The sequence below is a fragment of the Panthera leo genome, chromosome A3, assembly GCF_018350215.1.
Source record: "Panthera leo isolate Ple1 chromosome A3, P.leo_Ple1_pat1.1, whole genome shotgun sequence".
NCBI lineage: Eukaryota > Metazoa > Chordata > Mammalia > Carnivora > Felidae > Panthera > Panthera leo.
The window spans coordinates 101,468,653-101,757,010 of NC_056681.1; the positions used below are offsets into that span (position 1 = coordinate 101,468,653).

The window sequence follows — 288,358 nt, forward strand, 5'->3', positions numbered from 1 at the left end:
TCTGCCTCGGCCCAGTCCAAAGGTGAAATGGGGTTTCCAGAAACCTATAGGCAGCATGACCACTTGGGGAACCTGCTACGGTTCATTCGCTCTCTTACAGCTCTCACCTTTGCTCCCCAGATTCTCAGCGCTGCCCTGCGGCTGGGGGGTGCCCCGTAGGCTCCGCTGCTCTCTGGAACCTGACCCCTCCAATGGCACATTGGGGCTGAGTATCTGCCATGATGGGGAAGGCTGGTCCTGTGTGCCCACCCCCGTTCATTTCAAGGGCTATGGCGGTTGCATCCTGAGATTCTACAAGAAACTTCCAATGGTTTTCTGCTCAGCTCCTGCATCACATGGGGCAGAAGGGGAAAACTGGTGGGATCGGGCAGCAATTGTGCATGTCAGGACTGAGAACGCTACAAGTGTTCATTGCTTTCGTGTTTCTCTCATTTTTCCACCACAGATCCTCACTGTCTCATCTCTCTCATCAGGGTGAAGTAGTGTGGACATGTTCCACATGCTTGGCATCTATCTCTGGGGCACCATCCTGGGGCCGCACCGCAGACTCTTGGTGAGGTCGCAGGCTGGGCGACTCAGCTGCTTCTTAGCTACAAAGTAGGGAGTGGGAAACCAGGGTGAGATTCTGGTGGAGGGGATGTCCTTGGTGGCGGTCCTCTTTCCTTGGACCATGCTCTGTGCCTCACATGGCAGTGTGTGTGTGTGTGTGTGGGGGGGGTTCTTCCCTGTCCAACACGGTGAGTTTAATCCAAACTGAATGGTTTCTCCACTTCTGCTCCAGCTCCCTCACCATCCAGTCTTCCCACAGCAGCCAGGGAGATCTTTTTACAATGCAAACTGGGTCATGTCCTCCCCCCGCGTTAAGACTCTCCCATGGTTTCACTTTATCAACGACAAAATCCAAACTCCTTCCCAAGACCCATGAGTCCATGCCTGCACTGGCCCCTGCCTGCCCTGACACACTCACCTCTTTTTCCACTTCCCTTTTCACTCTGCTCCAGCCACACTGAGAGGAGTTTGCTTTCACCAACACGTGTGTCGGGGTCTCGGCACATTGTCTGTAACGCTTTCCCCCAGAACTTTCGATAGCTGCCTCCTTGGCTTCATTTGGGGCTCAGCTCAAATGCCACGTCCTCAGAGTGACCTTCTTCTGGCCCGACTGCATTCTCCTGGGCTTTGCTGTCTCAGATTTTCTTGTGGACGCTGCCCCAGGATTCAAAGTGTAGCTTAGGTCTACCGACGCGCTAGATGTGGTGCCGTGGTTGGCAGGCCACCTTGTAGGACTTTATACAGGGGGATTTAATAGAAAAACACCTTGCAGTAAGCATGCACACACAACCTAAAAGCAAATGTGCTGTATAGCGTGATCATTTAACATGGTTCTGGTCCCCAGCCCTTCACTGGTATCTGTCATATGAGCCTGGATAAACATTTGCTATATTGTTAAATCAAGTTTAATTGAATACATTATTGGACAACATTCAAAACCCCAGGGCCAGAAAATCTGGGGAAGTTGGGCTGCTCCAGAAATTCTTCACAGCAGGAAACAGAGAAAGACTTCATAATCTAAATATAGCTGGTTACCATCGCCTCCAGTGGCTAAATTGACCCTTCAAGAGAGAGGATGGTCTGCCACCTGGTGGTCCCTTTTAGCATCGCTCCCCTGTAAACCACCACGAACTCCTGCGTTAGCTCAATGTATCATAGAAGGTTAAGAGCAGAGAGAGTCCCTATGTTACGACTATACTTCTAACCACTAAAATAGAAAAACCTGACAAAGAATTTAAAAAGTTTTAATTTCGGTATAGTTGACACACAATGTTACATGAGTTTCAGGTGCACAACATACTGACTCAATTTCTCTATACATTATGCTATGCTCACCCTGAGTGTAGCTATTGTACAACGTTATGACAATATCATTGACTATATTCCCTATGCTGTGCCTTTTAGCCTTGTGACTGATTCATTCCATAATTAGAAGCCTGTGTCACCCACTCCCCTTCACCCATTTGCCCATCTCTTTACCCCCCCAAAATATCTTTAAATGATTTGTGAATTCTTTTATATGAGGTATCTCATAACAGGGTAAGGAAAGAAAGGAAACAAAAGTCTATGGAATATATATGTTAACTAGAAATTCCACATAGATTACTTCTCTTCACCACAACCTCGTGGTATAGTCTTATATCTGTTTTACAGATCATGAAATGGATACTCAGGGACTTGAAGACATTTCTCTGAGATTAAACAAGAAAATAAAGGGCACAGCACAATTCTTTATGGCTCCAAAGATGAATTCAGGCTTTAACATTGCATCTTCCCACACATTTAACAGATCACCTGCTAAAAAATTAACTTCATTGCTGTGTAGTTTACATATAATCTAATTGTATGTTTTAACATTTTATGTTGAAACATTTACACATATAATATAGGAACAGGACGTTGCAAACATTTTACATCTACAACTACAGGAAAATTCCAAAACTGGAAAATTGATATTGGTACGGTCTTTGTGTGTGCTATTTTAGCATATGTGTAAATTCATGTAACCACTACTGCACTCAAGAGACCGACTGTTCCAGCACCACAAAGACCCCCTTTATAGTCACACTGTTTTGTGCTAGTCTCAGCCTGTCGACAGCGATGCTATTGGCCAGAAATGCCCGTATCGCCCGTACTGTGAGCCCCCACAGACATTTCCCCTTTTGGAGCCGATGATGTGGCTGGACTGGCCCTTGTGGTTTTTATTATGATCATTGGACACACCTCATCAACAATCACTAGGGAAATTTGAAAAAACAAGGTTTGTTACTCCCAAGTCCTGGAGGGTACCCTGCTTGTCCGGGGCCACACAGTGAGGTTGTGGGTAGAGAGAAACAGCATGGACTTGGGGCTCTGCCTCTATTGAGGTCAAGGGTGGGGTGCCTGGGGTCTCAGGTTCACCCTTTGGGAGAATGAAGACGCAGAAGGGGAAAGCAGGGTCACTCAGATGGTCAGTTATCTGGGTCAACCAGGGCTTTCTAAAAGGGGAACTTCATGGGTGGGGCAGTTTGGCTTTTTATCTAGTGGTGTAGTTGGCAATGTGTTTATTGGAGATGGACGTCTCTGAAGTGGAAAAGCTTAATGGCAGGCACTTACATTACAGTAAAAAAAAGGTGTTAGGCATCGACACCACACATCCTCACACCTCTCTTGCCCACCATTCCTAAAGCCTGTCACCATTAACCTGTTCTATAATGTCATTTGACAATGTTATTTAACTGGAACCAGGCAGTATGTGACCTTTTGAGATTGGCTTTTCTTCACTCAGTATAAAGCTCTGAGGTCCATCCATGTTGTTATGTGTGTCAATAGTTTGTTCTTTTGTATTGATGAGTCTAGTGCCATGGAATGGATGTACCACACTTTGTTTCACCACCCACCCACTGAAGGACATTTTAGTTGCTTCCAGTTTTTCTTATTAGACGTAAAACTTTTGTTGGGTGCCTGGGTGGCTCAGTAGGTTAAGCGTCTGACTTTGGCTCAGGTCATGATCTCATGGTTCATGAGTTCAAGCCCTGCATTGGGATCTCTGTTGTCAGCATAGAGCCTGCTTTGGATCCTCTGTCTCCCTTTCTCTCTGCTCGTATCCTGCTCATTCTCTCTCCCCTCCCGCCCCCTACCCCCTACACATACAAATAAACATTAAAAAAAAAGAGAATGCTTTTGTGAACGTTCATGCATAGGTTTTTGTGTGTGGACACGTTTCCATTTTTCTGGACTAAAAGTCTAGGAGTGCAATTGCCAGGTTATATTATAGTTGCATGTTTAGGGTTTTTTTAAATTTTTTTTTTTAATGTTTATTTATTTATTTTGAGAGAGAGAGAGAGAGAGAGAGAGTGTGTGTGTGTGTGTGTGCACACACGAGTGGGGAAGGGACAGAGAGAGGGAGCTAGAGAATCCCAAGCAGGCTCTGCGCTGTCAGTGCGGAAACTAATGCAGGGCTCAATCTCAAGAACCATGAGATCATGACCCAAGCCAAAATCAAGAGTTGGACACTTAGCTGACTGAGCCACCCACGCTCCCCACATGGTTAGTTTTTTAACTAAAGTAGTTTGCCAAACTCCTTTCCGGAGTGATGTACTATTTTATCTTTCTATTAGCAGCGTAACAGAGATCCACTTTCTCCACATCCTTGTCAACGTTGGGTATTGTCACCCATTTTTATTTTGGCTGTTTTAATAGATGTAAAGTGATAACTCTAGGGAGGGTCTTAATTTGCGTCTCCCTAATGGCTAGTGATGTTGAAAATCTTTTTGTGTGTTCATTTGTCTTCAGTATATCCTCTTCAGTTAAATGACTTTTCATGTTTTCTGCTCATTTTCTAATTGGATTGTTTGTTTTTTTCTTCTCTCTCTCTCTTTTTATAATTTTTAAAAATATTTATTATTTTTGAGAGAGAGAGAGAGAGAGAGAGAGTGCAAGCAGGGGAGGGGCAGAGAGAGAGAGAGAGAATGGGACACACAATCCAAAGCAGGCTCCAGGCTCTGAGCTGTCAGCACAGAGCCCAACGCGGGGCTTGAACTCATGAACCGTGAGATCATGACCTGAACCGAAGTCGGACACTTAACCAAAATGAGCCACCCAGGTGCCCCCCCTTTTTTATCGTTAAGTTTTGAGCATTCTTTTTTATCCTAGATATGTGTCCTTTTTCAGACTGGTGGCTTGCAAATATTTTCTCCTAGTCTGTAGCTTGTCTTTTCATCCTTTTCATCATTGACAGCATCCTTCACAGAGCAAAAGTTTTTAATTTTGATGGAAATCAATGTTTCGATTTTTCTTTTATGGGTCATACTTTGGTATCATGTTTAAGAACTCTTCACCAAGTCCTAGGTCCTGAAAGTGTTCTCCTATGCAACTGTGGTATTGTGATACAATAGGAAATATATTTTGGTCTTTATCCATTGGCACGCAACTCCTAAAACCCTTGTGATTTCCCAAGTGATACGAGCTGTAAGAGCAGCCTTTGTCATAGTATTTAACTTTTGTTCCCAGCTACTGAAATAGCTTGAGATCATAAAGGTGAAAGCAATGTCTTGTGTTATTCATTACAATCCCCTTTCATCAACACCTGAGGTCAGGTTAATGAGGTGACTTTTAGAAAGCCCTTAAAGATGGGGTTGGGGGGAGCAGGGCTGGGGAGAAGCTGGTTGCTGGGGGGAACCAATCTAGTGATTAGAGAGTTGTAACTTTCAGCCTCACTCCCACCTTAGGGGAGGGGAGAGGAGCTGGAGACTGTTTAATCACCGATGGCCAGTGATTTAATGTATCATGCCTATGTAATGAAGCCTCCATAAAAATCCCATAAAATAAGGGGTTTGGAGAGCATCCAGGTTGGTGAACAAATGCAGATCCTGGGAGGGTGGTGCCCTGGAGATGGCATGAAAGTTCGGAGCACTTTCCTGCATACCTTGCCCTATGCATCTCTTCTATCCGTCTGTTCCTAAATTGTATCCCTTTATAAGAAACTGATAGGGGCGCCTGGGTGGCTCAGTCGGTTAAGTGTCTGACTTTGGCTCAGGTCATGATCTCGCGGTCAGTGAGTTCGAGCCCCGCGTCGGGCTCTGTGCTGACAGCTCAGAGCCTGGAGCCTGTTTCAGATTCTGTCTCTGTCCCTCTCTGACCCTCTCCCGTTCATGCTCTGTTTCTCTCTGTCTCAAAAATAAATAAATGTTAAAAAAAAATTATAAAAAAATAAAAAAAACTGATAACCTAGTTTGTAAATTGTTTTTGTGAGTTCTGTGAGCTATTCTAGCATATTATTGAACCCAAAGAGGGGATTGTGGGAACCTCCAATTTATAGCCAATTAGTAAGAAGCTTAGGTGATAACCTGGGACTTGTGATTGGCACTGAAGTGGGGGCTGTCTTTTTTTTTAAGTAATTTTTTTTTAGTTAATTTTGTTAGTTTATTATTTATTTATTGAGGGGGGGAGGGCATGAGGGGGGAGGGGGCAGAAAGAGAGGGAGAGAAAGACTCTCAAGCAGGCTCTGAGGTACTGTCAGCACAAGAGCCTAACGTGGGGCTCGATCCCGCAAACTGTGAGATCATGACCTAAGCCGAAATCAAGAGTCAAATGCTTAACCAGCTGAGCCACCCAGTGCCCCTGAAGTGGGGGCTGTCTCTTGGGACCGAGCCCTTCACCTGGAGGGTCTGCGCTTACTCCAGATAGATTGTGTCAGAACTGAATTGAATTATGGGATGCCCAGTTGGTATCTGCATAGAGTCAAAGTACTGGTTGGGGTAGGAAAACACCCACATATCTGGTGTCAAAAGTAAAGTATTGAGAGTGGCAGTAGAGCAGAGAGGAGAAAGGAGTTTTCCTTTTTATCTTTATTTTTGAGAGAGAGAGAGAGAGAGAGAGAGAGAGAGAGAGAGAACGCAAGTTGGAGAGGGACAGAGAGAGAGGGAGACACAGAATCCAAAGCAGGCTCCAGGCTCTGAGCTGTCAGCACAGAGCCCGATGTGAAGTTTGAACTCACGAACCACGAGAACATGACCTGAGCCGAAGTCGGACGCTTAACCAACTGAGCCCCCCAGGTGCCCCACTCACCTCCCACTCTTAACCACCTGGCATCACTCTCTTGGCCACATACTGGCCCCTCAGACCTGATGGCAGGTGTGAATGCTCTGGTTTTGACCTGGGACACGAGACTGCATGGGGTGGGTGGCAGGGGAGGGGGCGAAAGGAGTTTTCCTTTTAGTGATCTTTTAAACAATTGTAGTTGTATAATTTACACTTAAATCTATGAACCATTGTGAATTAATTTTTTGTATGATGTGTGAGGGTTAGATTGAGGGTCTTTTTTTTTTTTTTTTTTTTTTTTTGTCTTTTTGTTGTTGTTGTTGTTTGTTTGTTTTGCTTAGGTTATTTGTGGTAGGCTGAATAGCGGCCCCTCCAAGATGTCCAAATCCTAGTATCTGGAACTTGTGAATGTTACCTTATATGGCAACAGGGATTTTGTAGATGTGATTAAGTTAAGGTTCTTGAGAGGGGGTGATTATCATGGATTATCCACGTGGGCCAGGTGTATCCACAAGGCTTCTACAAAAGGGAAGCAGGAGATTAGAGTGAGCAGTAGGAGATGTGACTGTGGACCAAGATGTTGGAGGGACACCTGGGTGGCTCAGTTGGTTAAGTGTCTGATTTCAGCTTGGGTCATGATCTCATGGTTCATGAGTTTGAGTCCTGCATTGGGCTGTCTGCTGTCAGCACAGATCCTAGACCCCATCTTGGATCTCTGTCCCCCTCTCTCGCTGCCCCTACCCTGCTTACACTCTCTGTCTCTCAAAAATAAATAAACATTAAAAGAAAAAAGATGACGGAAAGATGTAGGAAGCAGCCATAAGCCAAGAAATGCAGGCAGTCTTTACCAGTGAGTACAAAGACAGGACTAAAAATTAGTTCTTCTAACTCAATTCCTTTTTCTTTCCATTACATCATATAGTTCTATATGATGTTATATGTTAATCATGTTATATATGTTAAATCATATTTTAATAAACTGTAAGCAATTATATAATTTCTGGGTTGTACAAAATTTTAACATGTTAATTTTGTTAACATCCATCCATTCATCCATTCACTCATCCAATAACCATACACTGAGTGTCTACCTTGTGCCAGCATAAAGCCCTGAGGATATGGACATAAGAAGGGCAGTCTCCAGGCTCTGAATCAAGAAGCTTGCCCTCTTAGTGGGCAAAAATAGGCCTAGGCATATACTGTGTTTCAGTGTGAAAAGTAGTGATGTGGTAAGTTTATCCAGGAGGCAAGGCCTGAGCTGGGTCTTACGGGATGAGTAGGAGTTAGTCAGATGACAGTGCAGGCTGGGGGATGACAGGGCTGTGGAGAGGACACTCTAGGTGGAAACACCAGTCTTGTAGAGGCATCGTGGCATGACAGAACGTGGTGCCCTGGGGAAACTTTGTTGGCTGGCTATGATGGATGTTTGGTCACTGAGGATGCTAGTGAGGAAGGACAGTGCTGAAGGAAAAGGCAAAGGTCAGCTCATGGAAAGCCCCTGCACACCTTGTCAGGAAGTTTGGAACTTAACGTGAGCACAGTGAGGGGCCATTGTAAGATTTAAGCAGGGATAATGCGATCAGATTTGTTTTTTTGAAATTGCTCTGATGGTCACGGAAGGGAGTTGAAACTGGGGAAAAGGACAGAAGTTATGAAGCTTCTGTGGTGATCTAGAATTGACAAGAGCCTGACCTGGGTAGGGGGAGGGGGGGTGGCTGTTGAACATAAAGACAAGGTCTGGGCCGACAGTTACAAGGGAGGCAGGACACATAGGTAGAAAGTGGTTAATTGGATATAGTGCAAGAGGGGACTGTTCCTAAAACCCTGGCTTGGAATTTGTTCATTCATTCATTACAATGGTTCTTGTTTGTTAGTTGCCTAAATATATCATCTGCAGGGAAATAGAGACATTTCCAATGATCTGGTGTTGGTTATGATAGTACTTAACTAGAATAGCATTGTAAGTCAACTTTCCCTTGCTTTGTGTCAAATATCTAGAATGAAAATTGCCCACAAAAATATTTTAATTCCAGCTATTTTTTTTCCTTTACCACATTGCTCACTCACAGACCGTGTCCCTGACAGTAGCAGAGGGTAGTTGTGTAAACAGTAGCTGCCGACTCATTTTAATATTGTATTGATTGTTTAATGTATTTATAACTCCACCTGTTTCCAGGAGGAGCTCAGAACAGTCTACTTTGAACCACAAATACAGTAAGGGTGAACGCGATAGGAGAAGATGGACAGTCTTGGCCCTCCAATGCACAAGTGTCCCTGTGCTGTTTTCAGCTTCCTAGCATCCATTTCTTCCTCCCACCCAGTAACAGTACCTAATTTTTATTCTACCCCTCCTTTCCATAGTCCTTGGGCCAAGGCGACTCTAGCTTCTAAGGAATTTGAGGTTCGAACTAAATAAAATCCACCCCACCTCCCACCTCTACCCCCATTGGTTCTGAGTGGGCATATTCCCTAAATTGGTCTAATTAAAGTCAAGCTGAGGGCTTTTGCTCAAAGGGTAGGAATGTCTGGAGACACCATTGGTCACAACTGCAGAGTGTGGGAGTGCTACTGACCTCTAGTGAACAAAGACCAGGGATGCTGCTGTTCCTTAAAACAAATAATTGTGTGGTTCAAAATGTCCACAGTGCTGAGTCTGAGAAATCCTGTGCCAGTTCCCCGTACCTTTAGAGAAATAGCATCCACGGGAGCCTTAACATTAGCATTGTAGGGAAAATTTTGTGCTTCGGTGGAAAATTCTGCATTGTCTAGATGGCAGAGGACACTCCTCTGGGTTATCTGATTCTATGAAAGCTATTTCAAAGGTCTGTAAGCTATAGATAACCAACAGCAATACAAAATTGTTCTTGATGGTAGTCTGCTCGTCTATATTCATTCTTCTCTAGGGTCATGGAAAGTCTGTCTAGCAGAGGTTCAATTGACATCCCAGTCCCACTGTGGAATAAGTTTGTTTTTCCCCCACTGGCATGTTCATTTCAATATCCCAACTCCATATAAATATATGATTTTTTTTTACTTTAAACTGGTTGTAACACCTTCCTAGTTTCCCTCATTCACAAGCGACCTGAAACAGTAAACAATGTATTCATTTTTAACCTGTGTAAGAGTCATGCTTTGCCTATTTTTGTAGACTTCTCTTTTTTTTTTTCTTTTTTTTTTTGTAGACTTCTCTTTTAATAGCATCATCTGCCTTTGAGGTGCCAAGGGAATGGGGTCACTTCCATGGGAAGGTGCTCTTGTCTCCGGAGTGGAAGAGGGAACCTGGACATCCATGTGAGCTTCAGGACAATAGGTGTTTGTCTGTGTGGCCCATTGCTGTAGTCCTGGTGCCTAGCATGGAGTAAATGCTCCATGAATATTTGCTGAATGAATATATGAGACAACTGAGTGGACACTTTCTGCTTGGGCTGAGTAGGTTGAGAAGAAAAAGGGTAAGGGAAGACATGTTCTCTATGGAAACAAAGAAGGGGAGATTTCTTGAAGGAGAGGGAAAAATTGATAATTTGTGTTAAATTTTGTAGGGTGTTAGCAAATTGGGGGCCCCTTCCGTCGCTGGTGGCTGTCTTATTTGGTACATATTGCATGATCCAGTCTAGGTAGTTGAGCATAATTTGAAAGAATAGGTGGCGACTTCTCTCCTTAGTGGATAGTGTGGCTTTGGGATAAATGTATTTCTTTCAAAGACTTCTGGTGTAAGTGATAAGGTGCAGCACTGATAAGGTGATGTAAGATAAGGTGCAGCACTGCCTATATTTTGGTCCTGCTGAATATATAAGGGGACAATACAAGGTAAACTTAAACATGCTTGACTAATAGGAAATGTGCAAAAAGTAGGAAAAACTTCTTTAAATCCACCAGCTGTGTTCCATTACTGAAAAGTAGAAAGTTTGAGCTTCTGAAAAGTCTGATCATAGCTTTTGTTGTCTAATAGCAGGAACTTTTGCTGTTAACCAGGAGGAGTACACAGAGATTTCTTGGGACCTGAGCTCTAAGGGAATTTGTTATAGTTAGTTCTGGAACATGCAAAAATTAATCTAGACACAGACCTTATAATCGTCACAAAAGTTAACTCAAAATGGACCACAGACCTAAATATAAAATACAAAACTATGAAACTAGGAGATAACATAGGAGAAAATCCAGAGGACCGTGGGTTTGGCAATGATTCTTTAAACGCAACACCAAGAGCATGAGCCATGGAAGAAAGAATTGATAAACTGGATTTCATTAAAATTAAAATGTTCTGCTCTGTGAAAGGCACTTTCAAGAGAATTAGGAGACAAGCCACAGTCTGGGAAAAAATATTTGCAAAAGACATATCAGAGAAAGGAATGCTGTATAAACATACACAGAACTTTTAAAACCCAACAATAAGAACACAAACAATCTGATTTAAAAATGGGCCAAATGCCTTAACACACACCTCACCAAAGAAGATACACAGATGACAAATAAGCATATGAAAAGATATTCCACATCACATGTCAACCAGGAAATGCGAATTAAAATAACCATGAGATACCATTACGCACCAATTAGACTGGTCTAAATCCAGAATATTGACAACGCCAAATGCTGGTGAGGGTGAGGGGTGGCAGAAATAATCATTCATTGTTGATGGGAATGCAAAATGGTATAGCCCACTTTGTTTGTTTATTTAGTTATTTTGAATTTAAATTTTACTTGGTTAACGTGCTATGTTAACCTAGTTAAATATGCAAAATGGTACAGCCACTTTGGAAGGCAGTTGGGCAGTTTGTTACAAAACTAAACCTCCTCTTACCATATGATCAAGCAATTGTGCTCCTTGCTATACCCGAAGGAGCTGAAAACTTATGTCCACACCTAGATCTGCACACTGCTTATGGCAGCTTTACTCATAATTGTCGAAAGCTGGAAGCGACTAAGATGTCCTTCAGTAGGTGAATGGATACATGAACTGTGGTACGTTCAGACAATGGAATATTATTCGGTTTTAAAAAGAAGTGAGCTATCAAACCACGAAAAGATGTGGAGGAAACTTAAATGCGTACTTTTAAGTGAAAGAAGTCAATCTGAAAAGGCTACATAGTATATGATTCCAAGTATGTGACATTCTGAAAAAGGCAAAACTATGGAGACAGTAAAAGATCAGTGGTTTCCAGGGATTAAAGGGGAGGGAGAGATGAACAGACAGAGCACAGAGGATTTTTAGGGCAGTGAAACTACTCTGTATGATACTTCAGTGGTGAATACATGTTATTATACATTTGTCCAAATCCAGAGAATGTCCAACGCCAACGGTGACCCATAATGCACGCTGTGGACTCCGGGTGATAGGTCAATGTAGGTTCATCAACTGTAATAAATATATTGCTCTGGTGGGGGATGTCGATAGCGGTGGAAAGCTATGCATAGGTGGGGGCAGACAGTATATATGGAATCTCTGTACCTTCTGCTCAATTTTGCTATGAATGTAAAACTGCTTTCAAAAGTAGAGTCTAGGGGTGCCTGGGTGGCTCAGTCAGTTAAGCATCTGATTGCTGGTTTTGGCTCAGGTCATGATCTCATGGTTGGAGAGTTCAAGCCCTGAATTGGCTCCTGCGCTGACAGTGAAGAGGCTGCTCAGGATTCTCTCTCTCTCTCTCTGCCTCTCCTGCGCGTTTTCTCTCTCAAAATAAATAAATAAAAAGTAAAGTCTATTAAAATATTATAATCAAAACATCTGAGCCATAAACTCAATAAATATTTAGATTATAATTTAGAAAAAAATTGAAGCCTCGGAGAGCCTGGAGTTAACCAACTTAAGAAAAACATGCTGATGGGTGTGCTTGGGTGGCTCAGTTGGTTAAGCATCTGACACTTGGTTTTGGCTCAAGTCATGATTTCATGGTTTGTGCGTTCGAGCCCCGGATTCTTTCTCTACACGTGCTATCTCAAAATAAATAAACTTAAAAAAAAAAAAAGTGCTCATTTCCTACAGCTTCTTTTCCCACTAATAGAACTTTATGTCAGGCCACTTAAATGGTACTCAGGATGTATCCTGCTTTTCCAATGGGGTGGGGGTGGGGGTGGGGCACAAGCAGCTGACCTCAGGTCTGTTCCTCTCCTGCTTGCCCCTACCCAGGTGTGGTACCACCAGGCCCAGGGGCCTCTACCTGAAGTCCCTTTCCTTTAAGCTGTGGCTGGGCCTTGAGTCAGGGAAATCGGCAAGGAAACAGTTGCTGTAAAAGAATCAGGAATGCCTGCAGTGTGCTTCTTACATAGCCAACAGCTCCTGAGAGACAGGAAAAACATTTGAGATGCAGTTATTTGGGTCTGTTGTTTTATCATTGTTTCTTAGTAAAACTAGTTCTTAAACTCTTAAAACTGCTTGTAAGCTAATCAAAGCGGGAAATTATTCTGTGCCATGCCTGAGGTGGAGTGGGGGTGAGGGTGGAGAGTTGGTGGATGAGGGGAAGGAGGAGCCAAGGGCTGGTGCCCTATATTCATTCATTCCGTAAATTCAGGCATCCAGTAGTGAACAAGAAACACAAGTTTTCTGTTTCTATTCTTGAAGTGGGAAATACAGGCAATAAACAAAGAAACAGGTTATTTAACAAGATGATGTTAGAACAGAATAAGATATGATGGGCATGAGGTGGGGACTGGGAGGCTGAGGATTGGGACAGGGGTACTTTATTAAGCGTGTGGGGAAGACCATTGAGCAGGCAGAGAACAGAATGAGGTGAGGGTGCCAACTGTGTGAGGGTCCCTAGCTAAAGGTACGGTCAGTCTTAGAAAGGGCCCTTCTGCCTTCTCTGGATAACTCATTTATATACCAAGGTGGCAGAACAGGTTATTTTCTTTCTTTCTTGCCTCCTTCTTGAAATGAGACACAAACCCATTCCTTCTTTGGGGCTGGGTACCTGGTAAATCTGACTGATGCTGCTCAAGGCTTCACAGAGAAATTCTTGGCATATATCAAGACAAATGAGATCATATGTATATATGCCAGCCTAAGCTAAGGAATGGGATAAGTGCTGTGGAGTTCAAAGGGGAGAAGGGCAATTCACAGGGCAATAAGAAAGATGTTTGGTAATTAGATGTTTGCCCTGCTATACAGATGTTAGATAAAATTTATCATTGGTAATAACTCTCATTCTAGAAAAGACACCCAATTTAGATACTTCTAGGCAGTTAAGGGAGGGGCAAAGTTTCTCTTGAGTTCCTCAGGGTCTGGATTGCTTTCAGTTCAAAACAGTCCACATGACAAAGTGGCACATTTTGGGGACACCTGTTCTGAATCCCTTCATAAGTCATCAGCAAGGATTGCCAGGTCTCTGCCCGGCATCCATCCTGGAGGAAGTAAGCCATCCCAAACTGTCTGGTGCAGAACAACGTCTCAGGTTGGGAGTTCTAAACTTGTAGTCCAGGGCCTTCAGCTCTAATGATAAGATTTCAGTGTGTAACAGCACTCCAACCGTCTTAAGGGTTAACTTGCTTCAAGCTTATGCACACTTTGCTTGCTGACCTAAGTCCCTTGGTCTACAGCAGAACCAGCCTAATTTCCTTGAGATTTGCCGGCCTTGAGGAATGAAGGCCCACGCTCTCCCAGAAGATAAGGCCTTACTACAGTCACAAACAGCCGCCGCTGACTCCAGCAAGTCCGTTTAAGGTCACATCCACACACGATTAGCTGCCTGGCACCTGCTTCTCTGCACTTAGCTCTCCTCCCTTTTCCAATGCCTTCCCCTTAAAAACCCTCAGGCTTCGCCTGATCGGGGAAGACGGTCTTTGAGAAGTTAGTCTACCATCTTCCCAGGTTGCCGGTTTCCTGAATAAAAAAATAACCTTCTTTTCCCACCGTTACTTGTCTCTCGAATATTGATTTTCCAGCAGGGAGCAGCTGAACCTGGGTTCAGAACCTGTTCTCTGTCCAATAACAAGCCCGCGCAAACCGCTTGTGCATTTCCCCGGGGAGTGTCTAGAGCAGTCACTCTCAAAAGGGGGCGACGTCTCCAGAACAGCGATTGGCCTAAGGAGTCCACGGCCACGCTCCTACTACTGGGAAAACCGACAAGGTCAGCTTCACCACCCCTTTCCCGGTTGTGAGGGCAGAAAGAAAAACCCCCGGGACCCTCCCAAGCGCGGCGTAAACGCATCTCTGCTAGGTGTTACGCCTAGGTTCGGACTTTGGCTACTCGGGCCACACACGGGCCGTCGCACCGAAGGTCGTCGCGGGCTATTTGCTCGCCAGTCGCGCAGCATTGTGGGGCTGGTAGTTCCTGTTGGTGCGTGGGTGCGGGCTGCCGAAGCCACAGAACTACACCTCCCAGCAAGGACTCCGGCAGCAGCAGGCGCACGTTCTGTGCGTGAGCGACCACACTTCCGGACGAGCCGGGGGGCGGGACCGTGGCGGAGGCTGGAGCTTGGCGTCGGGATGCAGCGCCCCGGGCCCTTCAGCACCCTCTACGGGCGGGTCTTGGCCCCGCTGCCCGGGCGGGCCGGGGGCGCGGCCTCTGGCGGAGGCGGGAACAGCTGGGGTGTCCTGGGTTCCCACGTGCAGCCTCCCGGGCGCACGCAGTCCGGGACCCGCGCCGGCGTCGGCGGTACAGGTACCTACGGCGGGGACGCCAACGGCGCCTGCCCGGCCCCCTCCACGATGTCCAAGGCCGAGGAGGCCAAGAAGCTGGCGGGCCGCGCGGCGGTGGAGAACCACGTGAGGGTGAGCAGCTCCGGGCGTGGGGCTCCTGTGCTCTGCCTGATGGGCTCCTGTTGCGCGCTCTGGGCGGGGGGTGCGTGAGAGGAGAGAGGGTGCACACTTTATCCGGGTTTAGATCCCCCCCCCCACCCCCGCGCTTTTCCTTGCTCCTTAAAGATCTTTTAGATGTGGAATCAGTTGGGGGCGAGTTTCCTAAAAGTTGAGCTTTCTAAAAAGACTCCTTGTCCGGCGGGGTAACACTTTGCAAAGTGGAGTCTGGTGGTGTCTGATGTGTTTGGAGTGGGGCTGGCGGGGACTTGCCGTGCAGCTTCCTTATCAACAAATGGCAAATGGTGAGTCCTGAGGCTGCCAAGAGCTCTTCATCGCTTTTCATTGTGCTGGGGAAGTGGAGAGCTGTTTTGAAAATTGCGTTGAAATTTCACTCCAAGGAGGTTCTTAGCGTGGCGCGCGTCCGGTCCTGAGTGTACTCGCTAGCGAAAGAGAGACAGGAAGACTCAGGCTTTAAACCTCCTGCTTTTCACAGGGGTGGGTGGGCGCTTGCATTTTGGAGGAAGCTGTTCTATAAGGTTGGGGCGCAGAGATGTCTAGGTGTTACCGGTAAGGTCGTGGCCCCACTTGTTAAGTGGCGGGTGTGGTGCTGTTTAGTGAGGTCTCTTAATCTGAGTGGATTTGCTTTTATCAGTCAGGTTAATTATCTTAATTGTGGTACTTCCTCGGAGCCAAGTGGAGTATCTCTGCCCTTTGGTGGAGTTTCCTGGGCTCTGTTGGGCTTTTTGTCTCTCTTTTTATTTCTTAGAAAGTGGTATCAGATTCCCTCTCTCCTTTAATGATAGTTCTTTACGTTTACATTTGTTAATGCTTCAGCATATAGAGTTACTTTCCATTGATATATGATGTTTGATCCTCAAACAGCTCGACTAAGTGGGAGGGACCAGTGTGGTAACTTGTTTCTATCGAAACATGTTTTGTAGAGGAATGCCCAAGGATCCTCCGGGACCCAAACTGAGTGACTCCTATTCCAGTGCCCTTCCACCAGCTCCCCAGCTGCCCTGTTCTGGTGTATTTTGTTCTAAGTCTGGTTAGCAGTGGAGTTTTCCATGGGAATTCTCAGAGACAATGCAAAATGTGCAGTCTGGCTCTGCTTTTGGGATTCAGTGCCTCAGCTGAAAAATTGGGACAGTAAGCTGAAATTTCAAAATGCCTGTATAAAGTGAGTAATTAATAGATGAGTAAATGAAATCTGTACATACCTTTTCCTATTATTTACATTAATACTTGCTGACATTAAGTATTCTTGACTTTCGTTTTATAATGTATTTGCTTACATAAAAATCTGTAAGCCCCCACCTGAGGCTAGAGCTACAAAACACTGGATTCCAGCCACATTATTCTGTGAAATTACCGGGTGATCATGGGGAGAGCTTCATTGGCACTTTGGGGCACCTCACACCAATCTCAGTTGCATCTGCTTTGCCTACAGAGCTTCTTCCTGAGATGCTAACATTACCTGAATTTTGTATTTTCTGCTTTTAAACGTTGATTTGTTCATTTCATTCGTTTGCCAGGTATTTGAGTGTCTAATATGTGTCAGGCAGTTAGTGTGGTGGCCAGAAATGTTGCTTCAGGGAGAAGGAAAATCATTTCCTGTATACTCCTGCAAACAGGAGAGTTCAAATCTACACATTTACTGAACATAGTCATGTGCCTGATTGTCAAGGCTTAGCTACTAGCTGCCCTCTGGGGAGTTAGGGGAGAGGGGTGTCCTTTGTCCCAATCTAAGCCATGTTTTTCTTCTAGTGCCTTGTGTCTTGAAATTGTTCACTTGTGTCAGTTTATCAAGGTGGTCATGTGCCAAGTCCTGTTGGTCCCACCTTTGGAATGTTGTTAGAGCTGACCCTTCCCTTTGACCTATCACCTTTACCAGTTTAAGCTCTCCCCATGGCCAGAGGATAGCAGTTGCCCTTATCTTGTCCCCTCTGCCAATCTACCAAGTGATCCATTATCATCTTCTGAAGCGCTCATCTGCTCTTGTCACAGTGGCCCTCAGGTGGCCTCATTTTAATGTCCCTGTTAACATCTAAAGTATCTATTGCGAGCCCGGTACTGGGCCAGCTGGAGAGAATGCACGGAAGAGAGGCTGTGGTTCTTTTCCTGAAGCCCACAGTCTTGTTTCCTTCTATAATCCTTTGTCCTCCATGTACCAGAACATTGGAAAAGTCAGACTACTGGCATAGAGTGTGTTTTAACATCACTACACTTTACCTAGAATACTCGCTCTTGTCCTCTGACCTTGCCTGTTAAAGTCGTATATGTCCTTCAGGGTTTGGTTCATAGACCATTTCCTCCTTTCGGTTTTTCCTTAGCCTCCTAAGTAGCAGGGAGATCTTTTCGGTTTTGTAGTGCTTTATACCTCTTAGATGCTTTATGGTGTCTTATGTTCTAGTCATCTGTATGTTTATCTCTCCTATCCTCCTAAAGAGTAAGTAAGCTCTTAGTGGATAGTTAACCTTATCTTTGCTCAATGGTGGTTGCAGCAGGGCCTGCCTGGTAAATGTTGGTTGAGTTGGTGGAGTGTGGACACAAATATGGAGGTTGTGGTGGCCCTTTGCTTAGTTAGAATCTCTGGAGTGTAGGGTTTCCAGTTGCCCAGCCCATTGGTGTTCCACTGTGGTGACCACTTCCACATCTGGATGGATGGAGAACCTGGAGAGTTCTCAGCTGAACCCTTTGGGTAGCCACCCTGACCTCAGATGTGCCTGTTCCTGGCAGTATAGCCACGCAGGATGGGTTACCATGCAGGGCCATGTTCTCCTGAAGGTCTGTAGCTCCCTTTGTTCCCTTTGGAGCCTGGCTTTGTTTCTTTGACCGGCTTAGCTTGAAGTTGGTGAGCAGTAGCTCCAGTTGGTCAGCAGAAGTGTTTCATATGACATGTGGTCTGGTATTGCCCATCAGAAGGGGCCCGTTCCTCCTGAAGAGCTTGCTTGGCAGCTGCCTGCTGTTGGGCCACCTCACAGGCAGCCTTTGGCTGTCTCTGTTTCGCTTTGGCTAGGACACTGATTCCTGGGCCAGTCATTTGATTCCATGGTAGGAGAACCACGTGGTTGAAGAGCTTGCGCCTGGCAGGCCTCTGTCTGTAATTCCTGGCCTCCTCCACAAAGGGAAGAGTCTTGCGTAGAGCTTGTCTGACTCACCAGAGTTCATCTGTGTGCCACCTGCCTGCTGGGAGCCTGTGAGCGACATCAGTGTATGGTAATGAGGATGACTGTATAGCTAGAGCTGTCAGCTCCGGGTCAGGTGTGAGAGTCAGGTCAAGCCTACGTAGGCCTCAGTAAATTAAGTAATTTTCTCATTCTTGAAGATACCCAGCTATTTTTTTTTTTTAAGTTTATTTATTTATTTTCAGAGGGAGAGATGTAGAGAGAATCCCAAGCAGGCTCTGTGCTGTCAGATCATGACTCGGGTGGACATCAAGAGTCGGACGCTTGCCTGGCGCCCCCAGATATCCAGCTATTTTGACTGTTTTTGTGTTGTGACCTACCATTCACTTGTCTTGAAGACCTTACTGTTGACGTTTGCGCAGGTAGCTAAATGACTACTGGATGATGCATTGCCTTCATGAGGGCATCACTGAAGGTGGAATACTGACCCAGAACAAGCTCTCTTCTGAGGGCCCCATGGTGGACTTGGTGATTTGGGAACTATGAGTTAGTCAAAGTGATTTCCATCAGGTAGCAAGCACAGAGGCTAATGGGTAAAGCCATCAGTAGGTAGAGGCCCAGCTGGAAGTGCTTTAGTGGCTGGGATATTAACATTTCATTTCTTTTTTGCAGCTCTCTCCGCTTGTTGGTCATGCTTTCTAATCCTTTACAGTTTGAGCTGTGGTCTTGCTTTGAGAAGGACTGTATCAGATACGGGCCCAGGGGCTAGCATTGGGTGTTCGTCCTGTGGGGAGTGAGGGGTGTTGGCTCTAGCTCTCAATTTGTCCTGAGTTGCCCCCAGGATTTTTTGTCTCCTATGAAGTATTAAAAAACAAAATTCAACAGTAAAATTTAAAGATCTGTTGGCTTTATTCAGTGGTTCATGAATCGGGCAGCATCCAACCTAGCACATAGACAGGAACTCCAAAGAGCTTTGCAAAATGAAAGACTTTTCTAGTCAGAAGGGACAGGACCTAGGACTAGGCATAAAAGCAGGTTGGTTATTACAAGGTCACTTTGCTATAGGGGATGGCAGAGTTCTCTCAGGAAGATTACCTAGCTAGTGCTGATCAGACAGTTCCTGACTGACTGGCTTAAGATTCCCTTTCTGGAAGAGCCAAAACTGTAATTAAGTCAAGTCTTGGTTTGGTGACCTGGGGCTTAGCATAAGTGACTCCATTTGGGGCCTTTTTTTTTTTTTTTTTTTTTTTTTAACACTCGCTGCTTCCTGTCAGGCAAAAGATTTAGCTTACTTAAAATGAATGTGCAATTTAAGCTGGCTTTACAAAAATGTTCTGCAGGTGAGTACTGAAAGATTCCTGGCCAATCCCCAGGGGCAGTCAGAAAGGAAAAGCTGTACAAAAAACACAGAGCCTAGGTATACCCTAAGAGTGAAAAGCAGAGTTTTCTAGCTTCAGTGACTTCTCAGGGACTAATCACAGGCATCTTCAGGTTGGTGGCATCACAGGGAAACTTCAGGGGGGGCACCAAGCCCGCCATCTAGAGCCTGCCTGAAGTGAGCAGAAGGGGTAGAGTCCAAAGTAACCTTTAGGGTGATGCAGCCTGGCCAGGTCTGAGGAACCAGAGAGGGTCCCTCAGGACCAGTCAAGAGGGTCCTTGGCTTCACACAGGATCAAAATCAAACTCAAGCTGGTAGGAAGTGAGAGCAGAGTTTATTGAATAGTGCGAGGGATAGATTATAGCAGACCTGAGTGTCTGGGAGACCCAGGAAGGAAAGGAGAGAGACTCCCATTTTTGCTTGGGGGCCGGGGTTTTTATTGAGGACAGTGGCCCTGGGGTATGTGCCTCTCAGGCATCCTGGAACTGGTCAAAACAAGGATGAGTGCAGGGTGCCTCTGTGGCTCAATTGGTTGAGCATCAGACTCTTGATTTAGGCTCCCAGGGTTGTGGGATCGAGCCCCGGGTTGGGCTCTGCTGAGCGAAGAGCCTGCTTGGCTCCTTGGGATCCTCTCTCTGCCCCTGCCCTACTCTCTAGCTCTTTCAAAAACCTAAAAATAAATAAAAATTAAAAAAGAAAAGGATGAGTGCCCAGGTATTCCCCATAAGTCACTTATACCTATGCCCTGGAGCTAGGAGTCTCCGAAAACCCTTCATGATGACCCCACCCCATCAGTACTTAGATGTTATCTATTGTGCTAGAAGACTAAAGATACCCTGAACTCCCTGACCTTTACAAGGAGGACATACTTTTATCGATACCCTAAGGCATGTTTAGGGTGGGGGGGTGTACACAGTCCTAGGGATGAGGTTGAAGTGGTGGTGGTGAGGGTCCAGAGCCGATGGCCAAGAAATCTTGCGATGTCTTTGGTGCCAAGGTGCCTTTGTTAAAGCATGGGGACAGGACCGGTGGGCCAAAGAGCTGCTCTGGGGTTCGAACTGATTATATACCTGGGAGTTTGGGGGGAGGGGGTGTGTGTAAAGGCAGTGGGAAGTTCTCAGACTTTCATATGCTGGTGAAGACTCAGAAGATACTGGAGGTCTTGCTTTTTTTGAGCTAAAGTTATTTTTCCCTCTAGCAAAGTATTAACGTTAAGACCATGGGGAGTTCCCGGAGGAATGTTTTACTCTGCCTATCTCAAGTATTTGTCAATGGGCTGCAGGTTATAAAGAAATTTAATTTTATCTACATTTTCTTGCCATTGTTCCCCACATCACTATGGAGGGGGAGGGTGATGTTAGGGTGTCGGGAAGCTGAGTCTGTAGGTTTCGGGAGATTGCCTTTTTTCTTGTAAATCATTAAAACAGTTGCAAACTGGGGCGCCTGGGTGGCTCAGTCGGTTAAGCAGCCGACTTCGGCTCAGGTCACGATCTCGTGGTCCATGAGTTCGAGCCCCGCGTCGGGCTCTGTGCTGACAGCTCAGAGCCTGGAGCCTGTTGCAGATTCTGTGTCTCCCTCTCTCTGACCCTCCCCTGTTCATGCTCTGTCTCTGTCTCAAAAATAAGTAAAAACGTTAAAAAAAAAAAATTAAAAAAAACCCAAACAGTTGCAAACTGATGGAGACCCACGTCCTGCACGACTGTGATCTCTGTCAGTTTGTTTTTCCCTTTGCTTTGGTCTTGGGCGGCCAGAAGTGCCTGAGGAATGTCACATATCCCACCTGGAGAGAGGGGTCTGGGGTGTTAGCTTGTGCTTTGCCCTCAGTTTGCCTTTGGCTCCCTCATCACTAGCAAGAATAGAAGCAGGAAAAAGCGAAAAAGCAGGGTGTTTTTCCCTCCCATGGGGTCGCTTCAGTTTCCCTGTCTGAAGGGGATGGCAGACGTTTTGAAATAGGAAACCACATCAGCATCCGTCCACTTGATGCCAGAAGGTCCCTATTTTGCACAACGCTGCCTCAATACGGGAAGAGGGTGAAGCTTAGTTAGGATTATGAGAGAGTCTTCACCTGCAGTAGGGACAATGGGTAAGAGTGCTGTGAGTACAGAGGACAAGAAACAGGCCTCAGGAGCCTGCTATCCTAAGAAAGGGGGAGAATCCCTGTGAGCAGACGAGCGGCAGAGTAGGGGCCCAGCCGGGGTCAGTTAGACCACAAACAGCAAAACAGGGTCAGGGTACTACAATTAGGAACTAATGTGGAGCTCACTCAGTTCCTAAGCAACTTCCTGCCAGACTAAGGCAAAACAGCTAGAAACCAGAGCAAAAGCTACCATTCATTAAGCACTTACCGAGAATATTTATTAAATGTTAATATAAGTCAAATCTCACAACAATCCCTTGTGACCTCAACCCTAATTATCTCCGCTTTAGAGAAGAATTCAACACCATAAGGCAAAATTTAAGGAAATGAGCAAAAGACATTACTAAATATCCTTTCTTTGGAATGGCCTTCCACTAGGCCATTTACAACTCTGTGGAGAGACCTTTAACTTGTAGAACACTCTTAATGCACGTAATTTTTGTTCATAGAAATGCAAATTTTATGAGAGTCAACTGATTATTATCCTAAGACTCTTGTAAATTCATTTCAACATTTCTTGACTGCATATGAATTTCGGTTCTAGGGTTTTTCCTGTGGACAGGTTGTAACATCTTTTCCCATTCACTCATTAATTTAATGAGCTAAATGAAATCTATGACCTATTCATTTTATATTGACATAAGTCTCGTAATTTTCTTTTTTTTTTTTTTAAATAATCTTTTCACAATATCAGTTACCTCCTACATAACCTTACTTTGAATAAGCAACTTCAGGAAGTTCAGTATGCTGAAATATTTTGTGTCAAATTTCTTAGAGTTCCAGCAACTGATTAACAACTCATTGTGCAAGGGGAAGCCCATAGTGAAAATTTTTTTGCTGTAAATGATGAAGTTTTGGGGTGATGGTGGGATGGTCCGTAGCCGATGGCCAAGAAAGAATTCTTGAGGAAGTCTTTGGAGCAAAAAGGTGATTTTATTAAGGCACGGAGACAGGACCCTGTGGACAGGAAGAGCTGCACTGGGGTCATGACAGGTTACTCACTATGTATGTGTGTGTGTATATATATATATATATATATATATATATATATATATATATATGTGTGTGTGTGTGTGTGTGTGTACATACATATATGTGTGTGTGCGTATGTGTATGTATATATATATATAGGGATATAGAAGTCTCTAAGGGATTTTGGAAGCAAGGTTTCCAGGACCTTGAGGGGCTAGCTGTTAGCTAGGGAAATGCCATTTTTTACTGTTTAGTAAAACCTCAGTCATGAGACCTTTCAGATGTATATCGGTAGGCAATAAGTTGAGAGTATGATTGCCAGCGTATTTCTTGGGGTGCTTGAGATTAAGGAAGTAGACTTACAGGTTCCTGAAGGTTGGGACAATGTTCAGCCAAGGTTCTCTTTTGCCCCTAGCAAAGTGCCATCATGGAGACAGTTGAGCTCCTAGAGGGGGGTTACTCTGCCAGTTTCAAGGACTTGTCAATGGACTGTAGGCAGTAAGGGAGTTTAATTTTTCATTTGCCTTAGTTTCCCACATCACCATGGCAAGCACTTAAACCCCTTTCCTTTGTTCTTGGGTAGCCAGGAGTGTCCAGGAAATATCACACATATTTCCACCCTGGGGGGCGGGGGGTGGTGGTGGTGCCAGCCTGTATTTTGCCCTCAGCTTACCCCATGTTCCCTCATCAATGAGCAAGACAACAGGCCCCGAATTAAGTCACTTGTGTTAAGCCTGTATCACCAAAAGAAGATTTAATTACATTTTCAGCCCTCCCAGAAATGGAATGTTCTGTTAGTCCATCAGGAATTGTCTGCTCGGCACTAGTTAGTTAATCTGCCTCAGTGGCCCCTACTGTCTCCAAAGGAAAAGTAACCTGGCAATAACCAGTCTGCTGTTTTGCCTGCTGTGACTTCCTTGTTCACACTTCCTTCTGGCTGTAAAAGTCTTTCATTTCGTGTAGCTCCTCGGGGCTCCTTTCTGTCTGCCAGATTGAATGCGGCCTGACTTGCTCAAATAAATTCTTAAAATTTTTAATGTGCCTCAGTTTACCTTTTTAACAGGAGGAAATGGTGATGTTAGTGTCAGATGAGAGTAGAAGGAGCTGTTGATAAACTGCCATGGGCACTAGGCTAAAGTACTCTCAGTTGGTTCTGTTCAGTGCTTATGTTGCTATCAAATGGGCACAGCACCTTGATCTAGGAAGTGGGCTAAAGAGGGCATCACATATGGTATTAATGAGTTTTTGTTTTTCCTCTCCTTTTTTTGGCAGAATAACCAAGTGCTGGGAATTGGAAGTGGCTCTACAATCGTTCATGCTGTACAGCGAATAGGTATGCTCTTGGGCTGTCTGGATGTTTTGTGGGGGCCACGGGGATGAAGATGTGGAAGAGGGGGATGGAGGGGGGCACAGCATTGGCACCTGCCCAGCTCTGCTCTTCTGAGAGGTATTCTTGGGCCTCTTCAGCCAACTTTGGGGGATGCCCTGGCTTTGTTTACTTTGCTGATGTGGAGGGTAGGAGCTGATTTAGGAGGAGATCTCAACAGAATTTTAATCCTCATCAGTGGTCCTGTGTGTGGCCCCTGGGGCCCTGAAGCAAGGCTTCTAAAGCCTTTGGGTCCCTCAGTTAATTTCAGGTGGACAAACTGAGCTCAGAGCAGGCTCGCCTGTCCGTGACCCTGGAGTGGATATGAGGCACCCAGAGTTGGTGGCTCCTTCCTGCAGGTACTGGCTTACTGATTAGGGTGTCTGTCTCTGAGCTTAGGAAAGGCTCTGGAATTATCAGCCCCTGTGGCTGCTCAACAGGTTTTACTGCCCTGCTTTTGTTTGTTAAAACAAAGCCCAGGAGAGACTTGCCTGAATGCTGATTGCTTCTTCTAGGTGCCAAGGCGGGGGCAGTGCTCAGGAGACAAAGTCCAGGAACACTTTGTCTTTAAAAGAGTGGCTGTGGTGCTGGCGTGATGGCTGCTGGAATCCTTATTGCCTTAACACGGGCTTTTGTGTTACATACCTTTCTACCTTACCATTGAGTGTGTGGAGGATTGCAGGGCAAAGGAATTACTGTGCATTTCATAATAGTGGCTTCTGAACCTCCCATGTTGCAGACCCAATGAGTCAAAAGATTGGAACTTTTAATAAGGTAGTTTTTTCTTAAGATCCCCCCCCCCCTCACCGAAATGCACAAATCCAAAAAGAATAAGTAAACCCTGTTTAACCGCCCTCTGGTGGCCTATAAATGATTATATGTTTTATGCATGTAAAGTTCTCCTTTTTCTGTGAGAGGCAATATAAGGAAGTAGTTAAGACTGGAGCTAGCTGGACTGCATGGGATATCAGCTCTGCCACCTGTTAGTGATAAAACTACCCAGTGACTTTACCTATCTGTGCCTCCGTTTCTTCATCTGTAAAGTGGGAATAATAATTGCAGCTTACCTTTGGGTTGTTAGGATGAGAAGAGTTCACATGTACAAAAGTCTTTGAATATTGCCAGGTACGTAGTAGTAGCAAACACCTGACATAGCTCTATTCGTAGTTAGTATTTACTCCTGTCCCTGTCTTGTGTGTGCGATGTGTGTTCACAAACTTTCTCACCAAGGCTGGGGACACAGAATGAAAGGCGGCTGTCAGTGGGGGAATAGACCTTTCCTTTTTTTTTTTTTTTTTTTTTTTTACCTTTTTTTAAAAATTTTTTTCTTTTTTTAACATTTATTTATTTTTGAGACAGAGAGAGACAGAGCATGAACGGGGGAGGGGCAGAGAGAGAGGGAGACACAGAATCGGAAGCAGGCTCCAGGCTCTGGGCCATCAGCCCAGAGCCTGACGCGGGGCTCAAACTCACGGACCGCAAGATCGTGACCTGAGCTGAAGTCGGACGCTCAATCGACTGAGCCACCCAGGTGCCCCAGACCTTTCCTTTTCTGTTGGATCTTGAGCAGATGTGCACCTGACAAGAAAAATAAAGTGAGGAGAGTGAAAAACCACCAACATGGCTTTTGTCTCCACAGCTGAAAGAGTGAAACAAGAGAATCTGAACCTTGTCTGCATTCCCACCTCCTTTCAGGTATGTCCTGCTTTCCATTCTGCATCTTGGCACTTGGCTGCTGAATCTTCTGGGTCCCGAGGACATGGAGGTGTGGCTTTGGGTTGTGTACCAGGGTTGCTGTAGGTGGGGGAGCCAGGAGCAGGAGAGGAGTTTATTTTCTGAGGATTGCTCCTTGGAAGTGTGGCCTTAGACGCATTCACGTACTCACTCTGAATATTTGAGTGTATCCTGTGGCAGCACGGCATAGTATATGCAGTTTTAAAACTCTTAGCTGGTTGGGTATTTGCTCTAGTATCTGGAAACGACATGCTTTTGTTGCTATTTAAAATTTTTTTTCAACTTTGCGTAATAATTCTCCACGGAATGGATGAATGGAAGTGGGTGTTTGCTGGTTTTTTTATCTCCTTGCTCCCCAGTTCACAGGCAGCTTTCTCTCCTAATCCTCCAGTACAGTTACATTTTGGTGCAGCATTACTCAGTGTTTACAGAGTTGTGATTGTCCAAACTACAGCTGAACTGTGTCCTGTGCTGTGATTATTCTTCCTTAACCTCCTTGCTACTTTGTTTTCCTGCAAGTGAAGTAAATGTTGCCTTTGTTTTTTTCATTTGCTTGGTTATCTACGTGCACTTTACTAATTCAGGCCCAAGCTCTTACCCAGATGGGAAAATCTCACTTCTTTCTGGGTATTCCGCTCCATCCATCTCGTCTTGGCCGAGTCTCTGGGTCTTCGGGGTTGGTAACGTGTTACATAGCTTTGCAGTCAGGAACCTTCCTTCTCTTCTCCCCTTTTGGATCGCCCTGTTTCTTGGTCCTGTTTCTCCTCATTTCTCCCTCTGCTCCACCTCTTTTGTTTCCTTCAGTTTTGGTGAAGTACATCCTTTGGGAAGCTAAGTTTGTGGGATGCCAAGTCGTTGACAACTTTGGATGTCTGAAAATGTCTTTAAAAATTTTTGTTGTTTTAATTTTTATTTTACTTTTTTAGAGAGAGAGACAGAGGATATTAAGCAGGCTCCACACACAGCACGGAGCCAGATGCGGGGCTTAATCCTATGACCCTGGGGCGGTGATCTGAGCTGAAATCGAGAGAGGGATGGGATGCTCAACCCGGGGGCCCCTGAAAATGTCTTTATTCTAGCCTTTCTTGAAGTTGGTTATTTGGCTTAGAGAATTATATACTAGATCTTTTCTGAGGAAGTTTGAAGGCATTTCTCTATTGTGTCATTTTGCATTTGTTGTTAAAGGAGTTTGATGCCATTCTGATTCTTGATCCTTTGTATGAAACCGGTTTTTTACACTCTGAACCCTTATACCCTGATATTATCTTTTCCTTGTGTCCAGTGTTCTGACATTTCACCATACTGTGTCTCAGTGTGGGGTTCGTTTTCTTCTATTCTTCTGGGCACTTGCTGGGACATTTCATTCTGCAAACTCATACTCTTTAATTTGGGGGAGGTTTTTTTTCTATCATTCCTTTAATTTTCTTGCCTCTGTTTTCTGTGTTTCTTTCTTTCTAGGATGTTTGTCTTATTCTTGGTGCTCGTGGCCTGTTTTGTCCTATTATCTTTTTAGTTTTGTCTTTTCTAACCCTTCTTTAAAAAAAAAAAAAAGTTTATTTATTTTTGAGAGGGGTGGGGAAGAGGGGGAGAGAGAGAGGGAGACACAGAATTTGAAGCAGGCTCCAGGTTCTGAGCTGTCAGCATGGATCCCGATGCCGGGCTCGAACCCACGAGCTACGAGATCATGACCTGAGCCAAAGTCGGATGTTTGACTGACTGTGCCACCCAGGCTCAGCCTAATGATTTTGTCTTAACCTGATTACATCTGTGAAGACCCTATGTCCGAATAAGGTCACAATCTGAAGTACTGGGAATTAGGACTCCAACCTGGTTTTTTTTTGTTTTTTTGTTTTTTTTTTTCAGGGGAACGCAGTTCGTCCCATAACTCATGTTATGAGTGTGGGAAGCTCGTGTTGTTTGTGACTCTGATTTCCCTGTGTATGCAGGGCCACACTCACAGGGGACCCGTGTGGAGTTCAGTCAAAGATGGGGAGAAGGGAGAGTTGTAGGACTTGCAGATGGGAGCAGGTCCTACCCCTATGGTTCCTGAGGTCAGTGTACAGAGTTCTCCATGTTGTGGACAGGGGTACGGACTGTTTAAAGCTAGGGCAGATCCTGGCCAACAGGCACATGAAAAGATGCTCAACGTCGCTCCTCATCAGGGAAATACAAATCAAAACCACACTCAGATATCACCTCACGCCAGTCAGAGTGGCCAAAATGAACAGATCAGGAGACTATAGATGCTGGAGAGGATGTGGAGAAACGGGAACCCTCTTGCACTGTTGGTGGGAATGCAAATTGCTGCAGCCACTCTGGAAAACAGTGTGGAGGTTCCTCAAAAAATTAAAAATAGACCTACCCTATGACCCAGCAATAGCACTGCTAGGAATTTACCCAAGGGATACAGGAGTACTGATGCATAGGGGCACTTGTACCCCAATGTTTATAGCAGCACTCTCAACAATAGCCAAATTATGGAAAGAGCCTAAATGTCCATCAACTGATGAATGGATAAAGAAATTGTGGTTTATATACACAATGGAGTACTACATGGCAATGAGAAAGAACGAAATATGGCTCTTTGTAGCAACGTGGATGGAACTGGAGAGTGTGATGCTAAGTGAAATAAGCCATACAGAGAAAGACAGATACCATATGTGTTCACTCTTATGTGGATCCTGAGAAACTTAACAGAAACCCACGGGGGAAGGGAAGGAAAAAAAAAAAAGAGGTTAGAGTGGGAGAGAGCCAAAGCATAAGAGACTGTTAAAAACTGAGAACAAACTGAGGGTTGATGGGGGTGGGAGGGAGGGGAGGGTGGGTGATGGGTATTGAGGAGGACACCTGTTGGGATGAGCACTGGGTGTTGTATGGGAACCAATTTGACAATAAATTTCATATATTGAAAATAAATAAATAAATAAATAAATAAATAAATAAATAAATAAATAATGCTTATTGTCTGGGAAGATGAGGGTCCCAGGGCTTGCAGAAGCCATACAACACTTACTCATGGGGCTCCTTTCATATGCTGGACTATTTGTTTATTTATTATTTATTTATTTTTTATGAATATAATTTATTGCCAAATTGGCTTACCTACAACACCCAGTGCATATCCCAACAAATGCCCTCCTCAGTGCCCATCACCCATTTTCCCCTCTCCCCTACCCCACCATCCACCCTCAGTTTGTTCTCTGTATTTAAGAGTCTCTTGTGGTTTGCCTCCCTCTCTCTCTGTTTGTAACTATTTTTTCCCTGTCCCCTCCCTCATGCCCTTCTGTTAAGTTTCTCAAGATCCACATATGAGGGAAAACAGTGATACCTGTCCTTCTCTGACTGACTTATTTCACTCAGCATAATACGCTCCAGTTCCATCCACGTTGCTGCAAATGACATGATTTCATTCTTTCTCATTGCCAAGTAGTATTCCATTGTATATATAAACCACATCTTCTTTATCCATTCATCAGTTGATGGACATTTAGGCTCTTTCCATAATTTAGCTATTGAGAGCGCTGCTATAAACACTGGGGTACCCGTGCCCCTAGGCATTATCACATGCTGGACTTTGGATGGGAACTGGGATGGGTGGCTGCTGGTGGTGGTGAGGAGGCAGAATTCAGTTGGACATGGTGATCACTGAGGATATGCGTAGTATCATAGGGATGTGAGGCTCCTATGCATGGGAGGTGTTAATCATCATCTCCAGTGCCCAGTGTGGTGCCTGGCTTTTAGGCACTCTGTACGTGTTTGTTGGATGAATTAATGCTACATTTACGTGGGTCATTATTTATAATTAAATGGTAGAGAAGTAGAGATAATGTGCCTTTTAGAGGAAGGAGAGCCTACTCCTTGCCCGGGGAATTGGGGAGGGCTTCCCGGGAAGGATGACATTTGAGTTGGTCACATGGGGCGGGAGTTTGGGAGAAGGTAGAGGAGGAATGCCAAGACCTCAAAGGACTCCTTTTAAAATTGTTATCGTTAATAGCATGTTATTATATAAGATGACTTCAATTCCGTTTATAAATGGGCCTGTCCTCTCTGCTTCTTGTTCTTTTACCATTCTCTCTGTTTTCCTTTCCTTCTGATTCCCTTCTTAGTCCCTAGGTAAGAGAGGAAGGCAGGAGACTATTTCTGGTCTTCACTCTGTCCCTAACTTACCACTGTGACCTCTCTGGGCATCCATTTCTTCCTTAAAACAGGGGTTTGCACTAGGTAATTCCTAGAATGAACTCAGAATGATTGCTTATTTACCCAACTATTGGCTCAAATGATGCTAACTGCTCTAGGGTGGCAAGAGTATGTAAAATGTGCTCTCTCATACTCTGATTATAATCTAGATGGACAAAAAAGACATCCTTATGGAACAGTTACACTGTCCAGTGTAGACCAGTTTCCTGATACCCAGTTTTTTTGTTATATATCTGAATGCAGTTTAGTATTTCTAAAGTACATAAGATGAATAGGAAATCATAGTACATCGCACAGTTTTATTTGCATGGTAGACTATCACATTGAACTCTGTGCAGTTTGTATCATTTTTCTAACACCATCTGTATTCAATATCTGTTGCTATGGAACCAATTACTCCCAAATTTAGCAACTTAACAGCAAACATTTATTATCTCATAGTTGCCAAGGGTCAGGAATCCGCAGTGGTTTAGCTAGGCGGTTCTGGCTTCGGTCTCTCATGAGGTTACAGTTAAGCTGTTGGCCAGGGCTGCGGTCATCTCAAGACTCAGCTGTGGTTCCAGGCTCAGTCATGTGGGTGTTGCAGGCCTTCATTCTTCACAGGCTGTTTGGGAGAGGCTCTGTTAGTGTCTCCAGGACATGGCAACCTTTTCCCCTGCCTTGTGTGATAAAAGAGGGGGCGGAGGGAGGAGGGAGAGATCTTGCTAGAGCATGCCACCCTTACCTACTCCCCGGCATTCTTTATAAACCAATCCCAGAAGTATCTGCATCGCTTCTGCTGTGTGCCATTGGTCCCGCAGACCAACCCTGGGACTCTGTGGGCAGGGATTATCCAAAGGCATGAAGACCAAGAGGTGGGATGGTCATCTTAGAGGCTACCTTCCAGATTTTCCCGTTGTTCTTATGGCATCAGGGTCTGGAATTGGGATGGTTTCTCAGCGCTACTTTTGGAGAAATCTAGGAACTGAGAAATAATTCTGCAATACCATGTTTGTTGTTTTCTCCCTTCATTATGTATTTATTTTGAGAGACAGAACAAGAGAGATCAGGGGAGGGGCAGAGAAGGGGAGAGAGAGAGAGAGAGAGAGAATCCCAAGAATCGATGCTGGGCTCAAACTCACAAACCGCGAGATTGACCAGGGCTGAAATTAAGAGTCAGACATTTAACCGACTGAGCCACCCAGGCTCCCCAGAATCATGGAGTTATTTTTGTTTTGAATTTGCTACTTTCAGTCAGTGTTTTATTTTAGCTTTTTATATGGAAATTTTCATACCTCAAAAAGGATAAAGAACCACATAATGAACTTTCATGTGCCCATCACCCAGTTTTAGTAATCACCAATTCATGGCCAATTTTTTTAATCTGTACCCCATTCTCTTCTACCTTGGCTATTTTTTTTAAGTTTATTTTTGAGAGAGAGAGAGTTGTATGTGTGCGTGCAGGCAGAACAGGGGCAGAGAGAAAGGGAAAGAAACAATCCTAAGCAGGCTCCATGCTGTCAGCATAAAGCCCAGTGTAGGGCTCGATCCCATGAACCACGGGTTCAGGGTTTAAATTTCCCCTTATTTGTCTTATTGTTTAAAAATATTTTTTTATAGTTTGTTTGATTAGGATCCCAACAAGGCCCATATATTGCAAATTCCAGGATCTTTTTGGTTTGACTCTTAGGATTTTGGGTTTGAAGATTGACATTGGTCATTTCATCCATCCCAAGAAAACTTGTCAAGGGTCATGTGGCTGGTTCATTTAAGATTAGAGTTGAGACCTTCTGATTCTTAATCTCAGGTGCTTTTCATTTTAAACAAAATATTTTTAAGACATGCCTTTGGGAGAAAGTTTTTTTTATCCTTTGGTCCCTCTGCTTATGGTAAGCAATGACATGAATACAGATCCTTATCACTTGGATTTGGGTGGTCATACTTGAAGATTCAAGGTGTATTTATTCCAGCTATAAATCCCACTCAGGGCCATGTGGTAGCAGTAATCACTGCTCTCTTGTTTTTGGTCAGCCTCTTTGAAAGGTTATTATGAGGCACGTCTATAAAGTAAATCCCAGGTCTTTCCCAGTGTGGTGTTCTCCATTTGCTGAGCTCTTCACTTAGTCATTCTGGTCATCCTGCCTTTAATATACTCTGCGGAGTGGATATATTCTTTGGCTTATTTTTTAGTTTTAAACATTTTTTTAAGTTTATTTATTTTGAGAGAGAGCAGACACACATGTGCATGCAAGTGGGTGCGGAGCAGAGAGAATCCCAAGCGGGCTCTGAGCTTTGAGCGCAGAGACCGACATGGGGCTTGATCGCAGTAACTGTGTGAGATCATGACCTGATCTGAAATCAAGAGTCAAATGCTTAACTGACTGAGATGCCCAGACACCCCTTTTGCTTATTTTTATTCAACATTATAGCCTGGAAATCACTCTATCCATTCAGTTCCTTTTTTAGGAAGTTTTTTTTTTTTTTTTTTTTTTTTTTTTTAAATACTGTATTACCATAAGCTTTAGGAGTCCATGGCATTGTCTTTTTTTAAACTTCTTTATGTTTTAGAGTGTGAGTGGGGTAGGGGGTAGAGGGGTGGAGAGAGAGAGAGAGAGGGTGGGAGGGAAGGAGGGAGAGGGAGAATCTTAGCAGTGTCCACACTCAGCGTGGAGCCACATGTGGGGCTTGATCCTATGACACTGGGATCATGACCTGAGCCGAAATCAAGAGTTGGATGCTCGACCAACCCAGCCACCGGGTGCCCCCATGGCATTGTCTTAAATAGCAGATCACGGAGGAGGAACTCTTAGTCTGGCACTGGCGATCTTCACTGTATGCTGTTTGCCTTCTTCTGGCTCCCGGGATGAATTAACTTAGTTTTGCCATTCATAAAGCTGTGTCTCCTACTCTTAGTGGGCACAGTTGGGTTTGGGAGAGAGCCTTGGTTGGGACTCCGTGTCTGACACTTAAATCCAAAAGAATGCTGAGAATCTTTGCCACGTGCTCAGAGTAAATGATTGTGGGTGCTTTTTCTTGTCCTCCATAGGCCCGTCAGCTCATCTTGCAGTATGGCTTAACTCTCAGTGACCTGGACCGACACCCAGAGGTAAGAGAGTTGGGCTGCTTTGTCTTTCGGTCTCCTTTTTTTAGGCTGTCCCTTGTTCATGGACTCGATATCTTGTTGAGTCTTGGAGAAAGGTCAGTGAGTCATGCTAGATTTTCTCCTGGGAATTTGAATGTTAAATCTGGCTGAGGTCACTAGAGGAGAGGTTGTTAGTTTCCAGTACATTCCCTGTGGTTAACCCTGAGGGCTCAGTATGAGTGTGGTGAGGGGGGACTGGACGAACCCTGGGTGGATCCAGGGCTTCCTGTGGTCCTGGTACAGAAGTGTAAGAGCCCGTGGAGCTTACCACTAAGTGGAGGTAAGAAATAATCTTCTGAGGCAGCCACGGACATTTGAAAACAGATTACAGTTAGGTGTTATGTTACAGCAAAGGTGGTTAAACACAGAGGAGACTGAGTTGATGAGAGTGAGCAGCATACTCACAGTTAGCATTTACTGAGCCCTGCCTGTGCACCAGGTATGGGTGCTAAGCGCTATGCCGATATTAAACTACTTAACCTCCAGTAGTCTTGAGGGTGCATACCATCATTATCCCATTTTACAGATGTGAAAAAGACACAGAGGACAAGCCATTTGCCAGAGCCACGCCTTTTGTAACTGGTAGAGAGCTTGAATGTGAATTCGGATGCTTCTGGCTCTGGAGCAGTGCTCCTTAGAAGGGTTTTGTGGGGAGAGGTAAAGTTTGAGCAGAGCTTGAAGGCGAGGTGGCCAGGGCAGGAGACGGCGTTCCGGAGAGGAGTAGATGGGAGCCACGGGAGCAACTCCAGGCCGGCCCGTGGCATACGTGGACGGTGCCCAGGCTGGCTGGGCTGGCAGGGACTGAGTGAGTAGAATATGTTGGCGCACAGTAGAAGTGGTTGGATCGGGAGAGTGGGGAGGGGTTATGGCAGCTCGCAAACCAAACTGCAGAGTGGGACTCGATGGTCTACTAACCTGTGTCGTCCTGGTACCTGTGGGCCTCCGAGGGCTTAGTAGGAACCATGGGAAGGGCTTGTTGGGGGATTTCTGTGGGCAGAGCAGGGCACCGTGTGAATTCGCGTTCCACACTGTGAGGAGAGCGGTGTGGGCCGAAGGCGGGCCTGCGGCTCCTGCAAAGAAGGCTGCAGACTTCCAGGCCCCAGAGAGTCGCCCTGGTGTGGCCTGGCCCTCGGATCTGCGCGGGGCAGGGAGAAGCGGTGCAGGCTGTCTCTTCAGACCAAGGGCAGGATCTGTGAAAGGGTGGGAGCACGGTGCCGCTGAAGCTCTGTACGCTCTCCACCTGTGCCAGACCAAGCAACTTGAACTGATTTGTACCCTGAGGGTTTTTTGTACTGGTCTTTTAAATAACCATGCTTAACACTCCCACCTTGTTCATGCAGAGGTCAGTAGTGAAGAGAAGTACATAGCTTCCTTGATTTTACATTTCAAAAGATAAATGAACCCATTTTGCCCGTGACTGCTCTTGGGGTTGGTGGTGGAATTTCCTAATGGTGGCAGTGGACAAGCCCTGACAGGTGCTTTGGAGGGGTCACAGTGGGGGTGCCTCAGGTAGTGTCCAGTTGTGGATCATGTCCAATGTGTGTCAGCTTTATAACTATACATTGGGTTTTCTGTGTCTGCTTGAAACTGTCTTTCTTTTTGCCACACTAGTATGGAGACTTCTGAGTCAGTGTTTCTCAGCCTTTTTTCTGTTGCCCCCCCCAGTGAAGTTTTAAGTTTCTTTAAAGATGTTTTATTTATTTTTGAGAGAGAGACAGAGTGCGAGCCAGGGGAGAGGCAGAGAGAGGGAGACACAATCCGAAGCAGGCTCCAGGCTATGAGCTGTCAGCACAGAGCCCAACATGGGGGCTCAAACCCATGAACCCCAGGATCATGACCTGAGTCAAAGTTGGATGCTTAACCGACTGAGCCCCCCAGCCCCCCCCCCCATGAAATTTTAATGCCACAGATATACTGTGTATCTTTTTTTTCTACTTGGGGGTGATGTCACCCATGTTGGGGTTGTGTGCTCTCAAATAATTCTAGCTCATCCACAGAGAAGCCCATCAATAAGAAAAGGGAGTGAAATGTCATGGGTAAAAGCGGGACCCAGTGTGGTTTCCAGGCCTCCTGTTTGTTTCCTGGTGACCCTAGTGGACTAGCTTAACCTCTCAGAGCCTCAGTTTCTTGACTGGTTAATGGGAACAACTAAAACTAGCTAATAGGGCTGCTAAAGATCGGATGAGCTATTCCTTGTCCAAGCTTTGCACAGAGCCTCACCTCCCAAGGCTTTTAGTAGTTTCTTTGTCCCCCAATGCAGATCGACCTCGCAATTGATGGTGCTGATGAGGTAGATGCTGATCTCAATCTCATCAAGGGCGGCGGGTAAGTGTTGTGGGGACTTTCTTGCTGAAGAGTATCTGCCAGTTCATCCTGAGCAAAGCAAAGCAAATTGGAGGACAGAATAAACAAATTGCCACCGTAATGTATGCCAGCTTGTCTTCGTACTAGGAAGTTGATGGCCTTTGGCTGTAGAGCCGGCTTGGCATTTCTAGTCATGAGTAGCAGTCTGGTGACTAGGAACCTGGGCCTCTTCGGTGAGGTTATTCATCTTAATGGATTCTCTGTATCTACATTCTTCTGCTGATTCAGATTTTAAAAACTGTACAAATTAAGCCAAATATATTGTTGGGGCTAGATTATTAGGTCTGTGGGCAGGGGAGTGTGTGATCTTTGTTTTAAAGCTTCTCTTAAGCTCTGTGAGTGCTTGGTTATATATTTATTCATTCATTTGGAAAGCATTTCTTGGGTGTTTTTTTGTTTTGTATTGTTTGTTTTTTAAGATTATTTTGAGAGAGTGCGTGAGCGAGCACTAGTGGGGGAGGGGCAGAGAGGGGGACAGAGGATCTGAAGTGGGCTCTGTGGTGACAGAGAGCCCAACATGGGTCTTGAACCCACCAACCTTGAGATCGTGACCTTAGCCAAAGTCAGACGCTCAACTGACTGAGCCACCCAGGCACCCCTGGGTGTTTCTTCAGTGCTGATTTGGAGGGAAGGAAATGGTGAGTTGAAGAAGGTGAAGGCCTGTTCTGCCAGTTCTCATAATCAAGCAGACTGTGGGGTGACACAGAATATGTTTAATATTTCACTGTGCTCTCTCTGCTTCATCACTCCCAAATGGCAGATAGTGGACAAGACAGGTTGTTCAAAGCTCGTCCTTCTCAAGTTATAGACCCTTCCATTCATGCCATGCTCAGATTCAGATGACTTTTCCCTGAGCACAGATGCATCTTAGATGGGATTGTGCCTGGCCTGAGTGGGAACCATTTCTCCCAGACACAGGCAGGCTTGTGTTTTCATAGTGCATTTCTTAGCTCGGGCTGCCTTAACAAAATGCCATAGACTGGGTGGCTTCAACAACAGACTTCTTTCGACAGTTCTGGAGACTCTGGCATGTTGTTGGCTGCCTTGTCATAGTGCCCTCACAGGGTGGAGAGAGAACCAGTGAGCTCTCTGGTGTCTCTTACAAGGACACTAATCCTGTCAGACCCAGGGCCCCACCTTTATGACCACATTTAACCATAATTACTTCCTTAGGGGCCCCATCTTCCAAGTACACATCGGGATTTAGGGCTTCAATATATGAAATTTGAGGGGGACACAGTTCAGTTCGTCGCACAGCATGATGGAGTTGGGATCTTCCTTTAAGAATCGAAAATTAAGTGTCTCATTAAGTGGATTTGGGTTTGTTGTATCTGACATTAGTTTTCAAATTGAGTTTGTGTCCTACCTTGTGTTCATTTGCCTCTTCCCATCCCCAGAGGCTGCCTGACCCAGGAGAAAATTGTGGCTGGCTATGCCAGTCGCTTCATCGTGATTGCCGACTTCAGGTACCTTGTTCAGTGTTCTGAGCTGTCCACTGAGGAGGTAGATCAGACCCCAGGCCTCATCCCCATTTTATGGAGTAGCAAATAGAGAACTGGAAGGACTGTGTGACTTTCTGAGACTTGATGGCTAGGACTTAGGGCCGTGTCTTGGATTTTGTTTTGTTTTCATGCTGAAGGTAGATACTGCTGTGTTACGTGTGGTTGGAAGGAGGAGGAAACAGCTTAACCGCTTGTCACTCTTGTGACAGGAGCACGTCCTCATGTACTACTCATTTGATCCTTGCAGGGAGCCTCAGAGGAAGGACAGGCCCTGCCCACGGGCAGTGACTCAGCACGCCCTGCTTCCTCTGGGCTCACACGTGACTTGTGTTGTGCCTCGCCTTTGACCAGGCTCTCAGATTCTCCTTCAAGGAATCTGATAGAAGGCGCTTATGCTGAGCATGTTCATTAACAAGAAAATTGTATGTACTTACAAGATATTATAGCTGTAGAAAGAATATAAGTAATAAATACCTGTGTAATAATCACAAGCCAGTCATAACCACTTTTAACATTTTTGTCATATTTACTTCAAATACCTCATTTTTTAAATAGTAAAATATAGCTAATATATTTGAAGCCCTGTGTTCTTGTCTCTGTTGACCTCTCTTGTCCTCTCATTGTGTCTGAATTCGGTTTTTATCTGTGTCATTGAGCTTATTTATATTTATTGTACTTTTTGACTTTCTTTTCAGAAAAGATTCAAAGAACCTTGGGGATCAGTGGCACAAGGGAATCCCCATTGAGGTCATCCCAATGGCCTATGTCCCAGTGAGCCGAGCTGTGACCCAGAAGTTTGGGGGCGTGATTGAACTTCGGATGGCCGTCAACAAGGCAGTAAGTGGCCAGGGAGGTTTCTCAAGGGCATTTCAGGCTCTCAGTGTGGGGTCCTTTTTGCTTCTGTTAGGACCTCTGTGCCTAGCGTGGGTAGTCAGCTTTTATTTATCTATTTTTAATCAGGTTATTGGTTTATTTTTAGAGTACTGGCTTTACCAGTTTCTATATTCAAACTCGTGTAGAGAAGACTACATTTAATGCGGTGCATATCCCCTGTACAAGTTGGGGAGTGATTCTTTCTGTCTGTCCTTTGGGGTCTGACGATCCTCAGGTGATCTGACCTTTGTACCTGCGGCCTGGACCATCGTGATTAACAGTGGCTAAAGATGGGCTTTGGGAAGCCCTCCACACCGGGCAGCAAGTATTTTAGGTTTCATAGTGTCATTTTCTTTTTATCCTCTTACTTCATTCTGTTATTAAATGTGACAAGAAGTTGAGTTTCTTGGGGGATATGAACTCCTCTCTAGGAATATGCTTCAGAAACTTAGTCCAAAATGTTTCTCTTCAGCTTTTAGAGTGGGCTACATAGAACTTTTTTTTTTCTCTTACACTTAAATAACCGAACAAGCAAAAGTGATAGCCCAAAAAATGAACTGTAATTATTGACATAACTGTATAACAAGTTTGAAAGATACAGAAAACAAATTCTCTGTGACTCTTCTGTGATGAATTTTTATATTGGTATGTTTTTTTTTCCTGGTGTTTTTGTGATGTTTTAAAAATCAGTCCCCCCACCCCCCCAAAAAAATCAGTCCCTATTCCTAGTGGTTGTACAGAGCTCTGAGCGTGGTTCCCTTTGTAGCTGAAGAGCCTGGAGGAGACTGTTGGACGTCCTCTGTCGTGGCTGCCGTCACTCCAGACAAGAGCCCCAGCCTCCTGCCTTCGTGGGGGCTCTTCACGGAACTCCCACCCCTCTTCCTCCCATCGACAGGGAGGCCTAGTTTCCTTGCCTGTGACTGTAGGGTTCTGTCAACATTTGTGGTCCCAGATGCCTTCTAGTGCCCAAAGCTGTGGAGGAATTTTAGATTAAGTAACTAAAACGACCCCCTGTTCTGAATAATAGTAATTCACGGTAGCCGCGCTTTCTGTTTTCATGGAGGTAAGTTTTATTTAATTATAAGGGAAAAGGAATTTATGGAATTAAGTAATTATAGTAAACATAAAGAGGAAGAGAAGGACAAAGAAGGGTTAATACATCAAATCAGGTACTCACAACATGCAGCCTTCTGGCCGGGGAAGCGCAGTGAACAGCCCGGTTGGAGTCCCGGTTGAGGTCCTGGGCAGAGCGTCCTCCCCTTGGGTGAGGCTTCCAACTAACTATTGCCACCAGGGCAGTAGAAATACCATCCATGTGTGATCTACACATTAAGTTTGTCTAAGTGCAGTCCTGAGCAAGCTGGGTTTTTTTTTCTCTTGTCATATCTCACGATCTTAGGAGCCTGGGCATTTGTTTGCTCTTCTTCCCTCCCAGATCCACCAGGGGACCAGCCAGGTCTGGCTTCAGGAGGCATGGGAGGCTTATAAATCCCTCTTGGCATCAGGAACAGAAGGGCCAATTCTGATCCAGAGGCCAGATACAGAACACAAGCCAGCTAAGCCCCCCACGATTACGTATGTGCGGCTCTGGACAGAAATGCATGACGAGTCACACAAACAAGTTCTATGCAGAACATCCCCTGGGTTTTTTTGACCCCAGAACCCATTTCTGCTTCCTGTTTTGGTGGGAGCGCCTGCTTGGGGAAGCCATGGGTACGATAACACTGCCTTATTTTGCATTACCCGGCGCTTAATGTGAAGCGGTGAGAATGTTGCATCCTGTTGATAGTCTGTTGCTGTAGTTTTTCATTCTAACAATAGTTGAGAATTATCGAACCCTTACTGTGAGCCCTCATTGCGGTAAATGCTTACCCATATGGTTTATACATAAGCTGCCTTATAAAGTATGTATCATTATCCCCTTTTTGTAGTTGAGGAATCTGAGGCTCACAGAAGTTGATGGCTCTTCTGAGCCTCCTCTATGCCTCTGCAGCTCTGATTCCAGAGCTCCTGCTCATTACTTCTTCATGGCACTGCCTTCTAGAAAGCATGAGGTGGGGGTACTGGTTGGAGCGGGTTCATTAAGATACTTGTATTTGGGCATCACCTTCACTTACCTGCCCACCTATATCTATATCCTTGGTAAATATGGAAAATTACCTTCTAGGGTCCCGTCGTGACGGATAATGGAAATTTTATCCTGGATTGGAAGTTTGATCGGGTGCATAAATGGAGTGAAGTGAACACAGCTATCAAAATGATCCCAGGTAACATGAGTGGTGTTTATCGAGCATAGACACCCAAGCACTTCGTGACTGTCCCCCACCTCTGGCTATAGGAGGCACGAATGGTGTGGGGTTTTGTAAGACTTGGTTGAAAAGAATTTCCTTTGTACCATGCTTGGAGTTTCTGACTTCACACCTTTGCTGCCCCCAGGAATAGTTCTTGCTTACCTAGCAGCTTTGTTGGTTGTGCATTTCACAACCCATTCCAACTGGGATAGGCCTGGAGCTGATGGAGTGTCAGAGGGGGGTTGAAATAACCACACCCCCTCTAGATGGAGCCTTCCCTTCCAGAAGCTTAACTGTAGCCTCTGATTTTTTGTGGGCTCTCTTCTTAAGCAGTGGGGAAAAATGACACCATTCACCCATACTCATTAATTACATACCACAGGCCAGGTGCTGTGCTGCATGTTACAGGGAGTGCTCCCATTTCTAGAATATGACTCTTTCTCAAGGAAAGTTCACGTATACCTGGTTTGGAAAGCGGTGTGTGGCTGTGTAGAAGCCATGCCTACGGATAAGATAGAATGTGCTACATTTGCTGGAGAAATACCAGGAGTCTAGAGTGCACATGGGTTGATTCCTTTGGAGAATGTGGGAAAGTTCCATGGGAGAGAGGTGGCTTTTGACCTCTGCCTTAGCGTAATCTAGACACTGCACGAAGTGTTTACAAACCCTCCAGTTGGCTGAGATAGTTAGAGAGGAGGCCAGGGATCAGGGAAGGTTCAACGACTTGCCTAAGGGCTGCAGTGCCAAGAGGGGAGCCCTGGGTTGTTTTCCTCTAGACCCTGAAGCTTTAGTCCTTACTTCCTCAAGTGCCAGGTTGAGGAGGGGCATCTGTGACATGAACACTGGGGTGGGAGAGCCTCTACTGCTTGTAGCAGGGATCTGGGGCCCTGGGTAAGTAAGGCTGGGTGGGCAGTGTAGAAGGTAGTCATGTCCCCAGGCCAGAGGAGTATTGAAGGCCGTGGCGAGGGGATCAGATGGAGGAAGCAGATGTGAGAAATACCAATCATACGGTATTGAGAGACTAAGATTCTGACTGGGAGTATTCCATGGCATAGCATATTTTTGGGCCAGAACTGGCTAATGGGGCAGGTAAGGTCAGTTTAGCAGATTGTAGGGGCTAGGATTAGATCCAGGAGCAGGCTGCCTGGATAAGGTTCCTAACCCAGCCTCACTCTGGCAGTGTGACCTTTGTGCAGTTAGTTAACGTCTCTGTGACTCATTTCTTCCTCTGTAAAAGAAGCTAATATTAGTGCCTACTTCATAGGATTGTTGGATTAAATGAGTTAAAATGGTGCCTAGCACATAAGGGAGGGAGTGTTTGTTGAATGAATAAATCCCCAGGAAGAAAGGATAGTGTTGTCACCATTAATTAAACATCCTAGATTTATTTATTTTTATTTTTTTTTTATTTTTTAATATATGAAATTTACTGTCAAATTGGTTTCCATACAACACCCAGTGCTCATCCCAAAAGGTTCCCTCCTCAATACCCATCACCCACCCTGCCCTCCCTCCCACCCCCCATCAACCCTCAGTTTGTTCTCAGTTTTTAACAGTCTCTTATGCTTTGGCTCTCTCCCACTCTAACCTCTTTTTTTTTTTTCCTTCCCTTCCCCCGTGGGTTTCTGTTAAGTTTCTCAGGATCCACATAAGAGTGAAACCATATGGTATCTGTCTTTCTCTGTATGGCTTATTTCACTTAGCATCACACTCTCCAGTTCCATCCATGTTGCTACAAAAGGCCATATTTCATTTTTTCTCATTGCCACGTAGTATTCCATTGTGTATATAAACCACAATTTCTTTATCCATTCATCAGTTGATGGACATTTCGGCTCTTTCCATAATTTGGCTATTGTTGAGAGTGCCGCTATAAACATTGGGGTACAGGTGCCCCTATGCATCAGTACTCCTGTATCCCTTGGATAAATTCCTAGCAGTGCTATTGCTGGGTCATAGGGTAGGTCTATTTTTAATTTTCTGAGGAACCTCCACACTGCTTTCCAGAGCGGCTGCACCAATTTGCATTCCCACCAACAGTGCAAGAGGGTTCCCGTTTCTCCACATCCTCTCCAGCATCTATAGTCTCCTGATTTCTTCATTTTGGCCACTCTGACTGGCGTGAGGTGGTATCTGAGTGTGGTTTTGATTTGTATTTCCCTGATGAGGAGCGACGTTGAACATCTTTTCATGTGCCTGTTGGCCATCCGGAAACATCCTAGATTTTAAGTTATCCATGCTATTTGGGAATGAAAATGGTGTGAATAAAAGCCATGTAATAAGGAGCTAAGTATTCTTACTGGAGTCTGTGGTTTTAGACTGACTATCTTTAAGCAGGTTTATTAAGCAAAAAAGATGAATTGAATTGTGCTTATTCTCACTTAGTGTTCTCATTTAATGGAAGAAGTAATGACCCGAGAGAGCAAGAGGAAAAGATGATGTAGAGGTCACTAGTCACTGTTAGTAAAATGGGAGCGTTTGCCCCTGATGATAATGCAGATAGACCCAGGGGGCGGTGTAGGAAGCCGCTCACTAGTGTGGGCATTGTGCCCCTGCAGGTGGATTTCTTGCAGTGCCCACTAGGTAGCTCTGTTGCTCCTGCTCAGACCTTTCTTGGCTTACTGAGACCTGGAGCTGTCGTTCGTGAGGAAGTTTCTCCGATATTTGCCCTCTGCCTCATTAAGTAGAAGCTACAGCCTGGAGAAGTTCAGAATCTTAGTAGAAACTTAAACCAAAGAAAATGAGGAAAGAGAGGCTAGAGGTTAAATTATTCAGTACGATGCCACCAGAAGCATCGATGTGGCTTGTTGCCTCCTCCCATTCTCTCCCCTTTTCCTCATCTGGTCTGTTACTGCTGGACTAAAAGCCAGGGAAGGGAAGAGGGCAGGTTTCCCTGTCTGCCCCTACCGCCCTGCCCTTGCCTGTGTGTGTGTGTGTGTGTGTGTGTGTGTGTGTGTGTGTGTGTGTGTGTGTGAGTGAGGACACTCAGAGGACAGCTGGACTGGTGCTTGGCTGCTCACTTGCTCTGTTGGCTGTTCCGTTGGGTTCCACCCAGAGCACAGAGCTCTATAGAAGGGTCACAGCTCACGGGTTCTTGCCCCTGTGCTCACAGTGAGCCACCTCTGCTCTTTCTGCCACTGGGGCATGGTCAGTAACCCGAGCAAAGGTGCTCTGAGATCAGACCAACTCCTGTCCTTCCTCTCTACTCTTTCTTCGAAGCCTTTTCTGAACCTGGTTTGACTTTCCCTTGGCTCAGGGGGAAGCTGTTACCTCGTATTGCAGAATTGTTGGGTCTTATGTGGCCACTTTGCTTCCTTTGGGAGGCTTCAGTCGGGTTGGTGCAGGGCCGTGCCAGCGACCTCTAGGTTTCGGCAGCTTTTTCTTCTGCTTGATGGCTTTTCATCACCGATAGATGATTTTGTTTCTTTATGTATTGGGGGACTTCTTGCGAAGTTTTAATTTTAAAATTCGTTTTATTTTACATTGTTCAACGTTACAAGAGTAAACAGTGAAAAGTCCCTTCCTTCTTTCCCTCCATCTTTTCCTGTCAGATGGTGCCAAATTGCCCTCCATGGATTGCACCAATTTACCCTTCTAACAATTTTCCCTACACACTCATTCATCAAACTTTATTTTCCTGATAGTTGAACAGTTTTATTCATTGTGGCATGTATGTATATATGTAAATATTTTTGGTAAATGTTGCATACATTTAATTCGCATCACGGAATAGTATTCCATCGTATTTCTGTGTGTGAAAAAAAGTGTTTGTCTGGAGATTCTATTCTTGATGAGCATTCGTGTGTTTCTGGTTTTAGGCTATTAGAAAAAGTGCTGCTGTGAACATTCTTATACGTGTCTTTTGATGACCATGTGTGTGCCTAACAATTGCATATATACCTAGGAGTAGAATTGCTAGATTGTTAGGTATGAATACGTTCAGCTTTAGAAGATATACTAACAGGTGTTTTCCAAAATGATTTTGCCAATTTCCTCCCACTGTCAGTGAGTGGAAGTGTCTTTGCATTCCAGTCAAATTTCATTATGTTCATTCTGGTGAATATTTGCATTCTCTTTTCACTAATTAGTTTGAGCATCATTTTTTATGTCCACTGGCCATTTTATATAGCTTCTTTTGTAACGTACCTCGTTAAGTCTTTTGCCCGTTTTTCTACTAGGTTGTCTGTCTTATTGATTGGGAGAACTGTCTACATATTGATGCGGGTCTTTTGTTGGCTATATGCATTGCAAATGTCTTCTTGAACTCTGGGGGAGACTTCTAAGGCCGATAGTGTGATCGAAAATAACTGGGAGTGTAAATAGCCAAAGCAGTGTTGAGAAAGAACAAGGCTGAAGATATTCCAGATTTTAAGCTATATACTACAAAGCTGTAGTAATCAAAATGGTATGATACTGCCACAAAAATAGACACATCAATCAATGGAACAGAATAGAAAGTCTAGAAATAAACCCACGCGTCTATGGTCAATTAACCTACGACAAAGGAGGCAAGAATATACAATGGGAGAAACCGTGTCTTCAGTAAATGGTGTTGGGAAAACTGTGCGGCTACATGCAAAAGAATGAAACTGGATCACTTTCTTACACCATACACAAAAATAAACTCAAAGTGGGTTAAGGACGCCTGAAGCCATGAAACTCCTAAAAGAAAACATAGGCAGTGATCTCTTGGACATTGGCTTTAGCAACATTTTTTTCTGGATCTTTCTCCCCAGGCAAGGGAAAGAATAGCAAAACTAAACTATTGGGACTACATCAAAATGAAAAGCTTTTGCACAGTGAAAGAAACCATCAGCAAAATGAAAAGGCAGCTTACTTGATGGGAGAACATATTTGCAAATGATGTATCCAGTAAGGAGTTAATTTCCAAAATATATAAAGAACTCTTACAACTCAACACAAAAAACTAGCACTCTGATTAAAACGGGGCAGAAGATCTGACTAGACATTTTCCCAAAGAAGACACACAGATGGCTAACAATCACCATGAAAAGATGCTCAGCATCACTCATCATCACGGAAATGCAGATCAAAACCACAAAGAGCTATCGCTTTACTCCTGTCAGAATGGCTAGAATCAAAAGGATAAGAAATAACATGTTAAAAAAACACAAATGTTGGCGAGGATGTGGAGAAAAGGGAACCCTCATGCAAGATATATGCACCCATGTTTACTGCAGCATTATTTACAGTAGCCAAGATAGGGAGCAACCTAAGTGTCCATTGAGAGATGAATGCATAAAGATTTGGTGTATATGTGCAATAGAATGTTACTCAGCCATAAAAAAGAAAGCGATCTTGCCATTTACAACAATGTGGATGAGCCTAGAGGTATTCTACGAAGTGAAATAGTCATAGAAAGACAAATACCATATTTCACTTACATGGAGGATCTATAAAACAAATGAACAAACAGAAAACAAACAAACAGAAACAGACCAATGGTTGCCAGAGACGAGGCATAGGGGAATAGGCAAAATAGCTGAAGGGGATTAAGAAGTCTAAACAGTTATAACATAAAGAAGGCACAGGGATGAAAAATACAGGGTAGAAAATATAGTCAATGATATTGTAATAACTTTATGTGGTGACAGATGGAAACTACACTTAACCGTGGTGAGCATTGTGTAATGTACAGAATTGTTGAGTCACTATATTGTGTACCTGAAACTAACCTAGCATTATATGTCAACTATACTGCAATTAAAAAAAATAACAAGTGGGAGTGGAGGTTACTTAGTCAATGGAAGGCCTCTCTGAAGAGAAGACTTGTCATCTGATGCCTGAAGGACAAGAGAAGCACCATTCCCTTGAAGTGCTCAAAGACGACTAGTTCAACAAACAATAGCATGAGCAGAGGCCCTGAGGTAGGTAAAAAGTTGGCACATTTGGGTAGACAAAGATGGCAGGGGAGAAAGGGATTGTAAGAGGAAATGAAAATGATCAGAATCTCTTCATTGTTCTGGGAAGGAAAGACTTCAGACCTGTCATTTGTCCAGTGCTGCTAATGGTAGTTGCCCTTACCGACCCTACTATCCTTGACTCTTCATGCCTTGGGGAGCTGAAACTTAATGCTTATTTTCATCCTTCATCCTGCAGGCGTGGTGGACACAGGCCTTTTCATTAACATGGCTGAGAGAGTCTACTTCGGGATGCAGGACGGCTCTGTGAACATGAGGGAGAAGCCTTTCTGTTGACCGTGCAGGAGCGAACTGTGTTCACCTTGAGCCCCCGGCCCACAGCTGAAGTGAACATGCCTCTCCAGGAGCCTTTGCCTTAATGTCTCGGTGCCAGATAGACAGCTGGCAGGGTGGGGGTTGGGGGGTTAAATCCAGTCTTCTGAAGTATTGTTATTTAATGTCTTTTTAAAAAGAGAAATATAAACCTATATATTTTTACTATTAAAAATACTGTTTTTTTTAATAAAGTAGAACTTGATTTCATGTTTTATATGAAACATTTACCAAAAAAAAAAAAAAAAGGGAACTGTCTTTTAAACTTTTAACTTGAGCCTGCTGGTTAAGCATCTGAATATTGGGTTTGCTGAGAAACGTAAATCAAAACTTTTCTTTAAACTGGTGAAATGAAGGGCCCAGCCAGCAGTGATTCCCTGATGCCTTACTGGAAACATTAGAGTTTACTTTTCTACCACGCTGTCTTGTCTTTAGTTTTTGTTGTGATCACGTACAATACTTAGGTACATATTTTAAGGTGAGGTTTACAGAAGTCTGGCGAGTGGAGCAGTGTGGTGTAGAGTGACTCAGAGTGTAAACCGTCAGGGAGAAAATGTGGTTCTTTTGCTAAGACCTGGGGGTTTCTTCAGACCCCTGTTGTGGGAAGCAGTTGGCCAGAAATACTTGCCAGTCCTGCCAAAGCACTGCTGTGAAATGTGAAATACTTTTAAGTACTTGTCTTTTTGTTATTGTTTCTCTTCCTTTATTATTACTTGCATGGGGCGTCAGAAGCTGTCATCTCCTCGGACTGTTTGAGGGTTGAAATAAAACAGTGTGGTGCCACTTTGACTCTTTGTCTTTACTGTTTGCAGTCATTTTGAAGTAAAATCGGGATCAGTTTGGCTCCCCAGCGTACATTGGGTTTTTGATAAGGGGTGGAATTAACTCGAGAAATCTTGAGCCAAAAAGACCAGATTGATAGTTCCTGTATTTCTGAGAGAGCTCGATGTCAACTTTATTCCATAGACCTTTGTCAAACGCTGTTTTCTTTGTTAATGGAAGATAACTCAGCTGAACAGAAGTCGCAGATTATCCCCAAGCGTTCTGGTAGTCAGACCATTAGTCATAGAAGCTGACAAGCATTAAGCAGGTTACCCATATTCCCTCTTTATTTTCCTCGCCAATATTCAGACTGTGTGTGCCCAGTGAGCAGTGAACTGCCAGAAAGCCTCACAGACAGGGAGAGGGAAGGCCACGATCCCCTCGGTGGTAATTCTGATGGGACTGAGGAATGCAGCTTGCTAGGTGTTTATGCCCACGGCCTGTGGCTCCCCTGGGCCGACCTCGCTCCAGACTCGGAATAGTCCTCTCCCTCAGCCTGCCCTCCATTCTGAAGCTTGGATTGTAACTACCAAGCTTGCTGGCTGGCCTCTCAGTTCCTGCTAAACCAGGTAGCACAATGAAAGTTAACAGAACCAGCATTAAAGAGGCTCTTTTCCTTGCCGACTTCCTTCTCTTTTTCTTTGCTCTTAAGGTGCTGTTTATTTATTTTTTAGATTTATTTTATTTTTTTTTAAGAGAGCGCAAGTTGGGGAGGCGGGCAGAGGGAGAGAGAGAGTCCCAAGCAGCCTCCACGCTCAGCATGGAGCCCCGAGCGGGGCCTAATCCTACGACCCTGGGGCCATGGCCTGAGCTGAAATCAAGAGTCAGGGGCTCAACCTACTGAGCCACCCAGGTGCCCCAGGATGCTCTTTACAAATGGTTGCCTCATACTTGCTAAGGAAACCTATCGTTAGGAGTGCTTTAGTTTTCTTCAAGCCTGCTCTGGACTAGATGATGAATTTTGTACAAAATGGGCATCAGATCTTAGCTGAGAAAACTTGATAGAACCAGTTTTTGAAATCCTTTAAAGCTCTTGTGGCATGGGTTAAATTCAGGGATAAAGATAAAGTTAAACTGGGTGTCTGAAAGCCACCTGCATGCTCCACATCCCGTGGACATTTTCAGTGGGTTTCAGGGCCGTTCTCACCTGTGGCCAGACTGCAGCTCCAGCGAGTTACTGTGAGGTTCTCCTTCTCTTGAAATAAACAAAACATCCGCCGTGCTTTAGGCACACATATAGCACTTTGTTCTAGAGGTGAATTTTGATTGAAGGTTCTTCAATAAAATTGTAATGAAATGTGATCTTGCAGGTGATACATGGGGTGGAAAAAATTTTCAGGCACATGATGAATCCAAGGGGCACAGGGCAAGCTGCAGGTTTGGCATTTGGGAAAGGTTATAACCGAGTTAAGCTGCCACACTTTTGGGAGGCATATGGGGGGGAGGGGGGGAATCACTTGCATTTGAATAAAGCCTATTCAATTTTGGTTTCAGCTAGAGCTCATAAAATTTTGATTCACTTACCAACCTTTTTCTGAAATTCCCATCATGTGCCAATTTCTAGTAAGACCCCTCTCACACCCTAGATGCTTCCGCCGTGGTGGATGAGCCTGGCAGGTTGACCGAGGAATGCCGTGATGGCACTGTGATATGAGGGAATTATCAGCATAGTGGGGAAGAGGTGGACGAGTAGGTGGGAAAAGCGGTTATCAGGTGACTGGCGACAGCCCCCTACCTGTCATCACTCCCCTTGTGCCAGGTGCTATTCTGGGCCTTTGCCCTGTTACCTTAGGTCAACTTCATAGTATTTATTCTCTTAATTTGCAGAGTGAGAAACTGAAGTTTCGTTTAACTTGTTCAGGTCATACACTGGAAGGCAGGCCAGACTTAACTGGCTCCAGGCCTTACTCCTAATTCAAGGTGGTTGTAGGACTCTGAATAGTTTGTATTCCTTAATTCTTGTGACCATCATTTGCAACTTGAGCCACAAGTAATTTGTTAAAGGACCAAAGTTAATGAAGTGGTTTATTTATTTGTGTGTGTGTGTGTGTGTGTGTGTGTATGTGTGTGTGAGTGTAGGTTCATGAGTCATCCTATTATATTAATTTCTGTCTCTGGATGAGCTTTAATGGCAGAAAGGAATAGAACACTGCACCAACCTAGGGTGGGCCATGGAAAAGTGCACTTTGGAGAAGTCCTCCTCATCTGCCACCATTGACTTTTCTCCTCCCCCATGCTTGTTCCCTTTTTTCCTTTCCAGGCCTGGGGAATAGGTAGGTAGGCACAGCGGCAACCAGCAGCATGGCTCGCCTGGGAAAGGGTGTTTATGGCCAAGGTTGTTAGTTCCCTTTAGCCAGACTCTTCAGAAACGCATGGTTGGACAGAGTTGGTTTTATTGACCCATTGAATTAGGGAAGTCAACATGCCATGCAGGGCTGTGGGGTGTCTCAGTCAGAGGGTGTTAGGGCCTAGGGGATTTGGGCCTGGGTCTGGTGATTTGTAGGAGGGCTCAGGGAAGCAGGGCTCTGCTCCGGATTGGATTGGATTGGATTGGATTGGATTGGATTGGATTGAAATGGATTGGAAGCAGGAAAATTCTGTGTTCGGTATTTTCATTTTTACCAAGAAGGTGAGAAGGATGAGGCTAAAAATCTGGGACTGATAAGGAAGCAGCAGTCGTTCAGCCAGAATATGGGGACGTCTGGTCCTTTTTGTGATTTGGACAACGTTCAGTTTTGGTCTATGGTGAGATGTAGTTATGGAGTCGTCTGGTTTTTGTCTTTGTCCGTCACAGTCACAGAGCAGTCGTGTCTGATGGAGTGAAATTGTTGATGTTCCCCAGGAGAACACCACAGCCTTGCTGTGGGTGCCAGGCCAGCCTGTAGCAGCACCAAGGCCTGACGAGAGAGCTGGTGGTACAGGGCTACGTTTCTCTTTCTCAGGATATGCGGACCCCAGGATCCAGGAGGCCTGAGCATTCTCTGGTCACCTCTTCTTCTCTCTTTGATTAACAAGTATTGAGCACTTGCTGTGTACTGGACCCTGGGATGAAGGAGTCAGGCCACAGATACCCGTGACGTGGCTCCAGCTTCCAAACGTCATTGATGCCATGACAACCGTGCCTCCTAACTCTCTCAAAGGCCTAAGTCTGCTCACTTCCTGTCACACCTGGCAGCTGAGGCAGCCAGATTTAGGATTGCATCAGTCTCCACTCCCCACTAACCCGGTAATCAGATGATGTTTTTGTCATAGGTTCAGTGCCTCTGCTTTTTTGGTAACCGGGTTGTCTGGTAAGGCAGCAGCACACTCCAACAGAGCCTAGCATTCAAATGTGCCCGTGTTGACTCTGCAAATAAACATCTGTAGTGGTGCTTTGAGAAGGGTGAAGGGTGTGTTCATGTGGGCAGTGGGATGGGGCTGGAATCCAGAGAGGGAGGGAAAGGCCTTCCCGGGGAAGGCAATTCCAGTGTTCCGTGGTCAATACATTATGCAGAATGATGCACGAGATAAATTCAGCATTGAAATTGATTCCTTTATGTCAGATCACTGAGAAGTATCTCTGCTCAGCAGCAAGGTGGGAGAGGAAACAGCTCCGTCTCCAGGAACTAGAGCCCTGGCTGCCTCTCTGTAGGCCTTGGCCTCGTGTCGGTAAGACTCCAGAATGGCTCCTTGGTGACAGAACTACATTTGAGGGTGTTCCCAGGTTCGGGGGTGCCCTGGTCTGAGTTTCAAATAGAGCTGTGCTCCTCTACATTTTATTTCAGAAGCCGTTGTCAGCGGCGGGTTGGACCAGTCTCCAGTCCCGCATGAGTTCGGAAGGTTCCAGAGCTCTGATCTGATTTTAGCCACGCTAAAAAGGTGCAAAGAAACAGGCGAGATGCACTTTGATAACATCTTTTATTTAATCCAACATATCTAAAATACTACCATTTCAGGGGCACCTGGGTGGCACAGTCGGTTGAGCGTCTGACTTTTGATTTTGACTCCGGTCGTGATCTCACGATTCGTGAGTTCGAATTCTGTGTTGGGCTCTGCGCTGAGTGTGGGGCCTGCTTAAGATTCTGTCTCCCTCCCTCCCTCCCTCTGCCCTCTTGTGCGAGCTCTTTCTCTGTCTCTCAAAATAAATAATAAACTTAAAAAGAAATTACTATTTTGACATGTAATCAATATTTGACATTTTGTGCTCAGTCTTCAAAATATAGTATGTATTTTACTTCATATCTCAGTTTGGACTCGTCACTTTTCAAGTGTTCAGTAGCCACACTGGTGAATGGCTAAAGTATTGGTAAGCACAGTTTTAGAATTTAAGACAACTCCAGTGTTGTCCTTGTTCCGGCTTTTTATTTTGTTGTTGTTGGTGGTGGTGTTGCTCTGGCTTTTTATTTTGTTGTTTGTTGGTTTGTTTAGGGGGAGACAAACCAAGTGTGTGCTAGAAAGCAGGGGAGGGGCAGAGAGGGAGAGAGAGAATTCCAAGCAGGCTCCATGCTGTCAGCCCAGAGCCTGATGTGGGGCTCGATCCCACAAACCATGAGATCATGACCTGAGCTGAAATCAAGAGTCGGACACTTAAGTGACTGAGCCACACAGGCACCCCTGTTCTGTCTTTGTAAAGGCTCCTTTGATATCTTAGAGCAAGCCTGAGGATCTCCTGGGGCCTTGAACATTTCTTAGAGCCCACAGAGTTGAGACAAATGGAGGGCTCCCCAGGGGGTCCACTCAGTAGCCCCAGTTTAGACTGAGACCATCTGTACTTCATCTGTGCTTCTTGACCTTGTAAGTAGCCTTAACTCCAGGGAACAGAATACCATTCTTTCAGCTTCTGAATTAAGTGATTAGTTGCGTTATAGTGCTTTTTCTGAGAGAGGTATGTGTGATTAAGATAGTCACCTGGTTTGGAATATCAATCTTCCACATAGTAGCTTTTGGAGAGGTTGTTTCACCTCTAAGCCTTGATTTCTTCACAGTATAATAATGTTACCTTTTAGGATTGTTTCGAGGATTAAGAGTGCTAATTCATGCCAAGTGTTTAGACCAGTTAGAGGCACATAAAGCACTTAATAAATGTCACATTGCTATTAGGCTGCTTTGGACTCTCAGTTTCCAGGTTTCTTGCTGAAAATAATTTGGTGGGGGTGCACAGTGGATGCAGAAACCATGAGCTAAGTCATAGATAACATGGAGGTTCACTGGTCTCTACTTTTATATGTATGCTATTTTCCATAACATTTTTCTTAAAATGGCTTGTCAATTTCTGTCCTGGAATTTGCAGAAAGAAAAAATTGTTAGGATAATTTGACATGCCCCAGTGAAATGCCATATAGGTTTACTTGAGATAAGTGTATGTGTGTGTTCTGCTTGGGGAAGTCAGGGAAAGACTGGTACAGGAGGTGGTCATTTAGCTGAATCTTAAAATAAAAAAATGTTTAAAAATTTTTCCAGCTTTCATGAGATAGAAGTCCTGTTTATAAGCACCCATTTAAAGTGTACAAATAAGTGGGTTTTAGTATATTCACCGAGCTGTGCAACCCCCAGTCAATTCTACAACATTTTCATCAACTCAAAGAGGTACCCTGTGTCCGTTAACAGGCATTCCCTGTGTCCCCCCAGTACCTCCCGCCCCAGCCCTAGGCAACCGTGAATTCACTCCTGTCTCGATAGATTCCCACTCTTATGGACATTTCATATAAATGGAATCTTATAATATATGGTCTTGTATCTTGTTGCTTTTATTTAGCATAAGGTTTTCAGGGTTTGTCCATGTTGTAGCATAGATCGGTCCTTTTTTCTTTTGTATTGCTGAATGGTATTCCGTTGTATGGCTGGACCACATTTTATTTATCCATTTGTCAATTGATGGACATTTGGGTCGTTTCCATTTTCTATGGCTAATGCTGCTGTGAACCATCATGTACAAGTTTCTGTATGGGTGTATGTTTGCATTGTCTCCTTTTCGTTGTTGTTTTGGTCCTCTTTGCTATCTTGATTTAAATAAATATTTTTTAGCAAACCTTTTTAATTCCTCTGGCTTTTTTTTTTCATTTTTTTTCTTTTTACTGTATATATTTTAGTGACTTTCTCAGTGGTTGCTCTAGTTGCTGAATCTTAAAGGAAGAGCAGAAGCCCACCAGGCAGGAAGCAGTGGCTGAGAGAAGAGTGAAAGAGATGGAAAGAAGCGTTCCACGAAGTGGGAACAGAATGTGCAAAGACAAGGGTTAGTGAGGACCTGGTGGGTACAGATGACTTGGAGGAACTATGTGTGGCTGACCAGTAATGCCTCCAGAGGGAGAAGAGATGGAAGGCAGGGGACACATACTGAAGGGCCTTGTTCACCCAAGCTAAGGACTTCGGCCTTTATTCTCACAGTGGGGGTAATTGGCAGCGGAGTGGCATGATCAGCGTTCTTGCTGGCTGCAGGGAGGAGGGTGGGATGGATGAGGAAGACCCTGGGCCAGGGATATCAGGTAAGAGTCTATTGAAGCAGTTCTAAGGAGCCTCCTACTTTACTTGAAGACTTTCTTTAAGGATGACGGAATGTTTTCTTTCCCATGTCAGGGCACAGCAAGTCTGGGCTGGGAGAGAAGCTTCCACTGCCACTGCCAGGAACCATTCTTTCATGTGGGTAGTTTTTTAAGTGTTTATTTATTTATCTATTTATTTTGAGAGAGAGAAGGAGAGAGAAGGGGAATCCCAAGCAGGCTCCATGCTACCAGTGCAGAGCCCGATGTGGAGCTTGATCTCACGAACGATGAGATCATGACCTGAGCTGAAATCAAGAGTTGGTGCTTAAGGGACTGAGCCACCCAGGCACCCCTCTCATGTGGGTATTTTGTCTGAGGCATTGTGCAGTGTCACTAGTTACCCCAAGGGCAGGGACTCTGAAACTTCCTAAATCCAGTTAACTTGAAAGTGTTTCCATTAAAGCGACCCATTATATAAGAGTCCTACAAATACAATAAGATATAAAATGGAAGTAATGAATGTAATTCTTGGGAAGGAGCCACAATTATCAATATCTGTAGAGAGAAATCAGTATATAAATACAGATACAAAAGGCAGGTACTGAGTTTGACAGATTATTTTTGGTTTGTTTCTTTTCCCGTACCCTCTGAACCCCCTCTTTCTATTTGGGGAATTCTTCACTGTAGGAACTTGCTGTGGACATAGTTCCCCTGCTCTCTACTGAAGTGGAAATGTCCATTCTCCCTGCTCTCTGGCAACCAAGGCACAGAGCTAGGCTTTGCCAATTGGCTGTTCCTGCCCAGGATTTGAATGTAAAGACGGTGTCTCAGTTATCTATTGCTGCATAACAAATCACTCAAAACATAGCGGCTTAAAACAACCACCACTCTTCATTTGCACACAGTCCTATAAGTTGCTCAGACGTTGGTGGGATAACTCACCTCCATTGCATGTGGCTTCAGCTGGGGCAAGCTGGCTGAGACTGAAACGTCTTGGGAGTGCCTGGTTCTCTCACTCTGTACGTGCCATCTTGGGCTTCCTCCCAGCATGGCGGCTGGAGTCTTGGAAGGGGCATTCTTGTGGAAGCTGCAAGGCTTCCTCAGAAATTGTACAACGTCACTCTCGCTTTTATTACTTAAAGCAAGTCAGAATGCCAGCCCGGATTCAAAGAGGTGGAGAAATAGACTCCACTTCTTGAAGAGAGAAGGAATTGATGCAGAGTTTGCAAGTTGTCACAGGGAATGACAAAGATACAAGAAGAGTTTAGTGTTCATTCTGCTGATGGCATCTAGAATTTGGTGGCGGGCAGCAGCAATGCCAAGAACAACACTCAGGACAGCAGCATCAATAGTGGCATTTATTCAGACCTTTTCAGGGATAAGTTCTTGGTCATATTTCCAGCTTACCAGGTTCCCTTGGTTCTATTTTTGAACTAATTTTCTAGCCTTCCTATCCATTTTGGAGCTGCATAATGTGCTTTGAATAAACCCCATTTCTGCTTAATTTAGTCAGAGCTAACTCCTGTTGTTTGCATCTTAGAACATTGACTGATGCCCCAGTCGATAAGAGAATGACTAAGAACTGTATATAGTAAAATAGATAATTTACAAAACAGGAAACGCACACGACTAATAAACACCTGGAAAATGTTCTACCTCACTAACAATGAAAACACAGCACATCTAAGTTAAAGCAATAACAACAACGTGTCTTTTTTTTTTCTACCAAATTAGTAAATAAATTAATGTTGCGATTAGAGTTGCAGAGAGCGTAGTGAAATAAACTCTCTTAGACCTCTGGCTGGATTGTAAACTGGTGTAACCTTCTTCCTGGGGATTTTTGGGGCAATGTTTACCAAGAATCTTTAAATGGATCATTCCTTTATAATCCTTTCCAAGAATCCAGTTGAAGCAAACATTTAGAAATGTAGCTATAAACGTATGCATGAAGATTTTCATACCAATGTTACACTTTAGCAGACATTGGAAACCCGAATGATGCACGTCAACGAGGGTGTGATGTGGTGTGATATTACGCAGCCATTGAGAAAGACTTGTCAAGAACTAAAGATGCAGGAAAACTTTTATAGAATAATATTGAGTGATAAAGTAAAAATTATTGATGTGACATATCTCAGCTAGGATCGAATCAGAAAAGTAAGCCACTCTAGGTATTTCAAACAAAGGGAATTTATTGTAGAAAATGCTTCACAGGTGATGGAAAGGCAGAGAAGCCAATCATTATGTAGAAGCAACCCAGAAATAAGCCACTTTAATCCCAGGACTGGAGAAGGTGCCAGAAGTTGGGCAGTTGGTGGAATCTAGAACCATAGAGGAGATGCCGCCACCGGTGGAAAATTCCTCCTCAAAGCGGAGGAAGGGACAAATACCTTATCCCTTCTTTTCACTTTCCAAGCTTTTACCAGTGGTCTCCCATTAGCCAATCTAGCCAGAAGCCAGTTGGCATTCGAGCCAAGGGCAGGAAATGGATGAGAGAGTAGATGGGCAATGACTGCCCCACAGCGTGATCTCAGCTAGATTCAAATTGTGCATATTACATGATGTTGAAAGTAGTTATTTTTGCTGATGGGATTAGGTACGATTTATTTTCATATGTTCTGTATATTCTAAAGAACGCAGACAATGTTATTAAGATAAAATATGGCAAGTGTGTGTGGGGGAGATGCCAAATTTTTACGAAGATAATAAGTATGTTAGTATGGATGTGGCACAAACAGTCTCATTAAGCTGCAGACTTTTGTCAGGGGCCTTCCAAGGGCTGGGTGTTCTTCCGTGGTGGGTGCCAGCAGGGGGCGCTCCAGCCCCGCACACCAAAGCCTCCCTGGGCTGAGCCTGATACACTGGAATTTGCCCAGCCATTGCAGAGCAGAACCCTAAGGGAGACATTGCCCTGTTGGCTGGCCAGGGCCCCCAGCGGTTTGCCTCTGCCAGTCTCTCTCAGAGCTGCCCCTTCTTCTCATTATAGGCTACTGGGAGGACTTGTGGGAAAACCAGCCACCATCGGAACTCGTGGGTCCTTCCTTGGCCCTTTGGAGTGTTTGGCATGATGCCCGTTGGACCTTAGGCCTTACTGGTACTGGTTATGCTTACACAGAGGTACCAGCGGTCACTGGGGAGAGCTCTCGGCCCTAAGTGTCATATATGAATAAACGCTCTATAAAACCATCTTGGCTTTTTCCTAAACAAGTACCTCAAATTGATGGGTGCAAGGCTCCACATCTTACAGTTTCTGCAAGGCATGTCACTTAAAGTGACTGACTCTGAGAGATCAGTTTGGGCCACTTAACCAACAAAGTCAGGAGCAGTGAGAGCTGCATTATTCAGGACATCTCTTTGCATTAAGGTGTGTATCATCACCGTTTGGTACTTTTGCTCTCTTAATCTCTCTCTGATCTCCTGGGTCCACAAAGCTCTCCCACCGTTGAAGGTGCAGGCTGAGCTGGGCCAGAGTTCCTGCCTGCCTGAAGTTCCTCCAGGATGTTTTCAGGCGGATCATTTTTCCTGGACATCTACATACAGGTCCTCAAGGGTCACAGGAGATAATTCAAGAGAATGGGGAAGCCTTCCCGGGGGAGAATGAGTCAGACTTTGAGTAGCGGACATTGCAAAAAATGTAATGGGGCTCTGATACTGAAGGCACCTGTAGCCTCATGAGGAGCCGCCCTGGGCTGCCACTAGGGCCCCCACAGTGAGTGCTTTCAACCTGCAGCTCGTACAGAAACGGGTAAGAGCTGGGTGCTGGAGTGCCCCCCCTCCCCCCAGGCTGTGTACCCATCACAGTTTGCTCTGTGTGTGTGTTTGTGTGTGTGTGTGTGTGTGCGTGTGTGTGCGCACGTGCACGCACATATGGTGTATTGAAAAATCCAAGAGAGTTCCGGTGAGGTGGGATAATAATTTCCTGTAATTCTGGAGAGTTTGTCCTTTCCTTCCCTTACTCTCTGTGAACATATGTTTTTATTTATGTAGCTTTTCCCCCTAAGGAAGTACAGGATGCTTTACAGCTTTATGCTTTTCTGTTTTGGGAAATGAGATAAAGCCTCTTAAAGGAAAAGATTGCTTTGGGTGAAATGTCAATAGAGTGTGTTAAGAAAAATACAGTTACTAAGGGTAAAGAGGGTGATGGATGCCATTTCAGAAATTTGTGAAAAATAAGCACGTTTTCATCAAAGTAAAGTATATCAGGCATGAAAAGTTGAGTCTCTGAATAACCAATAACTCAGGCTGATAATGTTTGCAAGTGTTGATCTTGGAAGTTCTCGAGGTACTTTGCAGAGCTGAGAATTGTGTTCTCTGGGTTAATGCCTCAGATCAGCTCCTTTCTTTTAAGTATAGTTGTCTTGGGTTTTATTTAATGCCTTCTTATTTTTTTTTAAATAAAAAAAAATTTTTTAACGTTGATTCGTTTTTGAGAGACAAAGAGAGATAGAGCATGAGTGGGGAAGGGGCAGAGAAAGAGGGAGACACAGAATCCGAAGCAGGCTCCAGGCTCTGAGCTGTCAGCACAGTGCCTGATGCTGGGCTCAAACTCCCAAACTGTGAGATCATGACCTGAGCCAAAGTCGGATACTCAACCGACTGAGCCACCCAGGCTCCCCCCTTCTTATTTTTTATTGAGATATAATTCACATGCAATACAAATCACCACAATGCATCCTTATTTCTAAAACATCACTATTTTATCAGATTGTGGGCATAGGGAGTTTTATACTTACGTTTAAAAGTTTTGGGGAGAAAAGAGGAATCCTTTTTCTAAGTAACCTTATAGATTTTAATTGTACACGTGTGGTAAGTACTGAGGAATTATAAATTTGTTTCAAGGGGCAAAATGTATTTTTTTGTGTTTTCTGTAGGAACTCTATTAGATCATGTCTCAGTGTATATCAGAGTATAAATAATGACAGAGAGTAAATGATCCAAAACATCCAAATAAAAGACTGGATTCTAGAACTTACTTTTCTGAATCACTTTCTGTAATTAAATTAATCAACACTTTTATAATCTGAATTTTATAGTAAGGATAATTTTATTTTATTTTTAAAAATTTTTTTACATTTATTTATTTATTTTTGAGAGACACAGAGAGACAGAGCACGAGTGGGGGAGGGGCAGAGAGAGGGGGACACAGAATCCGAAGCAGGCTACAGGCTCTGAGCTGTCACCACAGAGCCCGACGTGGGGCTCAAACTCATGAACCTAACCGTGAGATCATGACCTGAGGCGAAGTCAGATGCTTAACCGATGGAGCAACCCAGGTGCCCCTATAGTAAGGATAATTTTAAATGAATCCCCCAAATTTTGGTTCTAGATTTAGTTCAAAAATTCTTTTGCTCTACAAGGAGAGTTTATACAGCTTGTACCTCCAGGTCTACCTTGTTATGTCTCTTCTAACATACCAGCTTTTGGTTTCAATCCACTTTTATTAAAAAAATCTACTTTAGAGCTAAAATGCTTTATTAAGAATTTCTTAATCTGGAGGATAATGGAGCAGGAGAGAGGTTTGAAGGTTTTACCAAGGGCATGTATTACTGTTCCAAAAATAAAATGGAAACATTTGCAGCAATCAAGTGGGTAAAATATTTTGGTCCACTTTAGTGTTTTCATTAATGTATTCTTGCCCTTTTAAGTACTTTCAAGAATGGAACCGGACAAATGGATGTGAGCAATTCGAGAGAAGTGACTTGATTAACTGAATCTTGCATCTGTCCCCAAACGTGCCCTTGTGACTTTAATTTAGACAGTTGGTCCTCAATCCAGAATGGTGAAACATATTTTGATGGTTCACATGTCACTTGTCAATAGAAGACAACTTAAGATTCTGAGAAGTATTTGCTGTAACTCATGCAATTTTACCTTTGAGATCAGTTCACACTGTTGGGAGGCCATTAGCTCTTATGTTCATCTGGCTAAGTAAAGCCTTTTACCTTGGGTGCTGGGGAAGGGTCTCCTCGGCTGTGGAATGATCTGACCAGGGGCTGCCACAGAGCTGGTACTCAGGAAGGATTGGTATTATCTGAATCTGCAAATAAGACAGTGGTTTCTTTCTGACTTGCACCGTGCAGTGTTGGAAAGTTGTTCCCCACCTTCTCCTGTTCCTGAATACTACTTTCTGGAAAAATTATATTCTAACAAACATCTCAAAGGAAGAAAATTCACAATCTTGCACTTTAACACAGTAGTCTTAGCATTTTTGTTGGTGTTTTTCTCCCCAGTCTTTGTTCATAAGCACATTAAAAAAATTTTTTTTTAATGTTTTTATTTATTTTTGAAGGAGAGAGAGAGACAGAGCATGAGCAGGCGGAGAACAGAGAGAGAGGGAGGCACAGAATTCGAAGCAGGCTCCAGGCTCTAAGCTGTCAGCCCAGAGCCCGATGTGGGGCTCGAACCCATGAACCGCGAAATCATGACCTGAGCCGAAGTCGGACACTTAACCGACTGAGCAACCCAGGCGCCCCACATATTTTTTTTGCATAGAGCTAATTTTAAGTGTGTAGAATTGCACACCTCACTTTACAAATGCCCCATTGAGTTTTCCACGTTGCCTCGTAGACTTTAGAACCTTCCTCTCAAATGAGTGTAAGTCATTGAGTTGGCTTTCCTTTATTTCCTTGGCCATTTCTCTGATTGGTGGGTGGGTGGGATTTTTCTAATGTTTGATTTTTAGACTTAAAATTATTGAGTGCAAGGGAGTGGAATTTCTGTGGCTTTTGATACGTGTTACTAAATTCCTTTTCAAAAGGCTATACCTACTCACAGTGCTGAGTGTCTCACAAGTGTTCTTTTTTCAACCATATGAGGATTGTTTTACAGGCTATTTCCACACCTTTATATCTCTCCCCTCCACTCAGCAGAAAAATGTGGTTCAAGGCGAGGCAGGACATACATACATACATGTATGTTTACTGTGAATGACTAAACTTCATCTACTAAATTCTACATTATCATCTCACTGAGAAATACAGACAACCCACTTAGCTCCTGGCCTCATTCTGGCATTAGTTCCTGTATGATAGCCCGATTCTGTTAAGTTTTTGTCACAAAGCCTGCATAGTAAAGTGGAAACTTTGACTTTCTGTTTCTGACTGTGATTGCAGGCGTCTCTCCAGAAGGAGGGAGCTGAGGGAACTCGTTCCCCACCGTTCTAGTTACAGAGGACTAAGTAAATACTCAGCATGGGGTCAGTAAGGAGAGAGGGTCTGTGCGCCCGCCACACGTAGAGAAAACAGTTTCATCTCAATGCTGATGAGGGCAAAAAGGCACACGGTGTTGCTTTTCATGAAGTGAATTCTGCGTGTAGCCCTGGGAGCTGTTGTTTAGAAGGTTGTATACAATAAGCTTCCCAAGAGTTTCCTTGAACTTTGGCCATTTCTCAACATACTATAGCGCCGAAGCAAGCTTTTTCTATCCTCAGTTTTATTTTAGATGGGAGAAGTGACTCTGTCAGCATCACATAGGAGCCGAACCAAAACCAAGTATAAGCCTGCCTTCAGGTCCAGTGTCATTTTACTGGGTTTTATCTCCATTTTAAGCCGCTTGTCTATTTCAAAACATGCCATTAAAGGGTAGAAATTTCTCAGTTAGCATCCACTGCCCTGATAAAGGGAATACTAGATCAGTTGCCTTGGCGATTTTGTCCAGTGTTGACACTCAAACAGGATACTTAGGGATTTCTGGATTTCACTTATGCTTTCTTCGGACTGTATTGTCTGTATAACCTGGGTAACCTCCTGATCTTGCTGTCAGACTCTGTTGGTGTAGTCCCAGCACCCACTGGGTGAGCACATGTTGTAGGTGGTAAGCTCCTACGGGTCTGTGGAGGTCTGCCACAAGGTGTGCATGTCAGGGGAGTCCTAGTTTAATCTGCACCATGGGCCCAGTCTCTGGCAGAGTGTTCTCTTTGTTTCTCTTTGGCCATTCACTTCTTCAGATGCCGCTTCATTTGGGGAAACTTTACCGATGTTCTCCAGTGAATCTTGCCCGGCCTCTTTTCATATTAAAGTGGTTATTTTTACGTTGTAGACAGAAAATCAGGTTCAAAGAAAGGACCTTAAAATTTTTTCCTATTTCTGTGTGAAAAATCATAGCGTTGTAGATCTGGAAGGGGCCTTCTTAATCGCTCAGTGCAGCCCCCTCATCTTACAGACTGGGAGGCTGAGGCCTGGTGATGTGCTCAAGATTGTTAGCAAGGTGATGGGCTAGGGGGGACTCCAGTCTACTGCTTTTAAAGACGGTGGAGCAAGTGTGAGATGCCTGCTATTCTACAAAAGGGAAGCAGACAAGAGGAAAAAGGTCCCAGGTCAGAAATCAGAGAGAAATAATAACTACAGAGCCTCCACAGAGTTGTAAAGTCCTTTGTAGCTTATGAAGCTCTTGCAGATGCAGAAGTGTGAATACATAAAATGAAATTTAGTTGATATTTTATGAAATGGATTCTTTTTTTTTTTTAAGTTTATTTATTTTGAGAGAGAGAGGGAGAGGGCTTGAGCGGTGGAAGGGCAGAGAGAGAGGGAGAGAGAGAATCCCAAGCAGGCTCTACATGGTCAGCACAGAACCCCGTGTGGGGCTCGATCTCAGGACCGTGAGCCAAAGCCAAGAGTCAGGTGCTTGGTCAACTGGGCCACCCAGGCGCCCCTTACTAAAGTAACTTGGCTTTAGGTGTTGAAGTGACTTCTGATTTATTAAAGAAAGAAAATTACTAAAGAAAGGAAGTCTGCTCTACTGGTCTTATTTCACTCTAGCCATAATCTTTTAAAATCTATTCAGTTTATTTTAATTAGAATAACCCATTTCTTAAGTAAAGCAGTTAACAGGGAATTTTTTGAGGTTGCTTAACAGATTTTGGCAATTTCCTTAGCCCTGCGTTGGGTATTTTTTATTTCATTTTTTGCTAAAGAAATGGGGTTTGTGGATTTTCATAACTGCACATAATAGATTAAAAAATTTTTTTTAATGTTTATTCATTTTTGAGATGGTGGGGGTGGGGGTGGGGGGAGACAGGGAGAGACAGGGCATGAGCAGGGGAGGGGGAGAGAGAGAGGGAGACACAGACCCTGAAGCAGACAGCAGGCACCAAGCTGTCAGCAGAGCCCGATGCGGGGCTCGAACTCACAAACCATGAGATCATGACCTGAGCTGAAGTCAGACGCTTAACGGACTGAGCCACCTAGGCGCCCCTGCACATAATAGATTTTAAATCATCAGGCTGTGATAGAACAAGGAGGTCTGATGACATGATTAAAACTAAAACTCACAGAATCCTTTGAACTTGGATGGAAGTTTCTTGGGAGGGGGAGGGTACTAGAGAGTGGCCTCTGTATCATCGTGGGTCCCTGAGGACAGGATTGATCGCTCACGTTCCGAAGCGAAGAAACAGCAGTGAAGGGTTTTAAAAGGTTAAAGCAACGCTCGCATGTGGGTTCATAAAAGTAACGAGTAGTTACCTTTACTCAGGCCCTCACTGGTGCTTTCATGTTGTCACGGTCCTTACAATAACCTGCAAAGAGGTGCTTTGTTATTATCTGAAAATTACAGATGCAGAGACTGAGGTTTTGATAGTGTTAGTCTCAAGGCCAATCAACCAAGTTAGTGGCACAGCTAGATTCGAAGTCCAGTCTACCTAGCTCTGAAGTCCCTGATCTTTCCTTTGCACTTTTATTATACTCAAGAAGCTATGATTATTTTTTTTTCCTGTTTTTCTTGTCAGTTGATTCCAAGAGCCAATGATTTCCTTTTTCTGGACATGCTGAATAGGGAGTGTGGGCCTTTAGCTCCTCTGTCTGTAATCTGTGGCTGGGCTGGACCTTTCTCTTCTTCGCATTCCTCCTGCTTGATCAGCACATGGCAGGGGAACTTCACAGGAGCCAGAGTCTTAAACATTCCCTTTCTCTGACTTTGCCTTACTTTTCCCCTTGGTGGTAGGGGACAAGCTCTGTAGTAACTGAACTGGGAATCTTAGGAGGAGAGGCCCCCACTTCTGTGGGGTGCACATCAGCAACATTTGGTTCCTCCACTGTGGCTGAAGCCACCTGACCTGGACCCTCATGCCAGCCCCATAGTGAGAAAACCCTGTTTTTCATTTCTTCTTTTGCAAAGGCCCATCTGGATAGAGCAGGTGCAGAGGTGGGTTCTTAAAATAGAAGCCTTTTTTCCATGTGACGTGGCACTATGGAAGCCCCCTTGCTTCTTTACCTGTTGTTCAAATTAATGACATGATGAAGATCTGTGCCCTCATCATGGCATTTTCCTGACTTCTGTGGGACCTTTCATTTGTCAGTTGACCTTTCTAGTGTCTTCACTTGTAAGATACAGGACTTGTTCTTGGCAACCTCAACGAGTATCCTTCCTAGCTTTGATGTTCTGTGTCCATGTTTCTTTTTTTTTTTTTTAACGTTTATTTATTTTTGAGAGAAAGAGACAGAGTGTGAAGGGGAGAGGGACAGAGAGAGAGGGAGACACAGAATATGAAGCAGGGTGCAGGCTCCGAGCTGTCAGCACAGAGCCTGATGCGGGGCTCGAACTCACGAACCGGGAGATCATGACCTGAGCTGAAGTAGGACGCTCAACCGACTGAGCTACCCAGGCGCCCCTCTGTGTCCATGTTTCTGATTAGGGCTCAGATCTTTGAATTCGCCATCTCTGTCTTGTTTAGTTCCCCCAGCAATATTATTCTAGCAGAAATAGCTGGGCCTCAAAATGATTCTTGATGGTTAGAGTATGTCATCTTACCATCTTGACATCCCATTTGCTCTATATCAGCAACCCTCTCTAGAGCAGGTGTCAGGAACCAGTTAAAAGCTTGAATAAGTTTCCATGTATTATGTGTTTGGGATCACAGAAAACAATAGGTGATTTATTTTAAATTTTGTGGATTTTCTACTAAACTGGTACCAAGGCATGTTGTTCTTTTTTTTTTTTTTTTTTTTAATGTTTATTTATTTTTGAAAGAGAGAGAGCACGACAGCAGGGGAGGGGCAGAGAGAGAGGGGGGCAGAGGATCTGAAGCGGGCTCTGCACTGACAGCAGAGAGCCCAGCATGGGGCTCAAACTCACCAACACTGAGATCATGCCCTGAGCCGGACGCTTAACCAACTGAGCCACCAGGTGCCCCAAACAATAAGGAGATTTAATTTAACATCAGGGAAGGTTATTTCCCTGTTCTTCATTTCTGTCTTAAGGAATTAAAGATTCCTTTCAAAGTTCTAAATCTTAAGAGACTAGATTTTAAGAAATTGATATTTATAAAACTCTTCTGTGTGTGTGTGTGTGTGTGTGTGTGTGTGTGTGTGTGTGTGTGTGTTTACTGAAGGTCAAACCAAGCCTTGAGTCTCAGTATTTTTGTTTTCTGTTTTGTAGAGTAGGAATAATATTTCCTTCATGGGGTTGTTGTGGGAATTAGCTGAGCAAGAGGTTGGGGTACTGCTTGATACAAACTAGGCACTCAGAAAATGCTTGTTCTCCCAGGATCGTGTAAGTTCGTTTTTTTCTGCTCCTGAGTACTAGCTCTTGGTTAGCCTTGAGGCTGAGAAATTGGCCCTCTGATATCAAGGAGCTAGCAACGTTTTAACGAGACCAAATTTTTTAATACATATGAAACAATTCGAGAACAGCTTGAGTCAGGACATGACTGATCGCTGCCTGGGAACAAGGTATGCCTCCCTAACAGAGCAGGCACATTTTCACAGCAATGGTCTCTGAGTCTCATTTTCAAGGAGAGTGGGGTGCCAGCACATGTGACCATCCTAGGAAAGAGTCAAGACCACAGGTTATAGGGGTCCAACAGTGAGGGGAAAGCTAAGGAAAATTGTCCACTATCAGTAAGAGAGAATGAGGCGTATCATTCAAAATGATCAATGCAACATGTAAATAGAAAAGAGAAGTGCTGTGAAATAGCGAGCGAGAGAAGTTGAACACACAATTGTCTTAACGGTGTGGATTATCCTGTAGCTTTGTATGAAGATGCATAGATAAATATTAGATGAGAATAGAATGTGAGGAATCAAAATAATAGATGTGTTAGGGTTATGGATTTATGGGTGAATTTCAAAAACATTCCTTTTAGTAGGCTTTTAGTTTTAACAATTGACACCAACTATTTTGAATAATTTCATAGTGAATAGCGACTTGTGCTGAATATTATGCCAGTCCCTGGATGAAGGTTCCATCCTTCTTTGGGGTAGGACTTCTTCTGTGATATTCATTGTGATCTGTGTCTTGAATGGCTTGTTTTTTTTTGTTTGTTTGTTTTTGTTTTGTTTTGTTTTTTTTTTTTGAAGAGAAAAAAGTACAACAAATCCAGTAGATTATGGAGACCTCTTCCATTTACATTTCTGTAGATCTTCCTTCTCAAATTCCCTATAACCTGATACTGAATCCAAAGGAAGGGAGAGGCCCTGGGAGCTCTGATTTTGAACTTTAGGGATTTGGCCTGCTACTTCTCTAGAAAATGCCTGGTTCTCCCAAGCTTCAGTCAGCCTTAATAGAGGCACATATCCCTTCAAGAAAAACCAATATACCAACAGTCCACTTGGCAAATGGATAATTCAGGTGGTGATTTACATTTTATTTTGGCAGATGGACCCTTCATTTTCAAAAGAATTCTTCATGAGTGTCCCTCAAAAATGTATTGACTTTTCAGGAACACATTGATTTCATGTGGTCACTTACCCTGTAGGTAATATGTATACTTAGGCTGGTTCTTCCATAGCATGAATAAGTGGGCTCTTGTCAAGGGGAAGAAACTGAAGAGATACAACATGGCTGTGACCCTCCAGCTTTCAATTTAATTTGGGTCAAATCAGTTCAACCCTGTGCAAGCCAATCCAGTGCAAACTAGTCCAATCTAACTAGTCCAAAAAGCATGTTGGTGTTTGTGTCAGTGAATCTAAGGAACATCATCTCCCCCCGAATTAGAAGTAAATGAAACAGCATGGCTTGAGTTGGCCCTTTTCCACTCACCTTGTGTGCCAACTTCTCAAGGCCTCCTGGCCTATGTGTGCTTAAGAATGTAGATTGGAGGAAGGGGAACTGGACAGAGCCTCGATGCCTGGCTTCTAGGCTTATTTCAATTTCAACTACTAACAGCATTGAGTAAGTGGTCAACCTCTTGAGGCCTTAATCTCCTAATTTTTCAAATAAAGACAGTAGTCTAATTTTTTTGAGCACTTCTCTCCAGTCCTGGCAGTCTATGAATTCACCTTCAGCTCTTTTATACAAACTTTTTGATTAATTGAAACCAAATTTCCACTACTCTGATACTTTTAGTTGGCTCTCCTCAGAACATCAGTGTCCAATTTAGCACTATTCTAATTATTTTCCTTATTTGTACCCATTTTTTTGGGGGGGGGCAAGGATTATGTTTTTTTCTGCAGACTTTTCTACAGACTTCTTGAGGACAGGGCTTGTGACACTCATATCCTTATATCTCCTCATGGTGACTCGAACTCTTGGAACCATTGTCAAAACAACATCTTCTTGGTGATTCTGTCCTTTCTTTTAGGGTATCTCTCACATCTTTATAACAAGTTATTTTTTTTTTTTTTTGACATTTATTCATTTCTGAGAGACAGGGAGACAGAGCATGAGTGGGGGAAGGGCAGAGAGAGAGACACACACAGAATCCAAAGCAGGCTCCAGGCTCCGAGCAGTCAGCACAGAGCCCGACCCAGGGCTGGAACTCATGAACCGTGAGATCATGACCTGAGCCTAAGAAGGTATCACGATTTTAAATACATTCTGGAAGTTTCATAGATGCAATATTTCTTTTTAGAGTTAACATTGGAAATAATGTCACACACACGTTTTTTTTAAAAGATATATTCTTTTAACTAAATAAGGTTGTTTGACAAATTTATGTGGAGAGGGACACAAGATAATCCTCCAGTTGTTGGCAGAGCAGTAATTGCAAGTCGTTCAGTCCAAACACGCAGTTCTTTTCTGTCAGCTCCATGACTCCTTGCCTCTGGTTGAACCACTGTACCCGAAAGTGGACTGATCCTTTCCATTCCAAGTGGAAGTGCCCACTGTGAGCTACCATCACAGAGGTGGTGAGAATGGCCGTGGTGCTGGATGGGGCAGGGTGCTGGTGGAATTGGACTGGATTAGATTATCTGAGGTCATAAGAAATGAAACTTGGCTTGCAGTTGGCTGGCTCTAGAAGGTACGGTCTCCTATGCTTCCATGTAACGTTCTGTGTGACCGGAGGCAGCACAGAGCGGGCACGCTGTACAAGGACAGAAAAGGAATAAACAGGCCATCCTTGAAAGTCACAGATGGAAAAGCGGATTACAAGGGCAGCGCCGCTTTTCAGGAAGACCTGGGTCATCAGATCCAATGGGGGTGGTTCCAGGCAGGTGACGGTGTGGAGCAAAGAGAGCAGCGGGCTTGAAATCAGAGGACAAATATCTAAGAGTTGGCCTTTCCACTTGGGCAAGTCTTTCAGTCTTTCTGGTCCTGTTTCTTCATCTGTAAACTAGGGTAGTATTGTCACACTCTGTGAGTTAGCGTATCCAAATAACAAACAAACACAACCAGGCACACAGAAAAACAATCTGTATGATAGTTCTACCAACATATATCAGCATCAACAATTCATTATTCATTTGCTTATTTATTTTTTCAGTAAATGCTTGAACAACCAAGGCCCGGTGTTTTGTGCTAAGCACTGCAACAAGTAAAAAATTGTATAAAGATCAAGGTGTAGAAATTCTAGTTCAGGTCCTCAATAAATGGTAGATGAATCATAAACTGAAGCATGGAAATAAAGAGTGACTTTCTGTAGGTCTTCCAGCTACTATTATGATTCTCAAGTGTTATTTTGTTGCACAGTTTCCAAATTCCACATTGCTGGTTTCTTTATAATAGACAAAAGGCCCTGCCTTTTAGGAGACTAACTTTTGATGGGAAATAAAGACAGGGATACTTGGGGCTCACGCAAATCAAACACGTAAGTGATGGATGGGACATAGTGAATTCAATAAGGTGGGAAATCAAGGGAGAGTGGACTCTGGGTGAAATCAGATTTTCTCATTTTTCACAGATGATCTTTTGGAGGAGGTGGAATTTTTTTAGGTCAGCTGGAAATAAAACCAGTTTCATTAATTTTCAGACTTACCTACAGAAAAATAGCTAATAAGAGTTACCAGGTTCATAAATTTGATGGCCTTACATTTGACATGTGACTTGTTATTTTGGAGTGTATAATGAATCTGTCAACATGAGTGAAAAAGTTATTTGCAACTGTCACATCAGGTAGGCTTTATGAAAACATAAGCTCTGGGAACTTATTAAATTTTACTTACAAACTCTTAATACAGAATACAGTAATCGAGAAGAGTATATTCCTCTTTCTTACCTAATAATTAGGGTTTACTATATTTCTGAGCGACAGTGTATTAAAAACGAAGCAAGGGCTGAAGGTGGAGAGAGACAGTGGCAGGGGTGAGAGACACTGTAGACAGAAGCACATATCTGGGGGTAGGTGTGTATTGGGATGAGGGCAATGAAGGCTGGATTATGTCATTTTCCACAAATGTCTATTTAGCTTCTCCTGTTTCAAGAACTTTGCCTTTTTTTTTTTACAGTCAGTTTAGGAGACACTGCATTTACAATCTTAGAAGAGCAGGGAGGGCGTAGGAAGGAGAAGGCAAGCTAACACAAGGGCAAAAGCCTCAGACCCTTCTAGTCCTGTGGCTGATGTGGATTTTGTCACTAGTGTTGCATTCGGAGGAAAGCTTTCCATTCCTAGGTGGCTGCTCTGGTTAGTGTAGTCAATGGAGACTCATCAGAAGGATATAATCCAGCAACAGGAGGTATACAGTGAGTGCAGGCCAGCAGATCAGTATCTCAGTGCACAGCGGTTCTTAAGAGCCCATAGCCCCGGCTCTCAGGGGAAAGACCTCTGATTAGATCTCTATAGAGCCTACCCCGTTTCTCTATTTCTATAGTCTTTTCTCTCTTCCTTGCTATTTCCATCCCTCTTCTCTTTTGTCTTTCTTCCAGCTCTCTTTGTTATCCTTTCCCCTCTAATCTTTTTGTAAATGTACTTTAATTGAACACACTATGGAATTAAATTATAGACATTGGTTTGCTAAATAAAATGTGTACACACACACACACACACACACACACACACACACACACATTATTTTCTATTTCTTGAAAAAAGAAGACAGAATTGAAAAATCTCTCCAAAATGTAGAAGCCCAGAGCAGATTACAGTTGACCTTTGAACAACATAGGTTTGAACTGTGTGGGTCCACTTATACATACATTTTTCTTTTGGATAAATACAGTACAGTGCTGTAAATGCATTTTCTCTCTTACTTATACTTTTCTTAATAACATCTTCTTTTCACTAGCTTTACTACAGGAATACAATATATAATACATTTAACATACAACATATGTTAATCAACTGTTTATGTTATCATTAAGGCTTCTGGTTAATAGTAGGCTAATAGTAGATAAGTTTTCCAAGAGTTAAAAGTTATATTTTTTTGAGTGGATTTTTGACTGTGTGGGGGTTAGGGCCCTTAACCCCTGCATTGTTTGAGGGTCAACTGTATTTGTTTGGATCAGTGATCCTCAATCCAGAATTTCCTCATGTCTAGATTATTGTCTTTGGTGGACAACAGAAGAAAATACATATTGGAAACCCATATGTGGAGTTTCAGGTTTGTGGAGAGTACAGTGAAAATTGAATGGGAGTAGGTAGGAGTTCTTCTCACATTATCCAGGTTCAGGGAGCAGATCTGAGCATCTGTTTGGTGACTGAGGATCTTGAAGGGCTCAAGGTGAGTGTTCATAGGTCATGCTGCTGCCCTAGAGGACAGGGACTTCTGTGTCCTCCAACTGCCAGCACACAGACCAGGTACTCATAAATGTTTACAGAATGAAAGAATCCAGGAATACCTGTGGGATCAGAAGTTGTAAGGGACTGGGTTGAATATAGTCTGATTCCCAGGTTATTTATCTATGTATTTTTTTTAAAAATGCTTATTTTTGAAGGAGAGAGACAGAACACGAGTGGGGGAGGGGCAGAGGGAAAGGGGACACAGAATCTGAAGCAGGCTCCAGGCTCTGAGCTGTCAGCACAGAGCTCAATGTGGGGCTCCAGCCCATGAACCATGAGATCATGACCTGAGCCAAAGTTGGATGCTTAACTGAGTGAGCCACCCAGGCGCCCCTGTGTATTTTCTTATTCTCTATCTGTGATGTTTGTTTTTTCCTTTGATATTTGTTTTTTTGCACAGTGAAGGGCAACAAACCAGTTCCAGAGAGTAGAGGACTTCTGTAAATGAACCATTGCCCACCTGCTCATGAACCAAGTGGGTAGGAAGACGGGTCTCAGTTGGCATGTAGTCCAAGAAGAGTTTATGATGTCTCAGATTCTAGAGCCTTCTTTTCCACAAGGATATAAAAGACACCCTCAGCTCACTCTCCTTCTGGCTGGGAAGACTGCTGAATGGTTGGGCCACTTGAAATCACATGCTGATGACTGGGAGCACGTTTCCTTTCTTTCAGTATAAAATATTGGTCTTTGGGAAACGCACCTTCCACCTAAATCCCTGCAACACTTTTACATTCCATTATGGTGTCAGGCAAGCTCAGGGGAAATACACTGAACTGAACTTGATCCTTAGGCCTGTGGGTGAGATATTGTGTCAACAAATAGTTCTTCACTGTACCTTAGTTTCTCCATCTTTCAGACAGAGATTTTTTTTGCCTTGACATGTCAAATAGGTAAAGAGGAACAGAAGGATTGTGATGTATTATTGCAAATTAGAAGAAATGAAGGTTTCAGGCCAAATTTAAAAAGGCTTCCTTGTGGAATGGCTGCAAGGAGAACATCCATTGAACTCAGTCATGGAATCCAAGAACCTATTAATAATTAAGAACAAGAAAAGATCATGGATTGAGCATATATTCTGTGCATGCCTTCTACTAAGTGGGTTATGTACAGTGTTTCATTTAATGTCAATAGTGATGTGGAGACAGAGGTTTTATTACTATTACTTTATTATAGACAGAGAACCTGAGACCAGGAGGGTGTTAATTCCAATATAAGTTATAAGTGATGAGTCCCCATGGCAGAGTTCATTGATAGAAGCTATGGCTTCCCAGTTGGAGGACTGGAGCACTGCAGTGATTTATGAGGACACCCTTAGTGTCAGTAAGCCCCAGGTTGGCTAATGTTTGGGCAGGAGGTTGAAGGTATGTACCTTTCCTGACCTCCAGCATGTGTTATGTGTGGTTCCACAGAGCTCCCTAGACACCCCGCTGTCCATCCCATTGCTCCATGTTGCAATTTCTGTTAACTTGTTTCCACACTAGGCTGGGAGTTCCTTGAGGTTGAGAGCTGTCTCTTGTTCACTGTGTTACCTGCAGAACATAGTACAGAGCCAGGTACATGAAGATGCTAATCAATGTCTGTAGAATGAATGAAGGTGGGCGTCCATACATCCAATCGTATAAACGAGTTTTGTATGTAGTAGTTAGGGTTGCATGGTGTAGAAGGGCAAGCAATTAACATGGTGACTTGGGTAAGGACCAATGGATGAGTGAGTGGTTGTGTGGCCTGGTATATGTATTGGCGGAAGGGGAATATAGGAGAAGAGAATGTTTCTGTCATGGGTGCTAGGAAGTTTACTGAAATGTGCTCTGTAATGTTGCCATGACTCATCCCTATTTTTCCCGGCCTTCTATCCCTGAGGTGCCCAAACTATTATTCAACGTGAACCATTTCTTGCTGCCCTCAAATACTTCCAGGACCTCTGTGGGCTTCACGAAGCATCTACCTACTCACAGTGTCTTTCTTACATGCAGACTGTATGGGTCCTGTCAACATATCAGACCTCTGAGAGGGTGCTGCCTATTCTGGGTTGAGGTTTTCCAGGGAGAGAACCCTGGGACTAGAGCCGGGGCAGTGGGTTTAGGTAGAAATGTATCAAGCAAAGTTAGGGTCAGTGTTACTTCCAGCCAAGTGCTGGACCCAGACTTGACCAGGTACTGTGAGGACCCAGGTGCAGGGGGCCATAGGAACTACTGGAAGGGCGTGGAGTACACTGCCCAGCCTGTTGGAGGAGGATGGGAGTGAAACCAACAGATGTGCTCAAGGTTCTATTTTCAGTTCCCCAAAAGGTCTTCTCCTTGACCAAAGCAGTGTGACCGTTGCCATGACAGTTGCTATCTTGGTCCCTGGGACTCTCCCTCAAAAGGTGGCATTACTTTTTTAATCTTCTTAGGCCAGTCACCATGAAACTCGATACTAACCCACCTGGGGTGGGGATGGGCAGGGCCTGTCTGGGGTCTGAGCACTATGATGATGGAAGATGTTTTGGTACTAAGAGGGACCTTTGGTTAATGAGTTATTTTTCCAAATGAGACCAATACTCCTAGCTATCTTCGGCATGGCTGACTTTCCAGTTTTGCTGAGGATCACAGATTTCTCTCCCGAAATGTCCATAGTGAGCTCATTGTTGCATCTGGTAACAGATGGGAAGAACTCTAGCCTTGAATCTCAGTCTGTCTCCAGGTGATTAGGCCATGCCATCCAGCCTCTGCTCTTCAGTCTCCTGACCTGACTTCCAAGCTCTTTACTCGGTCAAAGACCCAGGGCTTCTTTGCCCCTAAGAATGGCAGCTGTGAATAGAAGTTGTGAAGGGACCACAATGTGTTGCAGTTAGGGCTGTTGATCAGGCTGCCTGAGTTTGAGGCCTGACTTTGGTATTTACCTATTGTGTGACCTGGGACATGGTATTTACACTAAGTCTTAGTTTCCTTGTAATACAGACTACACGTGGGGTTGTTGGAGGATTCAGTGACACGATCATCGTTGTCAGTGTTGGACATTGTATGCATTGCTATTATTATGGAGTAAAAACCTGTTACAAGCTGGCATGTGTTGAGCCAGAAGGAGTATTACAGAAGGTTTTCTCTGTGCACTTTTTGTTTCCTACATTGACCATCAACATTTTATCATGGTGTCGTAAGTTGAAGGCTGTTCCTTGTTTTGTTCCTTGAGCCCATGGTGAAAGAAAAGCTTGTGTAATTTTTTAAGAAAGACTCAGAGAGAGGGAAGACCTTCATTCACTCTCTAGTCCAATCTCTTTGTTAGTTTTAGAGTTGCTTGAGGCCTTACTATTACTATGACAAACCAGTGTTACTGAAAACCTGCACAGAACCTTCTGAGTGCAAACTCTAAGAAAGACATGGTGGTTTGGGCTTGATAAGCTTGGTTTAAGTTACGGTTCTACCTCTTGTGAGCTCTGTGATTTTAAGCACACTACATAACCTTCCTTAGCCTCAGGATCCTCATCCATGAGGCCAGGTTAATAAATACCTCAGTGTGTGGTATGAGAATCAAGGTGGTCGTGCTAGTGACAGTGCTAGCAAATGACAGTACTCTCCCCTCTTCTGCCTTCCCCACCCCATTGCCCCTGTCCTCACCGTCCTCCCTCTTCTCCCTCTATGCAGAGAATCTTGCTGGTTTCAGGGATACAGAAGGTTCCAGAGTTAGGAAGTAGGACCTTCTCTTAAGAGATAAGTAACCACATGGTAGGGGTAGTAAGAGCCATTCAAGTCCTAAGAAGAGATTGTTAGGACAATGGAGGGGTAGAAAGGCTGAGAGGAGCTAAGGGGAGAGACCAGAGGTATCTATGGGGGTCTTTCCCATGCCAGTGGTCTCTAAGAATTCATGGAAGGAATTGGCATGTGGAACCTAGGGGACAGGAAGTGGCAGATGGTAAGGGGACTCCCTTGTGAATTCCAATCTTCTCCATCTTCTCCTAGCTTCCCCCTTCCTGGAGCCTTTACTTGTGTACTTCTGTCTACACAGTCTTCTTGAATCGCTAAACCTCCACAATCTAAATTCTACATATTTATTGAAGAAGTTATGAACAATTCCCAGCATGTCTGTGGACCTCTCTGCATCAGTGGGTGTGGACACTCCCTTCACTTCTATCTGTGGTTGAACCGTGTTCCTAGCGAGGGGCAGCACCTCCACCTGTGTTCCACCCACCCCATCTCACCTACTCAAGGACATCACTCTAGCATGTTTCTCTTGTCTTTCCTGCAGCACCAGATTTTCTTCTTTACCGGATTATTCTCATTAGCATTCCAAAAGGCTGTCATTTCTCTTCTTCCAGATACTGCCTTTTTCCAACTCTTTCCTCCAAAGACTTGGCCGTGCAAACTGTATCCAATTTCTTTCTTCTCATTTTCTCTTGAACTCATTCTGATCAGATTTTTGCCCTTGCTGTTCTACGGACACTGCTTTTATCTAGTTCACCAATGACCCCCACATCTCTAGATCCAGTGGTCCATTTTCATTCCAGTTGACAACAGTTGACAACTGATCAGTTTCTCCTCCGTGTAACATTTCTTCTTTTGGATTCCAGGACAACACCACTCTCCTGATTTTCCTCCTTCTCTGACCAATCCTTTCTGTCTTCTTTTCTGGTTCTTCCTCATCTCACCAACTTCTTAATGTTGGAGTGCTTCCCATCTTAGTGCTTGGGTTTCTCTATCCCTGCACACCTGGTGTCTATTCTGTCACAGTCTGAGGGCTTTTAACACCATCCTTATGGTGATGACCACATTTATGCCTCTAGTACTGACCTCTGTCTTCCACATTACAGGGTCTTATATCCAGTTGTCCACCTGTCATCTCTGCTTTGTTGTCTGATAGGCATCTCAGACTTGGCACATCCACAGTGAAACTCCTAAAGCTTCTGCAATCAAGGCAGTGTCTAATGACAAATAGATCCCGGAAGGGAATAGAGATTTTAGAAGTAGACCGAACTTTATGGTCACTTGATTTTCAACAAAGGTATCAAAGCACTCCAACTGGGGAAAGGGAAGTCTTTGGGGTTAAAAGAATTATGGCTGGAGAATAAGTTGAAAGAAATCAAATAGTAGCTAAACTGAGCTACTATTATTATGACGATGACTAATACTTGTGCCTTCCTCAATACATGCTAGGCTGGGTGTTCAGTGGTTCACATGAATTATTTCATTCAAGTCTCACAACAGTCTTACAAGTAAGACTTTCCGATGAGAAAACTGAGGCACAAACGTCAAGTAACTTTCTGTTATGACTTGTGAGCATATCTTCCCAGGCAATTATATATGAACAATGATGTGGGAAAAGAACATAACAATGTGTCCACTTCATCTAGCCAGGCTCATGGTAATGGGTGACTTGAACCCTAGTGCTAACTCACCAGTGCTCACCCAGTAGGGAGAGAGCACAGAATCCCTGGCTTCTGTCTTTGAGATTCAGCCTTAGGTCCTCCAGTGGCCACTCTGGCCACTGGTACGGTTTAGTAAAAGGTCCCACCTTGTTCACATTGATACCAACCCTCCCTCTCCTCCCCCCAGCATAGGTGCCCAGGCCGAATGGCACCTTCTAGAAGGATGAAAAGAGGAGAGACCTCAGGAAGATGGAATGTTTGACTCTTTGTTCTATGCAGCACCATAAGCACAGGAAGGCAGAATTGTATACGTTTTCAGAGAGCAGAGTTAGGCGGGTGGGGATCTGATCCCAGGCCCACCACTGACCATGTGGTCTTGACCTTAGCCTCTTTTATCTATAAATTGGGTGTAAAATACTTCTTTTTTTAAATGTTTATTTATTTGTGAGATAGAAGCATGAGTCGGGGAGAGGCAGAGAGAGAGGGAGAGAGAGAATCCCAAGCAGCCTCCACACTGTCAGTGCAGAGCCGACATGGGGCTCAAACCCATAAGTTGTGAGATCATGATCTGAGCCAAAACCGAGAGCCAGACGCTTAAACCGACTGAGCTACCCAGGTGCCCCTGGTGTAAGATATTTCTTGATGTGAAGTTATTTTGAAGTACCAGTCATCTATATCTATATATCTATCTATATCTATATCTATATCTATATCTATATCTATATCTATATCTATATCTATATCTATATCTATCTATCTATATGTAGAAAAGTGCACAGATTATACAGTTTGACAAATTTCCACAGTGGTACACATTACTTAACAAAACTCCAGAAGCCCTCCTGCTAGGCACCACCTCACCCAATGCCCAAAAGTAATCCTCATCCAAATTTCTAATTGTGGTTTTAACTGGCTTGGAACTTTATATAAATGAAAATATATAGAATATATCTTTTGGGAGTGCCTGGGTGGCTCAGTGGTTAAGCATCTGACTTCGGCTCAGCTCATAATCTCACAGCTTGTGCGTTCAAGCTCAGTGTCCGGCTCTGTGCTGACAGCTCAGAGCCTGGAGCCTCCTTCCGGTTCCGTGTCTTCCTCTCTCTCTGCCCCTCCCCCACCCGTGCTCACTCTGTCTCTCTCTCTCTCTCAAAAATAAACATTAAAATTTTTTTTTTTAGTTTGGACTCTGTCTCCCTCTCTCTCTGCCCCTCTCCTGCTCATGCTCTGTCCCTCTCTCTCAAAAATAAATAAACATTAAAGAAATTTAAAAAATTATCTTTTGTGTTTGGTTTCTTTTGCTTGTTGTCATGTTTATGAGATTCATCTATGCCATTCGGTATAGTTATAGTTTTAAAATTCTCCTTATGTAATAGAATTTCAGTGTGTAAACATACTACAACTTAGTGACCCATTCTATTGTTGGGGGGCATTTGGATTATTTCCAGTTTTGGGCTTTTATAAATGAAGCAGCTCTGAAAATGTGCACAGGTCTTCTGGTGGACAGAGACACAGTCATTTGAAGTGGGATTGCTAGGTTATACTGTATGAATCTCTCTCAGCTTTCTAGAACTTGCCCAACATTTAAAATTTTTTATTTATTTTTATTTTTTAATAAAGTTTTTAAAGTTTATGTGTTTTTGAGAGAGAGACAGCATGAGTGGGGGAGGGGCAGAGAGAGAGGGAGAGAGAGAGAATCCCAAGCGGGCTCTGTGCTGTCAGCACAGTGCCTGATGCGTGGCTCGAACCCACAAAACCATGAGATCGTGCCCTCAGCCCAAACCCAAGAATGGAATGCCCAACCAACTGAGCCAGCCAGGTGCACCTTAGAACTTGCCCAACATTTTAATGAACATTTTTAACCTTGCAGTAAAGTAAGGTTTAAATTAGGTTGTGGAAAGCACTCAGTATGGTTTTTGGCAGATAGAGAGATCACATTCCATTAAATTAAAGTGCCATAATGGACTTTACCATTTCCCTGTTGCATGTTCATTTAGATCATTTTCATTGTCTTGTTATTTTATATAATGTCACAGTGAATGACTCTTTATAGATGTTTCTTTCTTTTGAAAAATTTGCTTTGAGTAAATTCTTAGGTAAGTTCAACTGGATCAGAAGATATGTGACTGTAGAAACTGTCACCCTTAAAAGGACTCTGAGGGTCTGCTGAGGAGGGGAAAATGAGGAAGCAAGCCTCTTACACCATGGCCCTGGGGGTGGGCAGGATATGAAGACAGGTCGCTTATGGCTTTCATGGAGTGTCTCGTAGAGGACAGGAAGGTCAGGTAGAATGCGGGATGATGATTTTTATACGTGGTGGTGATTTTATAGCAACTGGGTGTTTAGTTCCTTAGAAGATAAACTGGGTAATTGGAAAAAAAAAAAAAAAAAAACTATACCAACTGGTGCAAAGATTCACTTTATTTATTCATTTCCCCCCAAATATTATTAGCATGATTAAAGCCAAAGAGGGGGAGGCAGTAAGGTGGGGACAAGGGCCTGCAATAGGTGTGGGTCTCCGATGGGGAAAGGTCCGGAGGCCTGAGGAGGGAGACAGAGAGTCTGGGACTGAGGCGCAGGTGATGAGGCCTGCTAGGCTACTCTCTCTGACACTCGCTCCTGTTGAAGCTCTTGACGAGGGTGGAGGCCAGGCTCTTGTGAGTGACCTCGCAGGAGAAATTTTCATGACTTTGGTACTCTGTACTGGACATCGTCAGGGTGCTGCTGAGGCTGTAGGTGCTGTCCTTGCTGTTCTGCTCTGTGGTACTCTCCTGGATGCCTTTGTTTTGGACAACGCCATCCACTTTCCACTTGACATTGACCTCTTTGGGGTAGAAGTCATTCAATATGCACACGATAGAGGCACTTCCTGTATGTAACTCGTCCAGAGATGGTTGGAAGAGAAAGACAGATGGCTGAGCATCACTCCCTGAGGAAGGAAGCACAGAGAATGGTTGTTAAGTAACAGGGAAGTTCTCCATTTGGGCATATTGTTTGTGGGCAATCCCGGAGCCCGTAAGGGAGACAGAGCAATTTATTCTGTGTAGCAATGAGGGAGACCAGGAAGCAGATTTATAATCTCCATGATTTTGAGTGTTTCTCTAGTCCCTATCTCTTAAGAAAGTTTTACACTGTTTTGTTTGAACTCTTTGCAGCCATTTTAAGGGCTTTTTTGCTTTTCTGACCTCACCTTTCCTTCAGCTGTGTTCCCTGCCCCCTGCCATACACCCAGTACTTTAGGCAAAGAAACAAAGGCCATTTAGTCTGACTCCCTCAAAGTTTAGAAGAGAAAACAGGTCTTGGACCCCCTTACAGCGATCATTCCTCCGTGCCTCTCTCAGAACTGTGTAGCAATATCGGGCTGATTTTTCCTTCCTGGGTTTTCTTTGAGTGTGTTAGAGCCAGACCCCCCCTATAGAGTGACTTTAAGCCCCGAGTCTGTGCCTGGGCTGAGGCACAGCCCTGTTACCTTCTGTGATCAGGCTAGCAACTCTCCCACCTCCTTACAAAGGCCTTGAAGGAAGACTGAGCCCTCGTCTGACAGCTGTCATGATATGGGGCGATAACAGACCAGACAATGGGGGTCAACTGTAATTTTGGCCACCTGCCTACGAGGAACTAGCTAGCTTCGGTTCTGACCATGAGCAGCTGCCAGATGGCGTCTGGGAAATCCCCCCCTGTGGGCATTCAAGCTGTCTGGTCAGAGAGCAAGGGCTAAAATAACAAATCTAGAATCCTTTGCTGGGAGAAGACTGCAGATAAGTGAACAGGTTTTTATAAAGCTAACCTCCATTAACAAAGCATTTCAAAGTAAGATACTGAACTTTCTATGTTTTGATTTTTTTTCTCTTTTCACCTTCATTACTAATTTTTCTCTGAGAATTTTATAAAATAGCATTGGCCGCAAAAGAGTGTGAATTCTAGAAAAAAAGGAAGGGAAGTATCTAGGAAGATACTTCTAACCGGGTGACTCCTTGATGCCTTTAAAATATCCATCCTGCATTCAAATATTAAATGATTAGCACATTGATATGGAAAGTCTTACAAGACATTTTATTAGCTTTTAATGGAGTTTAAGCTTATAAAAAATGTTTTTAAAAGGCCCTAAAATAGTTTTAAAAAGCTACATAGTTTAAATAGTTCTAAAATAGTTCTCAGAGTTTTAAAACAGCTCTAAAATAGTCCTATAAAACTGTTGCAGACCAAAAATAATCTTTCATAAGCACCACTTTTGAAATCAGCTGAAGTAAACAACAAAAAATTACTAAACTATTTTTGAGGGTATGGAATTAAAATACTCAGATTAAAAATTTTCTACCACAGAATGAAAGTATTGGAAAATATATTTATATCAAGTTTTTATTAATGGCATTTTTCTATGATTAGATATTTCATACAACTGAAAAATAGTCCTTCCCAAGCCATTAATTTTTTGAAAATTAAAAACATGTCACAAATTTATTTTTTTATCTGATGGTATTTAATGTGAACTCAGTAAAAGTTAATTGATTAAAACTGGAATGGCCAGACGGCCTTAAATTCAGTTTTTGCTGGTAAGGATTTTACTCGGAAAGAATGATATATATTTCTCTCTTTAGGATTGTACTTTTATTATTTAAATATATTTGATGAGAGGATATTGAAATCATTACATGTCACTGAAAACAAAAGTAGCTTTAACTTTTTTATAGTCCTCTAATGGAAATTTTCATATAACAATGACTGAATTTTATTTCTGAAATTTCTAATAAATCAGACTTCTCCCTGTTTCTTCTATGTTAGCTCAGTGCCCACTACATTTCTATTCTTTTTCGTTACTGCCATTATTCGTATCACTGTGTCGGGAAAGCCGCCACAGTAGAGTTGAACAGGCGAACGAACGTGGAGTGGCCGCGGCCTTTAGTGGCTAGGCGCACTGCCACACGAGTGCTGTGGCCTGATCACGAAAGTTATTCAGTCATGACAAAAGACCGCCATGAGGTCTATAGACCACGCAAGATGTGCCATGGCTTCCTTGACGATATAAAGTGGCCAAGTAATAACGGAGGGAAATAAAAGAACACACTCACTAAAATATTTACTATTTTTCTACAAGTCCATGAGCATTCAAACATGCAATTATTTTACTTAATTCAAACGAATGTGTTCAAAACTGAGATTTTCGCGATAACCATCTTTTCACCATTACAATAAGAATTCATCTCACATTTAGTCTAACATAGAAATGGATTTTTACAAAGAAGGTAGCTATCAGGATATAGAACTTCTGTAGAATTTTTGAATATTAACAGTTAATCACTCATTTTAGGCTCCAAAGATAGCATTGCAGCTGATTCTCAATTAAGCTGCAGGTTTTACATGGCAAACAACTACGCTTTTCTAACTTCTTACCAATTTTTCATGCATTCTATGGATTTTAATTGTTATCTTATAAAATTATTTATCAGGAGAGAAAACAGACTAAGAAGTAAATTTCTGTATCACACAGAACAAGCAAAACTCGCTATAACATCTGGTAAAACTCAGCGAAAATTAGTTCACTTTTTCTCTCAAGCTTCAAAGATTCCTTTTCATCTACACTAATTTTTTTTTTCCTTTTGAACAATGAAATTTAGATTAAATTAATCTTTTTGTCTAGAAATCCATTTTTGGCGCTGAGTTTAACTTTTGAAATTGATGACAAATCTGAAATGGTCTCATGTACCCATCCGCACAAAATTCATACTTCAGTCTCTGAAAGTCATCACTGATATTTAGACCCAAATTTCAACAGGCAACAGAGAAAAATTACTTACGTTTAATCTCCAGATGTGTCCCTTGGCCAAAGGTGGTCCACTGTATTAACTTGATTACTTTTCCCTCAACACAAACCTCTTTTTGCTGCTAAGCTCATTAGATTGATGGATACAGAGAAAATCTGGCAATTTAGATGCCATGTCAACTAACTGTCTCTTTGCTCTTCCTTGAGACAAATTGATTTTCAGTCCCTTACTCATCTGATTTTCAGAAGAATCCCGTGCTCTTCAGAATTGACCTCAACTCACACTCCACACATGAAAACCCCCAAATTTCACAACGCTACCAGAAAAAGGACTAGAAAAGTGTACTTACGTTTGATCTCCAGCTTGGTACCTGGGCCGAAAGTGAGCCACACTGAGGGCTTTGACACTTAGCCCTCAATAAAAACCTCCTTCTGACGCTGATCATATAAGAAAGTCCAATTCCGAGAAAACTCCAGCTGTCTTTCCCCTTCTCCCCACAAAGCCTACTCTCATCACAAACTCAACGATTTGTTTGCTTAGCTGAAAAGTTGGCTATTTTCTCATTTTCTGCTATTTTCTTTTGGGGCACCAGGAATGGCTCATTTTACCAAAATGTCACAAACTTGAACAAATATTACAACAGGACGAAAACCTCACACATAATTGAACAAAAAGGTACTTACGTTTCATCTCCAGTTTGGTCCCCTGGCCGAAAGTGAACCACAGTGATTTCCCTTAACCTCCACCTCTATGAAAACCCACCCTGAAACGGTAGTCTCTCTCCCCAGTGACCCTATTTTGATTTGGAAATCTTAAAAATCAGCGGTCAGCTAGCCTCCAGTGGAATGATTTTCCCTCCTCTGTACCTGATCTGGGAATGAGATTTGTTTTATCCCTGACATGTAATTAATTAGAACACTTGAAAAGGCCGGGGGGCGGGGGGAGAAAAAGCAAACCAATTAGACAAAAACAGTGAAGAATTAGTTGAAAAAAATACTTACGTTTTATCTCCAGCTTCGTCCCCTGGCCGAAACTGTACACACAGTAGTTCCTCCTAATCTCCTTCCTATACGAAAACTGAATTTCCTTTTCTGACAACTGAGCAAGGCTCTGTGTAGAACATATAATTATGCTTCCCCATAGATTTCTGAAACTATCACTTAGACAAGTTATTCTCACCCAATGACTGAATCCCGTTCCTCACAGAAAATGTGTAATCCACTTTTGAGTTTGTTTGTAGACTTTATCTTTGCCTTAGAGGATGTCAGATCCTGGTTGTAAAACGTCAGCTTATACAGATCGCTTCATAGATCCGGGAATCACAAGACAACAAACAACTGAAGAAGGAAGGTTTGGGTTTTACTCACGTTTGATTTCCAGCTTGGTTCCTTGGCCAAACGTCCACCACAGTGATAGCTCCCCATTGTATCAATGTACAAAAACCCTTCTCACTAAAGGGGACCAGAGGCCCTGGGTCAGCTGCTGAAGCTTTACTCTGTTTTCCAGCAGGTGTCGAACCCTCAGGACTTCCCTGATAGAGAATGTTTTTTAGGTAAGATCTAAAATCTTGGAAGAGGATATATTTATGTCTACGGGCTGATGATCCCTTTCTTTAGCCATCTACCCTATCTGGACTGCCTATGTATTTATTTGAAGGTAGGCTGAATGGAAATGACAAAGAAAACAAATAAGTTTTAAAATTTTCACTCTTTTATACCTTCTCCTGGGGCAGGGAGCTTTTGCAAATGATAAACCTCATTCAGTATAATTATGGGATTCTAGTTTTCTCTCAGTTAAGGATAATTAAAGAGTGTCTTTGTATTTGACCTCTCCTTTGCCATGATATTTCAAAAAAGGTATACTAAATGTATATCAGATCAGATCAGATCAAGGCTCATGTTTTACTTTAAAACATATTTTGGCATCAAGCTGTAGAGGACATCTGAGCCCAAAACAAAGATCAAAGATCAATAGAGTAGAAAGTAGACTTTACTTAGTTGATCATCTGTTGTCAGAGGGTACCCACCATGTTCAATGAGATGAACCATGTACAGAATGTCTTTGGAGCTGCTGGGGAATCGTGCCATGCCATGGTGTTTCCGTGGTAACCCCATCAAAGTGTGTGTGTGTGTGTGTGTGTGTGTGTGTGTGTGTGTGTGTGTCATTTTGAGAGACAGAGTGAGGGAGGGGCAGAGAGAGAGGGAGAGAGAGATTTCCAAGCAGGCTCTGTACTGTCAGTGCAGAGCCCAATGAATTTTTTCAAAACTCAGTTCAAGAGAGACCTTCTCTTGGATTATCCCCCAGCCAAGTGACTCTGCTTTGTAGACTACAGAGACAGATCTAGAACACCTAGTTGTTCTTACCGGCTATCAGATTCTTTCTACCCTACTGGACTGTAAATTGTTTGATGTTTCATTGTCTTGTATTTGGAAGGCCCAGTCTAGTACCTTCACTTGGCAAATGTTCAACAAACATTTGCAGAATGAATGAATGAAAAAAAAAAGACATTCCACAATGAAGAGTTGAAAATCAATAATGAACCAGAGCTAATAAATTATAATAAACCAAAGACTAATACTAACCACTGAAATAGTATGTTTCAGGGGCACCTGGGTGGCTCAGTTGGTTAAGCATCTGACTTTAGCTCAGGTCATGATCTCAAAGTTCATGGGTTTGAGCCCCACGTGGGGCTCTGTGCTGGCAGCTCAGAGCCTGGAGCCTGCTTTGGATTCTGTGTCTCCCCCTCTCTCTCTCTCTGCCCCTCCCCGGCTTGCGCTCTGTCTCTCAAAAGTAACTAAACGTTAATAAAAAAAAAAAAAAAAAGAAAATATTTGGAGCTCCCGGCTGGCTCAGTCAGTTAAGTGTCCAACTTTGGCTCAGGTCCTGATCCCATGTTTCATGATTTCCAGCCCCACATCAGACTCTGTGCTGACAGCTCAGAGCCCCTGGAACCTGCTTCAGATTCTGTATCTTTTTCTTTCTCTACCCCTCCACCTCCCTCTCTCACACTCTGTCTCTGTCTCTCAAAAATAAATAAATGTTAAAAAAATTAAAGAAATAATAAGTTTCATAAGAGAAATTGTAACTGTAATTCTGAAAGGTAGGGGTAGGTTTCCTTGATTCTGTCAGCAAGAGTTTTGCTATTGTCTTTAATAGCAAAATCAGCAGTGGATCTCACCAGAAGATGAGGAAAGAGAGGAATCATGGAGGTAGACAGAAGAGAGAAACTGGCCAGTGGACATTTAGTGTGCAAAAGAGTTGACTGAGGACATAGTCAACATAGATCCTAAAGAGGACAGAGTGATTTTTCTCTGCAGAGATACAAGCAATACTAGCCATAATACTTGACATTTATTGAACACTTACAAAGTGTCAGACATTTTACATGAATCATCCACATTTAATTATTCCCCAGAATCTAGGAATAAGAAACTGATATTATCCCTGTTCTATAGGTGAGGAAAATTGAGTTCAGAGATGTTAAGTAACTTCACCCTAATAGTGAGTGGCAGCACTGGGAGCTCATGCACTTAATTGGCCCTGGGAGTAGAAATACCCAATGGAAGCAGCATGCATGGCCGATGACATTGGGGTGGGAGAAGGAAAAGGGATCTCCTTAGACTGTCCTAGGGATGGAAATGAGTAGATGACTGTGCTCAAATGTATATACAAGACTGATCATTGAAATGTTTAGAAGTTGAAGAAATGGAAAATAACTGAAATTTTCACCAATAGGAATTTGGTTAAATGGATTATGATAGAACTTTGCAATGGTGCACTAAGCAACCAATAAGAGGATGAGGTCGGTTTCTATGTAGTCACAAGGAAGGTGTTTGTGAAAATACAGGCCATGGAATGATATGTTTTGTGTGATATTGATTCCATTTTAATGGATATATATGGATATAAATACAGGGTAATTCCTGAAAGAAATACAACAAGTTTTACTCAGTAGTTATCTCCTGGGCTTACAGAGGTATGTTGTTTGGGAAGAGGAGAGCAATGACACTTCCTTTTCCCCCTTCTGTATGTTGTAGATTATCTGATTTTTAAAAATTAGGTGAATACATTCATTTTGTGGTTTTCAGAAACAATAAGGCTGCAGCAATTTTGATAAAAAGTAAACTCTGACATTGCCTACTAGGATTCTCAATACTCACGTACAATGTATAAATATAATTTTAAATGATATATACATGTGCATGAGGGTTTTTTTGGTCAATTAATGTTTTTCTGTAATCTTTAAATCAAGAATTAATCTGGTTCTGTATAGGAGATACAAATGTAGGATAGGTGGGCGTGAGGGAGGGGCTGGAAAGTGGGAACGATAAAGATGATATGGCTCTACTGGGGATTATGTTCCTCAGTGAATAATGTGAAATTGGGAACTAATGTGAAGTTGGGATCTACTGTGAAGAGCGCGTCTAAATTATTGTACTAATATAGTATTTGCTACAGTATTTGCTTATCATAAGAACTATTGTGACAGAAACTATTTTACCGATCCCATATAGTTGTGATCAATAAGAATGGCTGATGTGATGTTGTAACATAACACGGATCACTGAGAAATGGTTGAGATCCTGAATATGTGTATGGTTCATCATTCGAGGGTAAAGGTTGTCTTCAAAGCATCTGTGAGGTTCTGCCAGGATCTACCATTCTACAAAACGCCCATGATGGACCTTGATAATACTGATTTACTGAGGAAAGGCACACTGTCAGTACACGAGTCTGACAGGTTCGTGGATTTGTGTATAAGAGTGATGGAAATGAAAATTTGGGGAGAGCATTCCAACAAACTCATCACTGAAGCTGTTTCCCATTTGACCCCCAGCAAAGTTAGATTCTTAGAATAAATTCTAAACTGCTTGTGGAAGAGAGAGAGAAAGCAAGGGAAAGAGAGTGAAACGAGAGACACCAAATGCCCACCTGTAAGTCATCCTGAAAACTATTGCTAAACTGTCTAATCAATGTTTTTCACATCTACCATTTCAAGAAACACTACTTTTGCCCTTTAGTTGGCGTAATTGACCAGGCTATTTGGAGACATCCGCTTCACTCACACCGGTAACATACAGTAAATCAGCTGACTTGTCCGGGACACTATGGCATAGTTTTGCTTTTTGCAAGGTTTGAGGATGGTGGTTTCCTTACCTGGCTCTGGAATATTTGTGTCTGATAATCCATCTTGAAGTCTGTGGTTCAATATTTTTTTCTACCTCATCAATCACAGTGGAGTCCAAGATAGGTGGTTTTTTTTACATCAGCTTTACTCCTCCTTAGGATTGTAATGGCTATCATTTATTCTTGATTCAAGTTGATATCCCATAAGGTAAGGATGAAATTCTTGAGTCCACATTCACTGGTGCCTAGAACTTGATCAATTGGCGGTCTTCCAGCTAGAGTGCCACAAATTGACACCTATCCTGAATTCCTAAGGGGCAAGGGTGGCCCCATAGCAAGAAGAAGGGAGACAGAGGAGGTTACTTGAGAAATTGCTGCTTCCTTAGTCCTTTGGAGCTGTATCTGTTTCCACTCATCTCTGAAGGAAGAGGTGCTGAAAGAAGCAAAATCCTTTGTTCTAACATGTGCACATGCTTGTGCCGTAAACATGACCCAAGATTTTGGACCTGCTCTGGAAAATGTAGATGTTCATCATGTTTCCAAGAAGACGTTAAGGCTGCGGGTATTTTCTGACTTCCTAGAGTGAAAAAGAAAACAGCAGTAACAGTGCAGGGTTTATTACCCTTGGAGAGGCTTGCCACCCAGATTTACATGTCAAGTGTTGTGGTTTCTGGTTGGTTATACACAAGCGATGAGTCCCTCGAACTCTGCTCTGGAGTTCCCTGCCCCCCTTTGTTTGTCCCCTTGGCATCTAGCCCTAGCCCTGTGTCCTCTTTTATTCTACTACTGAGAAACCTATCATGGACAACTACTTTGATTGGGCTAGCTCTGGATGCAGTTGTGAAATTGATGATTTCAGGCTTGATTCTTCATACTTGTTTTCTTCCCCACTGTCAAATCTTCAGGTCCCTCATGGGCACTCTGCTTTGCTCCCTGATGGCTCAGGACCCAGCCCTGAGTGCCCTCCACCCCCCACCTAGTCTTGCTCATCTTGGGTAAGGACTTGGGCTCTGGATCTTTTCTGCCCACAGTCCCAAACTGCCTTATACCTTCAACGTGTATAATCCTGATCCCATGCAGAAGGATTCTGATCTCTCACGGCTTTCTGTTCCCATTAGCTTTTCTTTTCAGCTCTGTGGGTCTTGGTTACCATTTGACCTAATATTGTATTGTTTTTGCCTCTTGCCCTATTCTTCCTGTTCTTGTGGGTTTATTTCTTTAAAATAATATTCTTAAAAATCTTTTTTTTTTTTTGTATTTTAGGGTGTTTCAAAAAAATTTTTTTAATGTTTATTCATTTTTCGATATTCATTTTTGATAGAGACAGTGTGAGTGGGGGAGGGGCAGACAGAGGGAGACACAGAATCCAAAGCAGGCTCCAGGCTCCGAACTGACAGCACAGAGCCTGACGCGGGGCTCGAACTCAGGGACTGTGAGATCATGACCTGGACCGAAGTCTGTCAGAAGCCCAACCGACTGAGCCACCCAGGTGCCCTTGTTTGTTTGTTTTTAACAAGCAGGTATTGTGATGGAATGTATGTGTTTAATCCATCATCTTAACCTGGACCCTCTCTTTTTTTTTTTTTTTTTTTTTTTTTTAATTTTTTTTTTTTCAACGTTTTTTATTTATTTTTGGGACAGAGAGAGACAGAGCATGAACGGGGGAGGGGCAGAGAGAGAGGGAGACACAGAATCGGAAACAGGCTCCAGGCTCCGAGCCATCAGCCCAGAGCCTGACGCGGGGCTCGAACTCACGGACCGTGAGATCGTGACCTGGCTGAAGTCGGACGCTCAACCGACTGCGCCACCCAGGCGCCCCTGGACCCTCTCTTAATTGACTCCTTTGAGTTCTAAATGGGGTTACTAGGCCAGGTCCTGGCTCTGTCTCCCACCCTAATCAGCATACACATTCTAGGGCTATTAGTCTATTGTTGGTGAAAGAGGAAGCACAGATTACTCCTTTCTCCATCACTGCCACCCCCCCAACACCCCAAGTATCCTGATTATCCTGGCTGATAACACAGAGTTACAAACAAGGCAGAAGGATGGGAAGAGGGCAGGCCTACAGGAAAACGAATGCACTTACACACAAAAGCAAAACCGAAACCCAACAGATTGAAACAAGGAATAATTTGGACTTAAAAAAAAAAAAAAAGTTTATTTATTTATTTTGAGAGGGAGTTGGGGAGGAGAGGAGGGAAAGGCGGAGAGAGAATCCTAAGCAGGCAGGCTCTGCATTGTCAGAGCAGAGCCCAATATGGTGGCGCTCAATCTCACGAATCTTGAGACAGTCTCACAAACCTTGAGATCATGACCTGAGCCAAAACAAGAGTCAGATGCTTAACCTGAAAGGGCGGGCCTACGCCGGCCGACTCCATCTTGTTCTGTGTCCTTCACCTTGACCACACCTCCTCCCCTTGAGTAACCCCCCCCTCACCTGCCTAACAGGACTCCGGACCCTTCCCCAGGACCCTTCCCCAGCCAATCGGCTGAGGCCATAGCCATTACCTCACCAACTGCCCCTAGGCCCCAATAAAACCTTTGTCCTTTGAAACTCGCCCTCTCTCCCCGGTATCTCACCGCTGCGTCGGTGCAGGTAGGGGATTGAGCTCGAGCTAGCTCGAATAAAGGCTCTTTTGCTTTTACATCGGACTCGGCTCCCTGGCAGTATTTGGGGATCACGAATTCTGGGCATAACAAACCAACTGAGCCACACAGGAGCTCCTGATTTGGACTTTTAAGTTGAGTATAATGGACCTGTCCATCACTCGTTCAAAATCCCCCTTGCAATGACAGAAGAAATATAAAAATGAGAATAAAGTTATTTTGTGGTTGGAGAATCATGCAGGATCCCATTAGCAGAAAAAAACAGTTGTGGAAAATCACAAAGATTTAAATTTTGTGATTCAGTTGATGGAGAAACTGAAATCTAGAATCTTCCATTCCATTGCAAAAATAGAAGGGGTCTTTGAGTAGCCAGTACTGATTTTCCCTCAGAAAACCGTGGAAAACATGCACCTCAGAGTTACTAGGGACTGGGCCTGTGTGTGGGATGGGAATAACACCTGGGCTGCCTCCATTGAGTTTGCACTCACCCACCCTTCAGGCTATGGTGATAGTGATAGAAAGAAAAAGAGGCAAAGTTACAGGCATTCAAAAGCAATGGGATAAAAATCTTCCAGGCCACTAGAAGAAACAAAAAATGGACAAAGAAAATTAAACCAGTCTGGCAAAATTCAGGAAAAGGAAATAAAAAATCAAGAGAAAAATGTTAGATAAATAGAATTACAAAATAAGATGGAGAGACTAAGTCCAAACAGAATAGTCATAAACTGTAATAAATGCTGTTAAGTTATTCAAAACTTGAAAATGAGGCACAAAGATGACTGACAATGAAGACTCTTTCCTTGACCAAACTGTACTGTGGCTCCTCTGAGCTCTCTTCTCAAGTGGACCCCGAATTTTGGGCTTCTGTGTTCATCTTTGCGTTGTCCAATTTTAGCAAGAACCCTGTTAAGTCAGTTTAACCAGAATCCGCCTCCTTGATATCTGGTCACTGATGAGGGAGCGTGAGGCAAGCTGAGGACAAAGCACAAGCTTACAACAACCCCCAACCCTGGCCTCCCCCGCCCCCACACCTCCCACCCCAGGTAGGATATGTGTGATATTCCTCAGGTACCCTGGCCCCTGGCTGCCCATAAACAAAGGAAAAGACAGAAAACAAATGGTTAAAGGATAGAGTCTCCATCAGTTTACAAATATCTCATCCTGAGGGCCTAATCTCCAGGAACTCCCTACTGGTTTAATGATAATGCTTTGCTAGAGGGAAAACCACTTTAGCTTGACAATAGCTAGGCCTCCAGTAATCCTGAGTCTTCTTCAGCATATGGAAATCCCTTCAAGAAACTTCCTCTTGACTTTATCTCCCCCAACTCCACTGTGTATAAGCAGTCACTCTTCACAACCCCAGTGCAGCTCTTTCTGTCCACTGGTCCTGTCCCCATGCTTTAACAAAATCATCTTTTTACACTAAAAGATGTCTTCAAGAATTCTTAATTGGCCATAGGCTCCGAACCCCACCAACACTCCAAAACCCAATCAATCACCATCAACATCTGATGGGCTCCTCACCTTCACTGTTCCCAGGCGATGTCTGATCACCCCAGCGTGCCTTCAGCAAGAGTCCTGTTAGGTCGATTTTACCAGATCCTCCCTTGAACTGGATGTTTTCTCTTAGTCATTTTTCCATCCGCTGACCCCCACTCTGCTCCTTGGCTATAAACTCCCACTTTTCCTTGTAGATGGAGTGGGGCCCAATCTCTCCTTCCCACTGTGCAGTGTTTCCTACACATTATCTTGATGATCCTAAGTCTGCCTTACTTTTCTTCAACAAATGTCTTGAGTAATTGTTTCTTTAACACTATGTGTCCTTTCAGGGTCATTTGACTTGCTAGAGAAATGAAGTTTTTAAAAATTTCTAATTATACCTAATTAAAAACTAGATTTCAAAGAGTTGCATGTTAACCTAGAGAAAACTGATGTCATGAAAATGATAAATTATTTTTGTCTGGGGAGGCAAAAGCATCTGACTCTTGGTTTCAGCTCAGGTCATGATCTCATGATCTTAACGATCTCATGGTTCATGAGTCTGAGCCCACATCGGGCTGTGCTGCCAGTGTGAGCCTGCTTGGGATTCCCTGTCTCTTGTCTCCCTCTCTCTCTGTTCTTCCTCGCTCACACTCTCTTTCCAAAAAAAAAAAAAAAAAAAAAAAAAAAAAAAATGTATCCAATCAGAAAGGAGAAATTCCTTAAAAGGTGAGGTCAGTGTGTTCTTAGAAAATGTAGGGATGCAGTTAGGAAATGGAACGTCCATAGTTCTCTGTTCCTTCTATGTATTTTGAAACCAAAGTCTGTGAATTATGGTATTTTGATGATAGATAAAAGAGTTCTTACTCACCATTGTGCTTTCAGTGACTAACAAGTGTCTGGCCTCCAGTTGGTGCCCAATACATATTTATTGAATAAATGAACGAAATGAACAAGTATTGTTGAGGAGTCACGGGAAATCCTTGTTGTTTTCTCTTTGCTATGGTCCCCTCTGGTGTTTGTCTTTGGTAGTTTCTGAAGCCCTGGAAACTGGACAGTGGTGCCTTAAACCAGGATTGTCTTCATGACAGCAGACCCAGAAACCATGTTAGACTGAATAGAAAATAGCCTGGGTGCCTCCTGGGAGGGGTTTTGTAGGTTTGTGGACTGTTTGAACTGGCAGAGACAAACTGTGTCTCTCCCCATTGGTAACAAACAGGAGGAGGCTAGGTGTCTAAGAGAGGAAGTGATTCACTCAAGGCTACACAGGTAGGGAAGGACTGGAATGGGGGAAGAACCAGATGTTTTGCCTCCCAGTTAAAGCACTTCTATTACATTTCCTGAGGCACTTGGAAAAATATTTGCAGACCAGGAAAATTCTCTGCACGGTTGCCATCTGGTCCAAGTCTGACGGGACATTTTTAATGCACTTTCTGAAATCCAGTGAAAGAATGAAAAATGACCCTGAGCAACATGAACGTATGTGTCTTTCTTCAGCATGTCAGCTGCTGTAGGACTCAGGATACCAAACAGTTTTTAAAACTGGAAAGAACTGCAAAGTTATATTGCAAAAAGCATGGGTAGAGGGAGGGGTGAAGATTTTGGTCTCAAGGCTATCCTCGTCCCGTGACATGATTTATATTTCTAAATAATGGTGGTCCGCACTCTTTTACTATTTCCTGGATAGGTTTTGTAAAATAGAGGGTTTTTTTTTTTTTTTTTGAGGTTTTGGTAAAACTTAATTAACCATACATTTACCTGGACCTGGACCATGATTCAAACAAACTTACTGAAACAACAGTGTGTAGAGATGATCAAGGTGGTTTGAATAAAAACTGGGAATTAGATAATATTAGAGAATTACTTTTAGTTCTGTACCATAGTAGCATAGCACTTAATTTTTTAAAGTCCTTTTCGGTGAGCAATGTACTAAAATTCTTAACGGATCAGCTTCAGAATACTCCAGTGTGTGTGTGTGTGTGTATGTATGTGTGTGTGTGTGCGCGCGCGCGCACATGTGTGGACATGTATATGATCTATCTTTGTATATGATTGGCCATTGCTGTAAACATTAAAAATGAAAATAAAAAGAAACAGTGTCACATTTCCTAGAGTGACTCACCACACACTAGTCAGGGTGCAGTTGTGAAGTTATGCCAGTAGATGGCAGTGTTGTATAAGCCAACAAACCTACATAGGTCTAATGGGATGGTTGAGGTTTCTGGGTAACAAAACTGTTACAAGCCAGGTCAGATTTTATTGTTTTTAGGCAAAAAGTCATGGAAATATTTGAAGAGAGAGAAAAAAAAGGCAGGTATAGAGCAATCTTAAATTATTTTTAAAATAAGCGATTTATAAGTCTTACTGAGAATTTAGGTAGGATAGTAAAATAAAATCCCCTGTAAACTTATTACCCCTGTATAAACATTTGGTCCACCCCCGTCCCCTCTTTCTGTTTCTCTACCTCCAGCTCTATTTCTTAGTGTATATTGATTTTCAGTGGTCAGCCCCACTTACAGGGGAAGCAAATTTACAGATAAGTGGTTGATGAGCAACAAGCCTTTTGGATGATTCTCTTTTGTAACCAGCGTGATCCTTAAAAAAAAAAAAAAAAAAAAAAAAAGGAAACTAGATGTAATGATTTCCCTGTTTAAAACTCTTCAAAGGTTTCTCATTGCAGTTACAAACCCCTTGTCACATCCTCCTAGGCCTACACCCGTGGTTCTCGTTTTTGGCTGCTGTGATTGGAACCTCCTGGGGAACTTTAAAAACTACTGATGCCTGGTTTCCACCCCTGGAGATTCTGATGGAACCAGTCTGGGTGGTCACTGGCCACCGGGATTTTCATGAACTCTCCAGGTCATTCCAGGGTGACTTGACCTGACCCCTGGCTACTGTCTAACTGCGTTTCTTACTCCGCCCCCTCTCCTTTTGCTCCATTCCCCAGGCCTTCTTTCTGATCTTTGGGTTGAGTTCTTTCTCCCCTCAGGGGGACCCAGAGCCTCCTCACTGCTGAGCCAGATGCCAGGAGCCCTTCAAGGCCAACCCCAGATTCCATCTCTGTCACGGTCCTGGCCCCTGGGGTCCTCTTAACTATCAGGAATCTGGAACTTTGGAGGGCAGGGAGTTTAGCAGCTAGAATCTTTCATCCCTGGTTGTACTTGGGAACGTGCGCATCTTTAGGTATCAATTACAATATTCACAAGGCTAATTTTGTCTTCACAGTGAAGATGTGGAGTCTGAGGTGTTAAAAGTCATCCAGGCTCTTTGGAGTCCTTTATGCAGGATCAGAACCAGAGTGAGGCAGGAGATGTACTCGCCTCAGGCACAAAACTTAGGGAGATACACACACACACACACACACACACACACACGCACACACACACACACCGCTCAGTAATTCAGATAAAATAATCTTTTAATGCAATATTTAAAAATCAAAATTTATGCAAAAATCCATGATAAAAAATATGAGAATTGGTAGTAAAGACTGGATCTAGCTTGTGAATAAAGAAATATCAATGGAGGGGGCACCTGGGTGGCTCATTCAGTTAAGCCTCCAATTCGGCTCAGGTCATGATCTCACGGTTTGTGGGTTCGAGCCCCGCTTCAGGCTCTGTGCTGACAGTTCAGAGCCTGGAGCCTGCTTCAGAGCCTGCTTCTCTCTCTGCCCCTCCCCTGCTCGCACTCTGTCTCTCAACAATAAGTAAATTTTTTTTTTTTTTTTAAAAAGAAGTGTCAGTGGGGACTGTTTATTTTGTGGCTGTAGTATACTTGAGAGAATTTGATTCTGTGCCCTTTCTTGGGCGTTGTGTCTCAAGCTAGGGTGATAGGGATTTTCAGAGGTATAACATTTGTGATGAGAATATTTTATAGTAAAATGCAAATGGACCAATCGTGGGAAAGAATGCAAAATTTCTCTGAAGGTTTAAAAGAAAAAAAAAAAAAAAAAAAAGAACCGAAGGAATGTTTCCTCAGAAAGCTTTAGGGTAAGTCCTCAGAATCCTAGAAGATACCCATTTTGTTTATTCTGCCACTAGGTGTGGTCAGCGAGTGTGAGAGGCAGTCATAAAGCTTGCAATTCCAGAACATCAGGGGGCACCTGGGTGGCTCAGTAGGTTAAGCATCTGACTTAGGCTCAGGTCATGATCTCAGGATTCCTGGGTTTGAGCCCCCCATCAGGCTCTACACTGACAGTGTGGAGCCTGCTTGGTATTCTCCCTCTCCCTCCCTCTCTCTCTCTCTCTCTCTCTCTCTCTCTCTCTCTCTCTCTGCCCCTCCCCGGCTTGTGCTCTCTCTCAAAATAAATAAATAAACTTAAAAGAAAAGAAATACAATTGGATTTTCCCTTAAATTTTTCCCCCCAGGGGGAGAGAATTGGGGAGTACAGACATGTCCCACACTGTCTTGCCTGGATTTCCCATATATACAGCCCAGCAGTTGAGTCCTACCCCGTGAGAGCTTTGTAAAGTAAGAGAAGGAATAAGAATGGTCTATGGAAAGAACAGTGGGGAGGCAGAAACGAATGCTATGCCCGGCATTCTTACAGATGGGACCTGAGGGATGTGAAGAGTGTTATCAGTCAGGGTTCTCCAGAGAAACGGAACCAATAAGATATCCATGGAGAGAGAGATTTTGAGAACTGAGAATGTGGGGGTTGGTGAGTCCAGAATCTGTAGAGCAGGCTGGCAGCCTGGAAATTCAGGTCAGTGTTGATCTTGCAGCCTTGAGTTGGAAATCTGTAGGCAGGAAACTCAGGCTGAGTTTCTATGTCGCATCTTAAGGAAGAATCACTTCTCCTTTGGGAAACTTCAGTCTTGCTGCTTAAAGCCTTCAACTGATTGGATGAGGTCCCCACCCTCATTACGGAGAGTAATCTGTGTTATGCAAGGTCTACTAATTTAAATGTTAATCACACCAAAAGCTACCTTCAATGAGAAAGAATGAAATATGGCCCTTTGTAGCAACGTGGATGGAACTGGAGAGTGTTATGCTAAGTGAAATAAGCCATACAGAGAAAGTCAGATACCATATGGTTTCACTCTTATGTGGATCCTGAGAAACTTAACAGGAACCCATAGGGGAGGGGAAGAAAAAAAAAAAAGAGGTTAGAGTGGGAGAGAGCCAAAGCATAAGAGACTCTTAAAAACTGAGAACAAACTGAGGGTTGATGGGGAGTGGGAGGGAGGGGAGGGTGGGCGATGGGCACTGAAATGGGCACCTTTTGGAATGAGCACTGGGTGTTGTATGGAAACCAATTTGACAATAAATTTCATATATTGAAAAAAAAAAAGCTACCTTCAGGACCACATCTAAACTGGCAATTAACCAAACAAACTGGGCGCCATAGCCTAGCTAAGTTGACACGTAAAATTAACCATCACTAGGGGTGGATTGGGGGGCTGAATGATGGGAGAATTGACCCTTTGTCAGGGTGAGGTATGGATCCCCAGCTTGGATCTACTTGATACAGAGTATAGCTGGGTCTTAGGAAATTTCTCACATCAAGAAGCAGTGCAGAGGCCACGTGGATGCCCACAGAACAGCCAACGTACCACCTCACGGAGTGAGCACCAAGCATCTGCCGCGCTCAGAGACAAGATTGGAAGAGTTTCAGTAGCTGGATACCTGAAGCCACAGAAACCTATGCCGTCCTTATGGGGATGCACGCTCAGTTTCTTAAGGGAATTGCACACCCCCACCCCCACTCTTCCCTCTGCTGGGGAATCAACAGCAGGACCAGGAACAGGCAACCCTGAGCTGACTTCTCAAACCATTGGATGGAACTAAATTTTTTTTCTTTTCTTTTCTTTTCTCTTTTCTTTTCTTTTCTTTTCTTTTCTTTTCTTTTCTTTTCTTTTCTCTTTTTCCTTTCCTTTCCTTTCCTTTCCTTTCCTTTCCTTTCCTTTCCTTTCCTTTTCAATGTTTATTTATTTTTGAAAGAGAGACAGAGACAGAGAGACAGAGAGACAGAGAGTGTGAACCTGGTAGGGGCAGAGAGAGAGGAGGAGAGAGGATCCAAAGCAGGCTCTGTGCTGACAGCAGCAAACCCACTGTGGGGCTGGAGACAGATACGGGGCTGGAACTCATGAACTGCAGCATCATGATCTGAGGCCAAAGTCAGATGCTCAACTGACTGAGCCACCCAGGCACCCTGGAACTAAATTTTCTTGAAAGAACCTAGATTTAATTAATTCGCCAATTTAACGCAAAATGGAAATATTGAATTGAAAAAATAGAATAACTAAAATTCAGGATTCAGACTTCCCTTAGCTCAAATTAGGGTCCTGCTTTTCTCCTTAAGTGAGTAAGTTCTGGTCCTGTCTTCCCATCTCTCTGGCCCTTTGTACAGCCCCAAAACCGAGCTCAGGGGTTTGTGGCATCCTTACATATCTGCAGGATAAAAATGGCTTTAGAGTCCCAATATCTTTGGTCAGAGATTTTATAAAAAGTTGGGCCCAAAGTTCTCCATTTCCTTCTTGTGCCTTCCATTCCTTTCTCCCTCCCTCCCTTCCTCCCTCTCTCCCTGCCTCCCTTCCTCTGTTCTTCCCTCCCTCCCTCCCTCCCTCCCTCCCTTTCTTCCTTCCTTCCTCTCTTCCTCCCTCTCTCCTTCCTTCCTTCCTTCCTTCCTTCCTTCCTTCCTTCCTTCCTTCGTTTCCCAGCATATTTTATAATTTTACCAGGATTATTGATATGAAGAGCCTAGCTCATCATTTCTGGAAACTCAACCCATTTAAAAACATTCTTGAATTTAAAATAGAAGCTCGGGGCGCCTGGGTGGCTCAGTTGGTTTGGCGTTTGGCTTCGGCTCAGGTCATGATCTTGCGGTTCACTAGTTCAAGCCCCACTTCGGGCTCTGTGCTGACAGCTCAGAGCCTGGAACCTGCTTTGGATTCTGTGTCTCCCTCTCTCTCTGACCCTCCCCAGCTCACACTCTGTCTCTCTCTTTCTCTCAAAAATAAATAAACATTAAAATTTAAAAAATAAAATAAAATAGAAACTCATCATTAGATCTTGTAGCAGTTTGTCATTTTAGAACTTCTGAGTTGTTCTAGGAGCTTCTAAGTTGACTTCTGTGTTTCTAGTCCTACAACTATATTTTTGGTGGTATTTTTGGCTCTTTAGATTTACATTGGATACTTTCATAACCCACTGCTCATGCAGTTTGCTTCTTTACTCACCAGCTGCTTTGCATAGGCCCCTCCAGGCCCAGACCAGCTGCTCAGGTTTGATAAAAGGGGCCTTTGCCATGTGAGCTAAGCTGCATCGGGCAGGCAGGGACAGCAAGATGGTGGCCCAGAGGCAGGTCCTCATATCCTTGTTGCTGTGGGTCTCAGGTGAGAAACTTAAAATTTGCCACAATCCTTTTGGAGTAGTATCGGTTAGAGTTAAAAACATTTTTTTAAGGTATAATGAGAAATACCGGCGATTTCCAAAATAGACCCAATTATGCACTGACAGGTACAACGCTTTTCAGACGACGTATTTCGGTGTCACGATAAAGTGCGTATGTATCATCATTATCTACTCGTGCTTGCAGGTGCCCGTGGGGCGATCACGATGACCCAGTCTCCGGGCTCCCTGGCTGGGTCTCCAGGTCAGCAGGTCACCATGAACTGCAGGGCCAGTCAGAGTGTTAGCAGCTACTTAGCCTGGTACCAGCAGAAACCAGGGCAGCGTCCTAAGCTGCTCATCTACTCAGCTTCCACCCGGGCATCTGGAGTCCCCGACCGATTCAGTGGCAGTGGGTCTGGGACGGATTTCACCCTCACCATCAGCAACCTCCAGGCTGAAGACGTGGCGAGTTACTACTGTCAGCAGTATCATAGCTCTCCTCCCACGGTGCTTCAGCCTCGCACACAAACCTCTTCTCCTGGGGCCGAGGGTCAGGGAGGCTTGGCTGCACCTGCTGCTTCCTCCCTGCTCGGCCCTGAACATGCACATTCCTGTATCTGCCTGAGAAGCCACCTCTCCCGACTTATTCCTTGGAGGGTTGTTCAGGGCCCAGGAGAAAATTAAGGGGGTTGGCTTTTTTCTGGATCCCTTTTGGTGGGAGATTAGTGAAGACAAATGCCGTAAAGATGTCTCAGAGAAGCTGTCAGGAGTTTTTGTGTCGCAGGAACCTGTGCATTTCCCACAGACGGACGGCATAATTGACCCAGTAAGGTTGTCTCTACCCTTTGGGGAAGGGTCCGGTGGATTTTACACCCTGATGGATGAATTCTCTCTTCCCTGTGCCTCCTTGACTCTGGAACATTTCTCTTTTATTTCCTTATTCTCTTGGTCTCCTTTCTTCACCTGCAATCAGGACCTTCCAACTCAGGACCTTCCCAATATTAAACCTTTGACCTCTCCTATTCAGAACCTCCTACGTGGAAGGTAGCATCCCTCTCTCACTTTTTCCTTCAGTGGACCCTATTTTCCAGCTTTCCTGAGCAATGGCCCTGACGTTTGTTTCTGCTGTCTCCTTCCGTACCTCCCTTCTCTCTCCTCTCCATTTCTTCCAGGTGTGCTCTTTCTCACAAAGGCAATTCTCTAATTCTTTCACCCCGTCACTCTAGAAATATGAGCTAGTGTTCCTCAGCACCTCGTTCTCATCATTTGTCACCTCTTTCTTTAAAGTCGTCCCTTAGGCATTCAGGTCGAACCTTGTGACTGAAGGAAATCATGGCTCTAAGTGTTGCATAACCTGAGTCCCTTGGGAAACATTTAATTGACCTGCCCATTTCATTGTAAAAACAGAAAAAATCCCAAGCCTTTTAAGTATGATTTCTTTACCTCCTTCTGAGATACATGGGTTCAGGAAAAGACCACAACAAACCTGATCAGGGTGCTCTGAACACCCTTACCTACAGAACAGCTTCTCATAATGATTAGAAATATTGTTAAAGTACCCATATTAAGGAATCCATATAATTCATTCCAGATGTGTTTTCTTTAAAAAAAAAAATTTTTTTTTAATGTTTGTTTTTGGGGGAGAATCAGAGTGTGAATGGGGGAGGGGCAGAGAGAGAGAGGGAGACACAGAATCCGAAGCAGGCTCCGGGCTCTGAGCTGTCAGCACGGAACCCGACCTGGGGCTCGAACACAAGAACTGTGAGATCATGATCTGAGCTGAAGTCAGACACTTAACCAACTGAGCCCCCCAGGTGCCCCCACCCCAGGTATGTTTTCTGAGTGCTTACTATGTATCAAGAGCAGAGATATTTGCTTTCACCCCAGCCAGGGGAGACAGACAATAAATAACCTGCATCAGTGAATACTTACTATGTTGTTTTGGGAGTGCTATAAAGAAAAATGAAGGGGATCAAAGCTTGTTGGGGTAAGAGTGAGTAGAAATTTAAAATCAGATGATGTATCGGTTAGCTATTCTCGTGTAATAAATCACCCCCAAAATGTAGTGACTTAAAATGGTAGCATTTTTATTGCCGGCATGTTTACTGGTTGGCTGAGTAGTTCTGTTGCTATGGGCCAGGCCTGATTGATCCTGATAGGTCTTGGCTGGCTTGCTCGTGTGTTTAAAGTTAGCTGACAGGTCAACTAGGTGCTCCAGTTATAGAAAGGCTCACATTTCTTTCCTGTCTTTCACATTGCCGTGGTTGGCTATCAGCTGGGGCTGTCTGGGTGACTGGGCGTCATGTCTCTCATCATGCGGCAGATTAATCCCAACTTTCTGTGGCAGGTGGCAGGGTCTGAAGTGAGGAAGTAAAAGTACATGAGGCATCTTGATGCCTAACCTTAGTGCTGACACAATTCCCTGTCTGATGCATTCTAAAGATCGATACAGTTGATCCTGTTGAAGAAGAAGGTGAATAGACCCCAGCTCTTGATAGGAGGAGCTGCAAAGTTATACTGCAAAAAGCATGGGTAGAGGGAGGGGTAGAGAGTGGGGGATCTGTATTTGCAGTCAATCTACTATAGACGGTCATAGAAGGCTGCACTGAGAAGGTGTGACTTAATCAATGTTTCAATGTGGTGAGGAAAGGAACCATCGGAATACTCCAGGCAGTAGAGTTGTAGTTGGTTCTAAGTAGAGGAAACAGCACATTTCCGAGGCAGGAATGTGATCAACATGTTGGGGAAGTAGAAGGAAACCAGTGTTGCCAAAGTGGAGTGTACAAGGGGGAGAGGAGTAGAAATGAGATCAAAGAAATCACAAGGAGGCCACCTGATACGGGTCTTTGTAGGCTCCTCTAAGGATTTGGCTTTCATTTTGAATGATGTGGTAAGTGGGAGAGTTTTGAATAGAGCAGGGCATAGTTTGGTACATAGTTTAACAGGATCTCTCTGGGAGGCAAGACTGGAAAGATAACAGTTGGGAGGCCATTGAGATCTTCCAAGCTGGAGAGGATGACAGCTCGGGTCTGTGGCAGTGGCAGCGGAGGAGGTGAGAAGTGGTATATTTTGAAGACAGAGATAACAATATGCTGATGGTTTTGACAGGGAGTGTGAGAGAAAGAGAGCTCTCGGGGTGACTCCAGAGTTTTTCTCTGAGTACTAGTCTGTTCCAATAGAGAAGACTGTGGGAGAGTGGATTTGGGGAAGGAGATCAGGAATTTGGTGTTGGACATTTTAAGTTTGAGATGCGTATTAGATCTCCACATGCAGCTGTCAAGTATCCATTGGATATACGAGTCTAGAGTTCAGGGAGAGAATCGGACCGGAGCTTGGAATGTGATAAGCAATGGCGTGAGCGTTGCCTAGATCAGAGGCCCAGCAAGATGGTGCAATGCCCTGGAGTCCAGAGCAAAAGGCGTATCAAGGAGGAAGGTGTTGTCAGTGTGTTAAATGCTGCTGATGGGTCTAGCGAGACGAGGACTGGCATGTGGTCATTGGACTTGGCAATATGGAGGTCACTGGGGACCTTGAGACGTTTCGATGAGATGGTGGAAGTAAGAACTTGAATGTAGAAAGCTCGAGAAAGAATGAGGGTAGAACGTCTGGGGACGGTGGCTGTAGATAGCTCCGTCAGTGAGCTTTATAGTGAAGGAGAAGAGTGAAATAGGCCATAACTGGAGGGAGATGTGATGTCAGAGAGGTTTTTTTTTAATGTTTATTTATTTTTGAGACAGAGAGAGACAGAGCATGAGCAGGGAAGGGGCAGAGAGAGAGGGAGACACAGAATGTGAAGCAGGCTCCAGGCTCCAAGCTGTCAGCACAGAGCCCGACGCGGGGCTCGAACTCATGAACTGTGAGATCATGACCTGAGCCGAAGTCGGACGCTTAACCAACTGAGCCACCCAGGCGCCCCCCAGAGAGTTTTTTAAAAGATGTTCACATACTGATGGGAATGATGCCAGAGAGGGGAGAACGCTGATAATTCAGGAAAGAAGGAGAAGTGCCAAGCATGACATTGGTTTTCAGGACTGAGCAACTGGAGAGTCCCAGTCTTACCCAACGGAGGCAAGTTCACTGATTAGTGTAGGTCTCTAGCCTTCACCAAGCTTCCATGCTCACCCCTCCCACCCTTCCAGGTCCTCATGACATTTCAGGACTTGGTTTCAAGGCCATCTACTCAGTGGAGCGGACTTCCCCTCCCCATCTGAACGAGGCCCCCTGTTTCCATCTTTTATAATCCCACAGCTTCCTCTTCCTGATAATAATCACAACTTGAAATACATCATTGTGCTTATATGAAGTTTTAATTGTAGGGATTAAGAGAAACAACTTCTATCCTAACGTTAAGACAGCCCCAGGTCACTCCCACACAGGGTTTCTCAGACAGACTAGAAGACAGAGATTCAGGAAACTGGTCACAGAGTCCCTTGGGACATGCTTGAGCTCCACTTGGAAATTTCTGGTGACCCCAAGTCCCACAGGGTGCTGTGAGAGCAGGTGTCCCCTTGAGCACAACCTCAAGGTCTTCTGAGCTGATCTGCATGTTGTGTCAGTAGACAAAGCTCCAGGCTGCTCTTGACATCCTTAAAGGCAGAGCTGGTCAGGGCCCTTGAGGAGCAGCGTCTATCTAGTCCAGCTGTCAGAGACGGGGTCCGGGGCTCCCCTGATCTTCATCCTGCAGTTCTGGGTTCCAGGTGAGAAGGGGCACACGGAGAAATGTTGGGCAAACTTACTGTGGCCATGATGCTTTTGGTGTCTTTGGGCTCCTGCTGGCTAGAGCATGAAAGCTGCATACACACACACACAGACACACACACACACACACACACACACACACACACACACACACTCTACATCTTCCTTATCCATTCATCTATCAATGGACATTTAGTTTTTTTGCCTATCTTGGCTATTGTAAATAATGCTGCAGTAAACATAAGGGTGTATATATCTTTTAAAATTAGTTTTTGTTTCTTTGGAATAAATAGAATTTATTTGTGGAATTATTGGACCATATGGTATTTGGATTTTTTATTTTTTTTTGAGGAAACTCCATACTGTTTTCCATAGTGGTTGTGCCCATTTGTATTCCCACCAACAGTGTTAGAGCATTAATTTGGGGGTAGATTATTTTTTTAAATTATTATTATTTTTTAATTATTTGTAATTAAATTCAAATGGGCATAATTGGCTGCACAGCATCCTTCCCATTAAAGGAATATGATTGGGGGCAGGCAGAACACAGGTCCTGGATCTTTTGTGTTATTTGATTGGAATGATGTGTTCACCTATGAAGGAGTAATGAATGAAAACCAACGCCTCTTCTTCTTCTCCTATTATGAATGTCATATTGAAGTTATTTTTGGAATACTTGATTAAGTCCTAACTCCTGTAGTAGCTGACAGAGTTAGACAGAAAATTATGATGTTACAAAATGTCCAGACTAACGAATTTCTTATAATATTATGTCTGGTTTATTTTTCATGCCTCCTTCTGAGATGATAAAATCCAGTGATAGCGAGTGGGGTAACATTCATGGACTATGGACCCTTTGGTTTGGTCTAATCAAGATCTGGCTGTCTGTCTCCAGTGTGTTCTTTAAGCATAAGACTAGAATACAAGTGTCCCCTCTGAGCATTTTTTACTATCCTTGGTAATGAGGTGCAGTAGATTAGGTGGATAGGTAACTAGCTAGATGCTATTCTTTTTTTTTTTTTTTTAAATTTTTTAAAAACGTTTTTATTTTGATTTTTATTAAAAACATTTTTTAATGTTTTATTTACTTTTAAGACAGAGAGACAGAGCATGAGTGGGGAGGGGCAGAGAGAGAGGGAGACACAGATTCCGAAGTAGGCTCCAGGCTCTGAGCTGTCAGTAACCAACTGAGCCACCCAGGTGCCCCCAAAAATGTTTTTATTTTTGAGAGAGAGAGAGAGAGAGAGAGGATGAATGTGAGCAGGGGAGGGGCAGAAAGAGAGGGAGATACAGATCTGAAACAGACTCCGGGCTCTGAGCTGTCAGCACAGAGCCCAATGCAGGGCTCAAACTCACGGACCACAAGATCATGATCTGAGCCAAAGTCGGATGCTTGACCGACTGGGCCACCCAGGTGCCCCTAGCTGCTATTCGTATAATGCTACTGTAGTAACAGTGTGGGAGACCCAGGGGATGTCTGACAGATGCATACACTTGCCCACATAAACAGCCTCATCTGTGCTATCTACTTTAATAGCTACCTCTCATCAGAAACCACTGGTGGTTGTATATATGGTACAAGGCAGTGATTCAGTGAGGAGACAGCTTGCAGCCATGCACTAGATGAATCTATATAAAGAAACACTAACCAAGGTTTCCTATGCATTCCCCTGAGGTAGAAATGCATTTATGTGTCCCCTGTGTGAGCACATGTATACGGGAGCACAGACTCACAAAAATTGGTAGTTTTCTTTTGATCTAAATACTTCATAATCCCCACCCTGACATGTGTATTTGTATATATGTATATAGATATATGTATAGTTTATATATATACCACCTTTGTGATGAACCATACTATTTATTGGTCTTATTGATGTTAATTCCAGAAAGAGGAAGAGAGATTACTTTAGGCAAGAGAGGCTTAAGTCATTTCTAAAAACTGACAAACACCAACGTTTCTACTTACTCCTCAAGGGTAGAAATTAATATTTATGTCACCTTTATATTGTGTTGACTGCTGTTATCAATGAATGTCTTCAGAAGAGGATGAGAAATTACTGTAGAAAAGAGCTGTCAGAGAAAATGAGATCCCAACTTGGGTTTTTTGGTTTCTGCTCTTTAAAAAAAAAAAAAAAGGAAACATTTCTTTCTTTCTTTTTTTTTTGGAAAGTTTTATTAAAATTTTTTTAATGTTTATTTATTTTTGAGAGAGAGAGAGAGAGAGAATGAGCAGGGGAGGGGCAGAGAGAGAGGGAAACACAGAATCCAAAGCAGGCTCTAGGCTCTGAGTTGCTAGCACAGAGCCCAACGTGGGGCTTGAACTGGTGAACCATGAGATCATGACCTGAGCTAAAGTTGGTTGCTCATCAGACTGAGCCACCCAGGTGCCCCAAGTTTCATTTATTTTGAGAGAGAGAGCATGTGCAGGAGCATGCGAGTGGGGGAGGGGCAGAGAGAGAGAGAGAGAGAGAGAGAGAGAGAGAGAGAATGAATGGGAATCCCAAGCAGGCTCCATACTGTCAGTGCCAAGCCCGATGCAGGGCTCAAACTCACGAATCGTGAGATCGTCCCTCGTGAGATCATCCCTCTACCGTTGGCCTCCAGGATTTCAGCCCCGTTGAATGGTGGTTAATTTAGGAATGTGCTTTTACTTTGGAGCTTATTATGGAGCATATCATTACTGGGTACAGTGGCTCTTGCTGGCCTTCAGCACACCACGAACATAAACGAAATCATCATTATTATCTAACGAGTTCCTTCCTGGGCAATATTGTTGCCGCCACTGCTTTCCTTGTTTGGTGGTTATGAACTACTAAGCCGAGTACTCAGTAAACAGTCTCAGAGTCGGGTGTAACTTCAGCAGTATAAAGTCCAGCGGTAAACGCAATCTTCCCTCTCTCTCGAAGCACATTCACACTCAGCCACACGCTCATTTAAACTCTTCCCTAACTGGGGCGCCTGGGTGGCTCGGTCGGTTGAGCGTCCACGAGCTCCATGAGGAGCCATAAGCTTTATAGTCACACACGAAGCTTTTCCTGGTAGTGGCCTGTAATGGTACGATAGCATGAAAGCCGCCATAGGCTGGGAATGATGGGGTCAACACATGGGTATTACTTTGGTGCTCTTATTGCTTTCTCATCAGATCCAAGCAAAGTGCCTTTAAGCAACCGATCCTCGATGAAATAGCATTGTCCCCATGCTAGAGGGAGAAGGTACACAGATCTGTGGCTCCCAGGTACTCGGAGTTCACAAATTTAAGGTAATCTCTTTGATGTTTATGTATGTAGCCTTCAGGTTTGGAAAAGTATTTGGGATTTCAGATGAAATTTAGGCAGCGGCACAAAGGCGTTAAGCCCAGTCAGCAGATGATAGTATTCGGGGAGGATGTAGGGGATAGCTGTTTAATCTTGGAATTATGGAACTGAACTGTTTCCAAAAGGAACAAAGATCTAAGAAATAATAATAATGGACATTCTAGTGGTCATCATAGCAAGAGCAAACCAGGAGAGACAGAGAGAGAGAGAGAAAGAGAGAGAGAGAGGGGTAAGGAGCAGAGAGAGGGAGACAGAAGATCTGAAGCAGGCTCCGCACTGACAGCAGAGAGTGCGATGTGGGGCTCAAACTCACCAACTATGAGATCATGACCTGAGCGGAAGCTGGACGCTCAACCGACTGGCAACCCAGGCGCCCGTTAGGGAAGAGTTTAAATGAGCGTGTGGATAAGTGTGAGTGTGCTTAGAGAGAGAGGGAAGATTGCATTCACTGCTGCAATTCGGAACCTAACCTGGATCCATTGGTGCCTTTGACTTTTTGCGGGGTGGAAACGATAGGTGTGGCAGAAGACAGGGACACAGCCACGTGAATTTTTCTCTGCTTCAACATGAGATCATCGGCTCAGCTGGACAATGTCGTGGAAAGTTGTAATAGTCTCTCCCTTATCAAGTGTGTCAGGTCCAGCCTGGCAAACAGAGGAAGGAGGCAAATGTGCATTCGCATACCGGAACTTTGCAGGTACCAATGGGTCACAGAGTTCCACATACTGAACATTCTCACTGGCAGCCAAGGCCGTCCCACTGATGGCTTCGGAGGTTTTTGTAACAGAGTATATCACCGTGAGAGGTGCGTGATCATCTCGTTGACAGAAATAATATGCAACATCTTCAGATTTCACCTTATCAGCTCTCAGGATAAGTCTGTTCTATACCCACTGCCACTGAACCAGGATGAAATCTCAGAGATAAGAGTGGAAACACATTTAAGAATAAGTGTAGGAGCTTGTCCTGGTTTGTGTTGATGCCCGTGTACATCATCATCAATGTTTTGGCTCGGCCGGCTTTGCCGTTGATGGTGACTCTGTTTCCTGGAGCCATTGACAAATGTGGGAGACCACGGGGCACCTGGGTGGCTCAGTCGGTTAAGCGTCTGATTCTTGATTTCGGCTCAGGTCGATTGAGCCCTGTGTCCAGCTCCATGCTGAGCATGAAGCCTACTTGGGATATTCTCTCTCTCTCTCTCTCTCTCTCTCTCTCTCTCTCTCTTTCTGCCCTCCCCCCCCCCCCCACTTGTGCTCTCTCTCTCTTTCAAAAATAAACAAACAAACTAACTACAAAAAGTTGTTGGAGACTGTGTGAGTATTGTGTCTGCCCTGATGTCCGTTTAGGGAAGAAAATAAGAAAGATACACTGAAAGCATCATGCTTTGAGAAAATGACAAAGATCAGTTTCTTTCTTTTTTTTTAATTTTTTTTTTTTTTTTTGGAGAGAGAGAGAGTGCATGAGTGGGGGAGAAGGGCAGAGGGAGGGAGAGAGAGAGAGAGAGAGAGGAAGAAAAAGAGAAAGAGAAAAAGAGAAAGGGAGGAGAATCCCAAGCAGCCTTCATGCTCAGCCTGGAGCTGGACAGGGGCTCAATCCCACAACTTAGAATCATGACCTGACCTGAGATCAAGAGTTGGGCACTCAACCATCGGAGCAACCCAGGCACCCCAGGAAAATCAGTTTCTTATGAAGATGTAATATTTTTTATAATTTTTAAAAAGTTTTTACTTAATTTTGAGAGAGAGAGACAGAGCACGAGCAGGAGAGGGGCAGGGAGGGAGGGAGACAATCTGAAACAGGCTCCAGGCTCCGAGCTGTCAGCACAGAGCCTGATGCAGGGCCCAAGCTCATGGACCGTGAGACTATGACCTGAGCCGAAGTCAACACTTAACCAACTGAGCTACCCAGGTGTCCCTCTGATAACCAACTGGCTTTTATGAAAATTCATATTGACACTTAAATATTAGACAAACTTGGAGACCTTACATGGCTGGGAAAATGTGGGTATTTTCCTTTCTCTAGTTCACATTTGCTTTGAGGAAATTGTCCTGAGTTCCTCTCAGAAAATATTGAAGCAAATGTTCTCCAAACATCTGTGGCTAAATTTCAGGGTTGTTTCTCAAGACGATGTGGCCTCAGCTTCAAGCAGTGCTCTCTGGCACATGAACTGGCTTAGATCCAGGGACTGAGTCAGAAGATGTGAGTGCGGGCTTCAGCTCACCTGACCTAGAGTTTTCCAGTCATATGCATGAAATTCTCCAAGGGTCTACACATCAATTTAATCCCCAATAACCCATGGTCGATTAGTCTCTGCTACAGATCCCTACTTCTGACGTCACTCGGCACCTGCTGTCCCTTTTGGTAATTATACACACGTTACCTGTGAAGGTTATCACTACAACCCGGCCTGTGCTGCTCCCTGATTCCATTTGTCACAGGGCGACAATGGGAAATCCATTCCCCATAGGAATCCCAAGATTCCCTGAGAAACCAACTCTGAGAGAGAGAGTTTAGACTGTTTATTAAAGAGTGTTCTTGAGATGAGCATCCCTGGAAAGGAGAGACAGGAAGCAGGATTGGACAGAGAGAAATTGAGCTGTGACGTAGTCTCGAGAAAAGCCACTGCCAACCCCATAGGGAGGTCTAGAGAGGCAGTGGCTCTACAGAATTGATTTGGATTGGCGTAAGAGGGCTGGGCCTTTGTACCCTTGCGTCGAGTAGTTATTGTCTTTCCTGGAAAAGAAGTGTAACCTTAGGCTAGGTGGTCTTCTTCAGCCAAGGTGATCTCCTCAGAGGGCGAACAATGGAGGGTGGCCTGCAGGAAGCCCTCACAGCACCTGCAGCAATCCTTTATCATGAAGGGGAATCTAAGCAGCTCACCACAGGCCCGCCTCTCTGTCCATTCCCATTAAATCAGTGAACACATGTCATTGGAGGCATCTCATGCCAATATCCCCTGGGTGAATGGACCAATGTCAATCCAGGCGTGCACAACTAAGAAATTATTATCATTTGTGGTTATATCCATAGGCACCGAGAGGTATGTTGGTGAGGATAAGCTACCTCCCCTCAATCTGATGACCAGAAAACAGTGCAAGCAAGTTTCAGACATTCTGAGCCACGCATGAAGCCGTTTACTAACAAGAGGGAGCAAAATAGACATCAGATCTGTTACACAGACCCACCTGCCTCCACACCAAATGGCAGGAGAAAGAAATGAAAAAAGATTAGGTCTCATTAGAGTTAATAATTGCTTTTCAAATGTATCATTAAGGAAGTAAATAGAGAAACCGTAAGATGGGAGAAGATATTCTCATGCACATTTCTGACAAAAGATTCATTTTCAGAATACAAAGTACTCTCCAAAAAAGACCCAACTATGTGTGTGTCTGACTAGAACAGGCACTGCCCAAGAAACAAACTATCTAAATAGCAACTCAGTAGTAAATAGGGTAAGTTACTTACAATCATTAGTCATCAAGGAGATGTAAATTTTAACAATACTCCTTCAGGATCCACCAATATGGATATAATAAAAAGTCTGACAATAGCAACTATTGGGAAAGGATCTACAGCAAGTGGAAATGTTATACATGGTCGGTGGAGCGTAAAGACGTTCCCCCGTTTCAGAAAGTTGTTTCATAGTATCTACCAAAACCAACCTTAGGCTAACGCTGTGACTCAGCGCTTCCATGCCTAGGAACACACCCATGGGAAGTGAGTGCATAAATCCACCAGACTTTGAAAGAGTGTTCTTCACAACTGTGTTGATAACCCATTGAAATCTGAAACAATTCATTAATTGAAAAATGCAGCCATCGTGACGTATTCTTGTAACAACAAACTATTCTGCAGTGAGAAGGAACAAGTTACTGCCCCGCTAACAACATAGAGGAAGTTCAAAGAACGTGTTGGGGCCAACGAAGCAAGACACCAGAAAGGACGTACCTTATGATTCCATTTGTATGAAGTACAAGAACAGGGGAAGTCTGCTCTACACGGTTAGGAAACAGAAAGGTGGTGGTGGCCTCTGGTGGCGGGGGGGGGGGGGGGGGGGGGAGGGGGGAACGGAGCATGGAATTGACCGGACAGAGCATGAGGGAAGAGTGTGACGCTGGAGACCGTCTCTGTCTATCTGAGTCCTCGTGCAAGGGGGGATGCATATGGTCACGTTCATCCAGGTGTACGCTTTAAATTCACGTTATACACAGCAAATGCACTTTATTTTTTAAATGAATGAGTTCACCAATGAGTAGGCATTACAGACTCAAGGATCAGATTGTTTTTTCCATCTTCTTCCCTACAAGCACTGGTACCTGAGCCCTGAGCTCCTCTGATTTCTCATCTCTAGAGGATTATTGTGCGACTGATTCCTCGAGATGGGTAAGGCCTTAGTGCATCGTTGAACGCATAGCAGGTCTTCAAGACTTCAGCAAATGGCAATAGACTGTGTAGTTATTGCTGTTTAGTAGTGGTAGTAGCATTTTCTTGGATATAGGCTCCCCCCCCAGTTCTCAGAGTGGATCTCAGAGGTGGGATTCAAAGACCATGGACCATGGACAAATTTCTTTGCAGGCTCCCCTAGAGATCTCAATATTAGATTAATTGAAGGTTTGAGGGTTTGGGGGTGTCAAGAAAGAAAGCTTTGGAAGGACAAAGTCCCTTGCAGGCCATCACCCTTGAGCCCCGCAAGCCCTTCCCCAGAGCACGCCCTGCCCCGACCAACAGACCGCAGGGCACAGTGCAGCTGCTGGAACCCTGACCACCTGACAACCGTCGCCGCAGGAGCAGCCCCAGCCTGGGAGGAGGGTTTATGCTCGGGGCTGCAGCACCGTGGGAGGAAGCGCATAACCCTGCTGGCAGTAATAAGCGGCGGTGTCATCAGCCTCGACTGTGCTGATTTTGAGGATGAATTCTGTGCCAGACTGAATCCCAGAGAAGCGGTCTGAGACTCCAGACTCTAGGTTATCGGCATCATAGATGATAAGCTTGGGAGGCTGGCCTGGTTTCTGCTGATACCAGCTTAAGTAATCACTAACGCTCTCGTTGGCCCTGCAGATGATGGACACGCTGTCTCTCAGGGACACAGAGAGATGGGTGGGAGACTGAGTCAACTCAGCGGTCCCGCCGGCAACTGGCAAGGAAACAAAACACAAAGTCACGGTTGTTTACGAGATCCCACTCCATTCCCTCCCAGAAGGTTCTGGCGTCCTGGTCTCCTAAGCTGAGAGCACCTGGGTCTCCGCGGGGAGGGGAGATCCCGGGTCAGAGATCCACGGAGCCCTGGGGAGACCCCCCAGTCAGGAGGAGAGAACGGCCACCATCTCGGGGATGTCCCCTGCGCCGCCCTCCTCACCTGGGAGGCAGGCCAGCAGGAGGCAGAGGAGCTGGGTCAGGACCCCCATGTTCAATCCAGGGCCTGCCTCAGGTTCTTTTTTTGCCCCGACTCACTGAGCAGCCTATTTATGGGGATCCTGAAGAGCAGAAATGTGGATTCTCTGGGGGAAACATGCAAATCAGTGAGGGGTTGGGCGGGTCTGGCTGCAGCCGCAGAACCAGGGCCCCTGTAGGGCCCAGTGCCAACTGGGGGTTCTCATCGGACGCAGGATTCACATCCAGTCCCAGAGGAGCTCCTCAAGCGTGTTTGTAAGAAGAAAGCATCTCTAATTTTTCTGATCCTCTTTTGTCCACAAGGTTTAAGAGTTTGTAACTGGAAGTGAGGAGGCACCTTCTTTTTTTTTTTTTTTTTTTTAATATAATTTCTTGTCAAGCTGGCTCACATACAACGTATATGGTGTGCTCTTGGTTTTGGGGGTAGATCCCCGTGATTCATCGCTTAGACACAACACCCAGTGCACATCCCAACAAGTGCCCTCCTCAGTGCCCATCCATCACCCACTTTCAAGGATGCACCTTCCAAGAATGAGAAGAAAAGTTAGATGGCCATCTAAGTTTTAAGCTTTAATATGAATATGTTAAAACCATCTTCTGGAGATGGGTGTGAAATACCAGTTCTGGTTCGATACGTTCCCTAGAATAGATACTATGAGCTATGGGGGAAAAGAAGAAGGGAGACAGCTGACGTGTTTGGAGGAAGCCTGGGCTGTGCCCCTGGAGGCCTGCACAGTGAAGCAGGCTCACAGCCTCCTAGCACCTATTTCCATGGATGCTTTCATTCTTTAGTGTGGAGGTGAATTTATTTCGTATATTACCTTTTTCTCATTTTGTGTATTAACTTTCTCTCTTTGCATAATCATGGCTGAGGTAATTGTGTCTTCTTTTTTGCCTGATACAGCTCCAGTGTTCTCATCCGGAGCACCTGCTCTTTATTTTCACAAATGAGTCCGTTTGAAAAGGTATATGCATTCTAACTCTTGCTATTCCTAGTATACTGAGAGACTTCGTAATTAAAAATTAGAAATATATGTGAAAGTTTATCAGCTAGCTTCCGATCATTTATCCATATGATTGAATTAGTTTTTTCTGTAACTCATTATTGTGTTCAATTACATTGACAAATCATCTGGGCTCACTGGAGCTCCAGGATCATCGTCCTGCTTAAACATACAATGCTTTGGAGATGCTCTTCTTTTTTTTTTTTTTTTTAAAGTTTATTTATCTATTTTGAGAGAGAGAGTGAGTAGGGGAGGGGCAGAGAGAGCGTGAGAGAGAGAGCATCCCAAGCAGGCTCGGTGCTCGAACTCATGAACCAGGAGGTCATGACCTGAGCGGAAACCAAGAGTTGGGCCCTTAACCCACTGAGTCACCCAGACAAATTTCTTACAATACTGTGCCTGGTATACTCTTCCTTCTTCCTCTCCTGAGATGATAAAACTCATTGATAGCAGGTGGGGTAGTATCCTGGACTGTGGACCCTTTGGTTTGGTCTAATTAAGGCCTGGCTGTCCCTGGCGTCTTTTCTCGGCACAAGGCCTGAATACGAGTGTCCCCTCTGAGCGATTTTCACTTTCACTGGCAAGAGGTGCCTGAATCTAAGGGAAGGCTGCCAGAAAGTATGTGATTCAGACAGCTCTATGCATCATTTCGAGTCACTATATGTGATAGAGGACCTAGGACCACCAACAATGAGAAAGCAGTGGTAGAAACAGAAAAAAGAGAACGATTACGAAACAATTATAGCCTACACTGTACCATTATTGTGCTCGTGAATGCCTGACAACCAGATCTCCAGAAAAATAAAATTCTGGTTTGTAGTATTTGCCAATTTCCATAAAAGTAGTCAAATATCTAACACACTTCTTTCAGCTCATGATAGAACAAGACTAAAACTATTAGGGAAGAGAAGATGTAAGCAACATTACCAACCAACTTGAAATAATTGCTAAAGAACGGTCTAGCACAAGTGGAAAAATGTGTATCCTGGTGTACAGTTCATGGACCATGCACCAAGATGAACCATTCCCTGTGCTGTAAAACCAGTCTAAGTAAACTTAAAAGTGTGGAGAGCAGACAGAAAATGTTCTTTGGCAACAAAATAATTAAGTTAGAAGCAGTTACAATAAATTATTCAGAAAATCCTCAAATATGAAGCAATACCTTTCTATATCACTTATGTGTAGAATCATAAATTGTAATAATGGTAAGTGAGTATTAGATGATACTAAGTATCACCAAATGATGAGAAAAGCACAGCATATGAAAATTTGTGGGATGTTGTTAAACAATACCTAGAAGGAAATTAATAGCATTAAATTCCTGTATTCAGAAACAGGAAATGTTTATTTACTTATTTAATACTTTTACAGCATAAAGCATATAGTCAGTGATATTGTAATAGCATTGTATGGTGACAGCTGTGAGCATAGCATAATGTATAAACTTGTTGAATCAGTATGTTGTACACCTGAAATAGTATCACATTGTGCATCACGTATGCTCAAATAAAAAAGAGGAAACATTGAATATCAATGATCCAAACTTCTACCTTAAACATGCAAAGAGAAAGAAGTTCTGGTCCAAGACAGTGGTGTAGGAGGCTCCTGAACTCACCTTCTCCCAGGGACACCGGGAATCTACAGCTACACGTGGGACAACTCTCACTGCAAGAAATCCAGAAACGAGAGGAGGGACTCCTACACGTGGGGGTAAGCAGGAAACACCCAGATTGAAACAGGTGCACAAAGCTGGGACCCATTCTTGCCATAAACTCCACCCTCAATACAATAACATACGATCGGGAGGGAACTTGTAACTCCCTGCTTTTCCCTGAAGAGTGAAGAGTTTGGACCCAACATCTAGGTCCCCAGTTTGTAAGACTTCTACCTGAGGAAACCCCCCTCCCCCACACACCACCAAAAACACTGTGATCTGGAAGCCAGCGGGGCTTGCAGGAGACCCACAAGACAACAGTAAACAAAGAAACCGATCTCAGGGCTCAGCACAGAGGGAGCAGGCAGAAACGCCCACCTGCCAGCTTTACCCTCAGAGAAGCCTATTTTCATATCTTAAAAGCTGCTGCCCGAAGGTTAGGCTTTCTAATATAGAACACATCTAGGGGCTGACTGCATTCCTCGCTGGAAATCAGGGAAACCCTTGTTTGCACTGTCTTCCCATTCTCTCTCTGCCCAGCTCCAGGTGCCTGGGGTCTCCCTGGAAAGAGCCTCTGCACTTGTCTGGCGCCTCTGCTTATACAGCTGTCATCCAGGGGATGTGCTCCTTGATCTCCTGGCTCTGGTGGCCAGCGAGGACATACAGGACTGCCGCAAACAAAGACAAATAAATATTAGCAAAAATAATATTTGTGTGTTATAACTTGCAAAATAATACTGGGAATAAACTTGCAAATATTGCAATAAACCTGCAGTAAGTTTACAGATAAACTTGCAAAAATAATATTTGTGTGTTATAATTTTATAAATACAACAAATATGTACATATAATAGATGATAATACTTGATTAATGTGACATTTTGACTGGTTATAAGATTTTTCTGGATTGCTTTTCTGCAATTTCATTTATTATGGCATCAAAATTTGTACTTTTAGCAAATTCAATTTCCATATATGATTGAAAATGACATGAGTCTTTCTTGGCAAATCCAAGACCACAAATGTCTTTTGATCATTTTTAATTCTGATAGGGAATATTTTTTGCTGTTGCAACTGTCACTTGAACTTTGAGGAATACTTTATAGTTTATGACAACATTACAATACATTTCTGATGAATCATTTTGAAATATAAATTTTAATATACCTAGACCTGATGATGCTTATAGAACCATGTTTAAAAATGATTTAGCTCTTCACACAAATAGTTTTGTGTAAATCTGAGTTTAATTAAAATTTTTTTTAATGTTTATTTATTTTGAGAGAGAGAGAGAGCAGGGGAGGGACAGAGAGAGAGGGAGAGAGGGAGATTCCCAAGCAGTCTCCAAAGGTCAGCACAGAGCCTGATGCAGGGCTCGATCTCCTGAACCCTGAGGTCATGACCTGAGCCCCAACCAAGAGTCGGAGGGTTAACCGAATGTGCCACCCAGGCGTCCTGATCTATACATTTTCAACGGAATATACAATTCAGATTCATTTTCAGATAAGACCATGTCCTATAAAACTAATGCCATTGTCTATTGCATGAAACCTTTGTTGGCATTATAGTACCAAATTTGTTGCTTCAAAAATAATATTTAGGCTAAGTGGTCTTAACATGTTACCTTTTGGGAAAAAAAATTCGTATCATTTTGCATCCTTCCTGTGCTATATGAAGTACATTCTCTGCTCTGCCTCTTTTAGGTTGTTTTGAATGCTCAGAACCCACTCTGAAATTCCAAGAACTCCATTTTTCTCTTGGAAAAAGGGAATTGAGACACAAATAAAAACTTCTAGGATTAGGTTCTTTTGTGTGTGCGCCCATGCGTGTGTGTGTGTGTAGTTGTTGTTGTTTTACTGCAGTGTAGTTGATACTCAATGTTCTAGTGGTTTCTGGTGTACAACATAGAGATGTGACAAGTCCATATGCAACGCTAAGCTCACCACGAGTGTAGCTACTGTCTGTTTCCCTACACCGCTATTACGATATCAATGACCATATTCTCTGTGAACCTTATTCATCCCATGATTGGAAGCCTGTACCTTCCACTCCCATTCGGCCATTTTGCCCTTCCCTCCTGTCTCCTTCCCCTGTGGCAACGACCAGATTGTTCTCTGTATTCATGGGTCGGTTACGCTTTTGTTTGGTTGGTTTGTGGGTTTTGTTTTTTAGATGTCACATATAAATGAAATCCCATGGTGTTTGTTAGTCTCTGTCTGGCTTATTTCACATCGCATAAAACCCTCGTGGTCCATCCATGCTGTCACAGACGGCAAGATTCCATTCTTCTTTGTTGCTTCGTAAAATCCCATTGTATACACAGACCGCATCTTGTTTATAGGATTAGGGGCGTATATGCGCTAGGAGTTTACAAAAGTCTATTTTGATGCTTGAACATCACATCCTTTTATTAATCATTCTCAGCCACGTTTGCTGTGGGGATAGTGTGTATGTAATGCTGTCTAAGGAACATAGTAAAAGAGGGGTTAGTGTAACTTGTAAAGTAGAAGTTCAGACAGTGGGAAAATAAAAATAATAATGCTGAACAATACCAAATATTATTGTATCCTAATATATCCAAATATGGCAAAATTTATTATCTCCAAAATGTATTCAACTTGTGTTGTCACCAATATGCCTCCATTGCTGACCCTACAGTGACGAAATGTACTTGACCCAGGCACACAGCCGGGAGCGTCTGGACGGGGTGCAGGTCTGCTCTCCCTTTCGTCTTACTGCTCAGAAGGCACTGTGATCACCTCCGTTCCCGTGCGGGTCATGCCGCGCTGGGCTGTCGCAGCTGAGGGGCCACGACATGGTCCAGAGCCCGCAGCTGCACGTTATGCCCTGACTTCTCCAGCGTCTGCCTCGTAGGGCCACTGAGAGCCTCTGCTGTGTCTGCTCCCCACTCAGGCCACACGTGTGGAGGGAGGTGACGCGCCAGACAGAAGGTTTGTGTTCGGGGCTGAACCACTGTGCGAGGAGCATGTGTACTTTGGTAGCAGTAATAAACTCCGATGTCATCAGCCTCCACCCTGCTGATTCTCAGGGTGAAATCTGTCCCTGACCCGCTGCCACTGAACCTGTCTGGGACCCCAGAGCCCCGGTTGGAAACCTTATAGATCAGGAGCCGTGGAGACTGGCCTGGCTTCTGCAGGTACCAACTTAAATAGGTGTTTCCATTACTGTGCAGGAGGCTCTGACTGGCCCTGCAGGAGATTGAGGCCGGCTCTCCAGGGGTGATGGGCAGGGACAGAGGGCTCTGCGTCATCACGACATCCCCACTGGATCCTAAAATAATGAGAGAGAAGCACAACGTTATGCAGAAACCTTAGAAGCCATTTTTATGATTTAAAATGTTTTTGTATTTAAGGCTAAATCATATTTGGTGATTTGATTCATCCTCTAAATGTATCCAGTTTCCAAAGAATTGCAGGCACAAAGTGGCCTCTTCTTTTCCAGCATCTCACTAAAGCACTGCTCTTGGTTCATTTCAGTTTCTTCTTGATTTCCCAGGCCCCCAAATTAAATCCCCCTGCTGGAGAGCAGTCCCACCCGTGGGCAGAACACACGTGGGGAGCAGTAGCGCCCCCAGAGCTCTCCCTCCACACCCCGCTCTCCTTTCTCATCCCCCCCCTCTGCCCTCACCTGGGATCCAGAGCATCAGCAGCCCCAGCAGCTGAGCAGGGAACCTCATTTTGAGAAGCTGAACTGATGAGTCCTAACAGGTAAAGAGAAGGTCAGAGCTGGCCTTTATGTCAGAGGGAAGGTCCTCCCCAGGGGACAAGATGCAAATTCCCTGGTGGGTGTGGCAGAGTGGAAAGAGCCAAAGGCAGGGGGCACAGGTGCCTCTCCCTTGAGCAAAATAACTGCAAATGTCTTCTGTGTTGGGAGGAAAACCAACAGACAAATTCCGTACTGCCTGAGTGGGCAGAAGGATCTAACTGTGAAGGTCAGGATCTCTGGGGGGACACGGTGCCCATAGCCCCACGGTTCTGAGAAAGCTCCAGATACCCTGAAGATGTAGACTTAAGTGTCCAGAGTCAGTTTCTGGCAGGTGAATGGCCGTCCTGCTTGGATTCCTCTCAGCTAATGTCCGGGACAAAACAGTGTCACCCCAATCCAGCTGATTGGCAGAGTATCTCCAAACGACAGGATGAGCTGCAGAGAGTTCTAGAGCCTCTGGTATCTGCTGTTTCCAGGTTAATGGTTTAAGATAATTTAATCATGATTAAATAATGAATTAACTCACCCTGGGACCTCGGGAATTATACTGTATGAGAAGACGAAAGTAAAAAGAACTTGACATATAGAAAATAATCTCTCACTCACAGGTAGAAAACTAAGAGCCCTACCTAGGAGACTAGGAAAGGAGAAAGAATTTTATACTTCAGGCAGTGAGTATGCAATTTGTGGTAACCATTTGTTACTGTGTGGCGTGTATCCTCTCATACTTCTCTGTCTCCCCCTAGATATTTAAGTAGACAGATAGTATAGACAGATAACACACAAACCATATGGTATATATGAAATATACACACCCCAAATCAAAGAGATTTCTTAAGGTAAGCACTTTCTAAGTAGATTGGACAGAGTGAACAATGTTTCGTTTTGAAATATTTTACTTTATTGTCATTTTCTTTTTTAAAAATATTTATTTACTTTTGAGAGAGAGAGAGAGAGAGAGAGAGAGAGAGAGAGAGAGAGAGAGAGAATCCGAAGCAGACTCCAGCCTCTGAGCTCTCAGCACAGAGCCCGACGTGGGGTTCGAACTTGGGAATGGCAAGATCGTGACCTGAGCTGAAGTCAGACGCTTAACCAACTGAGCCACCCAGGCACCCCTTCATTTTCTTTTTGAGGCTTATAAAATCCCTTCCTATACAGAGACTTTCTCATCATGTATAACCAGTTTCTGTCAGAGGCTCTGGTCTCTTGTTAGTGCTGAGAAGCTAAGTCTCGCACTGGTTTGTGTCAGGCAGCAACAACCATGAGTCAATGAGTTCAAAAAGAGATTCTGCATGTGAGAATAGCAAAACGTGGGATAATTATTTAATGTCTGGGTATAACTTGTACCCATGACTGACGTTTTCTTGAATCTTCATTTCAGGACAGTCACAGTGGAATCGGGCACGGTTCAGAGCCACTGGGGGGCATCAGTTTACCAACCATCCTTCGTTAAATAGGGACATGATGTGATGATTCTAACTGTGTCAGCCTGACGTATGGCATATTGACTCGTTTGTGAGAATTGTGTCAGCTTCAAATGATCACACAACAAAAGTCACTGTCCTATAAACAAAATCCTGGAGAAACCAAAAGTATAGAGTTTGTGGTTTTATTAGATATCAGGCAAATTAACCCCAAATCATACTGAACTGAAAAAAAAAGCTGAATACGTACAATTGTGGACATGATTACACAACGTAGGTCAGTGTGAATACCTTCTAGAAATCCTCCAGGAATAAGATTTTCAAACCAAGGTTTGAAGAGATACTGTGTAACAGTGATATTCAGAGTGAACCCTGGGGCCCTTGGGTGACTCAGTCAGTTAAGTGCCAGAGTCTTGACTTTGGCTCAGGTCATGATCCCAGGGTTGTGGGCTTGAGTCCTGCGGCGGGCTCTGCACTGAGTGTGGATCCTGCTTGGGATTCCCTATCTCTCCTTATGCCTCTCCCCCACTCGCGTGTGCTCTCTCTCTCTCTCTCTCTCAAAAAAAAAAAAAAAAAAAGGAAAGCCTGAACTCTGGAGGGACCCAGTTGCTGATGACATATTGTCATAGAAGTAAGAGTATAATAGACCGTGTCCCATATTATACTAGTTGACATTTTATTTACCCTTTTGTGTGTTTTCTTCATTGATCTTTATAGTGGTACCCAATGCAATCCTGAATTTTATTCTTGGCAATTCCAGCCCTCTTAATCAATCCTGCTAGTGAATGAATTAGAAAGATAAGCAATTGAAAATGAAAAGAATAACGACAAAAAAAGGAAAAATACAACACAATATTGTAAACCTTAAGATGAGTTTGAAGAACTACTCATTACGGGTGTTAGATTATGAATCACATTATATAACACTGTCAACTATACTAAAAAAAAAAGAATCACATTCCACATTATCATATATGAAACCTCAAAGTGTGGAAAATCGCTGAAACTTATTCATGTATCATGTTTCTTTTTTGTGTGTTTCAGTTTTGAAAATGTTTGTTTTACAAAGAAGTCTTTAGAATGCGTGAATTTCAAAGAGTATCACTATTTCCTACAAAGCTTAACATGAAAACTTTAAAAGTTTCCTTTCCCGTTTGGTTTTGGTTATCTCAAAATTTCTTGCCTGAAAATATCCAGAAAACGTGAAATCTGATGAGAATTCTTTCTTGATCAGGAAAAGGCTTTGAAATTTTCCTATACTACCTGTAGACTGAGGGAAGAGGGCTCCTAATTCCAAAGAAGAATCTTTCTGTCCTGTGTGTTTATAAACTACGTCGTACCCTGGGCAATAAAACGGACCCCATCAAAGCTTGTCACTGCACATTCGTGCAAAGAATAAGCATTTGTAAGTGGTGTAAGAAGAATCTCCATGGGGTCCGGGTAGGGAACAGGGCTCCAGGCATCTCAGTCTTGGCCACCATCCACCAAACGAGCAAGGACTTACCCAGGTGGCTTTCACTGCAGTTTTGTTTCAGTGCCGCAGGGTGTTCACTGGGATCCGTGACACTGGAAGCCAGGGTGGGATTTGTGTACCTTGGGAAGAGGTCTTGTGGGTGTAACCATGTGCGTTCATTATCCCGGGGCCAGAGTGTGCGGGGTGGGGAGTGTGATGCTGTTATACATCCTGTCGACTTGGATCTATACATTTTATCTACCCGAACAGCTCAAACCCCTCCTGCCTTGGCTAAGATGAGAGACAGAAGCCTGTGTTCTGAGTTCCAGTGCAAGTTCTTTCTGATAAAAGGGGAGCTTTCTTGCCTGAGAACTGATGCAAGCCATCCAGCAGAGGGAGCTTCTGCAGTTTCAGGCCTGTTGAGTAGATTCTTGGGACCTGCGTGAAACTGGTCACCTTTTCTAAGTAACTGCAAATTGTCACCCACTAGAGGACAAACTCACGGATAAATATTCTGGTCACAGGCAGCTCACATACACCTACGAATGTGTTGATCTTCTGACTTTATGCGTGACGTCTCAGCCATGTGAAGCAGGTCACTTATGAGCTTCAGTGATCTAGAACCTTCACATCCCTGGCTCTACCTGCGTAATCTGAATTACTTCCCAATATGGTAATTTCTTTTTTTTCTTTTTCCTTGGAATAAATAAATAAGGAAATACATGTTGTCGAGATACCTGAGATTCATCTGAGTCCTGTGGAGAAATGGTTGCAATGTCTTACGTTGCCTGTGAAGGTTATTCTTATAAGGATGCTACTCCCTCGGGAGGCCCAAATCACCACAGTCTAATAGGGAAAAGTGAGACAGAAGTTTCCTTTGACCATATGCCACCTCGTCATCTCTCTACTTTTATGAACTCTTTACTCTCTGTAGGAATTTTTATTCTGAACCCCAAAGCCTCTCCCGTGAGGGCTGGAACTTCTGCTCTGAGAAGTCTGATGAAATCCCACGACTTTCTTGTCATTTAAAAAATATTCTTCCAGTGTTTTTTTGTTTTGTTTTTTATTTTTTTCAATATATGAAATTTATTGTCAAATTGGTTTCCATACAACACCCAGTGCTCATCCCAAAAAGTGCCCTCCTCAATACCCATCACCCACCCTCCCCTCCCTCCCACCCCCCGTCAACCCTCAGTTTGTTCTCAGTTTGTAAGAGTCTATTATGCTTTGGCTCTCTCCCACTCTAACCTCTTTTTTTTTTCTTCCCCTCTCCCATGGGTTCCTGTTAACTTTCTCAGGATCCACATAAGAGTAAAACCATATGGTATCTGTCTTTGTATGGCTTTTTTCACTTAGGGTAACACTCTCCAGTTCCATCCACCTTGCTACAAAGGGCCATATTTCATTCTTTCTCATTGCCACATAGTACTCCGTTGTGTATATAAACCACAATTTCTTTAGCCGTTCATCAGTTGTTGGACATACAGGCTCTTTCCATAATTTGGCTATTGTTGAGAATGCTGCTATAAACATTGGGGTACAAGTGCCCCTATGCATCAGCACTCCTGTATCCCTTGGGTAAATTCCTAGCAGTGCTACTGCTGGGTCATAGGGTAGGTCTATTTTTAATATTCTGAGGAACATCCACACTGCTTTCCAGAGCGGCTGCACCAATTTGCATTCCCACCAACAGTGCAAGAGGGTTCCCGTTTCTCCACATCCTCTCCAGCATCTATAGTCTCCTGATTTGCTCATTTTGGCCACTCTGACTGGCATGAGGTGATATCTGAGTGTGGTTTTGATTTGTATTTCCCTGATGAGGAGCAACGTTGAGCATCTTTTTATGTGCCTGTTGGCCATCTGGATGTCTTCTTTAGAGAAGTGTCTATTCATGTTTTCTGCCCATTTCTTCACTGGATTATTTGTTTTTCGGGTGTGGAGTTTGGTGAGCTCTTTCTAGATTTTGGATACTAGCCCTTTGTCCGATATGTCATTTGCAAATATTTTTTCCCATTCTGTTGGTTGCCTTTTAGTTTTGTTGGTTGTTTCCTTTGCTGTGCAGAAGCTTTTTATCTTCGTGAGGTCCCAGTAGTTCATTTTTGCTTTTAATTCCCTTGCCTTTGGGGATGTGTCAAGTAAGAAATTGCTATGACTGAGGTCAGAGAGGTCTTTTCCTGCTTTCTCCTCTAGGGTTTGGATGGTTTCTTGTCTCACACTCAGGTCCTTTATCCATTTTGAGTTTATTTTTGTGAATGGTGTGAGAAAGTGGTCTAGTTTCAACCTTCTGCATGTTGCTGTCCAGTTCTCCCGGCACCATTTGTTAAAGAGACTGTCTTTTTTCCATTGGAAAGACTGTCTTCTTTCCTGCTTTGTCAAAGATTGGTTGGCCATACATTTGTGGGTCGAGTTCTGGGGTTTCTATTCTATTCCATTGGTCTATGTGTCTGTTTTTGTGCCATCTTCCACTGTTTGAGTGTGAGATAGATAGATTGTTTTTTTTTTATTTGTATGCTTGCTTTTTGTCTACAGGAAAGTTTGATTCAACTGAGAGAGTGTGAGCGAGAGAGAGGAAAGAATGCTTGAAGAGGACACTAATCTGTTTGATCTTTATGTGATGTATTGAAACTGTCTATTCTATAAATAAGAGAGGTATGATTTGAGTGCAGATTTCACAGCAGTAGCATATCCTGTCAATGCAACACTCCAGAAGAAAGTTCTGGCACCATTAAGACAACTATTTACATTAGAACCGTCAGTTTTGTCCCTTCTAATTTCTCAAACACTAAACACTAAACACTAAGCACAGAGAAATGTTTCCTTCTCCACCCACTGGAGCATGGCCTTCCCCCTTGTCTCCTCTGAGCAGAGAGCTCCCTCATCAGTGCAGAGAAAGAACATTCTGAGCTCAGCCCTGAGCTCATAGTTCCTTAGAGAAAATAAGGAAGCAAAATTTGCTCAATATATCTCTGTCAACACTTCAGGGTCCTTCTTCCAAGACCTGGCCTTGCCCTCAGTCGGTGAGCTTGAGACGTTGAACTGGCTGAGGTCGAGGACCTGAGTCAGAAGCAGTGACTTTTTAGGTGTCAGCCCACCTGACTTAGAGTTTTCCAGTAAGAGAGACAAAATTCTCTAAGTGTCTACACATTGATTTAATATCCTACAACATGTGATCAATTGTCTATTGCCACAGATCCCTATTTCTGCCATATTCTGCCCCTGCTCATTTTGGAAAATGAACACCTTTTGTGTATGAAGGTCATTATGACATTCTGGCCTGTGTCACTCTCTGACGTCCTTGGTCACGGGCATTATTCCCTGGACAGCAGACTCACATCGAATTTAGCACATGGGATGCTGATTGGGGAATATTCTTGGGATGAACATCTCCGGAGGGAGAAAGCAGGACTGGGGAGAGGAGGAAGTTGGGCTGTGATGCAGGCGGACAAAAGCCGAAGCCATCTCCGCAGGCAGGTGCAGAGCTATGACGGCTCTCCAGAGTTGACGCGAATTGGAACCCATGGGCCAGACCCTTGTCTGTGGTATCATGTCTTCCTCTTCATCCTGTACCTTTTTTATGCCTCTTTGATCCACTTGTCAGAGAAGCAGGCCCTTTAATATTGGTTCCTAATTTCCTCTCAGGTTGCCTCATTTTCACTTTTATTTTTGCTTTTTATTGAAAGCAAGAAGAGTTTATAATATTATTTTTGCCATCACTCTAGCATTTTGTTTATATATTAGGGCAAGTTTTGAACTTTGTGATGGGCAAGAAAAATGACTTTCAACTTGGTTTCAGGGAAGACCTCAAATTTGGTTCCAGGTGCATCCTATGTGAATGTTTAGGGAGGAGGCAGAGTGCCCCCTGCACATTGTGGGGAAGGTGTCACAACTCACAGACACAGGGCACCGATAACCACCCGGTGGTGGAGACGCTCCAGTCCATAAAAGCCAGGTGGCTGTGTGTGACCTGCTGTGTAGACGCCACCAAGCACATACATGATGAAGTCTCGCAAGGAGCACAGCCTCCTGGGTCCGGGTCTGCTCTTGGGCAGCTTGTGTGTCCGCACTTCACCTGTTACGGCAGCTGCCTGTGGCTCCTCAAGGCGGGTTGGAGACCCAGCTTGAGAAGGACCAGCCCATAAGGAGTCTCAGCGTCTACCAGTAGGTGAAGAAGAAACTCCTGCCGCTCACCAGCCGTGGATGGGGGTGGGTGCCGTTCCACCATCTCTCCCTGAGGTGATTAATTTGCTAGAGCAGCTCACGGAACTCAGAGAACACCTACCTATGTTTCCAAGTTTAGTAAAGGATATGATAAAGGTTACAGATGAACAGCTAGATGGAGAGACACACAGGTGAGCTCTAGGCAGGTCCTGCGGGCAGCAGCTTCTGTCCCCATGGTTTGGGTGCATCACCTTCCAGGGTGGATGCGTTCACCAACCTGGGAGCTCTTGGAGCCCCGCACTGTTGGGATTTTATGGAGGCTTTGGTCACATTGACAGGATCCGTTATTATCTCTGTGTCCAGCCCCTCTCTTCTCTCTAGAGGATGGGGGAGGGTGCTGTAAATTCCATGCTTCTAATCATGGTTCGGTGTTTCTGATGAGCAGCACCCATCTAGGAGCCCACTCAGAGTCATCTTCCCAGAATAAGACCTGCTCCTAGTGCCCTTATCACTTAGGAAATAAGAAGGGGGTTAGGACCTCTGTGCCAGGGGTGGGGCACAGAGACAAATACATGTATGTTCCATTATCTCAGGCATAAGTCAGGAATTCTGTAAGGTCGCCATCATTTCAGAGGTCGGGTGGCCTCGCCTGGCTGCTCTACCACAGTCTCCAGGGCGCCAGAGCAGAGATCTGGACTGTGGTTCTTTAGCCCTCCTTCCTTGTGGACTGCCTGGAGGGACAGCGCTGCCTGAGGTCCCTTCCTCACTTGGAGCGCTTTTTGGTAGCACAGATGTATTTGTGTATTAAAAAAATGAAATATGGAATGCAAGTATTGTATCTAAAAGAAAGTATGCTAAGTAAACAAAAAAGGTTCTCGTCAGGAAAGGAATGAGTTCTGCTTGGAAGAGATCTCCAAGTCCCCTTTCCCTCTAAAGCTTCTGCTTATGAAGTCCAATTAAGAGAGAGAAAAGGGAGGATCAAAAGTTATTTGTATGTTCTCTTTTGTGGGAGAGCAGAGAAACTTTACACGGGTTTCTGCTTTTATGGGGTTCAACTGAAAACAACAACAATCATTGAGAAGATTTTGTCCTTTTACTCCAGTTTCCGTTGCTTTTACCTAATGACCCATGGCAAGGCATTCTCTGAACCCCAGATATTATTTTCCCGTGTGAAATGTCGGAGCATCCCCACCTGAAGCTGGAGGGAGCAGGAAAACAAACAGAGGTGGAAGGGACAGAGAGGTGATTGGCAGAAAGAGTTTGTAATCTTTATTAGGTAATGTAGGTGACTGATCATTAAGGGAATTCCAGATGGAATGGAGTCAAATGGAGACAAACTGGAGCACCTTAAAGGGTCCGCAGCCCAGCTCTCCCTTCCACTCCTATTCCAGCAAGTAAGTTGGATAAAAGACTCATGAATCACAAGCTATGAGCAAACTTAGGCTCCATTCTGGGTGGTGCTTGGGGGAAGGTAATGATACAATGTACCCAGATAGGTTGAGAGAAATCGAGAAGAACTCAACTATTCAATGTGTTGGCAAATGAAAGACTTAGTTGATCACCTCCATAAAAAATAAATAACCTTGGGGCTCCTGGGTGGCTCAGTCGGTCAGGCCTCAGACTCGGTTTCGGCTCAGGTCATGATCTCAGGGTTTTGTGAGTTCGAGCCCCACATCACGTCTGAACTACCAGCACAGAGCCTCTTGGGATTCTCTCTCTCTCTCTCTCTCTCTCTCTCTCTCTCTCTCTCCCTCTCTGTCTCTGTTCCTCCCCCACTCACACTGTCTCTGTCGCTCTCAAAATAAATAAATGAATAAACTTTAACAATAAGTAAATAAATAACCTCTAAGGAAATGACATTTCAACGAATTGCTGTGTTTACTGACAATAGCCAAGGAGAAGAGACAGCAATCTGCAACACACTAGGGTTTTATAGAAGTGACTTCTGTCAGGTGATCCAGCCAGCAACCTTCTGTTTTTCATGTGTCCCAACCATTTTGAGAGTGTCTTCTCTTCACTGTTTAGTCACATACGAAGTGAGATCTCCCTCTGTGTAGTCAGATTTAATCTATGATGCCTACTCACAAAAAAAAGTTTGTTTTTTTTTAAATGTTTATGTATTTTGAGACAGAGAGAGAGAGAGACAAAGGCGAGGAGGGGCAGAGAGAGAAAGAGCAAGATAGAGAATCCCAAGTAGGCTCCACACCATTAGCACAGAGCCCAATTTGGAACCGATCTCACAGACCACACACGATCATGACCTGAGCTGAAATCAGGAGTTGGATCCTTAACCGACCTAGTCACATCAGTGCCCTTCATAGAAATGTTTTTAAAAGCAAAAACAAAACAAAACAAAACAAAACAAAAAAACGCATAAGATTACAAAATAAACTAATTATATTTAAATACTGATATCAAAATATTTCAAAAATTAACAATATGGTGATATATTCTTTATCAATGTATGAAATAACAAGGTCCAGTTGCAATAAGAAAAATTACTCTGTAAAAGGCATTCTCCAGAGTATAAGGAAACAAGTCACAGACTGGGAGAATATACTTGCAAAAACGCATCTGGCCAAGGATTGTTATCTAAATTCACAAAGAATACTTAAAACAACAAAAAGAAACAATCCAATTCAAAAAGGGGGAAAAGGTCTGAACACATACCTCACGCAAAAAGATATACAGATATCAAACAGAAATCGGAAAGATAACCAACATTATGTGTCATTAGGAAATATAATTAGAGACGCTACTATGCACCCATTTATTTTTATTTGCATATATATTTTAAATACTTTATTGTCAAGTTAGCTAACATACAATGGAGTCTTGGCTTCAGGAGGAGATTCTTGTGATTCATCACTTACACACAATACCCAGTGCTCATCCCAACAAGACTATACGCCTAGTTAAATATCCAAAATCTAGAACACAGACAGCTCCAAATGCTGGTGAGGATGAGGAGAAGCAGACTAGCATTCATTGCTGGTGGAAATGCACAAATGGAACAGCCATTTTGGAACACAGTTTGGCAGGTTCTTACAGAAGTAAACGTACTCTTACCAAACAATTCGGCAGTCAAATTTTTTGGTATTTACCCAAAGGAGCTGAACACTTATGGCCACAGAAAAACCTGTACACCGATGTATATAGGAGATTTGGTCATCATTCCAAAACTCGTATGCAACTAAGGTGTCTTTCCAAAGGTGAATGGATAAATAAACTATGGTGCATTAAGCAATGAAACATGATTCAGCCAAAAAGGCATAATCTGCTGTCCATGGAAACAGTAAAAAGTTCAGCGGTTGCCAAAGCTTAGAGGGGAGAGAGGGGTGAATAAGCAGAGTACAGAGGAGTTTTAGGGCAGTGAGATTATTCTGTGTGATACTGTATTGGATACACAACATGGTACATTTGTCCAAACCCTTCGAATTGTCAACATCAAGAGTGAACTATGATGGGAACTGTACATTTGAGGTGATAATGCTGTGTCAGTGTAGCTTCATTGACAGTAACGAATGTGTCACTCTGGAAAGGGATATTGATGGCGGTGGGGCTGTGCATATGTGGAGGCAGGGAGTACATGCGAATCCCCGAAAGTTAATTACATAGGCCATGGAGTCCAGTATCTTGGAATAGGCACTTATAGGCAATAAAGAAGCTTTATTTACTCACCCAGAATCAGGATCATGTTACTGTGGTGATTTAATCGTTCTTTTACTTCTAGTGCATCAAGTTATGACAGGAAATTGACATGAGCCCAACTTAGGTCACATAGAATTTTTGAGCACTGTTTTAATTGAGATCTACTCAAAGCATATAATTTATATATTTTTTCAATGGAACATACAATACGGGTTCGTTTTTAGGTAAGACCATGTTCTGGAAAACTAACGTATTTATCTATCGCACGAAATCCTTTTTGGCAATATCGCGCCAAATTTGTCATCTCCAAAATAATATTTAGGCTAGGTGATCCTAAAATGTTCCCTTTTGGGAAACAAAGTTCATATCATTCTGTACACTTCCTGTGGTATACGAGGGACATTCTCTGCTCTACATCTTCCTGCTTGTTTTGTTTTGTTTTCTCAGATCTTACTTTGGAGTTCTAAGAACTCCCTTTTTCTCTCAGAGAAAGGTCATTGAGACAAATACACTCTTTTAGAATAGGTTGTTCTGTGTGTGTGCGCACAGGCATGCATGCACGCGTGTGTTGTTGTTGTTGTTGTTGTTTTATTCAAGTATGGAGATACACAATGCTACATTGGTTTCTGGTGTACGACACAGAGGCTAGACAAGTCTGTACGCTATGCTGTGGTCACCACAAGTCACAAGTGTAGCTCCCGTCTGTCCCCACAGGCACCATGACAAGAGCACTGACTGTGTTCCCTATGCTTTCATCACAGTGACTTATTCGTTCCATAACTGGGAACCTGTCCCTCTCATTCCTCTTCGCCTGTTTTTTCCATCCCCTTTGGCCACCTCCTGTCTGGCAACCATCAGTGTGTTCTCTGCATTCACGTATCTGTTTATGCTTTTGTTGTTTGTTGTTTGTTTTGTTTTTCAGGTTCCATACATAAATGAAATCCTCATCATATGGCCTTGGTCTTTCTCCGTCTGACTTATTTCACCTACACGATACCGTCACGGTTCACCCACGTTGTTGCAAATGGCAATATTTCCTTCTCTTCAATGGCTGAGTAAAATTCCATTGTATATGTAGACCACATCTTCTTTACAGGATTAGAAGCTCATATGTGCTGTGAATTTACAAAAGTCTATTTGGTGCTCGAACCCCAGACACTTTTAAGAATTCTTCTCAGTCATATTTGCTGTGGGGGTAGTGTGTATGTAATGCCATCTGGAGAATATTGTACAAGAGGGATTAGTGTAAGTGGTAATGAAGAAGTTCAGAGAGTACAAAAACAAAAAATAATTTCTACACGATACCAAATATTACCGTATTGAAAAACAGCAAAATTTGTTAGCTCCAAAATGTATTCAACTTGTGTTGTCACAAATGTGCCTCCATTGCTGACCCTTCAGTGACGAAATGTACTTGACCCAGGCACACAGCGGGGAGCGTCTGGACGGGGTGCAGGTCTGCTATCCCTTTCGTCTTACCGCTCAGAGGGCACTGTGATCACCTCCGTTCCCGTGCGGGTCATGCCGCGCTGGGCTGTCGCAGCTGAGGGGCCACGACATGGTCCAGAGCCCGCAGCTGCACGTTATGCCCTGACTTCTCCAGCGTCTGCCTCGTAGGGCCACTGAGAGCCTCTGCTGTGTCTGCTCCCCACTCAGGCCACACATGTGGAGGGAGGTGACGCGCCAGACAGAAGGTTTGTGTTCGGGGCTGAACCACTGTGCGAGGAGCATGTGTAGCTTGGTAGCAGTAATAAACTCCGACGTCGTCAGCCTCCACCCTGCTGATTCTCAGGGTGAAATCTGTCCCTGACCCGCTGCCACTGAACCTGTCTGGGACCCCAGAGTCCCGGTTGGAAACAAGATAGATCAAGCGCCGTGGAGACTGGCCTGGCTTCTGCAGGTACCAATACAGATAAGTATTTCCATTACTGTGCAGGAGGCTCTGACTGGCCCTGCAGGAGATTGAGGCCGGCTCTCCAGGGGTGACCGACAAGGACAGAGGGGTCTGCGTCATCACGACATCCCCACTGGATCCTAAAATAATGAGAGAGAAGCACAACGTTATGCAGAAACCTTAGAAGCCATTTTTATGATTTAAAATGTTTTTGTATTTAAGGCTAAATCACTTTTGGTGATTTGATTCCTACTCTAGATATATCCAGTTTCCAAAGATAACCCAAGAGTTGCAGGCACAAAGTGGCCTCTTCCTTTCTAGCAACTCACTAAATGTCTCACTTCTTTGTTCCTTTCAGTTTCCTCTTGATTTCCCAGGCCCCCAAATTAAATCCCCCTGCTGGAGGGCAGTCCCACCCGTGGGCAGAACACACGTGGGGAGCAGTAGCGCCCCCAGAGCTCTCCCTCCACACCCCGCTCTCCTTTCTCATCCCCCCTCTCCTTTCTCATCCCCCCTCTGCCCTCACCTGGGATCCAGAGCATCAGCAGCCCCAGCAGCTGAGCAGGGAACCTCATTTTGAGAAGCTGAACTGATGAGTCCTAACAGGTAAAGAGAAGGTCAGAGCTGGCCTTTATGTCAGAGGGAAGGTCCTCCCCAGGGGACAAGATGCAAATTCCCTGGTGGGTGTGGCAGAGTGGAAAGAGCCAAAGGCAGGGGGCACAGGTGCCTCTCCCGTGAGCAAAATAACTGCAAATGTCTTCTGTGTTGGGAGGAAAACCAACAGACAAATTCCTTACTGCCTGAGTGGGCAGAAAGCTCTAACTGTGAAGGTCAGGATCTCTGGGGGGACACGGTGCCCATAGCCCCACGGTTCTGAGAAAGCTCCAGATACCCGGAAGATGTAGACTTAAGTGTCCAGAGTCAGTTTCTGGCAGGTGAATGGCCATCCTGCTTGGATTCCTCTCAGCTAATGTCCGGGACAAAACAGTGTCACCCCAATCCAGCTGATTGGCAGAGTATCTCCAAACGACAGGATGAGCTGCAGAGAGTTCTAGAGCCTCTGGTATCTGCTGTTTCCAGGTTAATGGTTTAAGATAATTTAATCATGATTAAATAATGAATTAAACTCACCCTGGGACCTTTCGAGAAGATGAAAGTAAAAAGACCTTGACTGAAAAGAATCTCTCACTCACAGGTAGAGAACTAATAACCCTGCTTTGGAGAATAGGAAAGGAGAACAAATTTTATGCTTCAGGCAGTGAGTATGCAATTTGTGATAACCATTTGTTACAACATGGTGTGTATCCTGTCATTCTTCTCTCTTTCCCCCTAGATATTTAGGTAGGTAGGTAGGTAGATAGATAGATAGACAGAAAGACCGACAACACACACACCATATGGTATATGTGAGATATGGATACACACACAGAAACACACAAACCCCAAATCAAAGAGATTTCTTTTATTTAAAAAAATGTTTTTTAACATTTATTTATTTTTGAGACAGAGAGAGACAGAGCATGAATGGGAGTGGGTCAGAGAGAGAGGGAGACACACAATCTGAAACAGGCTCCAGGCTCTGAGCTGTCAGCACAGAGCCTGACATGGAGATTGAACCCATGAACTGCGAGATGATGACCTGAGCCGAAGTCGGACGCTTAACCGACTGAGCCACCCAGGAGCCCCTCAAAGAGATTTCTTAAGGGAAGCAAAATCTAAGTAGATTGGACAGAATGAATGATGTTTTGTTTTGTAATGTATCATTTTCTTCATTTGATGCTTAGAAAATCCCTTCCTATATGGAGGCTTCTCATCACACATAACCAGTTTCTGTCAGAGGCTCTGGTTTCTTGTTAGCGCTATCTGAGAAGCTAAGTCTCACATGGGTATGTTAGGCAGCAAAAACCACGAGTCAATGAGTTCAAAAAGAGATTGCGTATGTGAGAATAGCAAAACCTGGGATAACTATTTAATGTACGGGTGTCGCCTGTATCTATGACTGACATTTCCTGGATCTTCATTTAAGGACAGTCACTGTGGAATCGGGTGCATGTTCAGAGCTGCTGGGGGGCATCAGTTTACCAACCATCCTTCATTAAATAGGGACACGACCTGATGATTCTTCCTGTGTCAGCCTGACGTATGTCATATTGAATCGTGACAATTGTGTCAGCTTCAAGTGACCTCACAATGAGAGTCACTGTCCTATGACCAAAATGCTGGAGCTACAGGAAGAATAGATTTGTTGTTTTATTAGATCACAGGTAATTTAAACTTAGTCATACTGAACTGAAAAAAACACAAATACATACAATTGTAGGCATGATACAGAAATAAGGTCAGTGTGAATATCTTCCAGAAATCCTCCAGGAAAAAGATTTTGTACCAAGGTTTGAGAGATATTGTGTAAAAGTGATATGGAGAGTGAACCCTGGGACACATGGGTGGCTCAGTCCATTAAGTGTTGGAGTCTTGAATTGGGCTCAGGTCATGATCCCAGGGTCGTGGGATTGAGTCCCATGTCCAGTTCTGTGCTGAGTGTGAAGCCTGCTTAGGATTCTCTGTCCTCCTGCTCTCCCCTTGTTGAGTGTGCTTTGTCATTTCTCTCTCTCTCTCTCTCTGCTTCTCTCTCTTCTCTCCACAAAAAAAAAAAAAAAAAAAAAAAAAGTAAACTCTGTGGAGGGAGTTGGTTGCTGATGACATATTGTGATAGAAATAAGAGTATAATATCCCATGTTCCATATTTTGCTGGTTGACATTTTTTTTACCCTTTTGTGTGTTTCCTTCCTTGATCTTATTTACAACCCTAGCCAAGGCATGCTGAATTTTAATCTTGGCAGTTCTAGCGCTCCTAAAGAATCCTGATAGTGAATTCATTCAGAAAGTTATGCAGTTGAAAATGGAAAAAAACAAGGACAAAAACAGAGAGGAAAGATACAAGACCATCTTAGACATCCTAGCTGAGTTGGAAGAACTATTCAGTACAGATGTTAGATTACGAGTCACATTATAGAAAAGTGTGTCAACTATACCGAGAGAAAAATCACACTCCACATTATTGTGTGTGAAACCTCCAAGCGTGGAAATATGGCTGAGAATTATTCACCTGTCAAGTTTCTTTTACTGTGTATCCATTTGGAAATGTTATTTTTACAAAGTATTCTTCAGAATGCTTGATTTTTCAAAGAGTATTACTATTGCCTATGAAACTTAACATGAAAACTTTGAAAGTCTCCTGTGTGGTGGCTTATCTCTAATTTTCTTGCCTGAACACATCCAGGAAATATATAATCTTTTAAAAATTCTTTCTTGATCAGGAAAAGGCTTTGTAATTTTCCTACACTACCTGTAGACTGAAGAAGAGGGCTCCTAATTCCAAAAAAGAACCCTTCTCTCCTGCGTGTTTACAAACTCTGTTGTACCCTGGACAATAAAATGGATGCCATCAAAGCTGGTCGCTGCACATTACACTCAAATAATAAACATTCGTGAGCAGTGTAAGAAGAACTTCCATGAGATCCAAGTAGGGAGCAGGACTCCAGGCATCTCTAATCTTGATGACCATCTACTGAGACCAAGGACTTAGGCAGGTGACTTTTATCGCAGTCTTGCTTCTGTGTCACAGGCTGTTCATTGGGATCCATGAAACTGGAAGCCAAGGTGTGATTTGTGTTCCGTGGGAAGAGGTCTTTTTAGTGAAAGTGTGTGAGTCCATTATCCGGGAGCCAGAGTGCGAGGGGTGAGTGTATGAGGCTGGTATACATCCTGTAGACTTTGATCTATAAATTTTATCAGCCTGAACGGCTCAAACTCATTCTGCTTTGGCCAGGATGAGAGACACACAGAAGCCTGTGTCCTGACTGAGCCCAAATGCAAGGTCTTTCTGATAAAAGGTGAGCTTTCCTGCATGAGAACTGAGATCAAGCCATCCAGCAGAGGGAGCTTCCCCAGCATTAGGTCTATTGAGTAGATTGTTGGGACCAATAATTGAAACTGTTCAACCTTTCTAAGTAATTGCAAATTGTCACCCACTAGAGGATAAACTCACGGGTAAATATTCTGGTCACAGGTTACATATACCTACGAAACTCTGAATCCAGCGGTGGAACCAGGACGCCCAACACTTAAAGCTGGAAAATTGTCGCCAGTAGAGTTTTTTTAACCCTTGTGAGAAAACCCAGCTAATCCCATAGTGACCCACGATTCCTTATGAGAAATGCCTAGATCCAGGTTTCTCTGCTGTTCCAGAAATTCATGCAGTGGTTTCTAACTGAGGCAGAGATTGCAGGAGTTTCCAAACAGCTAACAGTGGTTAGTATATCGATGGTTTCAAAAGGCCAACCTGAATTTCTTCATATTGATGACAAACCTGTAACCAATAGAGTTGCAAAATATCTAAGTTCCTTTGTTTTATTTTGAATTCTATTTAAAGAGTACCATGATTTACATTTCTTTTTTTTTTAATTTTTTAAAAAATGTTTATTATTGAGAGACACAGACAGAGACAGAGCACGAGCATGGGAGGGGCAGAGACAGGAGGAGACACAGAATCCGAAGCAGGCTCCAGGCTCTGAGCTGTCAGCACAGAGCCCAATGCGGGGCTCAAACTCGCAAACTGTGAGATTGTGACCTGAGCCGAGTGGACTGCTTAACTGACTGAGCCACCCAGGCACCCCTCATGATTCACATTTCTGATACAAGGCATAGGCCATTTGTTGACAAAAAAGGGAATAAGGGAATGAGAAAGTGTTCTGTAAAGAAAATCATTAGAACATGTAGTTCAACAGGAAAAATCATAACTGAGGTAACCTTTGAGGGAGAAAGCATCTGGGACCACAAAGTGGCCTTCAGGAGTGGAAGCAAGGCGTGCCTCGGGGAAACACGGCCTGTTCTGAACGCCCTACACGACAGGTGCCAGAAGAAAGAAGTGGGCTGTGTTCAGGTTCAAATGATGAGATGCACACTCCTTCACTCACGCTTTACACTCTCATTTCTTTCAAATGAGGCACAAAGGCACGAGATGCTGCACGAATCTTGTGTTCTGACGCCTCTTTAGGTACATTCCTTGTTCACTGTGCCCTCACGCCTCTAGGGTTTTCCCCCTCTGGCCCCTAGGACAGCTGTGGCTTCGTGTGCAGCACGAATAGTGCAGGGGAGGCATCGTGTCCGTGTCCCGCTCAGATTGGCCTCGGTAGTCCCTGCACAGGGCACCACTACACATGTTTTCAACCACGTCCAATACTATGGCTGACATGTGAGAATGGGAAAAGAGCATCTCTGCGTAGTGACTGCAGTTTCTGCTCTAACTGAGTCTATCTGCACAGTCACCCTGAGTTCTCATCTTGCTGAGCTGCTATTAATGGATCCCCGAGGGAGGAGACAGCCGGAGTCCGTCAGATCTCAGAGCCAGATGGCATCTCTGTCCCTGCTCTTGTATTTCCTGCTGCTCTGTGTCCCCGCTGAGAAGAGGAAGAGGACAGCGGAAATGTTACTCTGAGTATCCTTGCCATGGGAGCTGGGATTGGGAGTCCCGGAGGGTCTCATCACATTAGGTATGTGCCCGAGAGAATTTTTCTCCACGGAAACGGATCCTTCGTCCAAAAGTGTGTCCTTGGAGAATTCAAATATATGCGCATATTCATATGGACCAAGTCAGGGTCTGTATTTGTGTTGAGTTGTGGATGTCTTAAAAATTGCAGCTTTAAAAATAGGCAATAGTATGATGCATTCTCCAGCCGCCCAATTACACATCCCAATTACAAAAGCAAGGTTGCTTGGTACCCATAGAAACGAGGCAGGATTCCTCAGGTCCTGCTATATGACACTTCCACAGGGGCCTCAGGTGTCCCAACACCCTTGAGTGGTAGTAGCTCCTTTACTCTCACTCTCAGCAGTGTGGGGACAGCTGATGCTGCTACCTATGACAGTCACGAGTGGCCAGGACCCCACGGTGTGACCTTCATAAACAAAAGTCTGCAGTGCTTCGAGGCACAGCGGTTTCCTGCATAATGCATGGGTCCCAGCTTCCTAGGTATGACTGCCATTCTCCTGCGGGACCTCCTTGGTCTTGCAGCGGGGGATGAATTCCTTCCTTATCAATGAGGTTATAGTCCTTCTTTATCTAAAGACCTCACACTACTGTCACAGAGGAAAGATAGTAAAGTGTAATGAGCTTCCTGAATAAGTCTAGTGATTCGGTTAATCATAGACTAGAAGAATACATATCGACCTACCACCTAATATTCACAAGGAGACACTTTCTTACGGCCTGAGGCCACAGCGATTATCAAGGCTGCAAGGTTCCTGTCTAAATGGGAAACTCAATTTTCGTAATGGAGACAGACATTCAAAGCAAAAGTTTTCAAGGATAATTGATTATGTTGGCAATTAGAAATAAACTGTAAGCTGAATGTACAATTGAGAGGAAATGCATTCTTACGTGCCAGGCACCAGGCACCATACAGACCTGAGGGTAATAAAACTTTGCTAAGAGAGAGTAAAGGAGACCTGAATGGACAGAGAGATAAAACACATTCATGCATCTCAAGACCCAATATATCTATCTCAACAAAGTGATCTGTGGCTTCAATGTGTTCTCGATAAAAACCCAGTTGTTATGTATTCTGTACAGCAAATTCTAAAATGTATAGGGAATTCAGAGAACTAAAAAGAATCCAGGCAATTTTGAAGAGGAAGAAAGAATGTGGGGAGAATACTCTAGTGACTATTAAGACTGATTTAAAGACTCAGTAATGAGGACTCTATACTTGTCACAAAGATATTCAAAGAGACCAGGGGAATAAAACATAGTCCAAAGATTTATATCTCTTGAGATACTTAATTTGCGATCAACGTGGCTCCTCAGGCAACTGGCAAAAGAACATTCTTCCTCACGTAGTGTGATGGCTCAAGTGGGTATTCATACCGAAAAAAAAACTAAATCTGACCCCCTACTTTATACCATATCAAACAATCCAGCCAGATTATAAATCTCAAGTACAGTAATAAAGCTTCATAAAAAAATAAGTAGTAATGTATTCATCAATTTGGTGTATGAAATGGCTTTTCAGATAAACCTTGAAGAGCACCATACATAAAAGATTGATAATTTGGGCTGCATTGAAATGGTCACAGGTTTCAAAACTATTGATAAGATTAAGTACCGAGAGGAGAAGGAAATTTGCAAGGATCATAATTTAGGTGTCCATTCCATGCTTTTCTTTGTGTTTATTTATTTATTTTGGGAGAGAGAGGGAGCTGGTGAGCAAATGAGGGAGGGGCAGAGAGAGAGAGAGAGAGAGAGGGAGAGAGAGAATCCCAGCAGTCTTCCTGTCACCAGCGCAGAGCCCCGGCCCAGGGCTCGATCTCACAAATGGTGAGATCATGACCTCAGCCAAAATCCAGAGTCGGTCGCTTATTGTTATTCTCTCTGTGAATTACAGGAGCTGTGACCTATGTCATGAGGGCATTAATAGATTTCGCCATAATGAAAAAAATGATTTGTTAGTATCTCGTACCTGGAACTCATAGCATGAATGAGGACGTAGAGACCATGGGACTTTCATAGGCTGTGATGTTTACTTTCTCACAGTAGGAAAAAAATACCTCCATTCATACCTCTTGGATCTCCACAGAGTTAGAAAACATATATTCAGGTAAGTATGCCAACTGGTGTATTATTTAGAAACAAAGATCACAAAGTTTCTTTTAAGTCAGGTTTGGTACTATTCCTAGTCCTAGTCAGTAACGAGGACTCTATACTTGTCACAAAGATATTCAAAGAGACCAGGGGAATAAAACATAGTCCACAGATTTATATCTCTTGAGATACTTAAGAGATTGGTGGAGATACTCCCCACCAATTTTTGATGGGGAGTTACTGGAGTCATATTAACCCATTTGATTCCTAAGATAACTGTATACACACATCAAAAATATGTACCCCCATGTGTGTATATTATATACAATTACACATACATGCGTATGGACACGTGTTTGCATATGTAATTTTATTTATAAAATTTAGACTTAATTAAGTCTGAATGATCTATAAAAATTGTCATTATTATTACTCTATGTAACCTTAGTTAGATGTTTCTACCAAGGGATAGATTTTACCCTTTTAATTCAAATATTTAATTTTATGAACATTTCCTTATGTTTTTATATCTTCTTATGAAGGGATTCACAAGTATTCATTTTTATGCCATTGGTTTCAATAAAACCTGTTGATCTCCATGCAAAGATGCGTAAAAATTGTATTAGTCAGATTTTACACAGGATTTTAACAAATCGGCCAAAAAACTCAATGGCTTATAATACTAAGCATTTGTTTCTACAGTCACGGTGTTCATGTTAACAGTGGTTTGGATGATGGACACAGGGCTCAGTGTGTGGTTCTGCAGGCAGACGAATTGTTCTTCAGCCTGTAGATTGTGTTTGATCTGGCCAAGACTGAGGGTGTGGTGATTACCCACGGTACATCATTCTCATGGCAAGTTGTAGGAAGGTACAGAATCCCAAGCCCAGCAAATTTAAGTCCAATCATGGCCAACACAGTCGCATATAATTTTGATTTATTCTTAAGTCTTCATAATTCTTTAAGTAGTTAAAACACATTATGCTATTTAATTTTTAAGTCATACGGTCATGCTATTTCCAAATAATTATATGTTTCAGTGCTTACAATCTAAATAGAAGCTTATGGGACACCTGGGTGGCTCAGTAGGTCAAGCTTCCGACTCTTGGTATCAGCTCAGATCGTGATCTTGCAGTTGTGAGGTTGAGTCCCACGTGGGTCCCCGCAATAAGCAGGGAGTCAGCTTAAGATTCTCTCTCTCCCTCTTTCTCTCTCCCCTTCCCCTGCTTATGCATACTTGCTCTCTCTCAAAAATAAATAAGCATTAAAAAAATAAAATAAAAACAGGTGTGAGATTTAATTTTGTGTGAATTAGAAAATAAAATCGGATGTTGTTAACATGTGGTTTTTAAAAAAAATTTTTTTTAACGTTTATTCACTTTTGAGACAGAGAGAGACAGAGCATGAATGGAGGAAGGTCAGAGAGAGAGGGAGACACAGAATCTGAAACAGGCTCCAGGCTCTGAGCTGTCAGCACAGAGCCCGACGCGGGGCTCGAACTCACGGACCGCGAGATCATGACCTGAGCCGAAGTCGGACGCCCAACCTTCTGAGCCACCCAGGCGCCCCTAACATGTGCTTTTAAACAGAAACTTCATAAATGAAAATAGAAAAGACTGCTTAGCGGAAGTAAATGTGCTCTAAAGCGGGGCATCTTACACCTTACACACATCTCCTGTATCTTGATAGATGAAGCTCCGTGGAAGTAGTGTCAGCCAGAGCCTGCTAGTTTGCATCTGTAACGGCTTCCAGGGGTGTCCATGATGCTCTGGCTTCTGGAAAATTTTGAGCAAGGAGATATTTTCATATTAAGGAAACACAGTGCTTCATCCACATTTAGTTTGCTTTTTAATCAAGTCTTTCACGGTGTGTCAAATTATTCTTCTACCATGTGATGCGATTTCCTCTTTTCTCTGTTTTCTGGGCCGCTTGACAAAATTTTCTTGTTATGAATTCACACCTGCTGATGGTAGCTAGAAGCATGTCCCAATGTATCTGGGGCCTTCCCCTGACTGGGAGAATGCTGAGAGATGTGACAATGGCGGCCATCCAGGCTGTCTGCTGTCACCACCCACCCCCCGCCCCCCATCACCACCATCACTTCCGGAAGCACGTTTCCCAGAGCCAGCCCCTTCCCTCCGTGGTTTCCTACGGGGCTGCTCGCGGAGGGGCCCTACCTTAGATGGACGTCAGCAGAGGAAGATTCAGGACAGTCCATCAGCACCTGCAGGCAGAGGCCAGGACAAGGGAGGGTCAGAGAATCACCTGGGGGGTGCTGCAGAGACTACAGCATCAGCACCCCCATCCCTGGCCTTCCTAGACAGTCCTGAGGACCACGTAGTTAGGCAGCCTCTTACATCTTATGCAGTGTATAAGGCAGTGGCATATGTTCTCTGGCTTATGGGGGACCACGGAGGAATCACCTATTTTTAGTATCTGCTCCCCTTATTATTATATACCCAGGCCTTTGAAAGAGTGAAGTTTAGATATTACTTCCCTATATTAAGCAATTCCTGCTTGGAATATCTAGAGTGGCTTCTCTTCTGCTGTGTGAACCCTGATGGATGCCATTGCCCACATCTGCGTCTGGATTACATCGGAAGAGACATTGTCGTGTCTGTGCCGCTGGACTGAGGAGGGGGAAGGGCAGTCAGGGGGCCGAGGCGCCTCCCTGCCCTTGTCCCAAACCTCCCAGTGACCCCCCCAGAGTGGGACTGCGTCTGACAAACTCTCTGAGCAGATGCAGGCACAGGAGGAGCCGCGGGGGCAGCCCGGCCTCTCACATCTGCGTCCCTGGTGGTTTATGTTCTGGTCTGTAACACTGTGCGAGGGAGATTGTTACTTTGCTGGCAGTAGTAAGTGGCAGCGTCTTCAGGCTCCAGGCTGCTGATGGTGAGGGTGAAATCTGTCCCAGACCCACTGCCGCTGAACCGCGACGGCACTCCCGAGATGGACTGGGAAGCATACTTCACGAGGAGCTTCGGAGCCTGATTTGGTTTCTGCTGATACCAGTGCAAGTTGGTGCTGATGCCCTGATTGGCTCGGCAGGTGATGGTGGCTTTTTCTTTTAGAGTCCTGGACAGGAAGGCTGGGGACTGGGTCAGCACAACCTCACCACTGGAGGCTGAAACCACACATGAAAAACATTAGCAGAGCCTAGAAGCCCACATTCTCTAGTTAGGGAGGAGAAAGAATACTATTTATTTTAACATTTTTCAGACTTAGTACGCCACATTTGTTGTCGAAAGAGTCTCAGGAAGAAAGAAAATCAGCGATTGAAAATAATCCTCCCACTTTTACCTCGGTCCGAATATTCTCACCTGGAACCCAGAGGAGCAGAAGCCCAAGAAGCTGTGATGGAGACACCATCTTGCTGTTTTCGCTGGGTCTACTTTGCTCGGGCCACTTACCCAGAGAGAGACTCTCTCTCTCTTATAAGCTCCTGAGAGGCAGAAACACTTCAGATCTAAGGGGAAGAGTATATGCAAATTACGGGCCTTTGGTATTGTTCAAAGGCTCCAAAGTTACGTTGGGTCCGCAGAAGCCCTTGCCCTTCTCTGGCTGGATCAAGGCTCCCTCTTCAGGCCTGTGGGGGTTTTGAAAGAGCTTACCCCATGCTGGACCAAATGCAAGATCCCCCAGCAGGGTAATGACACCTCATCTAACGCAGTCCTCTGTTGGAGTCTCCATGCATCCGCGGTGAGCAGCAGGTCACATCCTGAGTCCTGGCCCGGGGCTATGTGAACTCTCTGCTCTCTGTCACAGTGCACTGTGTGAACACAACATGAAGCGTCCCACCGTACTGCACTCATGGTCATTAGACCCGATGGGCAAGAAACGGCGAGGACGTAGATATCCTGCAAAAACACATGTGCTCCGACAGGGGGGTGCAGATCCTACAAAAACCCCTGGGCCCGCCTCGCTGGTGGCTGTGTCAGGGGTCCAGACGTCCGAGCGTGGCAGGCACATCCTCTTCAAGGTAAAGGAATAGAAATCGCATCTTGTACCTCCGGCCACTGAGAAGGAAGCACAATATTTTGTAGGCATCTCTGGAGTGTTAAAGCAACACGTTGGGGAAACTACACCGTTCCGCGTGTCAGCCAACTTTGAGGTCACCAGGTTAGAGTGGGCGCAGAGCCGGGAGGGAACCTCTCAGGTTTAGGTCACGATGCAGGTGGCTCTAGCATTTGGGCCCATCGCCTGGTGGCACGTGCATCTGTGTTAGATGAGGACACTGTGTGGACGCTCTGGCAGGCCCAGACAAAGAGCCGTAGCATAGACGTCAAGGGTTCTACAGCAGGACTTGGCCCTTTGCAAAATCAACTCTTCACTGTTCACAAAGCGGTTCCCAGAATGGCACGGGCCCCGGTGGACATGTCCGTGGTTCATCAAGTGACCGTGTGTCTCAGCTGCCCAGCATAAACTGGAAATGTCAGAGACCCCAAATGAATGGTAAGATTGGGTGGAGCTCAGCAGCAGTCAGTCCCAGGAAGGCGACAGCACTGTCTTTAGTTTTGGACCCAAGCCGGTTCACTGGACACACTCAACTCACAGGACAGGAGTTTCAGCTCTCTACAATACTTGCCACTCTTGCCCCAACACCTCTGCCTCAGCTCATGGTTTTAGCCTCACGGGGGTTTATATCAAATGTATGTTCGTATTTCTGCATTCTTGATGCCTCGGCCATGAAGGAACCGCCTCTCCCCAGGTTAGCGCATTCCCCCAAACAGTAAAAGTCTTGCCTGAGCACACACCTTTGATACGCAGGCCGGACAATCCCCACATCGTCCCGTGCCTCCTTTCAGTCAGACCTGCGGTCTGTGAAGTGGCCCCTGCCCTAATTGCCCCAGGTACCCGGCTGCAGGGGACACTCCTGTGGTGTGCAGCCTGCTGCAACTTTCAAACTGTCCAATCTTAGGCCTAAGTGGCTTGCTTACTTTGCGTCCCTATTTCTTCTCACGAAATACACAGTAAAGTACACGGCCTACAGTTCCTCTCTCTGCCCACCCCTCTCACCTCCGTGCTGCCGTGTTGCCTTGGGACGCTGCTGTGTGTTCCGTTTCTGTACGTATAGTAAAAACTACTTACTGCATTATAATAACCTTCCTGTCTTTGTTTCTTAAAATATCGGGTCAAAGACGCAGGGCTTCCCAACCGGCTGACGCCAGAGAAAGAATTCCAGGCTCTGTCCGGGTTGGCATCATACGTTGGTGTAAGTAAAATCGGACAGTTTCCATACTGGAGCCGTAACCACAGAGTGTGAAGTAAGATGCTGACATAGTAGATACTCAAAGAGTGTGAAGAGTCGTCGACGTAATGGGGCTGGAGAAGTGGCCTCAAGGACGTGCACGCACTACTGGGTGGTGGCCAGTAAGGGCCTGGAAGGAGAAGGCTGGAATGATAAAGGAGGAAAGATCAGAGACAAGAAACTACCCGGTCTAAACGAAAAGGAGAAACTAAGCCAAAAAGAAAAGAAGAGACAAGACAAGAACAGAGTCTCTGGGATACACGGGACCAAACGGAAGATCTAATATTTGTGCCACTGGAATCCCAGAAGGAGGGGGGAGAGAGGATGGAGATGAAAAATATTTTGAACAAAAATCGCTGAAAGGTTTCCACATTTGGCGAACCCTTGGCAAGATAAACCTGAAGAAATCTATGTAAAGACAAATCACATTTTAATTTCTGAGCACCAAAGGAAAAGAAAAAAATCTGAAAGTCGGAAGGAGTGAGATCGCACTTAGCCATAGGAGAAAACCAGTTGAATGACAGGAATTCAATTCAGAAACCATAGAGGCCAGGAGGAAATGATGCGGCATTTTTTTTTTTTTCTGGATTTAATTGACATACAACATTGTGTAAGTTTAAGTTTTACCAAATGTGATAATTTGATATACGTTTACATTGTGAAATGATCATCACAATAAGGATAGTTAATGCGACCATCTCCTCACATAATTTTCCTTCTAATTTTGTGTGTGTGTGTGTGTGTGTGTGTGTGTGTGTGTGTGCGTGTGTGCATGTGGTGAGAACATGTTCAGTTAGCCTCTTGTAACCTTCAAGTACAATACAATACTATTTTTTTTTTTACAATACAATACTATTAACTACAGTCACCATGCTGTACATTAGATCCTCAGAAATTATTTATTTTATATATGGAAGTTTGTACTTTTTGATCAGCACTTAAACTTCCCCATTTATCTCACCAGCCAGCCCCTGGCCACCACAAATCTACTCTCTGTTTCTACGTACTTGACTTTTTTAGATTCCACATCAATAAGTGATTATTATACAGGAATGTCTTTGTCTTGCTTATTTCGCTTGGCATATTACCGTCAAGTTTCATCCACGTTGTCACAAATGGCAAGATTTCCTTCCCTTTCGTGGCTGAGTAGTATTTCATTGTGTGTGTATGTGTGTGTATCACATCTCCTTTATCCATTTATCCATCCATGGACGCTTAGGTTGTTTCCATAGCTTGGCTGTTTTAAATAAGGTGGCAACGGACATGGTGATGCATATATCTTTTTGAATTACTGTTTTTGTTTTCTTCAGATAAATACCCAGAAATGGAATAGCTGGGTCATATGGTAGTTCTATTTTTAAGTTTTTGAGGAAACTCCATACTGTTTTCCATAGTGGCTGCACCTATTTACATTCCCACCAATTTACATTCTCCACCTCCCTCTCTAACGCTTGTTATTTCTTGTCTTTTTGATCAATGAGTACTGAATTTTATCAAATGCTCTTTTTGCATCTATTGAGACAATCCTATGTTTTTACTCTTAATTTTGTTAATGTGATACAACATATTGATTGATTGATGGCTGGTGAGCCATCCTCACATCCCTGGAATAGTCCTACCTGATCGTGGTGTATGATCATTTTAATGTATTGTTGAATCTGGTTTGCTATTATTTTGTTGAGACTTTTTGTATCTATGTTCATCCAGGATATTGGCATGTAATTTCTTTTTTCTTGTGGCATCCTTGTCTGGTTTTGGTATCAGGGAGATGCTGGCTTCATAAAACAAATTTGAAGCATTTTTCCTCTTCAACTTTTTGGAATTTGGAGAATAGATAAATTTTATTAAATGTTTATTTTTGAGAGAGATACAGAGACAGAGCATGAGCAGAGGAGGGGCAGAGAGAGAGAGGGAGACACAGAATCTGAAGCAGGCACCAGTCTCTCAGCACAGAGCCTGACACGGGGCTCGAACTCACAAACCATGAGGTCATGACCTGAACCAAATTCAGACACTTAACTGACTGAGCCACCCAGGCGCCTTAAGAAGAACAGATCTTAAGTCTTTGAATGTTTGGTAGAATTTACCAGTGACTCTGTCTGGTCCTGGACTTTTGTTTATTTGGAGGTTTTTGATTACTGATTTAAAGATGGTATAATTTATGATGAGGAATAGTTCATGGAATGTATGTGAACATATACAGCTAGTGGATAAACCATACCTGCTATCAAGTTGGCTATGATTATTTGATGACAACGTGTAGATATGTGTGTGTGCAGGTGAGCGCACGTGTGTATATGGTCCGATCCTTCCCATGTGCTGTGCTCATTCCTGAAGGAGATCATGCTCTCTTTCAGGATTGTAACTACGATAAAAATAACTGAATTTATACTTTAAGTAAAGGATTGTTAATGGCTTAAAAAACAAGTTTTGACAATCTAAAGAAAATAATGATCTTTTCCCTGGAAAAGGCTGATATCACCATATTGGCTTGCATTTTTCATGGTTTTCCAGGTTAGGAACAGACCATTGGAAACAATGCTTCTTTCATATTTTCTGGGGGTGACACTTTGCAGGCCAAAAAATAAAATGGAGATATTTCCAATTTCATTACCTTATTAGGTTGGTCCCGAGTACAAAATCTTTTGGCAAATTTTCAGTTGCAATTAGCAGGAACCTCAAATTGCACTGTATTAAATAGTAAAGGGAATCTGGGCACTTAAGCTAATGAAAAGTCCAGAGTGGAAGGCTTCAGGAAAGGTTTGATCCTGTCACTTATTTATGTCACTACCAGTTCCCTCCTACCATTCCACGATCACTGCCATGGTGCTAGTTCCATACTAAGGGAAGCTTTAGCATGGATGCCAACGGATTCTGGTGTTGTATGCTCCTTGTACATACAGTATTCATTCCTCACATCCTACCGGGAATTCTGAGATTCTCTGCAGACGGTCAAGCTTCAGTAATGACCATTCTTGACAGATTTCTACAGACCACTGCAGTCAAGGAGGAGAACTTGCTGAAAGAAAAAATCTACTGTCCTGCATTTCATCCTTGGAATCAGGTTGGAATCAGCATTACCCAAACCAAGTTTACCAAAGAGTAACAGAGAGTCTTGAGCAGAGAAGCTAGATGGCTTGGAGGAAAGAATACAGATGTCCACTCTTCCATCTCTACCCAATGCTCTGAGTTAAGGATTATAGGAAGAAACAGTGAGCGCTTCAAAGGGCAAGTCACTATAATCTGAGGCAAATTAAGAATCAATGCTTACCTCTTCTATGCAGATAAAGTTCATGTTTCAAGAAAAAAATGGAAAAAGATAAAATGAGAGGTGGTTCTCTTCGCTAGAAATGAGTATTAACCATACCAAGTGCTCTGATGAAACTGGGTCTAGTTCATTTTTATATACAGTGTTAGGGTATTGATTTTCGTCATTGGCCTGTGTCCGGGGTAGTTTCAGGCTGTAGGGAAGTGGTGAATTGAAAGACTACTGTCCGTGATCAAGAGATGATTTAGATACGTGACAACATGTGAGACTACAGTTGACTTTATTTTTCCAGAACAAAAGTGTTAGCTTGCACAGACGCGTCCTCTCTTCTTCTGACTCTGTTCATGCTGAAGGATGAGGTTACACCAAATGGACTTGGACATCCACTGCCCCATTCGCCCTGAGTGATGACACTGCTCCAGGGCAGGGACCTCATAGGGTAGGAGTGGCAGCAGCAGACACGGTATCTGTTTCTTTGTTATCTGTCCCTCCCACTGAAAGGAGAGAGCTAGGAGGTCGGAGGTTCTGTTTGATTTGTTTTAACTGCTCTACGCCCAGGAGAGTTCCTGATGCTGTTCCTCGTGTAATTCTGGAAGTATTGTTGATTTGGAGTCTGAATAAATGAAAACTGCCCCACAGAACTGGGAGCTGAAGCTATTTCCCCTACCGCCCCCAGAGGAGCGATGACCCCATAGGTCAGTCAGTGAATGGGGGGTGGGGAGGATCAGAGATGTTGTTTCAGACACTGGTTGACCTGCGGAGCAGCGACAGGGGTGTTTCATAAGTATGTGGTGACACATTTTCTGAGATGGTGTTTGTGCAGAGGGACCTATAAGAGGTCTGCTTTGGATGAACCGAGGCGCCTTTGAGTTGTCCAAAAGCAACTTCAAATATGTATTTAAAATTCGGAAGAGAGCCAGAGCCAGAGACATAAACGTGTGCCCTGTATCTTCATTGTATCCAACAGCATGAGTATATTCCATGTCCTGACATCGTATTTACATTGTTTCCATTAGGTTCTGAAAATTGTATACTCAGAAACATACATTTTACTACAAAGAGTGATTTATGTTTTTAGGCTGACTTCAGCTGATTTGAAATAGAACAGTTGGTGCTGACAAGCATTTACATTTGGGGATCTGGCTGGATACCATTGCGAATCATAGTTTGAGGTGATTTCCGGACCTCTTGTGGCAGACGGTCACATTCCCTCCGGTCGTGGTATTTTGTCTCTTTCTTTCCATTCTGTGCTTCACAAGTCACCGAGCAGACCCTTTCATACTCTCTGATGCTTTGCATAGGCTCCTGACGCCCTAGGCTGGCTGCTCTGAGCTCTATTAATAGGGTTTCCTGGGGATGGGGCCTGGGTGCATCAGACCGGTGACCAGCAGCAAGATGGCGCCACAGCCCAACTGCTCCTCTTCCCGGTGCTCTGCGTCTCAGGTGAGAGGCCGAGAGGAGAAAGATCTTTATAAAATTGGCCGATGACTTTCCCACGTGGCGTGGATAAAACATTTCATTAGAACGGTCTGATTTCCTACGAGAAATAAGAAAACGTACATTTTTCGAATACATATTTTACTATATTAGTGATGCCGTGTACGGCCACTGTCCATTTGTGATTGCAGGTGTGTCTGGGGACATCGTGATGACCCAGTCTCCCAGCTCCGTGACTAGGTCTACAAGAGAGAGCGTCACCATCAACTGCAAGTCGGAGCCAGAGCCTTCTATACAGCTCCAACCAGAACGACTCAGCCTGGTACCAGCAGAAACTGGGACAGGCTCCCAAACGGCTCATTTCCTGGGCTTCCACCTGGGCATCGGGAGTCCCCGACCGATTCAGTGGCAGTGGGTCTGGGACGGATTTCACCCTCACCATCAGCAACCTCCAGGCTGAAGACGTGGCGGGTTACCGCTGTCAGCAGTATCCTAGCTCTCCTCCCACAGTGCTTCAGTCTCGCACACAAACCTCTTCTCCCGGGGCCGAGGGTCAGGGAGGCTTTGCTGCACCTGCTGCTTCCTCCCTGCTCAGCCCTGTTTCTCCCTAAGCTGTGTGAGTTGCAGGTCTTCTGGCTTCATCGTGGAAGAACGTGCAAGGCTCGAGGGAAGATTGAGTAGCCTCTTCTATGTCTCTTGGGCAAGGAAGTCATTCTGTGAAGGCTGTAATGACTTCCCATGGACCCTTGTCTACCTTTCCCAAGAGTTTTTGTATCTCCTGAATCTGAGTTGTTCTCACAGATAGATTTATATCACTGGCCCGCTCATGGCTTCGGCTGCATCTTGTGGAGAGGGGACCAGTGTGCTTTCGCGGCAGGATATGCTCTCCTGGAATGTGGCACGTCAGCGTTCCCTGTAACCATCCCATCACCTGCATCACTGCCCAACTCAAGAAACCATTACTCAGTGAGTTCAGAAGACTGCCCTTCACTCAGCTTCTCTTCTCTCTTCTGGCAAGAGGCTATCAGGAAAAGGGAAAATGGAAACGGAAAAATAATATCTCACTGGATCTCAGCTAAAGACTTGCAAAAGCATTTAAGGTCACACTGAGAAGGGGCGGGACTATGTGAGTTTTAGAGAAGCTGCGTAGACCTCACAGGTAGGGCTGGAGGTGACTTCATAGTTCGATATCTGACAGTGAGTCTGGATTTAGGTTCCAGGATCTCTAGGGCATCTCTGCATTTCCTGTTTCTTCAGTGTGAAAATACTTGCATATTCTTCTGGACTCTTGGGGCTGTGTCTCCTCTCTGCCACGGGGGCTCTGTTATGAAGACTCACCCATTCTCACTACCCTGATCTCAAGGCATACATGAGTGTGGAAGGAGGATTGAATGCTTACTGAGCATATAGACAGGCTTCATTCTTAAACATCTCAGTACCTTATGCTTTCAGTTTCTACCTTTTCTCTGGATTTGTGGCAAGCTGACATAACCCCAACCTTTACTGCCTGAAGAGAAGCAGTATATGCAGTTACTGTGGTTGTTCTGGGTTGCTCCATAGGACTTAAATACAGACTCAAAAATTGTATCTGACGTTTCAGTGAACAGACAGTGTTTTTCTCCCGTGGTTTGGACACAAAGTGGCATGTCAGCCACTTTCCCATCACGAGGGTGCCTGTTATTAATAGGCTGAGGACAGCAGTGCAATGACGTGGAAACTGTTTGATCTTTATTTATTTTTGAGAGAGGCAGACACAGAATGCGAGTGGGTTAGGGCGAGAGAGGGAGGGAGACACAGAATCCGAAGCAGGCTCCAGGCCCTGAGCTGTCAGCACAGAGCCCGACGCGGGGCTCGAACCCACGAGCTGTGAGATCATGACCTGAGCCGAAGTCGGCCACTCAACCGACTGAGCCACCCAGGCGCCCCGAAACTGTTTGATCTTTAAGTCATTGACTCAGTCCGCTCTGGGACCCACACTTTCTCTAACCCTCTGTTACTTGTACTGACAGCATCCTATGTGATATTTAAAATTTGGTTCTCCATCGTGAAGTATTCTACAGTCGATGCTAGATAAACAGGCCTTATTTATAAGAGCCCCAAAGTAGAAACAGCACAAATGTCCATCAACCTATAAATGGATGAACAAAATGTGATCTGTCTATTCAATGCCATGCCAACTAGCAGTAAAAGGAACGAACACCTGATACACCACCACCCTGACCTCCACTATAATCACTCCCTCATTTTGCTTTACAGCTTTGCCCCCGAAGGGCGTCTCACAAACGGTTCAATGTTTCCTTTTTTTTTGGACTTCACACGAATGAAGCTTCTTTCACCAACCGCATATTAGGTTCATACGCTGTTGGCATTCGTTGAAGTTGATTGTCGTTGCTCTGCACGCACATGTTATTGTATGAGGAACACCATTCTTTATTTAGTCTCTTTCCTGATGACATAGAAAAAAATCTTAACAAACCTGAAAGAAAATCCTCCCATTTCGAAGGAACAAGAAGACTGACAGTTAATTTCTCAAACACAGAGGGAAGCAGAGACTGAGACATCTTCAAAATGACAAGAAAAAGAAGCCACATACTAGAGTTCAGTTCTCAGCAAAGTGTCCTTCAAGAATTTATGTAAACTTGGGGCGCCCGGGTGGCTCAGTCGGTTAAGCGTCTGACTTCGGCTCAGGTCATGATGTCGCGGTCCGTGAGTTCGAGCCCCGCGTCGGGCTCTGTGCTGACAGCTCAGAGCCTGGAGCCTGTTTCAGATTCTGTGTCTCCCTCTCTCTCTGACCCTCCCCCGTTCATGCTCTGTCTCTGTCTCAAAAATAAACGTTAAAAAAAATTAAAAAAAAAAAAAGAATTTATGTAAACTCAAGACAACTTGGGAAATGAGTATCTCTGGCCATGGGGCCTTTACTCACGAATACCCTAAGTAATTTTCATTAATAATCTTTAAGAATCAATGACTAACAATGGGAGAATTGTTTCTGGAGAGAATCAGTGAGGCAGTTCCTCATCCCCGGAAAGCAGGGGAGGTATTTCTTTCCACGTTTCCTCACGGTCCCTTCATGATATCTCTTCAGTGTACACAGGGATAGATCCACATTTGCTGTGAGACGAAATAATATCTCTTATCACCTTGCCTTGAACAAATCCTTACATAAAATCTCTTGCTTCTAGTATTTTCACTTACTCTTTGATAAGTGATATGTAACTTTTTGAAAACTGCTCTAACATTCATAGATACAGACATGACTTTCAGCTAAACGTTCCAGTAACAGAACAGCGTTCCTCTTGTGACTAAAAAGATGACTTCAATGTGTAGTTATTTAATATGAGCCCCAATTCTAGGTCCTCAAAGCATAGGAGGCTTTTAAACCCAGAATGAGTTAGAGTGCTGGATAAATTTCTGTGCTAATGAATCAATAGCTGAGTGTCCTTCAGTTTCTGACAGAAAGATCTATTTTGCCCTGCCTGCCGGTGGGTTCTCTTCTCTGGATGGAACCAGTGCCTGTCTTTTGTGGAAACTCATACTGAGGATAATTAGATGCCAGGTCACACACTGGGATGCTCGTTTTCCCAGTGCTTTGAGGGTTCAGGGGTGTTTGAAGAGAACTCAACAGATAGGCAAGGTCTTAGCTGGGCAACTACCAAGGAAACAGGAGGCAGATCTGTGGGGTTGGGATTTTCTGATACAAATTACACGAATGTTTCCTTGACAGATTCTTATCGCCAAGGAAATTCACTTCACATAACTGGTCCATGGAGCTTTCCTTCCTAAGAAGTTCAAATTAAACCCGTCTGGACAGGGACAGACAGGTGATACCCCGGACCAGGTGGATGCTCACTTTGTAAAAGCACCGAGAACCTTCCCTCTCGGAGATCCACTTCACTTACACAAGGAAGCAGATGCACCACGTGGATTGACAAGCCAGGACCTCCTCCCCTACGCGCAGGGGACTTGCGTCTCTCTTCCTCTGAAACCACACGATTCTCAGAGTTGCTTTTAAGGGGCCTTCGGCAAAGAAAACGTGTACTTCTCCTTGAAAGGACTTGGCCAACAATAGATTTTCAGGCTCCAGACCTTACTGCTGTGATTGAGAGAAAATATCCCCTGAGGGCCCCTGGGGAACATTTCTGGAACCATTTTGTCAGGGACTGCACATTCACAGATGAGGCCATCATTTGTTCAGGTCAAACTATGAGAAATTGGAGAATCTGAGAGAGGAGGTTCCCCCTTAATCTATTCACCATTAACTGTTTGCACAAACTTGGGATGTTGATGACCTTCCCCGAGCCTCAGTTTCCTCCTGATAAAAAGTGTAGATGTGAACATGACGTTTTCCATGTTTCTTTAACATCTGACATTTTGTGAGGGGGAGCAAAAGAGAGTCTGAAAGCCCAGGGAATTCAATAAGACCTGAATGAAGTATGGTTCTAACGCTCACAACCTCCTCTTTGGGGTGACAAAGGGAACAGAGAAAACTGCCGAAGATATATGTCCCTGCCTCTGGAGGAAACAGCTGTTCACTAGGGGTGAAAGAGGGTGAAGGCAGATGAGGCTGCTAAGGGCTGTGGTAGAGACGGGGTCACTGTGGTTCTCACTGGGGTCTGGCTGACTGTAGCAAACCGGCGCATCCTCCGCTTCCGGGCTGCCCGTGGCGAGAGTCAAGTCGGTTCAGATCTACCGGCCCTGAACTGGCCTCGGGTGCCTATGGCCTTGGGGGGTGCCCCATAGATGAGGAGCCTGGAGGTCTGCCCGCGTTTCTGCTGGTACCAGACTAGCCTCTAGGGCTAGGTCAGGATTGTCCTGTCACCTGGGGACAGAGAAAGGGAGGCTGCAGACTACATCATCATGGTTTCTCTGGCGGTAGCCGAGGTTGGCCATGAAACACAAAAGTCGTCCATGTAACCTAGACCTTAACTGTTGTCTTCCCAGCAGAGCTAGGATGGTTGGTCTCTGTGGAGCTTTAATTATTGGGCTGACTGTGCACAGGCGCACAGGACTCAACAACATCGAGAAACTTTTCATTGACATGCAGAATAATCCCATGTTCCTCTCCCCGGGGAGCCAGAGTAATAGGAGGCAAAGAAAATGAGCAGAGGCTTCCAGGGTTAACTCTGTGTCCCAAGTGAGGAAGATGTCCCCCCAAAGCACTCACCCGGGCATTGATATGCATCATATATGTTCAAATTACTATTTTCGAGAATGTTCAATCTTGTAAGAATTCTTTCTTGGTTACAAAGAGGCTTTGAAACGTCCTTATATATCTATATACAGAGACCATAATATTCCTAGTTCTAAAAAAGAATGTCTCCTGCCTGATAACCAACCATGCTGTGGCCTGGTCAACGAAACTGACCGTGAGTCCACACACGTGATAAGTAAAGGGATGCAAGGCATCCTCGTGGAGAACAGAGCAGTTCTGTGAGTCTCTCTATACTTGACCATCATCAGCTGAATGAGGAAGGACTTCCACAGGTGGATTTTAATGTAGATTTGTCTCTGTTGTCAGACGATATTAGTTTGGGTTCCATAAAATGGGAAGACAGTGTGTGATGTGGGTAGGAAGACAGGTTTGGTGAAACAGTCTGAATCTGTTTTTTTAGAATCAGGGTTTGTGAACGGAGAATGTGATACTCTCAGACTATAGACTATAGACTTTGTCAGCTATAGACTTTGTCAGCTCAGATGACCTATAGACTTTGATGACCTATAGACTTTGTCAGCTCAGATATTCCAAACCCACACTGCTTTGGCCACCATGAGAGATATACAGAGCCTGTTCCCTGATCGGCCCAAAAGGGACTTGTCTCTGATTTAGAGGGAGACTTTCTATTTGCATGAGTACTGAGGTCAAGCCATCCAGCAGAAGGACCTTCCCAACGCAGGTCCCTGGAGTGGATTCCTAGGCCCTGAGGCACCTGTGATTGAAGTTGGTCATCTTTCCTAAGTATCTGCTCTCACTAGAAAGTATACCCAGCAAGTGAAACTTGGGCCCAACAAGAAATGAAAAGAGAAATTAGATATTGTTTTAAAACTAAAGAAAACAGTATATCGAAATTGGTGGATTGTGGGGTGCCTGTTGACTCAGTTGGTTCTGACTCTTGACTTTGGCCCAGTTCATGACCCCAGGGTCATAGGATCAAGCCTTGCATCAGGCTCTGAGCTGGGCATGGAACCTGCTTAAGATTCTCTCTCTCCCTCTGCCCCTCTCCCTTACTTGCGTGCACCCTCTCTCTAAAAATAAAAAAAATAAAAATTTTAACAAAGAAAAAACCCAAAATTGGTCGTTTGCCAGAAACAGGGACTTTGTCACACTGAATTTATAGCATTAAATATGTTGATTATTTGTAAAAGTCACACATCAGTCACCTCTCACAATATCATACCTGCTCTGAAATTACGGAAGATTCTTTGCACACTCAGAATCCAACACTTTTACTGATTGTTCTCGGTTCATCCCACCTGACACCAGCTTGTTTAGAATGTTCCCTTAAACATGTCAATGGAGTGGGAACATAAGTACTAAGAGGAGAAATAGGAAAGTGGGTAAATATCAATTTCATAATATTACCAGATCTGATCTTCTTAAAGATAGACCCAAATTGCTGAACTCCAACGTGTATTTAACTTGTGTTCCACAAATCTGACCCACTTGTCTGCCTGTCATGCGGACTGAGTTGACACCCGTAGGCCAGGCAGGGCGAATTGCGATGAGTTTTCAGTCACCTCTCCCTTTTTCTCATGACTGCTGGCTCCAAGGGCTCTCGGGCCCCTCCACGCCCCTGCTGCCTCCACCCAGCAAGGACATGCCGTTTCCAGGGCCTCGGTGTGGGGTGCCTGAGCTGCAGCCGAGGCCCTTGTGGCCCAGAGCCCTCAGCTGCAACCTATCCCCTGAGTTCTCTAGCATCTTCTTACACACGTTCAGAATCTGCTCTGCCTGCTCCCCAGACAAACAGCACATGTGGGCAGTTGGGCAGTGACAGGCAGGGAGGTTTGTGTTTGGGGCTGAACCATTGTGGGAGGTCTGTGTGTACCTTGCAGGCAGTAATAAACTCCGACGTCGTCAGCCTCCACCCTGCTGATTCTCAGGGTGAAATCTGTCCCTGACCCGCTGCCACTGAACCTGTCTGGGACCCCAGAGGCCCGGTTGGAAACCCTATAGATCAGGAGCCGTGGAGACTGGCCTGGCTTCTGCAGGTACCAACTTAAATAGGTGTTTCCATTACTGTGCAGGAGGCTCTGACTGGCCCTGCAGGAGATTGAGGCTGGCTCTCCAGGGGTGATGGGCAGGGACAGAGGGCTCTGCGTCATCACGACATCCCCACTGGATCCTAAAATAATGAGAGAGAAGCACAAAGTTATGCAGAAACCTTAGAAGCCATTTTTATGATTTAAAATGTTTTTGTATTTAAGGCTAAATCACTTTTGGTGATTTGATTCATCCTCTAAATGTATCCAGTTTCCAAAGAATTGCAGGCACAAAGTGGCCTCTTCCTTTTCAGCATCTCACTAAAGCACTGTTCTTTGTTCCTTTCAGTTTCTTCTTGATTTCCCAGGCCCCCAAATTAAATTCCCCTGCTGGAGGGCAGTCCCACCTGTGGGCAGAACACATGTGGGGAGCAGTAGCGCCCCCAGAGCTCTCCCTCCACACCCCGCTCTCCTTTCTCATCCCCCCTCTGTCCTCACCTGAGATCCAGAGCATCAGCAGCCCCAGCAGCTGAGCAGGGAACCTCATTTTGAGAAGCTGAACTGGTGAGTCCTGATCAATCAAAGCAAGATTAGAGCTGATCTTTTATGTCAGGTGCAAAGGTTTTATCTGAGACTGTGTACGTTAGCCCTCCCTTCGGGAACGATATGCAAATCTCCTGTGGGCACAGCAGCTGGGAGGAGGCAGTGGGGGTGGGGGGGCACTCCCACATGAGCAAAGTAATATAACATGTCTGTGTTTGAAGGGAAATTGAGAGATAAAATCGATGCTGCCTAAAGAGTACAGGCACACACTGGGGCACCTGGGTGGCTCAGTCGGTTGAGCGCCCGACTTTAGCTCGGGTCATGATCTCAAGGTTCGTGAGTTCGAGCCCCAGAACCTGCTTCAGATCCTCTGTCCCCTTCCCTCTGCCCCTCCCCACCTGCACTCACCCCCCAAAAATAAATACATATTTAAAAAAATAGTAACTTGTGTTAAATGTTTCCTTCTTTTCCTCGACCAGTTTTGTAGTTCTCTGGAACTTTCCCAGTCACCTTTATACTTCTAAATAAGGCTGAATTCCATACATATTTGGTGAACCTTAAGCTTTTTTCATGTTAATTTAAAGAATTATTTTAATGTGTATTATTTTTTGAGAGAGAGAGAAAGAGAATAGGGGAGGGGAAGAAAGCAAGAGAGAGAGAGAGAATCCTAAGCAGGCTCCGTGCTGTCCGTGCGGAGCCCAGTTTGAGGCTCGATCTCATGAACTGTGTGAGACCATGGCCTGAGCTGAAATCAACAGTCGGATGATTAAACGACTGAGCCACCCAGGTGCCACAAAAAGAAATGGAATTCTAAGCAAACACTGAACTCTGGTCACTTGGAGTTTTATTCTCAGAAGTAGGCACTAGCAAGTTTGATCACCTTCTATGTATTTCAAGATTGTTCCAATAAGTGAACACCCTGCAGATGTTGGGAGCCGGGCATCACCAGCAGCCGCTGGAATTACAACCGGAGATTGAAGGAAAAACAGAATGGGGCTTGCAGAATTCTTCAGTAAGACTATGCCCTCTCCTGACTTTGAGTTATTTTTATTTCTATGCCATCATTTACTTCGGAATAATTTAGACTCACCCAAAATTTCACACAAAAGAGAGTTCCTATATACTCCCGCCCTGGCTTCCCCTAACGTATCACCTTGCATAACCACAGCCTACTTACCAAACCTGAAAATTAACACGAATCCTGTGCTATTAGCTAGCGTTAAACCCATATTTCTGCCTCACTGCCCTCCTGCGAGGGCCCCCCACCGTTGTCACCTCCCCCCCCCAGCTTGGTTTTCCTCTGAGAGGAGCAGCTGCCCTGACTGATCCCTGGAGGAGGCAGCTGTTGGGTTGAGCAGAACCGCCGCCCCCACGCGGGAGGGTGTGTTTAGGGTCGTCACGCTGCGCAGGGTCGTAGTGAGGGTTCTGTGTGCACAAGTGTGCGTGGTGTCCCCACGCTCCATGCTGCCTATTATGTGTGTGCAATCTGTCCCTGACCCACTGGCACTGACCTAGGCTGGGCCCCGGGGGGGCCTTGTGGACACCCTCTGCGTCAGTGGTTCCAGAGATCGGTGTGGCTTCTGCTGGAACCGGTGCCATGGATGGGACTGAGACTGGCCCTGTAGGAGATGGAGACATGCCCTCCCACTGCCACCGACAAGAGGGATAGAGCCTGATTCAGCACAGCCACCCATGGGAAACTGGAAAAGGGAAGAAACTTACCATGGAAATGCAAATAGGAAAAAATAGTTCTGAAAGAAAGAAATGATGTACCAGGAGCACCTGAGTGGCTCAGTCTGTGAAGCATCCAACTCTTGGTTTCTGCACAGGTCATGATCTCAACAGTTCCGTGAGTTCGAGTCCTGCGTGAGGCTCTGGGCTGGCAGTGTGGAACCTGCTTGGGATTCTCTCTCTCCCTCTCTCTGCCCCTCCCCCCCTCATGTGCTCTCTCTTTCTGTCACTTTCTCTCAATAAATAAATAAACATTTTTTTAAAAACGTGAATCTCGGGGCGCCTGGGTGGCTCAGCCGGTTGGTCAAGTGTCCGACTCTTGGTTTCAGCTAGGTCGTGATCTCACGGTTCGTGAGTTCAAGCCCCGCATTGGGCTCTGTGCTGGCAGTGCAGCGCCAGCTTGGGATTCCCTCTCTCTCTCTCTCTCTCTGCCCCTCTCCATCTTGTGTTCTCTCTCTCTCAATAATCGAACAACATTAAAAAATATGTGAGTGTGATCTGCAGGTCTCCAAAGCCATGACCCCTGGCCTGGGGAGAACCAGGTTTTACACTTTGTCATGTGTGCAGGAAGGGAGAACCTTGACCTGGGTCGTCTTGACGGTTACTTATAATAGTTTCGGGCTTTCTAACTCTCAATCTTGTCACCTCCTGCATTACGCATGTTACATCCTATTACCTAATATCTGCAAAAGGAGGGGTCTGTTTCTGTTGCCTGTTTTTTTCTCTCCTTGATTTTGTTGGCTTAGAATTGTTGACTGAAAACCATACTGTGTTGTGTGTACTTAATCCTTTTGTCGGTTTACACACATAGTGGCCGTGAAACAGTTTAGTGGCGATTTTTGGCTCTGGAATGATTTTTTTCATCCAGAAAGAGATTACATTTGAGTCTGGCAGCCTGAAACGCTAAGGTATGTCACCCTCATCCAGTCAAGGATTGCATTGTGCTTTGAGTCTGGGCTCCAGCATGGGTCATACATTGCCCGGTTCCTCCCTCCTCCTAGGGGGTGGGCCTGCCAGGATTCCAACTGAAGTCCTTGAAATTTGTCAGAATCCCTCCTTCTTTATAGTCCTTGAAGATTAATTAAAAAAAATTTTTTTTAAGTTTATTTGGAGACAGACAGGGAGAGAGAGAGCGCGCACAAGTGGGCGAGGGGCAGATAGAAGGAGAGACAGAATCCCAACTGGTCTCCTCACCATCAGCGCAGAGCCCGATGTGGGGCTCGACTCACAGACTGTGACATCATGACCTGAACCAAGATCAAGAGTCAGACACGTAACCAACTGTGCCACCCGGGTGCCCCGAGATTAATTTTTATCTATGGCTGTGTGAGATGGCTGAAGGCTTTGCTCAGCTCTGAGGCCTCTTGGCCTGTCCTTTATCTCAGATTCTCGCCGGAAAAGAGAAAAGTGGGGCTCGACTCTATGGGCTTTCCTTCTTTCCTTATATCTTTCAATATTTATGTTTTAACGTTTTTCTGTGGAGGTGGGAAGTACTCCTTTTCCAATTAATAGGCATTTTTTGAGGCTGACGATATGCCACCTACCAAGAGAAGTCGAGAGGGTGTTTATTATCCCTACGAGGGACTCCTGGAGACAGCAGGATGTGCACGAGCAGGTCCAGGCTGGTTTCCACAGGACAGCATATTGAGCATTTATAATCGCTAGGGAGTGGGATTATAGGCACTAGAAGCACCCTAGCTTGAGCTGGAGACTTGTGAGGGGTGAACGTTCCAGCTTCTACACAGACATGGACAGAAAGGGAAGATAGAATTGACATATTCACAATATGGAGACTTTCAATCCTTGGGGATAATACAGCCTTCCATTTATGTAGATTGTGTGTGTGTGTGTGTGTGTGTGTGTGTGTGTGTGTGTTTAAAGGATATTCTGGAACTTGGAGTGTATTTTGTTATTTTTCCTAAATACTGGACGCTTTTGAGGCACTTGGAACTCATGCGCTTTCTAAGTTTAATTTTTAAGTATTTCTTTCAGTTGCATAGAAATCAAACTGACTTTTGCATGTTGATTTGAATCCAATGATGACCTATTTCTCCTATTATTTCTAGTAGCTTCTTTGTAAAATATTTGGAATTTTCTCTGCATACAATCCTGCCATCTGCGAATTACATTGGTTTCCACTCTTCCCTGCCTGTGTCTGTTTGTTGCAGATGTGGGTGTCTTCTCACGCCGGCCGGGACCATCGGAGGCGTCCATTCATATGAATCGGATCTGACGCCCTTAGTGGCGAAATTGTGTTTGAACCTAGTTGTGCAGCGAAAGCTGAGGCACAGCCAGGGATCAGAGTTCAAATCTTGTCATGGACTTGCTTTTCAGAACCTCAGGATTTCCGAACAGAACAGACATGCTGAGCTGAGCACCACAGCAGCTGCTGATAAAGAAGCACCTGGTATAATGAGATAATCACTGAAGGTTATAGAGGTTTTTGTCTCTCGTTAAATCACTGTGGATGCCGCTGTTATGCTGCTGGCAGTAGTAAGTGGCAGCGTCTTCAGGCTCCAGGCTGCTGATGGTGAGGGTGAAATCTGTCCCAGACCCACTGCCGCTGAACCGCGGGGGGACCCCAGTTTGCAACGTGGATGCATGATAGATCAGAAGCTTAGGAACTTTCCCCGGTTTCTGCTGATACAAGGCTAACCACGTGTTAACGTTCTGACTCGCCCGGCAGGTGATAGTGACTCTGTCTCCTGGAGATGCAGACAGTGAGGATGGAGACTGGGTCATCTGGATTTCGCAGCTGGCTCCTGAGATGGGGCACAGAGAAACAAAGACCCACATGATGAATCGTGTCATAAGAGGACGCGGCTGGAGGGCCAGGCAGTACGGGGCGCGCTGGCTGAGTAATTTCCCAGTGTTCTCCTTCCTTACCTGGGAGCCAGAGCAGCAGGAGGCCCAGGAGCTGAGCGGGGGCCTTCATGTCCATGCTGTGTCCTGACCGGGACTGGGTCCTGCACAGGGTGTGACTGGCCCATTAATCAGTGTTCAGTTAGGCTGTGCTTGAGTAATATGCAAATCAGCAGAGGAAGGGACAGGCTGGGCACAGCTTCGGGGCTGGGTAATCTCAGTAACAACCCAGGCTCCTGTCCGCCAGATGCCCGAGCCTGACCAGGGTGGCACACACGTGCCTGCAGAGAACGTGTTTCTCTGTGGGGCCATGGCATAGAATCAGTCTACTGTCCTTTGAGGAAAGTGTCTTGTGTACTCTTCAATGCTCATGATATGCTTTCTTTGCCTCCCCTCCATCTAAGACAGGTTCGATTGAGAATGACACATTTTAAGAAACTGCAAGCCATTTAACAAGCTCTGCATCTGGTACGTTGGGATATTACCGAGGCCAGACAATCTTTCTCTTTGATCTGATTTGCTGATGGCCTCGGGATGGTCCGTTGTCAGCGCGGAGACAGAACCCAGAGTATCTACAGAGTTCCCCTGCACATGTGACCACACAGTGACTGATATACACGTGAAGAATCTACTGGGTTTGTAGAAAACTCTTTCTGAACTTGGAAAAAAGTAAAATGAACAGAGCATCAGTGAACTGTGTGACAGCTTCAAGCAGTCTATTTTGCATATAATTGGAGGTCTAAGAAGAGAACGTGAGGAGGGGAGTACAAAAATATTTGTAACTATATTGGCTAAATTGTTTCCAATTTTAAGAACTCATTCCTAGGGCTTATATAATTAAAAATCCAGAGTCGGTTGGACTGTTTGTTTTTTTTAGTTTTGAGTTGTGTGAGTTCTTTATATATTTTGGACATGAACCCCTTGTTGGATAAGTCATTTGCAAATACCTTTCTCCATTCATTAGGTTGCCTTTTGGTTTTGTTGATGGTTCCCCTTGCTGTAATAAAGCTTTTTATTTTGGTGTAGATCCAGTACTTTATTTTGCTTCCTTTCCCCATGGCTGAGGAGACACATTTATAAGTAGGTTGCTAGGGCCAATGTCCAAGAGATTACTACCTATGTTTTCTTTTAGGTGGTTTATGATTTCAGGTTTCACATTTAGGACTCTAATCCATCTTGAGTTTATTTTTGAGTGCGGTACCAGAAAGTGGTCCAGTTTCATTGTTTTGCAAGTAGTTGTCCAGTTTCCCCAGTATCATTGTGTGTGTGTGTGTGTGTGTGTGTGTGTGTATAATATTTGTTTGTTTGTTTGTTTGTGTTTGGGAGGGGGAGGGGCAGAGGGAGAGGGAGAGGGAGAATCTTAAGCAGGTTCCATGCTCAGCTCAGAGCACTACATGATCTGAACTCAAATAAGGAGTCGGATGATTAACTGACTCCCATAACCATTTTTGAAGAGACTGTATTTCCCCCATTGTATATTCTTGCCTCCTTTGTCACAGATCAAATACTGTGGCTAAGTATACAAGCCCAAGATAAACCCTACAATTGGCCCCTAGCTCCCTCATGGTTCTGGTTGTGGTTGTAAGTTTCCCGTAGTCAAATGATCTGGGGAATATTGAGAAATTGTTTCTAAAATAAAGACATGAATCTCATAACTAAAAGATACAGTCAACCCCAGGTAGCGGTCCTCTTTGGATTCTGAAGGCAACACGTCCATTTTTGAGAGACTTTCTCTGACTCATTTATTGATTTAGTAGTAAAGTTGGCTGTGTCGAGTGAGTCCCAGAACAGAAGAGGAGTCCGCACCAAGTTCAGCATGCAGTGGACTTATGATTCAGTAAGCCAATGATGCTTAAAGTGCCTGTGGCACATAGGGACAGTACTTGGAGGTTCCAGAACCACAGTACAGACCTCTAGGGTATCGAAACAACAATGTTATGGTCGCTCCTAATGATAACCTATCCCTTGTGGGATAATAGTCCTGACTTCTCATTGAGCCCTGGTAGAGACTACCTGTAGTCTTTAGGACACAAAGAAGCCGTGTGATCTGCATTGTCCTTTATGAATTCAGTGGGATCTGATGCACCCAGATATAAATGCATACGTGCACAACAGCCTCCTATCATCAGGTAGAAGTGGGAAACACAGGCTGGTCCTTGACGAAGTCCCCAGGGCACACGTGCTATACACATAGAAGTTGTTCAAACTGTCTTGGAACCTGCACTTGCTGAATTCCTCCTTTACCCTCATCCTATACCCACAGCCTTATGTGAATTTTCTCTACACACTGAATGAGAAAGAAAATAGTTGAGATTTAATTTACGTGGGATATGCTGTCAGCCTTCCAAAGTAGATTTTTAGCTTTAATGACCACTTTAAAAATGGCGGGGGTGGGGTGGGGTGGAGAGGAGAACACGTGGGAGGAAATTCATCTAGTGGGCAGAGCTTGGGGTTGTGTTTTCCAATCCATGTTACCTCTCAGAGAGAACCCAAATCAGACATCTACAACATTCAAGGGCACTCATTAACGGTGTGGTCCGATGGTCAGAAGATTGGATAAAACGACCTGGGAGGTTGGTGACGAGAGGCTCCAAAGTAGAGTTTTATGAATGGATCTCTGGACCAGGCACTTACTGTAAGAGCATTTGTGTCCTATGCAAATGCTCATGACAACACGTGCCCTGTACAGGGAGCTCTCAATCGTCAGGCAGACGAGATGACCAACTCCGTGGAGGTCAGTTAGCCTCTTTCCCAGACACGGTGGTGCCTGTTCGTTGAGCTCAGGCATCCGGTGGCCACGACGAGGAGAATGGAGGTGATGCCCGGGCTCCACAACACAGACGTCCCCTAACCGGGACTTACGTGGCATTTTCCTACCAGGTAATTGCACAACAGTTTAAAGGAAAAGATTAATCCTATCCCTGAACCAGGTCAGGAGACAGAGACTCTCAGGGTGTGGAATCTCAAATACAGGCACGTCACACCTCTCACGCCGTGGCCTCCTGCAGGAAGCAGGTGTCTTGGTTCGAGAACCGGCATCCACGACCCAGACAGGGGATTTGGGTGTGGGGACGTGTCGCCGTGGGAGGCCAGCTGAAGTGCTGCTGACAGTAATATATCCCGATGTCCTCAGCCTCCACTCCGTGGATGGTGAGGGAGAAGTCCGAGCCAGAGCCACTTCCCTGGAACCTGGACGGGGTTCCGGCGGCCCGGGCAGACGCCCCAAAGATGAGCAGCCTGGGAGCCTCATTGGGTTTCTGTTGGTACCACGCCATGGAGGTACCTACCTCTGTGCTGCTTCTGCAGGTGATGGAGACAAAACTGTCCCGAGACGCTGCCAGGGTCTCTGGGGCCTGAGTCAGGACGTGCCACCCTCGGCTGCCTGCAATGACACCCCACCCGGGCACCGCAGTGTATTATTTTGCTCAAAGCCTTCGAGGAAACGTGGATGCTCAGAAGACCCACGTCATGCTTAAACGTGGCACAAACCGGAAATCAAGTGCCTCTGAGCCTTCCCACCTTTGCCTGTGTCCAAGAATTCATGTAGTTGTCCATGCGTCCTGGGGCCCGGGACAAGTTATGAAAGGTGACCCAACAGGGCACAGCCCCACCCTGAGAGGCAGATGGACGAGTCCCTCCCTTGTAGCCAAGCTCACAGACAAAACCTCTCCATGGCCTGGTCACAGCCTCGTGTCTGACTCCCTGCCAGGCGTGATCTCCCTGCCCAGCTCTCACTGCCACCCACGGCCTCCAGGACACAGGTCTCAGTGGGTGGGTCTGTCCCCATGTGCAAGATTCTGAGTGTTTATAGTTTACTTTCTGGTTTCCAAGAACCAGCACTTACCAACAGAGAGTTCTGAGGTGGAGTCAGAACCGCAGGTTAACAAGGGCCCGGATGTGTGAGGGAACAAGGCTGTCGTCTGTAGGCGTGAATGGCCTGTGCGGGAAGTAAGGGGACCTGGGGTGGGTGAATCCAGAACAGGAGCTGCACACACACCCTGCACTTCCACTCGGTGACCAAGAGGAGACACACTGGAGGTGCCCGGATGAGGAGCCTGGGAGCCAGTGGCAGGAAGAGGAGGGGGGATGCCATGTCAGAGCTGTCGGCCCTACCCCTGTGGCCGACAAGGTCCCAGACCTTCAGCAGCCCCAGGGCAGGAGTGACAGCTGGGTGAGGTTTGTGCCCCCAAGAGGCGACAGGAGGACAGGGCCTGTGTTCCTGCAAGCATCTCGGTCATTGATGATGCGAGTGACTTCTGTCCCCACCCGCTGCCCCTGACCAGGCAGGCATCGCGTCCAGGGGGCAGCGTGAGTGAGCAGGAGCCCCGGAGCCCTTCCTGGTTTCTGCTGATTTCAGGCTACGGCAGTGTTCCTCTGCTGGCTGGCCCTGCAGGGAATGGTGACCCTCTCTCCTGGACCGTAGGGAGGGACGCAGGAGATGTCCACACAGTGTCCCCACTGACACCTAAGTGGGAAAGCCAACATGGACGTCCCCAAGTATTAATACTAAGCAGATAGCTCATTCAGTTTGATGTATTACTAGTCCAAGTTTAAATGTCCAAGTTTAATGCCAACAAGCTGAGGATGAAGCCTGAGTCCTCCTTCCTCACCAGAGTCAGTCAGCAAGAAGGAAGGAGCAAAGCCGGGGTCTCCATGTCCCCGAGGTTCCTGCTGAAGCTGACCCTGCTCCAAGAAGGTAGGGAAGTGCTCTGAGACACAGCCATCACAGAGGGGATGGGCCAAGGCCACGTTGGCCTAGAGCACAGCCCCACAGAGGGTTTTCTCCACCACCCAGCACAGAGACAGCTCCTTTCAGGTCTCCCCATCGCACCAGAGAACCCGTTCAGCCTTTGGAGCTCCTGGGTCATAACTGGGCAATATCACTCTTGCTCTCTCAGTATTTGAAGATCAGGACTAGGGTTCTTCTTTGTTGTTTATTGTGGGGTTTGCCTGCCATCTAATGGCTCTGGTATGATATAGCAACTCAAAGGATTTTTTGATGTGGGTCCCTTTGAGTCTGGGCTGTGAGACTCTTCACTGTTATTCATGAAGTTGACACTATGACATCCATCACTAGGCCAGAGTCTGTAGGGAACACGAAATGATTCCTCTCCTCACTAAACCTTTCACCCAGTAACGAAGAAAGTACTAACGCGTAACCGGGTTTGGTTTAAAATGGATAAAATGTGTTTGTCATGCTTCAAGTGTGATTTACATGTACCTCATCTCTTGACTTCTTTCAAGACAAGAAATTTTTTCTACCTTCATGCGACTGAAAATAACTGTAAGGCATTAATTATTTATTTACAAGATTATTGAAATGGCACTGGATGGTCCTTGACTAAAACTCAGGTGGCTCCTTCTAGACCTGGGGTTTCTGGTTTGGGTTTTGGTTTTCTGTTTCAGTTAAATAGCCACAGATTAATCAAGTCACTGATTAAGACCAGGCAAGTAGGGGCCTGAGCAGGGGAAGCAACTGAGAGTGAAGTCTCGTGGAGATGTGTTTTGTGGGGTCTCTGTTGGGGACTGCATCACCGTGGGAGGAGGGAAGGAAGATGGCGGCAGCTTCAGCCTCCTGGCTGCTGATGGTCAGTGGGAAATCCCTGTCAGACTAACTGCCCGTGAACCATCCCGGGACCCCCAGGCTATAACTGGGCAACATGGTAAATGAAGTGCTTGGGTTTTCCCCTTTTCTGTTGGGACCAGGTCAAATCGGTTTTCCCATCAGTGTCCTTGAGACTTTCATTGGCCTTGGGGGTAATGATAATTCTCCCTCCAGAAGCTCCAGACAGAGACTGGGGACTCAGTCAAACATAATGTCACCATAAATACCTGAGGCTAAAAATGAATCAAAAAAAGACAGGAAATAAGGATGCAGTGTTACCTGCCTCTGTATTTCATCTTCATAATGTAAAACCTTGTAAAATGTGTTCCATTACACTATCCTTACTTACGATAACAAATTGTGTACATAAATCTTTAAAAATCTAAAAGAAAACACTGGAAATATCTTAGCAAAGGCTTTGGGTTCAGTGTCGATCTCTAAAATACCTAGGGGTGCCGGGGTGGCTCAGTCAGTTAATATCCCACCCTTGATTTCGGCTCTGGTTATGATCTCACGGTTCATAAGAATCTGCCCCACGTTGGGCTCTGCACTGACAGCACAGAGCCTGCTTGGGATTCTCTCTCTCCCTCTTTTTTTGTCCTTCCCCTACTCAGATTCTCTCTTTCTCTCTCCTTCTCTCTCAAAATAAATAAATAAAAACATATATAGTATCTATTGTGGGTTAGAGAAGATTTTGGTATCTAGAGATATTTTCTAGGTTGATAATGTAAAGGAGTCAACATTATTAAGATTAAATTTTTCCCAAATTGATATAAATATTCAATGTAATCCAATTAAAATTCCTAAAGGACTTTTTTTCAAAATTGAAGAAATTGATAAACTAACTTACATGAAATTTATATGATCTACAATCTCCAAGGAACTCCTAAGAAGTAAGATAATGTCAGAAAACTAATAATAAGAGGTTTTAAAACTTATGACAAAGCTGCATAATACAGTGTAGTGTATGCTGGGTATAAAGATAGACAAACAAATAGAACTAAACAAAAAGTCCAAGAAATGACCCACATGTATGCCGTCCCTTGATTTCTAACAAAGGCAGTAAGGTGGATTATTGGTCATTTTTACCTTTTAATAAGTTATAAAAATGTAAATAAAAACCTTGGCCCAACTCATATCAAGCAAAAGCATGAGTTAGTGAAGGATCATATTTCTACATGTAAGCGTTAAAGTAATTATGCTTTAATGAAGAAAGTGTAGGAGGGTATCTTTGGTCCCTAAAGGGGGGGTAAAGATGTTTTAATATATTTTTTAAATTTTAAATGTTTTTATTTATTTTTGAGAGACATAGCGCTAGTGGGGAAGGGGCAGAAAGAGGGAGACACAGAATCTGAAGCAGGCTCCAGGCTCTGAGCTGTCCGCACAGAGCCGGACAGGTGGCTCAAACTCATGAACTGTGAGATTATGACCTGAGCTGAAATCAGACGTTCAACCGACTGAGTCACCCACCTACCCAGAAAGGGAGGCAGATACATTTTAAACAACCTGGCCATATAATTGTGGGAGGAAAAAATTCGATACATGAGACTTCATCAAATTAAGAATTTCATTTCAAATAATCATTTACAAGGTGAATAGACGTGTCGTAAAACACAAGAGGATACTCCAATCTGACAAAAAGATTATTTCTGAATGTATAAAGAACTCCCTAAAAGAGAATAGACAAGCCATATATATTTATGTATAAACATACAAATTACCTATTATATCAATATGATGATAGGTAAGTGTATATATCAGTTAAACAAACAAAACAAGCGCTTCCCAAGAAAAAGAATATCCAAATAGCTAATCGGAAATAAACACGAAAAACTTCTCAACGTCTTCCTCATCAAGGAAATATAAATGTTTACCACCATACCATTTCAGGATCTAGCAATATGGATATGATAAAAAGTGTGGCATAAGAAGTGTTGCAAAGGATTTATAGCAACTGGAATTTGTACATAGTTGACGGAGTGTATGTTTGACTCGTTGGAAAACCATTCGGCAGTGCTTGCCAGAGCCAAACATATGCCAGCCCTGTGATGCAGACTCCATTGCTAACAATACACCCAAGATAAGCGCATGTCTAAGTCCACAGAAGCATCGCGAGACTGGCTCTGCCATTCTTAGCCTGTGGCACCTGATGGGACCTTAACACGTGGAGCCTGAGGGGCAGCCAAAGCCCTCATGGACTGGGGCCCTCAGCTGCAACCTATTCCCCTGGGTTGTCCAACTTCTTCCGCCCACACAGACTCAGATGATCTGCTGTGGCTTCCCCAGACAAACGACACTTTTGGGCAGTTGAAATATCCCAGACGGGCAGGTTTTTGTTCAAAGTTTAACCACTGTGGGAGGATACTGTAAAGCTTGACCGCAGTAATAAACACCGACGTCGTCAGCCTCCACCCTGCTGATTCTCAGGGTGAAATCTGTCCCTGACCCGCTGCCACTGAACCTGTCTGGGACCCCAGGGTCCCTGTTGGAAACAAGATAGATCAAGCGCCGTGGAGACTGGCCTGGCTTCTGTAGGTACCAATACAGATAAGTATTTCCATCACTGTGCAGGAGGCTCTGACTGGCCCTGCAGGAGATTGAGGCTGGCTCTCCAGGGGTGACCGACAGGGACAGAGGGGTCTGCGTCATCACAATATCCCCACTGGATCCTAAATTAAAGAGAAAGAAGTTCAAGGTTACATACAGACATTATAAGCAATTTTCTTGATTTTCCTTTGTTAATTATTTCAGGTTCATCTGGGTTCTTTTTATTAATGACCCATATCATAATTAAAAAATTAATATTTACAAGGCATAAAAATGATTCTGTCTCAAGGAATTCATCTGACACTAGTCATTGTTTGTTTTAGGTAGTTCCTAATTCTCATAGGCAAAATATCAAGTTCTCTTCCCTGGAGCATGAACATACATGGTCAGAATACACATGGAGAGCAGGGGTGTCGCTCTAGCACCCTCTCCCCACCCCATTCTCCTTTCTCGTCGCCCCCTTTGCACTCACCTGGGATCCAGAGCATGATGAGTCCCAGGAGCTGAGCAGGGAACCTCATTTTGAGAAGCTGAACACGATGAGCCCTGATAAGTCAAAGCAAGTTTAGAGGTGACCTTTTATCTCAGACTTGCAAGGGAAGGTCCTCCCTAGGGGACAATATGCAAATCTCCTGTGGCTGCAGCAGAGTGGAAAGAGCCAACAAAAGGGTAAAGGCTTTATCATGTAAGCAAATTCATATAAAGCATGCCGTGGTGTCAGAGGAAAAGCAATAAAGATACGGTTCTTGCTGCCTGTGGAAGTGTGAAGATCCGATCGTGGAGATCTGGGTCTGTGGTGAGGACCTAGGGCACCGGCCTTGACACTCTAAGAAAGCATAGGGACACTGACTATGTAGAGATGTGTATCTAGCTAAGTTCAATCACTGGGAAGTGAATGGCCATCTTCTTGGCTTCCTGCCAGCTCATCTGTAGAGAAAATAATTCCCATCAACTCTGGTGGTGACCAGGGGGGTGTCTCCACTGGCAGATGGTATTCTGCTAGTTCAAGTGTCGTCAGCTATCTGCTGTTGCCAGGATAGCTGGTTAAGAATGTAAAATGCCAGTGTTAGAAACCGCCATTGTAAGTCATCTGGGGAGTTAAACAGCGTAAAAGCACTCTGTAAGAGGACTTGACAGGGAAAACGAGGTCATCTCCTACATATAGAGAGCTAATAGCTCAATTTAAGTAAGAGGAAGGCAGGGAAGATTTTATGTATCAGGCAGTGAATGTAGGATTCTTGGACATCAACTGATGGGCTGTATCCCATCATACATACCCGTCATGTACCAGATTAATCAAAGGAATTTCTTAATGGAAGAGCTGCCTACGATAATGGCATAACATAAACAAGGACTATTTTTCCTACTTGGTGTTTAGAAAAACTCCTCCCATACAGTCTTTCTCATCATGTAGGACAGGTTCTTTCAGGCCTTCCAGGTTCTTGTTCCCTCTGTGTGAAAACCTGAGTCTCTCCCCGACCTGAATGAGTCACAGCCATGGCCATGAACCTAGAGTTCAAAAGGAGATTTGTACGTGAGAAGAGCAAGAACCGGAGCTGCTGTTTTAACATCTTGGGGTAACACTTTCCTATGACTGATATTTCCCTGCGATTTCCCTCAAAGATAACCATGGCTCAGGGGCATCAGGTCACCATACCTCGGGTCATTCAAAGAGGACATCCGCCTGAATCTCCTTCCCTCGTCAGTGATGCCAGTCATGATGGATTGAACAACTTGTGAAAAATGGAGCTTATTTTAAATTGTTTCACAAGGGTAGTCACTGTCCTTTGTCACCCAAAACAAAATAAAGAAACCAGCCTAGAGCGATTGAAAAGTCGAGTGTGTGGCTTTGGGTAATCTTGGGTAACTAACCCAAAGTCATACTTAATTGCCAAAGAACACAAACAAATAAACACAGTTCTCAATAAGCTTCTCAAAGAGATCTTGGCTTGACTATCTTCGGGGCAATCCTTCAAAATACGAATTTATTTTTATTTTTTTAAATATGAAATTTATTGTCCAATTGGTTTCCATACAACACCCGGTACTCATCCCAGCAGGTGTCCTCCTCAATACTCATCACCCACCGTCTCCTCCCTCCCACCCCCCATCAACCCTCAGTTTATTCTCAGTTTTTAAGAGTCTCTTATGGTTTGCTTCCCTCCCTCTTTAACCTTTTTTTTTCTTCCCCTCCCCCATGGTCTTCTGGTAAGTTTCTCAGGATCCACATAAGAGTGAAAACATATGGTATCTGTCTTTCTCTGTATGACTTTTTCACTTAGCATAACACTCTCCAGTTCCATCCATGTTGCTACAAAAGGCCATAGTTCATTCTTTCTCATTGCCAAGTAGTATTCCATTGCATATATAAACCACAACTTCTTTATCCATTCATCGGTTGATGGACACACAGGCTCTTTCCATAATTTGGCTATTGTTGAAAGTGCTGCTATAAACATTGGGGTACAAGTGCCCCTATGCATCAGCACTCCTGTATCCCTTGGGTAAATTCCTAGCAGTGCTATTGCTGGGTCATAGGGTAGATCTATTTTTAATTTTTTGAGGAACCTCCACACTGTTTTCCAGAGAGGCTGCATCAGTTTGCATTCCCACCACCAGTGCAAGTGGGTTCCTGTTTCTCCACATCCTCGCCAGCATCTATAGTCTCCTGATTTGTTCATTTTGGCCACTCTGACTGGCGTGAGGTGGTATCTGAGTGTGGTTTTGATTTGTATTTCCCTGATGAGGAGCGACGTTGAGCATCTTTTCATGTGCCTGTTGGCCATCCGGATGTTTTCTTTAGAGAAGTGTCTACTCATGCTTTCTGCCCATTTCTTCACTGGATTATTTGTTTTTCGGGTGTGGAGTTTGGTGAGTTCTTTATAGATTTTGGATACGAGCCCTTTGTCCTATATGTCATTTGCAAATATCTTTTCCCATTCCGTTGGTTGCCTTTTAGTTTTGTTGATTGTTTCCTTTGCAGTGCAGAAGCTTTTTATCTTGATGAAGTCCCAATAGCTTATTTTTGCTTTTAATTCTCTTGCCTTTGGGGATGTGTCAAGTAAGAAATTGCTGTGGCTGAGGTCAGAGAGGTTTTTTCCTGCTTTCTCCTCTAGGGTTTGGATGGTTTCCTGTCTCACATTCAGGTCCTTTATGCATTTTGAGTTTTTATTTTTATGAATGGTGTAAGAAAGTGGTCTGATTTCATCCATCTGCATATTGCTGTCCAGTTCTCCCAGCACCATTTGTTAAATAGACTGTCTTTTTTCCATTGGATATTCTTTCCTGCTTTGTCAAAGATTGGTTGGCCATACTTTTGTGGGTCTAATGCTGGGGTTTCTATCCTATTCCATTGGTCTATGTGTCTGTTTTTGTGCCAATACCATGCTGTCTTGATGATTACAGCTTTGTAATAGAGGCTAAAGTCTGGGATTGTGATGCCTCCCACTTCGGTCTTCTTCCAAATTACTTTGGCTATTCGAGGTCTTTTGTGGTTCCATACAAATTTTAGGATTGCTTGTTCTAGCTTCGAGAAGAATGCTGGTGCAATTTTGATTGGTATTGCATTGAATGTGTAGATAGCTTTGGGTAGTATTGACATTTTAAAAATATTTATTCTTCCAACCCATGAGCACAGAATGTTTTTCCATTTCTTTATATCTTCTTCAATTTCCATCATAAGTTTTCTATAGTTTTCAGCATACAGATCTTTTACATCTTTGGTTAGGTTTATTCCTAGGTATTTTATGCTTCTTGGTGCAATTGTGAATGGGATCAGTTTCTTTATTAGTCTTTCTGTTGCTTCATTATTAACGTATAAGAATGCAACTGATTCCTGTACATTGATTTTGTATCCTGCGACTTTGCTGAATTTATGTATCAGTTCTAGCAGACTTTTGGTGGAGTCTATCGGTTTTCCATGTATAATATCATGTCATCTGCAAAAAGCGAAAGCTTGACTTCATCTTTGCCAATTTTGATGCCTTTGATTACCTTTTGTTGTCTGATTGCTGATGCTAGCACTTCCAACACTATGTTAAACAACAGTGGTGAGAGTGAACATCTCTGTCGTGTTCCTGATCTCAGGGGGAAAGCTGTCAGTTTTTCCCCATTGAGGATGATATTAGCTGTGGGCGTTTCATAAATGGCTTTTATGATGTTTAAGTATGTTCCTTCTATCCCAACATTCTCGAGGGTTTTTATTAAGAAAGGATGCTGAATTTTGTCAAATGCTTTTTCTGCATTGATTGACAGGATCATATGCTTCTTATCTTTTCTTTTATTAATGTGATGTATCACATTGATTGATTTGCGAATGTTGAACCAGCCCTGCAGCCCAGGAATGAATCCCACTTGATTATGGTGAATAATTCTTTTTATGTGCTGTTGAATTCGATTTGCTAGTATCTTATTGAGAATTTTTGCATCCATATTCATCAGGGATTTTGGCCTGTAGTTAGTTCTCTTTTTTTGCTGGGTCTTTGTCTGGTTTAGGAATCAAAGTAATGCTGGTTTCATAGAATGAGTCTGGAAGTTTTCCTTCCCTTTCTATTTTTTGGAACAGCTTGAGAAGGATAGGTATTATCTCTGCTTTAAACGTCTGGTAGAATTCCCCTGAGAAGCCATTTGGTCCCGGACTCTTATTTGTTGGGAGATTTTTGATAACTGATTCAATTTCTTTGCTGGTTATGGGTCTGTTCAAGTATTCCATTTCTTCCTGTTTGAGTTTTGGAAGTGTGTGGGTGCTTAGGAATTTGTCCATTTCTTCCAGGTTGTCCAGTTTGTTGGCATATAATTTTTCATAGTATTCCCTGATAATTGCTTATATTTATGAGGGATTGGTTGTAATAATTCCATTTTCATTCATGATTTTATCTATTTGGGTCATCTCCCTTTTCTTTTTGAGAAGCCTGGCTAGAGGTTTATCAATTTTGTTTATCCATCAGGAAGAGCTAACAATTATAAATATCTATGTGCCGAATACAGGAGCTCCCAAATATATAAAACAATTAACCACAAACATAAGCAACCTTATTGATAAGAATGTGGTAATTGCAGGGGACTTTAATAATCCACTTATAATAATGGATAGATCATTTAGACACATGATCAATAATGAAATAAGGGCCCTGAATGATACATTGGATCAGATGGACTTGACAGATATATTTAGAACTCTGCATCCCAAAGCAACAGAATATACTTTCTTCTCGAGTGCACATGGAACATTTTCCAAGACAGATAACATACTGGGTCACAAAACAGCCCTTCATAAGTATAAAAGAATTGAGATCATACCATGCACACTTTCAGACCACAGTGCTATGAAACTTGAAATCAACCACAGGAAAAAGTCTGGAAAACCTCCAAAAGCATGGAGGTTAAAGAACACCCTACTAAAGAATGAATGGGTCAACCAGGCAATTAGAGAAGAAATTAAAAAATATATGGAAACAAATGAAGATGAAAATACAACAATCCAAACGCTTTGGGAAGCAGTGAAGACAGTCCTGAGAGGAAAATACATTGCAATCCAGGCCTATCTCAAGAAACAAAAAAAATCCCCAATACAAAATCTAACAGCACACCTAAAGGAAATAGAAGCAGAACACCAAAGACACCTCAAAGCCAGCAGAAGAAGAGAAATAATAAAGACCAGAGCAGAAATAAACACTATAGAATCTAAACAAATCGTAGAGCAGATCAATGAAAGCAAGAGTTGGTTTTTTTGAAAAAATAAACAAAATAAGAATTTTTAACAAGGTTGGAAAATATCTTGGGTAAAAATGATACGGTTTTTTCACTATTGAGCTCTATGGTAAGAATCTGGGTGGCCAGTAACAAATTATGGTAAGGAGACAGGATTACAATAAATGTCTCATATTTCACTACCAACAATTTTATTTATCTTTTCTTTCATTACCTTTTGGAACTTCTGTATTTCTTTGACTTTTATTTATTATGCTACCTACTTCAATTCTGGGTCTTACTTCAGAATATGTCAGACTCCTAATTAACCATCCTGGAGTAAGAAGTCAAAAAGATGCAGTTGAAAAAGAAAAAAACAATTGAATTGAACATGAAAACAAAGATAAAAACAGAAAAAGAACAATATCATATACCTTAACCTAGTTTTAAAGGATCATTCTGTAAAGGTATAAATTAATCGGTTTTACCTACACTCCAGTATGGACCCCAATTTATGGGAAAATGAGTACCAGCAAGAAACCTGTCATGTTTCCTTTTCATTACACATTGATTCTTAAAATGTTATTTTTACAAAATATTTTCAAGATGCTTGAATTCCATAAAATATCGCTACTTCCTGTGAAAATTAATTGATACCTCCCTTAAAAGTCTGCCATTTTAACTGGTTCTTTTATCTCATAATCTGTTGCCCTTAAGAATTCAGGAAATGCAAAATACTATAAGAATTCTTCTTTGATCAAAAACAAGGCTTTGTTTTACTTAAAAACTTAAAAAAGTTTTTTTCACACTTTAAAATTTATTTTTGAGAGAGACAGACAGACAGAGCACAAGTGGGGGAGAGGCAGAGAGAGAGAGGGAGACACATAATCCGAAGCAGGCTCCAGGCTCCGAGCTGTCAGCACAGAGCCCAACGCAGGGCTCGAACTCACTAACTGTGAGATCATGACCTGAGCTGGAAGTCAGACGCTTAACCAACGGCACCACCTAGGCGCCCCAACTTATTTTAAAATTTAAATCCCAGTTAGTTAGCATATAGTGTTACATGGTTTCAGGAGTAGAATTTAGGGATTCATCCTTTCATATAACACCCAGTGCTCATCCCAACAAGTGCCCTACTTAATACCGATCACCCATTTAGCCTGTCCCTCCATTCAACAACCCTCCAACAACCCTCAATTTGTTCTCTACATTTAGAAGTCTCTTATGGTTTACCTCCTTCTATGTTTTTATCTTATTTTTCCTTCCCTTCCCCTATGTTCATCTGGTTTTTTTCTTAAATTGCACATATGAGTGAAGTCATATGACATTTGTCTTTCTCTGACTTGACTTATTATGCTTAGCATAATACACTCTAGTTCCATCCACTTTGTTGCAAATGGCAAGATTTCACTCTTTTTGATGTTTGAGTACTATTCCACTGTATCTATATACCACATCTTCCTTATCTATTCATTAGTCGAAGGACATTTGGGCTCTTTCCATACTTTGGCTATTGTTGATAGTGCTGCTATAAACACCGGGATGCATGTGCCCCTTCAAATCAGCAGTTTTGTATCCTTTGGATAAATTCCTAGTAGTGTAATCGCTCCCTCTTACAGCAGCTCTATTTTTAATTTTCTGTGGAAACTCCATCCTGTTTTCCACAGTGGCTGCACCAGTTTGAATTCCCCCAAAAGTGCAAAAGTGTTTTCCACTGATAGTTCTGTTTAAGGCAAGAGAAAAGGGCAAAAGAAATGTGTTTCTAGCAGTAAATATGATGAAATGATATTTCAAATGAACAAAGAATCATTTTAAATTATTTTTTTTCCGAATAGTTCTAGAAAATCTCTTTCCACATCTACTCTTTCTTGTCATGTATTTTGGGCAGCCACAGCCATGAGTTCCCAGTTTAAAAGGAGATTCCATGATGTTAGAACAAGAGAAACAGCATTCCTTTCAAGTTTCAGTGTATCCTGTACATTTCCATGGACTTTCATGGAAGATGGTCACCAGGGAACTAGGTGCTGGGTCAGAGCTGCTCAACAGCATTAATTTCAGACTTCTTGCCACCAGAGCTCCAACATCAGAGAATGTTGCCCCTTTGACCACCAAATTAGTGGAGCTTTGCTATGGCAGGCTTGGAAACTGATCACCCAAACTGAAACTTGCATTGTGAGAAAGGTAGTAACTGTGAGAAACGCGTGTTTTCTTTGTTACAAGGCAATTCTTGAAAAGGTTACTTTTATAAAGTATTCTTTGCGATACTTCAGTATCAGAGAGTTTTGTCATTTCCTGTGAAATTAATGTAAAAAAAAGTCTTTTAAGAGTCTCTGATTCTGGCTGATTGTTTTGTCACATAGTCTGTTGCTCTGAAATACACAACACATGTAACATCCTATAGAATTGGTCACACAGGCTTCACGGTTTTCCTTTACTACCTATAAACAGAAAGGGTGACACTCTGAATTCTAACAAACCATTCTGTGCCCTGGACAACAAATCGGCCCTTGAACCAAGTCAGTCATTCCAGCCTGGACAGAAATAATAACATCTGGTGAAGGGACATATGGGGTCTGAGTGGGGAACAGAGCGGCTCTGTGTATCTCTATACGTGACCATCATCAGCTGAATGAGAAGAAAACTTATACGGGTGGCTTTTACTGTAATTTTGTCTGTGTTGCCGGAGGACATTAGTTTGGGTTCAGTGAAACTGAAAGCTGGTGTGGAGGTGGGGTGATGTGGGAAGGCGGTCTTGCAGATGGAACTTCTGAGTCTGTGGTCCCGTCACAGGTGGGGAGTAAGATACTCCCACATATTGTGGGCACCGTGTTCTGTAGACTTTGTCGGTCCAAACAGTCCAAACCCACACTGTTTTGTCCAAGCTTAGAGATACACAAAGGCCTCTTCCCTCCATGGACACGAATAGAGGTTCTTCCTGATTAAAGACCCAGTGATGTCATTGTCAGAGCACTGAGATCAACCCAGCCATTGAGGAGCAACCCCAACCATAGGTGAACTAGAGGGGATTCCTGCCCCTGAGGCCCCTGAGATTAAATGTGTCCGTCTCTTCTGAATAACTACAATGTTTTATGTTATGCCCAGAATTCGTGATCCCCAAAGACCACCAGGGAGCCGAGTCCGATGCAAAAGCAAAAGAACCTTTATTCGAGCTAGCTCGAGCTCAATCCCCTACCTACACCGACGCAGCGGTGAGATACCAGGGAGAGAGAGCGAGTTTCAAAAGCACAAAGGTTTTATAGGGGTCTAGGGGCAGTTGGTGAGGTAATGGCTGTGGCCTCAGCCGATTGGCTGGGGAAGGGTCGTGGCCTCGGCCGATTGGCTGGGGAAGGGTCGGAGTCCTGTTACTGGGCGTGTTTTGATCAGGAAGTTTGAACGGGTGAGCGGGAGGTTACTCAAGGGGAGGAGGCGCGGTCTGAGGTGTCTGTGATTTTCCCGGAAAAGGGGTCATGTCGGGGACATAGTCACTCAAGGTGGAGAACACAGAACAAGATGGAGTCGGCCGGCGTAGGCCCGCCCTTTCATTCCCCCCTTGTCATGTAACTTACGGACCCAATCATGGGACCGGCTGCATTTATGGTGACAAGGGGAACAGAGTTTGGAGGTTTACGCTAAGTTCTGGGAAGCATGTGTCCCTGGGGTGGCTCTGGGAGGTCTAATTAAGTATTGTCCCTGAGCTGGTATCTATGATCTGCCAGGTGATGTTTTGGGGGGTGTGGGGACTCCCAGTAACATGAGCAATGACAAGCAGAGTTAACAGAGTTACCAATATTAGGTGGGTCGAATGCGCTGGAGCTTGAGCTTGAGCTTGAGCGGGTTGTGTTGGTCCCGACTGATGGCCCATCGCGTGACGAAGTCCTTCCGGATCGAGGAGGGGTCTGCTGGCCGAACGTGGGTGTGATGGACCCAGGTCGCGATGTCGTCTACTTTGAGAGCGGTGGGGGTTGTCAGCACTACAATGTAGGGTCCCTTCCAGCGCGGCTCGAGAGTCTCTCGGTGGTGCCTCTTGACATAGACCCAGTCTCCCGGCTTGTACTGATGAGGTGTCGGGGTCGGGCCAGCCTCGTAGATGGCACGGAGGCGCGGCCAAATATCCTCGTGCGCCCTCTGGAGCCCTCTCAAGGAAAGAAAAAGTTCTTGATCTTTAAACTCTGCAAGAAGTTCAGCTCGAAGGCTGGGAATAACAGGGGGTGGCCTGCCAAACATGATCTCGTAGGGAGTAAAACCCAGAGTGTAAGGAGTGTTTCTAACCCGGTAAAGGGCGTACGGTAGGAGAGTCACCCAGTCCCCGCCAGTCTCCATGGTTAATTTGGTAAGGGTCTCTTTTAGGGTTCTATTCATTCTTTCTACCTGTCCTGAGCTCTGGGGCCTATAAGCACAATGTAATTTCCAGTTTGCCCCCACCGCCTTGGCTACTGCCTGTGTTACCTGAGAGATAAAAGCTGGTCCATTGTCTGATCCTACCATGGCAGGAAAACCATACCTGGGTAAGATGTCTTCTAGTAGCTTCTTAGCCACCGTCTGAGCCGTTTCATGCTTGGTTGGGTATGCCTCCACCCAGCCAGAGAAGGTGTCTGTAAATACTAAAAGATATTTATAACCATACTTTCCTGGTTTGACTTCAGTGAAGTCGACTTCCCATTGGGCTCCCGGTCTGGTGCCTCTGAGCCTGGTTCCTTTTTTATTTGATGTGACTTTCGCGTTGGTGAGTTGGCAGGTCTTGCAGGCAGATACAACTTGCTCTATTTTGGTGTCCTGTTGGTGAATCTTGATTCCGGCATGTCGGATTAAGTCTTTTAATTTTCGGGCCCCCATGTGAGTAGACCGATGCATGTGCTCTAATATTGAGACTCCGAGCCGGTCTGGCAGCACGAGCTCCTTGTTAGGTGTATACCACCATCTCTTTATCTCCTGGGCCATGGGGAGTTTCTTGATCCGCTGTAACTCCTCCTGGGAGTATTTGGGCTGGTCTGGTAAAACTGGGTCTCCCGGGTCCGGTAGTTGTATGGTCATGGTGGGGACTGAAGTAAGGGCTACTGCCTTGGCTGCCTGGTCAGCCTTTCGATTACCTCTAGCTACTGGGTTATCAGCTTTTTGGTGCCCTTGGCAGTGGATAATGGCTAGCTTGGCAGGAAGCCATAAGGCCGTAAGCAGGTTAAGTATCTCCTGCTTATTTTTTATAGTCCGTCCTTCTGCCGTCAGTAACCCCCTCTCCTGATAAATTGCCCCATGAATATGAGCTGTGGCAAATGCATAACGGCTGTCTGTGTAGATGTTAAGCCGTTTTCCAGCTCCCAGCATCAGCGCCTTGGTGAGGGCTATGAGCTCCGCTCGCTGGGCTGACGTTCCGGAGGGTAGAGCCTCCGCCCATACGGTGTCCATTTCGGTGACCACCGCTGCACCCGCATACCTGTGTCCATCTCGCACAAAGCTGCTGCCATCAGTGAACCAAGTAGCCTCGGCATCGGGGAGGGGCTGGTCGGTCAGGTCCATCCGGAATCCATGTACTTGTTCCAGGATTCCCGCACAGTCATGTAGTGGAGCACCTAGGTCAGGGTCGGGCAGCAGGGTTGCAGGATTGAGGGCTGCACTGGGGTGGAACCGCACTCGTGGAGGGTTGAGTAGGAGGCTCTGGTAATGAGTCACACGTGTATTGCTCATCCATCTATCAGGAGGCTGTTTCAGGACCCCTTCAATGGCGTGTGGGGTCGTGATCCAGATCTCCTGTCCTAGGGTCAGCTTGTCTGCATCCTTGACTAGGAGTGCTGTCGCCGCAATAATTCTTAGGCATGGCGGCCAGCCGGCAGCCACTGGGTCTAGTTTCTTAGACAGGTAAGCCACTGGGCGGTTCCAGGGGCCTAAGGCTTGAGTTAGAACCCCTTTTGCTATTCCCTTATGTTCGTCTACAAAGAGGTGGAAGGGTTTCGTAATGTCTGGTAGGCCCAGGGCTGGGGCACTTAGGAGGGCCTTTTTTAACCGATTAAAGGCAATTTCTTCTTTTTCAGTCCATTTAAATGTTTTCCCCTCTTTGGTAGCTTCATACAGGGGCCTGGCGATCTCAGCAAAACCTGGAACCCAGAGGCGGCAGTAGCCGGCTGATCCTAGGAATTCCCTCACTTCTCTTCGGGAGGTGGGAGTAGGGATCTTTAGGACAGTTTCTTTTCTGGCATCTGATAACCGCCGCTGTCCGCCCTCCAGGATATATCCCAGGTAACTTACCCTCTCCCTGCATATCTGAGCCTTCTTTGCGGATGCCCGGTACCCTAAGGCCCCCAGGGTAGCCAGCAGGTCCTGGGTCCCTCGCTCACAGTCTTTGGCCGTGTTGGCAGCAATCAGGATGTCATCTACGTACTGTAGGAGGGTGAGGCCAGGGTGCTCCCTTCTGTACTCACCCAGGTCCTCGTGTAGTGCCTCGTCGAAGATGGTGGGTGAATTTTTGAATCCCTGAGGTAGCCGTGTCCAGGTGAGTTGCCCACTGTAGCCCTCCTCCGGATCATGCCACTCGAAGGCGAACAGGGGTTGGCTCTGGGGTGCCAGCGGCAGACTGAAGAAGGCGTCCTTTAAATCTAGTACAGTATACCAGACCCTGGAGGGCGCCAAGGAGCTCAAGAGAGTATATGGGTTGGGAACAGTTGGGTGTATGTCCGCGACCCTCTTATTTACTTCCCGGAGGTCTTGTACCGGTCGGTAGTCATTTGTGTGAGGCTTTTTGACCGGCAGTAAGGGGGTGTTCCAGGCAGACTGGCAAGGAACTAGTACCCCTAGGCTTCGTAGTCTCCGGATGTGTGGCTGGATCCCCTTCCGGGCCTCCTGAGACATGGGGTATTGTTTGATCCTTCCCGGACTCTCTCCTGGCTTGAGCTCTACCAGGACTGGGGTCCTATGAGCGGCTAGTCCCATCCCCCCCCCCAGTCTCTGCCCAAACCGAGGGGAATTCTTGTAGCCATCTGTCTATATTATCCTCTCTCGGGAGCGCCTCCTGGTGGAGGAGGTATTCATCCTCCAGTTTCATGGTCAGTACCTGGATGGGGTGGCCCTTGCCATCGGTGACCTGAGGCCCCCCTTGTCTGAAAGTTATCTGAGCTCCAATCTTGGTCAGTAAGTCCCGTCCTAACAGCGGGTAGGGGCATTCTGGTATTACCATAAAGGAGTGGGATACCCAGCCCGTTCCCAAATCTACTGTTCTTCGGGTAGTCCATGAATACTGGCTCATACCAGTTGCCCCTTGTACCCAGGACTTCTTGCTGGCTAGTTTTCCTTGTGGGGTGCAGAGGACCGAATGTTGTGCTCCGGTGTCGACAAGGAAGTCAACAGGGGTCCCCTCTACTTTAAGAGTTACCCTGGGTTCGGGGAGAGGGTCCGAACCCCGACTCCCCTAATCACTTAGTTCATCTAGCTCTAGGACTTTTACTCGATCAGTCTTGCTTCCTTTCCCGCCGGCCCTTTTCAGACAATCTCGGGCCCAATGCCCTATCTCCTTGCAGTATGCGCACTGATCCTTCTGCAGCCTCTGCTTCCCCCACTTGGTGGTTCTTTTACCTTTTCTTGTGTCGTCTGCCAGCTGCCGGAGACGGCAGTCTCGTTCCTCAGGGGAGTCAGCAGTGGTAGCTAGTAGTATTCTGGCCAGGTCTCGAGTCTGCTTACTGTTGGCAGCCGCCATGGCGCGAGCCTGCTTGTCCTCAGGAAGCTCCCGGTTATTATATACCTTTTCGGCTACCACCAGTAAGTCCTGCAGACTTTTTTCTCCTAGTCTATCTATTTTCTGTAATTTTCTCCTAATGTCTATGGCCGATTGGTTTACAAAGGCCATGATAACAGCTGCCTTGCTTTCCGGAGCCTCTGGATCCATGGGGGTATAGGTACGGAATGCCTCCATGATCCGTTCTAAAAAGGCAGCCGGAGATTCATCTTTTCCCTGTTGTACATTTCCTACCTTGGCCAAATTGGTTGGCTTTCTAGCAGCCATTCGGAGACCCCCCATTAGAGTCTGGCGGTAGACCCGGAGCCTCTCCTTACCTTCTGCCGTGTTGAAATCCCACTGGGGCCGAGTTAAGGGGAAGGAGGCATCTATCTGAGCCTGGTTGGTGGTGGGATTCCCGTCTGTGCCCGGAACTAGTTTTCGGGCCCCATTGAGGATTCTTTCTCTTTCTTCAGTCGTGAACAGGACCTGCAAAAGCTGCTGGCAATCGTCCCACGTGGGCTGATGGGTAAAAAGAACAGAGTCTAATAAATCAATAAGCCCTGCCGGTTTCTCGGAAAACTTAGGATTCTGAGCTTTCCAATTGTAGAGGTCACTAGTGGCGAAAGGCCAATAGTGATGGGGCTGATTCCCCTCCGCGTCTGGGGGTCCGGTGGCTCGCAGGGGCACTGGCAGGAGTCGGCAGCGGGAGTCGGCAGCGGAGGCGGATTGCTCCCTCTGAGCCCTTTGTCTGGTGAAGGGCGGGCTTCCCACTGGAGCGTTTCCGCCTCCCGCTCTCGGAACAGCGTCTGCCTCCCCCGGAGGGGGAGGATGGTGTTCTTCCGGCATCCTAGAGGGGTTATACGAGGGAGGAAAAATTAATTCTTCTTCAGTACCCCCCTGTAAGACAGGGTAGAGGGGTGCTGAAGGCTGGATAAGACTTTTCTTCTTCTTTGTCCCCTGCAAAGCAAGAATGGGTTTTGGCTCCGGAGGGAGCGGGGCTAGGAAGGGCTTAAGCCAAGAGGGTGGGTCTTCTACAAGGTCCTGCCAAGTGATAATGTAAGGGAGCTGATCAAGATGGCCCGTCTTAGACTGAGAGATGATACTCCTGACTCGGTGGATGGTAGGGAGGTCGAAGGTCCCCTCTGGTGGCCATCTGACATTGAAAGTTGGCCACTCGCTAGAACAAAAAAACTGCCACCGACCCTTTCGGACTTCCACACTGAGGTTGTTAGCTCTTCCCCTCACATCCTTAAAGTGATTAATCATAATACTTAGAGGAGTAGTCTGAGTCTGTCCCATAACGTCCATCCAGTAAGTCCACAGAACAAAACAGAGAAACACAAAAACAGACAAACAGAGGGCCCCTAGAAAATCTTCCAACTCCATGGAAGCAAAACTGAAAGCTAGCTTAGACATTTGAGGGGATTCCACGTCCCTCCAAAACCGATGAGGGGATTCCACGTCCCTCCAAAACCGATGAGGGGATTCCACGTCCCTCCAAAGACGACGGCCTCACGCCGACCAGCGGGAGCGACCCGCCTCGTCTCAGACCTTTGAGGGGATTCCACGTCCCTCCAGAAGGGAGAATCGGAACGTCTTCCGAAACTCCCGGCCCGTGGTCCTCCAGTGCGTCCACTTAGACTGCGTCGGGCACTACCAGAACTCCAGAAGTGAGCTCACACAGAAAAGACAGAACAAACAGACAGACACTAACTGTGGCCAGTCAGGCTCTCCGGGTCGGGGGTCCCTCGGGGTCTTGGGGATCCCGGACGAGCCCCCAAATGTTATGCCCAGAATTCGTGATCCCCAAAGACCACCAGGGAGCCGAGTCTGATGCAAAAGCAAAAGAACCTTTATTCGAGCTAGCTCGAGCTCAATCCCCTACCTGCACCGACGCAGCGGTGAGATACCAGGGAGAGAGAGCGAGTTTCAAAAGCACAAAGGTTTTATAGGGGTCTAGGGGCAGTTGGTGAGGTAATGGCTGTGGCCTCAGCCGATTGGCTGGGGAAGGGTCGTGGCCTCGGCCGATTGGCTGGGGAAGGGTCGGAGTCCTGTTACTGGACGTGTTTTGATCAGGAAGTTTGAACGGGTGAGCGGGAGGTTACTCAAGGGGAGGAGGCGCGGTCTGAGGTGTCTGTGATTTTCCCGGAAAAGGGGTCATGTCGGGGACATAGTCACTCAAGGTGGAGAACACAGAACAAGATGGAGTCGGCCGGCGTAGGCCTGCCCTTTCATTTTACCCATGAGAGGACGACTCCCAATGTACAGGGAGGTCTGGGAAGGCTCAGTGCATGTGCTTAATCCTCTGAGTGTATAGGTTCTCTGAAAGCACTGAGAACCAGATATGTTTACATACCTGACTTTTCTGAATTCTCAAGATGTCACTTTTCATCGGCTTCATATGAATCTGTATCCAACTATTGGATTTAGTTTTGTTTCCTTTTTCTTGAAATCAATATAAAAATCCTATAGAGATATACGATTCATCTCTCAGGTGAGAAAATCATGTGCTGGAGATGAAGGCATTTTGTCTGTCAATGTGAAACTCGCTGCCGTGTCCAGACTGGACAAAGTGAGACAATAATTCTATTGCCTACTGAGCATCTCTGCCTGGTAAGTTTTTCACCTCCTCTAAGACCCTCCCTAGGCTCGCCCTTGCAGACATGGGAGTCCCTGCTATAACGGTCTCTTAGAAGCCACAGCTTGTCTGCAAATTTAATCGCTGTTTTCATAATCCGTTTGACCTTGTAAGAAAGCCTGGTTCTCCTGAGACATGGGCATTCCAGTCTTTTAAGTTTAAATCGACGCTGCCTTTGAACATACAATGTGGGAATTGAAAGAGAGAAACTGAATTTAATATTCCAGGAGAAAAAAGAAAATAATTTTCTTTGGATTTTTTTTTTTTATTTAGAAAAGCTAGTCTACTTGCAGAAAAATGGAGCCTGAGAATCCCAAATTCAATGTTGCTTCCATATTCAGTTATTGCAAGAATCTACAAAATGCTTACACAAATTTTGAACAACAAGAGAATTTTATACCCTCTGGGAGAAACAAAATCAGAATTCAATCACTCAAGCTGATTTTTTTTAATTCACTGAAATTCCCTTTGACTCCCTCTTTTTATTCCAGTTGTTAACACGAATTGTACCAAACAAGAAAGAGGCAAGGGCTGAATGGAGTAGTCAGTGGCCATTCCTGGCCTGATCATAAAGTATAGTCTCTGTCCGCATCTGTAAATGAAAACAGTAACTTCCGGCCCCAGGGGAGCAACAGCTGCACACTGGTGACCTACACATCCATGTGGCCTTTTCTAGGCAGGAGCCAAGGGTAAGCCAAGGTTCAAGTGCTGTTTGAAACTTCAACTGCCTTCATTCTGCAGGGCTTGCAGAAATCTGCGTATCGACTCTTCTAAAGCACCTCTTGGCCATGCGCAGAATAAGGATCAGAAATACAATAAATGAAATAAAAAAATAAAATAAAAATAGAATGAATGAATTCTGAGTCCCCTGGAGCAGTCACATGATGAAAGCATAAGATTTCACAAAAAACTACTAGGTACAATAATTTAGGAGAAACTTCCTTGGGCACATTTCCCCCATATTTCCTATCCTTACCCTAGTAAGTGGGGAACAACCTCAACCCACAGAGTTCTGGATTCCAGCAGAATGTTTATTTTCATAAAATATTTTCCCCCATTGGTGAGAGACCCCGGCCTGGGCACCCCATGAACAGGACTGGAGGGTACCTTCCCTTCCATTGTGTTCAGTGTCTATCTTTGACTTTAAGAAGGAATCACCTTTGGCATCCCTGACTCTGGGACAAGACCATCCACTTCTAGGAGGACTGGTGTGGCCTGGGGACCAGGTGACATGAAGTCAGGTGGCTTCCAGTGGGGACCACAGCAGGGGATGGGCTTCAGCAGGTCCAGTCCCCAGTGCAGACAGCCCTACCCTGGGGCCAGTGAGGACACAGATGCCCCGAACAGTGACATCACCCACAGGGACATAATTCACACTTGGAGGATGCTGTGCTGAAGGTCATAAAATACATGTTCCCTCAAAGCATTCGCTGTGATAAACCACAAGTGGGGGCCACAGGGTATGTCAATAAAATTAAAATGGATACAAACCATAAAACGTTATTCTATGAAAACAGGGACATATATTCAAAGTCAGTAACAGAAAGTTATCAAACAATCCCCAAACATTTGGAAACCAAGTAAGAAATTACCAAGCAACAGTCAGGTCCAGAAAGAACAAAAAGGGAAACTGGAACGTTTTTTGAGTTGAAAGAATATACCGTATACCAAACTTTGCGGGAGACAAGAAAGCAGTGGGTTTATAGGTCTGAATTGATAACGATTAACATGCATGCTAGCAAAGGAGTTTCACACCAATCACTCAGGCTGCCATGATGTGTGGGCTCCAGTCAGTTTGATTTCTGTATACATTTTTCCACACCCTGTCAAAGCAACCGGAACTGAAACATTGGGTTTAATTGTACTTGTCATGATATTCATTACCTTGGAAGAGTCGATCATCTCCAGTACACCTTATTTTCTTAACTAGGCATAGGATTAGATGCTTGTGAATTTAATCTCTCTTGCTTCTGTCGTATGTGCCATGAACCAATGGTATGACCCCGTGATTAGTCAGGATTCACATTTAAGCACACTATTGAAGGGGATGTATTCAATGCATGAATTTAATACACATTCTCCCAAAATATATTATTCGGGGTCATTTTTGGTTAATGAGCACACCATATGGAACGATGCACTCATGTATTGTACAAAACCTTTTCTTATAGCAACAGAGTTCCAAATTCGTCATATCCAAAGCAGTGTTTACGTTCAAGATACTTAACACCCTTACCATAGAGGAGAGAAAGAAAAATCTCATGTATTCTGGATTTTCCTGTGATACAGTAAGGTAACTTTTGTCTCAATCATTCCTTTTCACTGTTTAGTATCAAAACCCACTTTTGAAATTGTGAGAACCCCCTTTGCACTCCGAAAAATGTAATGGAGGGAAATCAAAGAATCTTGGCACTGGAATCTTATTATATTTACAGAAAATTTTCAAAAGGCTAATTTGATTTTACCAGAATTAAACATCGTTACGAACCTTTCTCATCCATACTCTCGGTGAGGACAGCTTGTGCCGAGGGCTCTCTTGAACATATGAATGCAGGGGACAGAGAGTCACAGAGAAGTAAGAAAAAGAGAAAGTGAGGAAATACCAACATTACCAATATTAGCAACTACGATGCTGTGGAAAACATACCCCACACTGTTCATCTGCAGTATGGATGAATTTGTCACCAAATATCTGTGTGACTTGTCTGGTGGCTAGGCTGGCTGCATTTAATTGAAAACAGGCGGGGACCGGGGATCAGGTGCAGCTGTCATTGGCTCTTCCCTTCCCCCTGACCGGTTCCTCACAGGACAGGACCTCTTGAATTTCCCTTCTGATGCTGCCTGCCAGGCTGTGCAGCTGACGGGGCCGTACTGTGCAGCTGCAAGCTGTTCCCCGGGTTCTACAGCACCTTCCTCTTACACAGACGCAGAGAACGTCCTGTGTATTCCCCAGAGAGGCCACATGCTCGGGCAGCTGGACCCCCAGGAAGGGAGGTTTGTGTTCTGGGCTGAACCACAGTGGGAGGCTTCTTTGTACTTTGCTGGCAGTAATAAACTCCGACGTCGTCAGCCTCCACCCTGCTGATTCTCAGGGTGAAATCTGTCCCTGACCCGCTGCCACTGAACCTGTCTGGGACCCCAGAGGCCCGGTTGGAAACCTTATAGATCAGGAGCCGTGGAGACTGGCCTGGCTTCTGCAGGTACCAATGTAAATAGGTGTTTCCATTACTGTGCAGGAGGCTCTGACTGGCCCTGCAGGAGATTGAGGCCGGCTCTCCAGGGGTGACGGGCAGGGACAGAGGGGTCTGTGTCATCACGACATCCGCACCGGATCCTGAGGAACAGAGAGAGAGGTGCCAAGTTACATACAAATATTTTTAGCAAGTTTCATTGTTTCCATCTCATTTATTTTAGCTAAAAAACTACTTTGTTTTTCTCCCATTACTTGTGACTTCCAGCAGGCACCACAAATGCATAATTACAATAATGAACCTGAGATCTGTGAAGTGGAGAAAGTTCTCTAACCATCGCTGACACCATCCCCACCTTCTGTGGCACAGTCCTCACTAGAGCACAAGCCCTTGTTCCTTCTGGAATCTTCCGCACTCTCCCAGATCTAAACCTCACCTGCCCCACCTTGGGGGACAGGTCACACATGTCTGACATGTGCACAGTAAACACCCAGAGACAGTAGTGCCCCCAGAGCTCACCCTCCCCACCCGGTTCTTCTTTCTCATCCCTTCTGTCCTTACCAGGGAACCAAAGCACTAGCAGCCCCAGGAGCTGAGCAGGGAACCTCATTTTGAGATGTTGGCTTGATGAGTCCTGACAAGTCAAAGCAGGATTCAAGCTGACCTTTTATCTAGACTTTAAGGGAAAAGTCCTCCAGAGGGGACAACATGCAAATCCCCTTGTGGGTGTAACAGTGCAGACAGGGCTGGAAGGTTGTGGGAGGGGCCTCCCTTTAAGCAAAGTGCTATATAAGGTTTTCTGTGTTTGGGAGAAAACCTATAAAGTCAAGTCCATGCAACTTGCTGGAGTGGGAACATAATCCCACGTGAAAGGGTGAATCACGGCAGGGACACAGCGCTCACTGTGCCTGCACTAGAGAAAGCACGGAGATGGGAGAAGACATGTGTGCCCTGGGTCCATCTCTGGGAGGTGAATGGACATCTGCTCACATTCTTCCACCTGGTCTGGATAAGGAAGTGGCTCCCGCCCCATGAGTATGGTCATCAGCACTTCTCCCAATAGCAGTTTGGAGCTGAGCTCTTTCCAGATTGTCTGGTAGCTGCTGTCATCGGGTGAAGTGTTGAGAATGGAAGAATCAGGTGTAGAAATGGTCTTTTCCTGAAACCTGGCAATTGAATTTCCCAAATGTGCTCACAACAAATGAATTTGACAGGGACGTAATGATGGGTCTCTTGTAGGGAGAGTTAATAGCCCAGTGTGAGACAAGAGGAAAAGGTAAAAGAATATTATATCTCTGGCTATGAATGTGAAAACATGAAATTCTGGGAAAGCAATTTTTACAATACGGTGTCTAGCCTATCTTATTTTCTCACTCCACACACACATCTAGATAGTTGGATAGAATTATTCCAAGGATTTCTCAGAGACAAAAATCCCTTGAGATAATGGGAAATAAAGAAAAAGAAATGATTTTACAATAATTGTATTTGAATGGTACCCTTTGATGCCTTTTCATCAAGCAGAACCAGGTCCTATGAGGACATCCCAGTTTCCTTAGCTTTGTGTGGGACCCTGTGGTCTCACCTGCCCTAAAGGTTGGGGATCCAACATCATGAGTCTACAATTCAAAGGGAGATTACATGTGTGAGAAAGGCAATGCCTATATCCAGTATTTTATTCACGGAGCCTCAGCCTATCACTGACAACTTCCTGAGCTTCTGTCTAAATCGGATCACTCGGGGATAGGGTGCTGGGTCAGAGGTGCCCTGGGGCGTCCGTCTACCACACCAGCCTTATTAAATAGGAAAATGATGTGATTTTACTTCTCACATCAGCCCGACACAGATGGCGTTGAAATGAACAGCTCCTGAACAATAGTGCTCGTGTCACATTGCTTTTCCCTGCAAATCAAATTCTGGACCAATTGAAAAAGACACATTTGCCATGTTATTCTATGTTGAATATTAATCGCAAACTCAGCCTTAGTCGATCGGGACAACAGATTAACCTGACGGTATTATGTAAGATTCTTCAGGGGTGTTTGGCCTGAATATCTTCCGGGAAATCTTCAGGAATCATATGTTAAAACAAGCTGAGAACACAACTGAGCCACAATTCTGTGGAGCTTTCAGCTCTGAACTCGGGGCAAGAATCCTGGTTGCAGAGAAAAGTAAGCGTGTGGAGTAGATGTGGAACCATACATGCCTTGTATTTCACTACTTACAATATTGTTCACCATTCATTGTACTACCTTAGCTCAGGTTTGGAGCTGCCTTGGCCGGGTCATTTCTTATGATTATAAGCAAAGTCATTCTAGGTGTTCCTTCTGGCTCCTGACGATATCTATACAAACACGTATTACCAGTATTATTGTCTGTATCCTGACAATGGCAGCCTCCTACGAAATATGCCAATGAAAGCAGTCAGAACATTAACAGCTGAAGGGAAGAAAGAAGGAAAGAAAGAAAGAAAGAAGAAAGAAAGAAAGAAAGAAAAAGAAAGAAAGAGAAACAAAAGACTCTTTAGAAATTGTAAAGCTAGTTTTGTAGGACTATTTTCAAAAGTTGTGTGGATTGTTTCTACACAATCTTATTGGTTGAATTGTGTCTTCTACCCGCCTTAAAGTAGGGTTAAAGTTTTAGCGCCCAGTTCCTCAGACGTGACATTTGCAAACAAAGGGTCATTGCGAATTTTAATTAGTGAATGAAAATGGTGATTTTCTGCCTTAGGAGAGCAGCAGCCTCTCAGTGTGAACTTCACATGTCCTCAGTCTCTTGTTGACCTGGAGCCAAGGATAACCCCAAGGGCAAATGCTGTTGGAAGTATCACCTGTCATGACGGGGTCGGGGTCGATGCTTCCAGAAATGTGTGCGTTGACTCCTCTACATCACCAGTATCCCCAGCTGAGAATAAGGATCACTAGCAAAATAAAATGTTATGATATAACTAAATTCTGAACTGCCTGGAGCAGACACAGGATGAAATCTCAAAGTTGAACAACAAGTTCAAGGCTATGACAATTGTCAGGCACTCACTGGGACACAGCTTCCTCGCATCTCACACTCTTAGACTAGGAAATTGGGAACATCCTCAACCCAGACAGTGGCTCTCTCATATTCTGGAAATCCAGCAGGCCTGGATGGAATTTGAAACCAGTTATGAGGGTGTATATTAATCTAGTATAATGGTAATTCTGTTCCAAGATGATTTACTTAAGGCAAAATAAACGGGAGAAATCTACTGATTTTCAGGAAAAAATAAAGCAAATATTTGCTAGTCACTGACAACCCTGAGGATGAGCCTGGGCAGACGAGAGCAACAGCCTTTGTTTTTGCCTTAATTCCAAGGTTTTAACATTTCCGCCAGTATCCTTGTTTCCAACTATCCTTGTAGTACTGGTCCCAACAGCAGTTCAACAACAGAACATGAAGGACAAAAGAAAGATCATGCACCAGCCGTTACCAAATTTGTCTCCACTTAACATTTACAGAGAAAGAGAGACAGGGAGAGAATGAGAGACAATGAGAGAGATATGAGAGGCTTACTTTGAATAAACACCCTCACAGCAATAATCTTCGATGTGATAGGAAAATACAAAACAACTTTGGACCAGGACCTACACCAGGAGAACTGTGTGAGTTGAACCCTTGACTTGGCCGCCCCCTAGTGTTCCGTTGGGGTAAGGACCGGGTGAAAGCAGGTAGCGGACTCTCCAGGAAGACCAGGCAGGCCATTCCCGGGAGGGTCTGTGGGGCATGAACTCTGTATGTGAGGAGGGAGGAAGAGGCTCTGGGAGGCTGTCCTGTGATGGCCTGGCCCCTGTTTACACAGAAGAGGACCCGGTGGTTGTGTCAGAGGCCTCCGTGGTCTTCTCCTCAAAGCCTCCACGGCCAGGCTTCTCAATTCAGCACGGAGCCCAACGTGGGGCTTGAACTCACAAACCGTGAGACCGTGACCGAGCTGAAATCCAGAGTTGGACACTTAACGGACTGAGCCACCCAGGCGCCCCTCTTGTCGTTCTTTATATGTGTTATAAACTCATTAACGTAAAGCATTCCTCTTTTCTTTCGTTCTTTTCTTTTTTTCTTTCTTGCTTGCTTGCTTTTGTTATGCCCAGAATTCGTGATCCCCAAAGACCACTAGGGAGCCGAGTCCGATGCAAAAGCAAAAGAACCTTTATTCGAGCTAGCTCGAGCTCAATCCCCTACCTGCACCGACGCAGCGGTGAGATACCAGGGAGAGAGAGCGAGTTTCAAAAGGACAAAGGTTTTATTGGGGCCCAGGGGCAGTTGGTGAGGTAACGGCTGTGGCCTCAGCCGATTGGCTGGGGAAGGGTCCGAGTCCTGTTAGACAGGTGAGGGGGGGGGTTACTCAAGGGGAGGAGGTGTGGTCAAGGTGAAGGACACAGAACAAGATGGAGTCGGCCGGCATAGGCCCGCCCTTTCATTCCTCCCTTGTCATGTAGCTTAGGGACCCAATCATGGGACCGGCTGCATTTATGGTGACAAGGGGAACAGAGTTTAGAGGTTTACGCAAAGTTCTGGGAAGCATGTGTCCCTGGGGTGGCTCTGGGAGGTCTAATTAAGTATTGTCCCTGAGCTGGTATCTATGATCTGCCAGGTGATGTTTTGGGGGGTGTGGGGACTCCCGGTAGCATGAGCAATGACAAGCAGAGTTAACAGAGTTACCAATATTAGGTGGGTCGAATGTGCTGTAGCTTGAGCTTGAGCTTGAGCGGGTTGTGTTGGTCCCGACTGATGGCCCATCGCGTGACGAAGTCCTTCCGGATCGAGGAGGGGTCCGCTGGCCGAACGTGGGTGTGATGGACCCAGGTCGCGATGCCGTCTACTTTGAGAGCGGTGGGGGTTGTCAGCACTACAATGTAGGGTCCCTTCCAGCGCGGCTCGAGAGTCTCTCGGTGGTGCCTCTTGACATAGACCCAGTCTCCCGGCTTGTACTGATGAGGTGTCGGGGTCGGGCCAGCCTCGTAGATGGCACGGAGGCGCGGCCAAATATCCTCGTGCGCCCTCTGGAGCCCTCTCAAGGAAAGAAAAAGTTCTTGATCTTTAAACTCTGCAAGAAGTTCAGCTCGAAGGCTGGGAATAACAGGGGGTGGCCTGCCAAACATGATCTCGTAGGGAGTAAAACCCAGAGTGTAAGGAGTGTTTCTAACCCGGTAAAGGGCGTACGGTAGGAGAGTCACCCAGTCCCCGCCAGTCTCCATGGTTAATTTGGTAAGGGTCTCTTTTAGGGTTCTATTCATTCTTTCTACCTGTCCTGAGCTCTGGGGCCTATAAGCACAATGTAATTTCCAGTTTGCCCCCACCGCCTTGGCTACTGCCTGTGTTACCTGAGAGATAAAAGCTGGTCCATTGTCTGATCCTACCATGGCAGGAAAACCATACCTGGGTAAGATGTCTTCTAGTAGCTTCTTAGCCACCGTCTGAGCCGTTTCATGCTTGGTTGGGTATGCCTCCACCCAGCCAGAGAAGGTGTCTGTAAATACTAAAAGATATTTATAACCATACTTTCCTGGTTTGACTTCAGTGAAGTCGACTTCCCATTGGGCTCCCGGTCTGGTGCCTCTGAGCCTGGTTCCTTTTTTATTTGATGTGGCTTTCGCGTTGGTGAGTTGGCAGGTCTTGCAGGCAGATACAACTTGCTCTATTTTGGTGTCCTGTTGGTGAATCTTGATTCCGGCATGTCGGATTAAGTCTTTTAATTTTCGGGCCCCCATGTGAGTAGACCGATGCATGTGCTCTAATATTGAGACTCCGAGCCGGTCTGGCAGCACGAGCTCCTTGTTAGGTGTATACCACCATCCCTTTATCTCCTGGGCCATGGGGAGTTTCTTGATCCGCTGTAACTCCTCCTGGGAGTATTTGGGCTGGTCTGGTAAAACTGGGTCTCCCGGGTCTGGTAGTTGTATGGTCATGGTGGGGACTGAAGTAAGGGCTACTGCCTTGGCTGCCTGGTCAGCCTTTCGATTACCTCTAGCTACTGGGTTATCAGCTTTTTGGTGCCCTTGGCAGTGGATAATGGCTAGCTTGGCAGGAAGCCATAAGGCCGTAAGCAGGTTAAGTATCTCCTGCTTATTTTTTATAGTCCGTCCTTCTGCCGTCAGTAACCCCCTCTCCTGATAAATTGCCCCATGAATATGAGCTGTGGCAAATGCATAACGGCTGTCTGTGTAGATGTTAAGCCGTTTTCCAGCTCCCAGCATCAGCGCCTTGGTGAGGGCTATGAGCTCCGCTCGCTGGGCTGACGTTCCGGAGGGTAGAGCCTCCGCCCATACGGTGTCCATTTCGGTGACCACCGCTGCACCCGCATACCTGTGTCCATCTCGCACAAAGCTGCTGCCATCAGTGAACCAAGTAGCCTCGGCATCGGGGAGGGGCTGGTCGGTCAGGTCCATCCGGAATCCATGTACTTGTTCCAGGATTCCCGCACAGTCATGTAGTGGAGCACCTAGGTCAGGGTCGGGCAGCAGGGTTGCAGGATTGAGGGCTGCACTGGGGTGGAACCGCACTCGTGGAGGGTTGAGTAGGAGGCTCTGGTAATGAGTCACACGTGTATTGCTCATCCATCTATCAGGAGGCTGTTTCAGGACCCCTTCAATGGCGTGTGGGGTTGTGATCCAGATCTCCTGTCCTAGGGTCAGTTTGTCTGCATCCTTGACTAGGAGTGCTGTCGCCGCAATAATTCTTAGGCATGGCGGCCAGCCGGCAGCCACTGGGTCTAGTTTCTTAGACAGGTAAGCCACTGGGCGGTTCCAGGGGCCTAAGGCTTGAGTTAGAACCCCTTTTGCTATTCCCTTATGTTCGTCTACAAAGAGGTGGAAGGGTTTCATAATGTCTGGTAGGCCCAGGGCTGGGGCACTTAGGAGGGCCTTTTTTAACTGATTAAAGGCAATTTCTTCTTTTTCAGTCCATTTAAATGTTTTCCCCTCTTTGGTAGCTTCATATAGGGGCCTGGCGATCTCAGCAAAACCTGGAACCCAGAGGCGGCAGTAGCCGGCTGATCCTAGGAATTCCCTCACTTCTCTTCGGGAGGTGGGAGTAGGGATCTTTAGGACAGTTTCTTTTCTGGCATCTGATAACCGCCGCTGTCCGCCCTCCAGGATATATCCCAGGTAACTTACCCTCTCCCTGCATATCTGAGCCTTCTTCGCGGATGCCCGGTACCCTAAAGCTCCCAGGGTAGCCAGCAGGTCCTGGGTCCCTCGCTCACAGTCTTTGGCCGTGTCAGCAGCAATCAGGATGTCATCTACGTACTGTAGGAGGGTGAGGCCAGGGTGCTCCCTTCTGTACTCACCCAGGTCCTCGTGTAGTGCCTCGTCGAAGATGGTGGGTGAATTTTTGAATCCCTGAGGTAGCCGTGTCCAGGTGAGTTGCCCACTGTAGCCCTCCTCCGGATCATGCCACTCGAAGGCGAACAGGGGTTGGCTCTGGGGTGCCAGCGGCAGACTGAAGAAGGCGTCCTTTAAATCTAGTACAGTATACCAGACCCTGGAGGGCGCCAAGGAGCTCAAGAGAGTATATGGGTTGGGAACAGTTGGGTGTATGTCCGCGACCCTCTTATTTACTTCCCGGAGGTCTTGTACCGGTCGGTAGTCATTTGTGTGAGGCTTTTTGACCGGCAGTAAGGGGGTGTTCCAGGCAGACTGGCAAGGAACTAGTACCCCTAGGCTTCGTAGTCTCCGGATGTGTGGCTGGATCCCCTTCCGGGCCTCCTGTGACATGGGGTATTGTTTGATCCTTACCGGACTCTCTCCTGGCTTGAGCTCTACCAGGACTGGGGTCCTATGAGCGGCTAGTCCCATCCCCCCCCCAGTCTCTGCCCAAACCGAGGGGAATTCTTGTAGCCATCTGTCTATATTATCCTCTCTCGGGAGCGCCTCCTGGTGGAGGAGGTATTCATCCTCCAGTTTCATGGTCAGGACCTGGATGGGGTGGCCCTTGCCATCGGTGACCTGAGGCCCCCCTTGTCTGAAAGTTATCTGAGCTCCAATCTTGGTCAGTAAGTCCCGTCCTAACAGCGGGTAGGGGCATTCTGGTATTACCATAAAGGAGTGGGATACCCGGCCCGTTCCCAAATCTACTGTTCTTCGGGTAGTCCATGAATACTGGCTCATACCAGTTGCCCCTTGTACCCAGGACTTCTTGCTGGCTAGTTTTCCTTGTGGGGTGCGGAGGACCGAATGTTGTGCTCCGGTGTCGACAAGGAAGTCAACAGGGGTCCCCTCCACTTTAAGAGTTACCCTGGGTTCGGGGAGAGGGTCCGAACCCCGACTCCCCTAATCACTTAGTTCATCTAGCTCTAGGACTTTTACTCGATCAGTCTTGCTTCCTTTCCCGCCGGCCCTTTTCAGACAATCTCGGGCCCAATGCCCTATCTCCTTGCAGTATGCGCACTGATCCTTCTGCAGCCTCTGCTTCCCCCCCTTGGTGGTTCTTTTACCTTTTCTTGTGTCGTCTGCCAGCTGCCGGAGATGGCGGTCTCGTTCCTCAGGGGAGTCAGCAGTGGTAGCTAGTAGTATTCTGGCCAGGTCTCGAGTCTGCTTACTGCTGGCAGTCGCCATGGCGCGGGCCTGCTTGTCCTCAGGAAGCTCCCGGTTATTATATACCTTTTCGGCTACCACCAGTAAGTCCTGCAGACTTTTTTCTCCTAGTCTATCTATTTTCTGTAATTTTCTCCTAATGTCTATGGCCGATTGGTTTACAAAGGCCATGATAACAGCTGCCTTGCTTTCCGGAGCCTCTGGATCCATGGGGGTATAGGTACGGAATGCCTCCATGATCCGTTCTAAAAAGGCAGCCGGAGATTCATCTTTTCCCTGTTGTACATTTCCTACCTTGGCCAAATTGGTTGGCTTTCTAGCAGCCATTCGGAGACCCCCCATTAGAGTCTGGCGGTAGACCCGGAGCCTCTCCTTACCTTCTGCCGTGTTGAAATCCCACTGGGGCCGAGTTAAGGGGAAGGAGGCATCTATCTGAGCCTGGTTGGTGGTGGGATTCCCGTCTGTGCCCGGAACTAGTTTTCGGGCCTCGTTGACGATTCTTTCTCTTTCTTCAGTCGTGAACAGGACCTGCAAAAGCTGCTGGCAATCGTCCCACGTGGGCTGATGGGTAAAAAGAACAGAGTCTAATAAATCAATAAGCCCTGCCGGTTTCTCGGAAAACTTAGGATTCTGAGCTTTCCAATTGTAGAGGTCACTAGTGGCGAAAGGCCAATAGTGATGGGGCTGGTTCCCCTCCGCGTCTGGGGGTCCGGTGGCTCGCAGGGGCAGAATAGTGGAGTCGGCGGCGGAGGCGGATTGCTCCCTCTGAGCCCTTTGTCTGGTGAAGGGCGGGCTTCCCACTGGAGCGTTTCCGCCTCCCGCTCTCGGAACAGCATCTGCCTCCCCCGGAGGGGGAGGATGGTGTTCTTCCAGCATCCTAGAGGGGTTATACGAGGGAGGAAAAATTAATTCTTCTTCAGTACCCCCCTGTAAGACAGGGTAGAGGGGTGCTGAAGGCTGGATAAGACTTTTCTTCTTCTTTGTCCCCTGCAAAGCAAGAATGGGTTTTGGCTCCGGAGGGAGCGGGGCTAGGAAGGGTTTAAGCCAAGAGGGTGGGTCTTCCACAAGGTCCTGCCAAGTGATAATGTAAGGGAGCTGATCAAGATGGCCCGTCTTAGGCTGAGAGATGATACTCCTGACTCGGTGGATGGTAGGGAGGTCGAAGGTCCCCTCTGGTGGCCATCCGACATTGAAAGTTGGCCACTCGCTAGAACAAAAAAACTGCCACCGACCCTTTCGGACTTCCACACTGAGGTTGTTAGCTCTTCCCCTCACATCCTTAAAGTGATCAATCATAATACTTAGAGGAGTAGTCTGAGTCTGTCCCATAACGTCCGTCCAGTAAGTCCACAGAACAAAACAGAGAAACACAAAAACAGACAAACAGAGGGCCCCTAGAAAATCTTCCAACTCCATGGAAGCAAAACTGAAAGCTAGCTTAGACATTTGAGGGGATTCCACGTCCCTCCAAAACCGATGAGGGGATTCCACGTCCCTCCAAAACCGATGAGGGGATTCCACGTCCCTCCAAAGACGACGGCCTCACGCCGACCAGCGGGAGCGACCCGCCTCGTCTCAGACCTTTGAGGGGATTCCACGTCCCTCCAGAAGGGAGAATCGGAACGTCTTCCGAAACTCCCGGCCCGTGGTCCTCCAGTGCGTCCACTTAGACCGCGTCGGGCACTACCAGAACTCCAGAAGTGAGCTCACACAGAAAAGACAGCACAAACAAACAGACACTAACCGTGGCCAGTCAGGCTCTCCGGGTCGGGGGTCCCTCAGGGGTCTTGGGGATCCCGGGCCGAGCCCCCAAATGTTATGCCCAGAATTCGTGATCCCCAAAGACCACTAGGGAGCCGAGTCCGATGCAAAAGCAAAAGAACCTTTATTCGAGCTAGCTCGAGCTCAATCCCCTACCTGCACCGACGCAGCGGTGAGATACCAGGGAGAGAGAGTGAGTTTCAAAAGGACAAAGGTTTTATTGGGGCCCAGGGGCAGTTGGTGAGGTAACGGCTGTGGCCTCAGCCGATTGGCTGGGGAAGGGTCCGAGTCCTGTTAGACAGGTGAGGGGGGGGGTTACTCAAGGGGAGGAGGTGTGGTCAAGGTGAAGGACACAGAACAAGATGGAGTCGGCCGGCATAGGCCCGCCCTTTCACTTTCTTTCCTTTTTTTTCGGTTAACAATACATTTTTATTGCACTCGTTATGGAATCGACATTTTGAAAAGGGAAATAATGTCTAATATGATTTATTTCTGTAACATAAATAAGTCTGTATTATCCTTGCTATCCAAACACTGGTTTCCTTTTTTTGTACTATGATATGTAAATGACATGCCAGTATTAGTTCAGAAATAATTTTAGAGCATTTAAATAAATGGTATCCAGCCAAAGTATATATTTTCTATACAAATATTATTACATTAGTATCATATTCAATCATAGGTAATGACTATGATACATGAAAACAGTACATGTTTTTTGTAAAAATCTCTTTTTATGACAAAATAGTACCAAGGTTGTAATCTCCAAAACAACTTTTAAATTTTTTAAATGTTTATTTATTTTTGAGAGAGAGAGAGAAACACAGAGGGGGGGGGGGAGGGGCAAAAAGAGAATGGGAGACACAGAATCTGAAGCAGGCTCTAGGCTCAGATCCAGATGAGGCACTTGAACTCGAGAACCGTAAGACTATGACCTGAGCCAAAGTCGGCCGCTTAACTAACTGAGCCACCCAGGCGCCCCCAAAACAATTTTTAGATTAAAAAAATGAAAGGAATCTTCATTCCTAGGTTAAATGTTGAACACTTTAGAGTCCCAACCATTGCAAAAGTTACAAAATAAAACAGAAAAGAGGTAAAATGCAGGTTTCATATGTTCCTGACATCACAGAACTGGGGCAACATGAGGATTCAGTGACCTAGAAACTCAGAGGACCACTTCCTAGCGGAGTCCATGTTTCCTGACTTTAGGAAAGATGGGCTGGAGGTGCTGGAGACGAGATGGGGAGGGAGATGAGAGCAAAAGGCTCCCAGGGAAGGATTCCTGGGAATAGCTTCTGACCTGAGAGGGGACTGGAATTGTAGGTGAGAAATCAGAGCTGTCATGAAAGGAATTTCTTATCCTTGATAAGGACCAGACAGAAAATGAAGCTGTTCCTGGAGGGAAAGGAAGAGTCTTCTCTCCATGATACATTTCTAGCTGGATTGCACAGACCCACTCCAGATGCTGGACGTCAATCGCTCCAGAGGAGAACCTCTGTCAGTAAGTGAGGGGCCCTCAAGTTTAAGAGCCATCAGTACAGTTAGGAGAAACTTGTTTCCTACTTCGGGTGACTATGAGCCTTCTGAATGGGGACTATGGTGTTTCACCCACAGGCTCCCACCGCGAACCTGCTTCATCCGGTGAGGTCCATCCCACCTCAACCAAGGCACCTGAGAGTCCTTGTTTTGGGGGCCTAATGGATGCATTGTTGAAGGTGGGTCCCCAAATGCATGACAGGCTGTGATGGTCATGATAAAATCGGGTATCCTGATAAGACCCCAACTCAGACCCCTGTGGCTCTTTGATAAGAAGTCCTCACCCTCAGGCTTCCAAGGCTGTGGCCCTAGGTCTGAGGGCCAAGTTCTTGTTTTCCACGTACACAGCCTCTCAGGACTCACTCTGGCCTCTTCTTTGCTGGGAATCCAGAGCCATTGTCCTGCATCCTATTTCTTTGTAAATCCTCAAAGTGCACCCTCAGGTGACAACCCAGCTGGATGAGACAGCACCACCTTTTCAAAAACACCTAAACAAGGAAGGAAACCTAAAACCCAGGTTGGGGTTGAGGAGACCCAGGGGATCCCTACTCTCTATGTTGTAGCTGACTTTTCTTGCATACAATTCTATTTTAAGGTGCTTGGAGGTGAGAAAAATAAAGGAGAACATGTGGCAGCTTTGGCCCTGAGGGTATGACAAGAGAGGTGTTGACAGGAAAAGAGTAGAATTCGTGAATTCTTCCAAGTGTTTGGTTTTTCCCTAGCCGAAGGCAGCATGATTACCACGCCAGGAATCCTCCATTACTAAGCATTCTTGTCTTTATGCCTCTGTCTACCACAAACACACACAGAGAACTTAGTCTGGATAGAGAACTGGCTTGAGATAAAGGTTGATATGGATTCCTGGGTGACTGTTTAATGAAGGGCCTAGGAAGAGAAAATCAGAAGGTCACCAATTATGAGATCTGGAAAAAAGATCGTGGATGTACGGTCATTAGGACTTCATGTCATAGCAAAATTCAGCAGAGAATCCACCACAGATAAGACCTAAAACAAACAAACAAACAAACAAACAAACAAACAAACACAAGCTTATACCTCTGAGCAGATGAACAGGCCTCAACCTTTGTCTCAAGCTCCAGAGTTCTTGCTCATTCTGTTCAGGAGAGACATAGCCATGGTGACACGGGTGAAGGCTATGCACAGGCCCAAAGGCATGAGCCCACCACCGCCATCTCTACTGGTGTAGAGCTAATTATTGTCACCTCTGGGTATCTGAGCTCTCAAACCGAGGGACTAACACTACCAACCACTTGGTAATTTTACACTTCATACCAGTTCCCCTCGAGAGAGTGTCATGCATCATTCCCGGGATTCGTTGTATTCCAGATACAGTGAAGCCCTCCCTGTCCACTGAGGCTCAGCTGCTATCAACATCCAAGAGTTCACGGGAGAGAGTTGGTTGGGAAGGGAACCCATTTTGTGATGAAGATCGAGTAACAATAGACACAGGACTGTGGCCTCCGTCAATCACACTGTCTACGACAACGCACAAAGAGGACTGCTTGGGTATTAAATCCTATAGACTTCAAAGACTGTCCTTTGAGATGTGCTACCGTGAGATTGATATGCCCCGATTCGAAAGACCCCCCGAAAACAAACCACCAGAGTCCAGAGTCAAAACCAAGCAGCAAGGGTCGTTTATTGCAGTTTCGAACCCGGTCCTCTGCGCACTCGTTGCTGGTGACGCTAAGAGGCCCCGAGTAAGGATCCTACAGCTTCTTTTATAGCCCCTCACAAACAAGTTAGGGACCCTTTTTTAGAGGTTACAGAGCTGTTGTTGGTTAACATTTAAATTTGAACGCTCAGCAGAACTCGATTGGTTCCCGCCTTTATGTCAGACTACAACCGGGCACGCCTTGGCTGGTTTCGGGAACGGCGGTGGGGGGAGATCTTTTCTTTGCAGTTGTGAGTACACCTGGTAAGTTTTCTCTTAGCCTCTCAAGACATGTATTTTGAAATAGTGACCATCAGCTAAGAATGAATAGGTTTGGGGCTTCTGACTGGATCAGTCAGTAGCTCATACGATTCGTGACCTCAGCCCTATGTTGGGTAAATTCGAGCCCTATGTTGGATGTAGAGATTACTTCAAAATAAAAATATATATACATGTAATAAAGAAAAGGAATGAATAGGTTTTGAGGCTAAGGAGTGAAATAAAAATCAGGGTCACTAATCACTACACACATTGACCAGTTTGGGAAAACCCAAATGACCTAATGGAGCAGAGCCGCTTACGTTACCAAATTAGCCTGCCCACCTTGGGACTGTTTCATTAGAGACAGAGTCATCTTGCCACATTCAACCATGAGTATTTTGGGATTTCTTTGGAACAGCCAATTAGATTGTCTTCTGATTCTTTTTGGTGGCCCCTTTCAATTGGGGTGGGGGGTAATTTATTTCTCACTATTGTTTTGAGTATAGCACCTGTGGGATTAGGGCATCATGTGGATTCCTTTAACTATCTCAACACTCGGAGTGAGTTTGGCTTTCTCTACAGTCTGACATCAAAGTAGAACACCCAGATCACAAGTTGCTATGAATCATGCAGAATAAGATGACTGTGGCATTGCTGAAGCCTGGTCTTCCTGCTCTCACTGCGTTTCCTCCCAGTGCTTTGCATAATCTCTGTCCATCTCAATCATGCATTCATCAATATTCCAAAGTCCCATGATCTGTGGGCTCCTGGTTACTTGATTTCTATAGACATTTTCCACACACTATCAAAACTATCAGAATTGACACATCAGACTGAATTGCACTTGTCATGATATTCATTATCTTAGAATAGGCGATCATCCCCAACACACTTTATTTCTTACCTACAAAGTTGTGTATTTTGTGAATTTAATCACTCTTGCTTTTATCAGGTATGTGATGCCATAAGGGCATGACTAGTAATTACGGCACGTGTCCCTTTGAGGCACTCTTTTGAATGGGATCTATTCAAAGCATGAATTTTGTGTACATTCCCAAAAAACATACTGTTCAGGGTCATGTTCAACCCATGACAATGTCATGTGAAAAAAATGCACTTATTTATTATTTAAAATCTTTTTCACAGCAATAGATTCCAAATTCATCATATCTAAAGCAATGTCTGGGTTCAGTATACTTAACATCCTTACCATTGAGGAGAGAAAGGAATACCTCATATATTCTGGATTTTCCTGTGGTGTAGAAATGCAACTTTTGTCTCCATCATTACTTTTCTCTGTTTAGTTCGAAGTCCACTTTTGAAATGGAGGCAAATGTGGTGGAGGCAAATCAAAGACACTTGGCATCGAAATCTTATATTTACTAAAAATTTGCAAAGGTCCTTGGATTGAGCAGAATTAAACATGTTTGCTAATCTTTCTCACCCATTCTCTCTGTGAGGGCAGCTTGTGTAGATTGCTCTCTTGTACATATTAACGGAGGGGAAAGTATACGTAGTAGAGAAGTAGGAAAAGGAGAAAGTGAGAAAATACCAAGATTAACAAATATGGTCCTGTGAAAAATACATCCCACACTATTCATTTCCAAAAGGTATTAACTTTTTTGGCCACACATCTGTGTCACTTGTCTCATTACTACACTGGCTACGTGTATTTGACAAACACGGGCACGACACGGAGGACCAGGCGGAGCTGTCATTAGCTCTGTCACCGTAACCGGTCCCTCACGGGACAGGACCCTCCCTTTCCCTGCTGGTTCTGCCTGCCAGCCTGTGCAGCTGACGGGCCCTTGACATGTGGAGCCCGATATCCAGCTGCAAGCCGTTCCTCGGGTTCTCCAGCACCTTCCTTTTTCACAGGCTCAGAGAACGTCCTGTGTGTTCCCCAGAGAAGCCACATGCTCGGGCAGCTGGACCCGCTCAGGCAGAGGTTTATCTTCAAGGCTGAATCACTGTGAGAGGAAGTTGTATATCTTGCAAGCAGTAATAAACTCCCACATCCTCAGCCTCCACTCTGTTGATTTTGAGTGTGAAATCTGTCCCTGACCCGCTGCCACTGACCCTGTCTGGGACCCCAGAGGCCCGGTTGGAAACCTGATAGATTGGGCGCTGTGGAGACTGGCCTGGCTTCTGCAGGTACCAACTTAAGTAGGAGTCTCCATTGCTGGGCAGGAGGCTCTGACTTGCCCTTCAGGAGATTGAGGCCGGCTATCCAGGGGCGACAGGCGGGGACAGAGGGGTCTGGGTCATCGTGACATCCCCACTGGATCCTAAATTAAGGAGAGAGAAGTGCTAAGTTACATACAAATATTCTTTGCAACTTTCATTATTTCCTTCTCATTTACTTTAGCTAAAATACTACTTTGTTTTACTCCCAGTACTTGCGATGTCCAGCATCCACCAAAAATGTCCCATCACAATAAGGAACCTGAGATCTATGAAGATGAAGAGGAGAGAGGTCTCTAACCATCGCTGACACCATCCCCACCTTCTGTGTCACAGTCCTCACTAGAGCACAAGCCCTTGTTCCTTCTGGAAACTTCCTCACTCACAGATCTAAATGTCACCTGCCCCACCCTGGAGGACAAGTCACACATGTTAGACATGCACAAAGAATACACCTGGAGACAGTGGTACCCCTGTAGCTCACCCTCCCCACCTGGTTCTCCTTTTTCTTTCCCCGTCTGTCCTTACCAGGGAACCAAAGCACTAGCAGCCCCAGGAGCTGAGCGGGGAACCTCATTCTGAGAAGTTGAACCTATGAGTCCTGACAAGTCAAAGCCAGATTCAAGCTGACCTTTTATCTAGACTTTAAGGGGAAGGTCCTCCTTAGGGGACAATATGCAAATCCCTTGGTGGGTACAGCAGTGTGCAAAGAGCCAAGGAGAGGGTGGGAGGAGCCTACCTTCAAGCAAGTGAAATAAAAGGTCTTCTGCATTTGGAAGAAAATACAAAGCTAAAGTCCATACTACCTGCAGTAATGGAAAGACGAATCTCACTCTGCAAGTGTGAATGTATTGTAAGGATACAGCACACAGGGTTCTGCCCCTTGAGAAGGAATCAGAGACCCTGAAATGCACACATGTGTGTCCAGGGTCAGTCTCCTGAGACGAATGGCCATCTCGCTCCCGTTCTTCCACCTAATCTAGTGAAGGAGACAGCTCCCACCTCACAAGTACTGCTCATTAGAATTTTTTCCCAGTAGCAACATGGAGTTGAGCTAGTTTGAGAATTTTCTGGTATCTACTCTTGTAGGCTAATTGTTTAAGAATGTTAGAATCACATGGCATAAATGGTCTTGCCCTCAGACTCAGTGAATTGAATTTTATAGAGCACCCAGGTCGAAAGAAGTAGACAGGGAAAAAATAATGTGTCTGTTGTAGAGACAGCCTATAGCCCAGTACAGAGAATAGTAAGGGTGAAAAATTCATGTCTCTGGCTATGAATATGAAATTCCTAGAAACTAGTTGTTACAATGTGGTATACACACACACACACACACACACACACGCATATACACATAGTAGGCCAATCAAAGAGTTCTTAAGGAAATAATTCCCTTGGAATGATGGGACCTAATAAAAAAGGAATGATTTTATATTATTTTTTCCTGGGTGGTGCTTAGAAAACCTCTTTTCATACTGACTCTTTTCCAACAAACAGAGCAAAGCCCTATCAGGATATTCGGAGTTCTTGTTAGCTCTGTGGGAGAACCTTAGGCTCTCACCTGGCCTGTATGTGGGGAAGCCATAGCTATGATTGTACAATTCAATAGGAGATCCCATATTTGAGAAGAGCAATGACTACCTCCATTATTTTAATATCTCAGGGCACTGATCCATTCCTGGGCTCTCATTTAAATATGATCCCTATGGATTAGGGTGCTGGGTCAGAGCTGCTCTGGGATGTCAATCTATCCCACCACCCTTCGCAAACAGGGAAATAACCCATTTTTTTTCTTCATGTGTCAACAGATCACGTTGAATTGAACAGTTCCTGATAAACAGTGCCTGTGTCAAATTGCGTTTGTCCTGCAAACTAAATTTTGGAGCAGTTGAAAAACTCCATTTGGCCATCTTATTATAGTTTGGGTAATTTAAATCCAGAGTCAGACTGAACTGACCAAGGAAACAAATTAACAAATACTCATCTAGGTAAGATTCCACAAGAATATTTGGTCTGAACATTGTGAAAGGATTTCAATTTAATATAGAACCGGGGATATGAAATGGAGAATCTCAAATATGGGCCTTCAGAAGAATGGAAATTGAGAACCGAGAGAGAGATTTTCATTAGATGCCTGATTTACAGAAGATCCAGATTTATCTGCTGACCAGTGAACATCCACCAAGAATTTCTCCCCATCCTCAAGCCAATGAATTCACTGCTGGGACTCCAGATGGCCTTACCCCTTCTTCCATTTCTTGCCCATAAATACAGCTTACCCCAAACCCTCAGCAGACTCACCAGTAGCTTGGTCCAAATTGTGATTTCCCCGTTCTTCCAGAAAAAACTCAATTTCTGGTCATTTAAGCTTGCCTCAGTTTTTACCTCATTACTTAGGCTGACAATATCTTCTGGGAAATCTACAAGAGTAAGATTTTAACACAGTGCTGAAAAAGATAATGGAGTAACAATTGTGTTGATCATTAACTCTGAACTCTATGGTAGCAATCTCATTTGCTCAGATAAATCATGGTGAAGAGTTAGATGTAGAATTACACATGTCCCATAATCCACTAGTTAAAAGATTATTACCCTTTTATTCTTTTATTTTATTCCATTTTGAGGTTTTTTTTTTTTTTTTTTTTTGGTTTCTTGGACCTGGTCATTTCTTATGATGCTCAACGAAACAATTTTGGGTCTTGCTCCTGGCCTCTGATGGTACCAATACTTGTGTTTCTATTGCTAAGTAACAGGCTGCCGTCCTAAAAATTCCAGATCTCTTCATGAATCTTACCAGTGAAAGAAAGATAAGCAGCTGAAGAAAAAAAAGTAACAAAGAAACATAGCGTGGTCTCTATTGAAAATCATAAAGCTAGTTTTCTTGGACTATTTTTAAATGTATGAAATTAAAAACTTTTTATACACTATTATTGGTTGCATTGTGTCCCCTCAAAAATTATGTTGAAGTTTTAGCCCCTTACTACTTCAGAATGTGACATTATTTGGGGAAAAAAAAGCGTTGCAGATAGAATTAATTTGGATGTGGTCATACTATAGTACGTTGGGCCCTCAGTGAATATGATCGGTGGCAGAGGAGAGGAAGAGCCTTTCCTCTGCTCAAGGTTCTTCTAGCTGGACTAAGAAATTTACGTGACACAGATTTACAAGGGAAAAACACAGTAAGCACAAAAATGGGGAAAAGCAGGGGAAAACTTTTGTTACGTGTGCACAGAGGCCCAATAATGAAACTGAGGCCCTAAGAAAGGCCTAAGAAAAAAAGACAGACAGTTTTCATACTCCTTAGACAAAGAAACAACAAATCTATAAGGAATTGACAGGACAAAGAAAAGTGAACTTTGAGAACTTTGATTAGTAAGGAATTCTAAACAAGATTTGGGCAGTGGTAGTAACTTAGGAAAAAGTAACAAAGGTTGTTTATACAGCCCTCTCAGTTAGAAATTTCCTGTATCTGATGATAAGGAGTCTCCTGGTCCAGGGAGGATACATTTCACATGAGATATTTATTTCCTGCTTTCAGGGAAACAGAAGAGGGTCTAGGTGTCCTTCTTACATAGGCTGTCCTTCAAATAACTTACCTAAAATAATCAATATGCCTAAGTGGCACATTTTGGGTGGCCTACACTTAGTCCCTACTGTTGCCTTATAAGAAAAGGAGGAGAGGGGCGCCTGGGTGGCTCAGCCAGTTAAGCATCAGACTCTTGATTTCGGCTCAGGTCATGATCCCATGGTTGTGAGATTGAGCCCTGAGTTGGGTTCTGTGCTGATAGCATGAAGCCTGCTTGGGATTCTCTTTCTCCTTCTCTTTCTGCCCCTCCTCTGCTCGCATGCACCCTTTCTCCCTCAAAATAAATAAATAAACCTAAAAAAAAAAAAAAAGGAGGAGAAGAAGGTAACAAAAAGGCACAGAGATACAGAGAGAAGAGACCATGTGAAGACAGAGATAGAGGTTGGATTTTTGCTGCCCCAAATCAGGGAATGCCTGGGGCCACCAGGGCTGTGAAGAAGCAAGGGAAGATCAGCTTCTACAGGTTTCAGAGATGGCAGGGTCTGGCCAGCACCTTCATTTCAGACTTGAAGCCTCTAGGCCTGTGAGAGAGTACATTTCTGTTGTTTGAAGTCACCAAGTATGTGATACTTTGTCATGGCAACCCTAGGAAAAGATGTGCCCACGATCCAGTATGAAAACATAGATTAGGGGGAAATGAGTGGTAGTGAGAATCTTATCTTGTTTGCTTTTATTACAGGTCCAATTTTCAGAAACTCCTTTTTACAAAAGTCTTTAAGATGTATGAATTAGGGAATAATGTTATTTCTGTGAAATTAGCATAAAACCTTTAAAGTTTTCCAAATTCTTTGTTTCTTTCAGTTCTATTGAACTAGAAATGACATCCAGCCACTGTATAAGCTTTAGGTATACAGCATGATGACTTGACTTATGTATAGTGTGAAATGATCACCACAGTAAGTCTAGTTAACTCCATCATCTCATAGAGATTCAAACAAACAAACAAAAAAAAAGCCACAAAAAACAAAAACAAAAACAAAAACAAAGAAAAACATGTTTCTTTCCTTATGATGAAAACTTTTAGAAATTACTGTTCTAGCAACTTTTTAAAAATATTTTTATTTTTTGAGAGAGAGAGGGAAGAAGAGAGAGCAAGCCAGGGAAGGACAGAGAGAGAGAGAGAGAGAGAGAGAGAGGGAGAGAATCCCAAGCAGGCTCCATGCTGTCAGTGCAGAGCCCAACAGGGGGCTCGAACTCACAAACCGTGAGATCATGACCTGACCCAAAACCAAGAGTCAGATGCTTAACCGACTGGGCCACCTAGGTGCCCCTCTTTATTTTTAGTGTTTATTTATTTATTTTGAGAGAGAGAGAGAGAGAGAGAGCGCCTGCACATGAGTGGGGGAGGGACAGAGAGAGGGAGAGAGAGAATCCCAAGCAGGTTCCATGCTGTCAGCCCAGAGCCAGACTCAGGTCTCTATCTCACAACCCTGAGATCGTGACCTGAGCTGAAATCAAGAGTCGGACACTTGACTGACTGAGCTACCCAGGTGTCCCAGTCTTAGCAACTTTCAAATATGCCATATAGTGACTGTAACTAAGGTTATCATGTTGTACATTATATCCCCACAATTTATTTACCTTATTACTGGAAGCTCAAAATGATTAAAGACTTAACTATAAGACCTAAAACCATAAACTCCTAGGGGGAAAAAAAAACAGAGAAGAGCTCCTTGACATGGTTCTTGGAATGAGTTTTTGGACGTGATACCTAAAGCACAAACAACATAATAAAAAATAAGCAAGCAAGACCACATCAAACAAAGGCTTCTCCATAGCAAAAGAAATGATTCACAAAATGAAAAGGCAACTTACAGAACAGGAGAACATATATCTGATCAGGGGTTAATCCAAAACATATAAAGAACTCATACAACTAAGTAGCAGAAAAACACAAATAATCTAATTTTAAAATGGGCAAAGAACCTGAGTAGACGTTTTTCTCAAAGACACACAAATGGCCAACACGATACATGAAAGATACATGAAAAGGCGTTCAATATCACTAATCACCCGGGAAATGCAAATCAAAACCACAACCAGATATGATCCCAGGCTTATTAGAAGGGCTGTCATCAAAAGACAAGAGATAACTAATCCTGGCAAAGATGTGGAGAAGAAGTCCTTGTGCATGACTGATGGGATTGCAAATTGGTGTAGCCACTATGGAAAACAGTGTGGAGGATCCTCAAAAATATAAAAATAGAACTACCCTTATGACCCAGCTATTCCACTTCTAGGTATATATTTGGAGGAAATAAAAGCAGTATGTCAATAAGATATCTGCACCCCCATGTTCACTGCAGCATTATTTACAATAGCCCAGATGTGGAAACAACCTAAGTGTCCATTGATGGACTGATGGATAAAGAAAATGTGATGTATACGTACAATGGAATATTATTCAGCCATTAAAAAAGAGGAAGTCCCGGGGCATCTGGGTGGCTCAGTTGGTTAAGTGAGTTGGTTAAGTGTCCAGCGTCGGCTCAGGTCATGATCTCACGGTTGACGAGCTCAAGGCCCGCTTTGGGCTCTGGGCTAACAGTTCAGAGCCTGGAGCCTGCTTCTGAGTCTGTCTCCCTCTCTCTCTGCCCCTCCCCTGCTCACGCTCTGTCTCTCTCAAAAATGAATAAACGTTTAAAAAAAAAAAAAAAAAGGAGGGAGTCCTGCCATTTGTGACAACATGAATTGACCTTGAGGACATTACGCTAAGTGAAATAAATCAGACAGAGAAAGACAAATAGTGTGTGTTCTCACTTATGAGTGGATTCTAAAACAAAGAAGGAAACAAAAACAAAAACAAACTTAAAAAAAAAAAAGAGAGATCAGATTTGTGGTTGCTAGAGGCAGGGATTAGGGGATAAGAGAATTAGATGAAGGTGGTCAAGAGATCCAAACTTCCAGTCATAAAGATCTCCAATTCTTATTGGTTGTTTCATGTCATAATCTGTTATCCTAAAATGTAAAATATAAAATATAAAATGTAAAATATTTTTAGATTATCTCTTGCTGGGGGAATGGCTAGGAAATGTTCCTGTACTATTTGTAGACAGAAAGTTCGAGAGTCCTAAATCTAAAAAAGAATGTCTGTTTCTCGCAGACTAACCATGTGTCCTGTGGCCCGGACAACAAAACCAACCAGCGGCCAACACCAGTCCCTTCACAGCACCTGGGAACGATGAGAGCATGTGCAGGCTGAAAGAACAAGGAACATGAAATCCAGCTGAGCATCAGCCTCTGGGAATCTCTAATCCTGACCATCGTCGCTGAACGATGAAAGCAGTGTCTCTGCTTTCAATGCTGTTGGTTTCAGGTCCCTAAGGCTGGAAGCCGGTGTGTGGCTGTGTGACGTGGGGGGACGGTCTCGTTGGGGTCTGAGTCTGATATCCTGCAGTCACCCTTTAGAGGATGGAGTGATACCGTGATACTCATACACATTGTGTGCACTGTGTCCTCTAGCCTTTGTCACGCCAAACAGCCAAGCCCACGCTGCTCTGGATGAGATTAGAGACACGGAGACCTGTTCGCGTCCTGGATCCAAGGGAATTTTCCTCTTTCTGCTTAAAGGGGAGAGTTTGCCCTTGAGTGAGGTCAACCCCCCCCAGCAGGGGAGCTCCCCCAGCGGCAGATGGTCTGGAGTGGATTGCTGAGCCCGGAGTCACCTGTGACCCAAGCTGATCACTTTGGACAGATAATTGCACATTGTTACCCACCAAAGGTAAAATCCGTGAGAAGGCATGCTGGGTACAGGGAGCTCTGGGAAGGCTCCATGAATGTGTTTATGCTCAGAGTGCTCACGTTCTCTCAAAACACTGGAAGAAACGTATATCTACGTGCCTGATTTTTCTGGATCATCAAGACTTTATTACCCATCTGCCTTATAGGAGTCTATTTTTTTGGGAAAAGAAACCGTAAGAATTCTTTAGAAATACACCACTGATCCATAAGAATAAGGGGAAAAATCGTGTGCCGGAGATGACGGCTTTTGGTCTGTAAGTGTGAAACCCTCTGCCGATCCCAGCTCACCCAGAGACTAACTGAACAGAGTAAGACAATAATCTGCCCACTTGTTTCCCCGAACTCTCACCACGGGGCGGGCAGCTGCCTGACCCAGAGAGGGGAGGTTTGTGGGCAGAGCTATGGGAGGAGTTTGTAGAGTTTGCAGGCTGTAATAAACTCTGGCATCCTCGGCCTCCGCTCTGTAAGGGTGTGAAATCTGTCCCTGACCTGCTTCCAGTGAACCCGTCGGGGACCCAAGAGGAAACCCTATAGATCAGGCACCCTGGAGACTGGCCTGGCTTCTGCAGGAACCAACTTAAACAGGTATATTGGTTACTGTGCAGGAGGCTCTGACTGGCCCTGCAGGAGATTGAGGCCGGCTGTCCAGGGGTGACCGGCAGGGACAGAGGGGTCTGCGTCATCACAATATCCCCACTGGATCCTAAAGTAAGAAGAGAGAAATGCAAGGTTATGTACAAACGTTATGAGTCATTTTTAGAACTTTGCTTTTGTTACCTATTTCAGGCTAAACCATTTTTAAAGTTTTGATTAAAACCCCTAAAATATCCAATCTCAAAAAGAACCCGAGATTTGCAGCATACAAAGGGGCCTCTTCAAAGGAGAGTGTAAGTCACCTGTGCCATCCCTCTCCTTCTGTGTTACAGTCTTCATCAGAACACAGGTCCTTGTTCCTTCTGGAATTTTCCTCAGGCTCATGAATGTAAATATCACATGACCCATCCTAGGGAGCAAGATGTATGCATCTAACATGTCGATAAATCCACCTGATACGCACCTCTGTCCCCAGAATTCACCGTCCCAACCCCTGTTCCTTTGTCATCAGCCCTCTGTCCTTGCCAGCGATCCAGAGCATCAGCTGCCCCAGGAACTGAGCAGGGAGTGTCCTTTTGAGAAACTGAACTGATGAGTCCTGATAAGTCAAAGCAAAACGAGAGCTGACCTTTTATCTCAGACTTGCAAGGGAAGCGCCTTCCTAGAGAACAGCGTGCACATCCCCTGTGGGTGCAGCAGTGTGGAGAGAACCAGAAGGGGTTGGGAGGCTCTCCTGTGAGCCAAGTAAGATAAAATGTCTCCATAGTTCGAGGAAAATCAATAGAGATAAACTCTGTGGTGCCTCAGGGGTAAAGGCACACAGTTCAGTGTCCCCTTCTATTTTCTCAACCAGTTTTCTGGTCGTTCAGAACTTTCTGAGTCATATTTATATTTTAACGGGGTTGAGTTTCCACAAATATTGAGTGATTTTTGCTTTTTTCTTTATGTTTGTTTGAAAGGCTCTGGGTTTGTCCTTTTTCATTTTGATTGAGATGAAACACGTACAGAAAAAAAGGGCAAACATTTTCAGGGCACCAATGACTAAGGTTTACATGTAGGTCACCAACTGGATGAAAATACTGAAGATTTCAAATCCTCCAGAAACCTCATTCATGAACTTTCCCAGCCAGTAACTACTCCCAACACGGTAGCTATCATTCTGACTCTCCCACGGTAGTCTGGGTTTTCCTGCCCTTGAATTTTCCTATCAACTGAAGTAAGCATTCTTCTGTTTTCTAGCTCATTTCTAGTCTCTTTGGTTTCAATGAGTTTTTTTTTTTTTTTTTTCGGACCTTGGTTCTTTTTTCAAGCTGCTGTGCAAGAAAGGTTTTTGTAAAAGAAATTATATTCACATTAAATGACAAATGATTCTGAGGTGGCCATTTGCCACACAATGGAGTAGATGATACGCTGTTTTTCTTTTCCAATAAATAACGAGGAGCAATTGGACGTGGAAATGCAATTAAATGGACAGTAGAAATAAAAACCTTGTCCCACCTTACATCTGGCAAAACTATGAACTCCTGGAGCATTATCATCTACACGTGAGAGCTAAAATAATGAAGCTTCTCGAACAAAGCACAGGAGGATATCTTTAGGCTCTAAAAGTAAGGCAAATATTTATTAAATGGAGCACACACATACACATGCAAAATTAAGGGAGAAAAAGACTGATAAATTAGACCTCATCAAGATTAGAAACTTACTTTCAAATATATCATTAAGAGAGTTAACGGACATTCTTAAAAATGGGGGAAGGTTTCCCAGTGCATATTTTTGGTAAAAGATCCATTTTCAGGATATGTAACAAAATATATATATATATATATATATATATATATATATATATATATATATAGTGTTTTGAACAGATATTTCCCCAGATATCCAAATAAATAATGAAAAACATATGAGAAGTTACTCAACATCATTAATCATCAAGCAAATGTACGTTTTAACCACAATATCACCTAAAGATCTACCAATATGATTATAGTAAAAAGTATGACTACACCAAGTATTGCAAAGATTACAGCAACTGGGACTTTCATTCACAGCTGCTGGAGCATAGACAGCAACTGGCAGCCGAGCTCACGCAACGCCCTGCTTGCAATTCTGAGGAATGTACCCAAGGGAAGTGAGTGCGTGAGTTCACAAAAGACGTTTCAAAAATGTTCCTAAAATCTTTATCAACAACAGTCTCAAATCTAGAAGGACACATACGTTTAAAGCAAATCGTGATGCGTTCACATGCTAGAGAACTTTTCCGCAGCAAAAGGGGACAGATTATGGCCATACCAACCACAAAAGCGAAGTTCAAAAACATGTTGCCAAAGAAAGCCAGCTGCCAAAAAGTACACAGTGCGTGATTTCATTTATGTGAAGTTTAAGACCAGAGGAAAGAGAACAGTGGTGGTGGCTGGGGGTCGGGCGGGCGTGCTGGGGATGGAGTCTGGAAAAGACGGAAGGAGCACGAGGAGGTCTTTGGGATGCTGGAAACACGGGTCTCTGGACTGGGTAGCAGTTAGAGGAGGATATGCACGTTTATCTTTATCCAGGTGTATACTTTGAATTCACCTGATATATAGTTAGTTCACTTTACTGCACTTAATATTATCTACTTTTTATTTCTTTTAATGTTTTATTTATTTATTTTGAGTGAGACAGAGCAAACAGGGGAAGGGCAGACAGCGAGGGAGACATAGACCCCAAGCAGGCTCTGTGCTGCCAGCACAGAGCCCGACTCGAGGCTTAAATCCATGAACTGTGAGATCGTGACCTGAGCTGAAGTCAGACGCTTAACTGACAGAGGCAGCCAGATGCCCATAATATTATCTACTTTTTAAATGAATGAATGAATTACTGAGTAGGACTTACGGAGTCTGAAAATTAGAATTTTTTCCCTTTCTTCTTCCCTACAAGCACTGGTATTTTGAGCAACCTGAGCTCCGAGAACCTCTGATTTCTCATCTCTAGAGGATTATTGTGCGACTGATTACTCGAGAAGGGTAAGGCCTTAGTGCATCGTTGAACGCATAGCAGATCTTCAAGACTTCGGCAAATGTCAATGGCGGACTAGTTACTGTCGCTGTTTACTGTCAGTCGTATTCCTGCTTTATTACTGTTGTTATTGTTAAACGTATTAGGAGTATTGTCCTGGTTATGGGCTCCTTTTTCAGCCTAGTTCTCTGTCTCAAAGTAAAACAAAACAAAACCTCTCGGAGAGTTTCTCAGAGAAGAGATTCAAAGACCATGCTGTAGACAAATTCTTTTGCAAGCCTGACCCAGAAGCCTCCTTGATAAAATTCAATGAATTCATTGTTTTATGTTGGTCCAAAGGAAAACTCTGGAAGGACAAAGTCCCTTGCAGGCCATCACCCTTGAGCCCCGCAAGCCCTTCCCCAGAGCACGCCCTGCCCCGACCAACAGACCGCAGGGCACAGTGCAGCTGCTGGAACCCCGACCACCTGACAACCGTCGTCGGCAGGAGCAGCCCCAGCCCGGGAGGAGGGTTTATGCTCGGGGCTGCAGCACCGTGGGAGGAAGCGCATAATCGTGCTGGCAGTAATAAATGGCGGTGTCATCAGCCTCGACTGTGCTGATTTTGAGGATGAATTCTGTGCCAGACTGAATCCCAGAGAAGCGGTCTGAGACTCCAGACTCTAGGTTATCGGCATCATAGATGATAAGCTTGGGAGGCTGGCCTGGTTTCTGCTGATACCAGCTTAAGTAATCACTAACGCTCTCGTTGGCCCTGCAGATGATGGACACGCTGTCTTTCAGGGACACAGAGAGATGGGTGGGAGACTGAGTCAACTCAGCGGTCCCGCCGGCAGCTGGCAAGGAAACAAAACACAAAGTCACGGTTGTTTACGAGATCCCACTCCATTCCCTCCCAGAAGGTTCTGGCGTCCTGGTCTCCTAAGCTGAGAGCACCTGGGTCTCCGCGGGGAGGGGAGATCCCGGGTCAGAGATCCACGGAGCCCTGGGGAGACCCCCCAGTCAGGAGGAGAGAACGGCCACCATCTCGGGGATGTCCCCTGCGCCGCCCTCCTCACCTGGGAGGCAGGCCAGCAGAAGGCAGAGGAGCTGGGTCAGGACCCCCATGTTCAATCCAGGGCCTGCCTCAGGTTCTTTTTTTGCCCCGACTCACTGAGCAGCCTATTTATGGGGATCCTGAAGAGCAGAAATGTGGATTCTCTGGGGGAAACATGCAAATCAGTGAGGGGTTGGGCGGGTCTGGCTGCAGCCGCAGAACCAGGGCCCCTGTAGGGCCCAGTGCCAACTGGGGGTTCTCATCGGACGCAGGAGTCACATCCAGTCCCAGAGGAGCTCCTCAAGCGTGTTTGTAAGAAGAAAGCATCTCTAATTTTTCTGGCCCCTATTTGTCCTCATGGCTCTAAATTTTGTAATTAGATTAGAGGCTACACCTTCTAAAATCAAGAAAATAAAAGAATTGGATGACCCTCTAAGTCTTAAATTTTTGTATGAAAATGTACTTTTTTTCCTGTAGAATTCCATGAGTTCTCATTTTTTAGGGATGGGTGTGAAATATCAGCTCTATCTTGGTATGCTACTTATAGAACAAATATTGGTGAGATATGGACAACAGGAGAGCATATGTTCATAGATCAAATCCATGCAATGGCTCTTAAGGTACTATGCAGTAGAGAAGGCTCATACATTATTGGATTCTATTTCCATGGTTTTATTCTTTATTTTAGAGGTTAATGTCTTTTGGTTAAATTTTTTTTCTATTTTTACTGTTTCTCATTCTCATCAGTTTTTACTCATCAAATTATCATGCCTTAGAGCACCTATAACTTCTCTTTTGCTCTGATGCAGTCCTAATGTGATCTTTAATATTTAATAGCACCCACTTTTTGCTCTTACAAATAAACCAGTTTGTATGAAAAGTTATATGATAGCCTTCTATTCTGATTCTTTTTATTCCTAGTTTACTAAGACATTTCTTAATTAAAAATTGGTAATGAGGGGCACCTGGGTGGCTCAGTTGGTTAAGCGTCCGACTTCGGCTCAGGTCATGATCTCGCAGTTTGTGGGTTCAAGCCCCACGTCAGGCTCTGTGCTGACAGCTCAGAGCCTGGAGCCTGCTTCAGATTCTGTCTCCCTCTCTTTCTTCCCTTCCCCTGCTTACGCTCTTTCTTTGTCTTTCAAAAATAAATAAAACGCTAAAAAAAATTTTTTAATAAAAAAACTAAAAATTAGTAATGAATTGTTAAATTTCATCAAACATTTTATAACTATTATCAGTGTGATCAGACATGTGTATTTGTATATTTTTAAACATATATTTAATTTTCCATTTCATTGATCTCATTATTATTTCCTTTCTTCTTTGTATCTATTATTCGTATGGTAGATATTTTTTTCTTAATGTCAGTCAGCTTTTCTGCCCATAGGCATGTATTGTAAATACGTTTTCTGTGTGGTTTGATACTGCAGCTTGATGATCAATTCTTTTGAGTGTATTTGCTCTGTTTACTAAAAGCTTTTTTTGATGTCTTGAGTGTCCATTATTATATTAGAGAACTCTCTTCTGGGATCATGTCATTTCTTTCCTTCCTTCTTTTTTGTGTGTTTTGTTTTGGTTTGATTTTTGGTAATATTTTCCCAATGCCAGACACATAGTGATCCATTGATAAATACTTGAGAATGAACAAATGAATTAATCAATTTTTTAATCTTATTCTGTATGAAAGCAGTGAGTGTGTGTGTGTGTGTGTGTGTGGTTATGGGAAATTTGCTTTTGTGAGAATTTAGTCAAATTTAGTACATTTTTCATTTGGAAGGGGTTCAATAACCATTAAACACATAATTATATCTGGAAAAAATAAACGTGTATTTATAGTTATATCACCATATATATACATGTATAATAGTCACATAACATAAATACATGTATATTTAATTATGCACTGCCTAGAATATAACTAATATGTATATATACATTTGTATGTATATAGATACACATATATGCATATTTACCATAAATAAGGTTTTTAACTTTTATTAAAAACTTAGGTTTTTAACTTTTATTCAAATATTATTTTGTTTTAATTTCTTCCTAGTGTCATTACGAATGGATTGCTAAACACTCACACTGAAGGTGCCAATTTTAAAAAATGCATCTACGCATAGGGGCACTTGTACCCCAATGTTTATAGCAGCTTTCTCAACAATAGCCAAATTATGGAAAGAGCTGAAATGTCCATCAACTGATGAATGGATAAAGAAATTGTGGCTTATATACACAATGGAGTACTACGTGGCAATGAGAAAGAATGAAATATGGCCCTCTGTAGCAACGTGGATGGAACTGGAGAGCGTTATGCTAAGTGAAATAAGCCATACAGAGAAAGACAGATACCATATGGTTTCACTCTTGTGTGGATCCTGAGAAACTTTACAGAAACCCATGCGGGAGAGTAAGGAAAAAAAAAAAAAAAAAGGTTAGAGTGGGAGGGAGCCAAAGCATAAGAGACTCTTAAAAACTGAGAACAAACTGAGGGTTGATGGGGGGTGGGAGGGAGGGGAGGGTGGGTGATGGGTATTGAAGAGGGCACCTTTTGGGATGAGCACCGGGTGTTGTATGGAAACCAATTTGACAATAAATTTCATATATTGAAAAAAAATAAAAATAAAAAATAAAAAATGCATCTACATAAATGTGCAGGTGTATAAATACTGTATTTGTCAGCTTTTGCACAATAACGATTGTTAACAAACCCCTCACAACCCAATGGCAGACAATACTAAGCATTAATTTTCATATTCACAAATGTTCGTATTAACAATGGTGTGGATGATCCAGGCAGGGCTCAGCTGGGTGGTTCTACTATATGTCACTGAGATGCTTTCTATCCTATGGAGAGCGCTTCATCTGGGACCAGGACGGGAAGGTAGTGACTACTCTGGGTAAAACACTCTAATGGCAAGCTTCAGGAGTGAACAAAATCTCCAAATCAAGCTGCACAAAGGAATTTAAGTCGATTTATCTCCAATACTGGTGCATAACATTTATATTCTCTTGCCTTTGTAATTCCTCAAGTTTCTAACAACTTTAATCCATTAAGTTTTCAGAGTATTCCTCAAAAAAGTCAAAAGTAGAACCCTACTATCTAATAGTTGCACTACCGGGTATTTACCCCCAAAACCCAAAAAACAGTAATTCAAAAAGATGCATGTACCTCTATGTTTACAGCAGCATTATTTACAATAGCCAACTTATGGAAGCAGCCCAAGTGTCTTTTGGCTGATAAATGGTTAAGGAAGATGTGATATATATATATATATATATATATATATATATATATATATATATGAATATTATTAAGCCATAAAGAAGAACGAAGTCTTGCCATTTGCAATGACATGAATGGAGATAAGAGAGTATAATGCTAAGTGAAATAAGTCAGTCGGAGGAAGACAAATACCATATGGTCTCACTCATATATGGAATTTAACATACAAAATAAATGAGTAAAGAAGAAAAAAGAAAGAGAGAGCCAAACCAAGAAACAGACTCTTAACTATAGACAACAAACTGGTGGCCACCAGAGGGAAGGCGGGTTGGGGGATGGGCAAAATAGGTGATGGGGAGTAAGGAGTGCACTTGTGAGGAGCACTGGGTGATGGGTGCAACTGGTGAATCACCTTATGCTAACTATACTGGAAATAAAATTAAAGTAAGTAAAAGCAAAGTGTTTGATCATGCCATTGACAGATAAATATGTGTTTTAGGCTCTACCATCGTAAAAATGTTTTCAAGTCTAGTTTTCTGTTAATTGGAAAATAGAGCTGAGTGTGGTTTCCACGTACAGCTGTAAGTAGAAATTGTCTTCAATGGCTTCAGTGGAAAAAAAAAATTCTTTAAGCTGAAGCAAACAGTCTCTAAAACAGCTTCTTACACCTTCTATAGATCACCTGGTAACTTGTTAAAATGCAGGTTTCCGTCTCGAGGTCTCAGGTGACCTGCAATTTTGTATTTATAAGAAGTTCTCAGTGATACAGATGATGACGATGATGATGATGAAGGCTTCTGGGGAAATATTGAGGAGCAAGTTATTTTCATGATAAGGACAAAGAATGCTTCATTAATGTTTAGTGTTTTGTGTGTGTGTCAAAAACGTTTTCCATTTATTTGCCAAACCTTTGCTATATGTGTAATTTATACACATATATGTGTATATATAATGAATGTAATTTCCTCATTTTCTGTTTACCATATAACTCAATAAAGTTTCATGCTATGATCCCAGATGTACCGCTAATACCTGGGAGAACATTCAAGTGTATTCTGGGTCTATCTTCCAGCCGGAAGAGCTCTGACAGCTGGGAATTAGCGACCATCCTGGGCTGCCTGCTGTCAGCCACCCATCACTTCTGGAAACACATCTCCCCCTTTTTTTTCTCCATAGCTCCATGTAGAGGTAGGTGCTCAACAAGGCACCCTCACTGAGATTTGGAGTTCAGAAGAGGAGGATTTGATGCTATCCGTCAGCACCTGCCGGCAGAGTTGACAAGGTCAGGGCTGGAGAACCACCTGGGGAGGAGCTGCAGAGGCTAGAGCATCAGCACATCTACCCCGGGGCTTCCCAGACAGGCTTGAGGACCACACATATGGTTAAGCAGCCTGTACCTTCAGCCTTCAGTGGTGATGTGTTCTGGTTTCTCGGGGGGAGCACCAGGCACTCTCTCGAATCTCGTATTTGCTCTTCTGCCTACCCTACTCCCAGTCCATTAAAAAAAACAACAACTGTAGTTAAACTCTAATTCCCTGTATTACAACAATTCCTAACAAGAAACCGCAAGAGAAAATTTTGCAAAGGATCTCTCTGATAAAGAACTGTTACCAAAATATACAAAGAGCTCTTTAAATTCAACAAGAAGAAAACAAACAATGGGATTAAAACATGGGGCAAAGACCTTCATGGGTACCTCCCCAAACAAGGTATACAGATGACAAATAAGCGTATGAGAAGATACTTCATATTTCTCATGTCTGCAGAGAAATGCAAATTCAGGCAACGATGAGATGCACACCTCTTGGGATGGCCCAAATCAGGGACACCGACAACATCCAATGCTGACACCGATGTGAGCAGCAGGAAGCCTCATTCATTGGTGACAGGAATGCACAATGGCACAGCTCCTTTGGAAGACAGTCTGGCAGTTTCTCACAAAACGAAACCTCCTCTTACCATATCGTCCAGCAGCTGTGTTTCTTAGTATTTACTCAAAAGCATTGAAAATGATGTCCACACAAGACCTGCACACAGATGTTTATACTCACCTTATTCATAATTGCCAAAAACTGGGGGGGGGGGGGCGGGGGGGGAACAAAACAGATGTCTTTCAGTAAGTGAATGAATAAGCAAACTGTGGCACATCCAGACAATAGAATAATATTCAAAACTAAAAAGAAATGAACTCACAAGCCATGAAAAGAGATGGAGGAATCTTAAATGCATATTACAAAGTGAAAGAAGCCCATATGAAAAGATTACGTGCTATATGATTCCATCTATATGACATTCTGAAAAAGGTGAAGCTGTGAAGACGGTAGAAAGATCTGTGGTTGCCAGGGGCTAGGGTGGGGATGGTGGGATAATAGGTGGAGCATAGAGGAATCTGGGGGGCAAGGATACTATTTTATATGATGCGAAAATGGCGGCTAATGTTATTATGAATTTGTCCAAACCCACAGAGTGCACAACCCCAAGAGTAAATGCCAATGTAAACTATGGACTTTGGGTGATAATGATGTGTCCACGTAGGCTCATCGACGATAACAAATGCACTACTCTGGTGGGGGATGTTGGCAGTAGGGTAGGCTGTGCATGTGCATGTGTGTGAGCAGGGAACATTCGGGAGATCTCTTTACTTTCTGCTAAATTTTGCTGTGAACACAGAATTTCTTTGCAACTTAAAGTCAATCAAAAAAATTCCTGCTTGGAAATCTAGAGTGGCTTCTCTTCTGCTGTGTGAACCCTGATGGATGCCATTGCCCACATCTCCGTCTGGATTACATCGGAAGAGACGTTGTCGTGTCTGTGCCGCTGGACTGAGGAGGGGGAAGGGCAGTCAGGGGCGCGAGGCGCCTCCCTGACCTTCTCCCAAACCTCCCAGTGACCCCCCCCCCCCCCCAGAGTGGGACTGCGTCTGACAAACTCTCTGAGCAGATGCAGGCACAGGAGGAGCCGCGGGGGGCAGCCCGGCCTCTCACATCTGCGTCCCTGGTGGTTTATGTTCTGGTCTGTAACACTGTGCGAGGGAAATTGTTACTTTGCTGGCAGTAGTAAGTGGCAGTGTCTTCAGGCTCCAGGCTGCTGATGGTGAGGGTGAAATCTGTCCCAGACCCACTGCCGCTGAACCGCGAGGGGACCCCAGTTTGCAACGTGGATGCACGATAGATCAGAAGCTTAGGAACTTTCCCCGGCTTCTGCTGATACCAGGCTAACCACGTGTTAATGCTCTGACTCGCCCGGCAGGTGATGGTGACTCTGCCTCGCCCGGCAGGTGATGGTGACTCTGCCTCCTGGAGATGCAGACAGCGAGGATGGAGACTGGGTCATCTGGATTTCGCAGCTGGCTCCTGAGATGGGGCACAGAGAAACAAAGACCCACACGATGAATCGTGTCATAAGAGGACGCGGCTGGCGGGCCAGGCAGTACGGGGCGCGCTGGCTGAGTAATTTCCCAGTGTTCTCCTTCCTTACCTGGGAGCCAGAGCAGCAGGAGGCCCAGGAGCTGAGCGGGGGCCTTCATGTCCGTGCTGTGTCCTGACCGGGACTGGGTCCTGCACAGGGTGTGACCGGCCCATTAATCAGCGTTCAGGGAAGTGGGCTGTGCCCTAGGAACATGCAAATGAGCGGGGGATAGAGCATAACTGGGCACAGCCACAGGGTTGGGTTATCTCAAAAATGGTACAGGTGCAATAAAACCCCCAGTGTCCAGGTTCCACCAGAGCAGCATAAATTTGCCTCCAGAGCAGGTGTTTCTCCCTGGAGGGCCAAAGGGCAGAATCCGTCTGCTGTCCTGTGACTGTAGAGTCCTCTGTGTCTCTTTAAGACTCGTAACACATTTTTCTTACTGTCTCTCTAAGACTGCATCTGTCAGATATTACACAATCCCAGACACTCTAAGAACTTGTACAGGCCCCTTTTATTTGGTGCCTGCGGATGTTATTTAGGCCACGGAGATTCTTCTTTGCTCTAACGTCCTGATATTCTTGGCACAAGAAACTACCATCCAGCCACGCGATGTGGGAGAAGAGGAATAAAGAAGTGTGGGTGTCATGGTGTGTAAGTGCCCAGGTATTGAGCATCTGCCGTTGCTGACGTGTCATCTCCAGCTAAGCCGTGTGTCCCCATCCATTCTGAGTGCTCTGTCCCACCAGGCAGCACAAGTGAAAAGCTGCCTAAGTGTGAAAAAAAACTTCTACTACCAGGTGGGGCAGCCAGAAGTTGTTGCCTACGTAAGTGTATTTATTCTAGAAATTAAGAATTAATAGGATTCTGAGAAATTATCACGAGATAAATATTGTTGTAATCCTCTTTGCTCTGTCAGGGCTGGGCTTAGCTGCAGGACTGGCTTTTTACAATTGCAGCACCCCGGTGCGGTGTCCCCCAGGAGTCCCAGGCCAGACCAGGGCAGCACAAGTTTGTCTGCAGAGAACATGTCTATCCCCAAGGGCCAGGGGACAGAATCAGTCTACTAACCTGTGATGAGAGTATTTGCTTTGCTGTCTTCGGGTTCTGTGACCCGCTTTTCCTGTTACCTCTCCATCTAAGACTTGGTCTGCTGAGTGGGACAAAAGCCCAGAAATCCAAAGAAATTCTACAAGGTCTTTACATTTGGTGCTTACATATTTTTTAGGACAGAGAGTCCTCCTCTTTGCTCTGATTCCCTGATTTCCTTGGAGTGATAAATTATCAGCATAGAGAGAGAACCTAGGATGTCTACAGATTGTTCCGCTCAATATTCAAGAGTGTATTGATCAACACATGCATGTCAAGAACCTGCTGAGGCTGGAGGAAAAACTGCCTGAAAGTGTTACGGAGCGGTGGGTGGAGCCTGGGTGGCTCGGTAGGTTAAGCGTCTGACTCTTGATTTCAGCTCAGGTCATGGTGTCACAGTTCGTGGCTTCGAGCCCCACGTCAGGCTCTGTGCTGACAGTGTGGAGACTGCCTAGGATTCTCTCTCCCCTCTCTCTCAACCCTCCACCAATTGTATTTTCTCTCTCACTCTCTCTCTCTGTCGACAATAAATACATAAACATAAAAAGGTATTACAAGGAAAATTTGTCAGAGCTCACACAGGGCCAGAAAGAGTTATTGTGCGCACCAGTGAGAGTAGGAAACCCCACGATCACAGGGCATCCGGCTGAGTACTCAGGAAGTACTGTCTTGGTAGTGGGGCAAATTACCCCTGGACAAAATGTTCTTCCGGTCCCGCCGAACAAACCTTAAAAGCGAGACCCAAGTCTGTCAGACAGATGCAAGCCACAAGATTTGATATTTCAGCAAAAAAGATTAGCAACCTTAGCATTAGAAATTGTCTAAGATGTGCTATTATGAAAAAAAAATACTTGAAAAAAACATGAACAGAGAGAGCATCGGCGAACTGTGCGACACCTTCAAGCAGTCTGTTACATGAATAATTCGAGTCTTGAGAAGAGAAGGTGAGGAAGGAAGTATAAGAACCATTTTGAAAAAGTATTGGCAAATCTTTTTTTTCAATTTTAAGAAATCATTATCAGGGCTGGCACGATTAAAAATCCAGAATTAGCTTGAAACCATGTATTTGGTGGTTGAATACAGAAGTGCAAGGCAAATCCACCGAACTTCCTCCACGGTCCTGGTTGCGGAGAAGTTTCTAGAAGTTGAGTGGTCTGGGGAATGTCAAAAAAATTGCCTCCAAGATGAAAGCACATTTTCAGAGGTGCCTGACTGGCTCAGTTGGAAGAGCATGTGACTTGATCTCGGGGTCGTGAGTTCGAGCCCCGTGTTGGGTGTAGAGATTACTTAAAAAAAATAAATAGACTTAAAAAATAAAACATATTTTCAGTAACTAAGAAACAGATTCCACGGCACGAAGTCCTCTTTAGATCTGAAGCCAATATATACTCATTTATTTAGGAAAATGTAAGGTTGCCTGTTTTGAGTGAGACCCAGAAGGGAAGGGCACTCGGCAGTGAGGGCTTCGGGCAGAGGACTCTATGACCCAGCAGCACAGTGACGCTTAAAGTGCCTGTGGCAGACGGGGAGAGAGCATTTGGAGGCTTCAGAGAGCCCCAACAGGAGAAGCACAGTATAGACCTCGAGGGTATTAGAATAGTGCTCTGATCTCTTCACAGATAACAATTCCCTTTTTGAGATGGGCTCCTGGCTTGCTGTTAAGCCCTGGTAGAGACGACACGTTGTATATAGATCCTGCAGTAGCCACGTGACCTGAGCTGTCCTTACGAATTGAGTGGTAACCTACCAACAAGCCGTAATGTATGCACGCAGTATCCTGTCATCAGGTAGAAGTGGGATATACAGGCTAGGTAGGCCTTGGGGCAGTCCCCAGGGCTGGTGAGTTCTTCAAGCTCCCATGGGACCTACACTTGTGGAATTGCTCCCCTTCTTTCATTCTAACCCTTACGTGGATTCTCTTTAGACAGGTGACCATAGAAAATAATAATAATTCAGGCCCAGTATACACTGAATTTTTATGCAGTCCGGTTTTACGCAAGATGTGCCTAAATTCAGATCAAACGTAGAGTTTTGTAGCCTTGCAGACTACTTTAAGAACAGTTGGGGGAAAGCATGCAGGAAGAGCTTCATCTAGTGGGCAGGACTCAGAGTTGGCTTCTCCAGTCCGCTTTACCTCTCGTAGAGGTGAACTGAAGCAGAGTCTTTGCTCACTCAGCGGCAGTGATTAAAAGTGTGGTCACATGGTCAGAAGATTGGATAAAACAAGCCTGGGAGGTTGGTGACGAGAAGCTCCAAAGTAGAGTTTTATGAATGGATCTCTGGACCAGGCACTTGCTGTAAGGGTATTTGTGTCCTACGCAAGTGCTCGTGACAACACATGCCCTGCACGGGGAGCTCTCAGTTATCAGGCAGACGAGATGACCAACTTGGAGGGGATCGGTTAGCCTGTTAGGCAGACACCCCAGCGTTTATTCGTTGAGCTCGGGCATTAAGTGGCCATGGCGGCAAGGATGGAGGTGATGCACGGGCTCTGCTACGCGGAATTCCCCTTACCAAGAATTAAATGGGTTTTCGGCTCCAGGTAATTGCCCAGCAAGACAAAGGAAGAGATCAGTACTGATTCCTGAACTCCCACTGTGGCTTCAGGGCCTGGGGGGGTACTATCTAGGCACTTGATGGCTCTATCGCCTTCTCTTTCCTTACTTTTTAAAGAAGGTGTATTTGTGGTAAATTCATTCTGCAAATGACTTAAGGTAAAAGTGATTGTGGCTAAACTGGAAAACAAATAAGCATCCCCTTCTGGGGAAGAAGGAGAACATGTCTGGAGTTTGCCTGGGATCGCTGCATCGTATCAGGTAGACGCACAATGCCATTGGACTTTAATTGGAAACATAAACATGGGCAGACAAGTGTTTTGGATGTTGGAGTACAAAGAAGTGGACCAGATTGCTTATGTGTCTGCTTAGCATCACTGCTTTGCCCTTCTACATTCTCATGGACACCACTTTCCAGAATCCCTTTCTCCTTGGCCCCAGATTTTGTCTGGTTAATAAAAGGTGCTTGTATAAGATCTAAAAACTGGAATAGCGCAGGAAACCCTTACCCTCCTACCGGTGTTGTGGGCCAAAGTGTGTGCAGCCCACAGATGAGCTTCCTGTAATTCTTGAGGTTTATCATGGCTTCTGAGATCTCTCGGGACTCGTCTTCTTTGAGCTGCTACTGAAATTATTCGTAGCAGATTTTCCATGATTCCGGAATCGCTTGATTCGAGGAACTCTGGAAGCGGCTTCCTTGACCTTTGCTCCTCAGACTGCCCAGTGAGTAACCCTACAACACCCGGGACTAAAACCAACCTACTTGGAAATCCTATGTGTGCATTTGTTTTCCCGGGAAAATTCCAACTCCATCTCTCTTTTGCTGTTCATATCATTAGTACAGATTTTGTATCTTTGAAATAAGTTCTCTTATTTAAAGTCTTATGATGCCCTTTAATTGCTTCCTTCATCCTGTCACTTTCCTCCTAATGATGGCAGGCATTCAAGGCACAAAGTGGTTTTTTCTTATTCTTTTTTTTTTATTTTTTTAAATGTTTTTATTTATTTTTGAGACAGAGAGAGGCAGAGCATGAGCAGGGGAGGGGCAGAGAGAGAGGGAGACACAGAATCCGAAGCAAGCTCCAGGCTCTGAGCTGTCAGCACAGAGCCCGACGCGGGGCTTGAACTCACGGACTGTGAGATCATGACCTGAGCCGAAGCCGGACGCTTGACCGACTGAGCCACCCAGGCGCCCCTTTCTTATTCTAGTCCTACGGGAAAAAAAGGAGTCCTTGACTCCCATGCTTATCTGCTGTTACTTGGAAATCCTTGTGCAAATTTATAACGTATAACATTCTTAATTTAAAAATATAGTCTGTATGTTTAATAAACGTATAACACATGCTTTTGGTTTAATAGGAATGAACTGGTTCAAAAATTCACATAAAAATTAATTGATGCATCTAAGGTACAATTTCTAATTACAAACTTAGCAAAATTGTGCATAAAATTGGATACGTAAATTATAAAATCTCACAATTCAAGTTGTTCTGAGAGGCTCTAAACATCCAAAATAATGTCGTCAGAATAGATGTACAAAGGGAAAAAAAAAACACACAAAAGAAGGAAAGAAATAAGGAAGGAAGGAGCCTACATGCCCACTATCTTACACAGTAATTACTCTTAAGGGTGTATATTATTATTTTATCGAGGAGAGAGTGAATCACCTCTACTATGAGCTCAGCCAACTTTTCTGCTCAGCAGCTCTTGACAAACAAAGCAGTCCCCTTGCCTAAGAGGAAATAGCTAGAACCACAAGGCCTCCCTGGGTGACAAGCTTGAATGCATTAGGTTTATGTTCACAGATGCAAACTTGTGAAAGCAAGTTATACGTTTGACAAAATCTTCTCCAGTATCACAAAGGCTTCTGAGTTGCTGTTTACCCACAGAATCCACAAATTTTACAGAAGCAGCCGAGGGTTCCAGAACATTGATCAATCACTTTGTAAACGAAAAACTTAGGAGCCTCTCCTCGTTTTTGTGGTTTGTTAAGCCAAAGTCACTGGTCTGCAGCTGATGGTGAGTTTTTCTCCTGGAGTCATGCACGCAGAGGCTGGAAACTTGGTCAGTGTGGTGTTCCCTCCAGCCCCGGAGAGTCAACATGACCCAAGTGTCTCCAGTGTTCCCCAGATTGAAACCACCATGTTCCCAGCAGAGTGAATCTGGCCCCTCCCGCTGCAGTGTGGGTGCTGTGCTGTCTGCTGTGGCCCCTCCAGGATTCTTCCACCCAGTGATTTCCCTTCCTGTGGCCACAGCCCTGTGCAGCTCTATCCCCCAGGAGACAGAGGCTAGATCCTCAGCCCTTGCCTGTGACTTGCTCAGGCCTCAAGAGACCTTGCATAAATTCTTCCTCAGTTTCTTGGCCCCTGCAACTTCCCTGTGAACAGATCCTCATTGGGCTGCTAGAAGATTAGAGACCATGTAGAAAAGAGTCCAGCTGCCAAAGATGAAGCTATTCTCGAGCAGCCTACCGCCAGCCAACCCTCAACGGTCCACGAGCTGAAGGGCACCTGGGTGGCCCTTCAGCTCAGGTCATGAACTTGCGGTTCATGGGTTCCAGCCCCGCATCGGCTCTGTGCTGACAGCTCGGAGCCCGGAGCCTGCATTGAATTCTGTGTCTCCCTCTCTCTCTGCTCTTCTCCCACTCCTGCTCTGCCTCTCTTTCTCTCTCTCTCTCTCTCAAAACTAAACATGTAAAAAAAAACTTTTAAAAACTGAATTATGAGCTGAAGGATGACTGAACATTTTCCAAAGCAGATGAAAAATGTCACCCCACAGATCCAAGAAGCTCAACAACCCGCAAACAGGATGAACACAAAGAAAATCGCACTTAGGCACATCCTCGTCGAACTGCTGAAAACTGGTCATAAGGAGAAAACCTTGAAAGAATCCAGGCAGGAAAAACAAAAAAAGTATTGGAGAGCAAGAAAAAGGACTGCACACTTCTTATCAGGAAAAGATGCGTAGCTGACCGTGGGACAGCATCTTCAAGCACTGAAGGAAAAATATGTCAATTTAGAATGCTACTTCTAGTAAATATATCCTTAAAAAATAAAAGTAAAATAAAGCCATTTAAAGATGAAAATGAAACAGACAACGTGTCACCATCGGACCTGCATCACAGAAATGCAAAGGAAAGTTCTGGCAAAAGATAAATTTCACCAGATAGAAACACAAACGACATGATAGGTAAATGTCAAAGACCTGTCTTTTGCTTTGCGGTTTCCTTAAAGACAATTGCCCATTGAAAGCAACACCACGAGGAATATACTGTGAGTTTCAAAACCTATGTAAAAGTAAAATTCATGACAAAATTAGCACAAAGATTGGCCTGGGGGTAATGACAGTATAGGCTTGCAAGGTTTGTGTATGTCAAATGGGAGAATATTAACTAAAAGTATGTTGGGATAGCTGTCAATGCAAATAGTAACCCGTGAAACAAGGTTTCTCAACGTGGGCACCGTTAACCTTGCAGACCCTGAACTTCTTTACTGTGGGGGGCTGTCTTGTGCATCCAGTGGCATAACAGAGATGCAGGATGTCTGAGGTGTCACAGTTGCTAGTGGATGGTGATAATAAAAGTAGCATTATTATTACTTTATAAATTTCTATAGTCTGTTCAACCCTTTAGAGCTTGCACGGGGGAGCTGGAGGTCTCTAACCACACCTCCCCTTGTGTGTGACTAAAAGGAGACCTGAGGCTCCCCACCTGACAACAGCACCAGCTGGCAGATATGAGGGGAGAGCAGTTTGGGTCTTTCCGCCCAGCTGACCTGCCAGCTGCCTGCCGCTGCCTGAGTGAGCCCCGGCAAGCCAGCAGAGAAACCACCCAGCCAACCCACAGAATCACAAGAGATAATGAATTGCCGTTCTTTTAAGCCGTTAAGCTTTGGGGTGCTCTGTTCTGAAATCGACAACAGAACAGAATAAGCAAATCCATCGAAAGCTTTGCGCCGGATCACTGCTTGGCTCTGTCCCCTTCCACGTTTCCCTCTAAGAAGATCTGGCTTCAGGGGCACCTAGGTGGCTCAGTCGGTTAAGCGTCTGACTTCAACTCAGGTCACGATCTCGCGGTCTGTGAGTTCGAGCCCCGCGTCGGGCTCTGGGCTGACGGCTCAGAGCCTGGAGCTGCTTCGGATTCTGTGTCTCCCTCTCTCTCTGCCCCTCCCCCGTTCATGCTCTGTCTCTCTCTGTCTCAAAAATAAATAAACGTTAAAAAAAATTTAAAAAAAGAAGATCTGGCTTCAGTGGGAGGCAGTAACTCTTCAACCCGCCCCGGCGTCACCAGGTCAGGAGACAGAGACTCTCAGGGTGTGGAATCTCAAATACAGGCACGTCACACCTCTCACGCCGTGGCCTCCTGCAGGAAGCAGGTGTCTTGGTTCGAGAAGCGGCATCTACGACCCAGACAGGGGATTTGGGTGTGGGGACGTGTCGCCGTGGGAGGCCAGCTGAAGTGCTGCTGACAGTAATATATCCCGATGTCCTCAGCCTCTACTCCGTGGATGGTGAGGGAGAAGTCCGAGCCAGAGCCACTTCCCCGGAACCTGGACGGGGTTCCGGCGGCCCGGGCAGACGCCCCAAAGATGAGCAGCCTGGGAGCCTCATTGGGTTTCTGTTGGTACCACGCCATGGAGGTACCTACCTCCATGCTGCTTCTACAGGTGATGGAGACGAAGCTGTCCCGAGACGCTGCCAGGGTCTCTGGGGCCTGAGTCAGGACGTGCCACCCTCCGCTGCCTGCAATGACACCCCACCCGGGCATCGCAGTGTATTATTTCGCTCAAAGCCTTCGAGGAAACGTGGATGCTCAGAAGAGCCACGTTATGCTTAAATGTGGCACAAACCGGAAATCAAGTGCCCCTGGGCCTTCCCACCTTTGCCTGTGTCCAAGAATTCATGTTGTTGTCCATGTGTCCTGGGACCCAGGACAAGTTATGAAAGGTGACCAACAGGGCAGAGCCTCACCCTGAGAGACTGATGGATGAGTCTCTCCTTTGTAGCCTAAATGGACCCCTGGTGAGCCTCCAAAGGCTGGTGGACCTGGGGTGGGAACATGGACAGGGTGCTCCCTGGTTTTCCGGGGTCCAAGGACAGCTTCAAAGCTGTTTGTGCCTCTGCCTCATTGTCAGCCTGGGGCTCTGTGCCTGGATTTCCTACTAAGAGTTAAATAAAAACAATGCTACATATCCCACTATAATTGCCCCAACCCCCTTTTGAGCACATGGTCTCTGTGTCAAAGGCTAAAGGTCCAGCTCACGATCAGCAGTGGGAAACATGCTTACCCTGAAAGCCCATCACCAGGAGACAGAAGAGCTGGGTCTGGAAGCTCATCTTGGAGTGTCCCCTGAATCTGCTGTTTCTGGACCAAAAGGCAAGAGGGCTGGACAGGTAGATAATGGTCAGGGCTGCTCTGGAACAGGGGCCCATGTCCCAGGGTTAAATAAGCACAGGTCTCCTTGGAGTTGATTTGCATGTCTGATGGCCTCACAGAGCTCTTTTCTAGTGCCTCTCAAGGCGGGCAGGCTCACCCCACCTGTTGCTGGAGGAGGTGATGGAGGTGTCACTGATCCCACAGAAGCTAAGGCTATCTTCTAGTGGGTAGAAGACAGCTAAGGCTATCTTATAGTGGGACCAGTGAGAATGGCCCATTCACAGAGCTCCTCTCCAGAGGCTGAGATGGAGGTCACCTCATTGGTGATTGGCCTCATTGGAGATGGCCAAATGCCTGCATCGAGCGAGTGATCGCTCGAGGATCTCTTGTTACAGAGATGGGGTCTTGCTCTGTTTTTTGCTCTAACTAGATGCCAAGTTAACCATTGACTGAGGCCAAGACCAGGCAGGTAACACAAAATAGTGATGCCAAACTGCTTTATCACAGAGAATATATACAACCACTACCAACAAAGGCTGGTAATTAAAATCGAAGTTAAGCTGGGGTGGAAGAAAATAGTGAATATAAGAAGCCTGATGCCCACAGAGAGAGTTTGGACACACATTGCTGACCTGACAACGTAGCACTGTGTCCGGCCCATGTCTCAGGAGAAGGGATGGTGTCTCCTGCCCCCTGGAGACCACAGCTGTGGCCTTGGCCTTCTGTCTTGTGTGTTGGAAGCTGGAGAAGCCCCAGGGTCTCAGGACAGATCTTCTGCACTCTTCTGTAGCCTTCCAAGGCAAGGTCGTAACTCCAAGTTCCCATGGATAGGACCCAGAGAGGACAATGGGGATGAAATTTTGGGAGTACCTTCTGGGATGTCGGGAAGCTCTTTTCCGTGTCCTTCTAGCTACCTCCATGGAGCACGCCTGTGTGGTTCAATCTGGTTCCCTTCTTTTTCTCTGTCTATCTGGTTGTCTGTTTGTCATCAGTGTCTCTAAGGGAGACCCTGTCAACTGCTGTAATGGGTCAACAGAACACAGGGAAATGAGGTAGTAGCAGGTCCCCAGGGGCAGGACACAGACCTGTGGTCACCCTGAGTGTTTTGCTTTTAGAACCTACCAGTGTGCAGAGAAACTGAGTTCTGGGAAACCAAGAGGGCTGAACAACCCCACTACTGGCATTTTGATTCCCCCAGGAATTTAAGGAGGCATTTAGGCGTAGATTATTGTCTCTTCACTGGAAGTAAAGTTTTTCATTGGCTCTACAAGAGAATCTTTCATGACCAAGGAAGAATCCACATGTCAAAAAGGGTTGAAATGCAAACAAGGAGGCTGATGTGGTCAGAGATGAAAGTGGGGCTATGTATGGTCACCAAATGCCTCCCTGATTTCTAGATGGCAGTCCCGTGTAAGTGCCACAGCCACAGAGTGGAGAGAGACAGCATCAAGCTGCAGACAGAGAGATTGTGCAGCTTCCTCTGCTACAGATCTGCTAGTGGGTAGCAGGAAACCAGCTCCAGACCCAGCGCTGCTGATCTGGGCTGGTGGGACCAGGGTGTGGGTGTCGTAATGTGTGTGATAGAAGCGAGCTCACTGCTCTAAGAGATTCAGTCCTGCCAGCAAGTGGGACAGCCTCTGAGGGAAAAAGGGTGGAGGGTGAGGGCTGGATTTGCACCAAGTGTCCCTGGCCTGATGAAAGTTCTTCAATAATCATCCTCTTCTCCATGGGAGATGTCCTGTCCGCTGGAAACTGATTTGTAGCCATCTAAACTTAGAAACTCCTCAACATCCCATAGTTGGGCAAAGTCTAAAATACTAGGCATATAGAAAGGAGCTCAGAGTGACCTTTGCAGAGCACCACAGTTCTTGGGGGAGAAAGGTAGGGCTTCCCTCACCCCTGGCCCTGGGGGCAAGGAGAGAAGTGTCCTGTGCTGCCATAGGGAATGAAGAAGGAACCATCAGCAGTGAGCGCTGCCTAACCCTCTAACTGGAGAAGGTAATACTCTCCCCCACCTCGTGTCCCTAAAAATCCCTTTTCCTCTTTGAAATCTCTCCTCTCTGTGCAGTTTTCCCAGCTCCCTTAGCCAGTGCCCCTCTTCCCTCCATACCCTTATTTTATCTTTGCTATAACCACAGCACATCTCAGTTAAGTTGTAATACGTATGTATTCATGAGTATGTAATTATTTATGTATCTAGGGGTCCACTTTCCCTAATAGGCAATGACTTCCTTGAAGGTAGGAACTAAAGATTTCAATATTTGTATGTCTAGGGCTGAGGAACAATAGCCTTGTTCCGTGAAAGGAAGTCCCCACCAGCAGGCACAGCCCAGAAGCTCCTGTCTTTCTCAATGTTGCTCTTCCCCAATCATGGGGCAGAAGTAAGGGTGAGGGAGATAGTTGGGTAGAAGGGATTCTTCCAACCCCCAGGGACTTGCCCACAGGTTACACTCTCATGGTGATGTGGTCCCAGGGTGTCAGCTGACTTAGAGATGATGTCTTACCAGGTGCCCTGGGTTCTTGGCTGGGCACTTGAGAGGTTGGGTCACACAGAGCCTCCCTGGGCCAGTGTTGGCCTGATTCATCACTGCAATATGACAGCAAGACATTTTCATGAATCCCTATTACCTGTCCTAGAGGGGAGACATGTATGAATTTGGTAGGAATATGGATCATCCTAACTAATAGTCTTCAGCAGAAGCTGAGGTCAGGTGAGGGGCAGGTAGGCAAGAACGTGATTTTTGTGTCACAAATCAGAGCAACAATAGGGTATTATGTTCCTAATTGAGGGATTTCTCCCATCTCCTGAACCAAGACATGTCCAGAAAAATGATTCTTTAAAAAAAATTTTTTTTTAACGTTCATTTATTTTTGAGATAGAGACAGAGCATGAACGGGGGAGGGTCAGAGAGAGAGGGAGACACAGAATCTGAAACAGGCTTCAGGCTCTTGAGCCATCAGCACAGAGCCCAACGTGGGGCTGGAACTCACAGACCGTGAGATCATGACCTGAGCCGAAATAGGACGCTCAACCAACTGAGCCACCCAGGCGCCCCCAGAAAAATGATTCTTAACCCAGACTTTGTAAAACATTTCAAAGTGCCCCATGAACTTAAGAAAAATATCACCAAATTATAGTCATTTCCACACTTTGGGAAAGTTAGGTATGCCACTCAGCCAATAAATGAAGAGGATGAAAAAAGGCAGCAAAAGTGGATCATATCTGAGAGTGGCCACCCACATCCTCCATGAGAGCTGAGGACCATTGCCCCTACATAGCATCAGAGATCCAAAGAATAATAGCCCAGAGATCCAAAGAATAATAGCCCAGGACTTTATACATAGAGACAGCTTCTTCCCAGAGGGTTAAGGGCTATCTCTGGCCATGTCTTTTTTCTGCAAGATAATAGATGACAAAACCGGTCATTAAGCAAATTCTGAGAAAGGCCTTCCTTTGTGTACCCCTCCGAGCCTGGACACAGTTGGCATTGGATACACCTAGAGAAATGCATTATGAACCTGAGAGAGAGAGAGACAGAAGGAGGGAGAGAGAGAGAGAGAGAGAGAGAGAGGTGTGCATATTCATAGAGAGTTGGTACCACAATAGTACAGCAGACTGTCATGGTCCCTAAAGGTATCAGATCCTAATCCTGCCATCCATAAATGTTACCTGACATGAAAAAGGGCCTTTGTGGTTAAATTAAGGATCTTGAGATGGGGAGATTATCTTGAATTAAAGTAGGTGCAATCACAAGTGTCCTTATGAGAAAGGCAGAGGGGGTTGAACACAGACAGCAGAGAAGGCCAAGTGAAGAAGGAGGTGGGGACTGGAGTACCAGCAGCCAGAAGAACCTGGAAGAGGTAAAGCATGGATTCTCCCCTGTAGCCTCTGTCTTCAGCATGACCTTGCTACACCCTGATCTTGGCCCAGATTTCTGGCCTCCAGAACTGTGAAAGAATAAATTTCTGGGGGGTGCCTGGGCGGCTCAGTAGATTAAGCGTCCAACTTCAGCGTAGGTCATGATCTCACGGTCCGTAAGTTTCAGCCCTTCGCCGGGCTCTGTGCTGACAACTCAGAGCCTGGAGCCCGCTTCAGATTCTCTCTCTCTCTCTCTCTCTCTCTCTCTGCTCCTCCCCTGTTCATGTTCTGTCTCCTTCAAAAATAAATAGGCATTAAAAAAATTTTTTAAAGAGTAAATTTCTGTTATTTTAATTCACCACATTTAGATAACTTGCTACTATAGCCATAAGAAATGAATACAAATGGGGGTCGGCGAAGTTCCACACCATTCTTTATAGGCTACGTGGCTGACTTTCTAATGCTGTACCTAAATGGATCGGTGAACATTTTTTTGGTGGAGTGTGATGCTAGCAAGATGGTGGACTAGGCGGTCCCACCCTTTGTCCTCCTACCTAGACAATGGTTTAGTGGCTACTCTACAAAAGTACAAAAGTAGCTCTGAGAGAGTTCCATGCTGCAATTAAGAAACTGCAGCAAACTAACGGAGCACAAACACCGAGGATGGCTGCATACAAGGTGTGGGAGGCATCTCACCTATGTCACCCCATCCCCCAGACCGCCACAGTGCAGCACCAAGAAGAATCCCTCTGAGTTCCACTCCCCCCCCCCCCCCCCGGGAGGAAAAGGAGAACAGGATGCTAGCAGCCTTCCCCAGGGGTGGGAGCCACCAGCCTTCACAGCTGAGGACCCTGCAACCCTCCTCAACATGGATCCCATCTGATGAAGCTGCCCAGAGCCTGCACCACTGTGTGCATCACCCCCCCCCCCCAACCCAGCCCCGCCCTCAGCCCCAGCCAGCCGGGAATGAAATGAAACAGAATAAGCAGAAATATGACTCACATGAAAACATAAATCTCACCGGTAAAGGTAAATATATAGGCAAAAACATAACACAACACTGCGATGGTGGGATGTGAAACACTTTTAACCCGAATATAAAAGTTAACCTTGGGGGGCTTGCGTGGCTCCGTCAGTTAAGCGTCCGACTCTGGATCTCGGCTCAGGTCACGATCTCATAGTTCAGCACAGGGCCTGCTTGGGATACTCTCTTCCCTTCTCTCTCTGCCCCTCCCCCACTCAAGCACACACTTGCACACACTCTCTCTCTAAATAAATAAATAAACTTTAAAAAGGTTAACCTTAGGGGCGCCTGGGTGGCTCAGTCGGTTAAGCGTCCGACTTCAGCTCAGGTCACGATCTCGCGGTATGTGAGTTCGAGCCCCGCATCGGGCTCTGTGCTGACTGCTCAGAGCCTGGAGCCTGTTTCGGATTCTGTGTCTCCCTCTCTCTCTGGCCCTCCCCCGTTCATGCTCTGTCTGTCTCTGTCTCAAAAATAAATAAATGTTTAAAAAAAATTTTTTTTAAATAAAAAAAAAAACACGTTAACCTTAAAAAGAGTTATGTTAAAAAATAAAAAGTTCTATTAGTTTAACCTTAATATTACAAAAAAAGTAAACTCTGAGTAAAAGAACAAAATATGGGGGTAGTAGAAGTGAACATTTTTATATGTGATTGTAGTTACCATCAATGTAAAGGAGACGGTTATAACTGAAAGTGTGTTATACAAGCCTTGATATTATCACAAAGAGAAAAACATATAATGGATATACAAAAGATAAAGAGAAAAGAATCAAAGAGAATCACCATAAACATTTAAATAACAAAGGAAGACATACAAGTCACAAATCAGGGGCACCTGGGTGGCTCAGTCAGTTAAGCGTCCAACTTCAGCTCAGGCCATGATCTCACAGTTCGTGGGTTCGAGCCCTGCCTCAGGCTCTGTGCTGACAGCTCAGAGCCTAGAACCTACTTCAGATTCTGTGTCTCCCTCTCTCTGCCTCTCCCCTGCTCCCTCTCTCTCAAAAATAAACATTAAAAAATGTTTTTAAAAAAGGAACAAATCAACTCCAGAACTGACAGAACAATGAACAGGATGGCAATAATAAATCCTCACCTATCAGTAATTACTATAAATGTAAATAGATTAAATTCTCTGAATCAAAAAGTATAGAGTAGCTGAATAGAATTAAAAAAGTAGATTCAGAGACATGCTGTCTACAAAGACTCTACATTTAAAGACACACACAGGGGCATCTGGGTGGCTCAGTCGGTTGAGCATCCGACTTTGGCTCAGGTCATGATCTCGCGGTCTGTGAGTTCGAGCCCCGCATCGGGCTCTGTACTGGCAGCTCAGAGCCTGGAGCCTGCTTTCAATTCTGTGTCTCCCTCTCTCTCTGCCCCTCCCCTGCTCATGCTCTGTCTCTCTCTCTGTCAAAAATAAACATTAAAAAAAAAAAATTAAAAAAAAATAATAAAAAAAAATAAAAAAATAAAGACACACACAGACTGAGAGTGAAGTGATGGGAAAAGATACTCTATACAATGAGTAACTAAAAAAAAATAGGGATGGCTATCCTTACACCAGACAAAATAGATTTTAAGTAAAAAAAAAAAAAACCCAAAACTGTCTCTAGAGGAAAAGAAGGTAATTGTAATGATGAAAGATCAACTCAACAGTAAGATAACAATTACGCATGTATACACACCCAACATCAGAGACATAAACATGAAAAGCAAATATTGACAGATCCGAAGGGAAAAACAGGCAATGATACAATAACAGTAAAAACATCAACACCCCACTTTCAACAATAGATAAAAACAGCCACAGAGAAAATCAATAAACAGTTGATTTGAACAACAGTGTAGACCAAACGGACCTAACAGACATAGACAGAACTTTCTCTGAGATGCTCAGGATTCCTGTGCGGGCAGCACGTTACAGAGGTGCAGGCCATGCTGGCAGTGGAGCAGGGGAGTGAGACAGGGAGAAGAAGGGGGATGGTGAATGGCCCATCAGCAGGCCAGCTATGGGTGAGGATGCCTGGATCTCAGCCCCACATGGAGACAAGGGGATAAGGTCTCCAGGTGATTCCAGCTGAGAGGAGCTAGGGTATTGTATAGACCTCCTCCTGTCAGTCACAACCGAGGGCTGTCCTAGAGGGTGCTCCTTCCAGGCGGGTGACGGGCCATGCGTGTGGGCAGAGCTGGTTCCCCAGCTGCAGAGAGAGCCGAGAGGCACAGAGAAGGCCCTTGGAAGTCAGCAGAGGTGCACTGAAGTGCAAGGCTGATGGTATCCACCGAGGGGGAGGAACGTCTTTCCAATCAGGAGTTTCACGTGTCCTACATCTCTCCGGAACATGGTCCTGGCCGCTGGCTGCAGGCAGCTTCCCTAGAAACCCAGGCCCAGCAGGCAGTAGGAGGTTTGTGCACAGGCTGCTCCACCCTGGTTGGGCAGAGTCAGTCGTGCAGGCAGGAATACTCCCCGAAGCCCCCAGGCTCCAGGGTGCTGAGGCTGAAGGCTTAGTCACCTCCCTTTCTTGCTGCTGCGCCAGGCGGGGACGGCGGGGGCCAACGTAGGGACGTGAGATATAAGGGGTTCGAGTCTTTGTCCAAGTTTTATCTGGATCCAAAATACTTCTCCGTGCACATTGGCACTGGCTTGACCGGAAGTGGTGAACTCTCTCCTGGAGACACAGACAGGGAGGCTGGCTTCTGGGTCAAGATGGTGTCCACACTTGCTGCTAAAGAGTAAAAGAGAGAAGTGGCATTTATGGTGCACAGCAGGGGCCACGCACAAAGTAGCAGCCACACTCACTTAGGAGAGAGGATTTCCTAACTGGCCTCCCCCCTGAACCGCCCTCCGGGAAACCAGGCTCCAGAGGAATTGCGCCTGAGCCCCTAGAAACGTGCCGGCAGGGAGCGTTCAGAGCCCAGGGAGTGGGTGAGGCCTCAGCCTTTACAGAGCCCAGGAGAATGGTGGAGATGGGGTAGGGATGGGGAGCATGCAAAAACGAGGTTCCAGGGAAATAATTCAGATAGTCCTATGGGTCTGTAGGTTTTCTGACTAGAGGTGGAGGCAAGAATACGTACTAAGAAATCAGAAATGTTAAGAAGGGAATTTTTCTATCCCTTGACAATGAACAAAAGAAAAGAGGACCCTGCCTTGAGGGTCCAGCAGGAAGCAGCTCTCCATGATGTGTTTCTAGCGGGCCTGCATAGACCCACTCCGGATGCTGGACTCCCACAGCTGCAGAGGAGAACGTCTGTGGGTAGGTGGGAGGCCCTCAAGTTTACAGGCAGTCAGTAAATTTAGGAGAAACTTCTTTCTCCTAAACTTCAGGTGCTCATGTGCCCTCTGAATGGGGACTATGGTGTCTCACCTGCGGGCTGCCTCCTACATGAGCCAGGACGAAGCCTGCTTCATCCGGTCAGGTCCATCCCGCCTCCCCTGGGGAACATGACAGCCCTTGCATTTGGGGGCCTTGTGGAGGCATCGCTGAAGATGGGTGCCCACCTACGTGACAGGCTGTGATGGCCATGATAAGATACGTCATCCTAATGAGAACCCAACTCAGGTGCCTGTGGCTCTTTGATAAGAGGTCCCCACCTGCGGACTCCGAAGGCCGTGGGCCTACATCTGCTTCCCACATGCACAGCCTCTCAGGGCACACTCTGGTCTCCTCCATGGGGGGAATTCAGCACCACCGTCCTCCTTCCCACCCCAGGAATCCCGCATTAACTGCCTGGAAGGTTGTCTTAATCAATGCTCAAAATGCATCTTCTGATGGCAACCGGCTGGATGCCTCAGCGTCTCCCCTTCGAACAGACCCAGGAAAGAAGGGAAATTGGCAAGCATGGGCTGGGGTTGAGGAGACCCACATAATCCCCTGACTTGGTCATTTCCAAATTTTCTTGACTGTTTCTTGACCACAATTCTATGTTAATGGCCCCTGGAGGAAGGAGGAATTAGGTAGAACGAGAGGCTGTTTCACGCTTAGCATATGAACAGAGACATGGAGACAGAGAGAGTAGAACTGATGACCTCTTCCAAGTGTTTGGGTCTCTCTAGCCATGGGCACGGCGTGACTAAGATGCCATGGAGGGTATCGCTATTTATGGCTTCCTGTCTTTATGCCTCTGACTCCTTCAAACACATACACACAAATGTATGATGATGTCTGTCTTCTGCTAAATGGCAGGTTGAAGGCCTAGCCAGGCCCTTCCCCTTCCCCATTTTTTCAAGTTAGAATAATTTTGGGAGCAAATGAAAGAAACTTTTGAGGTAAGTGAAGCAATAACAACAAGTCTGAGGTTGGGAATTATTAGAATTGACGTGTGCTGAACCTAAGGCAAGAGCCCAGAGGCCGGGGTGACAGTGGAGTGACCAGGACCTCAGAGCTGGGCCTGGCATCTGTGGGGTCTGCTGTTCTCAGAGCTGCTCTCGCTGGTCCTCAGTGGCACTGGCCCCTCTGGAGCCCAAAGAGGGAGGTCAGCAAATGTCCCCACCCTTGAGTCTTTACTCAGCCCGACTCTGTTCTGGTTAGAAAGAAAGGGAACAGGGGCGCCTGGGTGGCTCAGTCGGTTAAGCATCATGACTTCAGCTCAGGTCATGATCTCGCGGTCCGTGAGTTCGAGCCCCGCGTCGGGCTCTGTGCTGACCGCTCAGAGCCTGGAGCCTGTTTCGGATTCTGTGTCTCCCTCTCTCGCTGACCCTCCCCCATTCATGCTCTGTCTCTCTCTGTCTCAAAAATAAATAAACGTTAAAAAAAAAAAAAAGAAAGAAAGGGAACATCTGTTAAATAAACAATTATATCACTTAAATGTTATGCGCAAACACTATGTATAAACTTTACATGTTAAATTAAATATATGTTTTATGTACATTATATTTATATGTAATATTTACCTGTAACGTAAATAAAAATAATGTGTGTATTTATATACAAACAGAAATGACTTTGACTGCTGGCATAATGCACGATTTTAAACTGTGATAAATAAATGATCATAAACCTTTAAAACCAACCATGAGTTCTCAGCCCTATGGGTCCCATAGGACAGAGCAGGAGCGTCCTGAGCGCAGGACCCTATCTTCCTGACCTGTTGGGCTCAGCAGCACCTTGCCCATTGCTGAGGACTCTGAATGACCTGAGGGGTGTCTGGGGACCTCGGAAGCAGCAGGTGCTGGGTCAGACTCATGCAGCGTCTCAAGGTCTGGGCCTTGAGAAGAGAGACATTTTCTCTCCAGAGTCCAGCCAGTGGCAGTGGCTCCCCCTGGGGCTCCTGTCAGTAGCAACAGCACAGGTGGCCTCGGGGACATGTGTGCTCACAGACAAAACCTCTCCATGGCCTGGTCACAGCCTCGTGTCTGACTCCCTGCCAGGCGTGATCTCCCTGCCCAGCTCTCACTGCCACCCACGGCCTCCAGGACACGGGTCTCAGTGGGCGGGTCTGTCCCCACGTGCAAGATTCTGAGTGTTTATAGTTTACTTTCTGGTTTCCAAGAACCAGCACTTACCAACAGAGAGTTCTGAGGTGGAGTCAGAACCGCAGGTTAACAAGGGCCCGGATGTGTGAGGGAACAAGGCTGTCGTCTGTAGGCGTGAATGGCCTGTGCGGGAAGTAAGGGGACCTGGGGTGGGTGAATCCAGAACAGGAGCTGCACACACACCCTGCACTTCCACTCGGTGACCAAGAGGAGACACACTGGACGTGCCCGGATGAGGAGCCTGGGAGCCAGTGGCAGGAAGAGGAGGGGGGATGCCATGTCAGAGCTGTCGGCCCTACCCCTGTGGCCGACAAGGTCCCAGACCTTCAGCAGCCCCAGGGCAGGAGTGACAGCTGGGTGAGGTTTATGCCCCCAAGAGGCGACAGGAGGACAGGGCCTGTGTTCCTGCAAGCATCTCGGTCATTGATGATGCGAGTGACTTCTGTCCCCACCCGCTGCCCCTGACCAGGCAGGCATCGCGTCCAGGGGGCAGCGTGAGTGAGCAGGAGCCCCAGAGCCCTTCCTGGTTTCTGCTGATTTCAGGCTACGGCAGTGTTCCTCCACTGGCTGGCCCTGCGGGGAATGGTGACCCTCTCTCCTGGGACACAGGATAGAGTATCCCCACTGGCATCGAGGGAGAAGCCAACACGGACATCGCCAAACGTTAATAGCAAGCAGGTAGCTCATTCAGTTGGATATATTTCTGATCAGAAAACAAAACAGGCTAACAGCTTCATCTTCAGGGAAATGTCTGGCTTTAATGCAAACAACTGAGGATGAAACCTGAGTCCTCCTTCCTCACCAGTCAGAACAGCAGGAGGAAAAGGGGCGAAGTTCCCCATGTCCCTGAAGTGTCCCCTGAGGCCTCTCCAGCCCAGACAGGGTACAAAGGGGATATTAGTCGGTTCAGGCCGTCATGCTAAAATCCCAGAGGCTGGGAGGCTTCTACAACAGAAATTTATTTCCTCCGAATCCAAGAGGTTAGAAAGCCCAAGATCAAGATCCAGTAAGATTCACTTTCTGGTGACGGCCCTCTCCCTGGTTATCAAAATGCCACCTTCTCAACATGGTCTCACATGGCCTGCCTTGGAGCTTGCATGTAGGAGGAAAGTCAACTCTACAGTATCTCTTCTTATAAGGACACTGATCCCATCAGCACAGGGACCCACCGTATGACCTCATTTAACCTTAATTATAGGTCTTATCTCTGAAAACAGCCACACTGGGAGCTAACGCTTCAACATATAAATTTGGGGGGCTCACGATTCAGTCCACAGGAGATGGGCGGGACCCAGCTTCCAGTGACCCAGCAGAACACCGAGTGGGATTTTCCCCACAAGTCAGCACACAGGTGTCTCTTTCTGGGTGTTCCCTGTCATACCTAGAGAATCCGTTCAAGCCCTAGGTGCTTCCCTGTTGATAATGGGCCACTATCACCTTATCACTGTCCCAGTATTTTTAAGATCCGGGTGCTCTCTCTGGTTTACTGTGGGGCTTGTCTGCCATCTTCTGGCGATTTTGTGATACAGCAACTTACAGGAGTTTGGAGGTTGAGTCCCAGCGAATCTGGACTGTGAGACTTTTCACCCATTTTCATGAAGCTCACATTAGGACATCCATCACTAGGCCTGAGTCTGTAGGGGGCACAAAATGATTCCTCTCCTCTCAATAAACCAGGTACCCAGTAACCATGTCACCAGCTAACAGGTAACCAGGAGTTGAGGAAAGATATTGGTTATAAGACAGTTAAGGGCTGGGTTCTGTGATCCATACAAGATGCCAAAGATGTGGTTTTGGAGGGCCGCCTGGGTGACCCAGTCGGTTGAGCGTCTGACTTCGGCTCAGGTCATGATCTCACAGTTCGTGAGTTCGAGCCCCACGCCAGGCTCTGTGCTGACAGCTCGAAGTCTGGAGCCTGTTCCTGATTCTGTGTCTCCCTCTCTCTCTGCTCCATGCTGTCTCTCTCTCAAAAATAAATAAAGATTAAAAAAATTAGGGGCGCCTGGGTGGCGCAGTCGGTTAAGCGTCCGACTTCAGCCAGGTCACGATCTCACGGTCCGTGAGTTCGAGCCCCGCATCAGGCTCTGGGCTGATGGCTCAGAGCCTGGAGCCTGTTTCCGATTCTGTGTCTCCCTCTCTCTCTGTCCCTCCCCCGTTCATGCTCTGTCTCTCTCTGTCCCAAAAATAAATAAACGTTGAAAAAAAAAATTTTTTTAAAAATTAAAAAAAAAAAAGAAAGACATAGTTTTGGAAAAGAGAGGTGGGCGAAGGGGGACCCTGCAGCCATAATGGCAAGGGGGGGAGGCAGAGGGCTCCTGGTCTGGATCTGTCACCCCAACCTTGTTCCTCCCATCAGATACCCTGCCTGAGCAGCTCTGAGAACCACAAGACGTGCACCAGCGAGGGAACATCTGGACCAACAGCTGGTGAGGCTTGCGCTCTAGCTGTAACACCATGAGAGACCACGTGTCATCTTATTTAGACCATGACTGACCAATAGCACTGTCTGTGATGGTGAAAGTGTGTATTTGTGCTGTCCAGTAGGGTAGCCATTGGCCACATGTGGCTACTGAGCACTTGAAACGTACCTTGTACCAGTAACTGGGTTTTAATTTTAACTAATTCCAATTTAAGTCTATATAGCCGTATTTAGCTAACGTTTTCCCTACGAACAGTGTCGTTTTCGACCGTAATAACCAGCACTATCATCAGGACAACAGCTGATCGTTGTCGATCACGGAGCCTGTCCCACGGCCACCGCACCAAGATGCGGGGCGGGGTACAGTTGTGATCAAGGTGGACAAAACACGTGGCGGGTCTTTGGAATCTTCCTGCTTCCAGGCAGATGACAGAGCCCCTCTTTTTCGTGGAGACGCTAAGAGGGAAGTTGCCTGCAGTGTCACCACTAGAATACGGGATGGACACAATACACAAATGTATCCTGGTATTGATGATGTCCCACCTCATGGTCTTCCCAGCAAAGTCATGCTCGTGATCAAAGGGGGCTGGGAGGGCCTCACTCACTGAGCAGTGAGCTCAATCTCCGTCCCGTAGAATGTGTGCACCTTCATACGCACCCCCCCACCCCGTTCCCTTTCTCAGCTTGGGCCAGAGCACGGGACCAGAGGGCCAGAGCCTTGTGTCCACAACCTGGGCTGCACCTGCCCGACATGGACCCTGCCCACGGGCTGTGACCAAGCCCGGCTAAGGGCTTGAGTAACAGAGGGTGCACTTTGGGGAACATGCAAAGCAATGAGGGGTGTAGCTCTGGGCATCCACCTTCTGAGAAGAGGACACATCCCATCTTATGGGTGTCACCCAGGCCAAGGGGCTTGGTGAAAAATGTAATAAATTTTACCTTTCCAGTGGGAAAAGCCTCAGAAGTCTTCTCATTCTTACAGGACTGGATGGGTTTATACTAGAGAAGAAAAAAATTTTCTTTTTAAATAAACACTTAATGTTTTTTTTAGGAATCTCCTGAGGAGATAATGATTTTAAACACTATCACCCCCCTCTGATAGCTTCAAGATGCTGAGCAGGCAGAGAGGAAGAGAAAGTCATTGTTGATCCTTGGATATGATTCCTGTGCTCCCTAGGGGCTAAGAAGACTTACAAGAGAAAGTTTTTGAAATTTTCCCTTTTCCCTGACCCCTTTCTTGCTTCCACTCCCCAAATATCTTTTTTCCCTGATGTATGTCTAAACTTCACGTCAGATTTAAAAGGTTTTGAATACAAAGGCTCATTGATCCCTGTCAAGAAAAAATTTTCAAAATAAAACTGATGGTTTGGACCCCAAAACCTCCTGTGCCTCTCTAGTTCGGGTAACAGAACCAGCTAAAAGCCCCCAAACTCTGCACACTGCGACCCCTGGAATGAGAAGCCTTCTGTCTCTGACCCGGCTTCCAGAAGTTTCCACGGCAGTCATGGAGATGCATTTTGTGAGTCTTCCTGTGTGACATTCCTGTCGAATGTCATAACTGGGCTGACTGAGACTGTCAAATAAGACACTCTCTTAAGATTCTCATAAGAAGTCACTGGGGTTCTCCCTATCTACCTCTGCTTCCTCCTCCTGTATCTTTTACAGGTATTACCTTCTAATGAACCTCTTACGCTCTCAACTCCATCCTACCACCTGTCTCCTAGGGGATCCAAATGGATATGGTTGACACCAGGAAGGATCTGAGAAGGCAGGCAGTAAAGATAGGGTTTGGGGACAGGATCACTCAGTACCCAGAAGGATCAGGATCCCCACCCATGGCCCTGGAATCTCAATTGCCAAAATTGCTGAAGATCACTTGACAGAATGTAAATGTGGAGGAAATACGCTTGTGGATGCAATAGTTCAGGGACCTGGGAAGGAAGAGTAAGGCACTCGAGGGCAGTGACTCCAGCAGCTGGCTGTTCGGTGGCATTGGCCCCAACAGGGCCTGAGGACAGTTAAACAGCAGGTGTGAAGGCCAGAGGACATCCTTAGCAGTGGAGAAGCGGGCCTTTTTTCCCATTGTGGGAAAGCAGAAAAGGCTGAAGACCAAACTGAGGACTTAAAAACCTGAAAAAGATCGAATGCTCAGCTGAGACAAGGCTATCATGTCATGGTCAGAGCCCGCTGGGAAAACAGGGGACCTTGGCACATGGATGGGGAAAACTGGTAGAGGATACACAATGTTGTACAGTGGAAAGTAATAAATTATTGTACGTCAATGACACTTCAATTAAAAAAAAGAGAGAAAGTGGTCTATGCAACCCACTATTCCTTGGAAACACACCATGTTTTTTCAGTTTCCACTTAATGTGCAACCCCTGGATAATGGAATGAGAGCCCAGATATGTGCTGTCCTTGCACTGAATTCTCTACAGGTCAAACAATATTGGTTTTAAAAGTTTGTTTGTTTGTTTGTTTAGAGAACGAGGCGGGGAGGGGCCGAGAGGGGGGTAAAGATAGAGAATCCCGAGCAGGCTCAACGCTATCAGCGCAGAGCCCCATGAGGGGCTCAAACTCACGAACCATGAGATCGTGACCCGAGCTGAGGTCAGACACTTCACCGACTGAGCCACCCAGGCACCCCGAAACAATATTAATTTTATACTGCCTCTTCTAATGACTTTTATTACAGTATTAAAAATCCTCGTATCAGCATGTTACCTCTTAAAGATTTTGAGAAAATGGCACTTTTAGAAATATATCATGGAGAGTTACTGTGCCAATTGGCATCACAACAGTGCATCTGTCTGAAATCCCAATTGTTTATATATTTTTTTAAATTCTACAAATTTTTAATGATATCCTAAAAACTGTCTAAGACCCAGCTCAATTGCTACCTCCTTCATTAGTCCTCCTTTGATTCCTCTGGGCATGTCTTCCTCCGAGGTCCCAAGGAACTGTGGTCTGACTACTGCCTTTGAGCTATATTTGCACAGTTGTTGTTTGCATACATGTTTTACCTTCTCTTCAGCACTGTGAGCTTCTAATTTTTTTTTTTTTTTTAACGTTTATTTATTTTTGAGACAGAGAGAGACAGAGCATGAATGGGGGAGGGGCAGAGAGAGAGGGAGACACAGAATCGGAAACAGGCTCCAGGCTCTGAGCCATCAGCCCAGAGCCTGACTCGGGGCTCGAACTCACTGGACCGCGAGATCGTGACCTGAGCCGAAGTCGGAGGCTTAACCGACTGAGCCACCCAGGCGCCCCCAGCACTGTGAGCTTCTAGAAAGCAGGGATCATAGATTCCACAGCTACAGTCCCCACTGTGCACAGGGACTTCGGTTTTGACTGCTGTTCTTATATCTGATCAAAGAAGAAAATGGAGTCATCCCACCCACCCTGGGGGAAATGAATCACTATCCATGAAAGGATCCGTAAACAAAGGGTCAGTGAACAAATCACTGGTGTCTTCAAACTCTGAGACGATAAACTTTGCATGGAAGGGTCAGAGGAATCAAGGGGCCGATGGGTAAGCCCCCCCTCAAGACTAAGGAGCCACCCTTTGGGGACAGCATGGAAACTTCAGGGCTGTGGTTGGGAGTGGCATACGTGAGGCGAAAAGGAACAAGAAAATGGCCGGAGGTTCCCGAATGGTTAGAATAAGAAGACAGTTTCCTCACAGCATTTGGGCAGATGGAAGCACTTGAGGGTGGACGTCGGGGAGGACCGTGCATGAGGAGCTGAGGCCTTAGGAACCCAGAGAGGAGCACAGATGGAAAATAGCAATGTGGGAATGAAGTCACCTCTGACCTACCCTCCTTCAGGGATGTCCCCTGGCCACTACTACTAGGACATAAGAGGACATAGCCCAGCAGCCCTCGGACATGAGGAATCGTGAGGAAACAGCGCCCTCTGCGGCGGGCGAGGGGATGGCAGCGATGTTGATGGTGATTCCCCGCCCCGTCAGAGCCCCCCCACCCCCAGTCCCCACTGGCACCGGTCACACCTGCTCTTGGGGCATCTGAGTTGGGACCTCGTATGACCCGACGGCTGGACTTGCTGACAGTTTAAATTATCAGGCAGAGTAATTCCATTTGCATAGTAGTTCCCAGCAGTTAACAGTTATGTGAACTGATATATAACTGTAGAGAAAAACACGATTTTTCTAGGATGATAATTGCCTTTTTAAATGATGATAATTGCCTTTTTAAAACAAGTTAATATTCGCATAATATCCCTTCTCTTTCCTGTTGGTTGGTCAAGCCAGACTATTCTAGTCATACTTTTAAATAAAGAATCAAATCTTGGGTTCCATTCTTGGGTTAATAGTACTTCCGGCTTCAATTTCTTTTTTTCCGATTTTATTTTCACTGTTACAATTAGATTTTTTTTGCCAGGGCTGACTGATTTGTTGATTTCCTAACTCTTTTAATTACTTGGTTAGGTGTTCCAAGGAGGACTTTTTTTTTTAAAGATCTGGATTAATGCTACATATTTTACACTCATCATTGCTTCCCCTGCATCCTGTATGGTCACTGGTTTTATCTCTGGTATATTCATCATCTCCAGATGGTTATTTAATGTCCCATTCTTTTTATTTGTGACTATGGAGTTATTGAGTATGCCTTTTCCTTGTTTGTCTGCAAGTTTCTTGTCCTGGAACTTGATGTTGCACTTTACTCACATCCCAAACAAGCAAACCATCATAACAAGCTGTCCCCGCCCGCCCCCGCCCCCAACCACCTTAGGGAAATCTCAGCGGGGGGACTCTCAGCAGGAGGCAAGGGACTGTTCCTTGGCCCACCAGGATGAGATCTTTGAACTGTAATACAAGAAAGTGCTTTTTCATCCATCTTCTGCAGACAAAGCCCTCAGAAAACTCCATCAAAGTTCCTGAATTGTCTGCAGTTGTGAATTAAAAAGACTAGATCTCCTCCGGGGACCTGTAAAGCACTCAGCCCTCAATACATATTAGAATCATGTTGCAGCCTTCTTCAAAAAGATCAGTGCCTTGATCCCACCAGAGACCCCAAGAATCAGATCTCTGGAGGGCCCCCCCCGCCCCCCCGCTCTCAGGTTTGCTGTCACTTGCAACCAACGTGGCTTGGGAGCCACTGAGCCAGGCTATCCGAAGTTGGCTCAGGAGCTCTAACTGCTGGAGAACCGCCCCCCCCCCAACCCCCCGACACCTGGAACTGAGGGGGCAGGCAGAGGTGGCACCAGTGGCAGATTAGACTGGGAAAAGACAACCCCAGGGGACCCACTGGATGATGAGGAAGAGAGGTGCAAGGAGGATTTTAGCCAAGCGTCAGCATCCATCCGTCCTGGTGCCGGGTCTCTGCTTTATCGGACTACATGCTACATGTGACAAATTGACCAGGACAAATGGTTTTACACATCTGATTCTTTTGAAAAAGTTTTTCTGCCAAAGACAAAATAATTTTGTTGTCCTTTTCCTGTTTCTTTTCTCCAGGAGTTCTCACAACCTGAGGGTTATTTCTCCTTGACAAACTTTCGAGGCTGTCAATATGGTTGTTAAATTGCACTGCCGTCTGAATTATGGAAATGAAGTTATCTGCTTTCTGCTTGGTGTCTTTCCCTAATTCTGTAAGTCTGTTCCCTGTTACCTTTATTCAGCTGTTAATGACTTCTAGTTTGTGTCTGAGGTTCTAATTGGATCACGTATTCGAGTACTGAGAAACAATTCTTTAGAGCTTTTAGGTAGGAGAGGTGAGAGTGTAAATGCCCCGAGCTAGTTCCAGTTGGGGGGGGGGGGGACAAAATGCACCTCTCCCTGTGATCTCTTCCTTCCGCAGGCAAGTGGGTAGGTGGGAGCCGACTGGGGCAGTGAGGATATAGGAAGGAGGGTCCTGTAAGCCTCCTGTTGTACGCCCCCACCTTTTCCCCCTATAAATCACACTACTTCTGCATCTGGAAGAGTTGTTGTGACACCTCTCTTCCTTTCTTGCTTGCTTGATTTCCCCCACCAACCTTTCATCCTTTCTTTTCCTCCTTCCCTGGTTTTTTTTTTTTTTTTTTCCCTTGCTCTATTATACTTAGCTGGAAAACCCAAGCTATGCAATCCAGCTGCTGGTTTGGACCAAGTTGAAATCTCTCAGGTTAGTATTTCTTTTTTTTTCTTTTCTTTTTCTTCTTTCTTTCTTTCTTTCTTTCTTTCTTTCTTTCTTTCTTTCTTTTTTATCTCTGATCACGGTTCTGGATTCACAGATAACAGCAGGAGAAATTTAGGCATTTGCTTCCCAATTTGGCCAGTCCAAGAGCATTTCAGAGCGATTTCCAGGAATAAGGAATTTGTCAGGAACGAAGGCTTGAGCACTTACTGCATGATTGCCCCTACGTTGATGTTCTTGCCTTATCTCAGACCCTGCCCAGCCAGGCCCCAGTGCTCCCACCTCCATCAATCTGATGATTCTAGCTGCTGCAATTGAATGGACCTTGCTTCCTCTTCTCACAAACTCTGTATAATATGCCAGTATTACCCAATCCAACCCCTGGGCACTCAGTCCGGTTTTAGCATCCACATCGGCAGCATATCCCAATTACTATTTACAATGAGGCATTATTTCTACCTACGTAACAAGTGCCTATAAATGACCTGATCACATTGGGGGAGGGCAGTCCTTCGTCTTCTCCTTGTCACTGTGGATGGGTGTATCTTTCCCCAAGGAGTTACTCTCTTTGGGCGTGGGGTTCAGATGGGGAAAAACAAAAAAGACAGCCAGTCATTCTCCTCCAGTATATATCCGGTCCGTTACCGGAGAGTAATCAAATCATCTATTATGTTCAATAACAAGTATCATTTACCATCCCTCAACCACATGAGGTTATATCCTCGGGTCTTCTCAAAATCTTCAAGCTCAGCCCATAGTTACCCAAACCTATCAACAGGACAAGGCAGATTCTAAACTCCACATTTTTCTGCCATCGTATGGGACCGCTGAAGGGAACATGAGCTGGTTTGGGTCACACAAGCACCTTTTGCCCCCACTGTTGCCATAGCAGCACCTGATGGTTTTCTTCTAGTCAACTGTTCTCCCCTGACTCCCGGCCCTTTTCTTCGCATGATGGTACTGAGTTCGTCCTCTGCTCCCAGGATGGGACTGTGACCCACACCGGATCCAGGAGAGCCTTTCACTCCCCTGGCCTTTGATTGGTTCTGGCATCCAGCCGCATTTGAAGTCATACCCTTGAACTCTCTGCCACCTGAACCTATAGATTCCCTCTTTGCTTTAGCAGCTCTGGGTGGGTTTGCTGTCACTTGCCACTGAAAGAGCACTGACGATTCATCAGAGCCTGGTGCCTGAGAGAAAGTGTCCTACGAGGCCAGCTGCCGGGAGTGCCGGCCTCAGCTCTGGGAGCAGCTGCTCCGACTGGAAGCCTCCAGGGAGAGAAGAGGGATCCAGGAGCCTGGGTGGGGTGGGATGTGTGAAGGCAAGTTGGGTCTAAAAATGGCCACCAGAGTGTGCCTCCAAACCCACCAAGGGCCCCCAATCCCCAGGCCTCTGCTCTGACTGCCTTCCAATCCAGCCCTGCTTGTGTTTCTTCTTCCTCCCTTGTAATAAATTCAGTCATGAAGCCCTGTGTGCCATGTTCCAAGTCTAGTCCAGACTCACCCGAGCTCGTTCTCATCAATCCCCAAGCCTCTGCCATCTGTTTTCTTCCCCCCTTTCCTTCTCTTTTCATAGCCCATGAGAGTGATGGCCAGCCAATGGCCAAGTCAAAAGTCCTAGGACCCCATAGACCTCCCTCAAGCCCTTACCTTAACACTGAGGGCCCAGGTTCCTCAACACATCCCAGTTTTCAACTCCAGTGATGCATAAAATCACTAAAAAGGATTGGATGAAAAACCATCCTGGACCCATCCACAGCTCCCCCAATTGAATTGCTCCTGGGCTGTACCCAGGCATCAGCGGCTTGTAAAAATCCCCAGACGGCTCAAAGGGGCAGCTACACAACGTGGGTCTGTTTCCATGGGGAGGCTCTGAGCGTGGCCCTTTTTGTACCTGTTTGTTCAATTTAATGGCAAGATCAGACACAAACACAAAGAATCCCACAAGGCATTGCGGATTACGTCACCCTTTTTCTAAAAACCTTCTAGTGGTCCCAGAGCACATGGAATGGTCTAGAAGGCTTTGTGACATTTGACCCCTGCCTGCCTCTCAACCATCATTTGGGAACACTACTCTGTCACACACTTACCAGCCAGCCCCAATGGCTTCATCCTGCTCTGTCTGGGAACCTCCCTTCACATGTCTGACTCAGGCTCATCATTCAGTTCTTGGAATAAACGTCCCTTCTTCAGAGGGTCCGTCCCTGGCCTCCCCAGCTGAAGTAGGTCCCCTCTCCCGTCACTCCATTGCATTGTCTTGTTTCATCGTACGGCACTTAGCGCATCAAAGTTAATTTGTTTTTCTCTGTATTTATTTATTGCCCATCTCCCCCCTAGACACAACACACAACCCAGAATATAAGCCCCAAGAAGACAATAGTGGTTTCTTTTCTTTTGCCTCGCTATCCCCAGCAGTTAGTGCCTGAGAGCACAAGGCAAGCTCGACAAATACAAACGCAGTGGAAGGAAGCATTTCCCCCAGCGGGAGGCACAGAGGAAGGAAGAGCAGCAGACATCAATTTCCACCACGCGGTGGCAGCACCCGCCCAGGCACCAGAAGGATCTACTCCCCCACCCCCCAACCCACCCCCCCCCGCCACCCCTCCCCCCAACTGAGACATCGCAGTCTGGAGAAATTATCAGCCATCAGGCACTTCTGGCTTTCCATCCTTCCGTATCTGTCTAAAGATCCTACGGGCAGTGAAGACCAGCTGTCAAATCATTGGAAAGGAGTTTAAGACTTTAAACTGACCTCACTTAGCCTCAATTGTTCTATCTGTATAATGGACACATTAATATTCACAAAATATGTGACATCATTTAAAACCTGGCTGCGAAATAATTTAAAAGGAGGGATTCCAAATGTCTCCGAAACAAAGTGCTGGGAAGACTTTTAGAGGTGAGGATAGAGACCAGTGTTTGAGGAGGAAGGGAGCTAAGGTTGGAGATTTAGGACTTTCTAGTTTACTCCTATTTACGGAGCAACTCCTATATCCCTAACTGTGTTGCTAAGCATAATGGAGGATATAAAACAATCTTACACGTTCCTTGCCACAAATAGGTTCCTTGCCACAAATAATTATTATCGTTTGCTATTTTAAGTTCCTTTATTTTTTTTTTAATTTTTTTTTTAACGTTTATTTATTTTTGAGACAGAGAGAAACAGAGCATAAATAGGGGAGGGTCAGAGAGAGGGAGACACAGAATCTGAAACAGGCTCCAGGCTCTGAGCTGTCAGCACAGAGCCCGACGCGGGGCTCGAACTCACGGACCGTGAGATCATGACCTGAGCCGAAGTCGGCCGCTTAACTGACTGAGCCACCCAGGCGCCCCAGTTCCTTTATTTTTTAATAAAATGTTCCCATGTGTTTGAAGAGACAAAATGAATATTTGAAACATGAAGAGATAAAGTGTAAATTGGTCACTCACACAATTAAAACTGAAGATAGTAGCATGGAAGGAGAAAAGAGGACAGAGCTTGGACAAAGATGACCCGAGTTTGAATCCTGCCTGGGTCTGTGCCAGTCACTTAATCTCAGAGTATCTGATTTCAGTGCCCGGCACGGGGCCCCACACAGGGCTGGTGCTCCATACATGCTTGTCGAACCAATGAGGGTATTTGTAAAGGGGGAGCGATAAAATAATGTTAGTCTCTGGGGCTGCAAGGACTAAACGAGATCATGCATTCAAACAGGCTTTGTAGCTCATAAAATGCCATGATATACTGTGAATTATTATTAAGCGCCAATTGTATGGCCAAACAATAAGAGAGGCTAAGGTAGGGTTGGAGGGTCACTGAACACCATGGGTCCGGGGGAAGGCTTGTCAGGGGTGGGGGGTGGGGGACGGAGCTCCAAAGCATGGAAGTTCTCTTGTCACTGCCAGCAAATCTGCACCCAGGAGGTGCCCACCAGACAGCAGGGGCATATTTCGCCCTTGCTATGAGGGGTGATGTGGTCTTATTTGGGAACAGAGGCCAGAAACCCTTCCCTCATGGCTAGGGCTTTCCGTACTGCTGAGAGTTGTTGTCTACCAAATTGGATCTAATCATATTTCTGGCAGGACCCCTTCCGCCCCCCACCTTACACATATTAGCATCCTCAGAAGAAAGGCTCTCCATCCATTCGGAATCTTATTATTGCCTCTATAATTATTATAGTTATGACTATGACAATCATTATAAAGAAAATCATCCAAATGCAGTACAGCAGAGGAAGGAGGGGACCCTATGGCTCTGAGTACAGTCACAAGACCACAAACATAGAGAAGTAGCAAAGGCTGTCCTCCCAGGCTCCCTCCGGGCTCCCTGGGAAGTGGGGTGTGAGCAGCAGGGGTGAGGGTAATTATACTATGGTCAGAGAGAGCCCTTTCTTCCTCCTCCCTGCCCAAGCTTTGTGCATCCTTATTTCCTCTCCGTCTCCTCTATGACTGCCTCCACTCAGGCCCTCACCGCCTCTTGCCTGGATTATCACAACACCCCCATCCCCTGCCTCCCAGACCCCAGGATCACCCAGTCTCTCTAGAACAACCCCAAAAGGGTCTTCCCAGAGAGGGCCACCGTGTCACTCCCCTGTTCAAAATCAGCAGGAGCTTCTCGCTGCATGGAGAGTTTATGTGGACATCTTCATCACAACTGGAAAACCTCCAGAGATTGGCCACCACCTTACCCCACACAGCCCACAGACAGACAGACAGACTCACTGTGGCTGCACGCATGCCCCTAGGTCGCGCCCCGTGCCCCCGCTTCTGTCTGCGCTCAGGTCAGTCTCTCAGCCTGACTGTCTGGAATTACTTACCATCTTTCCATCTGACTCAAAGGCCAGCAAGGCCCTGGCTCTAACTCCCTCCTCCAAATATTCCCCAATGTCAGAACTCTTTGTTCTTCTTCCTTTCCGAAGTATTTCATTTGCATTCATGCTCTCCTGCCTCGGGTTTGGGCTACTAAGGTCACACTGTTAGCTCCCTCAACTCTACAATCCTTGAAGATCAGGGTCTCTACCTGAGTCCCTCCCACGTGAGTATTTAGCACCAGGAAACAGTCGGAGCTGCATAAATGCCTAGTGAATTGAAGGCGTGTTCATCACTTCCCTCTGATTTGTCCTCGCCTCTGCCCTGTGAGATGAACGTATCAGTAAGATGACCTTGGTACCGCCTATGGGTACAGGGAGGCCAAACACCTTAGCCTGCACCAGACCCCCAGGTGGCAGATCCACACAGAAGGCCAAGTTCAGCACAAAAGAAGCAAGGGTGGGCCCATCTAGGGTGGCCCATTCTGTGGTGGGGAAATGCCTGCGGTGACTCTGACTCAGAATAACGTTACACCGTGATGAAGAAATCCAGACCTTGTGTCCGAGTCCTGGTTTCATGATTTCTACCTGTACGACCCTGGGGAAGGTTCTTGACCTCTCTGAATCGGTTTCCTCGCTTAATAACCTCACGGAATTGCAGAGGATGAATTCGCACCAAGTATCTCTCGTCGAATCAAGCACATCCTGATACATAGATAGAGCTTTGCTGTTAGGAAATTTGCACTAAGAGCATTGGAAAACAACAGACTCAGATTTCTCTTTTGTGCCTGGGAATAGTAGTGGGGAGTCCAAAGTACCATCCCAGGAATGGGGAGGAGAGGGAGAGGCTGAAAAAACATCCCCTGATCATCTGAGCACATTCCCAAGATACCAGGCCACCCATCAGCACTTGTCCCAAGCAACAGGTCACTGTCACTTCCTCCCCCATGCCCTGGGAAAGTGCACAGGTTGAGTTCCTTCCATGAGCCACCGTCTCCTGTTCTCAGGCCCAGTCATGACCCTCACTAGCTATTTGATACGCCAAACATCAGGTATCAGCCATGTTGAACGTGGGTCCAGGGGTGTCTGGAGGTGCCCAGGAGACAAGAACAGTTTGCTAAGAAAGCATTAGAGTCAGTGCCTGGAGGAGATGCCTCCCCACTCCTCTGCAACCATGAAAGTATTAACTGAAGGTGAATGCAGTCATCCAAACAGAAGGCAGAAGACAGTGAGAATAAAAGAGAAGCTTCTGGGGCAACTGGGAGTCCACAGAGACCTGTTTCGAGGCAGAGCTGCAGAGACTTAGGAGTTCAGGGTGGAAAGTTGGCCTGGCATATGTTTGATTTGCTGCCCCCTCACTTCCAGCTGTATGGCTTTGGGAACGCGATCTAAGCCTTCTGCAGTTCCTTTCCATGTACTTGTAACGTGAAAGTAATGCCAGCGAGCTCCTGTGTGAGAATCGTGGTGACGATGAAATGAGATGATGCTCAGAAAGTGCTTCCCGTGCTGCATCGCACGTGGCAGGGGCTCACTTGGTTAGGAGGGTCGGTGAGGATGGCAATTTGATCCCGACACGCACTCCGTGAATGTGTTTATTCCCGTTTCACAGTTGAATAAACTCGGGCTCCAGAAGTTAAGTGTCTTGCTCAAGGTCACCTGGTGGGTACTGGGCAGATCCTTCGATGCAAGTTTCACTTCTTTCGTGACGAGGATCCCGGCGAGTGATCCAGACGTCCTGAGGAGGAGAAGCTGGGACCAGAACAGACATTCTTCTTGGGAAATCAGAGGGTAAGGGAGAGCCAAACCAAGAACCGGCTGAGCCTAACAGCTAGGTAAACATTAAAATGCTCCAAACCATTACGCAGAACTAGGTAGGGGCACGTCTGCCAAGATCTCGCTCCTCTGTTTGCCTGAAAGTGCCAACTTATGCAAGATTTGACTACTTTCCCCTGCTGGATTTGTACTCCTGGGGTCATTTAATTGATGGGAAGTCTTATTACATGGGAGCAGATGTGAGGTTTCTTCTAGAAGGAGCCCAAAGTCTGTAGGTTTCAGCAGCAAAGGCAGGGAGTCTCCAATCTTGCCCCCAGGACTCTTTCAGGAGGGCTTGAGTTTCAGAAAAAGACCACCTCTCTGGGACCTCCATCTACAGGCCTTTGTTCTACCCCCGGTGAAGTCTGCTCATCAAGGCAGTATTTATTAACCAACTTACCCAAGGGCCAAAGGTCAGAAACTGCAGCTATGAGTTAGGACTAAGAGGAGGGGGTGACCCCTAAAGTAACACATGCCCTTAAGTCCTGAACTGTGGCACTCGCCACAGTTATTGGTTATTGCAATGTCACTGGGAGCTTGCCTCTGACTTGTCTTTGCTCTGACCCCAGCACCTATATGATGGCATGCCAGGTGCTTCATAGATAGATACCTGTCAAATGAACAAACAGAGGTCACCATCACTAGAATTGAGCTTGGTCACACCCTCTGGCAGCCACCGTCTCCTCTGGTCCCCATGGCAGCTTGAGAACCACCCTCGGCACACGGCGTTCCCTACAGATACACACAAGGCTCATCCGGGGACATCTAGCTCATAAGCAGCAGCACGGTGGCTTCTGAGCACAAATCCTGGGAGCCTTCCACGATGCCAGGGGGTGAAGGGGTGCGGGAGGATGGGGAGGAGAGCTGCCCGGTGCATTCTGGGGCCAGCGCCAGCCCTTTACTGCCTTCCCCCCCTGCAACGGCTTTGGGAGATCCAGAAGTTTGGGCCCGTGTGGCATCCTAGCCTCGGTTGCTCTGTCGCTCTCACTAGCTTCTCTGAGTGGAAGGACCAGGTGAGACACTGTCAAAGAGCTGTGGCTTTTTGGTGGGAAGACCCACAGTCTAAGAACAGCTCAGTTCCCTGCCAGCTGCGGGTCCCCGGCAACGTCATGAAATACTTCCGTTCCTTGGTCTCCACGTCTGTCTCCTCGGGTATGGTGAGATGGGCTAAAAGCCAATGGGAAAGTGAAAGGACCTCGGAGCAGGGGGGCACCTGGCCTATGATAGGTGGCGGAAAAATTGTGGTGAAGGAGAAATGAGAAAACACATGCCAAGGCCTTATCACCAGCCCCGGGTTCAGCAAAACTTGCTTCTTACTCCTGAGCAGCTTTAGTGCCGGGGATGACATCTGTCCAGCATCCTCACCCCGGGAGTTCTCCCTCTCTGGCCACCACGCGTCCTCATCCCCTGCTCACCGACAACCACCCCCTGCTTCCCCACCAGCCCCCTGGCTGCTCTGGGCCCCCCGTCGCCCAGTCCTGTGGGCTCGAGTCATGTCCGGCCTGGCCCCACCGCCACCCTCACTGACCTGTGGGAGCCTCTGCCTCGCAGACACATGCCAAGTCTGTCTGGCAAAACTCTGGATCATGCCAAAGGCCGCATTATGGCTTTTATGTCTCTCCTCAGCTGGGCAAAGTTTTAACCATCTCATGGCCATTTTGAGCACATTCCCCACCCAAGCTACCTAAAAACTCTTCCACCTTCTGGAGTGCCCTGGCCTTCCTTCTTGGCAGGTGACTTTGCCTCCCTTGTTCTGGCAAGTCAGGTGCCCTGGGATGAGCGCCTCTCTATGTGCCATCAGAGAGCCATCATGGGCCACACAGCACAGCTTCAGGCCAATGGAAAGAGGGGACAAGAAAAAGGAAGGGTGAGGCGAGGAGGGGTGCAGGGGACTCTGGTCTGGTTCAGTCGCAAAGATTGATCCTGAAAAAAAAAAAAAAAGATCAAAGGAGGCACAGGGCAGGTGAGAGTGAGAGGGCATATTCTGACTGTCAGAAATCAGGCATCCTCAGAGGTTGGGACCTCTAGAGTCCCGTGCTGTCCAGGACAGTTGGGTTGCGGGCCGAGAGCCTGGCCAGAAGCACGAATGTCTGCTGTCCCGGGGGCTGCTGACCACTGGCCTGGCTCATCTTCTGTGCACTCTGAGGTAGAGTGAGAAGCAGGCTCGCGGAACTGCTCATGGAGGGGGTGACCCAGAGGTCAGCAGAGGGAGTGGGGACCAGGAGAAGGTGTGGAGCACCCTGTCTGGGAAGTGGCTTCTCGTTGGGGCTCCCCAGTCGACTGCCTTTGAGACGAGGAAACAGGACCGTCTGCCCACAGGGCCTCAGTTTGAAATTTAGAAGCTGGCCCGGATCAGCAGGCTTCCAACTTGGAAGTGTCACTTAGAGAGCTTGTCAAAACGCGGACGGCGAGTGCCCCCTACACACACACACACACACACATAGGCACACACATGGAGTCTGGGATTCAGCAGATCAAGACTGGGGCCTGAGTCTGCATTTCTAACAGGTGCCCCCGGGGGCTGATGCTGCTGAGCTGGGGGCCACCCTTTGGGAACCACTGGCGTGCATCACGTCCACTAGCTCTTCTAGTTCTGAGATTTTAGGATTTGGTTTCCAAGAAGGACATAAATGGTAAAAAAAAAAAAAAAAAAAAAAAAAAAAAATTAAAAAATAATGGAGCCGCTCAGAAGAAGAAGGAGGAGAAGTTGCCAAACCCTCGGCCTAGCCTTGACCAGGGGCCAGTGTCACGTTCTCGCCCGGGCCTCACAGGGATGGGGCAGTGGCCCAAGGGAGCTGCACTCTCCTTCCGTCTGCTCTCAGGGTGTCTTTTCGTTTGGTTTTCATTGGATTCTACATCTGACACCGTATTTCATGACACCAGCTGCTTGAGTCGGTAATGAAATACTTTATGTGAAAGCATTTTGAAAATAGGAAGTGGAAGGCGGGGGGTGGGGGTATTTTTAACGTATGTTCATATTTTCTGCTTTATCTCCTTCAAAACAGCACATGATGATTGCGATAAAAGAGTATAGTCGATGGGAGAGAGTTGAATGGGGCGGAATTGAACGGATCTGAATTAAATAAGAGTTGCATTATCCCTCCTCGTAGTAACCAAACTCTGAGTGAATGCCGGAGGGAAGCCTGGGTGGCTCCAGAGATGAGAGATTTGCTCTCCCCAAGGACGGCGAAGTAGACAGGTGACAGGAGTGCACAGTGCAGGTGCAAGGGCCGCAGAGAGAGAATATTTGTCTTCAGGGGACCTGGAGCCACGTGGACACATGATCTTCCACACTGGGGTTGGGGTGGGGGGGAGGGGGCTGAACTCCAGCTGGCCAAATGGAGCCCCAGAACATTCAGAGTGAGAGCCCAGGTTCCCTGACCCCAGGCCAATGTCTCCCCCATCATCTCTACGTGCCCCCATGCTCTCGGGGTTTCTTCCCTAAAAGTAGAGCAGAGCACCTTAGGTGTGGACGCCACCTGTCTTCATTTCGGTTTTCTGTCTCTACAGGTTCAGCTGCTCCCTCCAGCCATCCACCCCAGCGCCCCTCCACGCACAGAAGCATAGCGATCACGGGGACTGAAAGGCTGACTGAACACGGTTTGCCCATGAGCAATACCGTCTCGGACCCTGGGACAACCAAGGAACCTGCCCGAGGCCCTGTGATGGCCAAGGCCTTGCTCTGGGCCCCTGAGCTATGCCTCTTCCCATGAGAGGTGGGGTCCGAGGGGCCGTGCTGGCAGGCTGACCGTGCTCCGATGCACACGCCCAAGCCTGCAGGGTGGCCCGGGTGCCTATTGTGGGAGGACAGTAATGGAGCCAGGAGGCCCTCACACCTGTGCGCCAAGTCCCTCGGGGTTCACTCAGAGCTGGGGCTGGAAGGCGGGGCTGGCCTCGGACTCGCCTCTAAGACAGTGTCAAGTGCCAGCCTCACAAAGAAATTATAACCTATGTGTGTTGGGAAAGAGCCTGAAAAGAGCAAAGCAAGCCAGAGTCCTGGCAAAGTCTCAGGGCCAACCTCCGGCCAGAGGCGCCCAGCCAGGCGGGTCCATGGCCTGCAGAGCCCCGTGGCCGCTGAGGAGGCCCCTGCTCGGCTGGTGGAATTGTCCAGCAGCACTCAAGAGCCCTTCTCAGAGGGGCCAGCCGCGCTCTCCGCCACAGTTGTTTCAAGCCAAGATCCCAGGTACTCCTGAGAACACTCTTAAGTGGACTGCTGGCCAGGAAGGCGCCAGGCAGCCCAGGCCTCAGCAGCCCCACGACCTTCTCCTGACCTCTGCATAAGGACAAGTCAGACTGAAGCCCCAGGTTGAGCCCACTGGGCAGTACGGTGTGAAAACACACCCGAGGCACCAAGGACCTATTTTCTGTGGGCACCACTAGAACTTAAAGAAGCTGGGGCACTGAACTACTATTCATCAGATATAAGTATTAGATTTGAGCTAAGAAAAAAAAAAATCAGCCGAGGGGAGTCTGGGTGGCTCAGCTGGTCGAGCATCTGACTTCAGCCCAGGGTCACACAGTTCATGAGTTCGAGCCACGCGTCAGGCTCTGTGCTGACAGCTCGGAGCCTGGAGCCTGCTTTGGATTCTGTGTCTCTTTCTCTCTGCTCCTCCCCCACTCGGGCTCTGTGTCTGTCTCTCAAAACTGAATGAACATTAAAAAAAAAAAATTTTTTTTTTTAAATCAGCCAAACAAGTGTCAATTGGGAGAGATCCCAACTAACCAAATCATTGAGACCTCAGAGTGGCAGCCTGCCATAAACTTACATGAGCTGATGGCTAAAACACACACAAAAACAGAAAACTACTGCAATCTTAGATTGCATTAACAGGAGCATAGTATCCAAAATAAAAGAAGCAGGAATGGGTCAGGCCATATTTGGTGTGTTGTGTTCTGTTTTAGGTAGCACATTTTTAAGACCATAATTACAAATCAGAATATTCTCGAATCGGTACAATGGTAAGGCAAAGGAGCTTGGAAAGTAGCCTTGGAAGAAGTTTTAAGGAAATGCCTGTTTGGCCAGAAGGAGGCAGGAATCCAGATTTAAGAGCTACCTTCCAACACTTGAGGGGTTGTATGTGAGAACTCTCAGTCCAACCCGGGGAGTCAACTGGCGTGCTGAGAAATGCTCCATACCTGTAGAGAGGGACTCAACCTGTCTGCGAAACTGCGTGTTCCTCCATATCAAGGCCTTTAAAAATCCTCACTCTGTGGACTTGGTTCAAGACTTCTATGGTTGGGAATTCATCTCAAAGAAGGCATCGGAAGGCGGCAAGGATTTTCCTCCAGTGATTTTTACTGCTGTGTTATTTACAGTATCGAAACGTTAGAGACAACCTAAGCGTTCAATAGTAAGGACATGGGTACACGCGTTGTGGTACCTCCATGCTACAGAAAAGCTGGCAACCATTAAAAATATGTCTTCGAAGACTATTTAGTGATCTGAGAAATGTTCACAATGTCAGTGAAAGGATGGATCCGGGTGCGATACTTATAGTCAACAGGATTGTAACTTTTTAAAATACATGCATGCCCACACGTGCACAAATAGGAAGAAATGCAGCCAAAATGCTAAGTGTTTGTCACTGCATGTTTTATTTATCAGTGATTCATTTTGTGCTCACTTTTGCATGTTTTTCGGATTTTCTGCAATGTTTAAGCATCATCTTGATGATCAGAAAACAAATACTAAAAAGATTCGAAGAGCAGTCGTATGCGGAATAGGGGACAGGGTCCGGGACGAACCTGCTCGGTGACAGCTTCCCAGTGAGGCGGGGGTCCTCGGCCGCTGAGTGTCTGGCCTGCCTCGGGTGGGAGGTTGAACAAGCGGGCGGCTCCATGCGAGAGTCGATAGCGCGAAGGGGAAGTAACATTTCCCGAAGACCTGGGCTAGGTCAGTCCGTGTGCTCCAATCCTCCAAATCTGAGACTTGGAGTTGAGATAACTTCTGTAATGACCGAAGATTGGTAAGAGTTGGAGCCGGGATCTGACTCCAGGATTCTCTGCCTCTTCACCCCATGTTTGAAAGAGCCTTCTCCCTCTGCAGGAGTCAGGTCCGATTTGGGCACCTGTTCAACTGTCCTGCCTGCGTCACTTCTTGGGATCAAGAAACAAGTAGGAAACCTCACAATCTGTTATGGAGACTTGACTCCTGACAGATTTCTGAAGACTTAGGGTGGAGACCTCTCCAGGATGGGCAGTGCTCAGGGAATGGCGAGAACACAGCTGTGTTTCTCAGATTCCAGTGTTCCCCTCATCACCAAACATCTCAGGGGGGCCACTTATCACATGGATCGAAAATCCTACTGATAGACTCCTTTTCTAAGTCTGTGGAACAGAGTCCCTTTCTCTCCCGGAAGCATGATGTTACCCTCAGGGGCGAATCAGCCATCTAAGTATAAAATATCCTATGCTCTCCCCTCACCTCTGCTGCCTTGCTCATCTGCAGCCATTTTGCTAGGGTGTCAAAGAATGTCTAACCCAGCTCCCTTTCACAGAGGGCAATTCTGAGTCTGCCAGGAGGCTGACAGGCCCGCAGCGAACTGCAGGACAGGTGCCCAAGAGGTCCAGACACCAAACCCAGAACGGTCATATGCCCGCCTCCCACCAATAAGACTCTGGACTTAGAGAAAGTTACTTAAGTGAATGAGTTGTTATTTTCCTGAAGGGTCTTCAGTGGGTCCCAGAAAAAAAAAGCCACAAATGTAATAGTTCTTTAGAACTTGCTGAGCACTGATGCATTCCTGATTTATCAGGCATTACCTTCCCTGCACCGGCTACATACATGCACACACGTACACACACACACACACATCTTCCCCATAAGGGCTCTGCATGTCAACTAATTTAAGCAGTTCCTGGCTCTAGCCAACAGCACATGGAAAACAGGGGTTCTTTTCAGGAAAGTTTTGCCTGAATGTGATAGATGAACGCTCTCAGGGCCCAGGCCCCACTGGGAGCACCCCTAAGAAAGGTAGAAGTACAATCTCCCTTTGCAGACACCAGTCCACCAAGAGATTCAACTCTGAGGGTCAATGTCATTGCATAGACTAACAAGAAATAAGATACTTTTTCTATCTCGGAACTGGGGGTGGGGGGTGGGCAGGGAAGATGGACAGAACAGCACATTTCTTGTTTTCTGATTTCTGGGAATTTAAAAGTAGTCTTTAGTTTTCTTTCTTTCTTTTTTTAATTTTTAAACATTTATTTATTTATTTTGAGAGAGACAGAGACAGCACGAGTGGGGGAGGGGCAGAGAGAGAGGAGGAGAGAGAATGAAACCCAAGGAGGCTCCGCACTGTCAGCACAGAGCCCGATGTGACAATCAGACCCACGAAACCATGAGATCATGTCCTGAGCCGAAACCAAGAGTCAGACGCTTAACCGATGGAGCCACCCAGGTGCCCCATAGTTTTCTCAAAGTAAGTTGCATTTCCAAATCCTCCTACTGCTGAAACATTTTCTAAGAAAAGGCAGTCTTTGACCATCAATACATATTTAGGAGAGTCAGAAATGCTAAGTTGGACCATTTCCTCTGGCAGGAGAATACATTATTACCAACCTCCAGCACGTCATCTCCAGAAGATGGAAGCATTCCCCCTAGAACAGCCACACAGCCCACTTTGGGGCTCCAACTGGATGGCCTTGGGCAGTTCACCTGACACCTCTGGAGGTCTCACCAAGATACCTCCCAGTTTTAAATTGTGCAATTCAGGGGCGCCTGGGTGGCTCAGTCAGTTAAGTGTCCGACTTCGGCTCAGGTCATGATCTCTCGGTCTGTGAGTTCGAGCCCCGCTGACAGCTGTGCTGACAGCTCAGAGCCTGGAGCCTGTTTCGGATTCTGTGTCTCCCTCTCTCTGACCCTCCCCTGTTCATGCTCTGTCTCTCCCTGTCTCAAAAATAAATTAAAAAAAAAAAACATTAAAAAAATTAAAAAAAAAATAAATTGTGCAATTCAACTCGACTATGAATTGATCTAGACCAGGGGTTGGCAAACTACAGTTTTCCTGGTCAAATTCAGCTTCCTGCCTGTCTTTGCAAGTAAAGTTTTATTAGAACACAACCATGCCCATTTGTATGTTTAATCCATGACTACTTTCGAACGACAATGGCAAAGTTGAGTAACTGCAACAGAGTTGTCTGCAAAACCAAAAAGTATTTGTTACCTGCTTTTTTACAGAAAGAGTTTGCCAACTCCTGGTCTTGAGCATTAGAAACTGAGATAGGTTGAGCGAGACAATGAGCAACCAGGTATTCTGTAGGGAGCTCACGGCAAACCATCCATAGGCCAGGAATCTATTTATATTTTCAGTCTTTGCCACCTACTGGGATCACCCAGCAGGCGGCAAACTTATGGAACGTGTTAAATAGAACTTTCTTGTCGTTGTCCTCATGCTGCTGCCTCTAAGTTTCGGTGAGTGGCCCTTGGCAGGCAGGCACACCTGGCCCCTCCCTTTCCGTCCCTCCGCCATCCCATAGACTTCCACCACATCTCTCTGCTCACCCTTCCTCTTTCCAGACTTGACTCTTGGGTTTATTTTTTAAAGTCTGTCCTTAAACAGAAGCCTCTCCCTCCCCTTGAGTGTTTTAATTGCTCTTCTCTGGCCCGTGTCCAGGTTCATTATGTTTCATGGGAAGCCTATGGCCAGAACTACCCACTTTCAGGAGCAAACTGTGGTTTCAAACAAAGAGGGAAGTTTTGGCTCTAAGGCTTGAGGTTAGAAGGCCAAGCTTTGTGGACGACATGGGCTGGAACCCTGCCTCTTGAATTTTCTCGTTATGAGGCCTTGGTCAGTAACAGCCAGGCCACCTCCAAAACCTCTAAGGTGGTTGTGTGAGCTGGTGACACATGGGGCTCGGTGCAGAGGCTCACAAAAGCACACTCAGGATCTGCAGTTGGCTGTTGATGCTCTTTGTGGGGGCTTCTGTCTTTAGAGAAGTCACTTGTATATTTGGGTGTGTGGATAGATAAACAGGTAGGTAGGCAGGTAGATAGATAGATAGATAGATAGATACATAGATAGATAGACACATAGATACAGTTGACATTGCAACTGACTTCTCTGAAGATAAGTCTCTCTCTCTCTCTCTATATATATATATATACATATATATATATATATGTATACATATATATATACACATATATGTATACATATATATATACATATACATATATACATATATATGGATACATATATATGTATATAGAAGCATACATATACATATATATAAATACACAAAATCTTAAATATATACACATGTATGTAATATTTAGGTAGTTGTGTTAGGTGTGTATATACCCACACACAGTGTGTGTGCGTGTGTGTGTATACACACACACATATATATAGTGTATAAATACATACTATATACTGCCTTATATATACACATGTATTTATTTATAAATATATGCAATAGACTTAAGACTAACAAAAGATATCTTGTTTCCCAGCTGAGCACTAGGCTCCTTGTAGGGACTCAGCCTCACCCATCTTTCCGCACACGCAGGAGCCAGTGTGGCATGTGACATACAGACTGCCTGGGTGAAGAAACCCGGAAGGCCACCGTGCGGCTCAGAAAAATGAATTCCAGGAGAACCTAAATCTCTAGATGAGGAGCTCCAACTGCTCGAGAAACACTTGTGAATTCACGTTCTAGGCTGAATGGCTTTCAGAGCCCTTGTTTGAAAAGTTATTTAGCAAACATTTGTTGAACCTTTCAAATGAGCCAGCTCCCTTCAAACGGGGCATGTCCTTCGCACCCCTAAGTATTGGTTTACAACTCATTAGCCATTTGACAGGGCAGCTGGGAGGGCAGGGGTTGAAGAGCAATGTAACCCTGGAGTGTCCCACGCCACTGTCACCTGGAGGTCCCGCATCCCTGCGACATTAAGGAAAGACCGTGAGAACACGTTTCCATTCACAAGCACCTACGGCAGGCTCCAATGTTTAGCAGATACAGAATATCCAATTCCTTCCGGGCTCCTACCTGGGTGCCCAGCATCCCGTGAGTGTTGCTGAACCGCTTTCCCCCCGAGAAGTACCTGGGATGGCCTTGCAGGCAGCTCGACCGTCCCTCTGCTGCTAGGGCCACGGCGACAGGTATTGGCCAGCAGAGGCTCTTGTCCCACATGTCACAGTCCAGCACGTCAAGTACAGACAGCCCAAAGGCCATCATCTGGGGGCTGAGGGGAGCCCAGGGTGCCCCCCACACCCCCCCCCCCCACCTGGATTTGCCCCGGGTAACTCCTGAGTGTTTCAAAAAGCAAAAAAGTTTCCAGAGGCCTCCGCTTGCGGCTCCCATTACCCCGAGCAGACCCCTATCTCTAATAGAGATCACGCATTAATGACAGAGACAAGTCCTCAGGAAGATTAAAGGCCTTGTATAATTAAAAAGATAAGAGCAGGCCTGGGAGAAGGAAATTGGGATTCAATTAACACGAGCGCCCTCCCCCCGCCGCTCCCCCGCTATCAAATGTTCCTCTCACAAGTGGCCTCTCGACTCACCGACTCACCAAGAGCCAGAGGCTGAAGGGCTCTTATTTATGGCCTGCTCGAGTTGGGCCCGGGGCCTTCCTCGGCCGGGGAGTCTGTTTACTTAGAGCTCAAGAGGGGAGGGGAAGAGCAACACAAATCCTGCAGGAGGAGGCAACAAGGTGCTTTTGACTCCTTTTCTTTTCTCCTCTCAGCTCCTCTGATCTTCTTGACAGGGGAAGAAAAATACTCAATAGAAGGTCTATTTCCTTCCTCCTTCAGCCTGAGGCTGACACAACAGGCTAAGGGTCACTGCTGAGAAAGCTCTGTTGGGGTTATTTGTGTTGGGAAACCAAAGCCACTTCCCCCTTTCCGTCTTTCTCAGGTTTCCATGGAGGCAGAGGGAAGATAAGGTTGGAGAAGCAGCTGCTCCAAGGGCCTGTGGGACGGGACATGTGGGGTGCGCCCGCCTCAGGGAGCCTCACTCCCCGATGATCTTCTGAAGGACCCGGAAGGGGGCGCAGAATTCACTCGGGTCCGGGTTCCAAGCTGGAGCTGGTAGGGTGGGGACAGCCTGTGGGCGTCAACAAAGGGCAGAGCGGACCCCAGGCCTGTGGGAGTTAGTCCCAAGGGGCCTCTACTCATCATTCCTACTTCACGGCTCACTAGCGGCAAAGGCAGATCTAGGCCCCAGCACCTTCTGGAAATGGAACATGGCAGACTATTTGGATGGATGGACTACGCTTTTGAAAGACTCTGTTTCCGTTGAAGGATGGTGAAGCCCACCCTGTTGCAGCTTCTGTCTCTCTCTTTTCCCAGGGGTACCTGGAGCCCTAGTCAGAACTCTCCCCACTAGAAATCAGCTCCCAGTCAACTTTTGGGACTTCGAGGTGTGTAACCAGGCCAATGGAGTCCATGAGGCTAAGGAGGATGGTCTTCAGGAAACTAACACAGGGCACCTGGGACCAGGAACCCACAAAACAGCACAACAGCGGGAAGGAGTGGAGAAATTTGCAGATAAAGCATAATAATCAAGGTATTAGATCTTGTCCCATGCCCAGTTAATCATCTTGGAAGCTCTTTTCAAAGTTGTACATTAACCTCACTTAATATGCCCCAGACACCCGAGGCTCAAGACGTTTAAACCCAAACTCCACATTTTAACCTCCCAGTATCTTATCCTCCTGTGTTGCTTATTCTAGCAAATGCTTCTGTTAGGACTTTCTGAGCCTTAGTTTTTCAATCGACAAAACAGAAGGAACCCTGCCAGCTCTGTCTCCCTCAGAGTTGACAGAATCGAATAGAGAGCTCAGAAACAGACACATTTTGCAAAATATAAAATACGAGGCAGTTCGTCAAAGCCGCAGACCTTGGCCCTCCTCTCGCTCACTGCCCACGTCAGTCACGTCCTCGCCGGCTCTCAAAGCAAGGGCTCCATCTCGCACAAAATGAGGATGCAGTGACACTAAGTGAACTGCGATGGCTGGCCCCTGTAAGTGACAGACCCCTGCAACCCCTCATGAAGAGCCCCAGAAACGTCCCTCGGATGCAACACACAGCCATTTTCATAGAACCCCAGGGAGACTGAAACTGAACTGTTAGTATGGAACAAGGAGTTGACAACGATGGCAGGGATTTTAAGCCAGAAGGGAAAGGAGAGGAGCTGCCTAGTAGGCTTGCCAAAAAGCTATTTGGAGCAAGCAGTGATGTGGTTATAGAGCAAAGACCTTAAAGGTAATCAGCTACACCCCTCATTTCCCAGAGGAACCATTTCAACTGAGAGAGGGTGTGGTCGTCAGCCTTCAAGATGGTCTCCTAGAATTCCTGCCCTTGTGTTGTCTCTCTCCCAGACTGACTAGGGCTGACCTGTGCAACCAACAGAATGTTGAGGAAATCACAATTTGTGACTGCTGAGCCTAGATCATAAAGCACATTGTGACTGCTCTCTTGGATCACTCGCTCTGAGGAAGCTCTAGCTTCCATGTCACAAGGACACTCAAGTGGTCCTATGGAGAGGCCCTCACGGTGAAAAATTGCAGCCTCCTGCCAACAGCCAACAAGGAACTGAGGTCTCCTGCTCATAGCCATGTGGATGAACCATCTTGGAAGAGGACACTCCAGCCCCGGTAAACCCTTCGGATGATGCAGCCCCAGCCAATGTGTTGAGAGACTGTGACTCAGAACCTCCCAGCTACACCACTCCCACATTCCTGACCTGCAAAAACAGTGAGATAATAAATGTTTGCTATTTGAATTCACCGAGCGTGGGGTTTATTTGCTATACAGCAAGAGACAACTCACACAGAGGGTGTATATCACCAAGTTATGTTCTGTATTCTCGCAATGTGCCCACAATCATTATCTCATTTCATTCTGATACTTACTTGACTTCTCTGGCTCAAAGGTAGAGAAGCTGCAGGTGGGAGAGGTTAAGTAGCCTTTCCAAGTTCACATGATGCATGATAGCAGAAACAGATGAAGAAGCCAAGGATTCTAACTTCTAATATTTTCTCTGCGCACGCAGGCCAGCTGCTGAACTCACATTATGTGGATATCTGCACCATTAGCCATTTTTCTAGGACCTGCTTTGTTTTGCAAGGATTCCCTATTGAATGTTCTAGGACACAGATGGAGGCAGCATCGCCGGTGGATGAAGAGGTTACCTCAACTTTAGCACGACCTGCGAAGCTAGACGGAGTATTCCTGGCCACCATTCAACAAGCCTCAACTGAGCGCCTGCCATATGACAGGTGTCAAAAAAGCCACATCTACAGGATGCATTTCCTAGAGGCACAGTTCAATAGAGAGCCAGGGGGTGAAAAAAAAAGAGAAAAGAAAAATAAGAAAGCTATAACATTTGAGCTTGAAATGTCACAGGGAGCCAAGGAAGTTGTCTGATGGATTGCCCTGTCATCTCCAAGCCAAAAGAAAAAAAAAATTTCAGAGCCATCAATTTGTTCCTGCCCTTTTAATCCAAACAATATTTTACAGCATCAGAACGCAAAGAAATTATTTTCTTAGACATTCAACAATGCGCGTGGATTGCTGAGCACTTCACCAGAGAGCAGCAAGTGAGAACTACAAGATGTTCAAATGTCTACACATCGTATTGATCCACATTACACGTAAAAATACACTATAATATACACGGTAGCCTATTTTGTGCCACATGTTCATTTATTTGTTCATTCGCTCATTCGTGGGGACCCCACGTTCTACGTGCCCTAGACAATGAGTATGAAAGGACACCTGTATACATGTGTTCCAGCTGCCCAGGTCTAGGACCACCCCTACCCACGCTGGGCATGCTCCTTCCTCTGGACCACCCCTACCCACGCTGGGCATGCCCCTTCCTCTGGACCACCCCTACCCACGCTGGGCATGCCCCTTCCTCTGGACCACCCCTACCCACGCTGGGCATGCCCCTTCCTCTGGCTTGCTTCCTGGTCAGTAGACCTATTCTCGAGCATCCTTTCTTTGGTCCATAATCTAGGATTCCACCACCTGCTCCTTGGATCAAATGTTTGGCTCTTGCACTCAGATCCTGTTGGGATATGTCTTTATTTGCAAAGTAAGCTGAAAAATTCCCTCTCCTACCACAAAAAGATGATTGGCAGCATGCAATATATGTGCAGAAGTTTAGAGAAAGACAAACCCCACAGGTTGGCTTCATAGCAAAGGCTTCCAAGAGAGGCACAGTTTGATGGGGCCATTTGCCAATTCTCAAACAAGGCCTTCCTCCTCTCACCCTCAGGCCTTTACTCACATTTCTGCCTCATCCAAGCAATCTTTCCTGGTCCCCCCAGCCACATTTCTCTTTCTCTGCCCCGTCATACTTGGTTCCTCTATCTCAGCGATCTGCTTCATGTTTGAATACCCGTGTGTGCATTTACGTCTCCCTCTACATTGTGAGTCATCATTAGGCATGATTGTGTCTATAACCCTATACAATATCTAGCACAGGGAATAATGAATCTTTATTACAATGACTACCATTATCTACTCTCATTTAACAGATGATGGAATGAAGGCACAGAAAAATGAAATGGCTTTCTCAGGGTCATACAACTAAAAAGAGGCAGAACTGGGATTTGAACCCATGTCATCTGACTGCAGAGCCTGTGTTCTTAATGCCTTCACAAGACTGGAAGGTATTTCTTTCTAATGATTCCATACCTGCTGATCTATAATTTCTATCTAATTCTGTTTTCTAGAGGGATCTAAGTCAATAGACGGAAGCTCTATTTTTACACCCCTTAAAATACATTAAGACAGCGCTGATTATGTTTCCTCTGACTATTCTCGTCCGGCAGGTTAAATATCTCTGTTCTCTCAAGAGTTCTGTAAGATTGGCTGTTTCTAACTCCCTCACCATCGTGGTCAACCTCTGCTGAATATCCTTGAGTTTGTGATAATTCTCATAGAAGATGAAACAGACTGAGGGTTGATGGGGGGGTGGGAGGGAGGGGAGGGTGGGTGATGGGTATTGAGGAGGGCACCTTTTGGGATGAGCACTGGGGGTTGTATGGAAACCAATGTGACAATAAATTTCATTTAAAAAAAAAAAAAAAGAAAGCGAAACCTGAAAGTAAACACAAGACTTCAGTTCAACCAGTCTGCAGTAAAGGGAAGTGATGGGTCCCTGGTGGAGGTGAGGCAGACGGCAGACTAGGCCTGGAGAAAAGCGTCTCAGAGGGAGACGAGAGTGATACTGCATCAGAGAAGGAGACAGAAAACAGGGAGTTGGTAAAGGGTTAGGAAGGCACGTTCCAGGAGGAGTCCGACGTGCCATGAAAACTAAGGGAAGAGGAAGATGAAAGAAGCAAGAGGGTGGCTCACGATGTGAGACTGTGAGTTAAGGAGAATGGGAACTGAGAAGATCGACAGATCTGGGGATGTGCATGTGAGAGCAGGTGGGAAGAAACGCAGGAGCCATGGAGAAGCAGGCAGTGAGCCAGCAGGGTGATCGTTTTGCTGTCCCTTCCGTGTTGCAACAGGAAAGGGAGGGGGACGGTGGCTATCAGAAGGTGGAGCAGGCAGCAGGGTCGGGTAAAAGGTTGTTGCTACGCCAAGAGCATTGGGACAGGGGAGTGTTTCAATAGAGAGGAAAGGGTGAATGGGAAGAGCAAGATTGAAGTTGTTGGAGACAATGTAAGGTGGAGAGAACCACCATGATGGAAGGTACAGCAGCAGCTTGGCGGTAGAAGCATCGAAGGTCTGAAGGTCCAGAGGAGGGAGCTGATTATAACCTTCACTTTAGTGCTTTATGGCATGCCAGTGTCTTCCTCGTTCATTATTTCATTACATTGTCTACCAATCCTGGGAGGGAGGTGTTACTACTATTTCTAGTTTACATGTAGGACAACGGAGGTTCAGGTAAGGGAAATGGCTTTCCCAAGGCTGAAAAAGGCATACGATTTTCTGACTTCTAGACTCTTTTTGCTGACCTTTTGCCTGCAGCCTCTTGTGCTGTGCACCAAGGAATTCAGCAAGGTGTGAACCAAGGCCGTGCCCTAAAAGGGAAGCAAGAGAAGTGGGTTGTTGGGGGGAGTTAGAGGTTAAGGAGGCTGAGAAGGCTGAACATGTAATTGTAGAAAAGGAATCAGTGCAGAATGAAAAGACAGTTTTTCTGGCAGCATCAGACATCAAGAGAAACAGCCTAAGCTTACACTGGTCTAACGGAGCCCAGCTCCAACAATCTCTTGTATTCTGAGAAATAATAATCCATGCATTATTTTCACTAAGCTTAGTTGAGTGCCACTGTGTTAAAGAACAAGGAGGTGAGTTAAGACTGGAGTTTTGTGTGGCCAGAGAAAGAGTAGAAGGTACAAGATGTACAAGATGAACCAGGACAGTGGCCATGCGTGGCAGAATGAACAACCAAAGAGTGAAATGCCTGCACAGAAACCCATAGGGATAAAAGGGGATCGATCCATGGAAGCAGATAGCCTGAGAAGGTCCCCAGAGTGCTGAATCCAGAATTATACACATGTGCAAGCCTGATGGCGAAAGTAGCTACAGAAACTGAGAGACCCTAGAGTTAAATGAATATTCTGGGTGAAGTCAAAACACTGACTTTAGGTCTGGGACCGCCCCCTCCCCCCGCAAGAAGGCTGCAAGAGAAAGCATTTTGACTTGGAGAAAGGATGTGATCAGCCAACGGAGCAATGAAACCGTCCATGAGAAATCAAGTTGGGAGGCTACTGGAACATGATTCTGGAAGCCTAGACCAGAATCCTGGCAATAAAGATGGGAAAAGATGTTATGAAAGGAAACATGGATAAGATGTGATTATTGAGTAAAAGAGAATGAAGAAGAAGGGGGAGGTCAAGGATGACTCTTGATCATCATTAAAATGGCAGCAACATCGTTGGATAAAGAAAAATGTGAAGGGTCACAATTTATGAGGAGAAAGGAGCATAAAAGAGCACAGGGGTATAAAATCCTTTGATAGGTATCTGGAGATGCAGACTAAAACTCCCGACAATGGTCGAGCCTAAGTGATGAAGATTTGGACGTCATCAACAAGGAAGAGGCATGTGACTCCTTGAGAATGGGTTATAAGGGAAAGAAGAAGAGAGGTGTCATGGTCTGAGTTTTAGGTCACACCGAGGAGAGGGTGACAAGCCAGAGAACTATTTCCTAGAGTGTCAGGAAGAAGCATTTCAATTAAAAAACAGGACAATAATAAGAGATACCAGAGAAAAGGGCTGAAGGCATTAAAACTTAGAGGTGATACAGAGGCCCTAGGTGTTCTTGGGACCAGTGCCTGGGATTGGGGACAGGGAGAGTAATATTTTTGTGTGCAAAGAGTGGCCTAGGTCTAGACGTGGAACAGATGTCCAGAAAAGGAAAGACTGTGAATTTTCCTAGAGGGAAATACTTTTCCTTAGGAAGGAGAATTATAAAGGTTTAGAAATTCCTTAAATTTGATACTAAAGATTCATTAACAGCAACTAACAAAAGCCTCAGGAACTTGGAATTCTTTAAGGCAATGGCCAAACTCTCTTTGCTCCCAGAATGCTGCTCTCAAGGTGTTGCCAGGGTAAAACCAAATGCCTGGAGGCCCAGGCTACATCTTTGAGGTTGCCAAAAACTGGCCTCCATCTCATGGTGCCACCTTGGCCTCTGAGCAGGTATGTAAATAGCTTCACCATTGTCCCCAAATCAATATACCCCTGGAGGACCTTGGCTGTAGCTAGAACTTTATAGCAAATGCATGACAGGAAACCCATGAGAGCATATTTCCATCTGTGTACCAAGAATCCTTAAAGCTGCTTGCATTTTTGTGAGCTGAGAGAGCTTTGGCAGAAGAATGTCCACCCCTAGTTCTGCTAGACATCTGAGCTCAGTCAGTGACAACGTTCTCTGAACCCCAACTGAACTGTGTGATCTGACCTACAAGTGTATATATGAGAACGATGGGACAAGATATTTGAAACTGTCCCAGCACATACAGGTAGAGTCCCATTTGTGTGTTAATAAGAGAGTTCCAGTTAGCCAACACGGGTTTGAGTCTTGGCAACCTCACTTACTCACTATGTGAACTTGAGCCTGTTTCAGACGTTCAGAGCCAACTTCCAATCTCAGACCACCTCATGGTGTTACAGCTGTAAGATGAGCCAATCTACTAAAATGGACCATATGATATAGAAACACTTATCAATTATAAGATGCTATATTTTATTATTATTATTATTATTATTATTATTATTATAGTGCCAAGAAATGGCAAGGAAGCCTTTCTTTAAGTTAGACTTGAGATCCTGGAGTTTAAGCATTTGACAATGATTTTCCCTGCCTGAAATTTTTCCTCATCTGCCATTCTGAACTCAGTAATACATAACAAGTCTCCATTTGCCAGTTATCCTCAATCATTTTTCACAGAGAAACTTCACAGCCCCGTGCCCTCTAAAATAAATTTGGAGCTAAGTCAGTAGGTTCGGGGAAGAGAGTTTGGTGAGCTGAAACTAATAATTCATTCTGGGGCCTGTGTCTCATGTTCTTGTGAAGTAATTCCAAACCTTGACTCCCTTTTGGACTGGAGCTATCAGAAAACATCCATGTGGCCTTAGTCTGGGAGTGCTACAAAACACATCCTCTGGGCTCACTTCAAATGCCAGGTATTTTCCCATCCTTTCAAATACAAAATGTAATCCAACCCTCAACGCAGCTTCTGGGTTGAAACGACTCGTCCCACTTAATAGATGAAGACACTGAGGACAGAAAAAAATTCAGAATGTGCCCAAAGTCATACAAATAAGTGTCAGAGACGACATTTTTAACCCCTTTCTTCAACTCCTACATTCTTTTCATTATACAACTACTATAAATTAAAAAAAAAACACAACAGTCTCTGTGAACTAAGTGAATTATTTGGGCCTCCTTCTCATGGTATTTTGACTCAAGAGTTTTCACTGAATCCTCTGGTCCATCAGCCTGAATATGACAAATTATCCCATAGAATGGACTGTGGAATTCAGAGGCAGATCCACATGTGTATGGACACCACTTAATATAGAACACAGCCAGCATTACAGATCAACCAGGAAATAATAGAGTATTCAACAAATCTTGCTGGGACAACTGGTCAACCATAAAGGAAAACTAAATTGAAATTCTACTTCACCGCATACACAAAATCAATAGAAAATGGCTTAATAATTTAAATGTGAAGAACAAACTGTAAAACTTTAGAAGAAAGTGTGGGGGAATATCTTTATGACCTCAGGATAAAAAATACTTTTATTTTAAAGCACAACATAAAAAATAAAGCTCATAAAGACAAGATTGTTAATTTTGACTGTTTTGAAATTGAGAACAAGGGTTCATCGCAATACACTATAAAGAAAATGAAAAAGACAAGTCACAAACTGGGAGAAAATATTTGCAACACATAATCAACAATAGATTTTCAGAACAGAATTTCTGAAAATCAGTACAAAAAAGACAATTTAACAGAAACAGTCCAAAGAAATCATGAGTAGTCACTCACCGGAAAGGAAAGCACAACCTGCCAATAAACATACAAAATTCATTCACCATCACAGGCAATCAGGAATATTAAAATTAAAACCACAATGAGAAACAATTTCACACCCCAATATTTGAAAGTCTGATAATACCAAGTATTGGTGAAGAAGTGGATACTCTCATTGCTGGTGGGAGTGTAATTAACACAGGACATTGAAAACCATTCAGCATCATCTAGTACATTTGAAGATATGCATACCCTATGACCCTGAATTTATACTCCTAAGTCTGTAACACACACACACACACACACACACACAGCACTTTACCTGTGCAGCAAGAGACATCGAAAAGAATGTCCATAGCAGAATAGCTATCATAGAAAAATATACTGGAAACAAATCAACAAAGCAAATGTTCATTAACAGGAAAATGGATAAATAACTTTTGGTATATTCCTACACTAAAATAGCATATAGCCACGGAAAGAAAGTATAGATGCAAACGTCAACACACAGGGCAAACATATTCTTGAACACAATGAGAAAAAGGTAAACTGCTCTAGAATATACACATTTTGTGACACCATTTATTACAAAATTCAAAAATATGAAATAATGAACAATCTATTGTTTGGAACATATAGCTTTGAGGCCAACTGTAAAGAAAAGTGAAAAATATAATGAATCTAGAACTTGGGATTGTGGCTGCTTGTGGTCTTTATACTACTCTTCATTCTATCAGTCTTTACAGCTTACATATGTCATCTAGGCTGTGTTGTGAGTATGAATTTGGCAGAGGACCCAGACAAGGAAAATTAATATTTGTAACTTAGAGTATGCAGTCCTCTAGCACGTTGGGCACACCCCAACCCAGTACTAGCTCTAAGCTCCTCTTCTTGAAGTCCGTGTAACCAGCGCCTGGCACAACAGCTAGAGCCCTATGGACGCATAAGAATAATTTAATGAGGGAATTAATATGGGAGGGCTGATTGAAGGGACGGGTGGCTGGACAGATGGATGCTGAATGAGGTGGACAGCTCAAAGCCTAAATAAGATGAAGGTATTTCATAGAGACTCTGGGGCAACTTAGGGAGAGAAGCAGGAGGCTAAGACGAGATCTGCAACCAGAATCTTATCTTATTTCTCTTATCTCCTGAGTGCACTTCATCAGATAAAATCAGGATCCCCTAATTTAACATAAGCCTAATTGAACCTCTGCTTTATTAAAAGAAAAGAGGACTATGAGTCTACTACTGTGCAACCCTCCTGCCACTGGTCGGCTTGGAGAATCACCTCTTCTTTCTCGACCCTCCTATGCCTTGCCCTGACCCTTGCTCCCCAATCCAAGCTGATTCAATCTCCCGATGCATTTTGATTGTGGACGCTGTTTTCTGATTTGCAAGCTTGATGCCCTCTGGGCCCTCAGGGTGATAAGTTTGATGAAGGGAAATGTGTTTTATTCATCTGTTAATCCTGCACCTATTACAACAGTTGGTAGATCACACATGCTGGACGCAGAACTTCTTTTGAGATAGACACTGGGACGCAGACTATTAAAAGCAGTGAATCTACAGTCAACAACTTCAAAACTCAAGTATTAATAGACTGACAGAGTAGGGATCTCAGAATCAGAAAAAAAGGGCCAAAATACAAAGTAGACTCTAGGCTGATTGTGGCTAAGATGTAAAAAAGCAATTTAAACCAAGCCCTGAAGTCTTGCTGAGTCCCCCTGCTAAGCCAAGCAAGTCTGATGCACATAAGATACCTTGCAGACCACATACAGCCCAGGGAGAAATTGGCTCCATAAAGTTTAGACTGGGATATCTTTGGAAGATTAAATAAAAGTTAGGTTTGTGGAAATAGGACGTTCGAGAGGAATTTTTTTTTTTTTTTTTTTTTTTTGGTCTTTATCCCCGGAAAACACGTCAGTGTTTGGAAGAGATGGGCAGCTGACAAGGCCAGGAAGAGGTGCAGAAATGCAAGCAGGTGAATGAGGAGGGTAGAGAGGTCATCCACAGAGACGTGTGAACCTTGGATGGAATTAATCGTGCCTCTAATCATTCAGGGCCCTGTCTGAATTGATCCTATATTAATTGTGGTGCAGATACCAAACTCAGTTGAAATTCTTCTAGCACATACTGCGGGAAACTCCCCTTCTAAAGATCTATTCAAGTTGCTTTACTTTGCTTATACATCAAATACTCCTTTGCAGACAAATGTAAAAGGAGAACTTGAGGAAGAGACCAGGTTAGGACTCACAGCAGGTTCTGACGATGTCTTTCCTTCTTCCTTTTTGGAATAGCCCCAGATCTTGGCTAGGTTAGCCTAATTTGTGAAAGCTCGTGTTTTTCAACTCCTGGATGAAATGCCTCACAAAATCAGCAATAGTCAAGCATTTATGACCTATTGACCACTCACTGTAGGCTGACACTATCTTAATCTGCGAACCTCTGTTATCCTTGTAATAATCATGATAGTACCCTCATATGAGGATTATCACCCCATTTTCTATATGAGAAAACTGAATTTTGAGAGATAAAGTAGGTTATACTGAGTGATAGAGAAAAGGTTAATCTCCAGGGCCATCTGATTTAATCTCCTACTAGATGCTATTCATAAAGACATTTCTAAGGAACACCGCGTTCTTTACAAGGACCTCTACCTACTTTGAGGGCAAAGAACAACTGCCATTAGACCATGGGAAGCATGTGAGCCAAACTTAGCACAAAGATGGGCATCGTGCCACTCAATATGTCTGCTGATTGAGTTTTATTTGGAGTCCACATAGAGCATCATGGCTTTGAGAATGTCAACCAGTGAAGACATCCAACTTCTTCTTCACTTTTCCTCTTCTTTCTCTTCCACTTTCCCTTTCATTCCTTCCCACCTGCCTTCCACTAAATGAACATTTACAAGCACTACTATCTACAAGCTATGTGCTAAGAGCTGAGACACAGAGATAAAGGAGACATAGACCCAGACTCAGGGACCTTGGTGTCTAGACATAGGAACACCATGGCAGCACAGTGCAAGAAAGGCCACTCAAACCCAAGTTAGAGTAGACAGTCAAATCCAGTCCTTTCTCTGGGTTCACCATTAGACCACAGGGCAGTGTTTCCAAATGGGACAGAATTCTCAGGTGCGTCTCTCTGGCCGGTGAGGACAGTTCTGCAGAGGAAGCAAACCACACATTACCTAGAGGAAGGACAGTGAGACCACACAAAGGAAGGACCATCTAACCAAGGGTAGAAACAGAGGGGTTGGGAGAGAGGCAGACAAGTTCCAGGAAGAGGGGAGGGGGTTGGAGTCCCCAGGAAGCAACTTAGTGATCAACAAAATGCCTCCCTGACCAGTCACCACCCACTCCCACACTCGGCCTCTTGCCTTTCAAGGAACACTTTGTCTTCTCTCTGTCCTTAATCTTGTAAATAAGAATGGAAAATGTAAATTGCATCTGTGTTGGAGAGCAGGACAGAGACAGAGGCTGCCTGTCGAGTGGAGGGGAAGATCCATTCCAATATTTATTTATTATTATTATTTCGAGGAGAGGGGGGAAAAAAAAGCCAGAAATATTTCCAAAATGTCAACACTATTAAGGAAATCTGAACACCTTAATCCATTTAAATGTCAGCTAGAACCAAGCGCGGGTTTTCGGGAGGGGAGAATGAGGAAGTAAGGAGGGGCAGAGGGAATGAATGCCAGATTCCACATAATCTATCAAAGTTTCTTTCTTTTCTTAATATATTAAATATTAAATGCTTCTTTGCATCTGAGTGAGAGAGGAGAGAGAGAGGGACCAGGGTGGAACTCATAAATGCCTAGATAATTGGTTTTGAGGGTTTTTTTTTTCTTCTTTCTTTCTTTCTTCTTGGCGGATTCTCAATTTCCCTATAAAAGAGAAAATTCATTTCCAGCCGCTAATGTAATGTCAGCGTGCTGTTTACTAAGCATGGATGATGTATAGGGGGACACTACTTTCAGAGGACTACTTAATGATGCATAGAATTAAATCCTGAGCTCCTCAGCTGAGCCTCCTCCCTCCCTCCTGGTTCCCAGGCTCCCAGTGCATCTTGGGAGGAGCAGGGTTGGCATAACCTGTCTCCGTGGTTGCTACAATTCTGGGGTCTCTGCTGAGGAAGCTTGAAAAGAGCCCCTTACCCTCGGCGGACACATTTGCCCCTGGTGGAGCCTGGGATGAGCTCCTGGGCAGTAAGAAGCTGACGGAGGAGGGGGGAGATGGCTGCCCAGTGCTGAGGGGACAGGCGTAGGGTGTTCATGAGGGAGCACGAGGTGTGGGGTGGGGGGGGATACAGGGGTGAGAGGGGGCAGGGCCAAGTTGGAGAGCCCTGGTAAGGAAAGGGCCGTCCAGGAAGAGGTGGAGGTGGAGCTTCTCTGAGCTAGCCCTCTGGCCTCTGGAAACCACAGCATTCAGATGTCAAGGAAAATAGATGGGGGCAATTCAGCTGCGTCCCCGGGACTTGTGAGGCTGCCATTGCCAGGGCAGCACCTTAGTCCTTCCCCTGCACCAGCCCGGCATTTGTGTCCGCTCCCGCTGCTCTCCCAGGAGGTCTGAGCCGTCCTGGTGTCCCCTGAGGGACAGCACCCTGCAGTGAGACTGCCTGGCTCCCTGCCCTGGGGAAGCGACCCAGCCCGGCCACCTGAAGAGACCGCTAGCTTTGGCTGGCTGGCTTGGTCACCAAGAATGGGGAGAGAAGGTAGGAAGGTAGACATTGGGGTCAGTAGTGGGCTGAGGGGAAAGGGGGCAATTCAGCATTTCCAGGGTGGGTGTGTGGAGGGGTAACCAGACACACGGTCCCTTCTGAATCTCCTCCGGGGCTGCTTCGGCCTCCGTCATCCTACTGAAGCTGCTCGCCCTTCTCCCCCTGGGTAAACTGGGCGGCCTCGTTTTCTTTGTTCTCCTGAGCATTTGGTATCACTGACCACTCCCTCCTTCTGGCAACCCTCTACTCCTTTGGCATCCTCGACACTGCTCTACTTCTGACAGCTCACTGCTCTGTATCCCTCGTGGGTGCCTTTTGTTCCTCCAGTCTGCACACTGTAGACTTTCTGTGGGCATCTTTCTTGATGGCTCATTCCTTCTGTATTTTCACGCCCTATGGAGGTTCCTGCGTTTCAAGGCTCCAAGTTGATCTCTCTAATCTAACCACTCTCCTGGGCTCTGAGGGCACAGTTGCAGCCATTTCTGAGGCACCTTGACATAGGTGTCCTGCTCTCGTGGCCCATTCAGTATCACCTCCTTTTGTCAGCTACCCTTCCCAGTGCCCATTCTGCCCACGCAATTGCCGTTTGTCTAGGCTCTTGGATCGGAAAACATGAGTCATCGTTGTCTCTCTTCTCATTTATCAAAGTTTTCGAGTGTCCCCTGGATTCTCTCTTTTCTACTCATCCCCTGACCCAACATCACCCTGATTCGGCTCTTATGCCTGGACTCCTGCCAAGGACTCAGGTTTTACCTGCCCCTGGTCTAACCATCCCCATCCATCCTGAACTCTGAGGCCTGGCTCATCTTCACAAAACACCATTTCCACTAAGTCATTTCACAGGGGCTGGTCACCAGCCACTCACTTGTTTTCCAGACTAAACTGCACCTAGCAGACCCCACTTCAAAGGAGAATCAAGGCCCAGGGGAGTACCATTAAGCACGAGTCAGGAGTGGCAGGAATCCCCAGGCAAAGCCCCCTGCTGAAGAAACTGAGAGTTTCCAACCTGGAAGAAGAGAAGCTAAAAATTTAACCTTACACTGAAAATCTGAAGAGCTATCCTTTGCAGCCGAGGGAGAGACGGAGAGATGTTGATGGACGTAGAGGGATGGTTCTGGAACCAGTGGACACAAGAAATAATCAGGTAGATTTGGCAAAACTTTCCATAGTCAGAGATATCTGAAGATGAAGTTAGCTGCTCCTGTTCTGTATGTGTTCCTACAAAGATTGACGGTCATGTGTGAAGATATGATAAGAGAAATCCACACTAGGGAAGAGCTTTCTTAGGAGGGCTTTACAGTTCCTCTCCCCCCCACCCCTGCCCTCAGAGGTCCTGTGCTATTCTACCTGACTTCAAGGCCCTCTTTCAACTGACCCCACCTCTGTATCCATCTTCTTTCCCAGCAACCCAGCCTCTATCTGGGCAGGCCAGAATCTTCACTGTCGCCACAAGGCTCAGGGCAAATCTCTGCTCACGTGGCTTCCCTGCAAACGGTCTCTCGCTGATCCTTCAGGCCCACCTCCCGCAGGAAGCCTGCCAGGTTTCTCTGCTCTCTCCCATCTTTGACTCACAGCCACTCAACCACATGATCTTATACTCTACTCCCTGTCTCCGGCCCTCAAAGGTTTCTAAGTGTGAATCACGCTGACCTGTAACACATGAATTGCAATGCTTCTTCTGCAGTCTGTCAGCATCTAACACAGATCCTGGCACACACTGGCCATCAACAAGTCCTTGTTCAGTTGACTGATTAAACACAATTCCATAGAGGTGCCTGGGTGGCTCCGTTGGTTAAGTCTCCAACGCTTGATTTCGGCTCAGGTCATCAACTCATGGTTTGTGGGATTGAGCCCACGTAGGGCTCTGCACGATAGTGCGGAACCTGCTTGGGATTCTCTCTCTCTCTGCCTTCCCCCCCCCCCCCCCCCCGCCGCCAAAAATAAATAAATAAACTTTAAAAAAAACATTTAAACCCTATTCCATAGACATTTTTCCTGCCTACCTCGAGCCTTGCTTTGTTAGCCTTGCCAGTCAAAAAAACATCATCCAAAGACAGATTCTGTGCATGACTCTTCATCACATATGGAATAAAATGCCAGCCCCTGAGTTTGACACCCAGATCACCTTGCATTCTGATCATAAGCTACTTTCAAAACCCTCCTGGATCCCTCACGACCAACCCACACTTTCGCTCTGAGCATATCATACTCCCAGTATTCCCTGCCTGGAATATGCCCTTCCCATCTTTGTTCATCTGGAAAATTCCTATTCGCTCTCCAAAAGGCAACTCAGAAATCACCTTCTCGGCGAAGCTTTTACTGATGACCTCTAAGGCGGCTCCTTTGCTCTCTCCTCTGTGCTCCCATGACACTTTGGGCAGATCTCCATTATATTGCTCACCATATTTTATTATAGTTAATTGTGTACACATCTGCCTTCCCCACTGTATGATGTGCTTGCCCTTCAAGGGCAAGGACAATGTCTTACCCATCTCTCATCCCTCTGGAACCCAGCAGAGTGTGAGGCATATAGTAAGTATTTAATTAATAAGGAAAGAGAGAGGGAAGGGACAGAAGGAGAGGGAGGGATGGAGTAAGGGATAGAGGGGAAGAAAGAAAAGAGAGAAAAACCATGGGCATTAGGGACGTGGTGACAAGGATCTGATGAGGCACGTAGGCCTGACCCACAGGTTATATGTGACCAAGGTAGAAAACACTTCGTGAGACTGAAAAAAGATCTTTGCCTTCTCTCTGAAACACCCACTCTCGTATATGGTTACAGCTTTCTCACAGTATAGTCCATGACAATTAAAGCAAATCTGCCTCCCTTCCAGGACGCTGATATCTCCCTGTGCAAAAGTGGGGAGACAGAGTTTCCATGAAGGCTAGAGATCCCGAGTGACGGGATAGGGTAGTGTGGTGCAGGGACTCAGGAGCATGGGCTGTCCCAGAGCTATGTAGGTGACATCAGAGATACCTGTCCCCCAATTCCCTATCTGATCCTCGCTTCTAGCCGAGTGATAGACTTCCCAGAAACATTTTGAACGGAGTCTGTAAGAGTTTGTACCTAAACAAGCATGTCCAGTGAGCTACTCGGTGGTTCCTCATGGAAACCCATTTGTGAGAAAGAATGACAGGACCGTCATGAGAGAATTTACCATTAGGAAGAAAGTCCCTTAAGGGGAGCCAGACTCAGCAGCCGAACCAAGGGTTAATGAGTCACGGTGGTATAGTATGTGGCATTTGTATTACTTCAGGGACTTGTCCCGACTCAGCTGTCCTGAGGATACAAGGAGAAAAAGTTCTGTGTTTATAAATTGAGAGAAGCGTTCCAGTAAATTCTGATCCTTTGGAAATGCAGACAACCTCGCTTTGAGATGTCCCTCAACTGAGCCTGGAGGGCACAATGTTCTCACTTCCTAAGAGCATCAGTGGTTGAGCTGGTCTGCAGTTGCTTTGGATAACCAAGCCCCCAGATGTGCATTTCTGGGAAGAGCAAAGACTTCTGCTCCCACTAGTGGAGGTGACAGCCCCAAATCGCAAGCCAGCGTCATAGTAGCCCAACCAAAATGCCTGCAAAAGCTACCTTTTGGGTAGTTCAAAACTGTTTAAGAGGAGGGGTGCCTGGGTGGCTCAGTCGGTTAAGCGTCCGACTTCAGCTCAGGTCATGAACTCGTGGTCCGTGAGTTCGAGCCCCGCGTCAGGCTCTGGGCTGACTGCTCAGAGCCTGGAGCCTGTTTCAGAGTCTGTGTCTCCCTCTCTCTCTGCCTCTCCCCTGCTCATGCTCTGTCTCTCTCTGTCTCGAAAATAAATAAAACGTTAAAAAAAATTAAAAAAAAAAAACTGCTTAAGAGGAGGAAGAGATCGCGCGAGCAGGAAGGAGCCCAAAGGCTGCAAGGTCAAAATTATTATTAAGCTGTCATCATCTGGACCCATGCACTAGTAGTACTCAAGCGATTGAAGTTAGTTTAGTTGTTGTCATTGTTGCTTTACCTTTTTTTTTTTTTTAAATACGGAAGGTGATCATTCAAGGCCAGAGAAGAGAAAATAAAATAACCCTGGCAGATTCAAGTCAGGACACCTGCAGCCAGGTTGTTCAAGTTCAGGCTCTGCGTGTGGGACATGCACCCCCCCGAGGATGAGAGGTTCCACCTGGGAGCCCCGGCGTGAGTCCTGAGAGTCAAGTGTACTGGGGATGAGATGGTAAGAGTGGGAGGCAGAGCCCGAGGCCTGCCTCAAGTGTGTCTGAACAGTTCTTCCCGCCCGTAGGGGCTCCTCGGCCTCGGCAGAGACAGATCTCAAGGCATCTCTAGGAAACAGACACCTTGTCATCAGCTGGTCCAGCCAAGAGCTCTGGTCAGTGCCTGGTCCTGAGGCTTCAGCACAGCCAGTATTTGTCTTCGTGCTATTTTCTGAAACCCTGGGTCTTCTCATAGAATATGAATTCCTTTGGATGATGTCTTGTTGATTTTTCCCTCTAACATGCTGCCCTTGATACAATATCCTAATTTCTCTCCCTTCCCATCTCTTCCACAGATCAACCCACTTCCATTTCTATGCCCTCTGCCTTGAGTGAACACCACACGCAATCTGCCCTTCCGATGGTTTGTGTGCCCGTCTGTTCAGTGCTTCTCTATCCCAAGTTGTCGGGGTGGTGCCAATGCCTCCCAACCTGGCCTGCCATGCTCAGGCCGGTCTCTTCCCTCGGCCCCACTACCTCCTGCCCATCCCAGAATCTAACACCACATATCCAAGGGTCCTATAAACTCCTCTGGGTCTAAATGTTAATGGCTAATGTGAATAAATGAGTTACATCTCCCTGGAGCCTTTTGAAGTCACATGGCAAGAGATTTTTCACTCATATCCTTACTATTAGGAAGGCTCCAGAGACACCCACATTTTAGTTCTGGGGAAAGTACCACAATCACACTGCCGGGAGAGCTGTGCGTCCTGAGTGACACGGCCACACCTACCCCACACCTCCTCTCATACCCTATCCTGCTCAGTCTCTCCCTCTCTCACATTTATGCTTTTGCGCTTACCTGCATTCGAAAATAATTCCATGGATCTTTTTTTCAAGGGTAAAAGATAAAAAGACTTCGAAAGGTCCTATATTGGGGCTGTGACAAAACAAAGGAAACTTCATCCCTGTGGATTAACTTTGAGACAGTTATAAGTAAATAAAATTAGAAATTTGGGATGGAAAGAGTTTCTCAGCTGCTAGAATCACAGTTAAGAGTAGAAGCCAGGGGCGCCTGGGTGGCTCAGTCAGTTAAGCGTCCGACTTCGGCTCAGGTCATGATCTCGCGGTCCGTGAGTTCGAGCCCCGCGTCGGGCTCTGGGCTGATGGCTCAGAGCCTGGAGCCTGCTTCCGATTCTGTGTCTCCCTCTCTCTCTGCCCCTCCCCCATTCATGCTCTGTCTCTCTCTGTCTCAAAAATAAATAAACGTTAAAAAAAATTATTTTTTTTTTTAAAAAAGAGTGGAAGCCAGGCCCTTCACAAAGGGAGGATGGCAGGCAGCACTGAGGAAAGTGAGGAGTGAATAAACCTTGTCAGACTGGGAAATGAGACAGGAGACTCTACTCCAAACCTTCCTCTGGCCGTTAAGGCTCACTTTCAGACCCTCCCACCGTGATGCTTCCCACACATCATGTGAAACAACACAAGGAGCCCCAGGGAGCGGGGCAGGGAGAGGAGCAGGCCGCCCGGACTCCAAAGATCTCAGTCCAAAGTCTGCCGAGGCGTTTTTCTCCCAGGTTGGGATTTGGGGAAAAAGTGCTTCAGTTTCCTTATTTGCAAACCCTAATAATCAAAGCTGACAGCCACTGGGCCTTCTCTATATGACAGACATTGCAAAGTTCTTTACACACATTCACTTGCTCCTCATGACAACGCCATGGGCTGGGTCCTAGTAGAGATCCCCTTATACAGATGAGCAAACTAAGGCTTGGAGAGACTAAGTAACCAACCAGCCAGAGGTCCTAAACCCAAGTCTGCTTATTTTTCTACACTGCTTTCCTGGAGGCTTGCTTAGCGGGCCCACGCACCTCATCACTCCCTTGGAAAGCAGACAAGGCGCTGGGCCTTCTCCCCCTCTATGGTTTATTCTCCTCAGCAGGCTTGGGGGCAGAAAGAGAGTAAGCCAGCTTCCTTGGGCCCAGGTTGGTCAGTGAGGGCAGCCAGTGACCACAGTCCGTGCCCCAGGACAACATCTTCTGGTTTGTAAGTTACCTTACATGTATGTGCTTGCTTTGGGGTTCTCAGCAGTCTTAATAGGTAAGTAAACAGAGCAAGATTTCTGCATCTATGAAACGAGATAAAATTTCCTGCGTCGCAGGGTCAGTGTGAAGATTAAGATTAGGAGAGCCCCCGGAACAACATTGGGCGCAGAAATGACTCTTTTAACAAAGGTGACTTCCCATCCCCACTCTCTCCCAAGTGACAGCACTAATGAGCAGCTGGGGCTGCAGTCTTACTAGTGGACTCCTCCCTACCCCCCTTCCCACACTCCCTCCAGCCTTCCTCCCTGGAAGCAAGCATGTCTTGGCATCCCGAGCCTCTTCTCTGGGCTACCAGTCCTAAACGAGCTTTCAACAAATACTGCGTTTCCAGACAAGAATCGAAAAGAAGATCCCAGGTTTGGAATGGGTAAGGGATCCTTTGGGCGGACAGGACACAGAGCTTCTAGAGCGGGAAGGGCTCAGGGCGCTGAGGGGGACAAAGGTACACGGCTCTGAGAGACAGGCAGGTGAGTGCACGTACACAGTGGCATCACATGTACGCACACGCGCACACACACCAGCTAGGGTTCTGGGCAGAGCGTGTGTGTCTGACAATAGCGGTCTCTGCAAATGAGTCCCGGCTCATGCTCAAAAAGAGCTGTCCAGGCAGCCTGTGTTCCAGAAAACACTCATTCTTTTTCAGGGGATGTTTAGAACATATATCATCATAGACGTGTAGTATATATGAACATCAATGCCTCTGTTGAAACGTCATCCCGTGTGCTGAGGACCAGCCCCC

General features: G+C 45.2%; 1 protein-coding gene, 1 long non-coding RNA gene and 4 gene segments (V, D, J or C); 2 read left to right on the forward strand and 4 right to left on the reverse strand.

The window, feature by feature from the left end:
- Positions 1–14,561: 14,561 nt before the first annotated feature.
- On the forward strand, positions 14,562–46,808 carry RPIA (ribose 5-phosphate isomerase A). Of its 2 annotated transcripts, XM_042932973.1 has the most exons (9): positions 14,564–15,274; positions 24,189–24,249; positions 25,922–25,977; positions 33,239–33,298; positions 35,595–35,659; positions 37,096–37,164; positions 37,896–38,037; positions 40,241–40,340; positions 46,485–46,808. In XM_042932973.1, exons 1-9 carry the CDS (start codon positions 14,990–14,992, stop codon positions 46,580–46,582), a joined length of 936 nt encoding a protein of 311 aa, XP_042788907.1. In that variant the 5' UTR covers positions 14,564–14,989; the 3' UTR covers positions 46,583–46,808. The 2 variants fall into 2 exon arrangements, with proteins under 2 accessions (XP_042788908.1, XP_042788907.1); XM_042932974.1 differs by lacking the exon at positions 37,096–37,164 and having other exon boundaries at positions 14,562–15,274.
- A 31,698-nt stretch (positions 46,809–78,506) lies between these two features.
- On the reverse strand, positions 78,507–160,803 carry LOC122216309. The segment is given in 4 exon segments: positions 78,507–79,032; positions 82,867–82,904; positions 160,314–160,608; positions 160,733–160,803. Coding segments are annotated over 4 exon segments (720 nt in total).
- Positions 82,866–155,475, forward strand: LOC122216312. The gene is made up of 3 exons (XR_006200825.1): positions 82,866–82,900; positions 109,559–109,560; positions 155,407–155,475. It is a non-coding gene; the product is annotated as an uncharacterized LOC122216312 (long non-coding RNA).
- Positions 160,804–187,715: 26,912 nt separating the features above from the next.
- On the reverse strand, positions 187,716–188,757 carry LOC122216311. The segment is given in 2 exon segments: positions 187,716–188,219; positions 188,638–188,757. Coding segments are annotated over 2 exon segments (483 nt in total).
- A 26,728-nt stretch (positions 188,758–215,485) lies between these two features.
- LOC122215252 lies at positions 215,486–216,094 on the reverse strand. The segment is given in 2 exon segments: positions 215,486–215,808; positions 216,031–216,094. Coding segments are annotated over 2 exon segments (372 nt in total).
- A 14,540-nt stretch (positions 216,095–230,634) lies between these two features.
- On the reverse strand, positions 230,635–231,054 carry LOC122215253. The segment is given in 1 exon segment: positions 230,635–231,054. A coding segment is annotated over 1 exon segment (420 nt).
- Between the last annotated feature and the right edge of the window lie 57,304 nt (positions 231,055–288,358).

Coding starts and splice junctions, on each gene's coding strand:
- RPIA (XM_042932973.1), top strand. CDS start 14,990: ATGCAGCGCCCCGGGCCCTTCAGCACCCTCTACGGGCGGGTCTTGGCC. Junction 25,978..33,238: donor GCATTCCCACCTCCTTTCAG/GTATGTCCTGCT, acceptor TGTCCTCCATAG/GCCCGTCAGCTCATCTTGCA. Junction 35,660..37,095: donor AATCTCATCAAGGGCGGCGG/GTAAGTGTTGTG, acceptor TCCCATCCCCAG/AGGCTGCCTGACCCAGGAGA.